Raw genomic sequence first — 286,639 nt, forward strand, 5'->3', positions numbered from 1 at the left:
GGATAGCGGTTTTGCACGGCAGGGGGTTTCCCTGCACCACTTTCAGTGCAACGGCGATTTCTGTATCTATCAACACGATCCAATAAATAAGCACCGCGTGGCAGGCTAATACTGCCGCCCTCGCTGGTTAACAGGTGCGCAGGTTGCGCAATCGGGGGGGAGCATCAACCGTCCAATCTGCGATGGACGGCCAGATGATAGGGGAAGATGTACGATAGTTAATGTGCGGGCGGAGAACGTGGAGACCGTTAGATCGGACGCGATCAACGGTGGAGATCCAAGCAAGGGGGTTATATGCGAGTGCCAAGTTATATGCTCGGGTCATGTGGGTTAAATAACGTTTAAACTTAAAAAACCTCGGCACTAACAGAACATGGATTTTACACTAATTGGAGGTATAAAACAGGGGTAGTGGGGTTTAAAGTTGTTTACAAAAGAAAATGCCTGGGAACCAGGAAAAGAAGGGTTTATGGAGAGTTTATAAAGATAGAACAGAGGCCGCGGGGTAAAAAGAAATTAAGCAAGGGAATAGGGAAATGCGAGGAATAGAGAAACAGAGGGCTAAGAGTTTATGAGAAATATGAAGGAAGAGACGGTGAGAAGACCGTTGTGCACTCCTTACCCGCATAAACCCACACGGCCATGGTACCTTTGAGCCTGTAAATGTTCAATTGTATAGCAGAGCTAACAGTTACTTTGACACAACACTAGAAACTCAAGTGTCAGCATAATTATTGATTACAAGAATGTGACATTCAATATCGAAAAAGGAGTTATTGATTTTTATTCATTGCATGAAGGTTGATTGAACTAGCATTGAATTGTTGTCTATCTAGTAGTGTTCATATTTAGTATTTAGTGTTTTACATGATCATTTTACACTTTTGAAAAGCTCATTTTTCGTCAAGGATATCTTTTTTTTGGGCTATGAAAAGGATTATATGAGGGTTCTAAGTGATCAGGTTTTAAGATTTATAAAGGGTGTGATTTTATATTGGTACTGAAAGTGAAGCTGGATTTGATCTGTGACTAGAAATGAAGTCGGATTTGATGAAGTTAGGGACCTATTTATTTTCACATAGATAGTGTCCTTGTATTAAATGATAAATAAATAATTTAAGAAGAGTAACGGTAAGCAATAATGGGCTTATTCAAGTACATGAAATTGCACGTTCATGTCTAGCTCTGATATCTTGAAAAAATTTAGTGGTTTGCTTACTTCTTGTGTTTAAAGGATTTTTTCGAGGTTGAATTTTTTGGTTTCTTTTAGTCAAATATTTTGTTAGTCCTTTGAATGCTTATTGTTCTCATTTCATGCATAGATCCATAGATCTAGTTTTATTATTATAATTATTGTTTTTTTCTTTATCTATTTAGTGATTAGAGGAAAGACATTTTATTTCCTTTCACCTTGTGGAATGAATTCAACATCTTCACCTTTTAGAATATAGTTAAATACTATTCTTATTTTATATTTTCTTGGAAAATAATTATTGATATTTGGAAAGGGAAATAAGCTTTGAGTTATGAAACCAGCTCACAAAAAGATAGAAAAGATAGATCAATGCCTTAAAATTCAGCGTCTTCGAGGGGGCAACCTCCTTTACATTACACAAATGAATAATTCTTGGATGATACAAATGACTACCTCCTTTCTATATATAGGAGTCAAAGGGTCATAATATAATCAGAGCCGACATAACAATAATAATGTAAGGGCACAATAATAACAATAGTGGGCTTCTATGGGGCACAATAATGACAATATGGGGACTAGATGGGTACAACAACATAATAAGGGGGTTGTACTAATAAAAATAAGGGGTTACACTGGTAGTATAGGGGCCTAACATGCCCCCCTCCTTCAAAAAGTGTTGTCCTCAATGCTTGAGTAGTTTTTGATGCTTCTGTATAAAATTCTCGCCCTCCCATGTGGAATCTTTAGCGGGTAAGTTCTTCCACTTGATGAGATATCTGAAATTGATCGATTTCGTAGCTGTCGGGTTCTATTTCTATGACTGTTTCGGGTTCCAATATGATTTTTCCTTCCTCTTCAAGTTCTGGCAATATTGTTTGAATTGGGATATTGTGCAACTTTTGAATGAGTGGCCACACTTCTTTGTCCTTCTTCCATTCATCCCTTGCTTCGTTTATCCAATCTGGTTGGATAATAGAAATAGCACAAAACAAGCTCACAAACAATACTTCCACATCCTCATTCTTTCTTAAGAGTGCATCTGCAACAAAAAATTGCTTCCCTTTTCTGTAGATGATGTCAAAGTCATAACCCAACATATTTGTGACCCATTTTTTCTGTTCTTCTAAAGATAATATTTGTTCTAAAAAGTATTTAAGACTATCATGATCCATTTTTACCTTGAAGTGCCTTCCCATTGGGTAAGATCATCATTTCTTAAGTGCATGTAGTATTGCCAACATTTCCTTCTCATAAATAACTTGCTTGAGATGTAGCCGTAAAAATACCCAATCATCTACATCAAAACATTTTTCACTGCAATGTTGATCTACCTGTTGTTTCATTCGATTCTGCACCAAAGTGGCGTTACCCTTTAAAAGTTGGAGAACTTATTGTTGATGCTCAATGTGATCTTTCACTGCTTGAACCTTTTTCTTTGAGATATGTCCTTCTATCTTGAGAGTTTGAGGAGTGGTAATGTCTTCCAATGCTTTACAAGATATGGTCGGATTCATTTCTTAATGCTCGATGTGATTTTTCACTTCTTGAACATTTTTCTTTTTGGTATGTCCTTCTATCTTGATAGTTTGAGGAGTGGTAATTCTGGCCAATGCATTACAAGATATGGTTGGATTCATTTCTTCTTTCTCGATGTGATCTTTCACTTCTTGAACCTTTTTCCTTCTTGATATGTCCTTCTATCTTGAGAGTTTGAGGAGTCGTAATTCCTACCGATTCTTTACAAGGTACGGTCAGATTCATTTCTTCTTTCTCTGGGGTTGGGTCCTAGCATATATCTTCTTCTTTTGATGTTTCTTGATCCTTTTCTTCCTCCTCTTCATACTCTATGTAAAATAATTTCTTCTCAGCACAATTATGACCTTTAGTGCATTTTCTATCACAATTGTGACAAAGCCCTTTTTCTGTTTTTTCTTCCAATTGTTGTGGTGTAAACCTTGTAGGTTGTGGAAGGCTAGGAGAAGAAACACTTCCATAATTATAGTCGTGAATGGCGGGATTCCTTGTTTCCATAATTTCACTTTCAATTTTTCTTGCCCGCCTGAATGCCTTCTCCAATGAATCAGGTTCCCAAAGATGAACCTCATGTTGAATGTTATCCTTTAAAGTACCTATGAAGACATCAATCCTTTGCTTCTCTGGAATATCATTTACCCTTATATTCAATTTTTGAAAGTCCTCAATGTGCTCTGCCATTGAACACTTTTGTTTGAGATTTATCAATTGGCTAAAGAAGGTGTTTCTCTTTGTATCCTCATAATGTGCTATCATTTCCTCCATGAAAATTGACCACATAACAAGTGGTTTACGAGAACAAAGCCCTTTATACCATAAAAATTGATCTGGTTCTAAATATGAAGATGCAATACGTACCTTTTGTAACAGTTGCACCTCATGTAGATCAAAATATTGCTCCATTTGTAGTATCCAATTTATCAGATCCTTGCCATCAAACTTCCTCATATCACCTTTTCTTGATTTTAGGAGCTTGATATTGAAACGACTATAACTCTGTAATTCCGACTCCTCCAATTCTGAAATTGCGACTTGCAATAGCCCTCTGTGTCCTCTTTCCAATGCCACCAATCTAATCAAAATTGGATTCTCCAAGAAAGAGTTATGCACAATCTCCCAAGATGATCTGATTATATACCTTTTCAGAAGAGTGAGCTTCTATGAAGTGCCACGTGTCACTGTTTTGAACTTTGGTTCTAAAAAATACACATAGGAAACTACAGTCTGTCCTCTTTCTGTAACTTCTTATGAAATTTCAATCTAATGCTCAGAGAGACAGCGATGAAAATTTTCCCAAATTTGGAGCAGAGGTTCAAACCAATTTCTTCTCAAATGGATTTTTGTTTTAGCTTCTGAAACTTCGTAGCGAAAGAGTTATAGCGAAAATCCCACGATGACCTGTTTTAGTTGAAATTTTGGAGCTTCCAAAAACCCTAACTTCCTCAGATTATATCTCCAAAAATATAGCGAGACAAGCTCTGAAATTTGGACCCGAGGTTCAGACCTAGACAAGCTCTGAAATTCAGACCCGAGGTTCAGACCTATCTCTTCTCAAATGGGTTATTTTTTTAGCGTCTAAAACTTCGTAGCAAAAACGTTACAGCGAAAATTCCACAATGACCTATTTAGGAGTAGTGAAACCCTAGAATCCAAAGCTCTGATACCAAATGTTATGAACCAACGCACAAAAGGATAGAAAAGATAGATCAACGCCTTATAATTCAGCTTCTTTGAGGGGCAAACCTCCTTTACATTACACGAATGAATAATTCTTGGATGATACAAATGAAAATACCTCCTTTCTATATATAGGAGTCTAAGGGGTTATAATATAATCAGAGCCGACATAACAATAATAATGTAAGGGAATAATAATAACAATATGGGGACTACATGGGTACAACAATATAATAAGGGGGTTGTACTAATAACAATAAGGGGTTACACTAGTAGTATAGGGGCCTAACACTCTGGGTAGCTAAGCGAAGAGAAACACGGTCTATGTACTAGGCTCCTGCGCATTCATCATAGGAGACCTATTGGCATGAGACTGAAATTCCTTTTATGCAATTACACTTTTGATGCCAAGAATAAAATAAAATATGCTTGTTTGCTTTGAAGGTGATATTTTTTTTCTTGTTGCATAATTTGCTATGGCTACTATCATATGCCTTTCAGACTTCATGGGTAAGAAGACTAATATGGTGCAGATATGGAATCACATGAGTAGAAGCTATGTTTCCATCTTTCAATATTCATCAACATGTGTAAGGGTACCAATATGTGGAGAAGAACTCGGTTCTCAGGATGCCTTAGCCTTGGGTTTAAAACATTCCTCTAGGTAATTCAAACTCTTCTTCAAGCACAAATATAAGTTTGTTGTTCATAAGAAGTGCATGTTCATGTGCAATTTTGTATATGTGTAAGAAATGCATGTTCACAGAAAGTAATGAAGCACCAAAACTTCCAAATGCAGAGGAAATTAGTGAGATTTGACAAACAACACTGTTGGAGCATCTCTAACAATATATTTAACTTTCACTTCTTATTTTTTGAATTTGCTAGATATGTACTGGTAGAATTTGGTTGCAACAAATAGGATTATTAATTTTGTATCATCATCTAATTTTTGCTATAATATAATAAGTTAGAGCACTTTAAATTATTATCTTTCTATAATGCTTGATTTAAAAATTTGTAAGCTATCATTTTGCATTTTGTCTTTTTTGTGAGTTGGAGATAATATAGAGACCCTTGGATTAGGATATTTGAATTTTTTTTAGTCCTTGTGCTTTTGGTTTCATTTCTTTAGTGCTCTTTTTCTAACAAAGAAGTGCATGTTCACATGCAATTTCTATATTTATTTAAGTTGTGCAAATTTATAGGCGCTTGAAGGGAATGGAAACACCTTTTTTTTAAAGCTATAAGATATTTTAATGGATGGAAAGATCGTTTTGTTTAATTGATTCTAATATTATTTGCAAAGAGATATATGGTTGCAAAAGTGGCCCTAATTTTTTCTTGATAAAGAAAACACTCAATAAGGGTATTTTTTGCACTCGAATAAGGATTTTTGTTATTGAACCTCATAATACCTTGGTTTTGATCACTAAAATGTATTGGATCAGATTATGTATTACTTGCAAGTGGTTATTAATGATGAGAGTCAAATCCATGCAAACTTCAATAAATGATCCTGTGTACAATTAATATATGTATGTTTGTATGGATTCCTTGTGTGAAGCTCAAGGGCAAGGCTTGATTATCATTTAGAAAACCCCTTATCTTCAATTTCTTCAACTTTTGTATTCATCTTTTCTGCTTCCTCATTTGCTATGTGATTCAACATCCCTCTTAGTCTATTTCATTTTGTTGTGGTACAGCTTGAGGGCCCACAACCCAACCTTGCAGTACCCCTTTATTTTTTGCAGCTCCATGCACAACAGTGTAAAATTTGGCAATTTTTACAGGTCCACAATTAATTTGTATGGTCATGAAATATTCTTTTCAATCACAATTTACAGTAACATACAATCTTTTGAGGAAACAATTGGTCAAAACAGCAACAGCTCCAACCTTGCAACCTCAGCTAACTCATGGAAAACACTCAAAGTTACCACTAGACCACCTGAAGGACACCATTTCTATCACTCTTGTCTCTCTAAACATAATCAAGTGCCACTAAGCATTGCAAGTTAATCAACTCTCTTGAATTAATCACTAACACTTGCAAAACTTAGTTATACTCTACAAGTATGTTATACTTTGAACGAATGTTAAGTCCAATGATGTTATAATGCCTGACGATGTTGTGGGTTGCCTATTGTTCATTGCTTTGACAATATATATTACCATATATTTCCTCACTCTTAATTATATGCATTACTATGCTTTAGTATAGGCTTATAAAGTTTTGTTTACCTAAGGAGAAATCAGAGCAATTGCAGGCAGGCTTGGTTACCTGTATTAAAAATAATAGTTCAAAGCTACAATCAGTTGTATCTTCCCTTTTACCTAGCATTGCCGAAGTAAATGGAGTAACATCTTCATCTAGAATTAAATAATTGGTATAATTGTTAATGTTTGAGGATCCTCAAGTATTTTTTGATGAACTCAAGAAGCAGGCAGTTGATCTTCAAGGTATTTATGGGGCAGTTTAGGGGGAAAATGACATTGCATATAGGTGTCGGACATGTGAGTAATATCATGCCTATGTTATTTGTGTTCCTTGTTTTAGAGCTGAAAATCATGTCAATCACGATTACTCCATGATTCACATAGGTGGTGATTGTTATGATTGTGGAGATGAAATAACATGGAAATATGATTTTTTTTGCTATAGACATAGAGATCCAGGCTAGGGGCAGCCCCTACCACTAAAATATGAAAAATTGCAAAGACTGTGTTGACGGCCCTTCTAATTGAATGGAAAGAGCATCTACTACTTGTAGAAAGAGTGGTCGAAGGTAAGCCAAAGAAATGGGATGAAAAAAAAGCAGAGGAAAAGGTTGCTCATAGGACAACTTTTGTATTAGATTTTGTGAATGTAAAGAGAGACTAGTGAATTTTATTGCAACATTGATGTGTTCTTCCTAGTATGGGTTGTTAGATATTCTACTAAGGACTGAATTTTTTTCCCTAAGAAAGTAGTGTCAGAGCTCCATGAGTTGCTTTTCAAGTTATTGGGAGATCCAAATTTTAAGTATGAATTTGCAAAGGATTTTATTAGGAATTATTTGGTGCTTATGTCTGCAATCATACGAGAGGGTGTTGATGGGAATAATTTCAATGCAAGGTCTAGTGATTATCCCATATTAAGAAACTTTTCTGTGTGGACTTTCACAGTGCCAACTCTAACACAAAGAATTGTAATTGAAGTAAGTCTTTTGTACGTGTTACTTGGAAATTTGAAACAACTTTTTGTCTCTTGTGTTGGAAGATGTTTGGCTTCTCGTAATGTATTTTCTATTTATTTCATGTATTTAGATTTATTTCAATTATCAGGAAATGCATCACAGGTCCTGGGAAGCGTGAGCTAAGAATTTTTAAATTGTTGGGAAAATATGCAACACGTTCAGAAGTAGAGAATCAATTTGTTGATTGTTTGTTACCATTCCTTGATGTCAAAAAAGTCAGCAAGAATGGTGAGTAAATTGCATGGGAAAAAATAATTTACAGAGATTGCAACTATATTTCAGATTTGATGTTTATTAATGTGCCATAATTGACATTTTTTAACATATTGTAGTTAATGTGATTTGCAGAGCATTTCATGGAAATTTTGTGTTCTGAAAGAGGTTTTTCTAACTCTAGGTGACCGACGTGTTATTAAAATGGTATGTTCGATCCATTGCTAAATTTGTCTACATTGGATATTCTAGTGGCTATTTGTGATATCCGGAAAGGGCTTTCAAAAGTTAACCCTTCCTTGGAATTGTCAGTAAGATATTGGTTCTTGTTTGGTTTTATTGAACCAAAGTTTGATATTATTTAATGCCCCATGATCTCAGTTTACAGTGACACTATTTTTTTATTCATTGGTTATATAGTTAAAGTATGTTATTCATTTTTGACCTAAATTCTTGTTGCTTCCTTATAAGAAAAATTGGTAGGTGATTTAAATGCAATATCATTATCTACAGTTGGAGAAGATAATTATGATAAGAGCTTGTTGCTTATGAGAAAATATCCCCTCAATCATTCTCCCATATAGGTGAGCCATAAACCGTGTTTATTCTCTCACATTGTGTATATGATAGGTCATCAAAAGACCTCACTCAGGCATACTGCCTCCAGTTGTCTATTATCTTTTATTCAATTTTTTGCCTCTGTATTAGAAAGTGGAGGTAATTCAGCGGGAAGATTTTCAAGATGACCTAAAAAGTGAGAAGAAACCTAATCATATAAACACAGTGAAGCAAGGACTGCTTGATTCTTGCATCAATGATGGTCGTGGAAATTAGTCTAAAATCTCTGTTAAGCATGTCATTTATAATAATAATAAAAAATTCTCACACATGTGAAGAATGGTATAACGAGTTCAGAGACCACTATCCAAGGGCTATTTTTGTGTTACTTATTGACACCTAATATTTGGGATTAGGAAATCCTATGTAAATATTATAAATAGAGAAATAAAGGAAACTAGAAGATGAATAGACAATAGGAGATGAAACCCAATAGTCTCCCTCTCCTTGTATATATCTATGTTCTATCTTAATGTAAAAAGTACAATTACATTCGAAGTTACTCTTGGCCTAACATGGTATCAGAGCCAACCCCCAAAATCAGTTTTTTGCATTGTAACTCATGTTAGTTTCCTTCCATTAAATTGTCCCTCTATTCTCTATCAAATCTCTACATTTGGACAAACCATCTTCTGCATTCAGTGCATTATTGAATTATCTCTGTGATTACTGCATGGATTTGTGAGCTAATCTCTAGTTGAATACATTAGTATGTTTTTTGCATCTTTGCGTTCAAACACTGCGTTGAAGTTTGGTATGTGCATTGATGATAGCCCACAAATTGATGGTTTCTATCCCAACAGCTTACAGTGATGTTACAGGAGAAACAACAATCATTGCTCTCTCAGAAAACTAGAGCGATGTTACAGGAGGAACAACAAATCATTGCTCTCACAACAAACTACAATGTTGTTACAGGAGGAACAACAAATCATTGCTCTCACAGCAAACTACAGTGTTGTTATAGGAGGAACAACAAATCATTTCTCTCACAGAAAACTACAATGTTGTTACAGGAGGAACAACAAATCATTTCTCTCACAAAAAACTACAGTGTTGTTACAGGAGGAACAACAAATCCTTTTTTCCAGCCACGCAGTTTGTAAAAACACAGTTTAAAGATCCCTTCGTAACTCCCCAACCAAGGATCTTTTTGGAAAATCGCTCGCCAATTACCAAATAGACCCTGCTCTGCACAAAACCCAAATGCCATAATTTCGAATTTCATCTTCCTTTGATCAGAAATTGACCCGCAAATTTGATGACAGTTTTCCTTTACGAATTTTCTTTCTTTTGTTGGCTTGATATAAAGTGCTCTGTATTCTCGAATCTGTAATGTAAAATGAATCTTTCCAATACATAATCTTGGATGAAAAAGTACTATATTAGAAGATTAACTGAAATATGATTCTCCAGATTCTCATTTAAATGTAAGTAACAGAGAAAATACAGTACAGTAATTCCTCATTCAACACAGCAATTTAAAAACCAAATCAATTTCAATCTCCATATATTAATATTATGGTTCACAAACCTCACAAACGCATATGCAAATAATTGTCTCACAAACACTTACATATTTGGTTTGCTGATACAAAAAGCCACTGGTCTAAGAAATGTTGTTCAATTAACTTCAATCTCACACCAAAACTTTCGACACCCAAAAATGTTCCTCCTCTCTTCCCAAAAACTAAAAACAATTGTCCAAGAAATGAGTTCATGGATGTGAACCACTTTCCCTTGGCACTAACTACCTACTAGCTATAAAATCATTTAGTTAAACTAATCTTAACTAAATATCAAAAACTTTTCACGAATAAACTTTAAATGTTCTAGCCTTGACATGTCATCAATCCATCACATTGTTCGGCTCTTGGTCTGACTTTAATAATTTATCTTTTTTATGTGCTCGGCTTAATGCACCTGCATCAGACTCCCCAAGAAAGAAAATTTTATGAGCTCCTGCACATAAGATCTTCTATAAAATTACCTGCTTTTTGTAGTGTTGCTTCATCCATCCAAGTAGAATCCTCCATCGGACAGTCTTTCCACTTCACAAGATATTCCAAGTATTCTTTCCTTCTGGTCTTCTTGGCAACACATGTATCCAAAATCTATTCGGCCTCTAAACTCTTTGCCACATGCATTTGCTTCACCCACTGTTGTTCCTTTCCTTCATCCTGGTCAAGATTCTTAGAATCTTGATCCGCATCACCAACTGTGTAGGGATACAAAACTACTACATTAAAAATGGGTGAAATGCCAATTACTAGAGGTAACTCTAGCTCATAATCATTCGCTAAAAACTTGTGGAGGATCTTACAAGGTCCTACCCTCTTCATTTTCACATGTTGACATACCCTGCACTTACTCACGTACCTTAGTACATCTTCCTTCATCTTAGGCCAAAAATATAAGTGACTCAGCTGCCCAAGTGTTTTCTCAACACCAAAGTGTCCAGCGAACCCACCATTATGTTTTTCTTAGACCAATTTTTCTCTCATTGAGCAATTGGGAATACATAGCTGATTGTTCTTGAACAATAGCCCATCCTGCAACATAAACTCTTTCCATGGACTATTGTCCCTATTGACTATATTTTTACACGCTGCAAAAGCTTCCTTAAAATCAGCATCAATGTCATATAAGTCCTTCAAATAATCAAAGCCTAAAATTTGTATTTGACTTTCTTGCATGATTAAGCATCTCCTACTCAAGGCATCAGAAACCTTATTTTTCTTCCCACTAATCTCGCTTCAAAAAAAAAGTGAAATTTGAAGGAACTCCACCCACTTTGGATGTTTATGATTTAACTTATGTTTCTTCATAATGTATTGTGAGGCAGAATTATCTGTGTATAGAACAAACTCGTTAGGCATCAAGTAATGTCTCCAATGCTTCAAATCTTGAACCACCGCATAAAATTCTTTGTCGTAGGAAGAGTATTTCTGTTTTGACTCATTTAACTTCTCACTGAAATATGCAACAGGCTTATCTTCTTGGCTCAGTACAGCTCCAATGGTTGTCCTACTAGCATCACATCTCACTTGAAAGGGCTAATTGAAATCTGACAGCTTCAACACTGGCTTCTCATTGATCTTCTTCGTCAATAGTCGAAAAAAATATGTTGCTATTGTCTAATAAAATGGTTGCCTATTCTTCTTGATGGTGTCAATGATAGGTGCACAAATGCCACTAAAATTCCTAATAAATTTTCTGTAGAAGCTGGCTAAGCCATGAAAACTTCTCACCTCAAAAATATTCTTAGGTGAGGACCAATTTACAATTGCCTCTATATTTTCCAGATCCATTTTCAAGCCATCCTTAGAAATGAAAAAACCCAAGTATACAAGCTCACTCTTCATAAAAGAACACTTCTTCATGTTAATCAATAGATTTTCTTGTTGCAATCTCTCTAAAACATACTTCAAATGTCTTAAGTGCTCTTCTTTAGTTTGAGAAAAAATTAAAATGTCATCCAAGTAAACAATGAAAAACTTACCAATAAACTCCTTCAAGACTTCATTCATCAGCCGCATAAAGGTATTGGGTGCATTTGAAAAGCCAAATGGCATGACCATCTACTCGTACAAGCCTTCATTGGTCTTAAAATTTGTCTTCCACTCATCTCCTTCTCTGATCTGAATTTGATGATAACCACTTTTCAGGTCAATCTTTGAGAAGTAAGTTGCTCCACCCAAGCCATCCATCACATCATCCATCTGTGGCAATGGAAACCTGTAACGAATGGTGATCTTGTTGATTGCTCTAAAGTTAGTGCACATTATCCATTATCCACCCTTCTTTGGACTTAGTATGGTAGGTATGGCACATAGACTCAAACTTTCTCTTATTAATCCTTTGTCCAACAATCCTTGGACTTGCTTCCTTACTCCCTCATTCTCTTTGGGTGTCATTCGATATACAACCTTGTTCGGAAGACTTGCTCCCGGTATCAAGTCTATGTGATGACCGATGCTTCTTTTTGGTGGAAACTCACTTGGAAATTCATCAACTACAATATCATGAAACTCATGCAACAACTCCTGAACTTCAATAGGTAAATATACAATTTTAGTGTGAAGAAGTACTACCTTTGGCTTGCAAATCACTGCATAGCTTACCTCTTCTTCTTCCATCTGTTGTAGAAATTCCTTTTCACTAAGTAGCAGTGCTTTTGGGTTACTTTTTTCAGTTGTACCTTCCTCTTTCAATGGTACAAGATTGTGATTGATGCCATCCTTTTCGAACTTATAACAATTGCTATCTCCATCATGTGTCACCTTCCTATCAAATTTCCATGGGCGACCCAAAAGAATGTGACAAGCATCCATTGGCATTACGTCACAGAGCACCTTGTCTTTATACCTGCCTAACTTCACTTTGTTCATGCACCAACAATTGGTGTCCTTTTTGCAACCACGATACCTTATAAGGTGTGGGGTGCTTAATCTTTTTCAATCCCAATTTTTCCACCATTTCTTGGGAATCTAGATTGTCCATACTTCCGATGTCAATCACCAATTTGCGGCATTTGCCTTTTGCCTTGCACATTGTCTTGAATAAGGATTTCCTTTGGACTGGTTCTGCAGTCTCCTTTTCTAGTTTTAACAGGACATTATGCAACATCAACACCTCTCCAGTCTCTACCACATTCTCTACCTTAGGTACTTGTGTCTCTAATGTTTCGATTTGAGCTATGTATGCACCTCGTTGTCCCGTATTTTCATTCTCAATACATTCAAAAGGTCGGTGACCCAATTTGTTACATCTGTAACACTGGTAGACAGTCTCTCTACCTCTTCCTCTACCTCTACCTCTCTGGTAAGGTCTTCCTCCTCTACTGCCACCTTCTTTCTTTAACTGCCCTTGCTGATTTGAGTTGCCTTCATCATTATTTTGTGCGGGAAACTTTCCTCTTCCATTTGTTTGTCCTTTCCCTTTGGAAAAAACACGTCCTCTTCCATAGTTTTGCTTCCTAACTATCTTTTCTTTTTTCTTCAAAGCACACTGATATGATTCCTCTATTGTCCTTGGAGAAAGTATGTTGATTTCATCTTGAATATCTAGCCTCAAACCATTGATATACCTTGTTTTCTTTCTGCGTTATCTTCTACATAGCATGCTCTCAAACTCACCTTGTAAAACTCTTTGATCTATTCTCTCACTGTCATTATCTTTTCTTTAAGATTTTGCATTTGTTTGTAAGGAGTTAGCTAGTAATCCTTTGGAAAGAACTTACTCTTCATCATTGTCACCATTCTATCCCAGTTCTTGATCAATGGTTTGTCCTTCTTCCTTCTTTCAGCCTATACATTGTCCCACCATAGTGCAGCATGGCCTTTCAACCTTGTCACAGCAAACTTGACTCTCTCATCCTCGTCAATTTCCTCGTACTCAAAATACTTATCCATCTCACTGATCCAATCTAGTAGATTCTCATCTTTCAAAATGCCATTATAAATAGAGACTTCAAGCTTTGGCCTTGAACTTGAGCCCAATAATTCTCTCAACAGCTTCTTCAACAGGTGCTTCTCCTTCTTCTTCAAGTTCCTCTTCGACCTCACTAACATCTCCACCTTCAGGATCCCGTTGTCTACCTACTTCCATGGCTTCTAACTGAACTTGCAGTCTCCTTATCTCTTCCCAGAGTTCTGCATTACCCGCGGGTCTACCTCTACAACCTCGTACCCTTCCCCACTCACCTATTAATCTCTCTATACTATAGAGACCAACAACGTTAAGGCTTTGATACCACAAAATTGATGGCCCACAAATTTATGGCTACTATCTTAGAAGCTTACAATGTTGTTACAAGAGGAATAGCATTCATTTCTCAATCAACAAACTATAGTGTTGTTACAGGAGGAACAGCGAATCATTGCTCTCACAGCAAACTACAATGTTGTTATAGGAGGAACAATAAATCATTACTCTCACAACAAACTACAGTGTTGTTACAAGAGAAACAACAAATCATTTATCTCACAGAAAACTACAGTGTTGTTACAAAAGAAACAACAAATCATTGCTCTCGCAGCAAACTATAGTGTTATTACAAGAGGAACAACAAATCGTTTTTTTCCATCCACCCAGCCTATAAAAACACAGTTTAAAGATCCCTTCATGGCTCCCCAACCAAGGATATTTTTGGAAAATCGCTCGTGAGTTACCAAATAGACCCTACTCTGCACAAAACCCAGATGCCAGAATTTTCAATTTCGTCTTCCTTTGATCAGAAATTGACCTGCAAATTTGATGACAGTTTTCCTTTACGAATTTTCCTTTTTATGTTGCCTTGATACAAAGTGCTCTATATTCTCGAACCTGTAATGTAAAATGACTCTTTCCAATACACAATCTTGGATGCAAAATAACTGAAATATGATTCTCCAAGTTCTCATTTAAATGTAAATAACAGAGAAAATACAGTGCAAGAATTCCTCATTCAACACAGCAATTTAAAGACCAAATCAATTTCAATCTCCAGATATTAATATTATGGTTCACAAACCTCACAAACACATATGCAAATAATTGTCTCACACACACTTACAAATTCGATTTGCTGATACAAAAAGCCACTGGTCTAAGAAATGTTGTTCAATTAACTTCAATCTCACACCAAAACTTCCAACACCCAAAAATGTTCCTCCTCTCTCCCCAAAAACTAAAAACAACTGTCCAAGAAATGAGTTCATGGATGTGAACCAATTTCCCTTAGCCCTAACTACCTACTAGCTATAAAATCATTTCTTTTAACTAGATATTCCTAACTAATCTTAACTAAATATCAAAAAAAAAAAATTTCACAAATAAACTTTAAATGTTCTAGCCTTGACATGTGACCAATCCATCACATTGTTAGGCTCTTTGTCTGACTTTAATAACTTGTCATTTTTATGTGCTCAGCCTAATGCACCTGCATCAATTGGTCGGTCCTACATTGTGCTGAGATGGTTCATAAACCCTCTCTTGAAATCTATGCGTGAAGTTTTGATGGTTAGAGGGTATTTAAATACATTATGTATGGCGCATTGGTTAAAATGATGATCCTCTGCGATGAATTGTTGTGGTATGTGATGGTCACTTCTTCTCTGCAAGTTAAATTTTGGTTATGTTGAGGCTAGTTGAAACCTAGAAATTGCTTTGAATTGAAGGTCGTATGGTGTTAGTATATTTTATTTATTATATGACTGTGTTAAATTTCGTGAGAACCTATTTGGTGAAGTTTTTCTATAACTGTGCACTCTCCTAGCCTGAAATGTGCGTGTTGAAATCTATGTTGACTTATTTTTAATGAAGGTCGTATGGTGTTATTTTTAAATGGTGGAAAATCATGACATCAATGTTATGGTATATAAAAATACAAAGGGTCATATGGTAATGTACATTGATTTTTTTATGAAGGTTACCTATGGTATATACATATATAATGGTTCCTGCATAATATAAAGATATGAAATTAGTTGAGATTATTTTAATGGTTATATGTTATATGGTATGGGAGGTATATAACCATCATACAAGTCATATGTTGGAGACCATAATGTATATGTTGGAGCCTACCATTTTAGTTGTAGATATTTTGAAGACATAGCCACTCAATTTTATTACAAATACATCAACCTTTTGTTGCAACCATTGTAATTATTTTGAGGCCAGTTCAGATTTTATAATGCATTCACTCATCTCCATTGTGGGAGTAGTTCTCTCTGGAAAAGAGAACTACCATGAGTGGTCCCAGAAGATAAAACACACCTTGATTTTTTATGAGTTGTGGAATGGGGTGTGTGAAGGAGAATGAGACAATGTGCCTGAAAAGCCTACTTCATATAAGGAGCTTGCCAATTGGGAAAACAAGAACAACAAGACTTATGTCTTAATTGCAACGTAAGTAAATGAAGAGGTGAGTCGTCATATTTGCCATTTTCAAATGCACTTGAAGCCTTAAAGAAGTTGAAGGAATTGTATAACTCACACTATGAACTTGAAGTTATTCAATTGATGATTAAGTTATTCAACCTTGAGTTGAAAAATGATGACCCTCTTGCCTTAGCATCAAAAATAAAATCAATTATGCATGACATAAAAGCCATTAGTGTTGAAATAGATCCTCTCATAGCCCATGTCAAGGCACTATATCCCACCTATTCACATTATCTTAATTCATTGCAACCAAGTGGAAAACTTAAGGAGATTTCCTTTGACTCCCTTGAGAAGAAGTTTGTTGAAAGAGAGAAGGCTTTTAGGAAGAAGAAAGCTCCTTGGTCTTTTGAAGAAGTTATATGCCTTGCACATGTTGATTTTTGAGTTGCTTGGGAGGTACTCCAAGCCCTAGGGTTCGGAGTTTAGTGGGTGGAGCACCACAAGAGTCACTTGTGGGCTTGGAACCCAAGGTGGGTTTTGCACCCAAAGGAATTGGGCCAAAACCATGAGGCATTTGAGCATGAGAAAATTTGAGGTGATAGAGGATGTCGAGACAAAACCAACGCATCAAGAATCACTCAAATTAGAGCTCTATATTATGAAATAATATTTTTTGAAGATCATTGTTGGGTTTTGCACAAGTCGGCCTAGTGGAGGAAGGCTTGTTGACAGTTTATCAATCCCATATTGGCGTCCAAATGAAGTCCTCCTTTAGTGTATAAAAAGGAGGCGATGAGAGTTTAATTTAGCACATCTAAGGTGTAATGCAAGGCCATAAAGGAGAGACGAAAGAAGCTCGTGGAAGAAGATAGGGATACCTTTGTTTTGCTACAAGAAAGAAGACATTTCGGCGAGGAAGAAAGGGTTGTTTGGTAGCCTTTCCATGATTGTTTGAAGGGTTGTCTTATCCTACAATAGGGTCAAGGATACAGAGGTAATTACAGGTCTGTTGTGGCATAAATTTAAGGTGAGTTCCTTTGTTTTATGCAAGTCGTAAGCACAGGAGGATGGCGTGGGTAGGATGCAGGACTTAAACACCTAAGAACAAGGCTATGTAGGGTTGTTTGAGGGTAATAAGTGCCCATTTCATCAACGTGGAGGTAGAGGAGACTCATAGAAGGAATATGCAGCTAGTAAAGGGACTGTGAGGGTGTGTTGTAGCCCTGATGTGGGTCACAGTGATGCCATAACCAGGTCATAGTCATACAACATTAGTATATCAGACTTGGGAGGTGTTTGTAGCTAGATATTATTTGTGTTGGGTCAAGTGTTGACCAATTTGGATCAGATTTATGAGAAGCCTATGGGAACCAATTAGAAAGGTTGACTTGTGTTGATTTGGGGTAGCATCGGATGTGCTCTAGCCATGAAAATTGGTGGAGAGGCTAAAGCACATGAGATCTCCAAGACCCAAAAACGGTTTGGGCAGATTCTAACCAGTTTGGGAGATATTAAAATAATTAATATTTTTAATGGAGTTTCTAAGTCTAAACTTAGGAAAAATAAAATATTAATAGGTATTAATATAAAACTGGGTTAGAAGGTTCCAAAAGTCATGGATCAAACCAAATCTAATCTTAGTTGTTGATTAGAGATTTAATCTCGGTTGTTGAAGGACCAACAGGGAAAGTATAAGAAAAGGCTTAAGGGTCGGTTGGAGAATATACTGAGGGAGACCAGTGAGTTCGATTTCTGGAGCGGGGTTAGCTGAGAAATTCAAACTAGTGGTCTAGAGAGCAGCAAGAGGTAGCGGGTACGAAACAAAGAGTTAGGAATAGCACTAGAGGACTAGCGGAGAGGTTAGAGAGGCAAAGGCAGAGGTAGCAAATTGCACATTCATTGGAGGGCCTGCGTGGGTGATCTAGAGAGGCCCAGTGTTGACACAAAGAGGTCGGAGTTAACGCAGAGGATCTGGGAGTTGTGCAGAGGCCAGCAAGCCTGACGTTGAGACTAAGAGAAGTGTTGGAGAATTTTTCTCTGTTAGGTAAGCCAGTTTGGCACCTAGTTGTACTGAAGAATTGCTGAATAATAAAAATCCTCCTCTGCTGCACCGGTTTTCCCACATTGGGTTTCTCCAAGGACAATTGTCCAAAATATCTGTGTTGATGAGTCTGATTCTTGTGCATGTATTTGTTTTTGTATTATGGTGTGATATCTACGACAGAATTTATTTTAATGTTTACTAAAGGGTTTTCGTAAATAACTTATTGGGAAATAAGTAGGTAAAATAAATCAGTTGCTGCAGTGATAAAATTTTCACATGGTATTAGAGGAAGTAATCAGAGACACGAAGGGAAAATCAATTATGGGTCGAGACCATGATGCAAAGGCATCTACATCAGGAGACTCGCACATATTTTCAGAAAATTGCACAAGAGACAGTAATTTCGATTTCTCTATGTTGGCTTCCAGGCTAGAAGAAAAAGTGGCTTGTGTGACTAGCTCTACATCATCAGAAGTATGGTATATAGACAGTGGAACCTCTTGGCATATGACGGGAATTCATGAATGTTTCTTAGATTATCAGGAGGAAATGATGAATTTTCATATCACCATGGGGAATAAGGCAAAGTGTACTCCAGTAAGGAAGGGTACCATAGTTTTTCAAACAGAAACGAAAGAGCGGTTTCGTGCTACCAATGTGCTACATGTACCAGGATTGGGGATGAACTTACTTTCCATGTCACAATTTCAAGGCAAAGGCTATGACATTTTCTTCAACAAGGAGAAAGTATACATCAAACACCCGAGCTGGAAAAAAAGTGCAGATCGAGATCAGAAGTAACCAGTTGTACAGACTACAACTAGAATCACCAATGGAACTAATAGGCAATCATGGAGACAAGGTTTTGAATGAACTATGGCACAGAAGAATGGGACATTTGCACCATGGGGCTCTGAGAATTCTTAGGAACATTGTAACAGGGGTTTTGGATCTTAGTACTGAACGAGATGATGTATGCAGAGGATGTGCTTTGGGAAAGTATGCCAAATCAGCATTTCCTAGAAGTAAAAATAGGGCCAAGAGTGTACTAGGATTTATACACTCAGATACCTGCAGACCTATGTCCACTAAAGCTCTTAGTGGTGCCAAGTACTTCATCGCCTTCATTGATGACCACTCAAGGAAAACTTGGATTTATTTTATGAAAACCAAGGACGAGGTTTTTTGTCGATTCAAAGAGTTCAAGGCTCTGGTGGAGAATTTGGCTGGGAAGAAAATAAAAATTTTGCGCTCAAATAATGGTGGAGTATGTTGATAAGGACTTCAATGATTTTTGCGCTAAGGAGGGCATTAGAAGAAAGTGGACAACTCCTTACAATCTGGAGCAAAATGGAGGAGCAAAAAGGAAGAATAGGACTATCGTAGAAGCAACTAGGGCCATGATGTATGATCAGGATATGCCAAAAAATCCTGTGGGCAGAAGCATGCAACATGACAGTTTATGTTCAAAATAGAACTCCTCATCCAGCATCGAGCAAGATTACTCCAGAGAAAGTCTTCACAGGGAAGATGCCTGAAGTTAGTCATTTCAAGATATTTGGGAGCTTAGCATATTGCCACATATCCGAGGAAAAGAGGAAGAAGCTGGATCAAACTGCAGAGAAAGGATATCTAGTGGGATATAGCGAGAATGCTAAGGCATACAGAATTTATCTTTCAAGGAGCAGGAAGGTAGTATTTTGACGAGATGTGAAGTTCATAGAAAGCAGGGCTTTCAGAAAATCTCAAGAAATGCCTTCCGAAGAACAGTCAAAAGAGGAGTCATTGGTCAAACCTCTTCAACCAACAGAAGTAAAGCATTCTTCCTCAGATCAGGGAGAATCACAGGAGGAAGAGGAGCTAACAGAAGCACCTGCTGGTAGAGGAAGAACTAGCAAGGAACTTCGTCAGATTCTACGAGATGCAGAGGATTTCATCAATGCACCAAAGAACAATAAGAGGGAGTGAAAACAGCCAGATAGATATCAGGCATTAGTAGCTCAGGATGGGGAGCCTACCAGTTTTTAGGAGGCTACTCAACATCATGTTTGGTTGGATTTGATGGTATAGGAGTACAACTCCATAATGGTGAACGATGTCTGGGAGGTAGTGCCAAGGCCTCGAGACAGATCGATGGTAGGTTCAAGATGGATCTACAAGATTCAATACGCTGCAAAGGGTAGTGTGGAAAAATACAAAGCCAGGTTTGTGGCCAAGGGGTATGCTCAAAATGAAGGAATTGACTACGAAGATACGTCTGGCCCAGTAGCCAAGTATATATCTATTAGAACCGTGATATCTCTTGCAACACAGATGGGATGGGAGATTCATCAGACAGATGTAAAAATGACATTTTTGAATGGGGTGATAGAAAAAGAGGTATACATTGAACAACCAAAAGGCTTTGAGACACATGAGAAGAAGTCTCATGTATGTAGATTGAAAAAAGCCTTGTATGGGTTGAAACAAGCACCTAGAGCATGGTATGGTCGAATTGATGGCTACTTGCAGAAGATGTGATTTGTCAAGAGTGACCCAGATCCAAATCTCTACTATCAGGTTGTAGAGGATGAGCCTCTAATCCTAGTATTATATGTGGATGATCCTTCCTGACAGGATCATCCAGGCTCATCAGGGACTACAAGAAGAAACTAGCCACAAAATTTGACATCAAGGATTTGGGACAGATGCATTATTTCCTGGGGTTGGAAGCTTGGGAGCAAAAATAGGAGATCTTCCTTGGACAAGGGAGATATGCTACAGAAATTCTGAAGAGATTCAGGATGGAGAATTGTAGACCCATGGCTACTCCAATGATCACCAACTAGAAGAAAATTGATGCATTAGAAGACAAGGATGTTGATCCCACCTTATACAGGCAGCTCATAGGGTCCCTGATGTATCTGGTCAATACCAGGCCAGACATTTGTTACACTGTCAACACCCTCAGTCAGTCCATGGTGGAGTCGAAGAGGGCGCACTGGGCAGTAGCCAAACATGTTCTCAAATATATACAGGGAACAATTGATTATGGACTCTTGTACACCAGGAGTAAGGATATCATATTGAGTGGATTTACTGATGTGGATTGGGCTAGAAGTTCATTGGATCAGAAAAGTACCTCTGGGTACTGTTTCAACATTGGCTTGGGAATGACCTCTTGGTGCAGTAGGAAATAGAAATCCGTAGCTCTGAGCTCAGTTGAGGCAGAATATATGGTTGCAAGCACAACTTTGTGCAAGGCCATATGGCTTAGAAAACTTCTTGTGAACCTATTCAGAAGAAGGATGGAGGCGACCAGGATCATATGTGATAATTAGAGTTGCATCAAGCTCTCTGAGAATCTAGTGTTTCACGATCGGTCAAAGCATATTGATATCCGGTATCACTTTGTCAAAGACTGTATCCAACGAGGAGTTGTACAGTTGAGCTACACTCCTACAGGAGAACAAGTGGTATACATCCTCACCAAGGCCCTTGGAAGAACAAAGTTTGATTATTTCAGGGAAAAGATGGGGATGATAAAGAATCTATTTCAGTAGCAGAAATGGGGGTGATGTTGTAGTGCAGTAGCAGTTAGCAGTAGCACGATGAAACATGATGAGAAGAGGTTGCAGTGCAGATGCATTGTTGGGAAGAAGGACCAACAGCAGCACGGATGCAGAGGGAGTTGTAGTGCAGATGCAGTGTTAGGAGAAAGGACCAGCGACAAGAAGGATGCAAAGGGAGCTGTTGTACGGATGCAGCAGTGGTAGAGGCAGAGCCATAGGTAGCAGTATAAGAGGCAGCAGTGCAAAGGATATTGGGTGGGGAGGCCTAGCATCAGCACAGGTATTGGTGTCGTATAGGCATAGTGATGCTCAGTGTGGAGTATTACTAGAGCATAGTCCTTGCTAAGAGGGAGTGTTGATTTGGGGTAGCATCAAATGTGCTCTAGCCATGAAAATTGGTGAAGAGGCTAAAGCACATGAGATCTCCAAGACCCAGAAATGGTTTGGGCAGATTCTAACCAGTTTGGGAGATATTAAAATAATTAATATTTTTAATGGAGTTCCTAAGTCTAAACTTAAGAAAAATAAAATATTAATGGGTATTAATATAAAACTGGGTCAGAAGGTTCCAAAAGTCATGGATCAGGCCAAATCTAATCTTAGCCATTGATTAGAGATTTAATCTCGGTTGTTGAAGGACCAACAGAAAAAGTATAAGAAGAGGCTTAAGGGTCAGTTGGAGAATATACTGAGGGAGACCGGTCAGTGTGATTTCTGGAGCAGGGTTAGCTGAGAAATTCAAACTAGTGGCCTGGAGAGCAGAAGGAGGTAGCGAGTATGGAACAGAGAGTCAAGAACATCACCAGAGGACCAGCGCAGAGGTTAGAGAGGCAGACGCAGAGGCAGTAGAACTTGCAGTCACTAGAGGGCTTGCGTGGGTGACGCAGAGAGGCCCAGTGCTGACGCAGAGAGGCAGGAGCTAATGCAGAGGGTCTGGGAGCTGCGCAGAAGCCAGCAAGCCTAACGTTGAGACTGGGAGAAGTGCTAGAAAAATTCTCTGTTGGTTAAGCCAGTTTGGCACCCAGTTGTACTGAAGAATTGTTGAATAATAAAAATCCTCCTCTGCTGCACCGGTTTTCCTGCATTGGGTTTTTCCGGAGAGAATTGTCCAAAATATCTGTGTTGATGTGTCTTCTTGTGCGTGTATTTGTTTTTTGTATTATGGTGTGATATCTACAGCATAATTTATTTTAATGTTTACTGAAGGGTTTTCGTAAATAACTTATTGGGAAATAAGTAGGTAAAATAAACCAGCTGTTGCAGTGATATAATTTTCACAACTTGGAGGGTTAGAAGCCTTTCTTAGGGGTAGATATCACAATGATTGTATTGGGCATCATTGGACTGGCGGAGGGCAGCATGTTGGTTTCCCAAATTAGCCCTTAACTAGCAACCATAACAAGTTCTTGACAACTGAAGGTTGGGTGAAGTGTGGAGCCTAATGTGTAGCTCTTTGATGGATGAAAGAAGTTACTAGATTAACAGATTGGAGCTCAGGTATTGGCCAGCCTAGAAGAGAAGATTGGATCAGCCTGTGTTCATTGTAGCAGAAGCGACTTGCAGCAGTGATAGGTGGCAGCCCTCTTGGAGACTCTGTGTTTTCTCTTGATGGAATGGTGGCAGCCCTCCTGGAGACTCTATGTGTTTTCTCTTGATGGACTAAGGGGCCGCTAGAGAGTAGATCGGGAGCGAAGGACCAACAGGACGAGATGCGACATAGACACTGTAATAAGATTGTCAATGTATCTTGTATTCTTGTACTTGTGGATAATTGAGGGCCATTATCCCTTGTATGGGAGCCCTAGACAGTTGTATTATATGTTGATTAATATAATGAAGTTGGGTTGAAATTTGTAAAAAGTTGTTTATACTTGTGCATGTGTGATTTACTTCTTTATATTGTTCCGTTGTGAAAAGTAGTTATGTTGAGATTCTTGGTTTAGTAACGTCAAAAATTCTAAGATTCTATCTTAGACCCAAGACCGTGGAAATTCAACAACACAAAAAGAGAAGAATCGTGCACAAGATTCTTCTAGAGGAAGAGGTGGTCGAAGAGGAAGAGGAAGGAAGAATTTTAGAGGTAGGGGGCCAGACATTTCCAAGGAGAAAGGTATGATCTTCATTTACTACAATGCAATAGAAATGGACATGATGCTTCCACATGTAAGCTGCTTTGGGACAAAATTGAGTAGGAAAGAAATGAAGAAAAGGGTAAAACACCTGGTAAAGGGAAATGAAAAGCACCTGAGTCTGCTCATTATGTTGTGGCACATTGCAACATTGGAGTAACTAAAGACTTATTCAATGCTTCACTTGCTTCATGGAAAGATGATTGGTTACTTGACTAAGGAGCAACTTGCCATGACTTTCAGAAGATATTTTTTTGAAGAATTCACTGACAATGTTGGTGGAGTAGTCTACATTGCAAACAAGTCAAAACTCAAGCCATCAGGGCTTGGCACCATTAGGCTCAAACTGCCTAGTCTTCCAGAATTTCTTCTACATGATGTTCTATACCTCTCAGAGTTGAGGATAAACTTGTTATCTTTGGTCCACATCCACCAGCAAGGACACTTCATTCGCATATTTGATGGCAAGGTTGAAGTTAGAAAAGAAATAGATCACTCACTTGTCATGACTGGGATAGAAGAAGAAAGACTACTTAAACTGCAAGGAACCTCTATTCATGCACAAAACTTTTCATACAGTTCTCACTATGATGAAAGTACACTTCCATCAAGTCTTTTATGGCATGCTAGATTTGGACCTTTGAACTATGACAGCCTTCGTTTATTGAAGAAAAATGGTGTTATTGGTTTGTTTACTATTCCTAGGAAACTTAAGCAATGTGATACTTGTATCTTAGGAAAGCAAAAAAGACAATCTTTTCATGATTCTCATTCCAAAGCACATAGAAAACTTGAACTCATTCATTCTGATTTATGTGGCCCAATCCCTATTCCTTCTACAAATGGTAATAAATATATGATGACATTTATTGATGACTACACCAAAATGTGTTGGGTTTATTTATTGAAGAACAAATCTGAAGCTTTTGAAATATGCATGGATTGAAAATGATGCAAAATCTCATATTGGCTATGTTCATACTGATAATGGAAAAGAATATACTTCGAATGAATTTGAAAACTATCTTCACCAACATGGGATCAAATGTCAAACAATCATGCCTTATAATCTCCAACATAATGGTGTAGATGGAAGAATGAACAGGACAATCTTAAATATGGTATGTTGAATGATGTTTTTCAAGAATATTAAACTGATGTTTTGGGCCGATGTGGTTCTATGTCTTGTGTATATTAAGAATAGGTGTCCATCTCATGCTATTAAAAACAAGACTCCCTATGAAATGTGGTATGGCCACATTCCTTTGGTGAGGCATCTTAGGGTTTTTGGTTCCACATGTTATTCCTTGATATGTAAGAAACAAAGAAACAAACTTGGTGCAAGGAGTCGCGAATCTATCTTCTTTGGGTACTCAAATACCTCCAAAGCATATCGTCTTTATGATGAAGTTAATAAGAAGTTTATAATATCTAGAGGTGTGATCTTTCTTGAATCTTCCAAGGTTGAGAATATTGTTGTGCGACAGCTTGATCACTCGGATAGATTCGGGTGTGCAAAGTCGCTTCAAAAGTCTAATAATGAGTTTCCACATATTGAAGCGGCGATCCCTATACTGGATCAATTTATGGAACCTTCTTATGAAGCACTCTCTTCCCTGCATGAAGCTCCAACCCACGATGACACTTTGAGTTATGTGATTGACAGAATTTGGAGACTAAATCTTGATTCAGCCCCATCTCAGTCCACTGAGCAGCCTGGGCCATCTCAAAAAGGTCCTCCAAAATGGCTGACAAAGGAACTCAAAATTGTTCATCCTAATGAGGTTGGAAAGACAGGAACAAGAAGTTCAACCAGACAGAATGGAGGTGATGTAGAAGACCCTGATTCACCTATTAAGATGGATGTTTCTTATGAATGTGAATTGAATTTGTCTACATATTTCAAACCAATTTCCTTCAAAGATGTGATGCAGAAAGAATAGGATGCTTTCATAAAGAATGGCACTTGGACGTTGGTTGATCCTCCTTTGGGAACCAAACCAATAGGCTGCAAGTGGGTCTTCAAAAACAAGTATAAAGTAGATGGCTCGTTTGACAAGCACAAAGCCAGGCTTGTGGCAAAAGGTTTTGCACAAAAGGAAGGGGTCGACTATGAGGATCCTTTTGCCCCCACAACAAAATGGGTACCTTTGGGACACTCTTTGCCTTGGTAGCTTAGAAAGTTTGGAAATTCCATCAAATGAATGTAAAAACTACTTTCCCGAATGGAGATCTGAAAGAGAATGTTTTTATGTCCCAACCAGAAGGATTTGTTGTGAAGGGTCAGAAACATAAAGTATGCAAGCTTGTAAAATCCTTGTATGGCCTCAAGCAAGCACCGCGAGCCTGGTACGATAAATTCACTGAGCATCTTCTAAAACTTGATTTCAAACATTATGATCTTGATGATACAACTTTGTTTGTCAAGAAAGTTGGAAAAACAATTGTATATCTTGTGGTGTATGTAGATGATCTTTTGATGACAGGGAACAATGAGAACTACATTGCATCCATAAAGAAAGAACTGAGGAAAGGTTTTGAAATGACAGATTTGGGCTATGTTCATTACTCTCTTGGTATTGAAGTAACCCAGCATTTGAAGTTTATATTCCTCTCTCGAAAGAAATACATTGGAGAACTATTGAAACAGGTTTGGCATGGCCGAATGCAATCCTTTGACTACTCCAATGGAATAGAACTTAAAGCTCACATCCATTGGAGGAAAAGAATTTGAGGATGAAACAAAGTATAGACAGTTCGTGGGAAGTTTCAACTACCTAACCACTACCAGACTAGACATTTCATTTGTTGTTGGAATCCTCTCTAGGTTTATGCAAAAGCCTTCCGAGGATCATTAGTCAGCTACAAAAAGAGTTCTAAAGTACTAGAAGGGAACTCAAGACTCTGGACTCAACTATACATAGGTGGGTGACTTCATCTTGATTGGATACTCTGATTCAGATTTCGATGGAGATAAAGAAATTGGAATATCTACTTCAAGTTATGTTATGAGTCTTCGATCGGGAATTGTCTCATGGAGGTCACGCAAACAATCAGTCCAGCAAATTCCATAACTAAGGCAGAATATGTGGCAGCAGTTAAAGCAACAAAGGAAATTGTGTGGCTCAGGAAAATTTTGGAAGATTTGCAGGAGAAACAAGTGTATTCAACTCCTCTCTTGATTGATAACACTTTTGCAATAAAGTTGGCCAAGAACCTAAAGTTCAATGATCGAATGAAGCACATCAATAAAAAATACCATATGATTTGAATCATGTTGAGGCCAAAATAATCCACCTACGACATTGTTCCACAAATGAACAGATTGCAGACATCTTCACCAAAGCACTTGGAAGGAAAAATTTTGAAAGATTCAAAATGATGCTTGGACTCACCAACGTCCCTTCAGATTAGGGGGGGAATGTTGATAGGGGGAATGTTGACACCTAATCTTTGGTATTAGGGAATCCTATGCAAATATTGTAAATAGAGAAATAAAGGAAGTTGCAAGATAGACACATTGGGCGCTGAAACCCAATAGTCTCCCTCTCCTTGTATATATTTATGTTCTATCTTAATGCAAAAACAACAATTTCATTCGGAGTTACTCCTGACCTGGCATTACTTATTGTAAATTTGTATGTCATCATCTTAAATATTTTATAGGTATGCATTGCATTTAACATTGTTAAATGTATCTATAGGAATGGGTGGTTTTACTGCATTCAATGGTACTTATCTTTTCTGGGATGGCAACTTTGAATGAATGCAAGTCTCTTTCCATGTGGAAGTGGACTTCTTCAATGACATTCTTAACATTCATGTTTGATAACATGCCTTTCCTTTCCAGTTCTTCCTATTTTCTTGCTTGCGCTGAAATCAGACTATAGTTTGACTAGAGTTTGTTTACTTATGCAGAAGCATAGGATATCAAGAGCAATGGCATGGTTTAGAAATATCCTGGATGCTGGAAATCTATCTGAGGTAAGACATAATGTTTGATTCTATATGTGTTTATATGTTTATATTTGTGAGTGACATTGGAGTGGCATATTGTTAGTCTTTGTTCTAACTTGTTGCAATTTATTGACATTTCTAGTGTATATGGAATGTTATGCAGGGATGTCTCATGCAAATATTTGTGCCTCTTTTTCAATTTGTTATTTGAGGCCAACGGTGACAAGGAGGAAAATGTTGTGAATTCTTTGTTAGAAACCCTTGCTTGTATTGTTGGTCACATAAGATGGGACTCTTACTTCAGTTTATTGATGAGAGCATTTCAAATGATGGCTTCCCTGAGGAAGATAATAGCAATATACTTATACGATTGATTTGTTCTATACTAGATAAGTTTCATTTTATTGATGGAATGTCCTCAACTGTAGAACCAGAAAAACATGATCATCAAATTGAAATTGGTGAAACAACATTTGATAAGCCAGATATGGAATTAAGGAGGAATAGTGATAACAAAATTATTATCTCCCTCTAAGTACAAGAACTGTCGCAAAAGTATGTTCTACTAGAGATAAATAAGTTGATGATGTCCCACTCAAATGCAGTTAATATTTTAGTTAGTCATTCTGCACTAAAGTTATTGAAACTTATGCCTTTGGAAACAATGGAATTAGAGCTTCCTCGTATTATACAGCAAATTGCAAATCTACTGAAGAGTCGCCCTCATTCTGTAAGAGATGAGGCCAGGGCTTCCTTAGCTGCATGTGCCAAGGAATTAGGACCGCAGTATTTGCAGTTCATTGTAAAAACACTACATACAATATTAACAAGGGGTTATGAATTGCATGTTTTAGGCTATACAGTCAATTTCATCCTATTGAAAGTTTCATCTTCCCTGGACATTGGAGATATTGATTATTGTGTGCAACAACTTCTAGAAGTTGCAGAAAATGATATCATGGGAGAAGTTGCTGAAGAAAAGGAAGTTGAAAAAATTGCCTTCAAAATGAAGGAGACAAGGAGTACCAAATCTTTTGAAAGTTTGCAGTTAATTGCTCGAAGTATTACTTTCTCTATGCATGCTAGTACATTGTTGGTACCTGTTAGATGCAATCTTCATAGAACACTTACACCAAAAGAAAAAGTTAAGATTGAGTCCATGCTACGCTATTTAGCAACCAGTCTTCAGGCTAATGCATCATTAAGTCAGACAGATTTGTTTGTTTTTGTATATGGATTGATTGAGGATGGTATGGAGGAAGAAAAGATGGGTAGGAAGATTGCTTTGTTTATTAAACCTGGCCTAGCATCTTCAAGATCATTGGACTCATATAAAAATTCAATGGAGGGACCTACAGATGATAAGCTAGATACACCCAATAGGTATCTAATTTCAGTGTTTGCACTGAGACTTCTTGAGAACCATATGAAAAAACTCAAAGTAGATAAGAGTGATTAATATTTAATAGTGATGTTAGACCCTTTTATATAACTACTAAGGCATTATCTGAAATTTAAGTATGAAGGAGTTATATCACATTATGTGGAATGTCTGGCTTGACTAAAATTTGGTCGCGTTAAGATATTATAAATTAGCCACTATTGGTCACCAACTAAAAAATGATTGCTTATATGCAAATTTTAGTTGATTTTGTTAAACACACATGGGCAGCAAAGGAATATGAGAGATAAAACATGAGAGTACATTTTTTATTAACAAATGATATACATTTATAGTACATGGTTTGACCGTTGGGTTCCACATCCCAAGGTCTCTTGGACTCCTTTAGTCTATTCGGCTTCCACACTAACCCGTAGAGGATTAGGTGTCCAACATTCCCCCCTTTAATATGAAGCGTTATGTATGAGTCCAAGAAGAGAACTGTAATACAAAATGTGCAAAAATGCATGGCAGCACTAGGCTAAATGTGCTCTCTGAAATGTTGATATAAAGGGCAGTGGTTTAAGGATGACCACCAACACTGGAACGCTTAGTGCAGTTCCCAAAACTCTTCCAAAACTGGCAAGAATCTAAAGTCTTCTGCTAGAGGAAGTGCTCCTATTGTTTTGAAGAGGGAAACCTTCAACCATGAAAGGGTGGTCTCATCCCGCATAAAAGGGAGAACTTCAACCTGAAAAGGGAAGTCTCAACTTGTGATGGTTTAAGGATGACCAACAACTCTGGAATGCTTAATGCAATTCCTGGAACTCTTCCAAAACTGGTAAGAAGATGAAGTCTTTTGCTAGAGGAAGTGTCCCCAATTCTATTCCTAGAATTCTTCTGAAACTGGCAAGAAGCTGAAGTCTTCAGCTAGAGGAAGTGTCCCAGATTACCAATCGAAGGCATGCTCAAGGGCATCTTTGTCTCTGGCTACAACTCTGAATCTGGTATGGCAGGTTGTGGCTCAGGCTCGCTTGATGTGGCTTTGAAGCTTGTAGATGACCATCATTTCCCCCCCTGTCAGATACAAGGTAAGAAGATGGAGAAAACTCAACTGCAAGACTGTTCAATACTCTAGAACAAGTTCTGACATGTGACTGGAATATCTTCTTGGCTATTGATGCCCATTGCCAAGAAGCAATCCATCCAAGATGAATCTTTGTTCTTGCAGGAGATTTGTTTCTGAAGCATCTGTTTGAAGAATGAGTGGTTTTATGACAGTGCTTACATGGATGAAGATCAAAACAGTGATCTTTCAGATGGCCAACTCAGTGACAGTGTTGGCATTTCAGAATCTGGTGTGGCTGTTGTGGAAGAAAACCAAAACTTGAAACAGTTGAAGGTGAATTGTCATGAGGAGCAGGTGAAGATGAACCGTCCTAAAGAAATCCAGCACTTTGAAATTGGATTGGTTTGGAGTAGTCTGGAATATGAAAGGACACGTCCTTGTCATATCCAAGACCAGTTTTATGCTTGTTGTGGACAAGCTCTTCCCAAGGTCTAATGATGGGCTTGGAAAGTGCAGACTGAACTTCTACATCTGCATGTACCACTGTTGCTTTATTGGGTACTAAATCTGAATGAATTGTAACATTATTGACTTGCTGCTGATGGGTGGTTGTCTCAATGTTCTGAACAAAAACAAGTTCAGAATGATGTCTATTTTGATGTAGCTCTTCTTGTTGTAGTTGTGATTCAAGCTACAAAAAATCGATCTTTTCCTGTGCATTATGCAGGCAGGTCTGAATGTCACAAAGAGTGTCTTTGTTGATGTTTACCATCCCATCGTCATTGGACTGTATCAAAGTATTTAATAAATCTAATACATCATAAATTAAAGCCATTTTGACTTACGACAAAAGAGTACTGAAGCAGCTCTGCTTTTTGTAAGCTAGAGAAAAATGGAAATTAATAGAGTGGCTTGGATATAAGTCTTCTAAAAAATCTACAGCAATGAGGCGATGTCTCTATAAAGAGACCAAACCATTATACAACTTGTCTGCAATTTTCTTCAACACTTCTTCACGATTCGCGTATCTTTTACCACCATCTTCAAAGATTGCACAAACTAATTATATCCAAAAATGAAAAAATTAGCAATGGAATCAAAACCTCCACGCTAAATTTCAGCTCCTCGAATCAAATCCTTTGTCTCGAATCCTTGAACAGAGGATACTCGATGAATATATGCACACTTCCAGAAACCTTACAGCCGTGTGTTTCAAGACCTCCTGACTCAAAATTTTGAACAAACAAACACTAAATTGTACAGACACAACTACTAATGCACAAAAAATATGTGATCTCTGAAATATATGTATGTGCTTAACGTAGATTAAACTGGAATTTAAGCTTTAGAGAGGGAGACTGAATCAATGCTTCCACATAAACATTCAATGCACCATGGTAGATTCGAACTTCCTGTACATGCTAACTGTTGATACCCGGCTTATGCATATCCTGCGATCATCACTGTCCAGGGAACATGAAACTCTGGCTTTGAGACCTTAGCATCTCTCGGCCTCTTTTGTTCGGGCGCTCATTATCTAAATCCGACTGGTCCAAATGGAAATCATAGTGTGAATCGCAAACCAGGGGTCATCCTTAGTTTCTGCTTATGCCGAGGGGTGGAATGGGTTGCCTGAATATTTGCAAGTGGATGTTTTAGCTTGGTTGCCAGCAGATTCCCTTCCTACATATAGAAGGGTGTGCAGGGAATGGAACGCCCTCCTTGCATCTAGAAAATTCCTACGTGGCTTATGGGTTAACGCGCCTGTTAACAGGAAGCCATGGCTAATTCTGTGGCCTGAATCCTCCAGAGAGCGTTGTCAGGCTTATTCCTTCTATAGAGGGACGTGGGAGCCCAGCTTCTCCCTTTCTTTCCTATCTAGACATGATGATCAAGTATCTTGGCAAGGATCAGCCGCGGGGAGGTTACTAGTAGTACGTCGAGGTTCCTTCTACGTTTGCAATCCTTACCGGGGAAAGTCCATCAAACTACCACGCATGACATCTGCACCCATTTTAGCCAGAGTGTTGGCAAATGATAATAATAATAATAGGCTACACATCTACAATGTGGTTTTCATCGGATGGAGAACAAGCTCAAATACACAAATAGTTGAAATATACAATTCCTCTATAAATTCATGGACGATCGCAGGAGAGATTCCAAGTGATCAGGATGTAATCGATAATCTGACATTCTGTGACGGTTATTTTTACTCTCTCCATGCAACGTCTGCAGCCTAGACCTGGCAGGATGCCCAGGATGATCGCTTTCAACATCCAAGGTGGAGTAGAATTGCGAATTTGCGTCCTATCACCGTGGCCGGATATCTTAGTGAACAGTCATGGCTGTGAAATATTCCCTCTCATCACCTGTGGGTCACGGGTTCTAGTGGTGACAGGCCATACTGAGCCAAATGGGTTGACTATTTGGGAATTTCGTCGAAACCCATCGTTGTGGGAAGAGGTTGAGCACAGTCCAAAGGATAGCATTACAACCTGAATAGAGTTACAACGTATGAGCAGCATAGGAGCAGCAATGCGTGACCAGGATTTAGCGAGGCAGAGAGCCAAATTTAGGTCCTGCGTTCTGATAAGTACAGAGAGCAACGTATTGGAGCATTATGTTGTAGATTTCAGAGAGCAGCGTATTGGGGCGTTATGTAAACTGTAGAATGGGAGAGACTGTTCGGTGGAGCCACGATGGGTGGTATGGTGGTTTGATGCCATGATGTTAGAACAATGATGGTTTGCCAAAACAATGACGGTTTGCCAAAACACAGTCATGCCAACAATGTTTAATCCATGCTTGTAGGAGCGATATTACCTTATTTTGAGTCTTCGACAATCACTCCTGAGCGCATCAGCGTTCAATCCTCCACAACTTTCAAACTATTTCATGTTCACTGCTTGGTCTCCATGTTCACAACAACAACATTAGAAAGATAATAATGGCTCAAAATGGAAGGCCAATAATCGCCCGCTCTGATACCATGTTAAACACACATGGGCAACAAAGGAATATGAAAGATAAAGCATGAGAGTACATTTTTTATTAACAAATGATATACATTTATAGTACATGGTTTGACCGTTGGGTTCCACATCCCAAGGTCTCTTGGACTCCTTTAGTCTATTCGGCTTCCACACTAACCCGTAGAGGATTAGGTGTCCAACAAATTTTTTAGTAACTAATTAGCCATTTTGTACTAGTGATTCACCATGATTTTACAATATAATATAATATGGTGAGAGATTCGCCAAATATATATATTATTGATAAAATCACTTTCCATTTTTCCTATATATCATGGGGATTCGCCCATTTATTATACATATAAATTTATGGGGGTTTTAAAATTTTCCCTGATCATTAATAAAGCAGCAAATTGTAAAGGATTACAAAATTCTGTTAACCAAGTTCATTCACACATCTTTTGTTATGGTTGTTTGGTGTAAACATTAAACCTTTTGATGCATGATATTGTCGAGCATTAAAAAATGTGGATGGAATCACCTATACAAGAAAGGGTAGAAACTCGTCAAATTTTCCACTAAGAATACAAAAGTAAATTATTGTTATGGCACTCACTCTAAATTGCAATTACTTAAGATTGCAAAGACTAGATTTGGTAGCTATTTCCTCACATTTAGGCACCTATTAAGGGTGAGACAAGCATTAGGTGTTACGCTGATGAATGATGCATGGGATAACTTGCGCACTAATTGAGATGGTGCTAATGCAATTAAGGAGACTATTCTTGACAATAAAATAAGTATGTTTTTTGATTCTGTGAGGAAATTTATAACATCATTTTATTTGCAGATTCATATCAACCACTCATTAGGGAGGTGTATAAGAAAATGGACACCATGCTAGGGATTAAGGATATTGTTCAAATTAAGGACATCATATTCATATAGAGGCGGGAAAATAATGGGAAATGTTAAATATTCCACTATATTCCTTAGCAATACTCTCATATATCATGGCTTTCATCACTAGCACCTAGTGACGGGGTGTTAAAATGTGCAACTTGGACCAAATTCCACTTTGAGCAGCTCATTTGAAGAAGTTGATTATTGGAATGAATTCCTCTTTTCAAGAGGACCAAAATCGAACTAAGGATCACTGAATTTGGACAAGGAGAAATATGTTTTTGAAGTGAAGCCCACACGTGTAGTTGATCAAGGTCGACTTTGGGTCAAGTTGGACAAATTGACCCTCCAACACATATAAATAGAAGAGATGTCCAACCTCATTTGGCACATTCACAACTCAACATTCCTTCTCTCTCTTCATCTGATTGGGATGTACAAATCACAGGCAACCTGTTCTTCTCCACATGTGTGAAGCTTTGATTGAGCATTTTTGTTCTCTGTGTTGACCAAGTTGCAACCAGCTTTGACTAGTGTCTACCGAGCCTTATTTGACTTCATTTGGCTACATTTTAAGTGGGTTTCTCTCTGATTCAGCAGGCCGCATTTATTGGCACAAAAACTGAGATTTTTTTGTCATATTGACCTATGTTGACTGTAGGCCTGTGTTGATTGTTTGACCACAGAGCAGACTTTCTGGTTGACCAAGTTTGACTACTCCTATGATGATTTTTTTACTACTGGTTAATCTTCAAGGAAGGCCAAATTACTTTGACCTTGACCAAGCTCAAGAAGGTCACATTTACTATTGTGTTGACCATTGTTGACTTTCTAGTTAGGGCAGTTTGATTGTGGTTCATAGAGTGCAGAAATTGCAAACTTTGACTGGGCCATCTATTTGACTATGAGCAGTGGTGTTGGATCATCATATTGGCAAGTCAATTTGCTTATTATTATTGTGCTTTGGTTCTCTCTCTGTTAAACATTTGATATTTGATATTGTGCTTTGGTTCTCTCTCTCTCCCATACCATCTTGGGGTTTTTCCTTGGATTGAGCCAAATTCTTGCGTTCTCTTGTCTTGGCTTGTCTTCTGCATTTATATTTTATGTTCTATCTACAGTTATTGTCAATGTGTTGATGGTTAAAGTGATTGCAATTGGAAATCTAAGTAGAATTGTTAATTAGGCTTATATGGAACATTGAAGTAATTGTTATAAGCATAGAACATACCACTGTTAACTAAAATTAACATGGGGTGAAGAGGAAACCACACCAAGATCTAGAGATTTAGGCTAGTTATGTGCATGCATTACACAAATTGGTCATGTTGCTGCAAAATTTAGTAGTCTGGTGCAAAGCCTCACTGGGCGAGGGGCCAGAAAATAATGAGGAAAGGTATCCATTGTCACGTCAACAACCTTCCTCCTGCTTTTTAGAGGGATCTCAACTACAAGGGAGGCTTCTCTAAATCACCTATAAGGTATTCTAATACTAGGACTCAAGGTGATTAATTTGTGAAGGTCTAAAGATGGATAGAGGGCTTGGAAAGACTAAAGATGACTAAGGTATTCAATGTTAGGGTTCAAACACTCTAAGGTTAGACCAATAAGAGGGTTGCTATATGTTAGGGTTTGAATGATTTTCAATAGAAGGGCATGCAATGGCATATAGCAACCTAAGAAAATCCCTCCAAATAATCTTCAATAAGAAAGGAACAAGGGCTTCAAATAGAGACTAGGGTTTAACTAGGGTAAACCATTTATAGGTTGTTAGATATGCATAAACAACAAAAAAATGTGGTGACATTAGCCCTCCTAGGGCCATGTAAGGCTATCCACTATGCTAGACTTTCGTTTTATATAATTTACAGAGACTAACCACCAACTTAGGGCCCCTGTCAAGCCAAAAAACAACTTTTACACATAAATCATCTCCTAAACCCTAGCGGTTGTTGTAGCCGTCTAGGAGAGAGAAATAAAAAGGACTTTTATTGAGTTTTAAGGTTGATCAACACACTCTAGATCAACGCATTGTCCTACTAGGGTTCAACGGAATCCTTATGGCACAAATTCAATGGAAGGATATTGATGGAGTAAGGGGGGAAGCCTAGGGCATCCACTTTTAAAACCCTAGCTATTGCTCTTGTGAGGGGAGAAATTAAATATAGGGTCTGCACATATAGAGTTTCCCTATAAGCCTTAAAGAAGACAAATTTACAAGCAATATGGAAGTAAAATTTCAACATTGATCCAGCATTTAGTCATGAAAGAATTGAAACCCTACGTTACACATTAAAGCATGCAAAATATAAAGATAGACATTAAACTTACAACAATATTCCATAAATGCACTTCTTTCAATCACAACATCTCCATGCAAAAATCACATCCATGAGAAAGTCAAGCCATAAAAGACTACATTATGCCCATGTAATGAAAAAGACTAGCTCGCACTGCTTAAAAGAGTAAAAGAATGCAATATGTGACTCTGAAAAAGGTAGAATGAGGGGAGGCTCTATTTATGAGTCTCCTCCCACTCATTTTACAAATAAAACAACTAAAGAAGCCCTATTGACAAGTTTAAGTGTTCCACAAGAAAGAGGTTACAAGCAAACCTCATTGCTCAAATATAGCACAAGTGGGATAAAAATCCCACACGTGTGAGAATAAATGCTCCTAAAGGATGACGTCATCCACCAAATGAGCTCATAAGCCACCAAAAGGTTAGATAAGGGCTAATGAGTGCTCCATACTCCATGATGCATCTCAAGGATCATGCGCAAGCTATCCAAAGTCGCTCCATGCCAACATATCATGTCCAAGGTGCGCTACATCACCCTCAAAGAAGGAAGAGGGTTGACGTGGCACTCAATAACTAAAGTGTTGGGGCTTGAAGGTGATGTACAAGCCTTCCCTTGTCATATGAAGGATGACCATCATCATCTAGGCTCTAGAACAATCGATGTCCATCAACCAGTGTCGAGGCCAACCTGTGGGCATCCTAAGCACATCATCAATATCTCCAACACCAAGCTTTTTGGGCACAACTTTTCAAAATTTGGTTGTCCCTCGTGGTGCCAAGCATCATATGGAGTCATAAAATAGCCCAACACTTTTCTCTAGGTAGGAAACATTGCATCATCAAAGTCAATCTCTATCTGCATTAAATAGTATGGCCTCTACTGCTCTATTGAGGAGGTGGGGCAATCACCTCAAGAAGCCATCTACTGATGTGATGAGAACCACTTAACAAAAACTCCACAAGATCAATTGCAAATCAACAATCATTAGGTAACAAAAATCGTGGATGCATCATAGTAGGCCATACTTAATGTTAGGGGCAAAAACAATACTTCACACAAAGATCACTTTCAAATATCCAACTAGACCAAATCCTATATAAGTGTTCCCTTTCAAATGTTAGGAATGGCTAGATGGATAACCCTATTAGGTGTTTATAGCCTCAAAGGAAAAGTGATAGGTCCCAAGACAACCCATCAATTCATAGGTGCATGTGAAGATGGTAGCAATGGAGTGGACAAGACTTCAAGGCAAGGTGCCATAGCCAAGTGACCAGCGAATGGTGGTCCAACATCCTGAGTGTATAGATGTGAGGGAACAATCATGGAGGCATGAGTAATTCCTTTCCTCGAACTATTTTTTCCACCCCTCTGGTGTGTCTTTTACTTCTTTATAATGATGCTTTGATTTGGGTGAATACCTCAGGGGTCCAAGCTTGCATTTGAGAGATTTAGCATTTATTACCCCTTGATAATGAGGCAGTTTATCGCTCATCATGGTTGGGACAATACAAGGGTTCTCTTAATGGATGGAGCATCAAGTGCTCTTGGAACCAAGTGATGGCTAATGAGGGGTGTAGAGCTCATCATATGCCCATGCGCTTTGTCCCAACCATCCTTTGCATTTTATCGTTTTTCTTTCATTGTGAATTTATTTAGCTTTTGCCTTTCTTTTAATTGCCTCAACCTCCAAAGCATAGTTTTCCGACCCTAACTCAAGGATGAGAACGTGAAGGTGTTGATCCCCATGATCAATGACCACCAACCCAAAGAATGGATAGGAAATAGAGGGAATGATGGAAAGTGGTAAGTATGGAATATCATGGGAACACTACTTCAACCAAAGCCTCCCTAGTAGTGTACTTCCTATAACCCCAAGGCCTCGGAGGAGGTCACACTAGACTAGAGTTGAAGACTAAGCTTCCAAGTGAAGTGAGGGAACAAGAATACATTCAATCATCCAAATCACCCATTGATTCATATTGGTATGCTGCAAAACATTAAGTAAAACCACATGACTACAAAATTGTTAAAGTACCTATCGATGGATGACCTACCTTCCTTCGAGAAGGAATGTCGAATGGCAGAAAAAAATTGACCGAAGATATATGTGGAGGTTCTATGGCATCATATCATGTGATGATCACTAGGGTTGCTCCCTGGTTAGTTGTCCGAGGAGAAAAAATTCTCATATGGCTTACACATTTTTGTTGGGTAACAGGTCCCTAATGAGTATGACAGCATACGAAGAAAATTGAACCACTACATCAATAACAATGGCTCTTTGAGACCAACCATGCAATTAGATATTGAAGGAATCTAATGCTCTTAAGTGGTGGAACATACACAACGGTGCTACCCCACAGCGACAACATTTGGCAACATGGGTGCTTTCAAATGGGGTGAACACTTCTTCCACATAGAGGTGTTGGAGCACCTATAATTTCATCCACAATGTTGAAAGAAATGGGTTGAATGTAACATGATTATGGAGCTTGGTTTATGTATACTACAACAGTTGATTATTGTCCACTATTGTGAATAGTCAAACATGGATGAAACCTAGAAGACTTGGGACAAGGATATAAAGGAGAATAATTTGGAGGGAGTATTGGTTTTTGAGCAACTAGACACTTCTCTTATTGATGATCATCATCATGTTATGATCATTGCCATAATCCCCTTGATTAGGACTCTATCTATAGCAGTAAGGACTTCATGCTCAACTCCACTTCCATCTTTTTGTACATACTTACCTTGTGCTTTAGTGCCAATACCACCATGTGAAGGATAACATGGCAATTGTAGTGGTGTCAGGAGGAAGGAGTAGATGTTATTATAATTGTTTCTCCTTTTTCACTATTTTATAAGTCATAAATGATAGACTCAGAGTATTTAGCAACTAGCGCAATTTAGTGTTTTGGACCTTCAGGCCTTCATGCTTAAACTATTTAGAACTTATGTGCATGGCCTGTTTTGTAAACATAACTAATTTGGTCATGTCGATAATTGATGGATAGTTCCTTGCACCATAAGCTCATTGAAAGCAACCCTATTACTCCGAGAATCTATGGTCTCCCTAAGATTCATAAGGAAGGTGCCCCCTTAAGGCCTATCGTAAACACCATTGGGGGTCCTACCTACCTTCTTGCAAAGTTTCTTGCGTTAAAGCTTAAACCCTTGGTTGGTAGAACGGAGTCCTTCGTAAAAGACTCTGCTTCATTTATTGAGGAGCTCAAGGGCATTAAGCTTGATCCTGGGGACATTCTGGTGAGTTTCGATGTTGTCTCCTTGTTCACTTGCATCCCTATCAATGAAGCCATGGAGGTGATCCATCGTCTAACAGATCCTGACACGGCCAAGTTGGTTGAGATCTGTCTCACTTCCACCTTTTTCTGTTTTGAAGGTGAGTTCTTCGAGCAAACCTGCGGGGTTGCGATGGGTTCCCCCCTTTCCCCTGTTGTTGCTAATCTGTTTATGGAAGATTTTGAGTCCAAGGCTCTTCGCTCTTCTCGACTCTTGCCTAAGCTATGGAGAAGGTATGTGGACGACACCAATGTCATATGGCCTCATGGGCAGGTTGAGCTTGATCTCTTCTTTGATCATCTCAACAGTCAATCCTCAGCCATTAAGTTCACTAAAGAGCAGGAAGTTGACGGATGTCTTCCATTCCTTGATATTCTTATTTCTAAGAATAGTGATGGTTCCCTCGCCCATCGGGTTTTTCGTAAGAAAACTCATACGGAGCAGTATCTTCATGCCAATTCCCACCATTTCCCGGCTCAAAAGATGGGTGTCCTCAATACCCTTGCCACTCGTGCCCTAAGAATCTCCGACAAAAAGAGCTTTGAGGAAGAAAAATCCCATCTGCTTGATGTCTTTGTTGAGAATGGTTATAGTAGATTCTTGGGTCAGAGGGCTTTTCTTAAGGCTTCTAAGAATTCTCTTACTAAGAGGGAACCGAAGGAGCGGATTCCTGGTGTCCTTCTTCCGTATGTTCAAGGGACCACTGATAGAATTGGAAGGATTCTCAGGAAGCATAGTATCCCTGTGTCCTTCAGGCCCCTGAACACCATTCGTGGGTCCCTAAGATCTGTAAAGGATCCGATCGACCCTAAGGATATGAAAGGTGTTTATTTGATCCCTTGTTCCTGTGGGACCCCCTATATTGGAGAGACCGGTCGCTCCATCAATCAAAGGATTAGCGAGCACGCTGCGGACCTTAGGCATAGGAGAGCTAAGTCTTCCGCTTTAGCTGAACATGCTGAGAAAACCAATCATCATGTTTGTATTGAGGAGGCTAGTGTTATTGCTAGGGTTTCGCATTTCCATCATCGTAAATTTAGGGAAGCGCTTGAGATTGAAAAAAGGCCTAGCAATCTTAATAGAGACGATGGCTGGAAAGTTAGTAGATGTTGGGTCCCTGCTCTCTCTTCCTAGTGGGCTTCCGCCCTCCTCCTTAGGGTTTATTTTTGTTTTTATTATTTATTATTTATTATTTATTTATTTATTTTTATTTTATTATTATTATTATTATTATTGTTTATTATTATTATTATTATTATTATTATTATTATTATTATTATTATCTAGTTATTTATTTATTATTATTATTATTTTATATATATATATATATATATATATATATATATTATTATATTATTATTATTATTATTAGTATTTTTTATTTATTTTAACTGCTTTATTATTAATATTTTATTTATTATTATTATTATTATTATTATTAGTAGTAGTTATATTACCCTTTTATTAACTAGAATTAGTTTATTTTATTTTCTTATTTCCTCTTCCTATTTATTGGATTATTTATTCTAACTAATTAACCCGGTGCGTAACTTCTTCCATTTAATTTTACCTTACTATTGGTAACATGTATATTTTTTCATTTATAAAAAATTAAATAAATAATTTATTTACTATTATAGTTGTTAATATATATATATATATATATATATATATATATATATATATATATATATATATATATATATATATATATATATATATTCATTTATTTTTATATATTTATTCCTTTTTAATAAATAAATAAGAAATTTATTATTATCTATTTAATAAATAAATAATTTACTATTAGTTTTATATTTCTTCTTACACCTAATATAACTAAATTTATATCTAGATGTATTTACCTTGCTAATGATACCATTTATTTTTATTTATATAAATTTATTTATTTATTTATTTTTGCTATTATATTTATTAATTAATTTATTTATTTAATAAATTAAAAAAAGTTTATTAATATTCTTCATTTATATTTTAAATGAATAATTTATTATTATTTTTCTTACACCTAATATAACTAAATTTATATTTTTATATAAGAATTTTTATTTATTATTATATTATTATTTATCATTTATATATTTAGATATTTAGTTATTTTTTACCTAATATAACTAAATTACTTATACAACTAATATAACTAGATTAATTTATTTATTAATATAACTATAATTTATTTACTATTATTTTTGTTAATTTATTTACTATTATTTATTTATTTTTACCTAATACAACTAAGTTACTAATATAACTAATATAACTAAATTAATTTAATTATTACTTTTATATAACTAATATTACACCTAACTAATATAATAGAACTAATAGAACTAATATAACTAAATTAATTTATTTATTATATAACTAATATAACTAAATTAATTTATTTATTAATATAACTATAATTTATTTACTATTATATTTGTTAATTTATTTACTATTATACAACTAAATTACTAATATAACTAATATAGCTAAATTAATTTATTTATTACTTTTATATAACTAATATAACTAAATTAATTTATTTAATAATATTACTATAATTGATTTACTATTATATTTGTTAATTTATATTTTTCTTACACCTAGTATAACTAAATTTATATTTTTATATATAAATTTATATATTATAATTCATCATTTAGATTTTTAGATTTTTATTTGTTTATTTTTTACCTAATATAACTAAATTTGACCTTGCTCCTTGAGTCAACTTTTCCCCCTGGTAACCGTTGGTGTCTATGCTCTAGCTATTTAAACACGCTAAGCTGGTTCTGTTCTTCAACTTGTCCTAACGATGAACCACACTGGTTGGTTCGAAACGCGTCGACAAATGATATTCCTTGTGATTTTTGCCAAAAAATTTTCTCTAAATTGATGGATAACCTATTTCATTTTGTAAGTTAATGGTTTACTTTCTATTATATGGCTTAAAAAAGTTTATGTTTGTTTTGTAGGAATTTACAGGGTAAGTTACTCAGACAGAACACCAAAGGACACCGCTCACAAACAGATCGCAGATCAATACACCAGTACTTTTGACGTGGTTAAAACCCTCAAAGAGGGAAACAGTCCACGGCCTAAGCCAACACGGCCACTTCAGGAAATTTATTAATAAAAGAATGAAAATTTACATAAGTTTATCTCATGCATGGTTAACCTACAAATGACCTTCCATGCTCTTTAAATAGAGATCATGGACCAATCAGGTGTTAAGCCACGAATCAAGTGTCGGTAATACCGAGGAGAGAATGAACCATTGGATCACTACATATCGTGACCATCGGATTGTAAGTTACAAAATGTACATAGTAAAGAAACACACTTTACCTAATTCTATACCTAACTCTATACTAGACCAAGTTGTACTTAACTATTTCCTATGTGTCGGAATATCCTAACATCCCCCCTTAAGAACAACTTGGGATAGGATTGAAGGATTTACAAATATGACACAATAGGAGAAGGAAGGAGGCACTAGAGCCTATCCCCCCTTAGTGACAACTTCCTGAACTCCAACCATAAATCGAAGTTTAGTGAACTTCGCCTCTGTGAGAGCCTTTGTAAAGATGTCTGCAACTTGATCATCTGTTGAACAATATTGCACTTCAAGAACATGGTCGTGAATGAGCTTTTTGATGAAGTGCATGTGCAGTTCAATGTGTTTGCTGCGCTGATGTTGGACTGGATCTTTGCATAGCTGAATGGCACTTTGATTATCACACCAAAGTGTAGTCGGATGCTGCTACTGAAAGCCAAACTCTGACAGGATCTGACGAAGCCACAAGGCTTCCTTACTAGCTTCTACGGCACCACGATACTCTGCTTCTGCTGAAGAAAGAGAAATGGCACCTTGTTTCTTGCAAGCCCATGTAATAGGTCCTAAACCAAGAGTGAACACATAACCTGCAGTAGACTTCCGATCATCAGGGTCACCGGCCCAATCAGAATCAGTGAAACCAACCAATAGAGGAGATGCTTCGGCACTGTAATGAATCCCAAACTGAACTGTCCTCGAACATAACGAAGTATTCTTTTAACTGCTTTCCAATGACTTTCACGTGGGTTTTGCATAAACCGAGCAACAAGGCCAACAACAAAGGAAAGGTCAAGACGAGTATGGGTTAGATACAAAATTTTTCCTACAAGTTGACGGTATAAGGTAGCATCAACTTCAGGAGAAGTACAAGTGACTGAAAGTTTGACTCCAGACTGAAAGGGAGAAGGGGCTGGCTTACAGTATTCCATGTGAAAATGGCGTAGAATATCATAGGCATACTTGGATTGGGAAAGGAAAATACCTTCCTTGGATTGCAAGACTTGAAGATCGAGAAAATAATGTAAGTGTCCTAAGTCTGTCATTTCAAACTTCCTTTTAAGGCTAGACTTCACATGGTTTATAAGGTTGGGATCACTACCAGTCAGGATAAGATCATCAACATAAAGAACAAGAATGATAAGAGACTTGCCCACTTTCTTGGTGTAGACAGTATTGTCAGAATGACACCTAGAAAAGCCATTTTCTAAAAGAAAGTTATCCATTTTGGCATACCAAGCTCGAGGAGCTTACTTGAGACCATAAAGGGATTTCTTAAGCCGACATACAAGGCTGGAGTCTGTTTGTATAAAGCCAATAGGTTGTTCCATATAGATTTCTTCATGCAAGTCCCCATGCAAGAAGGCGGATTTAACATCCATCTGATGGACTTCCCATTTGAAAGAGGTAGCAAGGGAAAGAACAAGGCGGATAGAGTTCATTTTGGCAACAGGGGAGAAGGTTTCAGTATAATCAATGCCTTCAACATGTGAAAAACCCTTAGCAACGAGACGAGCTTTATATTTATCAACTTTCCCATCTGGTCCATACTTGGTTCTATAAACCCATTTGCATCTAACAATTTTTCGTCCCTTTGGTAGAGGAACAAGATCCCATGTATCATTTGCCAATAATGAATGATATTCTTCATTCATAACTGCTTCCCAATCTGGATGACCTGAAGCTTCTGCAAAGGTGTCAGGATCATAATTCACTGAAGCTTGAGCCAGTAAAGAAGAGGCTCTCTCGAACTGAGAACGTGTACGTCGCTGATCTGTAGGATCACCAGCAATATCACCTATTGCATCCCAAGTAGCACGGACCCATTTTGGAAGCTGAGGAGCTGAAGGAGGATCCTGAGAAGGTGGGGGAGGATTTTCATCCTCGCTTTCATCATCTGAAGAAGAAATATTTTCAAAGGTAGAAGAGATAGGGAGAGGTGGAACATCCGCCGAACTAGGCTCGTAGGCCGATATATTTTCAGCAAACTTTACATCTCTTCTAATGATAACATTTTTGGACTTAAGTGGAATAAGTCTATATCCTTTGACATCTTCAGAATATCCAACAAAAATACATTTTTCACTCTTAGGTTCTAAAGCTTTATGTTTCTCATCTGGAATATGGGCCCATGCTTCACTTCCAAAAACACAAAAGTGACTTACATCTGGTTTGATTGAGCTCCATGCTTCTTCTGGAGTGATATTCTTTAAAACCTTAGTAGGAGTGCGATTTATTATGTAATTTGCACAGTTAATTGCTTCTGCCCAATAATTAAGACTAAGTCCTTTAAATTGAAGCATACAATTAGCCATTTCCTTTAAGGTGCGATTCTTCCTTTCAGCTACACCATTTTGTTGTGGAGTGTATGGAACAGTATGTTGCATTTGAATTCCATTCTCAGTGCAAAAGTTGATGAATGTGTTTTTAACATATTCTCCGCCATTATCAGATCTTAGCTTAAGAATTTGATGTCCAGATTGTTTTTCAACAAAGGCCTTAAAGGCCAAGAACATGTTAAATACTTCACTCTTGAGTTTTAAGAAGTATACCCAAGTGCGTCTGGAGAAATCATCAATGAAAGTTAAGAAATACTTGTAGCCAGAGAATGAAGCAACTGAAAGTGGACCACATAAATCACTATGCACGAGCTGTAAAGGGGCTGAGGCATGCCAAGAGGCACGTTTTTCAAAACTGTCCCGATGATGTTTTCCGAGTACACATCCGGAACAAACACCATCTTTGCAAGATACCATTGGAAGACCTGTCACCATATTTTCTTTAGATTCTGAAGAGAGCGATAGTTTAAGTGACCAAATCGCTCATGCCAAAGTTTGCTCACTTCATCATTATGAGCAACAAATACTGAGGGAAGATTTGATGACCCAAAGTTGTGAAACTTATACAACCTTGTAAAATCATCAGCAATGCCAGTAGCTAAAATCTGTCTAGGATCTCTTAGGTCCTTAATTACAACATCGTGAGGTGAAAATTCAACAATTTTACCTTCACCTGAATGGGTTATCTGATATACAAATAGAAGGTTGCAGGATAAAGTTGGAACACATAATACATCATTAAACTGACCATTGTCTAGATGAAAAGTTCCAATCCCTACAATACTAAGAGATCTATCATCACCAACATATATATTTTTGGTGTTACAATCATTTAAAGAAGAAAACATGAGAATGAGAAGAAGAAGATACATTTAGTGCATAGCCAGACCGAGATGCTTGACAACCACATGCAGAAAGTGCCATTCCTGAAGATGAAGTTGAAGAGTGCTCCAAATGGATGTTATGCTTCTTCATTGCTGCTTCCAAGGCTTCCATCTTCTTAAAGCATTTGGATTCTAAGTGGCCATCTCGATTACAAAAGTTGCAATGTCTATCAGTCTTCTTCCCTTTGTTTTTATTTGTCTTATCATTTTGTTGAAATGATTTTTCATTTTGAGGCCGAAATTGCTTAGGACCCTTGTTTGGTTTAGGACCATTCTTTTTAGGATACAACTTCTTAGGATTCTTTGGATTTGGTTGTTGCTGGGCGGCTAACGCTTTCTTAGAAGAGTTTCCAAGATGAAGAAGACCAAGGTGTAAGAGTTTTTCTTGTTCTCTTATTAAAGAATCACAAAAGGAATCAAAGGAAGGGGACTTGTAGGTTTGTCCTTGATAAATGAAAGCTTCTCTTGTAGAATGGAAGGTGGAAACAAACACAGAATAGGCTGGTCCCAACTTAATAAGAATGGAGTAGATAAGGCTACTATCTTCTTTCTTAACCTTAACACCTTCCAAGAGAAGTCTAAGGGTCTTGAACTTGAACAAAAAATCTTCAATGCAAGAAAAATTATTGGGGTCCAATGTAAGCAATTCATTTTCAAGTTGATGGGCTTTAAGTTCATTTTTAATTCCAAAGACTTTAGTAATCTATTTCATTGCTTCATCAGGAGTATCAGGTTCTGCAATATGGAATCTAAGATCTGGAGAAATAAACATCCCTATCAACCCACGTGCTTGGTCTTGTCTATTTTCCCATTTCGCTGCCTTGTCTTCATCTTTCGGTTTGGTCTCTTGGCCTGTGGCTATTCTGTAAAGACCTTTACTTCTAAGTAAATCCACAATGTAGGACCACCATTGGAAGTAGTTGGTGCTGTCAAGAATAACTTGGCATGGACTTTCCATTTAAAAAAAAAAATTGAAGCTATATATGCTGAAACTAAGTGTTGCAATGGAAAGATCTCGAAAAATTAGGCTGTTTCAAAAAAAAACGGTTCTGAAAATGGCTTCCGGATGAAAAAGTTAATGGCTTTTCGAAGAAAATTTGATGAAGTCGCCGACGAAGTGCGAGAATGTGCGCAAATGAAAAATTCGTCCCCACAAAATGGAGACTTGAACCAAAGGCCTCTACTCTCATAAATTAGCTTTGCACCAAGTGAGCTATACAAAAAATTTGAGAGAGAGAGAGAGGGGGGGGATGCTTTGGGTTGCGTGCTTACTTTGAGAAAGCTCTTTTTCCCTACAAAACAAAAAACACAAAACCCAACACAGACATACAAAAAAAAAAACGAATCTTACGGCTCGAAGTTAGCTTTAGCCGGAAACTAGATATTTTCAAAAACGAACCTTGCAACTCGAAGTTCGCTTTAGCCGAAAACTAAATATTTTTCTCAATGTTTTTGATTTTCCAAGATCACACTAAGGCGCAGCGGAAAAGAGCATACGCATGAGAAAAATCCTTCCTTTCTGTTTCTGATTTGCCCAAATCGCACAAAGTCGTAGGGCAAAGGGCATACGCAGAAATGAAGGTATAGATCCGGTAATAAAAAAAGCTAAATAAACCGAAAACCGAAATAAACAGAGAGAAAATAACTGTAAACTGCAAATAAACACTGTATACCTCCAGATCTTAAAAATGACGCAGCTAGGGCTACCGGAAACCTTTTCGCGTGAAAGGGGTTCCTCACTGGAACAGATGCTCCAAACACAATAGAGTAGTCCTCTCGGCCCGAAAGCAGTCAGAAATAGTAGATCTAGGAAACGGCAGTCGGATGCAGTTCTACCGGCTTCAGATTTGGATCACCAACGGACACGGCCCTCAAATAGCTCTGATACCATGTAGGAATTTACAGGGTAAATTCCTCAGACAGAACACCAAAGGACACCGCTCACAAACAGATCGCAGATCAATACACCAGTACTTTTGATGTGGTTAAAACCCTCAAAGAGGGAAACAGTCCACGGCATGAGCCAACACGGCCACTTCAAGCAATTTATTAATAAAACAATGAAAATTTACATAAATTTCTCTCATGCACGGTTAACCTACAAATGACCCTCCATGCTCTTTAAATAGAGATCATGGACCAATCAGGTGTTAAGCCACGAATCAAGTGTCGGTAATACCAAGGAGAGAATGAACCGTCGGATCACTACATATTGTGACCGTCGGATTGTAAATTACAAAATGTACATAGTAAAGAAACACACTTTACCTAATTCTATATCTAACTCTATACTAGACCAAGTTGTACTTAACTATTTCCTATGTGTCGGAATATCCTAACATGTTTGTAATTGTTACAATCTAGATGGTTGATGCTTGAATGATTAATCATTAATATACAATGGATGTCATCTCTAACTTCATAATAATGTAGAGTTCATCTACAACACAATATGCGTGTTTTCATATATTCTACAACTAATAGGCACTTTCCATGCTTTTTTTAATATAAATCCAATATACTATATATAAAATGTGTTGAAGTTCTTGGTAGCTTAAGAAGGTCTTCTACGTGATCTTGGTGTGTATTAGTATGTAGAAGATGGTTGATTACCTCTTTAGGTACTTGCTTGGTGCAGTAAATTATTTATGACTTATTTCCCAAGTCTAACGTAAGAAAAGTGCAATAATTAAAGTTAATTAAGTATTGTGCACTATTAAGCCAAAACATTAAAGATAAATAATAAAATTATATAAGTGACTTAAATATGATCTCCACCATTGATTTCAAGTGAGGTGAGATTTAATCTCGAGTGTCAATCGCTTAGGAGATTAGGGTTAAGGATTTGGTTTAATGAAGTTATAAAATAAGCCTACGGGAGAGGTTGAAGACACACAAGTCGAGGAAGCGATTCTCTAGAGTGAGAGACTCAGCTAGACTAAAGAGAAGGGAAGAAGAGTGCAGGGAATTTGAGGAGAATTTCGAGGCCAAGTTCAGGAAATCAAGAGGCCGAGTAGTTGAGGCGCAGAAGAAGTTGAGTTGTGGAGAGACAGATTTATCTAGTGGGCCAATTTTCTTAAATGCGCAGGCGTCAAATGAAGAGGAAAGGAGAACATCAATTTGCTTATGCTGGAGGCCGAGTTTTCCATGGGGGCCAAGTGACAGGCTGTAGTAGTGCATTTTTCTATGTAATTTTCTCTGTGGGCCTAGGCCCAGATTTTCCCAAAGATTTTAATGAAGAAAAATTGTTATGGGTGTATACTTACTATTGTGATGTGATTGATCTCTCTTATTTTACTTTTCTGCTACAAATATTTTATTTAAGAAGTTAAATACCAGTGATTTTTTTTTACAGCAATTCAGAATTTTATTTAATAATTTTGCGAGAATAAAAATTGTTGAGATATAAATAAATCTGGACTGGTATTGGAAATTTAACAAAATTCTCCCAAGACACTCTGATACAGGGATTTTTTGGGGAAATGGTGCTCCCAGCTTTACTGCTCCTGCTACGCTCCCATGCTCTGACAACCTCATATATAGAGTAATCATTATATATTGTGTTTTATTACATCAACTAAAATTTGCTGTATTCGACGTTTTCCATTTTCTTCCAAACATGGCTTACCATAAGATACAGGGCTTTGAGCAAATATTCATCATTTGGATTTATAGCTTAGTTTACAGTAATAGATGCTTCATTTGTAGGAAATGTAAACACTGGCTATCATTAAAATAATTTACATGTACATGGCAAAATATATCTTATTGGGAAGCATAATTTTTCATTTGAAGCAGATTTGTTTGTGCAGACAACACAGGTATTCCTCATTAAGACTAATCTTGGATGACATTATGGCAGTTTGAGCAGCAATCATTACCAATTATTACTGACCTATGGGAAAGAAGGAAAATCTTCCTTTCTAGCATCATTCATTTTTCGCTCAAGTGTTCTGTGCACTAGTCACCAGTAAAGACTTCATGTTGCTATCATCCTGTAGTAAATGGAGTAAGGTGTTCTCAGAGTTCAGCGACACTGAAGGCTCCTGCATTACTTTGTGTGTGCCCTTTGATTCGAGAAGTATAATCAGCAACTTCAAAGAACTGTATTATAATAATATTTTTTCCTTCTCGCTAATCATTGCGATTGAGCTTTCTAGCAAAGCAACTGTGTTGGCATGTGACGGTTCTTCCATTGGTTTGCAAGATCCATATGATGAGTGTTCAGAGTATTGCTTCCAGCCATAGAGGCTAGAGTAAGAACTGCAATTTGTGGTATCATGATATTAATACGCTTAACAATCCAAAAGTTATCTAAAACAAATCAGAATATCCCAGACATAACCATGTGCACAATTTGTAATTACCAAAATAACAAAATCCCTTGTTCCATTTTACACTCACTGAATTCAAATCATGTAGCATGATTGACTTCTAAATATAAAGAGAAAAATAATCTATAAATTCCAAATTTCTATTGGGCAAGTTCTTTGGATTTGCCATTAAAAGAACTTCTCCATCAGACTTGAAACTCCCGCGGCAAGTTTCAATCTTAATTATTTCGAGATGTCTCCAAATGCAATAAATTAGTGAGACAAAGACTGTATCTCTAGCACATTTTAAAAACAGATCCTTCACCAAGTGGCAAGACATACCATCAAGGCCTGGTAAATGATTGCAACTCAGCAGGTTTTGCCAGCCAATCTCGAAAAGGTGAGAAACTGCTACGAAAAATTTCAAGAGCTTTATAATATTGCGAGGCTGAAACCTTTAAAATATGCAAACAAAGCCGCGGCTGTCAGATCCAAGGTCATTAGAAAAATAGAGAACAATGATAGTTTAAATGTAATGCCAGCTTACAAAAATAACCAGTAACAACAAATATGCAGCAGAAATAATAAAATGTAAGCCAAAATATTGAATATTTTGCAAACAGATGGAGCAATGGTTGGAGCACTACTCCAAATAGTACAAGTAGTTGCACTTCAACACTAATGAGTCGAGAATTGAAGGAAACACATTTTTCAGCCATAATCCTAGAAATAGGAAAATTTCTCCCGTAAATAATAATTATTTATCAAGTATGAATTGTCTGCTTGAGAGTGAAAAAGTCTCTATATCCCAAAGTACTCGGAACCAGAACCAAATCAGAACCATATTTCCCACATTTTCAGCTCAAACCTGAAGTAGACTAGAACCAGTTGGAGACTGGTAAAAAAAACGTTCATGTAAAAAATTCATTATATATATATATACTGACTAGTTTTGAGGCAGAGATCATTGAGAGGTCATGGGTTCAAGTCCTGTTGAGTTTCTCTGGGTTAGGAATACATGTACACCAGTGGCGTTTATCCCGGCAACCATTCATGGAATGTTAAGAAGCACCTATAAAGTTTCCCAGAGGACATTTTCCATGGAAAAAAATATATATGTAGCCCAGTATGTTAGCTCAGTCAAATTGAACCAACCAGTTTTAAGGTAAAGACCAGAGAGAGGTCATGGGTCCAAGTCCATTAGACTCCTAGGTTAGGAGCATTTGTACTCTGGTGGCATTTATGTAAGCAGCATTCACAAAATGAGAGAAAGCCACTAGATGGATTCCTTATGGAAGTGTTCCATGGAATATATTTTTTTCAAGAAGAAAAATCAGCATATATACTATTAACTATGTTGCCAGGAAACGTGGGTTCAGGGACGGGGACGGGGACGAAACAGGGTGGTGGGTTCATAGAGTAATATAATAATATTAAATTTTAATAATTATATTTTATAAATTATAAATTTATAAATTATAATTAATAATATATATGAAATTTGAATTTGTATATTTTTTCAACTTTAAACAAGAAAACTTTAATCATTTAAATATGCACATCATTGAACATTCAACATTGACATTGAAATTTCAAAATTTATCACCAAAAAACTGTTCATTGTTTACATATTAATAAGAATCATGAATCATGATATATGTCCATTGTCATACTACATTCAAAATTTGCCTTGAGGCATCTTCAAACATGAATTAGGAAATTTTAAAATATTAAATAGCTAAAGCCTAAGGAACAATGGCTTCCACAAAGACCAAAAAACTGGAAAATACAAGTTCTTTGACCTCCAATATTATTGCATCCCTTTTTATTAAAAAAGAACTAATAGGTATAAGAACTAAGGCTGCTTGGAAGTGGGAGCCAGAGTGGGGGACACAATTTTTAGAAGCTTCCAGATCGAGAGCATTTTTTATACTATATATATTTTGAATCATTACATATAAATTCTGTGGTTTTTTTTTTAGGCTTGTGGCTACATTAAACTTCTTGTTCTTAATACCTTCTTAAATTTAAATGATATTCCTCCTCACTTCTTAAGTACCTTTTTTTAATATAAACTAAGTAAAGATAAAAATTATGTTTTCTTCCCACACATAAGCAGCGACTATGTTTTAATTTGGTGTAAAATATAGTTTAGTTAACCTTCCAAATAAGTGAACAGTCACAAATTGCGAATGGTCGCGAAGCAGCTGGGTCGTGTTCTCTTAATGTGTGTTTGTGATTGAATAACTAATATCTAGATGGATCCGCTATAATAGATTTCGTTGTGAAGGTATATGGTGTAGTAGGGACAACGAATAGCGAATGGGGGCTGATCGGTGGTCAGCAGAGAAATAGAAGATAGTCGACAGGGTCCGACAGTGACTAGGGAGGATTTTGTGCGGTAAAGACTCGGTCGCTAGTAGTGTAAACGACAAACAAAATTTTTGTTGTACAGCGTACAGACTGGGGATTTATGGCGAAGCAAGGTATGGAAATGTGCGTGAGTGGTTTCGATCACGGTGTTTGTCGGCTTGGACTGCAACGATGGCATTCACCTTCTGACAGCTGCAAAAACGACTAGTAACAGGCGGAGAAGGTGATGGTAGATGTGGCTAATCGATGATTCGTAAGGGCGGCTAGGTCACGTTTGTGGTTTTTGGCTGGTCAAGGTTATCTGTGGTGAGGATGAGGCCCAGACACGGATGAGAAGAATCTCGAGATGGTTTGAAGGCGAAGTGTATTGTTTTTTTAAATATGGCCAAATTATTTTTTATATTGACCTCTTTTTTTTATTTACCTCTTCTTTTAATTATTTCTCTATATTTTATTTTTTTATTGTTTTTTTTTAATCTTTTTAAATGGCCAAAGGCCTGACAGAATTATGGAGAATCTCCAGAAACTAGTAGCAAAACGCTTTAACAACAACGATGCTGACGAATTTGATGGTCAAGGACCTAGATTGGAGAATGAGCTCTGTGCACTGGTTAAACAACCTAGAGGACCGAACTCCTCTAATACCAAATGAAACGAACAAAGTTCCTTCTATAAATTAATTATTCCAAAAGACTTGGAATATCAAAATATCCATGGGGATATAAATATTATATTAAATATGTGAATAAGAATGAGAATGACTTACAATGAGAACAAGACGCTTGGTTATATATCACGCAAGTGTCTCTTCATGAAGAATCATGTCTCATTTAGACATGCCTCTTCAACCTAATTACTAGTTTAACTAATCATTATTTATGATTATTATTATTTACATTATTTTACATTATTTATATATGTTTTATTCGTTACACAGCACATCAAGGTTTAAGCCACCTGGCGCAATACAGCAGACCCCAAAGAGCAATAACTTCTGCTCTGTTGTTTGAGCCCTGTCCTCCTTTCTATCTAAACTGGAAACATAGATATTCACTAGTAGCTATGCTTGCACTGCATCCACAAACCTGATTTTGAGCTGCTCCATCAAAATAACTAGCAGAAAAAGAAATTGGAGGCAGAGGAATTAGAACACCAATCTTCTTTGGAGCTTGAGCCTTCCCATATTCAAAGAACATTGCACAGGTTTTGGAACCTGTAAGTCCTATGCTGAACTTTTGTTCTTCAAAAATGGACACATTGCATCCCTTCCAAATACCCCAGCAGATCAGGAAGGGCAGAACGTTATTTGCCTCAATCGAAACAGTCCAGTGCTTGAATCCTGCTTCCATAGAAGGGAAGTCACAGTTTGAATTACACAATGTTGCATAGTGCAATGGGCCTGAAATCCCTAAAAGTTTGGGGTCTGAAATTTTGGGAATCAGTGTGATGAATGTTGCATTTATAGTGCTTGACACCCTATTTTGGACCCTGGATTTCTCCAATATCCTCAATAAATCAGGATCCCATTAAGTCTATAAAGTTGATGAAGATCTCGACTGTCCAACCATCTAGACCTGGGCACTTGTCCTTTTGAAATATTTAAGAACCAACTTCATTTCCTATAAAGTGACCGGGGCACCCACCAAATTTGTGTCCTGGTCATTAAACAATTGTGGATAATGTTCAATCAAGGATAACTGGTGTTGAAATTTCCAAGTCTGACACGTTAGAAATCCCTACTGCATTATCTGGTTTAATTTCTCCTACTTGTTCATTCCATTAACAAGTTATTTATAAATATAAATACTGAAATAAACACAAATGCAGCCTTAACTCATATACAGATCAGCAACTGAAATAACTGAGACAAACACACAAGGGACACCGTTATTTTTGGACAATCGTCCCCAGAAAAACCCAATGCGAGAAAACCGGTGCAGCAGATATGAGGGTTTTATTATTATGTAGTTTCTGAATACATCTAGGGTGCCAGAAATGGCTCACCCAACAGAGAATGCCCTCAGTAGTGATACCTCTCTTCGGAGACAGATATTTTGGCTGATCAATCAACGGATGAACGATCCCACAGCAACAATGGCAGCTCCTTAACTGGATAGCGAAATCTGCTCCAAGCCTCTCTACTGCTCTGCGTCACTCTGTAGGGATTGTTTCACCCTTCCTAGCTCACCAGCACTCAGTCTGCCCCACAAAAATTCTTCTGGTGCTGCCTCTTGGCCCTGCGTCAACTCTGCTAGCCTCTGCGTAGCTACTGAAGCCTCTGCATCAGCTCTCAGACCCTCTGTGTCACCCATGTTGGCCTCTTCAGCCTCTGGGTAGCGCCCAGCTGCCTCTACATAGCTCCCCGCTGCCTCTATGTCAGCCTTCCGAGGCGCTGCACTGTCTCTCTGGCACTATCTTTGCCTCTCTGTTATGTATTCTCGGCCTCGTACTGAACTGCCCTTCACTGCAACAGATCACTGGTTCAATTCTCTCAGCGAACCTTACTCCAGAAAATCGAACTAACTGATCAACTTGGTGTATCTCCAACTGACCCTGAAGCCTCCTCTTATACTTTTCCTATTGAGTCTTCAACGGCCGAGATTAAATCCCTAATCAACGGCTAAGATTAGATTTGGTTTGATCCATGTCATTTAGAACATTCTCACCCAGTGTTATATTAATACCCATTAATATTTTAATTTTCCTAAGTTTAGACTTAGGAACCCCATTAAAAATATTAATTATTTTAATATCTCTCCAACCAAGTGGAATTTTCCCAAACCATTTCTAGGTCTTGGAGATCTTATGTGCCTTAGCCTCTCCACCAATTTTCATGGCTAGAGCACATCCGATGCTACCACAAATCAACACTCCCTATTAGCGAGGAATGTGCTCTAGTAATGTTTCACCATGGAAACATCACATTGATCCAACGCACCAATACCTGTGTTGATGCTTGGCCTACTGCTTCACGTTATCTGCACTGTTGCTTCTTGTACTGTCGCCCATAACAATGCCACTACCACCGCTACATCTGTACTACAACTCCCTCTCACTATGCTGCCCATGGTGCCCCTAGCACTACCACTGCTAACTGCGCACTGCAACTCAGTTACCAAGAAGTAAGTAGCTGACTTCTCCCACATACTAAGATCACAGTTAGTCTGGAAGCCTCATGAAACTGAAGCTACCTTTGTTGCTATCATGTGCTCTCTCTGTTGCTACTCCGTTGTTGCATACACCTCTATGCCTCTCACACTGCTGCAACCTCCACCGCGCTGCCTCAGAATTCTGCACCCAAACATTGCCTCACTGCTCCACTACACTTTGCTCCACCCGACGTCTGTCATTCTACTACTATCGTTAAGGTCTCTCGTAGCCGGATATGATCCAAGAGTTTGGGCACCTCAAGGATCCTGCCCCTAGTATGTAGTCCTCCTGACTACAACTAAATGTTTCCCCACCTCCTCTCTAGAGTTGCATGAGCACTCATGGCACAGTCGTCATCAATCTCGACTTCATTCTCCGCCTTAGCTGGCGCTGCCTTGGAGTCGGAAGCCTCTCCCTTATTTTTCTTCCTGGGACGTTGGGATGCATAATGTCCCAGCTCCCCACAGTAGAAGCACTTCACCTTGGAGATGTCCTTCTTCTTCCTCTTCCCTTGTTGTCCCGCAGATGCTAGAGTTGCATCCTCCTCCTCTTTCTTGATTCAACTTCCCTTGCCACTACTCCCCGCCTTGGTCAACCTCCTAATCTCTTCTTAATGAAGAGTTGCCCACATCTCCTCCCATCCTGGAAGAGTAGCCCTGCCCAAAATACTTTGGACAAATGTCTCCCACTCCTCAGAGACTACATTCAGGGCGGTCCTCACCATAAACTCCAGATCCAGTGTAGACCCCATGAAAGTAAGTTGGTCACAAATCTCCTGCAATCTGAGGAGGCACAGATCTACCGGTTCTCCCTTCTGCATCTGATACAACCATAGTTGATTCTCCAATAGCATCTTCCGCTGCACGGAAGAGCCCTGATACAAGGTCTTCAAAGTATCCCACATCTCCTTTGTCGTGTTCTTTTCAGCAATATGTGGAACGACATGATCTTTGACCCCATCAAGGATCATGCACTTCACCCTCGCCATTGCATCCTCATACTTTTCATTCTCAGTTGGGTCGACCGGGATAGCCATGATTCTCAAGGCAAAGTCCTTGATGTGATGTCGATCCAGGACTGCCAGGATCCTGGCCTTCCAGATGACAAAGTTGGAAGCTCCATCCAACCTGTCCTGATCCCTCAATCCATTCACTGCCATTTACGTTCCTCTTCTGGACCCCCTCTAAGTTTCGACTTCCCTCTTGGAAATCTCTCTCTAAGTCCTGATTTCCCTGCTGGAAATCCTCTCGCCAAATGTTGAACCGATCCTCTCCAATCCTCCTTGCAACTGCAACTCGAATCTGGATTTCTTGGCTAGAAATCCCTCAAGGTAGCGACTCCCTTTACCTTGGTTTTGTCCCCTTAGGTACTGTTCTTGTTAAAATTGGTAACAAGGGCCAAACTCCATGTGGGTCTACTTATTTATGACAGCTGATATTTTTCTTAGATTCCTCTCGTCGAGAGGCGTAGGATTGATCTAAAGATCATCTGATTCTGACATGTATTCATGGAGATATGAATTTATTTGTGTTACTTGACAATTCGTCAAGGTCGGCCAGCAACCAAATTACCCCCACTCAACCTCAACATTGCACCATAAAAAGAGGTGGTCGTCAAGTCATTTGAACACACCTCTTGTGATCTCTCTCCACTTGTTTGGGTTTTGGTGGTAGGAGAGATCTAAAGAGCATATGTTGCCCTATAGGAGATGCCCTAGCCCTAGACGCTGTCAAAAGAGAAGGCTATATGTAGTCCTAGGAGGAGACACCTCTACACAGTCAAGGAGTGTTTATCTACGTAGCAAGGAGAGGCCTTCTATATGTTGTTTAAGGAAGAATCATATGTTGTCCAAAGCCGCAGTCAAGGAGGGTTATATATGCAGCTAGAGGAGGTTCCTAGCCGCAGCATTTAAGGATGCCCTAGGCCGCAATCAATGACGGTTTTATACGCAGCAAGAGGAGGCACCTATACGCAGTAAAGGGGAGGCTTTAATCTGCAACCAAGAGGAGCATCTAGCCACTGTCCTAACCGCAGTGAAGGAGGCCTAAGAAGAGGCTCCTATCCGCAGACCTAAAAGTGCCCTAAATGCAGATCTAGAAGAAACCCTTATTCGTTGAAAGGAGAAGCCTTAGCAGCAATGAGGAGGTTTGGCCGCAGGCTAATAGAAGACCTATTAACTGTCAAGAGATCTGCTGTTTAAAGAGCCTAATCCGCATATCAATGTAAGTCTCTCATCCACAGCAAGAAGGGACGTTAGAGTTACTAAGTCGCAGCCAAAGGAAGCTTCAGCACATCAAGAATAAGCATGGTTAGATTATTGTAGGTGACAGCTCATTGTTGTAGATGTTAGCACTGTGATAAAGGTTGTTCCAGGTATGTGAATGCTTGCGAGTGGAAGTCACAGTCATAAGGTAAACCTGTGTGGTGAAGGAGTCTGCACTCAGACTTATCTCAGACCTTGTAGGGTTGGCTTCAAACGCAGATTGAATGCTAATATTCTAAAGCATTGATGATGATTATATATCAATTATAAAGACATTTACTTCTGTGTTGCTATGTGCTAGGCTATACGCCATAGCATTGTAGCAAAGGCTTTTTAGAGTTGTTCTATTGGACTGTTGGGAGATCATGAAGTTTAGGACAACCTCAGGTGCCCTCATCAGATCAGCAGCTTCTCACTGTCAAGAGACATGCTACAACACTCTTCATGATTGAAGACTGTCTTAACCACTGCAGTCATAAATATCAGTTTTATGTATTTGTACTATCTCTCTCTCTGCTGAACTATTGAAGAATATAAGAAGAATTGATCAAGGGTTTCCCCACATTGGGGTTTGTCCCTGGCTGGTGCCACATCTTGTGTCCTCTTGTCTTGGCTTGTCTTGATCAAGGGTTTCCCCACATTGGGGTTTGTCCCTGGCTGGTGCCACATCTTGTGTCCTCTTGTCTTGGCTTGTCTTCTATTGTTTGTGTTTATTTTCTATCTGCACTTTACTATCATGCTGATGTGATTGCTAATCTGAATATTGTCATTGGGCTAATATGAAAAATTGAAGTAAATTGCTCTAAGCATAGAACATACCAAAATTTAACATGGTATCAGAGGTGAGGTGAAGACAAAGCCCAAGCAAGAGTGAAAGAGCAATCACCGAAGATAGTTGGACAAGATCAAAGGCTCAATGGGTTCCTCATCCCACTTCCCGGCTGAAGATAAGCTTCATGAAAAGTATCACAAACGGAAAATGTCTCTGGATCTGACATTGGAAGAGCAAGAAGTGTTGGATTATGTGAAGGGTAAAATCCCTGAGCCTCCATCAAATGCACCAGCTGCTACAAAGAACAAGTACACTAAGGGTGAAGTCAAAGCGAAGAAGATTATCAAATATTCCATTGACAAACGTCTAGTGGCCTACATCTCCGATTTGAACACCTCCAAGGAGATCTACGATAGATTGGTAAGCATGTTCAAGGTTAGTGATGCAAATCAAATTTTGTTCCTCAAAAATAAGCTGAAGGATATTAAGAAGGGGAAGGACGAGGATATTCAATCCTACTTCTTAAGGATCACCGAGATCAAGAATGACCTTCTATCGATTGGAGAAATCATATCTGACAAGGAACTTACTATCACTACCCTTGGAGGACTCCCACCTGAGTGGTATATATTTAGAACCACTATTCTCAATAATGATCGAATTCCAGGGATTGAAGAATTGATGTCGAGATGCATTCAAGAAGAAACCAGGATGGTGGAGTAGGAAATGCCTTCTAATAGAGGAAATCCTACTGCTTTCTCCGCTCATACCAAAAGGAGAAATAATGCAAGGTTTAAAGGTCATTTCAATGGAAAGCCCAAATCTAAGGGTGGAGGGAAAGGCAGATGCTTTGCTTGCAATAAGTTTGGCCACTATGCAAGGGAGTGTCTGAATAGAAGGGACACATCACATGATGATGATCACAATCATTCTAGGGGAAACTTCAATAACTTTAGTGATCGAAGGAATGACAGGTACAATGGCAAAGGAAAAAGGAATGTAGGACATCAAGGTAATGGTCGACCCTCCAAGAAAGCAAGGAGCTCTAGGTATGAAGAATCAAATGTTGTTTCTGATAAAAGGAGTATTATCTTATATCGACCCTCTCCTCTACCTCTTCTTTGGACACTTTGGGAAATTGGTTTATTGATAGTGGTGCTTCAAGGCACTTCACCGGATTCAAGGAAGCTCTCTCTGATCTGAGAGAGAAAGAAACAAACTTGGAGATTACTCTTGGAGATGATGCCACCTATCCCGTAAAGGGTATAGGGAATGTTACTCTTCATTTTGACCAGGGTAACTCGATTCATTTACAAGAAGTTTTTATGTACCTGATCTCAAGAAGAACATGGTGCCCATTTCGGCAATGGAAGACAAAGGTTACAAGGTGGCATTCATCGAGGGAAAGGTACGTGTTTGGAAAAGAAATTTTAAGGACGCTTTTACTCTTGGGTTCAGGGTTGGCACTTTGTATCAAGTTGCAAGAAGTCCATTAGAGACCATGTCATGTGACACATCTCTTCTATGGCACCCCTCTGGGACAAAAACCATTGAATGCTTCTTAATATTTGTCTTCAAAAGATTTACATCAAGTTTTCAACTCCAACACCTTGATTCCAATGTTTTAAAACTCCGACTCAGGCTCAGCCAAGGGTCGACTCTGACTCCGACTCCGACTCGGTATCGACTCGGCCGGCTCGATTTCAATAACTTGGTCATTGTAAAAAAAACATTAAATATTTATTTTTTATAAAAAAACATAATTTTAAAGAGTTTCATTCATGTTTCCAAACACACAACATTAGAATATACAGAGAAGACAACATATGATCGAAGTAGGCTCATGAATATATCCATTATATCAAAATGGCACCCAGTGCACTGTCCAATACATACATGATGATGATATAGAGATCAAAACAAAAACACATAACCAAGGAGGCTAGAAATGGCCTCTACAACAAAAGTAAATTGTGACCAGTACTACTGGCTATTGCTAGAGGAGCCAACATCATCTGGGTCAACCTCTGAATCAAAGTCAGACAGGGAAGCCCATGGCTCCTCCTCATCATCATCTCCAACTGCAACTGTAGAAGTGGTGGCACTCGTAGGCTATGCAACTGGTGGTCGCTGAGATAGACAAGATATGCGCTTCCGTCGTGGCTGAGTAGAGGAAGCGCCTACAACTAGAGGACTTGGGGCTGGCCCTGAGGCTAGTACAAGTGGATCTGCATTCAACTGAACATTATGTTTAAGTGATGCTTCCACCTATAAATCCAAATCAAGATCCTCATCAGAATCAAACTCTGTTGGTTGACTCTCCACTACCCAATCTGATGTTGGATCAATGTCTTCCAACACAATGGGATCTGAATCAGGTCTTTTGTTTAGCAATTGGTTGCGACTGAGCCGGAGGTTGTATTGGACATAGACTAGATCATTTAACCATTTTTTATCCAAACGGTTTCTCTTCTTCGTGTGAATCCTCTCAAAGACAGACCAATTGCGCTCACACCCAGTAGCACTACAAGTTTGACTCAAAATACGAATTGCAAACTTCTACAATTGAGGATAATGGCTACCAAAAGCCTCCCACCATTGTGCTGCAAAAAACATAGGAGTGGAATGAGTTAGCTCAACAAAATTACAAATTATATCCAACTTTCAAATTATAAACGATTTAACAAAATAAGTATTAAGAATTTGAAAATTGAAATTTTTGTTTACCTGCCTCATCTGCTTCCCTTGCAATCTTTGCTAGGTTCTTCCCAAAGGCACCTAGGGCTTTGCTGAAGGTTGTGACCTGTCGGTGTATCTCCAGCTGATCACACTCCAATGGGATCATGCGATCAGTGCAGTCAATCAATCCATCTCTAACCTCCCCCCTCAAAGCTCCTGCTGCCAAAGCTTTATAATGATACCGTGGGTTCAAAAAATACCCAGCTGCATGTATAGGGCGATGGAGTTGATTGTTCCATCTTTCATCAATGATTGCCCAAATGGGCCCATACATAGCCATTTTATCCTTGTATGCCCTCTTTATTTGCTCTTTTGCTTGATCCATAACCTCATAAATGAAGCCCATAGCCAATCTTTCCCCATCCAACAACCGCAACACCTTAAACAATGGCTCAGCAACCTTCACAATCTTTGATGCCTTTCTCCAAAATATTTCTTCATTAACTTTCTTTTTCAATTCTTTGCCTTCCTGTTTGTGAGACCACTGGCTTTGATTCCATTCATCACTGGAAAATATCTTTTGCAAGTTTCTATGTTGTGAAAGCATAGATTGCAATGTCAAAAAATGAGTAGCAAATCTAGTGATGGCAGGCCTAATAATATCCTTAACCCTTGTGTGTCTCCTCATAAGGCTCAAAATCCATGAATGGTTGTCGATAATTTTTGTTATGCTTTTGGCATGATCTACAGTGTTTTTGACCCAATCTAATTTTCCAATATCCTCAAGCATGAGGTCTATGCAATGTGCAGCACATGGGGTCCAAAATATGGTTTTGTTTTTTTCCTCTAACAATTTACTAGCAAGAACATAGTTAGAGGCATTATCTATGATGACTTGAACAACATTAGCCACCCCCACCTCCTCAACAACCTCATCCAATAGCTGAAACAACAATTGTCCATCTTTCACCCTATCAGATGCATCAACTGATTTTAGAAACATGGTTCCCTATGGGAAGAAGATAAGAAAGTTTATGATGGTACGGTTCCTTTGATCAGTCCATCCATCTGACATGATGGTACATCCTGTTCTTGCCTATGAGTCCTTGAAATCTTTCAAATACTGATTAATAGAGACAATTTCTTTTTGCAAACAGTACCCCCTTATCTCATGCATAGTAGGGCCTTTGAAGCCTTTTCCAGCAGCATGTATGTTAAACACACATGGGCAGCAATAGAATATGAAAGATAAAACATGAGTACCATTTTTATTAACAAATGATTTACATTTATAGTACATGTTGTGACCATTGGGTTTCACATCCCAAGGTCTCTTGGACTCCTTTTGTCCATTCGGCTTCCACACTAACCCATTGAGGATTAGGTGTCCAACATTCCCCCCTTAATCCGAAGGGTTATGTATGAGTCCAAGAAGAGAGCTGTAATACAAAATGTGCAAAAATGCATGGCAGCACTAGGCTGAATGTGCTCTCTGAAATGTTGGTATAAAGGGTGGTGGTTTAAAGATGACCACCAACACTAGAATGCTTAGTGCAGTTCTCGGAACTCTTCCAAAACTGGCAAGAAGCTGAAGTCTTCTGCTAGGGGAAGTGCTCCTATTGTTTTGAAGAGAGAAACCTTCAACCAATAAAGGGAGGTCTCACCCCGCATAAAAGGGAAAACTTCAACCTGAAAAGGGAAGTCTCAACTTGTGATGGTTTAAGGATGACCAACAACTCTGGAATGCTTAATGCAATTCCTAGAACTCTTCCAAAAATGGCAAGAAGCTGAAGTCTTCTACTAGAGGAAGTGTCCCAGATTACCAACTGAAGGCATGCTCATGGGCATCTTTGTCTCTGGCTACAACTCTGAATCTAGTGTGACAGGTTGTGGCTCAGGCTCGCTTGATGTGACTTTGAAGCTTGTAGATGACCATCATTTCCCCCCTGTCAGATACAAGGTGAGATGATGGAACTGCAAGATTGTTCAATACTCTGGAACAAGTTCTGACACGTGTTTGGAATATCTTCTTGGCTGTTGATGCCCATTGCCAAGAGGCAATCCATCCAAGCTGAATCTTTGTTCTTGCAGGACGTTTATTTCTGAAGCATCTGTGTGAAGAATGTCTGGGTTCATGACAGTGCTTACATGGATGAAGATCAAAACAGTGATCTTTCAAATGGCCCACTCGGTCACAGTGTTGGCATTTCATAATCTATTGCTGTTGATGTTGCTGTGGAAGAGGAGCGGAATCTGGAACAGCTGGATGTGAACTATCATGAATGAATCCAGCACTCTGAAACTGACCGGGCTTGGCGTAGTCTGGAACATGAAAGGACAAGTCCTTGTCATATCCAAGACCAGTTCTGTGCTTGTTGTGGACAAGCTGTTCCCAAGGTCTGATGATGGGCTTGGGAAGTGCAGACCGAGTTTCTGCATCTGTATGTACAACTGCTGCTTTATTGGGTGGTAAATCTGAATGAACTATAACATTATTGACTTGCTGTTTATGGGAGTCTGTTTCAATCTTTTGAATAGGAATAGGTTTAGAATGATGACTCCACTGTTGTAATTCTTCCTGCTGCAATTGTGATTCAAGCTGCAAAAACTCTATCTTTTCTTGTGCATATTGTAGACATGTTTGAATGTCTGAAAGAGAGGCTTTGTTAATTTTGAATGTGTTGTCAGCAGTGGACTTGATTAGAGTCTTTAGTAACTCTAATAAGCCATGAATTTTCGCCATTATTCAACCAAACAAATGGGAAAAGTGTTAAGAAACCAAATGCACAGTGTTGCTTCGCAATAAATGTCTTTTTTTTGCAAAACAGATGATATCAAGCAGTGTTCAAGGCAGACCCCATCAATGAGGAAAAGCATAATTCTTTATAGCATGAAGGCTCAATCTTTTGTCTACAAAAATGTGTTTACAATCAGCTTGAATCAGCGCAGCACTTTACCAATACACCGCCATGGGAAGACACACCATTAACCACTTTGCATGTTCAGAGGTTGATTCTCGATGGAGGAAATATGGAAGATGCAATTCATGAGACGGAGACAACGTAGTAAAAATACCATACCATAGACAGCTTACTAATGTCATAGACAGCGTTAACTTACAGCTCAAATAAATAAACAGCCTACGCAGCTGCCACTGCAAATGTGGAGGTCCCTATTGCTCAAATTTATCCCGCTGCGCCAACCCAATTCTTTGAAAATAAAAAATGTTGTTTCGAAAGCGCGCCCTGTTCAAGGTTGTTCTTCTCGGTGACAACGGGGTTGGAAAAAAACTTCTTGGCGACTTAGTATGTACATAAGAGATTTAGTAGCCAGTACAAAGCGACTATTCGTGCGGACTTTATGTCAAAGGAACTTCAGGTTGATGACAGACTTATAACATTGCAGATATGGGACACTGTTGGGCAGGAGAGATTCCAGAGCCTAGGTGTTGCTTTCTACAAAGGTGCGGATTGCTATGTACTTGTGTATGATGTAAATGTGCTCAAGTCATTTGACAACCTGGAAAATTGGCACAAGGAATTTCTGAATCAACAGAGGTATATACGCAATTGCCACTGTCATAAAAACTTCGCCGTATATAACATTGTGTGTGTCGTGCCCTCTCTCCACTTCTGCGCGCTTCAACGCAGATGTTTCTATTCTTGTGAGACAATACAATCAATAGCACCCCGTGCAGGACACTTGTTAGCGCATAAATACAGTTATGTCTCTGTCCTCCTTTGATCCATACGCAGGTCAATTATCTCTCTCCATACGCTCTGTCATTGCTCTGCTACAAGTATATTGCATTGCCCTATGCACACAACCACTTCAAATTATGTGCAATCACATCCTATAGCTCTATTATCCACGCAGATAAGAGAACAATTGCTCCGTTACATGTCTATCAAAAGCAAGGGCACTCTGACTTCTCCATGTTGTCTGCCTTAGATCCATCGAGTTATAACTATGCACAGGTAACTCGAGCTCATCTCCAGCTCCCGCAATCAAACAATGATTCACCGTAATCAGAATTGGAGGAATGTAACGTATTCAACGTTGGAATGTAACGTCTGACGATTTCAGGATGGTGGGTGAGCCAGAAAGGTATAGAGAAATTTGATTGGTACGCATAATTTTTAAAGAAATGCAGTGATCAGACTATGATTGAATGTAATGCCAAAAGTCTGCAGCAATAAGCGAGAGGGCAGTAGACATCAAAAGAAGTAACGTTCAATGCAGAATACAGTAGCGCCCTCAGAAGGGTTAATGATAAAAATGAACGTTGTCTTCTACAAGCGATTCACTGTGGACTGTCAAGTGCATTTGGTAGCCAACAAGAGTGGGCAGAGACATCATTTAGAGGCCTGACACACAGTGGGAAAAAAATGCAGATAACGAATAATGCGAAGAACAAATAACGCTTTGTCTAAATGTAGAGAGAAAATAACGTAGAGTTTCAAAGATAGTGCTGCATCGACAAACTTGCAAGGCAGGTGCAGACTAACCATCAACGTATCAATAGAACCTCCGCATTTCAATAGAGCATAGGACAAACCCAGGTAATGCACGCTGACAGAAAACGTTTGGATTTGCAGGCTGACAATTTGTTTTTGTTGTTTCTATTTTCAAAGTGTAGATAGCACAGACAAAGGGACAGTTTTGCACAAAGTAGAGAAACGCCCATAATCACTGCATCTCAAAACTAGTGATTTAAATTTCAAGAGGGCAGGAAGGAACCTGCTCTGATACCATGTTAAACACACATAGGCAGCAATAGAATATGAAAGATAAAACATGAGAGTACCATTTTTATTAACAAATGATTTACATTTATAGTACATGTCGTGACCGTTAGGTTTCACATCCCAAGGTCTCTTAGACTCCTTTTGTCCATTCGGCTTCCACACTAACCCATTGAGGATTAGGTGTCCAACAATGTATGGCATCAAACATAGGCTCATAATATGGTGAACGAAAAGCATTGAAGGGAATATTAGCATCATACCACAATCTACATATGTAATCACAAGCAGTCTCCCTCAATTCGTTCTTCCAATGGTCATCTAAAGTGCGCTGCAAAGTTCTACTAGCTTGAGGACCATGTGCATCTGATGGAGAGGAGGGTGTGACAGTGAAATAACTTTTGATATTCATATCACCCTTCTTTTTCATTTTACCCTTACCCTTTTCTTGAATAGACTCCAAAGAGGGAGGAACATATCGGAAGGGGTTGGATGCATCAGTACAAGGGATAGAAGAAGAACCCTCAAAATCAAAATGGGGGTTGCTAGCCATCATTTTTTGTATACTCCTCTTCCTCCCAAATTCAGCCTCTAATTCTTTTTGCCTAGCCTTTTCTTCTTTATACTTCTCAAAGTTATTTAACAAATCTTTCCTAATCTCCCCAATTTCTAGTGATTCACAAGGAGTAATTTGACCTATAATCCCTGCCAAGTGTTGTTTCAGCTTATTAATGCCCCCAGGACCTTTCTTAATTTTTCGATGGCAAAATTTGCGATGCATTTGACTATCAACCATTTCAACATATGCCCAAGCAGCATCTTTCACTCTAGGTGCCATTTTTTCACTTGGAAATCAAAGAAAAAAATTTGAAAATGAAAAAAAAAATAGCATTGCTTCAATGTTCATTTATTTCACAAAAAGACTCTTTTCAATTTCCAAATTTGCACAAAAAAATAAATAAGCAAAAAAAGATTTTTAGAAGTTAAAAGAAATACCTCTAGGCACAAACTACCTCCTCAAAGTTGCTCCAACAAACCAACTCCTCAAGCTGCTCCAATGGCCGCCCAAGAAGCTCCTCACTCCTGCTACAATGCCTGCCCAAGACACCTCACTGTTGCTCCAAAAACAAACTCCACAACTCCTCACAAACTCTCACTCAAATTTTCACTCGAATGCAATGAGATGGTTGTGAGGAAATGAGAGGGGTTGGGTGGGTTTTATAGGGTTTAGGAGAGGGAAATGGACCCCAAAGAACCCAAAGGAACATTAGAGTGGGCTTTGGGGTCCCAAAAAACCAATTTTAAAAAAAAAAAAAAAATTGCCACTGAAATCCGTTGACTGGCCGCTCTTACCAAGCCGGCCGAGTTGGCTCAGACTCGGCCGAGTCGGCCGAGTTATTACCAAGCCAACCAAGTCGGTAGCCAACTCAGCTGGCTCGGTAACAACCCGGCCAGCCGATCCAGTTCACTTGCCGTTTCGACCTAGCCACCATCTGACCCGAATTGACTCAGCTGTTTCAAAGTCGATTCGGCCAGGTCTTAAAGCAGTGGCTGATTCCCAGGTTTCAACCTATAGGACACTCCAATTCCCTATTTACCAACTGCAACTGGGAGGATGTTCCAACAGCCTAGTTTACAAGCTCCAACCTGAAGGTGCCTCAACACCCTGTGTACCAACTGTAATTGGACGAACGCTCTAATGCCCAGTGCAAGCATCAACTTGCCACCCTAAAGTGTGCCTAATGTGTTTGATGATGATGTCTCATGATTATTGCACTTTGTATCTCAACTGAACAATTGATGAATATCTAATAGAAGAAGAATTTTAGATGGGATTTCCCCCTTTTGGAGTTTTGGCCTGGTCTCTAAACAAAATCCTAGTGTCTCCTTTGTGCATGATTTTCTTCTGTTGTTCCTTTATGTTCCACTGCAATGGTGTTTGTTCTTTCTAGTTAAGATGTTATGGGGTGAATGTGATATTCAAATAATGAAAAGCTTAAAATGCAATTATCTACAGCAAAGAACAATATAGCCCTAAGGGAAATTAACAATTTTAGCATAGATCCCGCAGTGAGTTATGGTTGCAGCTTGTCAAAGATAGCAAGGCGAGTAAGGGTTGCAATAAAAGCAAAGCTAATGATAAATTTAGAAATCACACCAAGAGGATTAGATATTAGATTAGCCCTAACAAACTTAGCAAGAATTCCAAATATAATAGGGAGATCAAATTAGGGTTTTAGATTTGACAAACTTGGCAACACAATTCAACCTAGGGTTTGACTTTGATAAAAATCCTTTCAATGGTTATCGTGTGTCACACTCACAGTGTTACAAACCATTTTGTGGCTAATATCCCTAGGAGAAAAATTTTCTCCAAGATGGTCCTCAGCCGGTAGCCAGCAGCCATCAACTACCTCGTTGTGTCATTTCTCCCCCACCTGAGCCAGCGATGTGGTCCCTAAGACATCCGTCGTGATCGTACGTTTGAAGGTAGGCCTCCCGAACCTAAAGGTGTGCCTTATCATTTGGTAATTGATTATTATAGTTTGCTTATCATGGATATTTCTGGGCATGGATTAATGGGGGGATTCGGTGGAAAAATGGGTTAGGTCTGTGCTCTTGTCCCATAGGTCCCTTTTGGATGTTAACCTTGGATTCTAGTCCCATCGGATCTCTTTTACTGATCATTTGGCTTTATGGATGGTACTTCATGGGAAACCCTGATTTTGGTTGCGTGGTCCCACTCCCTCGTCCACATATATTGCCCCCTTTCCACTCATTATAACCCCATTCATCATTTCTTCCACCTGGGTCCTCATTTCTCCACTAGATCTACATAGGGTTAGCCTTCCCCCTCCCCTTGCCCACACCTTGGGTCAAGCTTGGAACGATGCCCCGGAGGTTGATGCAACTGAAAAGAAAAGTAAAAGTATAATTGGCCACATTGAACAGAAAAATGTACCACAAAATACAAAAGATGGTCAGGACAAACACATTTAGCACGTGGGCAAAAGGCTATACATGAGCTCTACCCCATCATCATAGCCATCACCCTAGTTCCTACAGCCTCATTCATCATACAGGAACCCATGATTGTCCCAACCCCTGGTGGGCAATGAATTGTCCTACCTGAAAAGGGGGTATCCACTACTATATCGCACACACCATGCTCTTTCCCCTTGAGCCCAAAGCAATTAATTAAAGAAAAATCATAAAAGGCAAAAGGCATATAAAGAAAGATGGAAAAATCAAGGCTAGGGCACCTCATGTACCACGACTGCTCCCTCCTATACATTATATACCCGAGTGTGGGCTTTCCCTTACTAGCTACACTTGTACCCCAACATGTGGCCCAAGGCCGCCCCTTTTCATTTCCTACTCCATTCTTCCCTCTACCACATGCCACCACCTTCTAAAAGATGTACCTTGGACATATTATCCCCTTTAGAAGTAGAAACCACTTAATACGATTCTTGCTTAAACCCATTTGGAGCTTGGAGACATTAGCACATGTCAAAGCCCATTATGGAAGGGCATGCCATTATGAAGTCCCCACTTGTTGTCCATGGTTTTGAAGCTCTTTTACTCGATGTCCTTAATGACTCGTTGTACTGGAAGGTTAGGGGACGCATTGGATCTTATGCAAGATTGCAGGTGGTCTCGATCTCGGGTTTGGGGTCCTAACCCTCCAAAGGGCAACCTTGGCACATGTAGGGTGTGTGTTGAGAGCCATGGGCCTCCACAGTAGTACACAACACTCCATGGATCCCTAGAGATGTTTAAAGGTTGCTTGAGATTCACCCATTGGACGAAGAAGATGCACTTGGTTCACCTTTTCCCAGTGTGTCCCACAGTTGTACCATGCACTTGGCAGATGACGCAGGACTTGTATGTTGGTGTGGCATCACTTACATCGTCATCTGAGCCCTTACAGATGGTCTCCAGGCATCTTCGACTTACTTGGAGACCCATGAGGTCACTTGTGTGCCCTCACAGCCATTGGGAGAACCATAGGTTTATTATGTGGAGAACAAGGGGCCAACCCCTTGCCCCATTAATTTTGGAAGTCCAATTCATCATTCTGGCACTTATGGACTTCATCAGGCCCCTCAGACAGCCCAACAACATGCATTACTAATTATTCGACCTCTTGGGAGGCTTATTATTTTGTTTATGAGCTAGTTTGGTGGGCTTGTCACCAATAGATAGTTATTTGCACATTATTTTAGTTGGTGGGCTAATGTAGGCTCAAATTAGGTAATTCGAATTCCTAATGAGTGTATAAATAGGAGAGACATGAATTCATTTTGTATCATCACTTGGATTGGATCATTCTCTCCCTTGAGAATTTCACACTTCTTTATTGGAGAAAAATTGGAGCATGGATGAATTTTGATGTTTGGATTGGATTTTCTTATCTTCAAGCTTCTTTATTGGAAAATGTATTGATGGTTGGATATATTCTCTTACATGTAAGTACGATATTGATGCTATTTTCTTTTACTTTGTCACATACATTGATCATGGGATTTTCGCTATTTTAGGGCTAATTGTTGCATGCATTCACTGCTTCATTGTGGAATTATGTTTCTATATAGCATATCTCTATGTATGGACCATGTTTGTTGAACGAATTGTCCTAGAGATTGAAGTTATCTTGATAAGCCATCTTCATTTGCAAGTGAAGTATAAACGCTTTAAGGTCACTTTCTTTTTTGCCCTAACATTGGACGAAGTTGCCCTTAGAGCCTCCTTGAGCTAGAAACGAGATCCTTCTTCATAATTCTTCCTGACTCCATATCCCCAAAAGGAATTAGGCACTGATCCACCATAAGGTGATCACCTTAAAACCTTTTTCTTCACCTTTTTCCCCTCTTTTCTAGGTCTAGCCATGTTGGGCCACCTAGGGCATCACTTTCCCAACAAAGTAGCCATAGAAAAAGTTTGATCTCCTAGCCTCTACTGTGTTGGTGTGTCCTCAAGATCTCCTCCAAATTTAAAGAAATTCCGACAATGGGATTGTGAGATACCTGAAGCCCTACCTCTGAGATCAAACTTTGCCCTAGTGTTCCCTAGGCTAGTACCTCATAGGATCAATTTGACACCTCTAAGTAAAAATTCTTCTTTTGATCATTTCCCCTTCTTTTTCTGCGTTAAGATCATCATTGGTTGCTAAACTCTCTCCCCTTAACCTAGGTTGGCTCCACTTGGTCTCGTGTGGTCCCATACCTTTGAAAAGTTAATTCTTCAAGAACCACTTGGGAAACCAAGTTCAATAAGGATTTTAGGGATTGGGAAACTCCTTTACAACGCATATTCCTTCAACCGAACCCTTGAATCCTCACCTCCTTCTCCTAAAGAGCTTAGTACCTTGCTTGAAGAGCAAGCAAGCTCCATTCTTAACCTCCTTCTAGGAAACGGATCATTAAGGTCACTTCACATCCATTTGTTGATTCATCCTTCACCATATACCGGGTCTCCTCCAATCAGTGGAAGTCCGTAAAGAGTAGGGAGTCTTAGTTGAGGTGACAATGGGCTAAGTCTCCATTGTTGCCCATGATCTAGCAATTGTCCCTTTTAGGCCCCTTGCTAGTTTGATCGGTAACATTTTGGCATCATTGCCAGGGAGGAAGAAGGTCTACCTCCCTAGTGATTCATTGAGGAATTGATTCATTAACGACATCTACAAAGCATTCCTCTGGTGACTCCACTCATTGTCCAAACCCTTAGTTTACTTGAAGGCAACAACATTCCTCCTTTAACTAGGGCTGCTGCAAAAAGGGGAGAACGAACTCCATCACTTGTTGGAACCACCCTTCTCCCTGAATTTGAGAAAGTCAGTGATCCATCCCCAAAGATGCCATCTAGTTCTAACACTGACCCAAAACAAGATCAACCCAAGATGACCAAAAGTGAAAGACACTTGGTTAGTGTCTTTGCCCCTTTGAAATTGAGTGATGATCCCAAACCATTACCTGAGAAATATAACCGATGGTTACCCAAGTTCAAAGGGGATGCTACTTGGACTACCCATGGCTTTATTGAGGAATTTTATTGGCAAATGTCCCCTAGGATGATCTTTGATGAAGATAGGCTCATGATGCTTTTCGCTCTATTGCTTGAAGGACAAGCAAGAGAATGGTACCTTAGCCTTCCCCCAGCATGCATAGAAGACTCTGATGACTTTGAAGACCTATTCATGAAGAGGTGGTCATGCAATGCCCAAGGAACCTTTAACATTGAAAAATTCTATCAAATAACCAAGGGAAGGGAAGACGTACGGGAATTCATTCAAAAATTTGATAGGGTAGTCAAGGATATACCTGATCATTTGAAACCATCTGAAGCTAATATTCTTGATAAATTCATAAAAGCTGTGGGTGGCCACTTAACCTATGTATTAAGGGACAAGAAGCCTTCCACGTTGGCTGAAGCCAAAGAGATAGCAATGGAAGTTGAGGAAAACCTACGAATCTTGAAGGTAGATGTCACTGACCACCCTAGAGCCAAATCTGAGATCAAGAAGGAGAAGTCCAAAGATCAACACAAAGAAACCCTCCTTGCCATCCTCAAGAAAATGGAGAAGTTCACTAAGGAAGCCAATGCACGTGACAGGGTTATCATGAATAAAATCACTGCCTTGGAAAGGGCTCAAAAATCTAGTTATATTCCAAAAGGAAAACGCTTTCCCAGAAAGCAAAGTAAAGAATATAGGTCAAGCTTGTCTCAATTCCCAAACACTTTGCCTCCAACTAATGTTGTTGAGCCAGATTCATCTTCTAAGGATGAGGAAAGTGAAGAGGGAGAGAGTGAGGGTGAAGAAGTTGATGAACAAGCTAACCTTGTCGAATCTGACATCTTCAACATCTTGCTAGGAGGATCATATACACACCCTCCCATTAGTGAGGTCACCCTTAAGGAAGAAAAGGAAGAATCCATTCTTAATTCTGATAGTAGGGGAAGGTTCAAAGGGGTCCAATATTCACGAAAGGAAAATAACAAAGACCCTACAACCTCTAAGGAAACATCTAAAGAAGACCCATTGCCCAAGCAAGCCCCTCCCAAGGAGTCTCTCCTTGAAATTCCTCCCAAGAAGGATCTCCCAACCAAAGCCAATCCAAAAAAGGATCCTCCGACGAAGGAAAACATCAAGAAGAAAGAAAAAGGAAAAGAGGCTAAACTTTGTTGAAGAATCTAAGGCAAGATGGCATTAATGATTCTTCTAACTATCATAACTGCTTGTGATGTCTTTTTACTTATTATGATTATCTTCTTCTTCGTATTATTATAGTGTGTTCTTCAATCATCAAACAGCTACCAAAACAAGAAGATCAACAAGACACAAGTACACAATATGTAGGCTCCAAGCCAGGGAAAAACCTCTCTTCTTAAAAGGAAAACCCTTCAATCTCTTCTTATAGATTCTTTATTGACGAATACCAAGACCCTTGACCAATACTGAAGCCCTTCCAAGACCAAGATCAGCTTCTCAAGAATGTGTTTGCTTCACTACTTTCCAAACCCAACAAACTCTCTTTCGACAACACTACTTCGACCTCTAGCCACAGCCTTTTGGCCCTAACTGCAGATCTGGAACTTCAGCCCCCCAGCAGCAGCTTCTACTTCGCACTTGTGGGCTAGAACTGCTTCTTCTTTGCCCCAAGCTACTTCGCTTGGCCTTATTTGTCTTTTGGATCTAGAAGGAGACTTTGTTGGCCCTTCCTTCAGCTCTTTTCCATTAGATCAAACCTCCACAACGAAACCCTAGCTCGGAAGCAGAAACCCTAGTGAAAAACTGCAGAATTTTGGCCTTCTTCTTCGCACATGTGGAGAGAAAGAGAGAGAGAAACCCAAAACACTTCTTCTCCTTCTTCTACCTTCTTCGCTTACTCGTTTCTGCTTCTTCCTTCACATGAGAGAGTGAGGAATGAATGTGTCCAAATGAAGTCAAATTGTCTTCTATATATAGGTCTTCTAGGGGTACGAATTTCCAGCTTCTAGGCCGACTTGACATGCCGACTTGGTCTTGGACGGCTCAGTAAAAGACAAAAATAATTCTATTTACAATTTACAAGATGTCTGATAGGATCTTCATATTATGGCAATGTCCCTAATTGACTTCTTGACCTAGGAAAATCCTAAAAGCACTTTCAATTAGTGCTTGACCTATAAAATAAATTTCTTGGGCAAGAAACCCAAGCTCAATAGATAATAATGATTTTTCTTTCTTTTACAAAATACAAGAATCAAAAGTACGTTTCATATTTATGAAGACCGAACCTAGTTACACTTCCTGCAACACTCCCTCGTAACTAGGGAGGTATTCATAAATGGTGCATGGCTATTCTCAATACTGAAGAGATCTCATAAGAAGAGTCGGACTAGTAATCCATCTGTATAGCATCATTATAACCAACATTGTCACATAGCAAGGCCTTGACTAACAGCTCTATCTCTCAATAGATCAGACCACAATGTTGGTGAGCTCAATGATTATAGACACCTTCATCATTGTCTCTCAAGGTACATACCCACCCGGGTGTTCACCGAGTATGACCTTCTAGGACTATTCTTATCTTGGGTCCCCAGCCCTCAAAGAATATTGGTCCTCTTGCCTACTCTTATCTTGGATGTCCTACCACATCCTCAAAGAGTATCGAATGCCAAATGATTACTCAATCCTCCATTCTTTCTTCCAAAATGAAGACAAGAATGATGTGTCTATCTCTCCCTCTCAACTAGGGAAGATATGTCAACCAATCCAAGCTTGTTTCTAAAATACACAAGCTTCTTATTGGGAAGAGATTTTGTCAAAATATCAGCGATTTGATCATCGGTGGGGATATACTCCAGCTTTAGTACACCATCTTGTACCAACTTTCGAATGTAGTGGTACTTCTTGTTTATGTGGTTTGTCTTTCCATGAAATATCGGGTCCTCAGACAATCTAATACAGCTGATGTTATCACAATGTATTATGGTAGGATCCAATGGTCCTGCAAACAGATCAAATAACATCTTCCTTAACCAGACCGCTTCCCTGCTAACTTCACAGGCTATAATGTACTCAGCCTCAGCACTACTCAAAGCCATTGTCTCTTTCTTTCTACTCATCCAAGAGACCATGGAGGATCCCAAGCTAAAACGTCCTCCTGTAGTGCTTCTTCCATCCTCCTCACTACCTCCCTAGCCGGAATCAGTAAATCCTTCAAGATGAACATCTTTTCCTTTTTCATACTTCAGGCAATAATGGACGATTTCCTGCAGATATCTCAGTGTATGCTTGGCAGCTATCCAATGATCATGTCTCGGCTCCATTTGAAATTGACTGAGAACATTTACTACAAAACAAATGTTTGGTCAAGTATTCACTAGATACATCAGAGAGCCAATCAGTTGTCTGTACTTAGTAGGATCCTCTGGACTGGATTCAAAATTCGTTAACATTTTCAAGTTTGTGATCATCGGAATTGTCATGGGTTTGAATTCCAGCATATCAAACCTTTTCAATAGCTCGATCACATACTTTCCTTGTCCCAAGAAGATTTCATTCGGTTCCTACCAAACTTCCAACCCCAAATAATAATGCATAAGTCCGAGATCCTTCATATCGAATTCGGCTGCCAACATTTTCTTACATTCTTGAATTCTTTCTTCATTACCAGTTAATAGAAGATCATCTACATATAGAAGGATGATGACAGGCTCATCATTCTCTAATTTGATGTATAGATTGGGATCTGTCGTGCTTTTCCTGAAACCCAACCTTTGCAAGTATGCATCCATTCTATCATACCATGCCCTAGGAGCTTTCTTGAGGCCATACAGTGCCTTCTTCAATCTGGAAACATGAGTTTCTCTATTCTTTACCTCGAATCCCAATGGTTTCTCTATGTAGACTTCTTCATCTATGGTACCATTCAAGAATGTTGTTTTGACATCCATTTGATGTACCTTCCATCCCATTGATGCTGCCAGAGATATCAGAGATCGGATCGTGGTATACCTTGTTGTGGGAGCAAAGGTCTCTTCATAGTCAATGCCTTCTTCCTAAGAGAAGCCTCGAGCCACGAATCTAGCCTTGAATTTATCTATGCTTCCATCTGCAGCATGCTTGATCTTATACAACCACTTAGAGGTTACCACTGATTTGTTTTCTAGTCTTGGGACAACTTCCCAGACTCCATTCTTCATAATAGATTGGCATTCCTCATTCACTGCATTCTTCCATTCTTGGTGTTTGTCTGCTTCTTCAAAAGTGGAAGGTTCATTTTCAATGAGCATTGACATGTATGTTGCATATCTTGAGTATCTTTTCGATTTCTTGCTCTCCCTGAATCTTCCTCTTAGGGTGTGACCTTCTGCATCTTGAAGTGTAGAAGTTAACCAATTAGGTCTCTTTCTTCTTTCAGGGAGAGAGATTGGTTCATTGGGACCTTCTTCTTCATGATGAGATACTTCTTCTTCCTTGTTAGTTTCTTCCTCAAACATAGAAAGATCCTCCTCATCAGAATCGGATGGGAGATCTTTAGATTTCTTGAAGGCAATTCTCTCATCAAAAATTACATCTCTGCTTACTTCTATTTGATGTCCTTCCTTTATGTAGATCCTATAAGCCTTGGAAGAGTTTCTATATCCAACAAATATTCCTTTCTTGCTTGCGGGATCTAGCTTCTTTCTTTTGTCCTTGGGAATGTGAATATATACAGGACACCCAAATATCCGGAGATGATCAATATTTGGTTTCTTCCTAGTGAAGACTTCTTCTGGAGTTATATTGCCAAGTGACCTGTGAGGACTTCTATTTTGAATGTATACTACAATCTTCATTGCTTCTCCCCATAGGAATTTCGGTAGATCTTGATCATGGAGCATAGCCTTGACACTTTCTTCTATAGCTCTATTCTTTCATTCAGCTACTCCATTCTACTTGGGATTGTATGGAACTATAAGCTCCCTCTTAATCCCAACCTCCTTACAGAAAGCAATGAGTTCTTTGGAAGTATACTCTCCTTCATTGTCTGACCTTAGAATCTTTATCTTCCTTTTTGTAAGATTTTCTACCGTTGCCTTGAATTCTTGAAATTTTATGAATAATTCGTCCTTGGATTTAAGTAAATAAACCCAAGTGTTCTTTGAATGATCATCAATGAAAGTAACATAATATAGATGCCTTCAAGTGATTTAGACATGGGACCACATACATCAGAGTGGATGAGACCTAGAATCTCTTGAGCTCTAGATGTACTATTTGCAAAGGGTTTCTTTGCATTCTTTCCCATAGCATAGCCTTTGCAGACTCCTTCATGGTCTTCTTTGAGATTTGGTATCCCATTTACAATGGAGTTTAGAGTTGGCAAGATCTTGTAATGAAAATGGCCCAATCTTCTATGCCAAAGTTCACACAGACTTATCTCAATGTGGACAAGTGCTTGATTTAGAGGAGATGAGAGTCTATAGTGTCTTCCTTCACGAACTCCAATGGTTCTAGCTTTTTCAATGCTAGAATCTTTAGCCCAAACCACTTCTTTACCATCTATAAAAGCAACTCTATCTCCTTTTTCTTCTAATGATGAAACAAAAATAAGATTTTTGCACAAAGCTAGTGTTGATTTGTGGTAGCATCGGATGTGCTCTAGCCATGAAAATTGGTGGAGAGGCTAAGGCACATAAGATCTCCAAGACCCAGAAATGGTTTGGGGAAATTCCACCCAATTGGAGAGATATTAAAATAATTAATATTTTTAATGGGGTTCCTAAGTCTAAACTCAGGAAAATTAAAATATTAATGGCTATTAATACAAAGCTGGGTGAGAATGTTCTAAATGACATGGATCAAGCCAAATCTAATCTTAGTCATTGATTAGACTTAATCTCGGTCGTTGAAGAGTGAACAGGAAAAGTATAAGAGGAGGCTTGAGGGTCAGTTGGGGATACACCAAGATTGATCAGTCAGTTTGATTTTCTGGAGCGGGGTTTGCTGAGAAAATTCGAACAAGTGATCTGAGTTGCAGTGAGGGGCAGTGAGTACATAGCAGAGAGGCAAAGATAGTACCTAAGGGTTTGCGCTGAGCCTGGAGAGGCTACACAGAGGCAATCAAAGCTACGCAGAGGCAACAGGAGCCACGCAGAGGCAGCTAGAGATTGCGCAGAGGCTGAGGGGCCTACGTGGGTGACGCAGAGAGGCAGAAGGTTGACGCAGATGGATCAAGAGTGGCGTTGTGGCTAGCAGAGCTGAGAAGAAGCGCCGGAAGGATTTTTGTGGGACAAACTTGTTGAATATCTGTCTCCAAGAAGAGGTATTACTGTTGTGTAGAAATCTATGTTGGGTGAGCCAGTTTGGCACCCTAGTTGTACTCAAGAAAGCTGCTTAATAATAAAACCCTCAAAACTGTTGCACCGGTTTTCCCACATTGGGTTTTTTCGAGGACGATTATCCAAAAATAACGGTGTCCCTTGTGTGTTTGTCTATTATTTCAGTTGATGGTCTGTAAATGAGTTGAGACTGCATTTGTGTTTATTTTCAATATTTATATGGTTAAATAACTTGTTAAGAAATAAACAAGTAGGTGAAATAAACCAGATAATGCAGGAAGAATTTTTTATGTGTTAGATTCAGAAATTTCAACACCTGGAACATATATAATGTTGTTTAAATGAATGTTTCCTCCTCCTTCCAGCACAATTGTTGTACATCTAATGCCTTTTACCAGATATCTCTTGTTGTCACCAAGCTCCACAGAGTATGAGGACTTCCCTTTGGATAGGGTTTTGAATTGCTTGTGATATCCAGTCATTTGTCTTGAAGCTCCACTATCTATCACCCATATATTTTCATCTTGAAATGTTCTAGTGAGGGCTAAGAACAATCCTTCATTCTTTAAAGATTTGGGATCTTTGGAAGAGAAGAGACTATTCCATACTATGTTGAAACTTTGCTTGATGAGACTTGCTAATGATGAACATTTTTCTTCAAGCTTCTTCATAATAGAGTTGACCTTCTTCATGCCTTGTGCGAACCATAGCTCTAATACCATGTTGAAGAATCTAAGGCAAGATGACATTAATGATTCTTCTAACTATGATAATTGCTTGTGATGTCTTTTTACTTATTATGATTATCCTCTTCTTCATACTATTATAGTGTGTTCTTCAATCATCAAACAGCTACCAAAACAAGAAGATCAACGAGACACAAGTACACAAGATGTAGGCTCCAAGCCAGGGTAAAACCTCTCCTCTTGAGAGGAAAACCCTTCAATCTCTTCTTATAGATTCTTTATTGACGAATACCAAGACCCTTGACCAATACTGAAGCCCTTCCAAGACCAAGATCAACTTCTCAAGAATGTGCTTGCTTCATTGCTTTCCAAACCCAGCAGAATCTCTTCCGGCAACACTACTTCGACCTCCAGCCACAGCTTTTTGTCCATAACTGTAGATCCGCAACTTTGGCCCCCCGGCAGCAGCTTATACTTTGCACATGTGGGCTAGAACTGCTTCTTCTTTGCCTCCAGTCGCTTCGCTTGGCCTTATTTGTCTTTTGGATCTAGAAGGAGACTTTGTTGGTTGTTCCTTCAGCGCTTTTCTAAGTTGTAGGAAATGTTCGAGAAGGGTCCATTTCCAGCCAGAAATGAGACCGAAACAAGGCAACTCGTACTGTACGGCCTGGAAACTCGTTTCCAGCCGTATTGGCCTGTTTCTCAAGGAGGAAACGTGGCCAGTACGGCCAGAAACGAGTTTCCAGGCCATACAGCGAAGTGTCCTCTTCTAACTTGACTTTTTCTTGTATTTTTTTTATTTTTCGCTTCTAATTTTTTATTGGGCGACTAAAATATCTTCTAAATGCTTGTAGATGCCTCTCAAGTTATAAAAAAGAGGATTTTTTTGAGTGGGGCAGCCTAATGTTGAAGCCTATGGCCCTAGTGTTGATATGCAGTTCATGGTAATGTTAAATTCTTGAAGTAGAAGTGGCATTCTCCTTTATTTTTCATTTTCATCATTTTACTTAAATTTTTAACATTACCATAAAATGACTCAGGATGTTTGAGAGTGGTTTTGCCCTCATTGGATTTCATATGGAGAAAGTAGAATTTTAGATCTCGCTCAAAATCCAGCAGACTTATCTGTTTTTCAAGATTTCAGGATTGGGGGGATTGCAATGTTTCCATTGGATTTTGTCATGTACTAAGGTATGGAACTTGTATTTAATCAAAAGAACCAAGCCCTCTATGCAGGGGAGACTCCCAATAATCAAGAGCATGTAGGGTACTAGGGTATGGAACTTGTATTTAATCAAGAGCACTAAGGTCATTCGACTATGTAGGAGGAGACTCCCAATCAAGCACAAGACAAGAAATTAGAAATTTCTCATCGCTGATTTTGGATATTTCTATTTTCATTATGAGATCATTCATGAGTAAATGTGATGTAAATTTAGAGCCTTATAGTTTATGCATTGACAATTGACAATTTAATCATAATGTAATAAATTAGAATGTATCATATATGCTTTATGATTGCACATATTTCTTAAATGTCCTATTATATATATATTGCGTTTCCCCGTTTCCAAAATTTTAAGGGGTTACGTTTCGTACCCGTGCCCGTTTCGGAAACTCGTACCCATTTCCTCGTTTCGTGCAACTTAGGCTCTTTTCCATCAATTCAAACCTCCACAACGGAACCCTAGCCCGACAGCAAAAACCATAGCGAAAAACTGCAGAGAAAAAGAGAGGGAGAGAAACCCAAAACACTTCTTCTCCTTCTTCTACCTTCTTTGCTTGCCCTTTTCTACCTATTCCTTCGCATGAGAGAATGAGGAATAAATGTGTCCAAATGAGGTCGAACTGTCTTCTATATATAGATCTTCCAAGGGTACATATTTCCAGGTTCTAGGTTGACTTGGTCTTGGAAGGCTAAGTAAAATACAAAAATAATTATTTTTAAAATTTACAAGATGCCTGATGGGGTCTTCATATTATGACAATGTCCCTAATTGACTTCTTGACCTAGGATAATCCTAGAAGCACTTTCAATTAGTGCTTGACCTATAAAACAAATTTCTTGGGCAAGAAACCCAAGCTCAATAATAATAATAATCATTTTTTCTTTCTTTTACCAAATACAAGAATCAAAAGTACATTTCATATTTATGAAGACCGAACATTGACATAAGGGTTGTCGTAGGAAAAATAACTATAATTGTTCCTTTGAAAGAATTTGCAAAACTTCCCGAGCAAGAACAACAAATCAAGGAGTCCCTATGAATCCAAGAAGAAGAGTTACCCGAAGAATTGCAAAACATTCATATTCCTAACTGTAACCGTGGATGTGAACTGTTTATGCTCACTTTGGCTATCAATGACCTCTTCTCACACAATTGTATGTTAGACTCAAGGGCTTCTGTGAGTATCATTCCTTTAAAAGTTATGAAGCAATTGGGTCTCAGCATCATTTGGCCATATAAGAAGGTATGTGGTTTTAACTCCAAGCCTGTGGAGGTGGAAGGTCTCATAAAAGACCTTAAGGTTTCTTTGGCTAGGAATTGTGAAAATTCCTGAATCTAACACATCAGAAATCCCTACTGCAATTCCTGGTTTACTATCTCCTACTTGTTCTTTACATTAACAAGTTATTTAATTTCATAAATATCGAAGTAAACACAAATGCAGCCTTCATAGATATAAAAATCGTACACTGAAGTAAACAAAAACAATAACACAATGGACACCGTTATTTTTGGACAATCATCCCCGGAAAAACCCAATGCGGGAAAACCAGTGCAGCATATAGAGGGTTTTATTATTAAGCAGATTCTGAATACAACTAGGGTGCCAGAAATGGCTCACCCTTCAGAGAATTTCCTTGGCAGTAGAACCTCTCTCCGGAGACAGATATTCCAGCAAATCAGCAGCCGGATGAACAACCCCACAGTGACTCTGACTGTTCCTTGTGTTGGATAGCAAAAGTTGTTCCAAGCACTCCTCTGGAACTGCGTCACCCTCTTTGGAACTGTGTCACCCTCTCCAAGCTAATCTGTTCTCAGTCTGCCCCACAGAATGAATGTGTTCGAGTAGCTTCATCCACTTTTTCGAGAGATCACGTCTCAGTTGGAGCCAGATGTTACCCCCCATTTTGTGGGTGATATCCCTAGGAGAAAAATTTTCTCCAAAATGGTTCTCAGCCGGTAGCCAGCCACCAACTAGCTCATTGTGCCATTTCTCTGCCACCTGAGCCATCCATGTGGCCCCTCACCCATTTTCCATGATCTTATGTTTGAAGGTGGGTCTCCCAAACCTAAAAGTATGCCTTGTCATTTGGTAATTGAGTATTATAGTTTTCTTACCATGGATACTTCTAGGCATGGAGTAATAGGGGGATTCGGCAGAAATAATAGGCTAGCTCTGTGCTCTTGTCTCCTAGGCCCCTTTTGGAAGTTAACCTTGGATTCTAGTCCCATGGGATCTCTTTTACTAACCATTTGGCTTTAGGGATGGTACTTCATGGGAAACCCTGATTTTGGTTGCGTGGTCCCACTCCCTCGTCCACATATATTGCCCCCTTTCCACTCATTATAATCCCATTCATCATTTCTTCCACCTGGGTCCTCATTTCTCCATTGAGTCCACATAGGGTTAGCCTTCCCCCTCCCCTTGGCCACACCTTGGGTCAAGCTTGGAATGATGCCCCGGAGGTTGATGCAGCTGAAAAGAAAAGTAAAAGTATAATTGGCCACATTCAATAGGAAATGTACCACAAAATGCAAAAGATGGTCGAGACAAACACATTTAGCACGTGGGAAAAAGCGTATACATGAGCTCTACCCCATCATCATGGCCATCACCCTAGTTCCTACAGGCTCTATTAGCCTCCTTCATCATATAGGAACCCATGATTGATCCAACCCCTGGTGGGCAATGAATCGTCGTAACTTAAAAGGGGGTATCCACTGTTATATCTCACACATCATGCTCTTACCCCTTAAGCCCCAAGCAATTAATTAAAGAAAAATCATAAAAGGCAAAAGACATATAAAGAAGGGTTGAAAATTCAAGGCTGGGGCATCTCATGTACCACGATTTCTCCCTCCTATACATTATATACCCAAGTGTGGGATTCCCCTTTACTAGCTACCCTTATACCCCAGCATGTGGCCCAGGGTAGCCCCTTTCCATTCCCTACTCCATTCATCCATCTACCACATGCCACCACCTTCTGAAGGATGCACCTTGCACATATTATCCGCTTTGGAAGTAGAAACCACTTAATAAGATACTTGGTTAACCCCATTGGGAGCTTGGAGACATTAGCACACACCAAAGACCATTATGGAAGGGCAAGCCATTGTGAAGTTCCCACCTGTTGTCCATGGTTTGTAAGCTCTTTTACTTGATTTTCTTGATGAATTCTTGTACTGGAAGGCTAGGGGACGCATTAGATCTTATGCAGGATTGCAGGTGGTCTCCATCTTGGGTTTGGTCTGCCTATACGAGATTCTAACCCTCCAGAGGGCAACATTGACACATGTAGGGTGTGTGTTGAGAACCATAGGCCTCCACAGCAATAGACAGCACTTCATGGATCCCCAAAAATGTTTAGAGATTGCTTGAGATTCACCCACTGGACAAGGAAGATGCACCTGGTTCACCTTTGCCTAGCTAGCCCCATAGTTGTACCATGCACTTGGCAGATGACTCAGGACTTGTATGTTGATGTGGCATCACCTACACCATCATCTGAGCCCTTACAGATAGTCTACAGGCATCTTCGACTTACTTGGAGACCCATGAGGTCACTTGTGTGCCCTCGCAGCCATTGGGAGAACCACATGTTTATTCTGTGGAGAACAAGGGGCCAACCCCTTGCCCTCTTACTTTTGGAAGTCCAACTCATCATTTTGGCACTTATGGACTTCATTAGGCCCCTGAGAGAGCCCAGCGACATGCATTACTAATTAATTGACCTCCTGGGAGGCTTATTATTTTGTTTATGAGCTAGTTTGGTGGGGCTTGTCACCAATAGATAGTTATTTGCACATTATCTTAGTTGGTGGGCTAATATAGGCTCAAATTAGGTAATTCAAACTCCTAATGAGTGTATAAATAGGAGAGACATGAATTCATTTTGTAGCATCACTTGGATTGGATCATTCTCTCTCTTGAGAATTTCGCTCTTCTTTCTTGGAGGACGAATTGGAGCATGGATGAATTTTGATGTTTGGATTGGATTTTCTTATCTTCAAGCTTCTTTATTGGCAAATGTATTAATGGTTGGATATATTCTCTTACATGTAAGTACGATATTGATGCTATTTTCTTTTACTTTGTCACATACATTGATCATGGGATTTTCGCTATTTTAGGGTTAATTGTTGCATGCATTTACTACTTCATTATGGAACTATGTTTCTATATAGCATATCTCTATGTATGGGCCATGTTTGTTGAACGAATTGTCCTAACGATCGAAATTATCTTGATAAGCCATCTTCATTTGCAAGCGAAGTATAACGCTATAAGGTCACTTTCTTTTTTGCCCAAACAATGGACGAAGTTGCCCTTAGAGCCTCCTTGAGCTAGAAACGAGATCCTTCTTCATAATTCCCCCAGACTCCATATCCCCAAAAGGAATTAGGCACTGATCCACCATAAGGTGATCACCTTAAAACCTTTTTCTTCACCTTTTTCCCATCTTTTCTAGGTCTAGCCACGCTAGGCCACCTAAGGCATCACTTTCCCGACAATGTAGCCATAGAAAAAGTTCAATCTCCTAGCCTCTACTACGCTAGTGTGTCCTCAAGGTCTTCCCCAAATTTGAAGAAATTCCGACAGTTGGATTGTGAGATACCCCAAGCCCTACCTCTGAGATCAAACTTTTCCTTGCTGTTCCCTAAGCTAGTACCTCATAGGATCAATTTGACACCTCTAAATGAAAATTTTTATTTTGATCCTTTTCCCTTCCTTGTCTGGGTTAAGATCATCATTGGTTGCTAAACTCCCTCTCCTTAATCGACTTGGTCTCGCATGGTCCCATACCTTTGAAAAAATAATTTTTCAAGAACCACTTGGGACACCAAGTTCAATAAGGATTTTAGGGATTGGGAAACTCCTTTACAAGGCATATTCCTTAAACCTAACCCTTGAATCCTCACCCTCTTCTCCTAAAAAGCTTAGTACATTGCTTGAAGAGCAAGCAAGCTTCATTCTTAACCTCCTTCTAGGAAAAGGATCATTAAGGTCACTTCACATCCATTTGTTGATTCATCCTTCACAAGTGACTTTCCATAAATTGGGTCTCCTCCTATCGGTGAAAGTCCGTAAAGAGTAGGGAGTCTTAGCTGAGGTGACGGTGGGCTAAGTCTCCATTCTTGCCCTTGATCTAGCAGTTGTCCCTTTAAGAGTCACTTTTAGGCCCCCTGCTAGTTTGAGCGGTAACAGACAGCACATCCACTTGCCCAATTCCGAACAGAATCACGATCTTGATATGCACTTCATTAATGCACACTGTAGTGCAATTAGACCTTGTACCTTCTACAAATAGAACTGCTAAATATAGCCATGTCAAAAATAGCAATCTAATTCCTAAAAAATATGGATGATGGAAAATGAAGGGAATTACTTTGAGATTGCTGCCAAATATAGCACATCTAAAAATAGGCACTGCTAAAAATAGCAGCATTTCGCATGTCAATGAAAACAGTCTCATCAGACTCGCTTTTCTGGAAGGAACCCAAATATATTCTCAGAATTGGTATGCAAGCCCAGAAATCTAACTGCTAAAAATAGCAGTGCCATGAAAATGCTTTCATGTCACCCAAAATAAGCTCATCAGTATTCTGAGCTTGCAAGGACCAATAATATGTGCTTAGCTCTGACATAAGAACCTTCGAACTCTGGCTACTAAATAATAGGAAAACAGTCAAAAATAGCAATTTCCTCAAAATCTGGTGAAAATAACTCTCAAACAAACTCTAAACCAGCTAGATGAAAGCTAGTTGGATCTTAATCTTCTAGTTGCACCATCGATATTCTTCCAGATGTGTAACCTCATTATGCTTCTCCTTCCAGTGATCTCTAGATCTGAGATGATACTCTTCGTGTGGAGACACAACTATTTGATGATAATAATGACGACGATTTTTCTACTACATTGTTTTCATCTCTACCTAAGTGGGTTTTTGTCACACATCTATGTTGCCAATTTTCTTGCAGGTCCTTCAGCACGTCATTCCAAATTGACTTCGTCTCGGGCTATTATTTCAGCTGGCCCTTCCCGCATGACAAATACTGGTTTTCTCTGTCAAAGACACTTAAGCATGATCAATCCTAAGAAAGATCATGAAGGTTTTCTCTGGGAACAATATGGTTTTTAATGACCCCTAAATCAGTATTAAGGGTTCTTGAAAACCACCATTAGTAGCATTATACAGTGTCTAAGTGAATTTGTTTAATCTTTACACAAATCTAATCAATCCAAATAGCTCTGCATAAGAAAGAGTTCAAAACAAATACAGGAAAGACCACATCACAACAACACTGGACCAATTTAAGAGATACATGGTTTATCATGCAACAATTCAAAAAATGCGAAGAAAAAAAAAATACCTTCATTTGAAGATAGGAAAGCCCACTCAGGTGCGAATCAATTTCTGAATCATGAAGCAGAGAGACAAACAAATCCAGCAGTGCCCTCCTGAGGAATTAAGAATACATGCCAAGCTTTAGAGTCTAGAAATTGTTCTATTTGAACCACTTAAAAATTACAAGGGTCCAACTCCTTCCTAGACATGTAATATGTACTGATTCTTTTTGTGGCAAGCTCAGTATATAACATCACTGCATAAGATAAGACAGCAATTCGGAGAGAAAGAAAATTCATAAGAAAAACCCATGTCTTTGAAACCATTTTAACTGAGAACAAGCATGTAATATAAGTTTTAACCAAATTTAATTTCATGTACTCAATTACACTAATAAATATGAGATTCCCACATGGGACATGGAGACCCCCCCGAACAGGACACACAGACACACACACAGATATATATATATATATATATTAAAAAAATTAATAGATACATCATATTATGATATTACACAAATTCTCATGATGATACAAGTAACAAATTCAATCATAGATTCATACATGTACATTGTAAGTTTGTAACATTATGCATACAATCATGATTCATCAATGATACAAGTTTACAACTAGAAATTAACCATCAACACAATAAATTAACCATAAACTGCAGTTTTCTCATTAAGTCATCAAAATCAAAATGTATTACATAGGTACTGAGTCCAAAGGACTCCTGACTAGGAATGCCAATGGAAAATAGCAAATACAAAACAAGGTAGACACTAGAACCCGGAACCATAGAATAGGAAGGAAGAATCTCATAGGCTGCTGCCAGCAGGCTATAGGCTATGCCTATAGCTCATCAACATCAAAATCAACATCAGTACCACCACTGCTCTTTTCTGCATCCTCTTTTGTATCCAATGTAATCTCTACATCTGCTAGTGTGGAGGATGACCCCTCAAGAGCAATGTTGCACGAAGCGGGAGCGAAGCAGGAGCGAAGCGGGAGCGAAGCGGAAGCGCGGAAGCGGAAGCGGGAGCGCGGAAGCGGAAGCGGGAGCGCGGAAGCGGAAGCGGGAGCGCGGAAGCGTCATTTTCCAAAAATCTAGGAAGCGAAGCGTCCGCGGAAGCGTCTGCTATATATATATATTTTTTTATATTTTTTTGCATTTATACTCAAAACAAACATCCCAAATACCAAATTAATTGTAGAAGACATGAAAACATGCATATTTTTGCATAAATCAAGATAGATATGGCATCCATGATTCCATTGTAGTTACTAGTATGTACAACAATCATCTATATTCTAGCTATTACAAACATACATCAAATTTTTAAGCATATTATAAAACATAAAACATTTAAGCATATTATAAAACATAAAACATAGAGCATATTATGATTTATCTAGCAAGTGAGCAACTGTCAACATTTGTCATGTCCAAAATTCAAATAATAATGTTTACAAAATATGTCACTTGGTCACCGCCAAGCCAAAAAGGTTCAAAATTCAAATTCACAAGTCTACAAGTCTAATGAGTAATCTATGACAAAAAGTAGTAGATTGTGAATATATCTACTAATCTCTCCTCCTTCCACCACGAATAGAACGTGGTGGCAATGAAGAAGATGGTGCCTGTGGAAGTCGTGGCACTGAAACTGATGAAGAAGAACCCCCTGCTGTTGGTGTTGAACCATGGAACCTAGGAACCAAGGGACCAGATGGGGGTGGGGGTGGTGGCATATCAACACGGTCATCATCATCCTAGAATCGCTCAAAAAATTCATGCAAAAAAAAAACACTAGTTAACAAAAAAATTAAAAACATGAATAATTGAATTAGAGAAATGCTTTATAAGGGAAAATTGGAAAATTCATACCACAGTGGACATACCTAGAAAAGAGCATCCTCTAATTGCTCTAATCGCAACACTCCATCCTCCAAATTGGGCTCCTCTGGATTCTTGTCCCAAATCAACAAGTCTTTATTAGACTTTGCATCTTCACAGTAATGGGACAACAATCGCAAGTTGTAATGAACATAAACCAAGCTCTCTGCCCGGTCTAAACTCAACCTGTTCCTTTTAACACTGTGGATGAAAGAATAAGAGCTCCAACACCTCTCTGCAGAAGAAGTGTTTACCACCTGTGATAGCACCCGCAATGCCAAACTCTGTAGAAGTGGAGTACCCCCTCCATGCATGTTCCACCACTCAAGAGCAGAAAAAGTCTCTCGATCTCTAATTGCATGCATGCTCCCAAATGGACCAGTGTTGAGCGTATAGTTGCTCACCTGTCTCCGTACCAATGCAGCCTCCTCCTCATCAGGGATTAAATTACTCAATGCAGCCATATATTTTTGGTGAACCTCTTGATCTTGATGTGGTTTTCTCCTGCTTCCCCCCCCAGGTGCTGGTGTTGAAAGCCATGATGGATGATAGTATTTAGGTGTCAAAACATATGCTAATGCATGCAATGGAATATTTAGCATTTCCCATCGATTTTGCACCTCTACACGAATATAATTGTACAAGGTGGTATCTCTAGGCTCAACAATGTCTTTAATCTGCCCCAACATGCTATCCATTTGCTCATACACCTCCCCAATTACTGGTCGATCTGAATCTGCAAACTTGATCATGTAATAAATTGGTTTGGTGAATTGCAAAATATATTTAACCTGTGACCAAAAGTAACTGTCAAGAACAGTGTCCTTGACTGCATTAGCACCATCTGTGTCAGTGTTAATTTCATCCCATGTTTCAGCACATACCAGATTAGTTAAAGCTTGTCTCACCTTCACTAGCCGCCTAAAGGTGAGGTAATAACTAGCAAATCTTGTCTTTGCAATTTTAAGCAATTGCAACTTGGAGTAAGTGCCATAGAAGTAGTTTACCCTTGTATGCCCTGTGATGAATTTAATGAGCTGCTTCCCTTTCCTGTAAACCTCAGCAATCCACCCACAATCTTTGTGTTTCACAATATCATGCATCAAAAGGTTCAATGTGTGAACCAGGCACCCAGACCAAAAGATGTTTGGATGAGTACGCTCAATAATTTTTCCTGCTGCCTTACAATTTGCTGCATTATCTGTGATCACTTGAACCACATTATTCGGACCAACATCTTTGATTGATTTCAATAGGAGATCTGCAATGTTTTGTGCAGTTGCACTGATGGAGGAGGAGTCATGACATGCAATAAATACTGCACCACTAGAAGAAACACCAAGAACATTTATCAAATGTTGGTTTCTAATATTTGTCCACCCATCTGATACAATGGATACCCCATAATCCACCCACTCATTTGTAAAACGTGTCAAAGCTCTTTGAACCTTAGCTTTTTCTCTTTCTAATAACACTGTTCTAGCTTTCTCATAGTTGGGGGCCTTGTATCCTTTTGGGGCTTCATTGATGGCCTTTACCATGTCATGCCAATAGGGAGAGCGAAGCACATTGAATGGTACACCGCAAGCACAAAGAAAACGGACTATCTTTCCATCCACATCATCCCTCCCAGCAACATTAAGGAAATCCCCTATTGTTCTTCTACCTCCAGAGGTTGCAGAAGTACCATGAGGAGATGAGCAACTACCAAATTTAGAGGTTGCACTTGATTCAGAATGAGTTTTTGGTTTCTTGTTTTTTTGTTGTGCAGCCATCTCTATTTGGATGTATTTTCTTCTTTCTTCAGTTGAAATGTTTGGGCAAATTTGTACCCCCACAGAACCCTTTTTTTCATCACTGTCCAGCACCCCACAAAGATGCCTCCTCAGACGGGTATATGAACCACAATATGGTTTTCCTCCATGACAACCATGAGGGCACACAAATTTGTAAGATCCACCACCCTTTCCCCCATCAAGTTTGGTCACATAGTTCCACAAGGGTGTTGATGTAGCTTTCCCATCTTGTGTTTCAGTGTCCCCTTCAAGTTCATCCCCTTCCTCTTCAAACCCTTCCTCCTCATCATACATTGGGTCACTACTATTAGGACCATCACCAATGTCCTCTTCTGTTTCTTCCCTTCTATTCTTCACCCTTGCCATCATTAAAACCAAGAGTGGAATGATACATAGAAGCCAAAAGAACACCATCTTGGAATATGGATATAGGTGGTGGACAACCTGTAAATAAAGGAGCAAGTAGAAACAATGGGAAAGAGTAGGAGAGGGAGGAGAAAAATACAAATTTTTTTTCAAAAAAACAAGGGAGTTTGGGGTTTGAACTTACCTCTTTAGCTCTTGTAGATGAAGTCCTCCAAGCTCTTGCTCCAAGCTCCTCCTCCTTCTCCTAGCTCCTCCTTCTTCACTCCTCCAAGCTCTCCTCTCTTCTCCTCTCCTTTCCTCTCTTCTCTTCTCCTCTCCTCTCTTCTCTTCTCCAACTCTCATAAACTCAAAGTGAGAAAATGAGGAATGAATGGGGGCTTTATTCTTTTCATTCCTCACCCTAAACTCACCCTAAACTCACCCTAACCCACCCCCTCATTGCTAAGTTAAGTTAACTTTAAAAAAAAATTAAAAAAAATGATGTATTTTCCCTTGCCCGCGCGGTTTTGGAGGAAGCGCTCCGAAGCGTTGCGTGAAGCGCACGCTTCCGGGCCCGAAGCGTGGCGCTTCGGAGGCCCGAAGCGCCATCCGAAGCGCGCTTCGGGGCCCACGCTTCCTAAAATCCAGGAAGCGCTTTAAAAAAACTGAATCGCGCTTCGGATTTTTTGGAATCGCGCTTCCTGGGGCGCTTCCGGAACGCTTCCGTACGGAGCGCGATTCCGGCCTAGGATCCGGGGGGGGGCACTTCCTGCAACGTTGCTCAAGAGTATCACCATCATCAAAAATGACAAGCTCTAGCACTAGGTCATTAAGATTTACGTTGGCCAATGCCAACTCAACACTGCTGTCCAAACCAATATCATCAGGAAACACACCCCACATCTTTGTCTTTCCCTTCAACCACTCCTCCCTCTACCTGTAAATAAGACAAAAGTTGGTGTGCACCATTGTCTCTGACCTAGACTGCTCAAGCCTACTCTTCTTCAAACTATACAGATTCCTATATGTGCTCCAATTCCTCTCGCAACAAGAGGATGAAGTAACCTAAGAGAGCCTCATGGCTAATTGTTGTAGAGGAGGTCATGTTGCCCCATGAGTTTCCCACCAAGAATAGGACTTTGTTACCCACCATTTTATGGGTGATATCCCTAGGAGAAAAAATTTGTCCATGATGTTCCTCAGCTAGCAACGAGCAACCCCTTGCAGCCACCAACTAGCTCATTGTGCCATTTCTCTACCACCTGAGCCAGCCATGTGGTCCCTCACCCATCCGTCATGATCGTATGTTTAAAGGTGGGCCTCCCAAACCTAAAGGTATACCTTGTCATTTCGTGATTGAGTATTTTAATTTACTAATCATGGAAACTCTTGGGCATGGATTAATGGGGGGATTTGGCGAAAAGAGTGGACTATGTCTATGCTCTTGTCCCCTAGTTCTCTTTCGGATGTTAACCTTGGACCCTAGTCCTGTGAGATCTCTTTTACTAACATTTGGGATTTAGGGATGGTACTACATGGGAAACCCAAATTTTGGTTGCACGGTCCCACTCCCTGATCCACATATATCACCCCCCTTTCGCTCATTATAATCCCATTCATCACTCCTCCCACCTGGATCCACATTCCTCCACTGGGTCCACAAAGGGTCAACCACCCCATCCCCTTTGCCCACACCTTGGGTCAGGCCTGGAACGATGCCCGTATGTTGATGCAAAAGCAAAGAAAAGGAAAAGCATAATTAGCCACATTCAACAGGAAATTGTACCACAAAATGCAAAGGATGGTCGGGACAAACACATTTAGCACGTGGGCAAAAGCGAATACATGAACTCTACCCCCTTCCACGGCCATCACCCTATTTCTACTTCCTATAGGCCCTAGATGAGCCTCCTCTATCATTCCGGAACCCATGATTGTCCCAACCCCTAGTGGTCAATGAACTGCCCCATCTTAAAGGGGGTATCCACTGCTATACTTTACACAACATGCTCTCATTCCTTTGAGCCCCAAGTAGTTAACCAATGAAAAATCACAAAAGGAAAAAGCCATATGATGAAGGGTGGAAAAAACAATGTCGGGGTAACTCATGTACCACGATTTGTCCCTCCTACCCATCATTTACCCAAGTATGGGCTTCCCTTTCATTAGCTACCCTTGTACCATGGCATGTGACCCATGTTTTCCCCTGCATCCCCTACTATGTTCCATCACTTTATCACTTACCACCACAATTTGAAGGATGTGCCTACATTAGGAGCATAAACCACCTAATAGGGTGCTTGGTTAACCTCCCTTTGAGCTTGGAGACATTTACACATGCCAAAGCCCACTATGGAAGAGCATGCCATTATGAAGTGCCCACCTGTTTTCCATGGTTTGTAAACTCTCTTACTTGATTTCTTTAATAACTTGGTGTACTGGAGAGCAAGGGGACGCATTGGATCTTATGCAAGATTACAGATGGTCTCCATTCTGGGTTTGGTCTCCCTATACGAGGTCCTAACCCTCCAGAGGGCTACATTGGCACATGTAGGGTGATGTAGAGAGCCATGGGCCTCCACAGCAGCAGACAGCATTCCATGGATCCCCAGAGTCATTCAGAGATTACTCATGATTCACCTATTCGAAAAGGAAGATGCACCTGCTTCACCATGCCCAATCGGCTCCACAATTGCCCCATACAGTTGGCAAATGGTCCAAGATCTATATCATGACATGGCATCACTTATATCATTAACGAATGGTCTACAGGCATCTTCGATCTGTTTGGAGATGCATGAGGACATTTGTGTGTCCCCGCATCCATTTGGGAGCACCACGGGTTTATTACTTGGAGAACAAGGGGCCAACCCCTTGTCCACTATTTTTGGGGTCGTATTTCACATTATGGCACCTATGGAATTCAGTAGGCCTCCTCCAAGGCCCAACGACGCGTGTTATTGATCATTCGACCCTCTTGAGAGGCTTACTCCTTTGTTATTGAGCTAGTTTGGTGGGCTTGTCACCAAAAGTAATTGTTATTCTAGGGCCTAAATTAGGCCAAAATAAGCTAAATTCAATTCAATAGACATTGTATAAATAGATGATGAGTTAATTCATTCTCTCATCATCACTTCGATTGGACCATATCTTCTTGTGAGATTTTCGCTATCTTTGAGGATGAGATTTTTCGGATGAATGAATGAAATTTGATGTTTGGATAATATTCTTTGTCTTGCAGCTTTTATGATTGGCATATCTTTGTGATTGGATATATTCTTCTTACATGTAATTACTATTTCAATGTTATTCTTGTTATTCGAAAAGTACTCATTATTCTAGGGGCTAAATTAGGCCAAAATAAGCTAAATCGAATTCAATAGACACTGTATAAATAGACGATGAGTTGACTCACTCTCTCATCATCACTTGGATTGGACCATATCTTCTTCTGAGATTTTCGCTATCTTTGAGGATGAGCTTTTTCGGATGAATGGATGAATTTTGATGTTTGGATAATCTTCTTTGTCTTGGAGCTTCTATGATTGGCATATCTTGGTGATTGGATATATTCTTCTTTCATGTAAGTACTATTTCAATGTTATTCTTGTTATTTATGTTGTTGCATTCATGATGCTGGGATTTTTCGCTGTTCTAGGGTTAATTTGTTGCTTTTCTTGTAATGAAATTGTGGAAATTGAATCTCTAAACAGTGTTGTATCATGTATGGGCCATGTTTGAAAGAAAGAATGTTCCTAGAGACAATATTGTTGAATTTGTCTTGATAAGTCACCAAAAATTGTTGAACGAAGTGTAAATGACCTTAACGTTGCTTCCATTAAGCCCTAAAGCCTAGAGAATTTGCTTTTTAGGCCTCCTTGACAACTAGAAATCAATCCAAACTCTAAATCTTCCATGACTCCATCTCTCCCAAAGGACAAAGCATTGTTCCTCCTCTGGTGATCACCTTAAAGACCGTATTTTTCCTTCATCTTCCTCTTTTTTAGGTCTAGCCCCACTAGGTCTCCTAGGGCATCGAATTTCTTGCAAACCATCCACTCAAAAATTTCGATCTCTTGGCATCCATTGCGCTAGTGAGTCTCCAAGGTGTACTCCAAATTTGAAGCCATTCTAACGGTTGGATCCCGAGATATCCAAAGCCCTAGCTCTGAGACCGAATTTTTCCCTTGGTTTCCTTATGCTAGTAACCTCATTAGGATCATTGCATTACCCTTCATTGAAAATTCTTTCTTTGATCCCCTTCTCCTCCCTAATTGGGTCAAGCACATCATTGGTTGCTCAATCCTACCCCCTTGACCCAACCTGGGGTCCACTTGGTCCCGTGTGGTCCCATAACTTCTAGAAGGTAATTCTTCAATAACCATTTGAAAACCAAGCCTTCATAAGGCTTTTTAGGGCTAGGTCCCTCTTTAAGGAGTGTCATTCCCAACACCTAACCCCTAAGACCCTCTTGGCCCTTCTTAGAGAGCCTTTCATTTTTCCTCTTAGGCAAGCAAGCCATATATTGGACCTCTCTTGTGACTAGGCCTCTTTAGGAATCACCCTTTCCCTTTTCATTGACCCTTTATCTAGGTGATTCCTTTCATATCGGGTCTCCTCCTATCGATGAAAGTCCATAAAGAGTAGGGAGCTTTAGCTGAGGTGATAGTGGGCTATTGCTACATTGTTGCCCTTGACCTACTAGTTTCCCCTCTAGGCTCCCCTTTTAAGACCCCTGCTAATTTGAGGGGTAACATTTTAGCACCGTTGTCGGGGACAGGAGACGTGTGTTTTGTTCCCCCATATGACATATTGACATTGTGAAAATTTGGATGCCCAAATTCCTATTGCAGCAACTGATTACATTATTGAACTGAGACTTCTGTGATCCATATCAATTTTTTGGAGAATCTTCGGCGAAAATCACATAGAAAAACTTATGTCGACGCGTTTCGAACCATCCAGTGTGGTTCATCGTCAGGACAAGTTGAATGAGCAGATCTCATTTAGCACATTAAATAGACAGGGCAGAGAATCCATGACTCAACGGCTAAAAAATAACAGCTAGAAATGACATGATAACGGCTAGTTTGACCAAGATAAAGGGAAATTAATAATAATAATAATAATATTATTATTATCAATAATATTTTCTTTTAAAATTAATAATACGTAAATCAAAGCCCACGAGGCTTTGGATTGACGGTGAATGGGTGCACTGTTAAGGCACTCCTTGCGATAGGTCACCGGTTCAAATCCCCCGTGGGTGCTTAGGTAGTATTATATAGAAAAAAAAAAAATACGTAAATCAAAAAGTAATAATTTCAAATATGTTGAAAAATTTAAAATGAATTAAATTAAAAATTATATAAAATGAACTACTTTTAAAAAATATTTAATAGTTAGTTATAAATTCAAACATATTATAATTATTATTAATAATATTTTCTTTTAAAATTAAAATTAATAATAAGTAAATTAAAAAATAAATAATTTCAAATATGTTGAAAAAATTAAAATGAATTAAATTAAAAATTATATAAAATAAATTACTTTTAGTTTTTTTAATAGTTAGTTATAAACGTCAAACATAAAGTAATAAATGCTCGTAAAAATAAATAAATAAATAAGAACAAGAAAAATATTACCATAATAACAATTAATTTAAGGAACCAAAAGTATAATAGTTTTATATTAAAAATTAGATTAATTTTAAGATTAATTTTTATGAATTAAAATACGATTAATAGGCAAAGAACTACAAAAATTAATAAGTAAAATACATAATTATAAATAAAACTAAATATATTAAGAACCATTAATAGTTTAAATTAATTAACTAATATGAAATTAATATTAGTGAAAAAATTATAATTAAATCAAAATTGAAACACAAAGTTTAAAATAAATAATAAAATAAATAATAGATAAATAATAATAATAATAACATAGATAAATAAATAAATAGATAAAGTTAAAAAAAAAAAAAAAAAAAAAAAATAATATATATATATATATTATTAATAATAATAAATAAATAAATAAATTGATAGAAAACACAAACTTAATAAAAAACAAAAATTAAGGGAGAGAAAGAAGGCAAACAACTAGGAGGAGAGGGCTGGGACCCAGCAACTACTAATCTTCCAGCCATCCTCTCTATTCAGATTGATCGGCCTTTTTTCAATCTCAAGGGCTTCCCTAAATTTCCGGTGATGGAATTGAGACACTCTAGCAATCACACTAGCCTCCTCGATGCAGACATGATGATTGGTTTTCTCTACATGTTCTGCTAACGCGGAAGATTTAGTTCTCATATGCTTTAGGTCAGCCGCGTGCTCACTAATCCTTTGATTAATGGAGCGACCAGTCTCACCAATATAGGGGGTTCCACAAGAACAAGGAATAATATAAACCCCTTTCATGTCTTTGGGGTCGATGGGATCCTTTACAGATCTTAGGGATTTACGAATGGTGTTCAGAGGCCTAAACGTTGCGGGGATATTATGCTTCTTAAGAACCCTCGCAATCTTATCCGTGGTCCCCTGAACATACGGAAGATGGACTCCAGGAGTTCGCTCTTTAGGCTCCTTCCTGGTAAACGAATTCTTAGCTGCTTTGAGGAAAGCCTTATGTCCCAAGTGTCTGCTATAACCATTCTCGACAAAGACATCAAGGAGATGGGATTTTTCCTCATCGAAGCTATTCTTGTCAGAGATCCTTAAGGCACGAGTTGCAAGGGTGTTGAGAACCCCCAACTTCTGGGCCGGGAAATGATGGGAACTAGCATGAAGATACTGCTCCGTATGAGTTTTCTTGCGAAACACTCGGTGGGAGAGGGAACCATCCTCATTCTTAGAGATAAGAATATCAAGGAAAGGGAGGCAACCATCGACTTCTTGTTCCTTAGTGAACTTAATAGCCGAGGATTGACTATTGAGATGATCAAAGAAGAGATCTAACTCCTCTTGGCCATGAGGCCAAATGACATTCGTGTCATCTACATACCTTTTCCAGAGCTTGGGTAGGAGACGGGCTGAGTTCAGAGCCTTATATTCAAAATCCTCCATAAAAAGATTAGCAACAATAGGGGATAGGGGGGAGCCCATGGAAACCCCACAAGTTTGCTCAAAGAACTCTCCTTCAAAACTAAAAATGGTAGAGGTGAGGCAGATCTCAACTAACCGAGCGGTATCAGGATCAATTAGACGGTAGATCACGTCCATGGCCTCATTAATAGGGATGCAAGTATAGAGGGAAACAACATCAAAACTGACCAGAATGTCACAAGAGTCAAGCTTGATGTCCTTGAGCTCCTCAATAAAGGAAGTCGAGTCTTTAACGAAGGACGGAGTATGACCAACTAAGGGCTTAAGCTTCAAGGCAAGAAACTTAGCAAGAAGATAGGTAGGACCTCCAATGGTGTTGACGATAGGCCTAAGGGGAGCTCCTTCCTTATGGATTTTAGGGAGCCCATAGATTCTAGGCGTGATAGGATTGCTCTCAATGAGTTTATGGTGCAGGGGACTCACTGAGTCACTGGTTTTAATGGCATGGGCCACAATCCTGGAGATCCTCTTTAACGGGTTTTTAATCGTATTTTAATTCATAAAAATTAATTTTAAAATTAATCTAATTTTAAAATTAATCATATTAATCGTATTTTAATTCATAAAAATTAATTTTAAAATTAATCTAATTTTTAATATAAAACTATTATACTTTTGGTTCCTTAAATTAATTGTTATTATGGTAATATTTTTCTTGTTCTTATTTATTTATTTATTTATTTATTTATTTTTATGAGCATTCATTACTTTATGTTTGACGTTTATAACTAACTTTTAAAAAAACTAAAAGTAATTTATTTTATATAATTTTTAATTTAATTCATTTTAATTTTTTCAACATATTTGAAATTATTTATTTTTTAATTTACTTATTATTAATTTTAATTTTAAAAGAAAATATTATTAATAATAATTATAATATGTTTGAGTTTATAACTAACTATTAAATATTTTTTAAAAGTAGTTCATTTTATATAATTTTTAATTTAATTCATTTTAATTTTTTCAACATATTTGAAATTATTACTTTTTGATTTACGTATTATTAATTTTAAAAGAAAATATTATTGATAATAATAATAATATTATTATTATTACTTTCCCTTTATCTTGGTCAAACTAGCCATTATCATGTCATTTCTAGCTGTTATTTTTAGCCGTTGAGTCATGGATTCTCTGCCCTGTCTATTTAATGTGCTAAATGAGATTTGCTCATTCAACTTGTCCTGATGATGAACCACACTGGATGGTTCGAAACGCGTCGACATAAATTTTTCTATGTGATTTTCGCCGAAGATTCTCCAAAAAACTGATTACAATTCTCCTATTTGTTAATTATTGAACAAAATTATTCACTGTTTCCTACAATAAACACTGAAACGAATACACTACAGCCTTCACCATTTAAATAAAATACGAAAACAAGAAACTGAACAAGAAAGAAATACAACACATCTACACAGTTATTTTTAGACAAATGTCCTAGCAAAACCCAGTGTGGGAAAAGTGGTGTAGCAGCTCTGAGGGTTTTATTATTACGCAGAACTAATTTCTGAATAAAATCTCTGGATGCCTTCCTAGCTATCCATTAAAGAGAATATCGTTGATAGAGAGATAAGTGAGATTACCTCACACTATCACTGGAGGTCTGACTGATCTAGCCACTGAATGAACGGCCCCTAACTGGCTCTGCATAGTCACTGCGTCAGCCCCGCGTCACAACCTCTAGGGACTGTGTCACCCTTTCTGTTGATCGATTTGTTGCCTAGGAACTTTGATTTTCACCTCCCGATCTCACACCTCAGCTTTTGGCCTCTGAAATCGATTCCTCCAACAAATTTTCGGACCTCCTCAAGGCTTTGCGATGCCTCTGCGTGGCCCTGCCTCTCCTGAATCTCTCTCTGCCTCCTCTGCTAAGTATTCCCGGATCAAGAGAAATCTCTAACCGGAACTATCCCATCCCCTCACTGCAAAAGCTCACTTCGAATTTCTCACCAGCAGCTGCTCTGCTTTAGAAATTCGATCTTCTGAACTCTACTCGATGTGTTCTCCAAGTGCCCCTCAAGCCTCTTGTTATATCTTTCTGTTGAACAACCAACGACCCAAATTAACTTCTAATCAATGGCTCAGATCATTATGGCGTGATCCTTGTCCTTTTCTAGAAGTTTCACCCACAGTTTAGATTAATAGCCATTAATTATTTTAATTTCCTATGTTTAGACTTAGGGTCCCATTAAAAATAATTAATTATTTTAATAAAATTATCTCCGGGTGGAATTTCCCAAAACGATTTCTGGGTATTGGAGAATGCATGTATCTAAGCCTCCCTCCAAATTTTGAGACTTAGAGCACATTCGATGCTACTAGAAATCAACATACATATCAATATTGGCGACTCCATTGGAGGAATTAAACTTCAAAGTCAATGCTTGTAGGGTGAAGCAAGCATTTGTAAAGGAAATTTCAATCACCCTACCAACTCCACATATGCTCCCTATAGAATATTCAAAACTATGTGGGATTGGACAGCAAGAAATCCAACATTGGATATTAAATGGATCTCGGGATACCTAAATGCCATTAATTGTGATCATGGGGAAATCTTGCCTAGGTTTGATGATGACCCATCTTCAGCAATTGACCATGTGGCTAGTTTCATGGCATATATCTCCAAGGCCAACATCGTTCATGAAGATGTTCAGATTCCTTAATTCCTCATCTCTATTGAGACCGCACCTAGGGGCTGGCTTGAAAAATCATGCAAGCCTAAAAGTATCCCTTCTATATCCACTTTAGTTGACTGCTTCTTGGCACAAGAGAAGCTCAAACTAAAGGTGGTTGAAGATGTCATTCAACGCCTAAATTCATTTAAGGCACTGAACTTAAGGGCCTCTCTCGTTCCTCCGCGCCTATTAATTGCTAAGCATTATGAATGGTTGCCCAAGTTTGGTGGAAATAGTGTCGATGCCAAGAAATATATGCTTGACTTTATATGGGAATGTATCTTATGGATGCCTAATGAGCATGACTATGATATCTTCATGATGTTCTTTGCATTGTCACTTGAGGATAAGGCTAGGGATTAGTTTGTCAACCTCCCTCCAAGAAGTATTGAATATTTTGATCAATTCGAGGATGTCTTCGTGAAGAAATGGACCAATCAAAGTAATCCTAATCAAGAAAGCAAGGGGAGCTAAGCTCATTTGAGCTTTGAGGATCCCTTCGATAAGGTAAGCAAAGAAGAAGAGAGATTTCATGTCCCCAGTAAATGAAAATGAAGAGATTGGAGATAACCTTGAGGATCTAAGTGATGAGCGGGAAGATGAGACCTCTTTGGGTCTACATGATGAAAAAGAGGATTTTAAGAACACAAATGTTGGGAAGGATGAGTCTATGGAAAGTGAAGTTGAAACTAACCATACCTTTCTCAAGGATATTACTCTTGATGACTCTCCTTTTGAGAACCTTGAGGAGGGTGATCCTGTTAGCCCCTTGAAAGATGACATTGAAGATTATTTCCATATTGAAAAGAAGAAATAGGAAATTGTTGGTCCTCACTTTGATTGTGCTCCCATTTACGACACCAACAAGGAGGATGAGGTTAAGATTGGTCCTCCCTTTCTCTCAAGCATTATTTATGATGACATATCTGTTGAAAAAGTGTAACTAGGTTCAGTATTTACAAATGTAATTTTGATCTTTGTACTTGTCAAGAAAAAAATATTTTTTTTCTTTCAGATTAATCACATCGTTAGGATTTGGTCGACGTTTTGAACCAACTAATGTGGTTCATCCTCAAGACAAGGTGAGAAAGCGGTCGACCAAAGTGAATAAATAACAGAGATGCATCATTGCCCAGAGTTAGCCGTTGAAAAAATAGTTGTTAATTAGTTGAAAAATAGTCATTAATTAGTTGAATTGTTTAATAATTTAGTTAGAAACTAGCTGTTATATAGTGGTTTAATATTAATTATTTATTACATTTCGATAATATGAATTTATTATTAAATAATATTAAATTTTATATTATCTAGAATAGTTATGGTTTGACTAATCCAATGGTTTACTATTTAGACTGAAACTAGCTGTCATGTAGTAATTAAATGTTTTATTATGATATCATCAATTGATTATTTAATAATAATAATATTATCTGTAAATAATTAGTTTTGATATCATAAATTAATTATCTAATCATACCAATATTATTTATAAATAATTAATTTATGAGATATAAATTGTTAGGGTCGGAATAATTTGCTAGCTATTTGCAATAAAGAAGATCGAGGTAATATACTCTCAGCATACCCTGTCTCGGCATTCTTTCTAAACGCATAATTATAACAATTGTCTCGACATAATCTCTGTCTCGGCATAATCAAGTCTCAGCTTAACTACGATGATGATCTCACAGAAGCATACTCAGTCTTGGTATATTCATGATGAATAGAACTGACAGTAATACGCTTTCACACAGCTACAATCTAGACGAAGTTATAATCTCAGTCTTTGTTTTATGAAGACATAGTAACAAGTATTCATGTTACTAGTGATGATTCAAGTGAAGATATGATCTCAGTAAAAGAACAGTCAATATCTCAGTGAAGATGTAACAATGGAGCAGCATTCATGATCTCATAGTTAGAATGAATATCTCAATGAAGGTGCAGTAATGATGACCTCCATGAAGCAGTAGTGATGATGATGATCTCAACAGCAAGAAGAGGATTGGTGTCTTGATCTTGGAGTGGCCTAGTAGGTCAAGGGTCAAGGTCTTGGTATTCATCAAATGGAATCTCTATAAGAAGAATTGTGTGTGGGTTTTCCTCTCCAAGAGGGAGAGGTTTTGGCCCTGGCAAAAAGCCAAACATCTTGTGTTCTTGTCTCTTTGTTTTGGTAGCTATTTGATGAACTAACGAAGACACACTCTAATAATAACAAATGAAGACTATGTTAAGAAGAAAAGTTAAAACACCTCACAAATAATTATCAAGTCAAGAAGAATCACATTAATACTACATTGGCCCTAGATTCTTCAACATGGTATCAGAGTTATGGTTACAGTCTAAATCAAAGGAAGGTCATTAAAGAGACATTCAAGGATCAAGTTTCTAGCAGGACATCAAAGCAAGCTGAAGGATATCAAGATCTGCATTGAAGAAACAAACCTTGATCTTGATCAAACCCTAGCAATCAACAACAACAGTCCACACTAGCAAGGGTTTTTGTCTATGTAATCAAGGAGACAGTGTACAACAGCAATCCTGATCTACACTACAAAAGAAGGCAAAGCATATTGAAGGAGAAAAAGCATTTTTATCATCTTCAAGGTTATAAAAGCAAGGATCATTTCCTTGCCCTAGAAGAAAATCATCGAAGGAAAGCAGCAGAGCATCCTCATCAAAAGGAGCAACCTTTTCCATTGAAGAAAGGCTTTCCATCAAAGAGAAGATCAACCAAGAGGAAAACTCCAATACATCTTCTCCAACAACCATCAAAGTGATCAAGTAGAAGAGTTCATCTTCACTTGTCAAGTAAGTATCTCTCATTTTTATAATCAAATTTGGTTATTTGACTTCACGATTGCAAGGAGATCTATAGGTTGGATAGGTCATCAAAAGTCCCTGCATGAAATTAGGAGGACTGTCATAATCCTCATAGATAAAAGAAGTTAGTGAACATATCAAGAAAAAGCTCTCCTTTGAATTCATGAGAAGGAACTCTTAAGGTCCTCTCATCCCTACATAGCAAGAAAAGAGACATAAAAGAGATATATGAAATGCAGTGAAGAAGGTCATATCACTTAGACATGGTTGAAGGTATCAAAGAATGAAGGAATATCTTCATGAGATCTCAATTGAGAGATCTAGGAAAGATGATAAGGAGACAGTCCTCATTGTTTTAATTGATGAACAAGGCAACAAATGTTCATAAACAAGAAGGTTACCTTATTCAACAATTTGTGATCTCTATGCTAAATAGAGAAAGACAATTTGAAGGTTAAAGGACTCAAACATTTGCAGAAAGGGAAGGGAGGTTTGGTCCTCAAGCAAGACAAAGCAGTGTTATGGAAAGATTGTGAAAAGCAAGCTCATATCGCCGGAAAGATGGAGGAAGTTGAAGAAAAGGACCAAGGAAAGAGGGAGCAACAGATCTCCACTATGATTAGATGGCCTCCCTCACAAAAGGGGTCCTATCATAAGCTCCTAAATCTCTAGATATGACCATGATATTAAGATGCATCATGGAAACATTAGAAACAAGAGCTCGTGACAACACCTTGGGAATCATGAAGGACTAAATCCATGGCAGTTAAACATGAAGGATATAGCTCTTGGAATCCTCGTCGTAGGGTTCACTAATCTAGAGAATGAGCAAGTGTTTCAACAAGAACTCCAACTTATGGAATCCATGAGATGATGATGTGATGACATGAAGCAAATCAAGGGATTGAAGATCTCTTCAATCAAGGAAGCTGCTGGAAGAAGCCTCGATGACCTGAAGGTAAAATAAGGTATGTATGCTTGTGTTTAATATTATAATGTCATGTCATATGGTTGCAGGTAACATGGATCATTACTTCTATCTTAAGAAGCATGATCGAGAGGAAAAAGGATCTCCTCCTCTAAAAGGATGCAGGAATGCATAAGTTACACTAGATGAAATCAACATAATATATCCTCATATGAAGTATGAGGTGGTTTATCACAACTAAGAAACTCTAATTAAAGGGCACCTAAGAAAGGAATGTGTAAGGAAGGAAGAGATCGTGAGATATGTCACCCTGATGAAGGCAATCAACATCCCAAAGATCAAGAAGACTTGACTATAAAATCTCCCGGAAAGATATGAAAACTCTGATGGAAAAGATTTAGACCCTTGACAATGGATATCTCTGGGAGATGTGTCAACATGAATGCAAGATGTTGATACCTACAGAAAGTTGTCATGATGAAGAGCCACCTAGTAAGGTACGATTTGATTTAATGATATATTTGATTTTTTGAATAATATCTGGATAAGTTCATGCAAGGCTACTTACAAGTACAACTAGCATTCATGTGATGAATGGAAGAAGCATGATGAGAAAGAAGTAGTCATATGACGAAGGTTCCAAATATGAAGAAGGCCACTTTCCATGAAGAAAGGAATGACATGATGAACTAAGGAAGAAAGTGATCGATGACTGTTGCCCTACAAGAAAGAATCTCAACTAACTTTCATGACATCAAGGAGAGAAGTTGATCAAGCAGCTGAAGGACCCACAAAGAAGTTGTTGATTTATAGAAGAGTCCGTAGCTAAGAGGGAGCTCTGACAGGTCCTTGATCAAAAGGGAGCTTGGATTAGATCACCCCTGATTAAGAGGGAGTGATAGTTCTGTTTTTCTATCTCATGTGTCATGCACTAGATCAGGACTAATAGTCGTAAGTCTAGGTGAAGGCCATGAATAGACACAACATTCTTGTCTTCACCTAGGAAGAAAGAATGGAGGATTGGGTAATCATCTGGCATCCGACGCTCTTTAAGGATGTGTAGGGCATCCAAGATAAGAGTAGGCAAGAGGATCGATATTCTTTGAGGGTTGGGAACCCAAGATACGAATATTCCTAGAAGGTCATACTCAGTGAACACCCGGGTGGGTATGTACCTTGAGAGACAATTATAAAGGTGTCTATAAATCATTGGTCTCACCAGCATTGTGCTGTGATCTTATGAGAGATATAGTTGTTAGTCAAGGCCTTGCTATAAACAATGTTGGTTACTATGATGCTATACAGATGGATTACCAATCTGATTCATCTTATGAGAAATTCTTCAGATTGAGAATGACCAAGTACCATTAAAAATACCTCTTTAGTTAAGAGTGAGTGTTGAAGAAAGTGTAACTAGGTTCGATATTTACAAATGTAATTTTGATCTTTGTCCTTGTTAAGAAAAAGAAATATTATTTTTTGTAAATTACAAGAATGGGTTTCTTGCTCATTCTATAGGCCTAGGAAAGTCAAAGAGTCAAAGACATGTGTAAAGAGCTCTTCTTGAGCAAATATGTAATGTTTATGAGTCAACCTAGTGTCTAGATCAACCCTCCAAGAAAAGCACAATCCTCTTGATGAAGGCAACAAGCAAAATGATGAAGAAAGAAATTATGTCGGCCTATAAAATCGAATTAAAGGATGTCATGTCGGCTTGCATTGTAGACACAACTCTTCACTGGCTCAGGTCGGCTAAATATGGAGGGCAAACCACTATATATACCCAGTTGGGGTATCCGCAAAAGATAAGGAAGATATCTCAGATTTTTCTTTGTGATTCTTTGTGGGTACAGAACATAATCTCGGATATCTCTGAAGTTTTCGATGGTAATCACAGTGAGTGAGGACAATCCTAAGACCTCGCAATCTCAGAAGGTCTTTGTCCTTCGGATGGGTAATATAATGAGGCTCTCAGTGCAGGCAGAGAACACACTCACACTCGGCATACTAAACGCAGTCTCTGATCTAAGTAATCTCGCAGTGCACTCTCGACATGCTATCTAGTCACAGCTACTGTCTCAACGTATTTGCAATAAAGAAGATCGAGGTAATATACTCTCAGCATACCCTGTCTCGGCATTCTTTCTGAATGCATAATTATGACTACTATCTCGACATAATCTCTGTCTCGGCATAATCGAGTCTCAGCTTAACTATGATGAGAAGAATCTCGATGATCTCACAGAAGCATACTCAGTCTTGGTATATTCATGATGAATAGATCTCACAATAATATGCTTTGACACAGCATACAATCTGGACGAAGTTATAATCTCAGTCTCTATTTTATGAAGACATAGTAACAAGTATTCATGTTACTAGTGATGATTCAAGTGAAGATATGATCTCAGTAAAAGAACAATGAATATCTCAGTGAAGATGTAACAATGGAGCAACATTCATGATCTCGTTGTTAGAATGAATATCTCAGTGAAGGTGCAGTAATGATGACCTCCATGAAGCAACAGTGATGATGATGATCTCAACAACAAGAAGAGGATTGGTGTCTTGATCTTCGAGTGGCCTTGTAGATCAAGGGTCAAGGTCTTGGTATTCGTCAAATGGAATCTCTATAAGAAGAATTCTATATGGGTTTTCCTCTCCAAGAGGGAGAGGTTTTGGTCCTGGCAGAAAGCCAAACATCTTGTGTTTGTTGAAGTTTCTAAGTCTACCAGTTAGAAACCCTCTATGCACTTTATCTGATTTAATCCTACCTACTTGTTTCGTTACTTAACAAGTTATTTACAATGTAAATACTAAAAATAAACACTAGTGCATGCTCAACATATTACAGATCAACAACTGAAGAAAACAGAAACAATCACACCAAATGACACTGTTATTTTTGGACCAATGTCCCCGGAAAAACCCAATGCGGGAAAACCGATGGAGCTATCTGAGGGTTTTCTTATTAAGCAATTTCAGAGTACAATCTGGGTGCCAAATCCGGCTTACCCAACAGAGAATTTCCTTGGCAGTAATACCTCTCAGTTTGAGACAAATGTCCCTGCTGAAACCCCGAATAAACCTTTCGGCAGCTCCTCGGCTCCAATCTGCCCCAGAAACCCTAGCATCTATCTTTCTAGACTGAGTCAGCCCCTCTCTACCCAGCGCTGGCCCTGCGTCACCCTGAATGGGTCTGCGTCAGCCTCAAGAGGCCTTGCGTCGGCCTTTTGGCCCTCTACATCAACAACGCTGGCCTCTCTGAAGCACTACGCAGCTCCCGGTTGCCTCTGCGTGAGCCCTGGCTACTACTGCATCACTCTCTCTCGCTCCTGCACTGCTCTCCCAGCACTATCTCTGCCTCTCTGTTTCTCTGTACTCAATGCCCCTCAGCTGCAACTCCAATCGCTAATTCTATCTCTCTTAACGAACCCCACTCTAGAGAATAGAATGATTGATCATCTGGTGTACTATCCAAGTGACCCTCAAGCCCCCTCTTATACTTTTCTCGTTGACATATCAATAGCCGAGATTAAGTCCCTAATCAACGGCTAAGATTAGATCTGGCTTGATCCATGTCTTTTGGACCATTCTAACACAGTTTCATATTAATCCACATTAATATTTTGATTTCCCTAAGTTTAGACTTATGGACTCTATTAAAAATATTAATTATTTTAATATCTCCTAAACTGTTTAGAATCTGCCCGAACCCATTCTGGGTATTGGAGATCTCATGTGCCCTAACCTCTCCACCAAATTTCGTGGCTAGAGCACATCTGATGCTACCACAAATCAACACTCCCTCTTAGTGAGGACTGTGCTAGCAATACTCCTCACTGAATATTACTCTGATCATCTGGCATCGGTCCCTGTGTTGATGCTAGGCCTACTACCCACCATCCTCTGCACTGTTGTATCCTGTATTGTTGCCCATGGTTCTGCCACTGCCACTGCTGCATTTGTATGATAGCTCCCTCTGCATTCGCGTTGTTGCTAGTCCTTTCTCCCAAAACTACATCCGCACTGCAACTCCTCTCATCATGTTGCATCGTGTTGCCCACTACTGCACTACAACTCAATTACTGAGAAGTAACTGATCTCCCAACTCTGACCTCTCTGTTGGGCTAGAGCCCCTCTTGATGCTGAAGCTCCCTCTGCCGCTGACAAGTGCTCCCTCTCTGACCTCTACGTTGCTGCAACAACTCCCTGCATCTCGCACCGTTGCACACCTCTCTGTGTCATTTTTCACTGGTGCAACACTCCCTTGCCTCTCGCACTGCTGCAGCGTACTAGCCTCGCGCTGTCTCAGGACACCTGCACTGTAGCTCTCTCTACTGCTCCATCCACATCCATCTCTACCCACATCAGCCATTCCTGCTACTAACTCCCGTAGCAAGGTCTAATCCAAGAGGCTGGGTACCTCGAGGATCCTACCCCTCATCACCTGTAGTCTACCTGACTACAGCTCGATGTCTCCCCACTTCCGCTCAACAGGTGTGTGTGCACTCATGGCACAATCATCGTCTATCAACACTTCCTTCTCTGTCCTTGCTGGCACTGCCTTAGTCTCAGAAGACTCTCCCTTACTCTTCTTCCTTGGACACTGGGTCACATAATGACCCAGCTCCCCACAGTGGAAGCACTTGATCTTGGAGAGATCCTTCTTCTTTCGCTTTTCTTGCTTTCCCTCAGATGCTAGGGCAACATCTTCCTCCTGCTACTTGACTTTGATCCCCTTACTGCTATTCCCTGCCTTTGACTGTCGTCTGATCTCTTCTTGGCGAATAGCCGCCCACATCTCATCCCAAGGTCGAAGTGTCCCTCTACCCAGTATACTCTGGACAAATACCTCCCAGTCTTCTGAGACAGCATTCAGGGTTGTCCTCACCATCAATTCCTGATCCGGCGTGGCTTCTATAGCAGTCAACTGAGCTCAGATCTCATTCAGTCCTCCGAGGAAGGTGTCAATCAGTTCTCCCTTCTTCATCTGATACGACCTTAGCTGATTTTCTAGTAACATTCTTCTCTACACAGAAGTATGATCATACAATTTCTTAAGGGCCTCCCACATCTCATATGCCATTTCCTTCTCGGCAATGTGTGGTACTACATGGTCCTTGACCCCATTAAGAATGATGCTCTTGGCCCTCGCCATTGCCTCCTCGTACGTGTCGTTATCATTTGGGTCGACTAGGATAGCTATCGTCTTCAAGGCGAAGTGCTTGACACGATTTCTGTCAAGTACGGATAAGATTCTAGCCTTCCAAACTGCGAAGTTTGATGCTCCGTCTAGCCTGTCCTGGCCTCTTACTTCGTGTAGTGCCATGATGCTCTTCTACTTCCCTCCTAGAAGTTCTCGATCTAACTCGCTCTGAGTCTCGGTTTCCCTCCTGGAAATCCTTTTGCCGGTGTCGAGATGCCCCCTACTCTGATCGTCTGTGCAACCGCACCACTGATCTGGGTTTCTCGGCTAGAAACCCTCGGTAGCAACTCCCTCCTCTTGGCCCTACCCTGTCAGGTACTGTTCTGATTACAATACCTCACCAGCTCCACTCTGCAACACTCCCACAGCCTTCTAAGCCCCAGCAACCTGAAGGTGAGAGCTCCTAGGCTCTACGCAATCCCGGCACCAGCGACCCGACCTCCTCAGCTAACTGCGTCAGCCTCCTAGCTTCTGCATGGCTCTACGTGAGGCTCCCTTTGCCTCCCTTAGCCTCCACGTTGCCTCTTTCTGGCTCACCCTTGATGACGCAGGCACTGCGTCACCCTTCCCTTGTTGTTGCTCTGCTAGAAACAGCTTTTGTCACTTGGGACGGCTATTTTTTGTTGTTGTTGCTCCGCTCGACTGATGTCCTCAGTTCTCCTATGATCTACAACCATGCTCTAATACCATGTTGAAGTTTCTAAGTCTACCAGTTAGAAACCCTCCATGCACTTTATCTGATTTATTCCTACCTACTTGTTCCGTTACGTAACAAGTTATTTACAATGTAAATACTGAAAATAAACACTAGTGCATGCTCAACATATTACAGATCAACAATTGAAGGAAACAGAAACAATCACACCAAATGACACCGTTATTTTTGGGCCAATGTCCCCGGAAAAACCCAATGCAGGAAAACTGGTGCAGCTATCTGAGGGTTTTCTTATTAAGCAATTTCATAGTACAATCTGGGTGCCAAATCTGGCTTACCCAACAGAGAATTTCCTTGGCAATAATACCTCCCAGTTTGAGACAAATGTCCCTGCTGAAACCCCGGATAAACCTTCCGATAGCTCCTCAGCTCCAATCTACCCCAGAAACCCCAGTGTCTGCCTTTTTGGACTGCGTCAGCCCCTCTCTGCCCAACATTGACCCTGCGTCAGCCTTTTGGCCCTATGCATCAGCAACGTTGGCCTCTCTGAAGCATTGCGCAACTCTCGGTTGCCTCCTGGCTGCTACTACGTCACTCTCTCTAGCTCTTGCGCTACTCTCCCAGCACTATCTTTGTCTATCTGTCTCTCTATACTCAATGCCCCTCAGCTGCAACTCTGATCACTAATTCTATCTCTCTTACCAAACCCTGCTCTAAAGAATAGAATGACTGATCATCTGGTGTACTCTCCAAGTGACCCTCAAGCACACTCTTATACTTATCTCGTTGACATATCAATGGCCGAGATTAATTCCCTAATCAACGACTAAGATTAGATATGGCTTGATCCATATCTTTTGGACCATTCTAACACAGTTTCATATTAATCCACATTAATATTTTAATTTCCCTAAGTTTAGACTTAGGGACTATTAAAAATATTAAATATTTTAATATCTCTTGAACTGTTTAGAATCTGCCCAAACCCTTTCTAGGTATTGGAGATCTCATGCGCCCCAACCTCTCTACCAAATTTTGTGACTAGAGCACATCCAATGCTACCACAAATCAATAGTGTTCTTGTCTCTTTGTTTTGGTAGTTATTTGATGAACTAACGAAGACACACTCTAATAATAAAAAATGAAGACTGTTAAGAAGAAAAGTTAAAACACCTCACAAATAGTTATCAAGTCAAGAAGAATCACATTAATACTACATTGGCCCTAGATTCTTCTGTTAGTGTCAGTATCTTCATCCCTCCATCAGTGATCAAAATTCTCTTGTTGCATTGCATTTTAGGTGTCTCATTCGATCAGCTACATTCCATTAGGGTCATGGATCATCTGATGGCAGTGGTATATTATCAATTTTCCCTCATGATCTTTACCTGTTGGCCTATTCTCATGAATTCAGATCATTTACAGTCAGTTTCTGTCTTTACATTTGTAAAAGCTATTTTTAAGGTTTTCAGGTCTCATTAGATCTAGGGTTTGTCATTATAGTCTTGTAAAAGCTCAATAATGGTCTGCAGGCACATGAGGAGGTCAAATAAGTTCTCAGCATCAAAAATTTCAATGATCACATGTTCAGTGATTGATTTTTTGGAAAAACAGAGTTTTTATTCTATGGATATAATTTTCATGTAATTTTATTCTTCCTATATGTAATAAGTCCGGAAATGCAACCCTGGTCACCTTGCCAAGCTCCTGCACTTCAGCTCCTGCAAAAGAGACAAGAGATTCAAAGCATTAGTCCATCAATTTTCAAAAAACAAGTTAAACTGCCAAAACAGAGTTTTAAATGATAAAGTGAAAGGCCAAACATTAGAAAGTGGGGTTTTGTAAATGAAAAATCAAAGTGACTTGTATATAAAGTTTCCCTTGTGTTATAAACTTCATTTGTGTGCCAAAGAGAGAGTGAACAAGCCAAGTCGCGATTTGACGAGCAAAAGGAGAAATCGCAGCAAAAAATTGTGAGAGCTTACTAGGCGCGGCGCACCTGGGTTGAGGCACAGCGCACCTGGTCGGCACGATGCACAAAGCGCAGGAAAAACACTGGAAACTACACAGGCGCGGCACACAGAGCGCAAGAAAAACACTGGAAACTACACAGGCGCGGCGCACCTGTTAGTGGGCACGGCGCACCTGCCTTCCAAGCACGAAATTCACCCAATCAACTTTGCAAAGCTCCCAAATCTTGCAAACTTCGTACTTCAAGTAAGTGGAAGCTCTCATATTGCCATTGCAAAGGTTTTGATCATCTTTCATGGTGTTTCAATAGGTGAAAGATAAAACCCTAGTTTGTTGCAAAATCCATTGAAAAAAGTTGTCTAGGGTTTTCAAAAGATTGTCATTGTTGTTGTTTGCTTCCTGCAATCATTTTCATATTCCTCCACTACACTCCCCTCATTTCATATCCCTTACCCCTCCATTCACATTCATCCTACCCCCCTCATCCCTAAAACCCTAATACCTAACAAATTCTCACTATTCCCAAACCCTAATTGGCATTCCCAAAATCCTACCACTCCCAAAAAAAAAAAAAAAAACCCTACAACCAGCATCACAGCCCCTCATTCACAGTCCCACTCATCAATCCCTTTCATTAAACAACAAACAAATATTCTTCATTTAAAATCACTTCATACTCATCATTGAAACACTATATAGTGGCAAACATGGAAACAGATTCACCTTATGAAAGGGATGAGGAAACAGTGAGTGATTCCTCCCAAGAAATTCATGCATCAAGAAAACCTCACAAGGGAGGAAAACACATCAGGAGGAGCCCACTACACTTACAAAGCTATTGGCTTGTCCTCTTGCTGTAGCATGTTTCAAACATCAGTCTTGCTACTAGTTTTGTGAGACGACGGAAAGAGTCAAATACCACCATGAGCTTGCTAGATTATTTGTCCTCCATCTTCACAATGGCCAGGTCAATTTGGCAGGTGTTACATTCACTTTAACACCTGCAACTATAGCTGAAGCAACAGGTATTCCGAATGTGGGCGAATGGTGAAACAAAGGACAGCTGGTGAACAAAGAACATTATGAGCCTTATATCAAAACTGGCTATCAGAAGCAAATCAGTAGGGTCTTCCCTTTCAGATACCTATAGGACACATATGCTCCACTCATGAAGCTCATAATCAAATATTTCAGCTGTGAAGGCAGATTTTCTCGCTTATACGCCTATCATGTTAGACTATTTATGCATTTCACTAGGGTGAGGATGTTGAATCTCCCCTATTTCATATGCCAGAATATTGAGAAAATGACCACATTGGTGCAAAGGAAACCTCCTCATCAACAGTACAACAGCATTTATCACTTTGCATTGATCAAGATTGTGGTTTTGCATCAGCTGAGCTTGTTGAATGTTTCATGGGATGATTTCATTTCACATGAGGTTTTCACAAGTCCTCAAGTGACCCCATCAATTTTTCATGAGACAAGAGGGCCTTCACATCAGCAAGAAGTTCATGAGACTCAAGCAACCAGTGTGCCAGTATTTGTCACTTACCAAAAGGGCACAAGGAGATTATTTACAGCAAGCAAACCAAACGAGTACTATCTCCACCCGGGGTGGAAGGGGTCTCGTTTCCTTCAACAACAAAGCAGGTACAGGACAAAGGTGAACAACCAGTGCATGATGAAAGGCCTTCGGAAGGTCAAGAGAAAGATTTCATTCTCATTCAGGATGAGGACGCTGATTTGGGCTCCCAAAGCTCAAAGCTCAAAGAGATCATCCAGGAACAAGACTCTGGCATTCATGCCTTAGCTCTTAACCTGGAAAGAGCTAAGTGGATTATCAATTACCTTGAGCAAAGGAACAAGCAACTGGAGGATCAGCAGATGATCATGGAGCTGCAAAATATAAGGGAAAACCGGCAAGCAGCAAAGAGGAGGAAAGTCAAATTGACACCACTAGAGCAAGAGATTGAAACTGATCGTGAATCATGGCTAGAAAGGGCAAACGTGCACTTAAAGAAGCTGTTGGAGAAGGCCAACAAAGAGAAAAAAATGTTGAGGCACATGGCCTATCACTATTTGGCAAGAAACAAGATTTGCAAAGAGAGAATAAGGAGCTTAAAGGCCAAGTTGAGGAAACCTTTGAGGAGGAAGAAAGGCCAAGATAGACTCGAAATCTTGGTTGAGGCTTCCTTAGCCCAACATAGTACTTGATGCAGGTCACTCAACCCAAATTTCAAGAAATTTGGCACACTTTTTGTCAATTTTGAATTTTTGAAGGGAAAAAACAGGTTTTTCTGCCTGATGCGTAGCGCCACCCGGCACTCGCTTTTGCTAAGGACCTCCTTTAGAGGAAAACTTTACATTTTTGGATTCCTCATGCAAAATTATGAATGCCCAGAAATTACTAGAAAGTTTTGTCAAGTTTTGAGCTTCCCAAATGGTCAAAAACACCTCAAAAATGCCCTCTCTGCCCCTTTTTGGCCACACAGAAAGTAGTGTTGGGACAACTCACTTTTGGAGGGGTAAATGGATACCAAATTCAGAAATTTCACTTGTTCTAGAAAGTAGACAGACAAACCTTTCCAACAAGCCCACTTGGAGCAAATTTGGTGCACGGGAAGGCCTCCAAAATCAGCTGCAAAAAGGCGCTACGCACAGGGAAAGTGGCGCGGTGCACAGGATGGAAAATTGTCATTTTTGCCAAAAAAACTTTGTTTTTCACCTAATTTTTTCTCAGTTTGACTTTTTTCTCTCTCATGGTCAAACTCATGATGTAAATTGATGTAACTTGATGGACTTTGATGTAAAAATGTTGAAAATTCACTCATGGAGGTAGATACATCATGAAAAGGTAGTTTTGAACTGAATGAATCAGTTTCCTAGATTTTAGAGGCAAGCTATTCCACTGCCTACTTTTCAGTTCTTAGTTTAGATCTTGTTGAAACAGCTCCTAAACTCATGAATTCGACCCCTAAAGCCTAGCATGAGTTGTTTGTTGCCTATATCTAGTACTTTTTCAGTCATTTGTAAAGGTTGGACTCTTGTGAAAGCTTTGAGCATCATTGTACATTCATCTCTGCAGTTTGGCAAGGAAATAGACCAGGGTTTGCAGCATTTTGTGGGATTCTTGTGGCAAGGTGATTTAGTATTGTTTCTCCTTCTATAATTCAAGTTATCATGTGTTTATGTGTGCCATTATCTCTCTCTTTTTCAGCTTAACTAAATGAATCAAGTATAAAGGTAGAAATCATTGATGTTACAGTGCTCTACCTTAGGGTTTGTTTAGCTTTTCATGTTTTCTATTGTTTGAAGAGGACTCATGACACATTCATGCCCTCTCCAACTTCTCACCAATCTCAAGACTCACCATTACACCTAATCTGAAGTACTAAAGCACTTGCCTACCTCGCCCCACAGAAACCTCTGCAAGACTGAGTTCATTCCCCAGACCCAAAACTACATTTGACATTTGATCCAACAAACCAATATAAAATTCAATCAAACTCCTCTGAGCATATACCTAGCCTAAAATTAGTCTTTATATCAGTCATCTCAAGCCTCATTTGCTATATTTTCCTGAGATTGACAAGGAGAGAGCCATCTCCCGACCTGGTAGGGCTAGCTACCAGGTTAAGCGTGGTTTGATGTTACCCTAGACCTGTCTTTCTCAACCTGAGGTAGATTTAGGCCCTAACATAGTGGCGACCATACTAGGGAAGAAAAGCTTATTTGTTTGTTAGTGTTCTTTGTTTTATAAACTACAGACAGAGCCTGAAGTTATGCCAAGAAGCCTTCGAACTGCACATTGCTTTGCGAGTGCATAAGTAGATAAAAGCTACTTCAGTCAATCTCTGGTCTAGTCTTATAAACTGAACATCTGACTTGCAAATTGCCCCAGTACATCAAATAATTCTAGACTTTTGGATGATGAGTTTAGAATTTAGTAGGCTGACAAGATTGTAATGTCAATTTGATTTTTGGGAATAATTCAACACACTAGCTTCCAGATGATACACTAGAGCAAATCCTGATCATGATCCTCCTCCCGTGTATGAAAACCCAAATCTCATTCCAAGAATTCTCCGCCAAGAAAGTTCTGTGATCCCTGTGTTTAGATCTCGTTCATGCCCGGTTGTTTTTGAATATCTTGAAGATCTTCCATTTGATGAAAATTTTGAGCTATCTTTGTTTGAGACTAAGTCTGAAAGTGCAGTTGGTGCTACTGCTCTAAATCCCGAGTTTGTCAAGGATCTTGAAACTGAAAGAGCAAATCTATCAATTGACGCTTATATTTTGAATCTTCAAACTTCAATTGTGGCTACCAATATTCCCGAGTTCTTAGAATCTGCATCTACTACTCTTGGTTCATCTGCTGTTGTATCTAATTCAGAAATTCCTACTGAAACTCCTTTTATTCCCACCATTCTTGTGCAGCCCACCATCTCTGATCAGAAATCTGCAGTGGTTTCACCTCCATCCACTCCTTCTACACCTCAAACATCAAGAATTTCTTCACCCCCTTCAACACCTCATACACTGGTCGTTCCAACTCCTCCTACATCCCCAAGGCCAGTTGTAAATCCACCTCGAGCAATGGCTGCCAGATATGCACCTCTTGTTTTGCCACAGAACTTGGATAACATGCCCGCTGATTATCAAAGCAAGATCCCATTGTTTGATGCTTCTCAAGGTGTCACAGCACAACAGCATGTCGATCGGATGAGTGATTTCTTTGATCTCCACGAGATTGATGCAGAGAATGTAACAATGAGATTATTTGTGCAAACTTTTGGAGGTGAAGTCCGAAAGTGGTTCAGAGCATTGCCGGCTGGAACAATCAATTCATTGGAAGCACTTCAAAGACAATTTTTGGATCCACTTCAGATCCTTTCTGAGTATAAGAACATAAAGAGAAATGTTGGTGAAAGTGTCCAAGATTACTGTGTTAGATTCAACACTGTTTATAATGCCATTCCAGCTGACATCAAGCCACCTATGGGATTGGCTTTGATCAAATTTCTCGATGGTTTTGATCCCAATATGGCATATCAGTTGAGAGAAAGAAACCCGGCTACATTGGAGGACATGCAAAAAATTGCAGTAAGTGTTGAAGCAAATTTGTTAGCTAAGAGAGCTAGAACAAAGACCGAGAAGAAGGTGACTATAAAAGAAGAAGCTTCTACTTCAAATCATTTGCTCTGTAAGATTGAGAAGATGTTTGATAGATTCACCATTGCAGATAATTGTGAGACACAAGTTAGAAATCCAAATTTCCAAGTCAGCAGCAACCACAATTTAGAATTAAGCAATGGGAGCAAAGAGCTCAAGATCCATCAGCTCAATAGCAAGTCAAAACACCATTACAGCATAACTATGTTCATGGCACTGAATCAGAAGATGATGAGGCCCCAATTGGAGAAGAGAATCACTTTTTTACACTAGATGATTTGCCAATTTATATCACCGAAGATGAAGAGTATTCAGAAAGTCCAGCTGTCCAAAAGGATGAAGATTTTATATTGGCAAATGAAACAGTCCTAGAAGAGGAATCGGATGAATATCAGAGAGGATACATGAATGCATTGACAGCGCAGCAAAGGCAATACTCACTTAGGAGTAGGGATGTTCCTATTAATCCAATTCAGAAAAGGAAGGAAGCAGCACCACCAAAGAATGACTCTCCAAATGTGCAGAAAAAGGGAAAGGAGCCAGCAGACCCTACTTCTAGTAAAGTGCAATCAGCAAACGAAAAGTCAAATCAGCCAAGTACAACAAAGGAGAAAACTAAAAAGAAAGATGCTTCAGTCAAAGAGGTAGAGAAAACTATAGCCTTTAGCTTAGAAAATGAAATTGCTAAGTTAAAAGTGTCAATACCTTTGACTGAATTAATGAAGAACAGTAGTTATAAAGGTCAAGTGGCTAAGATTTTGAATGTAGATCCTTTGTCTGATATGGTAAATGTGGAAGATGACCAACCTGAACTTATCTTTGGTCCGGCATTAGAAGGTCAATCGGAGGATAGTGATGTAGCTCCTTTTTATATCAGTCTTAGATTGCATGATTATGTTTTGCACAACGCCATGTTTGATTCAGGAGCATCTCATAACCTCATGCCAAAGGCAATCATGGAGAAATTAGGCTTGGACATCACCCGCAAGTATCATGACCTTTATTCCTTTGATTCTGGTAGAGTAAGATGTATTGGTATCATTAAAGATTTGGTTGTAAGTTTGGATTAGATTCTAGCGAAAAAAGTTCTTATGGATGTAGTTGTGGCCGACATTCCCCCTAGATTTGGCATGCTTCTATCTAGATCATGGAGTGCAAAACTTAAAGGGTCATTGCAATTAGATTTCTCCTATGCTACTATTCCCGTGTTTGGTCAAATGAGGAAGTTATATAGAGAGAAAAAAATGAAGTACATGATCACGAGCAAGGAGAAACCTATGAATCATCCAATTAATTATGTACATACAAATTTAAAGTCTTTTGTTCTTTATTCTGACAGTGGTTTCAATGATGTAAATAGTCAATTAGTTGAAGTTGAAGATATACCCGAGATTACAGAAAATTTCAGAGCTGTACTTCATCAAGAAAGGCAAAGGCTTGAAAGTACTGCTGAGCAGTCAACATTCCACCAACAGCAAGAAAAAGATGGACAACAGCCAAAGGTAGAAAAACAGGCAAAATTTCAGCATTTGGAAGAGGAAGTTGGCTTGTGGAGTATGGACTTTGATGGAGCAGTAGGTAGGGAAGGTGTCGGAATTGGTATTTGGATACACAGCCCTGTTTTCTCACCAAATAAGGTCCCGAGTAATGTAAGAGTTTGTTCATACAAGTTGGCTTTTGATTGTTCTAATAATGAAGCAGAATATGAGGCACTAATTGCAGGCTTGAAAATCCTCAAAAAGCTGAATGCAAAAAGAATTTCAGTTTATGGCGACTCCGAATTAGTAATCAAGCAAGTCAAGGGAGAGTACCAAGCAAAACATCCTCAAATGAGGGCTTACTGTAATGCGGTTTTAGACATTTTGAGGTTGTTTCCAGATTTTACTTTGACATGTGTTCCACGTGCACAGAATGTTATTGCAGATTCCCTTGCAACAGTAGCAAGTAACTTGAAGATTCCGATGAATTCAAACAATAAGTTTGAGATTCATGTGAAACATCGCCCAACTGTTCCTGATAATCAAAGATATTGGCAAGTGTTTCAAGATGATAAAGAGATTGAAGAATTTCTGCGAAATGAAGGCAAATATCAAGACACTTCTATAGATGGCGAGCAAGATAATGGCGAACCAGACTTATTAGTAAATCAGATGGAAGTTTTGCAGCTAAAAGACAATGTCATCCCTAAAGGCCTCATACCTTTAGAGGAATTATTTGACCAAGATGATGTAGCCCGGAAACCAAGTTTGATGCCAACTGAAAAGGGAGTTGAAGACGTGAATATTGGAACAGCAGAAAATCCAAAGATGGTGAAGTTGTCAAAGGCGTTGCCTCCTTAGGTAAAGGCAAAGTACATTAGTTTATTGTCTTCATTCACTGATGTATTTGCATGGGACTATTCAGATTTGAAGGAGTACAATAAAAGTATAATTCAGCACGTCATTCCAATCAAGCCAAACCAAAAGCCATTTCGCCAAAAGCTAAGAAGGATCAATCCTAAGTTGCTGCCATCCATAGAAAAGGAAGTGAATCGATTATACAAGGCTGGTATAATCGTTCCAATAAGATTTTCAAAATGGATTTCCAATTTGGTGCCCGTGTGGAAGAAGACAGGTGAGATTAGATTATGCATTGATTTCAGAAATCTGAATAAGGTGTCTTTGAAAGATAATTATCCATTGCCAAAGATGGACCACATACTTCAAAGAGTGGTTGGGGCATACGTATGTTGTTGCTTGATGGATATTCCGGATACAATCAGATTTGGTCCATGAGGATGATAGAAACAAAACAGCATTCACCACACCATGGGGGACTTTCCATTATGCCAAGATGCCATTCGGTTTAAAGAATGTTGGTGCAACTTTTCAGCGGGCTATGGATATCGCCTTTGCAAATGAGAAAGATGTATTTTTAGTAGTTTATCTTGATGATTTGACAGTTTTCTCTAATTCAGATGAGGAACATCTTTACCATTTGAAGATTGTTTTTCAGCGGTGCAAAAAATATGGCATATCTCTTAATCCCAAAAAGAGTTTGTTTGCCATGGATGAAGGAAAGCTTCTCGGTCACATCATATCCAAGGAGGGCATCCGCATCGATCCTGCTCGAGTGGAAGCCATTCAGAAAATTGATTTTCCCCGTAGTAAAAAGGAGATCCAAGCATTCAACGGTAAGATGAACTTCTTACGTCGTTTTGTGCCAAATCTAGCAGAACATTTGAGGGAAATCACAAACATGTTAAAGAAAGATAGTGTAGTAAAGTGGACCGAAGAAGCTATCAAGTCTTTCAATTTGGTAAAGTTGGCCCTTTCTTCAGCTCCAATTTTGATCAGCCCTGATTATTCCCAAGATTTTATTTTATTTTCATTCGCTTCAGAGCATACTATGGCAGCGGTCTTAATGCAGAAAAGAGACCAGCTTGAGAAGCCAATTGCCTTTTTCAGCAGAACAATAAGAGATGCAACCTTAAAGTATAATATTATTGAGAAGCAAGCTCTTGCCTTGGTGAAAGCTGTGAAAGATTTCCGAGTATATATTTTGCATTCTCATATTCTTGCCTATGTTCCTAACGCAGTCGTCAAAGATGTTTTAGTGCAGACAAATCCAGAAGGGAGACGAGGCAAATGGATCGCAGCTTTATTAGAATATGACTTGGAAATAAAGCCGACAAAGCTCATCAAGGGGCAAGGTTTGGCAAAACTGATGGCGGAGTCTAATTTGCATGCCTTGGACATAAACTTGATTGCTGCTATGTCCGAAGAAGATGAGGACAGCTCACCTGTTCAGGTATCAGAAATTTTTATCCATTCCCCTTGGTATTCCGATATTGTATATGTGCTCCAAAATCTTTCACCGCCTCCAGGAATGGCTAAAAATAAAAGTAGAACTCTGAAATTAAAGGCTGCCAAATTTTGTATTATGAATAATGCATTGTATTGGAAAGATCCTGGAGGTATGTTGCTGAATTGTTTGGTTGAGGAAGAAGCAAAACAGGTCATGGATGATTTTCACAAGGGGGATTGTGGAGGTCACCTGTTTTGGAAGACAACAGCAAATAAAATTTTGAGAGCAGGGTACTATTGGCCTACCCTCTTTGCTGATGTGTATAAAATTGTTACAAGTTGCCACGAATGTCAAATTTTTCAGGGAAGGAGAAAATTACAGCCACTACCTCTCAAACCGGTTGAAGTAAGTGCTCTGTTTCAGCAGTGGGGCCTTGATTTTATTGGAGAGATCCACCCTACATCTTCAGCTCAGCATAAGTGGATCTTAACTGCGACAGATTATTTTACAAAATGGATTGAGGCCATCCCCACTCGGCAAGCCACTGATACGGTAATAATTCAGTTTCTCGAAAATAATATTTTGTCACGTTTTGGTTGTCCAAACAAGCTGATTACAGATAATGCAGCAGCTTTTAAATCTAAAAGAATGATTGATTTTTGTAATAAATATCAAATTACCTTGGGCCATTCAACTGCATACTATCCGTAAGGTACTGGATTGGCGGAATCTTCAAATAAATCATTGGTTAACATCATCAAAAAGCTACTGGAAACAAACAAAAAGAGCTGACACAAGAAGCTTGTCAATGCACTATGGGCAGATAGAGTAAGTAGGAAGAAATCAATTGGCATGTCTCCGTTTGAACTAGTATATGGTGTTGACACGGTGTTCCCGACATCTCTCGCAGTTCCAGTGGTAAAACTTCTGCAGGAAGCTGGTAGCGAAGAGGATTATTTTCAGCGAAGGATAAACCAAATGTTCCATTTGCAGCAGACGAGAGAGGAGATTTTCCAAAATACCTTCAGGCTGCAAGAGAGAATCAAGAAAATCTATGACCGGAAGGCAAAGTCAGATAACTTTCAGATTGAGGACATAGTGCTCAAGTGGGATGCTAGGAACGAGGACAAAGGCAAGCACGGAAAGTTCGAGAATCTGTGGAAGGGTCCATTCAAAATTGCTACATATCGGGGCCAAAATGCTTTTCTGCTGAAAGAAATGAATGGAGAAGATTGTCCAGGTGGGCCGGTCAATGGTCGACTGCTGAAATGGTATTATCTTTGAGATATTTTCTGCTGTCATAATTGGTCACTGTACATACCATTTTATTTCCTTCATTGCAAGTGTGTATTGTCATCATTCAGTCAGTTTGGGGCCCGAAGTGAAGGCTATAAAACTGGAGGTTTGATGTCAGTTTTTGATTACTTAGTGTGGATTGATAGAGTCAGTGGTTTGAGTCAATTTTCAGTCAAGTTTTCAGTCATGTAATTGAGTCCAGTTTTGAGTCAAGATATTGGTTTTGGTTTGCTAAAGTTATTGACTCCATTCAGCCCAATGGAAGAGGCACTGTCTGCTTTCCAGAGATCTGTAGTTCTTGGCACCTCCAAGGAGCTACCATCTCCATTGGATCCAATGTTAGTGTCGGTATTTTCATCCCTCCATTAGTGATCAAAATTCTCTTGTTGCATTGCATTGTAGGTGTCTTGTTCGATCAACTGCATTCCATTAAGGTCATGGATCATCTGATGGCAGTGGCATATTATCAATTTTCCCTCATGATCTTTACCTGCTGGCCTATTCTCATGAATTCAGATCATTTACAGTCAGTTTCTGTCTTTACATTTGTAAAAGCTATTTTTAGGGTTTTCAGGTTTCATTAGGTCTAGGGTTTGCCATTATAGTCTTGTAACAGCTCAATAATGGTCAGCAGGCACATGAGGAGGTCAAATAAGTTCTCAGCATCAAAAATTTCAATAATCACATGTTCAGTGATTGATTTTTCCTCAAAACCCTGTTTTGAAGAAAAATAGAGTTTTTTTTCTATGTATATAATTTTCATGTAATTTTATTCTTCCTATACATAAGTCCGGAAATGCAGCCCTGGTCACCTTGCCAAGCTCCTGCACTTCAGCTCCTATAAAAGAGACGAGATTCAAAGCATTAGTCCATCAATTTTCAAAAAACAAGTTAAAATGCCAAAACAGAGTTTTAAATGATAAAGTGAAAGGCAAAACATTAGAAAGTGGGTTTTTGTAAATGAAAAATCAAAGTCACTTGTATATAAAGTTTCCCTTGTGTTATAAACTTCATTTGTGTGCCAAAGAGAGAGTGAACAAGCCAAGTCGCGATTTGAGGAGCAAAAGGAGAAATCGCAGCAAAAACTGTGAAAGCTTACTGGGCGCAGCGCACCTGGGTTGAGGCGCAGCGCACCTGGGTTGAGGCGCAGCGCATAGAGCGCAAGAAAAACACTAGAAACTACACAGGGGCAACGCACCTGAGTGGCGCGACGCACCTACCTTCCAGGCCCGAACTTCACCCAATCAACTTTGCAAAGCTCCCAAATCTTGCAAACTTCGTAATTCAAGTAAGTGGAAGCTCTCATATTGCCATTGCAAAGGTTTTGATCATCTTTCATGGTGTTTCAATAGGTGGAAGATAAAACCCTAGTTTTTTGCAAAATCCATTGAAAAAAGTTGTCTAGGGTTTTCAAAAGATTGTCATTGTTGTTGTTTGCTTCCTGCAATCATTTTCATATTCCTCCACTACACTCCCCTCATTTCATATCCCTTACCCCTCCTTCATTCACATTCATCCTACCCCCCTCATCCCCAAAACCCTAATACCTAACAAATTCTCACTATTCCCAAACCCTAATTGGCATTCCCAAAATCCTGCCACTCCCAAAAAAAAAAAAACCCTACAACCAGCATCACAGCCCCTCATTCACAGTCCCACTCATCAATCCCTTTCATTAAACAGCAAACAAATATTCTTCATTTAAAATCTCTTCATACTCATCATTGAAACACCATATAGTGGCAAACATGGAAACAGATTCACCTTATGAAAGGGATGAGGAAACAGTGAGTGATTCCTCTCAAGAAATTCATGCATCAAGAAAACCTCACAAGGGAGGAAAACACATCCAGGAGGAGCCCACTATACTTACAGAGCTATTGGCTTGTCCTCTTGCTATAGCATGTTTCAAACATCAGTCTTGCTACCAGTTTTGTGAGATGGTGGAAAGAGTCAAATACCACCATGAGCTTGCTAGATTATTTGTCCTCCATCTTCACAATGGCCAGGTCAATTTGGCAGGTGTTACATTCACTTTGACACCTGAAACTATAGCTGAAGCAACAGGTATTCCGAATGTGGGAGAACAGTGGAACAAGGGACAGCTGGTGGACAAAGAACATTATGAGCCTTATATCAAAGCTGGCTATCAGAAGCAAATCAATAGGGTCTTCCCTTTCAGATACCTACAGGACACATATGCTCCACTCATGAAGCTCATAATCAAATATTTCAGCTGTGAAGGCAGATTTTCTCGCTTATATGCCTATATGTTAGACTATTGATGCATTTCACTAGGGTGAGGATGTTGAATCTCCCCTATTTCATGTGCCGGAATATTGAGAAAATAACCACATTGGTGCAGAGGAACCTCCTCATCAACAGTACAACAGCATTTATCACTTTGCATTGATCAAGATTGTGATTTTGCATCAGCTGAGCTTGTTGAATGTTTCATAGGATGATTTCATTTCACATGAGGTTTTCAATAGTCCTCAAGCGACCCCATCAATTTTTTATGAGGTAGGAGGGCCTTCACATCAGCAAGAAGTTCATGAGACTCAAACAACCAGTGTGCCAGTATTTGTCACTTACCAAAATGGCACAAGGAGATTATTTGCAACAGCCAAACGAGTACTATCTCCACCCGGGGTGGAAGGGGTCTCGTTTCCTTCAACAACAAAGTAGGTACAGGACAAAGGTAAACAACCAGTGCATGATGAAGGGCCTTCGGAAGGTCAAGAGAGAGATTTCATTCTCATTCAGGATGAGGACACTGATTTGGGCTCCCAAAGCTCAAAACTCAAAGAGATCATCCAGGAACAAGAAGTTGACATTCATGCCTTAGCTCTTAACCTGGAAAGAGCTAAGTGGATTATCAATTACCTTGAGCAAAGGAACAAGCAGCTGGAGGATCAGCAGACGATCATGGAGCTGCAAAATATAAGGGAAAACCGGCAAGCAGCAAAGAGGAGGAAAGTCAAACTGACACCACTAGAGCAAGAGATTGAAGCTGATCATGAATCTTGACTAGAAAGGGCAAACGTGCACTTAGAGAAGCTGTTGGAGAATGCCAACAAAGAGAAAAAGATGTTGAGGCACATGGCCTATCATTATTTGGCAAGAAACAAGATTTGCAAAGCGAGAATAAGGAGCTTAAAGGCCAAGTTGAGGAAAACTTTGAGGAGGAAAAAAGGCCAAGATAGACTCAAAATCTTGGCTGAGGCTTCCTTAGCCCAACATAGTACTTAATTCAGGTCACTCAGCCCAAATTTCAAGAAATTTGGCACACTTTTTGTCAATTTTGAATTTTTGAAGGAAAAAACAGGTTTTTCTGCCTGGTGCATAGCGCCACCCGGCGCTCGCTTTTGCTAGGGACCTCCTCTGGAGGAAAACTCTACATTTTTTGATTCCTCATGCAAAATTATGATGCCCAAAAATTACTAGAAAGTCTTGTCAAATTTTGAGCTTCTAAAAGGGTCAAAAACACCTCAAAAATGCCCTCTCTGCCCCTTTTTGGCCACACGGGAAGTAGTGTTGGGAGAACTCACTTTTGGAGGGGCAAATGGATACCAAATTCAAAAATTTCACTTGTTTTAGAAAGTAGACAGACAAACCTTTCCAACAAGCCCACTTGGAGCAAATTTGGTGCACGGGAAGGCCTCCAAAATCAGCTACAAAAAGGCGCTACGCACAGGGAAAGTGGCACAGCGCATAGGATGGAAAATTGTCATTTTTGCCAAAAAAAACTCTGTTTTTTGCCTAGTTTTTTCTCAGTTTGATTTTTCTCTCTCATGGTCAAACTCATGATGTAAATTGATGTAACTTGATGGACTTTGATGTAAAAATGTTGAAAATTCATTCATGGAGGTAGATATATCATGAAAAGGTAGTTTTGAACTGAATGAATCAGTTTCCTAGATTTTAGAGGCAAGCTGTTCCACTGCCTACTTTTCAGTTTTTAGTTTAGATCTTGTTGAAACAGCTCCTAAACTCATGAATTCGACCCCTAAAGCCTAGCATGAGTTGTTTGTTGCCTATATCTAGTACTTTTTCAGTCATTTGTAAAGGTTGGACTCTTGTGAAAGCTTTGAGCATCATTGTACATTCATCTCTGCAGTTTGGCAAGGAAATAGATCAGGGTTTGCAGCATTTTGTGGGATTCTTGTGGCAAGGTCATTTAGTATTGTTTCCCATTCTGTAATTCAAGTTATCATGTGTTTATGTGTGCCATTATCTCTCTCATTTTCAGCTTAACTAAATAAATCAAGTATAAAGGTAGAAATCATTGATGTTGCAATGCTCTACCTTAGGGTTTGTTTAGCTTTTCATGTTTTCTACTATTTGAAGAGGACTCATGACACATTCATGCCCTCTCCAACTCCTCACCAGTCTCAAGACTCACCATTACACCTAATCTGAAGTACTAAAGCACTTGCCTACGTCGCCCCACAAAAACCTCTGCAAGACTGAGTTCATTCCCGGACCCAAAACTGTCTTTCACATTTGATCTAGCGAACCAACATAAAATTCAATCAAACTCCTCTGAGCATATACCTAGCCTAAAATTAGTCTTTATATCAGTCATCTCAAGCCTCATTTGCTATATTTTCCTGAGATTGACAAGGAGAGAGCCATCTCCTGACCTGGTAGGGCTAGCTACCAGGTTAAGCGTGGTTTGATGTTACCCTAGACCTGCCTTTCTCAGCCTGAGGTAGATTTAGATCCTAACATCTTCAACAATATCCATTGATACCCTTGGGAAGGAGAATTATCGTTTTCCCTTGCATGAAAGGGAGCAATTGGAGATGACTGATTCTCCTTTTTGGGAAGACCATATCTTTGATACCAACAATGATAGGATTGATAAGGCCCTTTCTCATACCTACCTTCCTTATGATTTCGAGAGTATATTCAAATCACTTGAGCCTCTAAAGTTGGATTTTCAGGAAAAGGATCTCGTTGATACTTCACCTTCCCCTTTGCCCTTTTCTATTGTTTATCATCTTGTGTCTTCATCAAGTAATTCCCTCACCCCTTGTCATATGATCTCAAGTGACCATGAGCCCTTTCCCCTTCCAAGTATAGTGTCAAAGAAGAGCCCCTCATTGACTATAATTTACCTCCTTTGACACACCCTCAGGGTTTTGATCACTCCATGACCTCCCCTCTCCAATGCGACCATCACATTGAGCAACCTATTTGTTGCACTCCTTTCCCTCACCCTTCGTTCCCCTCTCATCACAACCTTTGGGCAACTACAAAGCATAATATTATGAGTAATGATTATGATAAGAAGTTCATAAGGATAATCATTCATTCCACCATTGTGTACTTAGAGGGAAGGCTCTGCATTTGTAGATTGGCTCGTGTTCCTTCTCTTAAAGATTCCTCTTACCTCACATGGAAACCATATTTTCCCACCTCCCGCCCGCAGCATCCTCCATGTGTTTGGGTTTGCATTCGCTTTGGGATTTGCTGCATGAGTAATCATATAAGCAGGCATATTTATATTGATTTGATGATATGTTGGTTGCACTGGCTTTATGATTACACTTAATATTAGCTTCGTCGTATGCATGTTAGGGTAGGATGCATTGCATGCTCATTTTCTCATTAGAACTAACATCATATGATATTTCTCATGGTAGATTAGATGCATTTAGATTAAATTTGCATTATATTTACTTTCCTGTTGATTTTATGGCCTAACACTAAACATGGGTGATCATAAGACACCATAGAAACATGTTGCCCCATGTGTTTAGTCTTTGATATGTGTAGGTAACAGGTCTATGGTGACCAAGAGGTTGTTGGTGTTCTCATGACCTCCTGTTCGAGTAGCTTTGCCCACTTGTCCGACAGCTTATATCCCAGTTGGAGCCAGATGTTACTCACCATTTTGTGCGTGATATCCCCAGGAGAAATTTTTTCTCCATGATGTTCCTCAGCGGGCAGCCAATAGCCCCTTGCAACCACCAACTAGCTCATCGTGCCATTTCTCCACCAGCTGAGCCAACAATGTGGTCCCTCACCCATCTGTCATGATTGTATGTTTGAAGGTGGGCCTATCGAACCTAAAGGTATGCCTTGTCATTCGATGATTGAGTATTTTAGTGTACTTATCATGGAAACTCTTGGGCATGGATTAATGGGTGGATTTCGCAGAAAGAGTGGACTAGGTCTATGCTCTTGTCCCCTAGGTCTCTTTTGGATGTTAACCTTGGACCATAATCCTCTGGGATCTATTTTACTAACCTTTGGGCTTTAGGGAGAAACCCCAATTTTGGTTGGGTGATCCCGCTCCCTAATCCCCTTTCGCTCATTATAATCCCATTCATCATTCCTTCCACCTCGGTCCACATTCCTCCACTAGTTCCACAAAGGGTTAGCCACTCCCTCCCCTTTGCCCACACCTTGGTTCGGACCTAGAACTATGCCCAGAAGTTTATGCAAAAGAAAAGAAAAGGAAAAGCATAATTGGCCACATTCAACACGAAATTGTACCACAAAATGCAAAATATGGTCGAGAGACACATTTAGTACATGGGAAAAAGCCAATACATGAGCTCTACCCCCTTCCATGGCCATCACCGTGGTTCTTATAGGCCCCAGAAGAACCTCCTCTATTATTCAGGAACCCATGATTGTCCCAACCCCTAGTGAGCGATGAACTGCGCCAACTTAAAGGGGGTATCCACTGCTATACTTTACACATCATGCTCTCATTACCTTGAGCCCCAAGCAATTAACCAATGAAAAATCATAAAAGGCATATGATGAAGGGTGGAAAAATCACACGATTGCTCCCCCCGACCCATCATTTACCCAAGTATGGGCTTCCCTTTCATTAGCTACCCTTGTACCATGGCATGTGACTCAAGTTTTCCCCTTCATCCCCTACTCTGTTCCATCACTTTATCACATACCACCACCATTTGAAGGATGTACCATGGACATACCACCCACCTTAGGAGAAGAAACCACCTAATAGCATGCTTGGTTAGCTTCCTTTGAGCTTGGAGACATTTACACATGCCAAAGCCCACTATGGAAGGGCATGCCATTATGAAGTGCCCACTTGCTTTCCATGGTTTGTAAACTCTCTTACTTTATTTCTTCAATGACTTAGTGTACTGGAGGGCAAGGGGACGCATTGGATCTTATGCATGATTACAAATGGTCTCCATTTTGGGTTTGGTCTCCCTATACAGGGTCCTAACCCTCCATAGGGCTGCATTGGCACATGTAGGGTGTGTGTAGAGAAGCCATGGGCCTCCACAGCAGCAAACAACATTCCATGGATCCCCAAAGTCATAGATAGATTTCTCATCGTTCACCTATTGGACAAGGAAGATGCACCTCCTTAACCATGCCCAATCGGCTCCACAATTGCACCATATAGCTGGCAAATGGTCCAGGATCTATATGATGATGTGGCATCACTTATATCATCAATGGATGGTCTACAGGCATCTTCGATCTGTTTGGAGACCCATGAGGACATTTGTGTGCCCCCGCATCCATTTGGGAGCACCACAGGTTTATTACTTGGAGAACAAGCGGCCAACCCCTTGTCCACTATTTTTGGAGTCCTATTTCACATTATGGCACCTATGGACTTCATTTGCCTCCTCTAAAGCCCAATGACACATGTTAATGATTATTTGACCCTCTTGAGAGGCGTACTTCATTGTTATTGAGCTAGTTTGGTGGGCTTGTCACCAAAAGTACTTGTTATTTTGCACATTATTTTATTTTAGGGGCTAAATTAGGCCAAAATAAGCTAAATCGAATTCATTAGACATTGTATAAATAGATGATGAGTTAATTCATTCTCTCATCATCACTTGGATTGGATCATATCTTCTTGTGAGATTTTTGTTATCTTTGAGGATGAGATTTGTGGGATGAATGGATGAATTTTAACGTTTGGATAATCTTCTATGTCTTGGAGCTTCTATGATTGGCATATCTTGGTGATTGGATATATTCTTGTTACATGTAAGTACAATTTCAATGTTATTCTTGTTATTTATGTTGCTACATTCATTATGCTGGGATTTTTCGTTATTCTAGGGTTAATTTGTTGCTTTTCTTGTAACGAAATTATGGAAATTGAATCTCTAAATAGTGTTGTATCATGTATGGGCCATGTTTGAATGAAACAATGTTCCTACAGTGAATATTGTTGAATTTGCCTTGATAAGTCACAAAATATTGTTGAACGAGGTGTAAATGACCTTGACGTTGCTTCCATTAAGCCCTAAAGCCTAGCGAAGTTGCTTTTTAGGCATCCTTGACAAGTGGAAATCAATCCAAACTCTAAATCTTCCATGACTCCATCTCTCCCAAAGGACAAAGCACTGGTCCTCTTCTAGTGATCACCTTAAAGATCATATTTTCCCTTCACCTTCCTCTTTTCTAGGTCTAGCCCCACTAGGTCTCCTAGGGCATCAAATTTCTTGCAAACCATCCACTCAAAAATTTCAATCTCTTGGCATCTACTGCGTTGGGGAGTCTCCAAGGTGTCCTCCAAATTTGAAGCCATTTTGACAGTTGGATCTTGGGATATCCCAAGCCCTAGCACTAAGACCAAATTTTTTCCTTGGTTTCCTTAGGCTAGTAACCTCATTGGGATCATTGCATTACCCTTCATTTAAAATTCTTTCTTTGATCCCCTTCTCCTCCCTAATTAGGTCAAGCACATCATTGGTTGCTCAATCCTACCCCCTTGGCCTAACTTGGGTCCATTTGGTCCCGTGTGGTCCCATAACTTATGGAAGGTAATTCTTCAACGACCATTTGGAAACCAATCCTTCATAAGGGTTTTTAGGGCTAGGTCCCTCCTTAAAGAGTCCCATTCCCAACACCTAAACCCATAAGACTCTCTTGGCCCTTCTTAGAAAGCCTTTCATCTTGCCTCTTGGGCAAGCAAGACATATATTGCACCTCTCTTGTGAATAGGCCTCTTTAGGAATCAAGATTTCCCTTTTTATTGACCAATTTATCTAGGTGATTCCTTTCATACCGGGCCTCCTCCCATCGATGAAAGTCCGTAAAGAGTAGGGAGCTCCCTTGACCTAGCAGTTGCCCCTCCAAGATCCCCTTCTAGGACCCCTGCTAGTTTGAGCGATAACAAGCTTCTTAGCCCCCTTGTCTCTAATAACATCATATCATGCAAATCGCCCAGTGCTAGTGGAAAACTTTCCAAAGGCACCCTCCACCTCATCAAGGGATGCTCTATCCTGAAATATCTGTCTCAATGGATCCTTCCTCCCCTATGAAATCTCACCATCCATGTGAGGAGGAAATTTGCATGAACATCCACCATTCAGCCACTCACAGTTGTAGTATTTTGGATTCAATGACTGAGCCAAGCAATGAAAAGGTGTGCAATTCTTGTCCCACCTGCTGACAAGAATGTCCTATATGGTGGTGAATAAGACCTATGTTGATGTCTCATACTCAGGGCACTCACTCTAAAAAATAATAATCCTCATGGACTTAATCATGGAATCCCATCCCTCATAAGCATCTACTAGAATGGCTTGGTCTGTATCTACAAATCACAATAAAGAAATGATAGAGTCCATGATCTTAATAGTAAGATCTACCCTCTCCCACCAAGCATCATCTAATATTGTGTCCTTGACTCTTTTTTAGGCTGCTTGATTTGTCTTTCTCCAAAAAGACCAAAACTCTGAAATAACCATGGCCCCAAGAGCGGTCTTGACCTCCCTCAACCTCTTCAGCATGATGAATGTAGAGGCAAACTATGTATTTGCAATCTTCAACAATGATAGATGTGTGTACTCTTTGTAGATTGTGAGGGCATTGGTATGATTTTGTACAAAGTTGTGGATATGTCGTGCATCCTCAATAAGAGTTCCAATCCAAGGCACATCAGAAGAAATAGATTTAAGTGCTAAATTCAAGGAATGGACAATGCAAGGTGTCCAAAATACTTGTGGATATTTAGCTTCCACAATCATGCCAACAACCTTGAAAATAGGTGCATTGTCTGTAATGATTTGCACACAAGAATCAATGCCTATATCTTCAATAACTTTAATGAACAACTCACCCATATATTGTGCATCCTTGTATTTTCCAAGAGCATCCATTGCTTTCAAGAAAACTGGTCCATTCAAGGAAGACACCATGAAGTTGATGAGTGGATGGCGTGTTGCATCTATCCATCCATTAGAAACAATACTAAGCCCACAAGTTGGCCATGTTGATTTAAGAGGCTCAAGACTTTTTATCCACCTCCTTCTTTGCCTTACTCAACAAAGTAGTTCTAAGCCTCTCTGACCCAGGAGGCACATACCCGAATGGAGCCCCTTGAGTTAGAGCTCGACACATCTCAATAAATAAAGGTGATCGTGCAAAATTAAATGATATGAAGTTGAGATAGAAAAAGAAGGCAATGGTGATATCAATCTCTTCTCACCTCTCTCGCTGAAATATCATGTCCATTGCACCAAGTGCCTTCCTTTCTGCTACTTGACCTTCACCCCCACTGGAACTCCCAAATGGATAACTGGCACTGCATTTCCTCGAGAATGGAAGGGGATCCTCTTTCTAATTATTTCCTCTTAGATGCAGTCACTACTAAACATGCTCCAATTCCACAATATGGTGTTGAAATTTGGGCAACTTTGGGATGAATTTCCCAAAGAGAAATCCAATTACCCCAAGGAAAATCCTAGCCACCCCAAGGAGAAACCATCTTGCCCCAAAAGAGAATTCAAATTGGATAAAAGAAATATTAAAATTTATGTATTTAAATCAGCTTACTCCTCTAATTATTATTTTATGTGTTAAATTTATTTGGGCAAGCAATGATCAAGGCATGTGGTAAATATATTTAAATATTATTAAGAGCAAGTTAAAAGGGCCTTTTCCTCAAGTCAGCCTTGTTAACTACTGAGTTGCACTAGCAGATATGAAGACTCCATAGCCCATGAGACAGAATGTACATTAAAAAATTTCAGAGGTTCAAAAGTCAACAAGGCATTTCAACCCTTTTCTCTCTCCTCTTTCTTCTCTCAGTCCTCAAATTCTACAACCCTGTGGGGATATTGTAAATATGTTACTAGCATGATGAATAAAGCTATGTAACAAGCCTAGGAAACTTGGGAATTCATCAACAAGTGAGTACACCCTGGAATGTTTTTTCACTTGGCCGATTATTCTTGTTTTTTAACGATGTATAATTAACTAAGTTTTTTCACTCACCGCATGCCCCAGCCGGGGCGATGGCTTGAAGGTTGAGTTCCTAGTCCATCTTAGTGTATATGGTCGATGTATATTACCATGCTAGAGCATCTCTGAAATTTTGCGAAATTTGACAAAGTCTAGATGGGAATTTTTAATAATTAAAAATTTCCTACAAGATGGGATTTTTTAATTATTTATTCATGTAAAAAGTAATAAAGTGATGCTAGAAGATGTTGAGGTTGTATGAATACTCAAAATTAGACCTCTCCACTTCAACATTCTTCTAGAACACACTTTGAGGATAAAAAATCACTTCTAACCCCTCAAAACCCACTTTTCCTAATTCTAGTGGGAAAATTGGAAATAAATTGCCAAAAAATTATTAAGTGGAAAAACTAATAAATACTTCTATTTCCACATGACAAAATGAGGTGGAAACGAGTTGGAAATTAAACTCGAGTCAAAATTCAATCGAAGGACAAGTTTGAGGGTGATTGGGCACCCACATCATCAAGGAGTTAATGCACCCATCAAAAGGATTTTGTGGGCTAGATTTGAGGGATCTATTTCCCTACATAGCAGCTCGATTTTCCTTGGTGAATCAACGCATGGATTGGGAATATAGATGGAATATTTGAATGAGATATTTGTGGATTTTTGTCTCCACTCACTCCATCAATGCTTCACACTTATGCACATGCTCTTCACCACAACCTACACACATATCTAAGTGGCAACCTTCACTCAGAGGTACATTGGAGTTTGTTGGAGCAGCATTGGCAATTGTGATAGGTGTCACATACATGAGGTTTATGATGGAGAATTCGATGGTTGTTTGCCTCCCTATCACCTACTATCTTCCACACTTGGCAACCACCACAAAAACACACGAGGAAAGGATGTACACTAGCCAGAATAGGGAATACGCACAACTATTTGGAGACACCTATAAGCAAGTTGATTCCCTTGATCTCACACTTGTCTTGGTAGCTCAACACTTGGAATCCAATTTTTCCGCATTGGGATCTTCACCTCTCCACTTGTCATTTGTCATCTCCATTGGGATCTTCTCCCATTTTTGTATAAATCAATGTTGCGATAATAGCGATCGAAATTAAATCAGCGAGGGTCTAAAAAAATAGAGATAAAATCAGTAAAAATCGACAAAAAATCAACAAAATCAAAAACAAAAAAACACTTTTTCAGGGTCTACTCGCAATTTTTTCAAAATGAAGAAAAAATATATATATATGATAAAATAGTCGATTTAATTGTTTCAAGGAAAAACTCCCGATTTTTAATAGCGATTTTCGCAATACTAGTATAAATCAACCATGAGAGCTCTCATTTGCCCATGGTTGGAAGCTTTATGCTTGATGTTACTCTAATGGAATTGTTGTTGAAATAATAAAAGTCTTTGGGGGATACTACTTGTCTTGTGATGCTATTACTTGTGGATGAGGTAAAATGTTCCATTTGATGTTGTTCTTCATGCTATGATTATGTTCCATTGAGTTTATCTTATTTAAGCTAGTTGATTTTGTGCATTGCCTAAGGGCATTATTTTCTAGGGAGGAGAGATTTGTAACTATTTGCAATCTCCTTTGAGCTTGCCATATCTTGAGCATTGTTGCAATTTGTTGTTTTCAGTTGAACAACAAATTCAACCTTGCCTCTATATGACAAGACTCATTTTGCACTAACAATTGGTTTGCAAGTGTTTCTTGTATTCAAAGGCAGGTTACCAAATCCCTTTGGAGTTAGGGGAAGTCTTCAATTGGATCATCCAACTCCATAGATCTCAAGGAGCTCACAAGCTATTCAAGCAAGGAAAACCCAAGGATGTCATTGGATATTTGATAAGGGGGTTTCTATAAGCCTTATTTTCTTCCTTCCATCAAATTGAAAGTTTAATTTCTATTGGTTACTTTAAATTGTGCTCAAATTTTATATCAAGCAATAGAAGGCTAGATCATTGGGCTTAGGCCCATTTTCTTCTCATTAAGTCAACTCTTGTGAGTTGATCTTAGTGAGGAAATTTGTAATATAAGTGTATTTTATATTTGCATTGGATTTCTAACTTCTTTCCATCTCATGCATGTGATTTCCTATCACATATTTCAGCTCTTTATCTCTCTTGTGTGTTAACTTGTCTTCTTGTTTTGGCATAGGGATTGGAGGTGATTTCAAGTGGAAAAGGGCTTAGAGGCAAATTCAAGTTTGAGGAGGAAAATCAAAGCGCATGCCTTGGAGTCATTTCACCCTTGAACCTTCAAGATTGACATTCTCTCCTCATCATTCACCATTTCTTCTTCTTTAACCTCATATGTTTGAGGATTGTAACTTTCTTGTATCTCATTATTCACTCAAGGCTTTCAAGCCTTTTCTTTGTAACAATTTCTCAAGTAGATTTGTAATCATTTATTTGTAACTTGTTGGGAAAGAGTGATTTTGGCTTCCAAACTCATATTGTAAACTCTTCCCAAAAGCTAAATCCCTCATCTCTATAAGAGGGCCATCACATCACTAACTAATAATAAAAGTAATCATTCTTCTTTAGGAGCTTTGGGATCTCCCCTTGGCATCCCATCCTTCTCTCTTTTGAGGGAAGGAAATCGTGTGTGCTTGTTGCTATCTTTCATCCCATTTCACTCTATTTCTTACAATTAGTTTAGCTTTATTTTCTTTAATTTCATGCTCTAACTTTACTACTGCACATTTCCTTTTGAGCTACTTATTAATCTCATTCTTCATTTCATTTGGATTGCATGCCACTTTTTCATTCACTTGTGTATGCTCTCAACATTGTGATTTTCACTTGTAACAACAATTTAACTCCAATGCTAGTTTAGTTTCATTCACATTGCAAGATTTACTAATTTCAAGTTTCATGCTTTGTAATTTTATGATCATTTGATTTAACTTATTTGCAACTTGTTTCACTTGGAAGTTTCTCTTTGAGCAATATTTCATTTAGAGCAAATTGCAAGTTCCTTCTAATTTGTTGGCAACAATCTAGTTTCCTTAACAGTCTAATAATCTAATTTTCATTTAGATTTACACAATTATCTCTCAACAACTTATCTCATTTTCTCATTTGCAATTTGCTACCTTTGAACATCATTTGCAATTGCAATTTAGCATTTTGCTCACTAAAGTTAACCTCCAACATAAGTTGGTTGTATAGAGATAAGGACCCATTCCTCAATACTCTTTTCCCAAGTTTTTGAGAAAGGTAAAACACATGACCATGCAATTCAGGTATGGATAATTCTTGTGTTGGAGTGGTGGCACATGGGGACTAGGTGGATACTCATTAATGAAGTGAATCTGTTAAAATGTGCAACTGGGGCCAAATTCCACTTTGGGTAGCTCAGTGGCCCTGTTACCCACCACTTGTGGGTGACACCCATAGGAGAAATATTTCTCCTACATTGTCTTCAGCCAACAGCCCCTTGTAGCCACCAGATAGCTCGATGAGCCATCATCTCTGCTGCCTGAGCCAGCCATTATGCACCCTTGCCCAACTGTCATGATCAGATGTTTGTAGGTGGGCCTTCCAACCCCAAAGGTATGGCTTTCAATATGTAATTAGGTATTTTTGCTTACTTATCATGCACACTTTTGGGCATGGATTAGTGGGGGGATTCGGCAAAAAGAATGGGCTTGGTCTGAACTCTTGTCCCCTCGTCCAACTTGGTGGTTAACATTGTATCCTAGTCCCATGGGATCTCCTCTATTGGTCACTAGCTTTAGGAGTGACATTACACGGGAAACCCCAATTTTGGTTGTGTTCCCGCTTCCCGACATCACATACATCACTCCCCTCCGCTCATTAAAACCCCTTTTCACATATTTCCCATTCGGGTCCACAATTGTCCATTGGGTCTGTTGACCACTACCGGTCAACTACCCATGCAGTACCCCCCCCCTTTCTTTGCTCATAGGGGCAGCACCTGATCAGCATGTCCGTGCCATCCTGCCATCATCAGCAACTTGATCATTTTGATTGTAAACCCAGTCTGCATGTATTAATTGTAAATAATCTTAGCAGACATGAGTCATGTATGTAAAATTGCCTAGGTGGACCTAACTTTCTATGATAATCTATGTCCCGGAAGGTTTTTCGTCTCACCGATCCATGGATCGGCAGAGTTTTCCTTCAAACCTGACCCCAAAGTCGGGATGGATTTTGTCATTAGAACTTTAGGAGAATCCTAGTGTGTTAATCTGCTAGATTATAGTTGTGTCGCAGAACTGGGTGTTTTGTGAGGGTCTGTATTAAGTGGGTTTGTCCCCTTGAGATGTAAATTGTAAAAAGTCATGATGTATTGTGTCTTGAGGGTCGAAAAGTGTTTTAAATCCCCTCGTGAGTCCTAAGTACTAGGTCCTAGATGATGTTTCCAAAGGTTTAGTTCGATGATCCATTTAAAAAATGAAATAAAATAATAAAATAAATAAAAAATTAAGAAATTTTAAAATTTTAAAAAAATGAAATAAAATAATAAATAATAAAAAAAAAAATTTAAAATTTTAAAAATAATAATAAAAAATTAATTGAATAAATCGACGGATGAGATCAAGAGATGTCTTGATCCTCATCAACGGTCGAGATCATTTCTACATGGATCATTCGAACTAGCCGTTGGGATCATTTCCTTTATATAGGGTCTTAGGTGGTCATTTCAGATCATTGGATCTGTGAGTCTGATACTGAAGAAGCTCTCTTGTAAATCTGTTTCTGGTTAATAAAGGAAGACTTTGGGGTCCATATCTTGCTGGTGTTACTCTCTTGGAATGCTGTGAGATTGTTTTAATTTTCTGCATATGTTATTTTCAGCTGTTAATAATAGCTTTTTGTAGAGTATTGTGAGCACAGGTATCTTGTTCACTTGCTAGGGTTTGGGTGCTATTAGGGTTTCTGAAGTAATGGCAGGTATCTCCATTACTGTTTGAGATCTAGCAGCATTTTTGCCCTCTTTATTGACGGTTGTTTTGAGCTGTGCAGAAAACATTTTCTGAAGGAAATTTGTGGGCGTTCGGGGAAGTTCTCGGCTGAACCAGCCAACTCCCGCAAGCATTTTTTGTTGAGCCCAGTTGGATTTGATCCTGGGTCTATCATTCGGTTTATTTAATTTAAATTTGCATGAGAGATTTTCCGAAGTTCTTCGCAGTGAAAATCTGAAAATCTTTATTTCTCTAAAATATCTCTGTGCTTACTGCCGAATCTGGCTGCTAAGGGGCCAAAAAATTTGTAAATTATTTAACTGTCTTAGGGTTTCAAATTATTCTGATTTAGGATTTCAAATTCTTGCTTTATGCGGTTTTATATTAGGGTTTTATTTTTTGTTTTGCAGCTGCTCAGTCATTTTTTCGATTTTCACGTTGACGGCTAGGGTCTCAGTAACATCCGAGCTCTGTCACGTTTCCATTCAGAATTTCCGCAGCGGTTTTCGGTATGCTAATGATCAGAACATTGTTGAAATTTCTCACAACATGATCAGGCAAAACGCGATCAGAAAGACGTCACAGCTGGGTTTTGATTCTATCCTTACCATATACGCACCACCAGCTCAGCTATTGATTTAAGCATTGTGCCAAAATCCTCAAGTATGCGCGGTAGCAGGTAGCAAAACCTGATTTAAATCGAGGTTATTCAAAATCAGAAAAGCTCAGGAAATATCAAGGAAATAAAGTTGCAGGCATGGAGGTTTCTCTGTCCGCCGTCGAAGATTTCAAGCTTCACTCATCCGCCATTCGGAAATGGAAACCGTAATTAAATAACGCTTCATCACCGCAGGTAGCAATCACCAATCACGCAATCGATCGTTCAGGTAAATTTTTACATGTCTGCACTGTGTATCAATCATCGATTCAGTTGTAAGGAGATATCAGCAAAGCCGAACAGGTAAAATCGATTATCAAATCGCTGGGCATCGAGCTTCATTCACGCCGGCAACAGTAAAATCGATCCATCACACAGTTAAAATCGACTCATTGTGGCTGCCATCTGCTATCAAAACGTCCAGGGGAATCAGAGTTTGACGTTAAAGAGTTTTCAATGATCAACGTCTTCAGCGTGGGTAAATTTTCATTCGCGGTAACACTTAATCGACTTTCTTTCTTCCTTCGAATTTTCTCGGCCTGCATTTTCTTCTTTAAGATTTACGCGCAGGAAATGTTTTCATTGTTTGAGTAGTTACGTTTCATTTGGTATGCATCGTAGGTTTTAGGGTTACGTATAGTAGATTTAAATTTAGATTTAAATTTATTTTTTTTAGTTTAGTTTATGGTTACGATTTTATTTTTTTTAGATTTTAATCATTTTAAGTTTTGATTTTAATTTTAATTTAGAGTTAGATTTTGGTAAGTTTACTTTATTTTAGATTTTAAGATTTGTAAATTTTAGATTTTTTTTTAAATTTTCATTTTTATAAAAAAAATCAAATAAAAAAAAAAAAAAGGGGGTATATATGCATATAGAAGATCCGTAGTCTTAGGTTTGGTTAGAATTTTTTGTTTAGATTTATATTTAGATTAGATTTTAAATTAGATTTTTGACTTGGTTTTAAAATAAAAAGAAATAAAATTTCTATTTTTAGGCTTGGTTAAAATCAAATTTTGTTTTGGTAGGATTTTGATTTGTTTTAGTTAGGTTTTATTTAGATTTTAATATAGTTTTAAATTTTCATAGTTTAGATTTTTTAGTTTTAATATAAAAAATAAAAAAAAATTAAAATAAAATAAAATAAAATAAAATAAAATAAATATATATATATATATATATATATATATATATATATATATATTTTATGAGTTTTTTAGGGTTTTAGGTTTAGATTTAGAATTTTGCTTTTTTTAGTTTAAAAAAAAAATTCGAAAAAATATAAAAATTTTGTGGAAATTTTTTTTAGATCCAGTTATTTTCGGGAATTGTCATATCTTTCATGCTGAGATCTAAATTTTCAAGTCGAGATGCGAAATTGATATCTGGTTAATGGTTTATGATTCGTGGCGGTTTAAAGCATTCATTTTTTGAAAATTCTCAATTGCTGGATATCGTTTTGGTCATTCTAAGAGCATTGTGATTTAGCTGATGATAGATGATTGCTGTTCATGGTCCATATTTTTATATCATTTAACAAGTAATCATTTTAACCACAATCTCTTAAGGCACTGGTCTGCTAAATTAATCAAATCCATCTAGTGCTTTTCATATCGTGTCTCGTGTCTCCCAACCAACTGGTCGACAGTTGGTCTCGTCATCTCTCAGGGACTACCCCCCTTAGCCGCGGGAGACAGGCTTAAACGGAGGGATCGGGGATCAGAGTGACAGCCCCCGGTCTGAGCGTTGTCGTGTCAATCCGCGCGACAACAGGGTCCACAAGGAGTTAGCCTCCTCCTCCCCTTGTCCACACTTTGGGCCAGGGCTGGAACGTTGCCTTAGAAGTTGATGCAGCTTAAAAGAAAGTTATAAGCATGATTTGACCATTTACATCAGGAAATGTACCATAAAATGCAAAAGATGGTCAGGGCATAAAAATTTAGCAGATGGGGAAAAGCCAAACATGAGCTCTACCCCTTATCATGGACATCACCCTGGTTCCTAGGGCCCCTATGTGAGCCCCTTGCATCATTAAGGAACCCATGATTATCACAACCACTAGTGGGCGATGAACTACCCAACCTTAAGGGGGTATTCATTGCTATATCATTCACATCATGCTCTCATTCCCTAAAGCCCCGAGTAGTCATAAAAGAAAAATCAAGAAAAGGAAAAAGGAATATGGAGGAGGGTGGAAAAACAAAGGCCGAGGTAACTCATGTACCACAATTGCTCCCTCCTACATCCTGTGTGCTTTCCTTGCTATAGCTACCCTTGTACCATCACATGTGGCTTAGAGCCTGAAGCATCAAAACTGATAGCTTGTAGGCTTGAACGTAAAAATACATAAGAGTATTTGTAATAATAATTTATTATATATAAAATTGTACAAGTGACGAGTGTTACAATGAGGACCTGCATATATATATATATATATATACACCTAAGCAGGTGTCCTTTCATGACTAGGCATGTCTTTTAGACATGCCTTTTCACTTAACTTAATGACTATTTAACATAATCAATATTTGATTATTTAATATTTACATTTATTTTATTTATTTACTTGTCATGAATTATAATCATAACATAGCCCCTTCCTTCAGAAGCTTTGTCCTCAAAGCTTATTGTCGGCAGTTTCCTTCAGTTTGCATTTGTCATCTCAGCATATGTAACTCAGACACCATTGGCACCTCTGCTTGTATATTTCGCTTGGTAACATTGTCTTGAATCTAGGGTTATCGAATATATTTTTTTTTTAACTCTAGATTTTTTTTTTTTAACTCTATTTTTCTTTTTTCCTTTTTTTAATAACTCTAATATTTTTATTTTTATTGTTCTTATAGCTCTAATTTTTTTATAACTCTAATTTCTTTTTATATAATAATAACATTTTTTTTAACTTAAATTTTTTTTATAATAATATTTTTAATAAGAATTTCTTTTTTAAATCTTTTTTTAATTATATAATTATAAATTATATATATATTATGTAATTATAATTTAAATAAAATATATATAAAATTTAAACTATTTTTACGTATAGACGAGTGACGTACCACTTATCACCTTGACCCACCGTCCAGTTTGTAGCATGTTGACTGGATACCGAATCAGCGAATTACCTCCTGGTTGACCTGCAGTTGTCCACTCCGTCGTCTATCAGGTAGGGAAGGCAGCATCGGCGTCTTGTGCAGCGGGTGCAGAAATGCGGCACTCAGACAGCGGGGAAGAATAATGGGAGTCGTGACACAAAAAGAAAAAAGGTGGAACGACCGTCGGCCAACCCAGCGTGGGGTGTGGGGTGTGGGGTGATCGTAGATATAGACCAATGGATTGTAGTGTCTGGTTTGTTGGGCAGCGCGTGAACAGATGTGGCTGTGTGTGATCAGTGGCTAGCACAATGCGTCGAGGCCAGAGGTTTTCCGCGGGCAGTGACCAGACAATTGGAGATATCCTATCTATCTTTACCTCACCTTCAGCTTCATAGTCTTTATCTGGCCTGGGAACCATTTCTGAGATCGACTCAGGTTCCATTTCAATTTTATGTATATCATATTCCTTCTCCTTTTGTCTTCTCCTCACAATTTTCTCATATTGATCATTCTTGTCAACAAAATGTGGCCTACCAGAAGCATCTGGAGCAGACCATGTATGGGACTCATCATTTTCAGACCTACCAACATCCATTGTCTCAGTGCTGCTAGTAAAAATATCATCATGTTCACCACCACCATCATAGTTATCAAAAACTGGCTGGGGAACTTTAGCAAAAGAAGAATGATGACTTGAATTTGACACACTTCTAGATATTGACTTCATTGATTGTGTTTCAGTTCTCTCTGAGTCCTCATGTTTAGCATGTGGTTTCCCAATCCTGGGAAAGGAACTAAATTGGTTCTCCTCTTCGTCATTATTGCAGTTTTTAGAGTGTTGTTGACTACCTCTATTTGCAGGAAACCTTTTCACCTTTGATAAAGAAACTTGAACCTCCACAGGTTCTTCTCCATTCAAATTTGTGCCAACTTTTGGACTTGGGTAGGAGTTATAGTTTGTCTCATGTTTTCTTGTTTTAGAATTTTTCCTGTGAAAGAATTCCTTACTCTTTGCTAAACTATTATCTTCATTGGAACTTCGTGATAAATGAATGGAATTTGAGAGAGCAGCTTCAAGAGCTTCATTAAGCTCACTTTCAGAATCGACCTCCTTTAAATCCTTTCCTGACCGGTGTGATTTCTCGTTAGAGTGTTTATTTCTGGCAAGACCAATGGCAGCTCTTGCTGCTGACTCGAAAGCAATTTGCGCTACGACAGCTGCATCTGTGTATGCAACTTGATCATGTGACAAACCAACTGACACCCTATCACCTTTTCTGTAGTTAATAGGGAATTCTTGATATCTAGCAGTAGGATTCATTGCTTTTGTGCTTGCATGGTAATCCATCTTACCTTCCATCCTTAGCTTGAAGTATGGATCTTCCTCATATATTTTGGACTTAACAGTTCCTGCTAGCCTTGGACTCTCCACTGGCTCCTCTTCATTTGAGAGTTTATAATATTCAGCATTATGCCTCCTTACACGTCCTTGTCCAGCAGAATGAAGGAATTGCTTTTTGTTAATTGAGTCATGATGAGAAGAAGGGGATGGGGGCAAAACTGGGGGTGAATGTGAAACAAAAGTGGGTTGTGAGTCCATTTTATTTGGAGGGCTTTTAGTTGTTTCAAGGCTAACTTTGGCATCTTCTTGTTTTCCAAGATAGTCTTCATCCACATCAAGATCAACTTCATTTGGATCATCATCTTGATCAAAATCTTCTTCTTTTGCTTCCTCTTGTTTCGTTTCTTCACTGTTGTTGTCATCTCCCTTATTATCGATTTCCCTTCGACATGCTTTAACTTCTGCAAATGATTTTTCTAAACACTGAAATGCTTCTTGAACTTTACTAAATTGTTCCATGAATTCAAGATGTGAACTTGATGGCATATTGTGCGGCGAACAATGTTCAAAGACTCGCATGATTATATTTTGTGCCATGGCTCTGATACCACTGAAGCAACAAAACTGATAGCTTGTAGGCTTGAATGTAAAAATACACAAGAGTATTTGTAATAATAATTTATTATATATAAAATTGTACAAGTGATGAGTGTTACAATGAGGACCCGCATATATATATACCTAAGCAGGTGTCCTTTCGTGACTGGGAATGTCTTTTAAACATGCCTTTTCACTTAACTTAATGGCTATTTAACATAATCAATATTTGATTATTTAATATTTACATTTATTTTATTTATTTACTTGTTATGAATTATATTCATAACAGAGCCTTCCCTATTGCCCCACTCCATTCCATCATTATTTCATGTGATCCCTGCCATCTAATGGACGTACCATGGACCTGTCATTCCCTTAGAGGTTGAAACCACCTATTAAGGTCATTGATTAACCTCCCTCTTGAACCTAGGGACTGTTAAAGCTCAAACCAGCAGGGGACCTAAGGGGGGAATCCCTAAAGGGAAAATGCTAGGCCAAGGGCAACAAATGGAGACTTAGCCCACTGTCACCTCAGCTAAGGCTCCCTTGTATTTACGGATTTTCAACGATGGGAGGAGACTTGGTATATTTTGGAGTCATTGATGAAGGATAAGTTAATGAAATGATATGGAGTGACCCAAACAATACCTTTCTCGGAAGAGTAAGAAGGATAAGGCTTGTTCGCTTCCTAAGCAAGGTACAAAGTCTTATAGGGAAAGGAAAGGAGGATTCAAGGGTTAAGTTTATGGAATATGACTTACGAAGGAACTTCCCAATCCTTAAAATCCTTATTATGATTGGTGTCCCAGATGGTTATTGAAGAATTGCCTTTTCAAAGGAATGGGACCACACGAGACCAAGTGGACCCAGTCTAGGATAGGGGGAATGAGTATAGCAACCAATGATGTTCTTACCCTAGTCAAGGTGGGAAAAGGATCAAAGAAATAATTTTTACTTGAAGGTGTTAATTTGACCCTTTGATATATTAGCCTTGGGGATGCTAAGGCAAAATTTGATCCCGGAGCTAGGGCTTGGTTTTTTTCCCAACTCCACTATCGAAATGGGTTCAAAATTGGAGAGCTTGAGGAAAGACCAGCGTAGGAGACCATAGGAGATTGAACTTTTTGGAGGGCTAGCTTGTCAGAAAATTGATGCCCTAGGTACCCCAACTTGGCTAATCCTGGAAGGAGGTGAAAGAATGTGATTTTTGGTGACCACCATTTGGTAGATCAGTGCCTTAATCTTTGGGAGAATTTCTTGATTCCCAGTCAAAGAGGCCTCAAGATCACTTTGCTAGCCTTCTAAGTCAAGGAGAAGCAAACTTGCAGCTTTTATACTTCAATGTGCAAAGGAAATGGCTTATCGAGGTCAAATTCTTTAATAGAAATACCCTAGGAGATTTTGTTCATATTACATGGCTGATACGTTGAGAGATGCTATAATAGAGACAAAATTCCACGATTTTAAGTTGTAAATGCATGCAACAATTAGCCCTAGAACAGCGAAAATCCCAGTCCAATGTATATGACAAAGTAAAACAAGAATAACATTAAAAGCATGTACTTACATGTAACAGAATATATCCAACCATTCACAATTGACAAGAGAGAAGCTCCAAGAGAAGATAGACCAATATCCACACATCAAAATTCATCCATAAAGCTCTAATTCATCCTCTAGAAAAAGTGCGAAAATCTCAAGAGAGAGAAAAGATCCAATCCAAAGTGATGATGAGAAAATGAGCTCATCTCACTTGTATTTATACACAACTTAGGAGTTCGAATTAGCCTCCTTGGCCTACATAAGCCCCAAAAATAAAATAATGTTCTAATAATTCAACTTTTGGTGACAAGCCCACCAAACTAGCTCATAAATGAAAAAGTAAGCCTCTCAAGAGGTCAAATAATAATCTATGCATGTCGTAGGGCCCTCTAAGAGGCCTAATGAGGTCCATGGATGCCATAGTGAAAAATAGGACCCTCAAAAGCAGTGGACAAGGGGTTGGTCCCTTGTAATAACCTGTGGTGCTCCAAATGACATGTGGGGCACACAAGTGTCCTCATGAGTCTCCAAACAAATCGAAGATGTCTGTAGATCGCTTGCAAGGGCTAAGATGATGGTGTATGTGGTGCCACATCATCGTGCAAGGCCAGGATCATCTGCCAAATGTATGAGGTAAATATGGGGCCAGTTGGGCATGATGGATCAAGTGCATCTTCCTCGTCCAATAAGTGAACCACGAGCAATCTCGAAATAGTTGTGTGGATCCATGGAGTGTTGTCTGCTGCTATGGAGGCCCATGCATCTCAACGCACACCCTACAAGTGCCAATGTAGCCCTCTCAAGGATTATGACCCCGTAGAGGGAGACCAAACCAAAATGGAGACCATCTGCAATCCTGCATAAGATCCAATGTGTCCCCTAGCCTTTTGGTACAACAAGTAATTAGGGAAATCGAGTAAATGAGCTTACCAACCATGGACCATAGATGGGGACTTCATAATGGCCTACCCTTCCATAACGTGCTTTGGGATGTACCAATGTCTCCTAAACTCCGAATGGGGTTAACCAGGTATCCTATTAGGTGGTTTCTACTTCTAAAAGGGATAATATGCTCAAGGTACATCCTTCAAAAGGTGGTGGCATGTGACAGATAGGTGAATGAAGTAGGGGGTGAGAAGGGGTAGCCCTGGGTCAGATGTTAGGGTACAAGGGTAGCTAATAAGAGCGAAGCCCACACTTGGGTTTATAATGTATATGAGGGAGAAATCGTGGTATATGAGGTGCCTCGGCCTTGATTTTTCCACCCTTCTATATATGCCTTTTCCCTTTTTATGATTTTCTTTAATTAATTGCTCAGGGCTCAAGGGGTGAGAGCATGATGTATAAGACATAGCAGTGAATACCCCTTTCTAAGGTGGGGTGGTTCATTTCCCACCAGGGGTTTGGACAATCATGGGTTCCTATATGATGGAGGAGGTTCATAAAACCTGTAGAAACCAGGGTGATGGCCATGATGATGGGGTAGAGCTCATGTATTGGATTTTGCCCACGTGCTAAATGTGTTTGTCCCGGGCATCTTTTGCATTTTGTGGTACATTTTCCTGTTGAATGTGGCAATGTATGCTTTTATCTTTCTTTTTAGCTGCATCAACCTCCAGGCTTCATTCCGGCTTCATTCCAAGCCATGACCCAAGGTGTGGGCAATGGGAAGGGGCATGCTAACCCTATGTAGACCCGGTGGAGGAATGCGGACTTAAGTGGGAGAAATGATGAATAAGGTAATAATGAATGGAAATAGGCTAATATAAGTGGATAAGGGAGTGAGACCACGCAACCAAAATTGGGGTTTCCCATGAAATACCATCTCTAGAGCCAAATGGCTAGTAAAAGAGATCCCATGGGACTAGAATCCAAGGTTAATACCCAAAAGGGGTCTAGGGGACAAAAGCATAGACCTAACCCATTTTTTCCGCTGAATACCCCCATTAATCCATGCCTAGAAGTGTCCATGATAAGAAAACTACAATACTCAATTTCCAAATGACAAGGCATACCTTTAAGTTCGTGAGGCCCACTTCAAACATACAATCATGGCAGATGGGCGAGGGTCCACATGGCTAGTTCAGGTGGCGAATAAACAACACAATGAGCTAGTTGGTGGTTGGAACGGGTTGTTGGCTGCTGGCTGAGGACAATCTTGGAGAAAAAATTTCTCCTAGGGATATTACCCACAAAATCGTGGGTAACAGGTGTTGTTCTTTGAGATAATTCTAGGTTAATTAATCATGCCAAAGCATCTAAAATGTTTTGTTGTTTTAAGGTTTTTTGGATGACCAATGTTATGAACAATTAAAGACAGGTGCTTAAACCTTAACAATGTTGAATATAATGAAAGGGCTAATTCTTTGTCTCTAAATAGTAAATTGATTTATAATTGCATGAATAGCAGAGTTGAAAGAGTTATAACTCACTAAATATTCAAACTGAGTATTTAGTTAATTATAAGACAGAATGCAGGTAAACAATGTTTACAGCCCAAACAAAATGTATTTAATTCTATGAAGATGGGTGTGACAATTTATAAATGTAGAGGAGTTTATAATAACAAACAGTTTTATAAACTAATCTCTAATATTGATTATAACTTCACAGGGGATTTAAGATAGACTAATATTCAGTTTAATCTTACCCATGGTTCTTCATTAAAACTTAAATACATGAAGAATAACATAATGAAATGAAAACATGAGAAAGACTCACAAGGAGACAAACTATTTGAGGCAAATCCATAATCCTTTCATTAATTCGAAGCAAATCTCTAGTTTGATTACAATTCTTCTTTGAAAAGCTCATCCAAGGGTTCAACCCTTAATAACTCGAATGAGTTATTTATACAAAAAACTTGATTTTCTAGAAACATCTTTAACAAATTACAAAAATAGTACAAAAATATAGGAATCCAAAAACTGCTAAGTTGTTGGCACTGTCTTCAAGGAAGTTGTTGATGATCTAGCCCCAAAATGTGTTGCCTCGCTGTCTGTCAGTTGGAGGTGAAAGTTACTCAATGATTTCACACAAGTGATCCCATCTATCTTCACTTGGTATAGAAAGATTAATTAATTTTCTATAAACTTCATCCACCTTGGTATACTTTTCAAAAGTAGGCTTATTGACAAAGATATGTTTAATTTCATGCTTGATCATTAAATCAAAGTTTAAAGCCTCTAAGAAAGCCTTCCCTATAAGATGACCTTTGATACTTGCAAATTTGGCTTTATCAGTTGCAATTGTATAAAGATTTTTGCAATATTCCTCCAAATTGATCAATCTGTCATTTGGTGCTACTAGTCCTGGCAATCCTCTTTGATTAAGCAAGTTGAACTTAAAATGAAATCTTTGGACAACAGTTCTCAAAGTCTGGCACTTTGTCTCCAACTGAGTCATAAGATTCTTCTTCTACAAAACTTTCTTAATCTCTAAAATGGTTTCTGTTCTGTCTGCAATATGAATCTCTTCTAATTCAGCTCTGGTTTTGAATTCAGCACTTTAATCATATCTGTGGCCTCATCTGGTTTTTGTTTAAGTGTTGCTCTGACTTCTTCAATAGTTGTCTGGCATTTAGTAATAAGATCTTCCTGTTCAAAAATAATTTGTATGGAGGGACAAACTTCAGTTATAGCTTGACTTATATATGCCCAAATGTTTTCCTTGGCTTAGGCCAAGGTCTGAGCCATTAGTGACTCATTTTCCAACTCTTGAATCTTCCTGGTCAGTCTGTGGGTCTTCTGCATCTCTTCTACATAAAGAGTGTCATTCTTTATTTTCTGTGCCTCCAGATTTTTGAATTTTTTCTGAAGTTTTTCATTTTCCTGTCTCTGGAGAGACAATTCTTGTATGACTTTATTTAGATCACCTGTTGTTGATGTAGACTCTGTTGTTGCTGATGTTGATTCACCTGTTGTCCTTGCAACTATGATGGGTATAGCTGTGATTGGAGCTATGGCCACTTGTGTAGACTCTTCCTTTTCCTTGAGCAAACTTTCTATCTGCTCCTCCATCTTCTTTATTTGTATATTCTGCTCAATGATTAGTTTGAGCATTTCTTCTTTATGTTGCTCGCTTTCTTCTATCTCCTTGGTTTGAGGATCCTCTATAGAAGGTAATTTGAGCTGCTTCCTAAGTGTTGTAATGTCTGCATTCTTTTTCTTGATGATGTCCTCTACAGCTTTAACATCAGTGGGATCATACCCAATCTTGATCACTAAATATTCTAATGATTTGACCCTGTTATCCTTTGCCAAGGAGGATATCTTCTCTATTTTCAACTGTGACTGCACATTTGAAAGAGTTGTTCTTAACTTTGATAGTGCCATGGCAGTGTTAGTCATGGTGGAGAAAAGCATCTCTCCAAACTGTCTATGCATGTCCATTTGGTCGATAGGATGTATTTGTTTTGCATCAAAAGAAAATATGGTTTTCTTATAGTCTGAAGAAGTCTTTGGAAAAGGCACTTGGGCCTATAAGAATGCCATTTGCATCCTTCCCTTTTCACTGTCAAATGTTGTCAACAATCTATGTTGTGAAGTAGATGTCTGCTTCCAGAATTGAGCATAGACATTGGCCTTAAGAGTTTCATTCTTTTGCTTAATTTCCAAAAAATTAGTGAAAATATTGGGTTCATCTTGTTCACTTACTCCTGTTGACTGTGTAATCTCCAATAGATTTTGTGAAGCTGAAGAGGAGGATGGAGTATTAAGGACATTTTCCTCTGATCCTGTAGAAACCTGTGAATCATCCAAATTAATAATTATTGGCTCTTTCTAACCCTGAACAGTGGTAACTTTAGGATCAATCTTCTGTTTCTTCTGATAGATGACAAACTTTTTTGCACTCTTTGCTGAAGATGATTCTTCTCTCGGCCTCTTTTCCTATTTGCTTTGAGAAATGGGAGTCTGGAGGGTAGAAGCAGGTAGAATTTTCTCTTCTGCTTCCTGAAGTGTGTTCTCCTCCCACTGTTCTTGATTCCTGTATTTCTCAATCTTTGGTCTAGGAGTGTGATTATAAGGCGTGGTTTTGAGTTCCACCCTTAAATTAGAGATTATGTTGAATGGGTCATATGACCAGGTAAATCTTGGTTGGAATCCCATCTGCTTGAGAATTGAATCTGCTTCAATTCCTACTGCTCTGGTATTACATATAAAAGGTCCCACTTGGGACTTGATCTTAAACTGAGACTTCCTCTTACCTAAAACAAAATGAAGCTCATCCATGTTAATCATTTGCCTTATATATTCTAAAGAGAAAATTCTCATTGGAACATATTTAGGCAGCTTATATGGAGCTAGCTCACAGCCATATACCCTTATCTCTGTATAATTCTAGTAAAGATACCAGTCTCCAGTTTTGGCTTGGTCACTCAGGTGCAAGACCCTTTTTATCTCTGAACTGATTCTAGGTTCACTCTAGCTATTAAGAAGTTGTGCAACTGGATGAATAAAACAGTCAATAAAATCTGTAAATTTAAACTTAGTTGAGTTTCTTCTGACCAATGAGGTCCACTGTATAACTGATTGATTGATTTGTTGATCATCCTGCTTATGTAAAGTTATTGGCAGCATGTCTCCTTGTTGAAAAAGGAACATATGAACCAGTACAGAAGAGTATTTGAACACACCCTCAGTAGTGATCTTCATTATCTGTTCATGCATATTTTTAGCCAGAAATTGACTGTAATTATACATGAATGTTGGCTTGTGCTCTTTGGAGAAGATGGATAGATAACCTAGAATAGGTTCATCTACCCATTGGTCTGTCTGGTAACCTAACAGGCAAGAAACTAGGGAGATGATTTGTTTGGCTCTCTCTGGGAACATAGAGGTTGGATATGGAGGATTCTTTTTGGGAAGCTCAGCATCTTCTGGAAGAAAGATTTCGAAAATTTGAGCTCTTTGGGGGAAAGTGAGTTTATGATATAAATCCATGAGGACAACAGCAGAGAAATGGCTAAGGGAGTCATTCTCGGGAATTAACAACATTTTGTTTATGGTTTCAGGTGTAATAGAGATCAGAATGTCTCCATTCTGGGCCACAACGGTTCTTTGGAGGGGATTATACCTAGCCTAACACCACATGACCAAATCAGGGAATAAGTGGGTTTGAGGGAACATAAACATGGGCAACAGGGATTCCCATAGATTAATCTCATCCTCTGAATCCTGGTAAGTTTGTTTTAGCCAGTGGTGTAATTCAAACATATCGAATTCACACTCTGTATCAGTGATTTTGAAGAACTGGTCTGCTAAGGGGATATGGTCAAGGTCTAGGGTATCAGAAGTTTTAGGATTTTCCTGAGTCGGGGTTTTGCTGCCAGAGGGTTGGTCTTTTCTCTTTGGTGCCATATTCTGATAAAATAGAGAGGAAGAGTAACAGGATGCTGATAGAATAGATACTTGAATAGAGAGCAGTCTCTGTAGACACTAGTGAGCCTAGTATCTACTTGAAAAAGTAAGTGCAGTCTGTAACAAAGTTTAACCAAAGCCAAGCTTTAAAACCTGTAATTTCAAACAGTGGCAATGAAGTCAGGGGAATCGCACGAAAGGAATGGAGGGTTTATTTATAACAGCAAAATGAATTACCGTTAGGATCAAACTGTTACCAAACGAGATTTGGGAGCATTAATGGACAACGGGAGCCTGGTAACGGGCAGGAGTGTAACGAGCATGTAGCAACGGGTATGGACACGTGGGAGAAATTGATTAGCAGAGGGAATGCGCGGGAAGTGGTGTGATAACCGTTGGCGGGATGACGTGTGAAGGATGAGTGGATTTGTGGATTTCGGAGGGGGGTAGTGGTAAGCGATATTGAAAGGGGGGTGCGAAGCTGCGAGGGGATGACACGTCGCAAGGGGCCCGCCGAAAAGAATACCACTTTTCAGACCCCCCCCCCCTCCCTTGCTGTTAACGCGAAACAGGGGAAGGGGGTGCAAAATGACTTCCCCACCGTTGATCTGGGCAGGGAAGAGGATCATCGTTGAAAACAAGCCACTCAATAGCGCTTGGTGACAAATAAGTTTTGTCGTTTTATGACTTTGGAATAAAAACATTTTATAACTTTATTACATATAATTAATCACCCTATAAAACGTGATTAACTCCTAATTAAAGAAGAATTATTTTATGAATAGGCACATTTGATCTAGCAGCCATTTTATTTTTCCTAATTCTATTCTAACCCTACTCTAGTACATATTTTGCATTTGGCCAAGTTTTGAGTATATTTGGTCAATTTTTCTTCCTATTCTATCCTATCTAATTCATGTTCAACCAAGATTAAACAATTTGGTGAACTTATTCTTTAATCTAGAGACAAAAATTTAAATGATTTGATCATGGTTAAACTGTATGATTCAAACCAAAATATTAGGTTGTGGCATTTAAACAAGCTGCACACAAAACCCTAATTTATTTCTAATGCAAATATTATCCTTTCTAGTGGCATTTAAATTTTCTCACTTATACAATTGTTTTTTTCTTTTCATGGGGTTTCCTTTCATCATTTTTTTTATTGCATTTTCATTCTTTTATTCTATTTTTTTATACCCTCTTTTTGTAAAAAAAACTAACTTATCAAAACCAAATATGTTACAACAACAAGGACAACTATACATTCTAAAGCCCATTATGGAAGGGCATGCCACTATGAAGTGCCCACTTGGTTCCATGATTTCTAAGCTCATTTGCTCAATTGCACTAATGAATTGATGTACTAGAAGGCGAGGAGACGCATTGGATCTTATACAGGAATGCAGATGGGTCTTCATCTTGGGGGTTGGTCTCCCTATACGGGATCCAAGCCCTCCAGAGGGCCTCCATGGCATTTATAGCGTGAGCGTTAAGAGCCATGGGCCTCCGCTATAGTAGAGAGCAGATAGCCACACCATGGGATCCCTCAGCACTACTTATTGCTTGCTCATGTATCACTTGTTCGATGATGATGATGCACCTAGACCACCTAGCCCAGCCGACTACACACTTGGTAGTTGATCCAAGGCCCAGATGGGGATTTGTCTCTCATGACAGACAAGGGAGGGCTTGCATCATTATTCCAACCCTTACAGATGGAGCACATGCTTGATCGATTTAGTTGGAGACCCATGAGGATGTTCTTTGTGCCCCCACAGCCACTTGAGAGCACCACAGGTCATTTGCTTGGAGATCAAGGGGCCACCCCCTTCATCACTGTTATTGGAGCCCTCCTACTCATTTTGGCACATGAGGGACTTCATTTGGCCTTCCAACGGCCCTTCTAACTATCTTTCTATCATTTCGACCCTCTTGAGAGGCTAATTATTCTTATTATGGATCTATTTGGTGGGCTTGTCACCAAAAGTATTGTTATTTTGCACATTATTTTATTATAGGGGCATCACTAGGATAAATTAGGTTATTCGAACCCCTTAGAAGATTGTATAAATATAAGAGAGGTGTTCTCTCTCATTCACCGTCACTTGGATTTGGGATATATCTTTCTAAAGATTTCGAACGTGCAATTTGTGGAATGATTTTGATAACTAAATGCATTTTGATGTGTGGAATATTTTCGCTATCTCTATTGGAGCTTCTATTTGGCAAGTTTATGGATGGATATACTCTTTTTGTCATGTAAGTGTTATTTTCATGTAAATTTCATAATGTTTCATGTCTAACATATGGAATGTTATGTCACGATTTTACTTGCGCCCTAAAAATTAATCCAAATTCATTAAGCACTTGTAATCTTGGCTTGTTGCATATGTTATTCATCTTAGCGAGAAGTACGAATTTTCCTTGGGGTAGGTTGTGCACCTTTTACCTTGAATCTCCATCAAATATTGCATATTGAAGTATAAAAGTCTAAAGTTGCAGTTAAGTTGCATCCACAAAGAGCGTACATGTTTCTTTAGGCCTCCTTGAAGAGCGAAGTTCCTAAATCTTGATCATTTTGACTCTAATCTTCCCAATAGCTAGGCACTAGTCCTTGATCCTTGGTGATCACATTAGCTTACAGAATATTATTATTTCACCTCTTTTCTTCCTTTTTTTTTTTGTCCCCCTAAGGATAACAAGATTTTCTAGTGCTTGGTGCAAAATTTTAGGGAGGAGGAATTTTAGGGTTTCGTCCAGACAAGTTTATTCATTTATGTTTCCTCTAAGCATCCTCTAGTTTTGAATGAATTATGTCAGTGGAATTTCAAATAAATTGATGCCCTTGCTATCACACCAAGAGGGAACCCTTGAAGGTGCTTTGACTTGGGGATTTCTTGAAGGTTTGCAATTTGTACTTGTAGTTCATTATTCAAAACCTTTTCTCTTAACTATAGATGATCATTAGATGAGCCTTTTAGCACGGTATATCTATCAACCCTTGGTCTCTTATAGTATTTCTCTCAAGGGGCGTTTCATCGTAAGTCACCCTAGCTTCTCCCAAAGCGCGCACTTTAATTGAATCTTTCCATTGAATGAGCCATCCTTGCCTCACTTTGAACCCTAGTATAAATACATCAATCACAAGTGAGGGGTTTTGGAAGTTTTGATCTTAGGCATTCATCATTTTCTAATATTCCTAAGCCTGAGGTCATCCTTCATAGGTCTTTCTTGGGGAGCCTTTCGGCTTTTATTTAAGTATTTGAACAATTAATTGAGCCTCTCCTTTGAATGGGCCAAGGAAATCACGTTATACCTTGCCATTAATCCTATCATTCAAGTGATTTCCTCCATACCAGGACTCCTCCCATTGGTGAAAGTTCATAAATAGCAGGTGACATCGACTGAGGTGACAATGGGTCTTTGTCCCATTGTTATCACTTGGTCTAGTAGCACTTTCCCTTTGGAACCCCTCCTAGGACCCTTGGTAGATTGAGCAGTAATGGGCCGAAGATGATTATTGGACAATATTCCTCTTTTCGAGAGGACCAAAATTGACCCTGGAAGCAAAATTGTCATTGGGCTAATAAAAGGACATTGAAGTAATTGTTGCAAGCATATAACATACCATTGTTATCTAAAATTAACATGGTTTCAGAACTAAGGTGAGGACAAGCCTTGTTGAGAAATCTAGGGCAATATTGATAGGGTTTCTCATTAATTTGATTTCTCTATTTCTTGACAATTTCTTGTGATTAGGTATTTCTTCTTCTTCTTATTTATTACATTATTATCATCAAGACAATTGCCAAAGCACAAAAACACAAGAGAACACAATATATAGGCGCTCAGCCAGGGAAAAAAACCCTAGGTAGGGGAAAACCGAGTCAAGAACTCTTCCTTCAGTAGATTCAAATCACAATAAGACATTCCCTCCAACAAGCCAGCCCTTAGTCAAACATATTCTTGTCTTTTGCTTCTCTGCAACTTCTACAACTTTAAATCTCAACCCCTGTAGTCTGCTTCAGGTTCACATAAAATTTATGTCTCTGTAATTGTGAAGAAATCTATCCTTATGCTCCAGTACTTCGCTATCTAGAATTTGATCCAAAAACGAACTTATTTTCCCTTTAACTTCACTCATGTAGTCTATACGAACTTGTTTTCCTTTTCTTGTTCATTTGGTCAACTTTACTTGGGTATATATAGTGGTTTGAGTGTCATATAATAGGTTGACATGAGCATTTTATAGGAGCTGACTTGTCAACATGTTTTGAGGTCGACTTGTTCATCTTTGATCAATTTTTGGAGGCCGACTTGAAGGAAAGGTGGTCGTCATTTGTATGAGAAGGAGCTGACTTGGCGGAGGAGATTTTTTGACACAAAATAATGACTTTGATTTTATAAGAAAAATCCTAAAGCACACAATGGGTGCTATGACCTATGAACCATTGACCCAAGCATGAAACCCATAAACCCTAATTTACCAACCCTAGGATTTTGACTTATCAACAACAAACCCTAACTTATCTAATGTTTTGGTTTATACAAGAACAATAATAGCAAACCTTAAACAACTAGGATTTTGTCACAATGATAACAAAACCCTAATTATTACAAGAATGGACTCTTTATTGGATCTTTACTAACAACCTTAAGAGAACTAGGGTTTCAATATTATTGTCAACATATCCTAAGCAAGGATAGAATTTCATTGTACAAACCCTAAGTAGACTAGGGTTTCATCGACATACCCTTAGGTTAGGATTTTACAGTGAACCCTAAATGTTAGGGTTTCATAAACAAAGTAGATAATATGATGAGGGTAGATTCAATCAAGAGATTAATCACCCTAACAAAAATCCTTATGATTCGAAAACCTAGACATGAGAGAGTTAGTAATACCAAGCAAAAAAATTTAAAATGATCATACTTTCAATGAAGAAGACTTTTTACATACCTTTCTTTCTTTACAAACCTTGTAGGGTTTCTTCATTGAAGAGTTCTTTCTGCAACAAATCTCCTTTTTGTATCAAGCCATAATCCTTGTCGCAAGCTCCCTCTGAATTATGACAGCCTTTTCATGGTTCATCACCTGCATTATTGTTGACAAGCAATACCAAAATATACAGGTACAATAACGTAGTATTTATCTAGATTCTTTTCATTACCTTTTAGAAAATAAATTCCTAGGGATTTAGAATACAAACCCTAGCTAGTTCTAAAGAACAATTTCAACATTATTCAATCTCATTTTTGCCAAGGAATACTATATATCTTGTAAGCACAAGCGAATGATGTTGTCATATCCAAATGAACATTATACATACCTTCAGATTTCATACCTTGTCTTTTACCATAGAAGGATTGCCATTCTAAATGAGTTTTGTGGCATTTTTCTTGCAATCTGAAAAACATAAAGTTAGAGGACTAAAACATAAAAAGAAATGATAACAATACTTACTTGTATTTGATGAATACTGCTTTTCCAAGATATGTAGACTAATCTTCAAACTTTGAGCTTCACCAACTGTTAACTATATATGATTCTCGCCATGCTCAAACATAACTGCTTTGGACGTTGTAAATTATTACTGAAGGAGGCTTGGATGATCACCAAGAAGTCGACTATTAGAGTTCTGTTTAGGTTCAGATTTCTTACATATATAGTTTATAGATCTGAAGCCTCTATTTCAAGTGTCTCGGCTTTCATATGGAGACTTTAGTTTTGAGACAGATCTTCCTAAATACTATAGATGGTTCGGTCTTGGATTCTTATTTGTAGGTGATGGGGGCTATGATTCAAGCCTTCCACTATACACTTATACCGAGAGTTTTGTGGGAGACTTGGCTACTTTCCAGGGTGACTGTAACCTTGAATTTTTGTCCAAGTCGTGAGGATTGTAGCTTCATGTTATGCTTCTTACTATATATATATATATATATATATATATATATATATATATATATATATATATATATATATATATATATATATGCTTAGAACCTTTCAAATGGAGACTCGATTGCTCCTTTCAAAGTATTTTCAACAAAATTGGAAAGATAGACTCTTCGCTAGCCCAAAAGAACTAATATTTACCAAAACTAAATACTCAGAAAGAATTTGGGTTTGAGGTGACTCATAGATCTCTTTAACTTAAATAATGTTCCCAGGACTTCAATCCCTATCTTGATGGACCTGGCCTTCCTTTATCTTGAAGACTAGCCTTTCGGACCTAGAAAACAAAGCCTTTAAGTTCTCAAAACTTTTTCGAACTTCCTTGAACAGGCCTGCGAGATTTGATACTATGATTAGGGTTAGTTGTCATGCCCAAAATAATGATCCTTTACTTCTAGGAGCTTGATCCTAGGGATCTAATTTTTCTTTGATGTTTTGAGGTCTTCTTGATCTTCTAGCTGCCCTTTTGCCATCAAACCAAGCTCTGATACCATGTTGAGAAATCTAGGGCAACACTGATAGGGCTTCTTATTAATTTGATTTCTCTATTACTTGACAATTTCTTGTGATTAGGTATTTCTTCTTCTTCTTAGTTATTACATTATTATCATCAAGACAATTGCCAAAGCACAAAAACATAAGAGAACACAAGATATAGGCACTCAGCCAAGGCAAAACCCCTAGGTAGGGGAAAACCTAGTCAAGAACTCTTCCTTCAGTAGATTCAAATCACAGTGAGACATTCCTAACCTTAGACCAAAGACATAGACTCATTCCCTCCACCAAGCCAACCCTTAGTCAAACATATTCTTGTCTTCTACTTCTCTGCAACTTCTGCAACTTTAAATCTCGGCCCCTATAGTCTGCTTCAGGTTCACATTCTCTGTAATTGTGAAGAAATTTGGCCTTATGCTTCAGTACTTCGTTGTCCAAAATGTGATCCAAAAACAAAATTCATTTTCCCTTAACTTCGCTCCTGTAGTCTATAAGAACTTCTTTTTTTCTTGTTCATTTGGTCGACTTCACTTGGGTATATATAGTGGTTCGAGTGTCCTATAATAGGCTGACATGAGCAATTCATAGGAGCTGACTTGTCAACTTGTTTTGAGGCCAGCTTGTTCACTTTTCATCAATTATCTAGAGGTCAACTTGAAGGATACGTGGTTGTCATTTGTATGAGAAGGAGCTGACATGATGGAGAAGATTATTTGACACAAAATAATGACTTTGATTTAATAAGAAAAATCCTAAAGCACATAATGGGTGCTATGACCTATGAACCATTGACCCAAGCATGATATCCATGGTTTAATAAGTCAATTTAAATAATAATAACAATATAGTTTGACAAATATATTACATCATGAATCAAGAACACTTATGAAGACCGACACTAGTTACATTCTTCAACAAGCCCAAGCAAGAGATCAAGCGATCACCAAGATATTTGTTGACAAGGACTAGTCTCCATGCCTGGAAGATGACTTTGGACCTGACCTTGGAGGAGCATGAAGTATTGGACTATGTGTACGGGAAAGTGGTGGAACCTCCTACAAATGAACCTATTGCTTTCTTTGCACATGCAAAAAGGAGGAATGATTCAAGGAGACAAGGTCAAGGATTTAAGAAGGGATTCAAAGGAAGAGGCAAAGGAAGATGCTACAATTGCAACAAGTTCAGCCACTATGCTAGAGAGTGTCCTCAAAAGAAAAATCCTCCAAGGGATGACAACAACAACAATTACAAAAGAAACAACAATCAAAGAAGCAACATGCATAACAAAAAAGGAAAGAGGAGGAATGCTCCCGCTGCCTGAGAAGGAAATAATTGACCTCCCAAGAAGTCAAGAAATGCCAGGTATGATGAAAATAATGTTGTCGAAAAACAAGATGAGCTTTATCTTAATTTTGCTCTATCTATTGTCTCTCCTTTGGATACCTTGGATCATTGGTTAATTGATAGTGGAGCCTCAAGGCATTTCACTGGATATAAGGAGGCCCTCTGAAATTTAGTTGATAGCAAAACTAATCTAAAAATAATTCTTGGATATAATGCCACCTACCCCATAAAAGGGGTGGGATCTATCACTCTTCACTTGAACTATGGTCAAACCATTCATCTTTCGAGATGTCTTGTATGTGCCTGATTTGAAGAAGAATTTGGTGTCTATCTCTGCGATGGAAGACAAAGGCTTCAAGGTAGCTTTCATTGATGGAAAGGTACGTGTATGGCATAGAAACTTCAAAGATGCTTTTACTCCTAGATTTAGGGTTGATGGTCTTTATCAAGTTGGTGGAAGACCTTTGGGAGCATTGGCAAGTGATACTTCTATCCAATGTGAGCTATGGCACCAGACACTTTCCCACCTACATTACAAAGCCTTACCTGGGTTAAGGAAGATGGTAACAAGAATGCCTGAGTTTCATATAAACCATGAAGGAGTCTATCAAGGTTGTGTAGTTGGGAAACATACAAAGGGACCATTCCCTTCTAGTGAAAGCAAGACAATTGATATTCTTCAATTGATCGATTATGACCTATCTGATGCCTTGCCCGTAACTTCATTAAGAGGATACTCATACTATGAAATTTTTGTGGATGACTTCTCACGCAAAACACGGATTTATTTCTTGAAGAAGAAGGATGAAGTGTTCAAGTGGTTTTGTTCTTTCAAAGGAGAATCAAATAGGAAAGAAGATCAAGACGTTGAGGACTGACAATGGAACCAAATATGAATCCAATGAATTCAATGACTTTTGCAGAGAGGTTGGGATTAAGAGGGGGACAAGTTACAACTATTCCATATACTCCAGAGAAAAATGGTATTGCTGAGAGAAAGAAACGAACTATTATGGAAGCCACCTGTGCCATGATCTATGATCAAGGTCTATAGAAATTCTTGTGGGGGGAAGTTGCTAACACTGTTGTATATGTTCAAAATAGAAGCCCTTATCAAGCTTTGGATTTCAAGACACTCGAAGAAGCTTTCACTGGTAAGAAACCTAATGTTTTTCATTTTAGAGTCTTTGGCTAACCTGTGTATTTTCATGTGCCTAAAGATAAAGGGAATAAGTTGGAAGCTTCTAGGAAGAAAGTTGTATTCGTTGGATACAGTGAAAATGAAAAGGCATAATTTATTTACTTGATCAAAGAAATGTAGAAGTAAGTAGATATTTTACCTCCCTCAGGAAAGCTAGAGATCTCCCCAACTCAAGGAAGGATGACGATGCTGCTGAAAAACAAGAAGAACCTTTGATGGATGAATCTATGCCCGATGTTGATGGCCCAATGGATCCTCTTGATCCACCTCCTTGTGAACCCTATACCTCAAAGAAAAGACCAATATGGCTCCGAGATACTCTTCAACATGCAGAAAATAATTGTACCCCTGGAGGAACATTTCGAGAAAGTAAGAGCCTAACAAATATCAAGGATACTTGGCTACTATGAGTACTATCATTCAAGTTGAACCTTGCACTTTCGAAAAATCTGTAAAGAACCAAGTATGGAAAGATGTGATGGCTGAGGAATATGAATCAATCATGAAAAATAATGTCTGAGAAGTAGTGCCTATGTTGAGAAATCTAGGGCAGCTAGATTTGGTGATTTCTCTTAAACTGATAATTGTTTGTGATATCTTTTACTTGTCTTAATTAGCTTCTTCTTCAACTTGATTATTATTGTGTTCTTATCATCAAACATCTACCAAACAATAAAGAACAATGAGACAAGAGGACAAAAGATATAGGCTATCATCCAGGGCCAAAACCTCTCCTCTTGAGAGGAAAACTCGCAACAACTCTTCTATTCTTATAGAACTTCAATTGACGAATTCCAAGACCTATGACCCTTGACCAAGACTCCTCCAAGACCAAGTCAACCTTCCTTCTTGATGAGCTTTCCTTACACAGCTTCCAACAACAAACTTTGACCTTCCATCAATTTTGACCCCCAGCAACAATTTCTGCAACTTAGACCTAGTAGCTTCAGCAACTTCGACCTAGCAAATTCACATCTTCGACCTTGATGCAGCTTCACAACTTTGACCTCGATGCAGCCTCACAACTTCGACCTAGAAGCAACTTCACATCTTCGACCTAGAAGCATCTTCGTAGTTTCGACCTAGAAGAAGCTTCACAGCGTCGAACTTGCAGCTTCAGAATTTTGACCTAGCAACTTCACAGCGTAGATGTAGCTTCAGAATTTCATCTTGCCCAGTAACTGTAGAAACCCTAACATAAGAGAGAGAGAGGTCAAAAAATTTGATGTTGCTCTTCTTCTTCTTATCCTTGAGTTTTGTCCTTTTTCTAGCTTGCTTCTTTTAGAGATCAAACTTGCTTGTTGTGTATCCAAATGAGGTTGAGTTCCTTCTTATATATATGCTTTCTAGGGGTACGAATTGCCTCCATAAGCCGACTTGATCTTCCATGTAGGCCAACTTGTTGTAGCTCATTTGACAAGGTCTTGAGAGGTCTTTGACTCTAGTTTGACTCAAATAAATTTTCTTTACAATATGTAACATGCCCAAAAGGATCTTCCATACACAAAAATGACTCAATTGACTTGTAGACTCAATGACAAGCCCTAGAAGCCCTCAATGGGTGCTTAACCTATAAATAAATTTCCCTTGAGTATGAAACCCATGCCTCAAGAATGACAATAATAAATTTATTTTTCTCTTTACAATAAATACATAAAATCATGATTAGGTATGTCATTATGAAGACCGAACCTAGTTACATATCTCGACATCCTAGACCCAATGACAAGTTTTTGGTCACTTCAAAATGGATTTACAAAATTAAACATGGAGTTGATGGAAGTGCTGAAAAATATAAGGAAAGGTTCGTGGCTCGTGGTTTCTCTCAAAATGAAGGAGTGGACTATGATGAAATATTTGCACCAGGAATTTATATACCACTATCTGATCCATAACTACCCTTGTTGCCAATCAAGGGTGGAGCCTACATCAAATGGACGTCAAAACTACTTTCGTGCATGGCCCACTCAAGGAGGAAGTCTACCGGAACAACCTCAGGGATTTGAAGTACAAGATCAAGGGACACATGTATGCAGGCTGAAGAAAGCCCTCTATGGGTTAAATCAAGCCCCTAGGGCTTGGTATGAGAGGATTGATAGCTATCCTATGAATTTGGGATTTACAAGGAGCTATGTTGATCCAAAAATGTATTTCAAGGTTGAAAAAGACATGCCACTTATTTTGGTCTTGTATGTCGATGATCTATTTCTGACTGGAGCAGACCCTCTCATTTATCAATGTAAGAGGGAGTTGACTTCCAAATTCGAGATGAAGGACCTAGGACTGAAACGCATTACTTCCTAGAATTGGAGGTCTGGCAAAAGCCAGGTAAGATTTTCCTTTCTCAAGGAAAATATATTGTGAAGCTACTAGAAAGATGTGGGATGGTAAAACGCAAGTCTATGTATACTCCGATGGAACTAAATTTCAAGAAGCAATATAGAAATGTTGTTGGAACCGAATTGGCAAATCCTTTTGAATATAGACAACTTGTGGGGGCCCTGATGTTCTTGGCAAACTCTCGACCGAACATATGCTTCGTTGTAAATACTTTGAGTCAATTTATGGTTGAGCCTCATCACGTACATTGGGTTGTTGCAAAGAATCTCTTAAGATATCTTCGTGGCACTATCAACAATGGTCTGGGGTACACTACCAGGAATTTTAGGCTACATGGATATTCTAATGTTGACTGGATTGGTAGTGTGGTGGATAGAAAGACCACGTCATGATGTTGCCTCTTTGAGATCTTCTTTAATTTCTTGGATGAGCAAGAATAAGAAATCGATTTCTCTAAGCACCGCCGATGCCGAATATATTGCAACTAGTATGGCTTGTTGTGAAACTATTGGTTAAGAAATCTCTTCAGTGAGCTATTTGTGCATGTGTTGGATACCACCGTCATTTATTGCGATAACCAAAGTGGGATTCGCATTTCAGAGAATCTCGTGTTCCACGACCACTCCAAGCATATTGATATCAGGTACCACTTTATCCTGGATATGGTATAATTCGGAGCAATAAGGCTCCAACACATTAGGACTAATGAATAGGTTGTTGACATCCTCATGAAGCCTTTGGGAAAGGCCCAGTTCTTAGCCTTTTGACAGAGGCTTGGAATCATGGAAAGACCCTCCATGAGGGTCCCGTTTGAGCTCAACATTGAGCTCTGGGAGCTCCTGGGGTACTTCTTGGAGCTATATGAGCACAGGGTGAGTGGTTCACCTTCCCTTGTGGAGTATATACCCCAGCATGATTGCGCATAGGGTGAGTGGTTAGTACCTCTAATTTGGTTAGCCCCAGCATACATCCTACCCTTGGAGTCTGGGACTCTTGGGAAGTACCTCTCATTCGGCCAATGAGTTGGGAAAAGTGGTTAGGGACCATAGCACTATAGATGGACACATCATGTATTGTGGTACACCTTATGTCTAGGATGCATGATGTTCAACAACTTGATCGCTCAGGATCAAGTCTGATTAGGGTTCTACCCCTGGTTATGTGGACTGACTTTCGTCAATGGAGAGTGATAATGTCTTGTGACTCACTCTTGATCAATCCTTCTTATTATCTATATCAATCTTCAGCAGAGACGAAATGAAATGCAGAGATAGTACATGATGATTAGGATGGCATCATGGATGGATATTGGCAGGTGGAATTCTCCCTAGTTGAGGGGGAGTGTTAAAATGTGCAACTAGGGCCAAATTCCACTTTGGGTAGAACATTTATCCAAAATGATTATTGGACAATATTCCTTTTTTCGAGAGGACGAAAATCGACCTTGGAAGCATCGAATTCAGACAAGGAGAAATATGTTTTTTAAGTCAAGCCCACAAGAGTACACTTGGTCAAGGTCAACTTGGAGTCAATTAGACAAATTGAACCCCCCTCCAATACATATAAATAAAGGAGACCCTCAACCTCATTTGGTACATTCAACATACATCTTCTCTTCATTGGTTCATACAAATTGTAGGAATCCGCGGTTACAGGAATTCGCATGCTATTATAGGTATTCGCATATGGTTACATGAATTTGCTATGAGAGGAATTTGTGTGCTATTACAAGAATTCATGGTTATAAGAATTTGCGATTACAGGAATTCACGTGCTATTACAAGAATTCACGTGCGGATACAGGAATTCGCATGCTATTACAAGAATTCGCATATGATTACAAGAATTCACGATTACAACAATTCACATGCTATTACAGGAATTTGCATATGGTTATAGGAATTCGCAATTACAGGAATTCGCATTCTATTATAGGAATTCACATATGGTTACAAGAATTCGTGATTACAGGAATTCACGTGTGATTACAGGAATTCGCGTATGATTGCAAGAATTTACTATCACAAGAATTCGTTGTATCCACGTTTTACAGAAAGATCAGATTTATATTGGTTTGGGTAATTTGCAATAGACAAGTCACATAGACTTGACAGTCGAGTGTGCTTACGCACCCTACCGGTCCTCTCCTCTCCCTTTTGGTCGAGCACCTAAAGGTCCTCTCCTTAATAGTCGAGCTTGCTTATGCATCCTTAACAGTCGAGCCTACTTATGCATCCTCTCCTTATCAGTCGAAACTCTTATCATTGTACTCTATTGGACATTATCTTTCTGTTGAACATTTGACATTTGATAATAAGAAGGATTGATTAAGGGTTTTCCCCGTCTTGGGGTTTTTCCCTGGCTTTAGCCAAACATTGGTGTTCTCCAGTCTTGACTTGTCTTTTGCATTTATTATTTATGTTCTATCTACAGCTATTGTCAATGTGAATTAATGGTTTTGAAAATTAAAGTGAAATTGTCATTGGGCTAACAAAATGACATTGAAGTAATTGTTACAAGCATAAAATACCATTGTTATCTAAAATTAACAGAAGCTTCTCCACTTGAGGTCCCTTGCTACTATCCCTATCCTTACAAGGGTAAAAGTTGTTAATTTTTGCAACTGCGGAAAAATTCCACCTTGCATAGCTCAAATGACCGAGATAATGATTGCATTAGATTCCTCTTTTCGAGAGGACCAAAATCGACCTAAAGATCACCCAATTTGGTCAAGCGAATGTTGAATTATGAATTATTTTATTCATACATGTATTATGGAATGGGTCGGCCCTAACCACATGAGTAACTTCTTGGGTCATTCTTAACCCCAAGTGAACCCTCAAGAAAGCCTATAAAAAGAAGAGACCTCAAGATCATTTGCACACATCTTCTCTTCTCTATTGTCTTGGTCTGCACAGGGTCAACGGAAGGACTTCACACAAGGGTCCGAAATCACAAGCGAAAGGTTCGCTCTGGGATAGGTTTTTCTGGATCTCAAACTTTGGCACAAAACTGGGCATTTTAGTCCTTGGATTTTGGCACACAAGCCTATGAGAGCGACCAGAGACCCATAGACACTAGCACAAAGGCTTATGGGAGCGACTTGGGCCTCAGAGGCAGATCTGGAGGTATCAGTCCCCAGTCGCTCGCACAGAGTGGTCCTGAGTGACCAAGTTGTCCCGGACACATGCACAATAACTTCAAGGGAGCGACCAAGGGTTTTAGGTGTGTTGCACCTCGACCGCACTCACAGAGTCTTCCTGAGAGCAACCGAGCAGTCATAGTCGCCCTCACACAATATCCAAGAGAGCGACCAAGGAGTTTCAGTCGCACACAGACAGTTCTGATGAAAGCGACCAGAGTTCAGATCTAGGGTTTGACATCTTGGCTTCAGTTGACTTCAGTGATCTGGTAGATTTGGGTTTCTCTCTGCTATTATACAGATTTGTAGATCTGTAGATCTAATTTGTTACTATCCGCTGCAAACATATGTATTGGGCTCATTGACAGTGACAGCAGTGCTCAACAGCGTTCGGCATAGTTGACACCAATTTGTGACAGCGCATTACATCCATCAATATGAGGGTTTTGATTCCTAGCATGAATAGATTTGTTTCATGGATATCATTATTGTTTTGCTACATAGATAAATTTATGGATCATTGTACTCTCTTTTGCTGCATCATTTGATGACAATCTAAGAAGAAGAAGATTTGCGAGGGTTTTTCCCATAGTGGGTTTTATCCTGGTCTTGGACCAATCCTGGTGTCTCTATGTGTGTTCATGCTTTTCTTCTACTATTCCTTTTTGTTCCGTTGCATTGATGATGATGTTGATGTTGTTTCTTTCTATATAATTGCATATCTTGAAGTATAATGGTGTAGATCTGAATAATGTTATGATGACATGGGGTGAACTTAATGTATTAATGATGAAATGCAATTATCATAGCAAAGAACAATGTCACCCTAAGAAAATTTAACATGGTATTGGAGTTGGGTTGAAGGGAAGTCATGGAGATCACCCTGGTGATGAAACCATTGATGGAAGCAAGAAGAGGATGGTGGAGACCTAAAAGAATTCTAGGGTTTGAAAAAAAACCTAGGCATCTTGTTGATTAGGGTTTGATGGATTTTATGAGGTTAGGGTTGGATAGAAAACCCTGGTTATGGCAAAGACTTGAGATTTGATGTATGAAACTCTAGCATGGTCTATGTGAAACACTTGACGAAGATTCGATGAAGCCCTAGATGGGATAATCCCTATCATATCTGGTTGGATACTTGAAGACAACATTGGTATATGGACCATGGACATTGATGGCTCTTGAAGATTGGTTCAAGAGGGATAGGATCACCTCCCATTGAAGATAATTATTTCTTTACTCATGATGCTTCTTACTTGTTAGACTTATGGATCTGATGATTATGTTTATTGCTTGTACTTCCTGCATATGTATTTGAGTATATAGATGTTTCTAACCTCCTTGATGAGATGAGATGTGTAGATCCTTCTTGAGGATCATTTTGAGATGCAGATCTGGAAAGAGATAAAGAGGTACTTGATGAAAAGATGACAAAGTGCTTCAAGCAGCCTATGACTAATGAGTAGGTGCTCAGGTATTTGAATACCACAAGATATGCATGGTATGTTGTGTTTCAGCTATTGGCTCGATAAGCCCTAAGGTATGATGAGAATGCCTCTTTCTTTAATGGCTCATACATGCATATGAAAGTGACTTGGATATATGTCTCCTATGATGAAATTATGCACTTGGTGTTGAACATTTTGACCTTCTTGAATTCTATGAGGCTATCTAATGTTGATACATTGATACACTTGATGTTTGGCTAACATCTATGATCTATCTGTTGGATATCTTGATCCTATAAAGAAGGCTAGCACCTTGGCTCTAGAAAATGATACTCTTGATACTTGTCATGATGGATTTCATATAGAAGGATAGTTCATTGACTCCTATACACGAGTCTGTTGGTAATGCTTGCGATAAGCATGATGAAAGTGTTAGTTTTTGGTAGCATCGGATGTGCTCTAGCCATGAAAATTGGTGGAGAGGCCAAGGCACATGAGTTCTAAAGAACCCAGAAACCGTTTGGTAATATTCCACCCGGATTATATTTTATTAAAATAATTAATATTTTTAATGGGGTTCCTAAGTCTAAACTTAATAAATTTAAAATATTAATGGGTATTAATCAAAATATGGGTGAGAATGATCTAGAAGGCGAATCAAGTCATGTTTTAATCTTAGTCGTTGATTAGAGACTTAATCTCGGTCGTTGAAGTCTAAACGAGAAAAGTATAAGGAAGTTTCGGGTTCATTTAGAAATACACATGGAGAGAACAGATTGACCTAGAGTTCGATTTCTGGGGCTAGGAAGTTGAGAAATTCGAACTAGGTGATCAGTTGCAGCAGAGGGGCAGGGATAGTTCGGGAGTACTAATAGAGAGGCAGGGAGAAGCTAGTGGAGGCAGCACAGCAGCCAAAAGGACTGACGTTGGGCCAATCTGGGCCCACGCAGGCCTAACGCAGAGCCAGAAGGGCCAGCGCAGAAGCTGCCCTCCACGTAGAAAGCCAAAACTATCAGGGAACTACTAGAACAGTCGGGAAATTTAACGCAATGGGTAGAAGAGACAACACAGAGTTAACATTGAGCTTGTAGGGCTGACGCAGGACCTACACAGGGCCAGCGTAGAAGTAGCCGGGGTTGGCCAGTTTTGCTGTCGGATCAGTCGGAATCTACCAGGTGAAGGTAAAACTCGCTCAGTTCTCCGCCATTGTATTTTCTCTATCACTGGATTATCGAGAGGGCATCCATCATTTGTATTCAGAATTACTGCTTAATAATAGAAAACCCTCAAAGTTGATGCACCAGTTTTCCCGCATTGGGCTTCTCTGGGGACTATTTTGTCCAAAAATAATTGTGTCCTATATATCTTGTTCTTTGCTCAGTTTTATGTTTCATGTAATCAAATATTAAAGTAGTGTAGGTTGCAGAAGTAATTTGCTTCAGTATTCAAAGAATAACTTGATAATGTATATTAAAATCAAGTAGGTGAAGTAGATTCAGATTTGCTGCAGTAGGGGTTCCTTGAGGATTAGGAATTTTCACATGGTATCAGAGCATTGATTTTGAAACAGGAAGAGCAGATCCAGCACTGAGCAGGGAGGCCAAAAGCTGCACTGGGCAGCAATCTGAATCCCCTTGAAGGGATTGCATAGTAATTGTCGAGAAGCAGAGATTCCAAGGAAATCTCTCTCTGAGAGAGTCGACAGAGAGGTACAATTTCCAGTTTGTGAGTTTGCAGGGGCAGAGGGAGTGACGCAGAGCCTCGGCGCAATGCTTGAAGGACGCAGTTTCTGCCAAGGCAAAAATCCGTCAGAAAAGAGTGAAAACACATAGAAGGGTAGTTTTCTCCTCAAAGAACTTTTTGCCAAAATGTTTGAATTTCTCACTTGCTGGGCAGCTGAGCAGTGACTAGAGGAGTTAGTTCGACAGTTGGGTGAGATGGCATCACATGGGCTCAGAGATCAGGACAGGTTGGAAGGAGCTTCCAACTATGTCATATGGAAGACCAAAATCTTAGTTGTTCTGGAGGAGTACGATCTCGAAGCCTACGTCAAGAGTGTTGTGGTTGTTCCTGCTGACAATGATCAAAAGAAGAAGTACAAGGCCGAGCAGGGGAAGGCAAAGAGGTTCATTTTCAATGGCGTTCGAGATCATGTGGTCTCACACTTGCAGGGCAAAGATATAGCCCGAGAGATGTGGGAAGCTTTGTTTTCATTGTATGAAGGCTCTTCCGAACAACGGAATATGTACCTAGAACAAAAGTTGCAGCGCACATTGATGAAGAAGGGAGAAGTGGTTAACTCCTATCTTCAACATCTTCAGGGCGCCAGAGACTAGCTTGCTGCATTGGGGTCTACTTCTCAGTCTACCGCGATGGTAAGGACGACCCTGAATGGAATCTCGGATGAATGGAAAGTCTTCGTCCAAAGCATATTGGGTAGGGAAAGACTACCTCCATTGGAGGAGATGTGGGCGGCCCTTCAACAAGAGGAATTAAGGAGGGACCTAGTAAAGGTCAACCTGAATGGCAGCAGTGGGAGTGGCACGAAGACCAAGGAGGAGGAGGAGAACTCAGCGCTAGCATCAAAGGGACAGCAGAAGCAGAAGTGGAAGAAGGACATTTCGAAGGTGACATGTTTCAGATGTGGCAAGATGGGCCCTTTTGCATCCCAGTGTCCTTTGAAGAAAAAGGATAAGGATGAGAAACATGATCCTAAGGCTGCACTAGCAAAAATTGACGAAGATGAGTTTGCCATGACTGCCCACGCATCTCGAGGAGGGAAATGGGGCGATATTGAGCTGTAGTCGAGAGGACTACATTTGGGCAAGATCCTTGAGGAATCCGCTTCTTGGTTCAATTCTTTGCTACGGGAGCCCAAGATTCAGCAGTAGCGAAACAGACTTAGTGTCAGATGATGCAGTGGATTGTTTGGAGAGGCAGATGCAATAGCCAGAAACTAGAGACTGATCAGCACAGAGCAAGGTTGGTAGTAGTGCAATTGGCACAGTACAGAAGTCAGCAGCAGCGCAGAAGATTTATAGGGTCAGAGACTAGAGCAGTCAGATTCCAACATTGATGGTATTATGCTTAACACAGTTAAGTTCAGTTAATTTTGGATTTTTTTTCAATGGCTTCTCCCAGCAACTGAGTTGCAGTATGGATGCAGTGTTAGCAGTGGCAGTGCTAGCAGCATAGCTGATGCAGCATTTGAGAGGAGTTGTAGTATAGATGCAGCAGTGGCAGTGGCAGTGTCATGGGCAATAGTATAGTAGCAGCAGCAGCACAGTGTTGGTGGCAGCAACAGTGCGGAAAGGAGGTGCTTCAGAAGTAGAGAAACATGCAATTGGACATTGTTGCTACAGCACTTTCCTCGCTAAGAGGGAGTGTTAGCTTTTGGTAGCATCGAATGTGTTCTAGCCATGAAAATTGGTGGAGAGGCTAAGGCACATGAGTTCTAAAGAACCCAGAAACTATTTGGTGAAATTCCACCCGGATTGTATTTTATTAAAATAATTAATATTTTTAATGGGGTTCCTAAGTCTAAACTTAGGAAAATTAAAATATTAATGGGTATTAATCTTAGCCATTGATTAGAGACTTAATCTCGGACGCTAAAGTCTCAACGAGAAAAGTATAAAAATAAGGCTTAGAGTTCATTTAGAAACACACACGGAGACAACAAATTGATCTAGAGTTCGATTTCTGGGGCTAGGAAGCTGAGAAATTCGGCAGGCAGTGTGGTGGATCGCAAGAGCACTTTTGGGTGTTTTTTTCCTTTGGGTTTTGCTTCGATATCCTGGATGAGCAGGAAGCAAAAGTCAGTTGCTTTGAGCACCATTGAGGCCGAATCAATGTTGCAGGAAGCGCCCCCCCCCCCCCCCCCCCCGGATCCTAGGCCGGAATCGCGTCCCGTACGGAAGCGTTCCGGAAGCGCCAAAGGAAGCGCGATTCCAACTTTTCCGAAGCGCGATTCCTAATTTTTTATGCGCTTCTTGGTTTTTGAGAAGCGTGGGCCCCGAAGCGCGCTTCGGAGGGCGCTTCGGGCCTCCGGAAGCGCCACGCTTCGGGCCCGGAAGCGTACGCTTCACGAGCGCTTCGGAGCGCTTCCTCCAAAACCGCGCGGGCCAAGGAAAAAAACTTCATTTTTTTAAATTTTTTTTTAAAGTTAACTTAACTTAGCAATGAGGGGGTGGGTTAGGGTGAGTTTAGGGTGAGGAATGAAAAGCATAAAGCTCCCATTCATTCCTCATTTTCTCACTTTGAGTTTATGAGAGTTGGAGAAGAGAAGAGAGGAGAGGAGAAGAGAAGAGAGGAAAGGAGAGGAGAAGAGAGGAGAGCTTGGAGGAGTGAAGAAGGAGGAGCTAGGAGAAGGAGGAGGAGCTTGGAGCAAGAGCTTGGAGGACTTCATCTACAAGAGCTAAAGAGGTAAGTTCAAACCCCAAACTCCCTTGTTTTTTTGAAAAAGAATTTGTATTTTTCTCCTCCCTCTCCTACTCTTTCCCATTGTTTCTACTTGCTCCTTTATTTACAAGTTGTCCACCACCTATATCCATATTCCAAGATGGTGTTCTTTTGGCTTCTATGTATCATTCCACTCTTGGTTTTAATGATGGCAAGGGTGAGGAATAGAAGGGAAGAGGAAGGGGATGAACTTGGTCCTAATAGTAGTGACCCAATGTATGATGAGGAGGAAGGGTTTGAAGAGGAAGGGGATGAACTTGAAGGGGACACTGAAGCACAAGATGGGAAAGGTACATCAACACCCTTGTGGAACTATGTGACCAAACTTGATGGGGGAAAGGGTGTTGGATCTTACAAATTTGTGTGCCCTCATGGTTGTCATGGAGGAAAACCATATTGTGGTTCATATACCCGTCTGAGGAGGCATCTTTGTGGGGTGCTGGACAGTGATGAAAAAAAGGGTTCTGTGGGGGTACAAATTTGCCCAAACATTTCAACTGAAGAAAGAAGAAAATACATCCAAATAGAGATGGCTGCACAACAAAAAAACAAGAAACAAAAAACTCATTCTGAATCAAGTGCAACCTCTAAATTTGGTAGTTGCCCATCTCCTCATGGTACTTCTGCAACCTCTGGAGGTAGAAGAACAATAGGGGATTTCCTTAATGTTGCTGGGAGGGATGATGTGGATGGAAAGATAGTCCGTTTTCTTTGTGGTTGCGGTGTACCATTCAATGTGCTTCGCTCTCCCTATTGGCATGACATGGTAAAGGCCATCAATGAAGCCCCAAAAGGATACAAGGCCCCCAACTATGAGAAAGCTAGAACAATGTTATTAGAAAGAGAAAAAGCTAAGGTTCAAAGAGCTTTGACACGTTTTACACATGAGTGGGTGGATTCTGGGGTATCCATTGTATCAGATGGGTGGACAAATATTAGAAACCAACATTTGATAAATGTTCTTGGTGTTTCTTCTAGTGGTGCAGTATTTATTGCATGTCATGACTCCTCCTCCATCAGTGCAACTGCACAAAACATTGCAGATCTCCTATTGAAATCAATCAAAGATGTTGGTCCGAATAATGTGGTTCAAGTGATCACAGATAATGCAGCAAATTGTAAGGCAGCAGGAAAAATTATTGAGCGTACTCATCCACACATCTTTTGGTCTGGGTGCCTGGTTCACACATTGAACCTTTTGATGCATGATATTGTGAAACACAAAGATTGTGGGTGGATTGCTGAGGTTTACAGGAAAGGGAAGCAGCTCATTAAATTCATCACAGGGCATACAAGGGTAAACTACTTCTATGGCACTTACTCCAAGTTGCAATTGCTTAAAATTGCAAAGACAAGATTTGCTAGTTATTACCTCACCTTTAGGCGGCTAGTGAGGGTGAGACAAGCTTTAACTAATCTGGTGTGTGCTGAAACATGGGATGAAATTAACACTGACACAGATGGTGCTAATGCAGTCAAGGACACTGTTCTTGACAGTTACTTTTGGTCACAGGTTAAATATGTTTTGCAATTCACCAAACCAATTTATTACATGATCAAGTTTGCAGATTCAGATCGACCAGTAATTGGGGAGGTGTATGAGCAAATGGATAGCATGTTGGGGCAGATTAAAGACATTGTTGAGCCTAGAGATACCACCTTGTACAATTATATTCGTGTAGAGGTGCAAAACCGATGGGAAATGCTAAATATTCCATTGCATGCATTAGCATATGTTTTGACACCTAAATACTATCATCCATCATGGCTTTCAACACCAGCACCTGGGGGGGGAAGCAGGAAAAAACCACACCAAGGTCCAAGATAGAGAGGTTCACGAAAAATATATGGCTGCATTGAGTAAATTAATCCCTGATGAGGAGGAGGCTGCATTGGTACGGAGACAGGTGAGCAACTATACGCTCAACACTGGTCCATTTGGGAGCATGCATGCAATTCAAAATCGAGAGACTTTTTCTGCTCTTGAGTGGTGGAACATGCATGGAGGGGGTACTCCACTTCTACAGAGTTTGGCATTGCGGGTGCTATCACAGGTGGTAAACACTTCTTCTGCAGAGAGGTGTTGGAGCTCTTATTCTTTCATCCACAGTGTTAAAAGGAACAGGTTGAATTTAGACCGGGCAGAGAGCTTGGTTTATGTTCATTACAACTTGCGATTGTTGTCCCATTACTGTGAAGATGCAAAGTCTAATAAAGACTTGTTGATTTGGGACAAGAATCCAGAGGAGCCCAATTTGGAGGATGGAGTGTTGCGACTAGAGCAATTAGAGGATGCTCTTATCCAGGTATGTCCATTGTGGTATGAATTTTCCAATTTTCCCTTATAAAGCATTTCTCTAATTCATGTTTTTAATTTTTTTGTTAACTAGTGTTTTTTTTTTTGCATGAATTTTTTGAGCGATTCTAGGATGATGATGACCGTGTTGATATGCCACCACCCCCACCCCCATCTGGTCCCTTGGTTCCTAGGTTCCATGGTTCAACACCAACAGCAGGGGGTTCTTCTTCATCAGTTTCAGTGCCACGACTTACACAGGGACCATCTTCTTCATTGCCACCACGTGGAGGCCCGCCATCACGTTCTATTCGTGGTGGAAGGAGGAGAGATTAGTAGATATATTCACAATCTACTACTTTTTGTCATAGATTACTCATTAGACTTGTAGACTTGTGAATTTGAATTTTGAACCTTTTTGGCTTGGCGGTGACCAAGTGACATATTTTGTAAACATTATTATTTGAATTTTGGACATGACAAATGTTGACAGTTGCTCACTTGCTAGATAAATCATAATATGCTCTATGTTTTATGTTTTATAATATGCTTAAATGTTTTATGTTTTATAATATGCTTAAAAATTTGATGTATGTTTGTAATAGCTAGAATATAGATGATTGTTGTACATACTAGTAACTACAATGGAATCATGGATGCCATATCTATCTTGATTTATGCAAAAATATGCATGTTTTCATGTCTTCTACAATTAATTTGGTATTTGGGATGTTTGTTTTGAGTATAAATGCAAAAAAATATAAAAATATATATATATATAGCAGACGCTTCCGCGGACGCTTCGCTTCCTAGATTTTTGGAAAATGACGCTTCCGCGCTCCCGCTTCCGCTTCCACTTCGCTCCCGCTTCGTGCAACATTGGGCCGAATACATAGCTACGAGTATGGCCTCCTATGAAGCTGTCTGGTTGAGGAAGCTCCTCAGTGAACTGTTTGGACACGTGTTGGATACCACCGTGATCCTCTGCGACAACCAGAGTGGGATCTAATTATCAGAGAATCCCATATTTCATGATTTCTCCAAGCACATCGATATCAGGTACCACTTTATTCGGGATATGGTACAACGACGAGCTATAAGGCTCCATCACATTGGGATTGATGAGCAAGTCACCGACATTCTGAAGAAGCCCCTGGGAAAGGTCAAATTCTTGACTTTCCGAGAACGACTACGAGTCGTGGAGAGACCCTATTATGAGGGTCTTGTATGATATGGACATTGAGCTCTGGGAGCTCCCGGGGGCTTGGGATACTTCTTGGAGCGATGAGCAACCATAGGGTGAGTGGTTCAGCCTTCCCCTAGTGGTTTTCTATGTACAAGGTGAGTGGTTTAGCCTTCTCTTGTGATACCCCGTGGTGACATGTAGGCAGGATGAGTGGTTCATCCTTCTCCTGCTAAGACATCCTACCCATGCAGTCTGGGACTCATGGGAAGTACCTCTCATCTAGCCAATGAGTAGAGAAATGAGGATGGGGACCATAGTACTACCGATGGACGCATCGTGTACTACCATACTCCCTATGCGAGGATGATATTGATCTGGGATCAATTAGAACTGACTTCGGGTCAGTAAGAGTGGTATGACACGCTCTCTTTATTGGAACTGGCTTCGGGTCAGTAAGAGTGGTATGACACACTCTCTTTATTGGAACTAACTTCGAGTCAGTAAGAGTGATATGAGACACTCTCTTTTATTTGGGATTGACTTCGGGTCAATAGAGAATGGTATGATATATTCTCAGTCACTTCTTCTTCATAGTTCAGTGAAGCAGAGCAGTGCATTGAGGACAAAGATAGTAACAACTGACAAATGGATTAGCAGATGGAGTTCTCCCTAGTTGTGAGGGAGTGTTAAAATTGGCAACTAGGGCCAAACTCTATGTGGATCACCTTATTTATGGCAGCTGATATTTTTCTTCGATTCCTCTCTCAGAGAGGTGTAGGATTGATCTAAAGATCATCTAATTCCGACATGTATTTATGGAGATATGAATTTATTTGTATTCTTGACAATTTGTTAAGGTCAGCTAGATAGCAAAACAGTGATTTTCACCCCCAACTTAACTTCAACGTTGCATGTAAAAGGAGGAGATCTTGTGGCATTATTTCATCATCTCATTCATTCATCCTTCTCTCTTGGGTACGCATTTCTGGAGCTGTCTCTCTCACACGTGTGCAAGGACAAAGTCTGTTTTCTGATTAGGGTTGTGTTGACCAATTTTGACCAGGGCTGCAGGAAGGTATCTTGAACAGCGTTGACTAGCTTGGGCTCCTCCTTCACTGCGGATTAGGTGTGGCAGATTCTCCTTGGCAGGCCGCAGATTTTGGCACGCAAACAGAGGTGATCTGACCTCAGGTTTGACCAGCGTTTACTGCCCTAATTGTTGGCTGTAGGTTGACTTCTGTTGACCTTCGTTTGACTGAGTTTTCAGACTGTTTTGGGCTGTCTCTTCTTGCTGTTGGAGGCCGAGTTGACTGGGATATTGACCAAGCTGATTGGAGGTCAAATCTGACCTGTTTGACCAGATTTGACTTTGTTGGTTAGGGTTTTGTTGTTGCTGTCATAAAATTACAGAATTGTATATTTGTACTATATATCTCTTTCTGCTGAATTATTGAAGAATATAAGAAGAACTGATCAAGGGTTTCCCCACATTGGGGTTTGCCCCTGGCTAGTGCCACATCTTGTGTCCTCTTGTCTTGGCTTGTCTTCTACTATTTATGTTTATGTTCTATCTGCATTTTACTATCATGCTGATGTGATTGCTAATCTAGAAATTGATACTGGGCTAATAAGAAATTTGAAGTAAATTGCTCTTAAGCATAAAACGTACCAAAAATTAACACGTGTTTCCTCAAATGATAGCACAGATAATTCAGTGGGCAGAAGTAAGGGTTATGAGGTTTGTTTGAAGCCCTAGTTAGGGCTCACTTGTAGTTGTTATAGAGACCCTAAAAGGAGGGTCGAAACTTCAGTGAAAGGTGAACAGGCCATGGAGTTTAGGGCAGCTGGTTAGGCATCCTAAAAGGTATGTATTTACTTTTGTGTTGATCAGTGGTAAGTGTTGAAGGTCCAATTTGGACAAACTTGTATGGCAGCTCATGTACAGTTTGGAGGGTTGGTTAGAAGAGCCCTTAATACAATCTCCTATGAATGATAAAGATGTATGACAGTATTCTCATGACAAAGATGTATGGCAGTTTTCTTATAACAGTGATGTATGATAGTGCCCTTGTGACAACGATGTATGGCAGTGTCCTTATGACAGTGATGTATGACAATGCCCTTATGACAGTGATGTATGTCAGTGTCCTTATGACAGTGATATAATGTATGTCAGTAATACTTATGATTGAGATGTCAGAAATACTTGACAGAGATATGTGCTACTTGTGACAGAGATATGGAGGCAGCCTTGTGGCTTCATCTGTTGATCACTAGGAGACCTATCAGAGGCTTTGTGTAGGGTCTGTGATTGCCTCTTTGATGTATTTGTCTGTTATCATCTTATGAGGAACTTGTATGATCCAAGGTTGGCCCTAAGAGGCCTAATGTCAATGATGTTGAAAGACTTGTGTCTCATTATAATTGTACATTGTATCTCAGCTGAACATTTGATGAATATTTAAAGAAGAATTGATTTTTGGGTTTTCCCCTTTGTGGGTTTTTGCCCTGGTCTCTGACCTAAATCCTGCTGTCTCCATTGTGTATGTTTTTCTTGTAATGTTCCTTACTGTTCTGCTGCATTGTTGATGTTAATGTTCTCTCTATATAATGGCTTATGATGATATAGTGTGAATGTAATGTGAAAATTAAAAAAAATGCAATTATCTTCAGCGGAGAACAATCTAGCCCTAAAATTAACAAATGGTATGCCTAACAAATGTGCTTTCACACGGAAGTAGGTGCTCTTGAATTGAGTATTGCAAAAGTTGCATTTCCAAAGAACATTGCCTCCTCCCTTTAACTTGCTGGCCGACCCTTGATCTCTTGTAACATACTTCCACAAGGGATATTTACTTTCTTGAGCTTGTTGTCTTGCTAAATTGATGTTTCTCTCAACATTTGAAGCCGTTGTTGCAACCCGACTTCCAACAGATGAAACACTGGCAGATCCTGATGAAATTGAAAGAAGGGGGCATTACCATTGGGGATATTCTTCCCCTTTTTTGCCCCTTCCCTGCTGCCCTTGATTGACCCGTGACTGCTGTTAAAATAAATAAAAAATCTAACCAAAATGGGCAGGAAGACAGCTGTAGCAAAACTAGAAAAAAAAATGAAAGGGAAATCCACATACCTGTAGCTTGAATCACCTCCAAAACACATGTATCTCCTTTGTTGGTCGCTCACACAGTCCCACAACTCCCAAACCACAATTGCAATGAGCAAAAGTGGCCCAATTTCAGTTTTTATCAAGCCCACAGGTCACTTTTTGGTGGACACATGTCTGAAAATCGCGATTCTTCGTGTGTGCGAATCGGACTCCAGTTGAGCATGAAGCCTGGTTTTGTGACACGCTCCAGATTTGAATCAGACGTGTCCCTTGAGAATTGTGTCTGACGCAATGGATTCGTGACACGAGGGGGGAAGCGAATCTGGTAACTTAGTTGTAAAGGTAACCAGCAGTCCTTAGAACCAGACAAGGAAATTAACTTTGAAGTCCAACTCTGGATGTTTTTACAGTACGCATTGCTTTCTGACAGGATGTCATATCATGACTTCAATGTCCAATAATAATCCATATGCTTTGGATTAGAAAAGACCTAAAATGCTTTACGCATTAATTTTTTAGTCTTAAATATGGATGTAGCCACAAATACAAAGAACCATTGCAATGATTTCTTTCTTTCTCTTGATCTGACTAGTTTACCTTTAGCAACTGAAGTTTAACTTCATACGCCTTTTATGTACAGAACCTTTGCTCAAAGGAATGTGATCTAGCAACAATAAGCAAGGAAATCGGGCTTGTATTAATGTGGTGACCCAGGTTCAAACCCCCTAAGTGGTTGCAGATGAGGCCAGGTGCAAGTCCTGGGTGACTTTGATGGCTGAGATACACTCCTCATAGCATGGCAGGTTAGCCAAAGAGACTCTATAAGATATATTTCTCAAAAAACATGTACAAAATATTTACTGTAAATCTAAAACAGAGTCACAATAACATACTTGCATAAAGATGACATCGTAGCTTTAGATAGAGCTCCTTTTGCCGATGCTCCTTGCTTTCTTCCAGTTGTTCCTAAAACTACTTCATGTAAACCCAAAGCATTCCAGCAAATAGAATACCTGACACAAACAAGAGTCACAAAATAAAGTAAGATTAAAAGGAATACGACTCATTAACACTTTCTCTTTCCATCCAATTTACTTCTCTATTAACAGTTTTCCCCATCCATTTTCATTTTAATAAATACAGAAAAAACCAATTAAAGGAGAAAGATGAGTCAGTAGTGCCTTGCAATATACATCAGAATCCTTTGGTCAGTCAATTATGTTAGCATGAAAAATAATGCAGACACATGAAAAGGTCGTAAATCTCATTTCAGTGATATCAACTATGCAAGAAGTGACAAAACTAGGCACACATGGAGAACCATTTTGTGTTGTTTTCTTCTTTTAACAATAAGAGCAAATCATTCCGTTTAGGATTTTTGCACTATTACTACCTGCATTTTACATCTTGTCACTATCAGCTGCTTCAATACCAAGCTAAACCAAACTAAATCATATGAATGATAATTAGGAGAATGATTCTCTTCCTCACATATATTGATGATGTTAATCATGAATCTTGGATGTCTAAAAGGTCTTTAGCATAGTGCAAGTGAGGAAAGCTACCATGTAACAGGCATCAGCAAGTTTCCTTTTGATGAATTCAAACCCACAAAATTGAGAAATCAACCACCAGAATCCTTTAACGTGTGCAGAACCAATTCATGCAGGACTTTTGTTTTTATGGAAATGAAAATGTAGAGTTGATAACTTGATAGTGACTCTTCCAATCTTAATGTAGAAGAAATCGCAGGTTTGAAGGCTGAATTAGCACACCAGGTGCCTGCTATACTAGATATTTTCAGTTCAGATATAGATTCGCTAGAGATCGGTGCCAAGGTTAACATGTCAACTCTTCTTGCACATGCTGACTGAGGTGGTCAACATGAGAGCTTAGCCCACTGATGTCCTATTTAACGTAGTTCTGTTGTCTAACATTGTAATATAAAAAACATTTATGGGAAAAACAATGGATACATTGACATGTAGCTGAAAGTGACTATGTTGACAGGAATATTTTGAAACTTGAACACGAATAGACATGAAGCTTGTCAGCAGTAAGTACCAGCCAAGAAAAAAATAAACAAGCAGCAAAGCTGCTGGGGGGTTGAACTTTGTAGTTTGGTGTACCCAAAAATGAGTTAGTGAAAAACAAAAACAAAAAAATGAAGTATAGATAAGATAAGATAATTTTAATAATGTTCAATAAATGACCACGAAAGTAGGTAAACGGGACTGAAGAGCACAATCAATATGAATACCATGTGGGAGTGCCAAAAAATAATACAAGGAAAGAAACCGACATTTATGTATAAAACTTTGACAAAGGTTTTGTCTAAGATTTGAAAGGGGGACAACCCAACCCAAGAACTTGTGAAGAGAGAGAGAGAGAGAGAGAGAGAGAGAAAGAGGGGGTCAAACAATGGGCCCAATGATGTCAAGGTCTCCCAAGTCTAATGGCCAAGGGTGAGGGTGGTGGACTAGGCATTGATTTGTTGTCGAAGTCTATTGGAACCATCAACGAGCCTCACTGCCTACTCCCATAGTCCAAGGTCGAAAGAATGAAACTTTGAACACATCTCTTGGTGCTCCTCTGGATTTAGGAGGTAGTCTGATGGGTAGGGCATGCTCTACTCTGGATCTATCTAGAGTTGATCTCTCTAATGCTCCAAGAACGTGTGACCTGATGGACATTCTAACACTTTGAACCAGTCTCAATAATATTGGGTGGTCTCTCAAAGGGGGAGGCTGAGGAGAAACTCGGGGTCTCACCATCTTGCGATCTAGTGCAATCTAGAACTTTGTCTATCATTTGTTGCTCTAATTTGATGGATCAATAGGAAAGTATGAGTTAATTGGTCTGGTCATCTTGGGATAGGGCATGGTGTGCAGGAGTTGAGATCTATGGCTGAAAATCTCCCTGATGAAGAGGGTTAAGGATCTTCGATCCTGGTAACCAAGGAAAGTAGAGAGGAAGACTCCCAAGTCCCTATAGATGCAATGTTAGTGTCCTCTGATCTCATAGTATAGGGGAAACAGAAAAATGAGGTGCATATTTGTCTCTGGCTACTAAAGGTGACACATATGAATATCCTATCAAATCATGGTATATGGTGATATGTCCCTATCCAAGATTGATGGGAGCCGAACCAAAGTTTCCCTTAAGGGATCTTGAGTGAGATCATCCAATGTTTGTGTGTATATGGGGGAGAACGATCATGCCATCACACAACTCCAAAATGTGCTCTAGATAGAAGGACATCTTCAAGACAGGGAAGAATACCATCAGCCAATATAATGGGTAGACAATCAACAACAACAAAACAATAGTTGTCAGACTAGAAAGAATGTAAATTTATTACAGGTTGTCTGGCAAAAGCAGCTTCCAGTTCCAATAGGTGTAAAAAATATTGATCAAATAACGCAAACAAATGTATGAGAAATTACCGAATTGTGTGAACTATAAAATTTTCAAAATAAAAAGACAACGAGATAAGCTGTATAAAAAGTTGTAACAATTAGTAAAAACACATATTGCAGGTTTTAACCTTGTCCAATTAATTGTTGCAAACATCTTCTTAATAAAACAAAAAAGGCGTTATGCAAAACAAACACACTAACACAGAGATTTTGTTCATTTTTCGTGATTTTCTATACTGATAATTACTTCCAATGATTACTTCATTAATTTGTCTTACGTCACAGTCATCAAGCAATTACACATAGAAAACCTTAACAGTACAAACAATAAAGACAAAAGGATCATAAAGAGACATCCAAACAAGAGACACGAATATTTATCTTGGGAAAACCCTCTTCTAGGGAAAAACCCAGCAACCTTTTCTTAGAGAAATTTGTCCAATTCAACAAGACATATAATTTGATCTTCCAACCAAAAACAAAGTCAAACTGACCACAAGCATACCCAAGTCAAACCTGGTCAACCAAAGCTAAATTCGACCTCTTGAAAAACTGAAAAATTTCAGCCTCCTGAAATTCCAGCCTCCTATACCTTCCTCAGAATTCAAATTGTTGCCTAGAAAAATGATAGAGCATTCCCACACATGCGAAGTCAACAAGAGTCAAACTTGAGCTTCTTTCTGCCTCAGATCATGTCTCAAGTTTGTCCTTCTTCATGCCTCCGATGATATCATGTGATCTGAAATTATGCCAAGAGGAGGAGGTCGAATGGCCCTTAAACAGTGATCTTAATGAGCCCGAATAGGTGTGTCTTTTGGGGTTGGCTGACTTGTACTTTTGGGGGCAAAAATTCAAAATTTTAATTTCTTTCTTTTCGGCAAACTTGAATACCGACCGAAGCTACAATAAAATCAACACTCCCTCTTAGCTAGGGAGGTATTCATAACGACTTTCCAAGATGTTCTCTCATTGAATAAAAATTTCTCTATCCCAAGAAAAGGTTGAATGAGCTCAGATATGTTGATAAATCCACCCACTACATGTGGAAAGCATCCTACATCAGCATCATGCAAAGGAATCTACTCACCCACTAGATATATCCCCTTTGAAAATGGATCTAGTCACCCACTAGCCAAAGGCCTTCTAGGGTCCCGCTGGCCAAATACCTTTTCGCCTTCTCGGGTCAAGATTAGTCCTTCTTTCACCAATCCACGAAGTCGTCACTTGGAATTAGGCACCTCCTAAAACATGGTGAAACCTTGGGCCCATTTACCATTTCCACATGTCATCACACGCTATTGAATTGCAAATCACTTACCTGATGCTAAAGATACTCACCCAACCCACCTAGGGAGCACTCTGGGCCTTGACGCTCTTTAGGCCATTCTCCCTAGGCACATTACATTGCCCCTAGTCAATACCTTGACCTGTCAATATCTTGATCTAGGAAGAATGTTTGCACATAGATGCTACAACATCAACACTTCCTCCGACTGAGGGAAGCATTCTCAACTAATCCAAGCTTGTCCCTGAATTATACAAGCTTCACCTTCGGACAAAGGCTTTGTCATAATTTCAGCATACTGCTCATCTATAGAAAAATGCATTGGGGCCTCACTACTTCCTTCTGTACCATATCCTAGATATAGTGGTACTCAATGTGCTTTGGCTTGTCATCACAGTCATCTCCTGCACCAGATCAAACAATCCTGCAAGTACCTTACACTTGCTTCACAACTCTCCAAACTGATAATTTTTCCACTGCTCTATGCCATATAAATTACTTTAGCCCAATTCAATTTTTCAATTAGCAACCTTTTCAACAATAATCAATTCTTCCAGTAAACAATAGTAATTGAAGATAGAACAACAAATGAAATGACAATAGGAGACAATCAGCACATCAACAAGAGACACTGATTTGGTCAAAGACCAGGGAAAAACCCCACAAGAGGGAAAACCCTTTGAAATTCTTCTTCTATTAGATTACCTTCAAATGTTCAGCAGAGTACAATGAGCCCAAATCCCCAAATAATAATCCAAGCCAAAGTTTGACATATCCAAAAGTATATCCAACCAAAATCCAAAATATGAGCCAATAGTCAAATAGTCAAAGTCAACGGCAACAACAGCAAATGGTCAGCAGTCAATAGTCTACCAAATGAACTTGGTCAACAGTGAAAATATGTGGTCTGACCAGTTGGTCAAAGTGCTCCAAAAAATCCCAAAATTCAGCTCCAATCTTGGTCAAAGTCAAAGTCAAAGGTTGTAGGAACCCTAGTTGCAGATATGAAGTCAACCATAGTCAACATGCCCAGAAAATATCGGTTTATGTGCCCAAAAATTCGGCCCTCCAAAACAGCCCAAGAACCCAAGTCAAAATGTGTCAAAACATGCCAAATCTCCAAAAGTCAACCCAAGTCAAAGCATTGGTCAAAATCAAAATTTGGCCTCCCTGCAATTTCTCCTTCCTTTTGCTCGCACGTGTGAATAGAAGACTTGCAATTTTCAGAAGTATTGAACCAAATGAAGAAGAGATGCTTGTGCGATGTGATGTCCAAAATGAGCTTGAGGTGACGTTTATTTATAGGCGTTGGATGAGAGCTTAATTTGCCTCTAGGCCGACCTAATCAAATGTCATATTATGGACTTCACTTCAAAAATATACTTTCCCTTGTCTGAATCCAGACCTTCAAAGGTCAAATTTGGTCCTCTTAGAAAGAGGAATCTAGTCCAATGATTGGAATTTGTCACTGAGCTACCAAATTAACACTCCCTCTTAGCTAGGGAGAAATTCCAACTGCATCATGTGATCATTGCAAGTATCCTATCATCAAATCATGTCCCATCTCTGCTCAACTCTATCTGTTGAAACAATCTCGAATCTAAAGAAGAAGAATCATCGGGGAGAAACAGCTACCACCCTCTCGGGACAATGAGGGAGGTCTTATGGGACACTCTCACCTCTTGTGTATGACAATGGGGAAGGTCTTATGAGACACTCTCACCCCAAGTCATCTCATAGGGGAGCATACAGCTTCCACCCTGTATCAAACAATAGGCGAGATACAACTTACCAAGCAAGGATCACAACCATCTCATTGTGCAATCAGTGGGCGAGATACCACTTGCTATATAAGGGGTAAGATCACATCCATCCTATTGCCTACCGATCTTCCAAGCAATGACCCTCAAGAGTCATGTGGTAGAACACCTGCATCATAGTCTGAGCTTGGGTGAGATACCCGATTTACCAAAGGTAAGGATCACACACACCCAATCCTCCTCAATCCGTTGGCTAGATGGGGAGGGACAATCCCAACAAGCCCGGCTTGTGGGTATGATGCCCACTCGGGTATACTCTGATAGACCAAGATAGGGGGAGATACCCGACTTTTCAAAATGATCAAGGATCACACACACCCTATAAGTGACAAATAGGAGAAATACCATATTGTCCAGATATTCCTCAACCCCAAGAACCCTCAATGCTCCATCCCCGCCTTGGGAGCTCAACCAAGGGGGGAAGAGCTATGCTCAGTGGTCTCGATTAGCGAAGCCCGTCATTCGGAGGGGTCACATCTATTAGTCCAAGCTTCTCTCTGAAGACCAAGAACATCCCTTTTGGCAAAGCCTTGGTGAGAATATTTGCAATCTGCTCATCTGTCGATATGTGATGGAGTCTAACGACTCCTCTCTGCACCATGTCTCGAATGTAATGATATCTGATCTCTATGTGCTTGGACTTCTCATGAAATACGGGATTCTCTACCAATCGAATCCCACTCTTGTTGTCACAATATATCACTGTAGTGTCCAAAACCTGCTCAAACAGCTCTCCAAAGAGCTTCCTCAACCAAAATGCTTCGCAACTAGCCATGCTAGCGACAATATACTTGCCTCAGCAGTACTCAAGGCTACAAACTTTTGTTTCCTGCTCATCCAAGCTATCATTGCAAATCTGAGGCTAAAACAACACCCAGAAGTGCTCTTCCTGTCAATAATGTTTCCTGCCCAGTCAGCATCGGTATATCCATGAAGTCTCAAGTCTTCGATAGGATATCTCAAACCAAGGGTGGTTGTCCCATGCAAGTATCTCAAAATGTGTTTAGCAACAACCCAATGTGCATGGAGAGGCTCAATCATCAATTGACACAACGTATTCACTGCATGGCATATGTCCGGACAAGTGTTCATTAAGAACATCAAAGCCCCATTCAATTGTCTATACTTAGATGGATTTGCCAAATCTGGTCCTACAGCTTCTCCACGTGGCTTCTTGAAATTCATTTCCATCGGTGTGGGCAGGGACTTGCATTCTGTCATTCCAAATCTCTCCAACAATTTCACAACATATTTTCCCTGTGAAAGGAAAATCTCACCAGGCCTTTTCCACACCTTAAGGCCTAAGAAGTAGTGCATGAGTCAAGGGTCTTTCATTTCGAATTCAAAGGCTAGCTCACTCTTACACTCGATCATCACAGGCTCATTACCAGTCAAAAATAGATCATCAACATATAAAACTAAAATCAATGGCATACCTTCGACCACCTTGAAGTAGAGGTTGGGATCGGCGCTGCTTCTTGTGAATACAAGCTTCACTAGGTAGCTCTCTATGCGGGCGTACCATGCTCTAGCGGCTTGCTTCAAGCCATACAATGTCTTCTTTAAACTGCAAACGTGTGTCTTTCGGTCCTCTACTTCAAATCCTTGTGGTTGCTCAACATAAACTTCTTCCTATAACATGCCATGGAGGAATGTTGTCTTCACATCCATATAATTAAGGGTCCAACCTTTACTTGCGGCAAGGGCAACTATCAAACGAATGGTGGTGTATGTGAAAATTCCTCAACAGGAACCCCTACTGCAGCAACTGATGATATTACTCCTATTTGTTAATTACTAAAACAAATTACTTGTAGTTTCCTACAGCAAATATCGTAATACATACACTGCAACCTTCACTTAATTAAATATTATGTAGAAACAAAAGACTGAGCAAGAAAGAAAATACAACATATTTGACACTGTTATTTTTGGACAAATGTCCCCGGAAAAACCTAATGCGGGAAAATCGGTGCAGCAGATCTGAGGGTTTATTATTATTAAGCAATAGAAAATTCTAAATACATCTCTGAATACCTCTCGGGTTATTCAGTTACAGAGAGAAATACTGGCAGAAATATTTGTGAGATTACCTCACACAATCACTGAGAAAATACCGATTGATCCGGATACTGAATGAAGTACCTCTGGCAGGCCCTACGCTACCTCTCCACAGTCCTTGCGTCAACCTCTCTAGGTACTGCGTCACCCAGTCTGCTGATCGATTTGTTGCCCGGAGTCTCTGCTCTCATCCTCCCGATCTCATACCCGGGCTCCCGGCTTTTGAAACTGACTCTCCCCAGCAAACTCTCGGACTCTCTCTCACCCTCTGCGTTGCCTCTGCGTGGCCCTTCGTGGCCCTGCGTTAGCCTCTGCGTCTGGGCTACTAGATCACTCTCTGCCTCTCTTTGTTGATCATTCTCCAGCTGAGAAAATCTCTCTCTCTCCGTATGTTATCACTGCCCCCCAACTGCAAGATATATCCTCGATCAGAACTTCCTCCTGAGAACTTCTCACTCTAGAAATTCAATCTCGTAATCTCTCAGTGTGTTTTTCCAAGTGACCCTCAAGCCTCCTTAAATAATCTTCTCATTGACATTCAATGGCCCAAATTAGAAGCTAATCAATGGCTAAGATCATTTATGCTTGATCCTCATCTTCTTCTAGAAGTTACACCCACAATTAGATTAATACCCATTAATATTTTTAGTTTCCTAAGTTTATACTTGGGGACCCATTAAATAATTAATAAAATTGTATCTGGGTGGAATTTCCCAAAACACTTTCTGGGTTCTTTGGAATACATGTGCCCAAGCCTCCCTGCAAAATTTGAAGCCTAAAGCACATCCGATGCTACCCCAAATCAACACTCCCTCTCTGCAAGGAAAGTGCTCTAGCAATATATGTTGCTGCATACTGCTCTGACTCGGAAGCATCGCCATTTGTGTTGTTGATGCCCGCCATGTTGTCCATCAACTACTGCGTTGCTGCTGACATTGCCACTGTCAACGCTACATTCGTCCTATAGCTCCCTCTCAAGTGTTGCACTTGTGCTGTTGCTAGCACTGCCACTGCCAACTGCCACTGCACTGCAAGTTGTTGCTGCTACTCCATCAGCAATGGAAAAACATCCAAAATTACTGAACTAATTGTGTTCAGTATGATACCACGTGAATGTTGGAGCCTATTTGTTGCTAGTCTCTGCACTAACCCTCTGAATATGTTGCACTGTTGCTGACCTTTGCTTTGTGCCATCTGCACTACTGTCAACTCTGCTCTGTGTTGCTAAGACTCTGGCGCTCCTAGCTACTGCAACTATCTCGTCGACACTCCTCGACACCATCTAACACTATTCGATCCTGCTACTCCTGATCTGGGCTCTCGTAGCAAGGTAATGATCCTAGAGGTGGACTCCTCAAGGATCCTGCCCATCTGTAGCTCTTTCGAACTACAACTCCAAATCAGCCCACCTCCCTCCTAGAGGTATTGACTGTCATGGCGAACTCCTCTTCTTCGATCTTCGCGGGTGCAGCCTTCGAATCGTGCTTCTCATCCTTGTCCTTCTTCTTGAGAGGACACTGAGTAGCATAGTGACCCATCTCACCACACCTGAAACACTTGATCTTCGAGACGTCTTTCTTACGTCTCCGCTGCTCCTGTTGTCCCTTCGATGCAAGGGTTGCATTATCCTCCTCCTCCTTGGGCTTCGACTCACTGTTGTTGCTGCTTCCGTCAAGTTCGACCTTGACTAAGTCTCTCCTGAGCTCTTCTTATTTTAGAGTTGCCCACATCTCATCCCAATTCGACAATGTTGCTCTGCCCAAGATACTCTAGACAAAGACTTGCCACTCATCTAAGACAGAATTGAGGGCTAGTCTAACCAAATTTGAGTCCTGAGGTGTACTCCCCACAGCAGACAATTCATGATGGGGTTCTTTCGGCTTCGTGAGGAATGGATCCACACGCTCCCCGTTCTGCATCTGAGCAGATCTCAGTTTCTACTCTAAGTACATCTTTTGTTGCTCAGAAGATCCTTGATATAACGTGGCCAAGGCATCCCACATCTCCTTAGCAGTCCCTCTACTAGCAACGTGACACACCACATGATCCTTGACTCCATCTAGGATCATCCTCTTGGCCTTCGCCATCTCTGCCTTGTACTTTTTCAGCGGATCTAGATCTGCTGGTTCAACCACCACGCTATCAACATATGTCTTAAGTGCATGCTCATCTAGAACGAATGACATTCTAGCCTTCCAGATGACATAGTTGGATGCTCTGTCCAACCTGTCTTGATCCCTCAAGCGATTGGTTTCCATTTCTGCCAAAAATAGAAAGTCGAATGACCACCTCTCTCCTTTGTGCAGCTGTTGGGCTAGATTACGCACTCCTTGTTGGAGCTAGTAAAACTGTTGCCCTTTGTTGTTGCTCAGCTCTAGAGAATTTGAATTCCTTGACTAGGAATTCTCTAAGGAAGAAATTCCCTCAGTCGTGCTTCTTCTCCTTCTTCTCACGATCTTCTGCCCAGCAAACTGCCTGCAGAAAAATCGGCGTCCCACCAGCTCTCCTCACGTTTAGGCTTCAGCACTGCTCCCTCTGCCCCGGCAATAATTCGAATTGGAAGTCCTTCTCTCCGTCGACTCACTCGAAGAGAGACTGCCTCAAAAATCTGACCTCCCGGCTTGGATTGCGCAAACCCTCTTGAGTTTCGAACTGCTGCCTCCTCCAGCTTTTTCTAACTCCCTCTTCTACTCAGCGCTGGATCTATTGGCTCTGCTCTTCTTGCTTCACTTGCAGCGTCGATACCATGTGAAAATTCCTCAACAAGAACCCCTACTGCAGCAACTGATGATATTACTCCTATTTGTTAATTACTGAAATAAATTACTTGCAATTTCCTATGGAAAATATCGTAATACATACACTGCAGCCTTCACTTAATTAAATATTATGTGAAAACAAGAGACTGAGCAAGAATGAAAATACAACACAATTGACACTGTTATTTCTGGACAGATGTCCCTGGGAAAACCGATGCAGCAGATCTGAGGGTTTATTATTATTAAGTAGTAACAAATTATGAATACATCTCTGAATACCTCTTGGGTTATTCAGTTACAGAGAGAGAAATACTGGCAAAATCCCGACTGATCCGGATACTAAATGAAGTGCATCTGGCAAGCCCTACGCTGCCTCTGCGCAGTCCTCACGCAGTCTGTGCATCAACCTCTCTAGGCACTATGTCACCTAGTGTGTTGATTGATTTGCTACCTGGACTCTCTTCTCTCAACCTCTCAGTCTCACGCCCCGGCTCCCGGCTTCTGAAACTGACTCTCCCCAGCAAAATCTCGGACTTTGTCTCACCCTCTACGCTGCTTCTATGTGGCCCTGTGTCAGCCTTTGCGTTTAGGCTACTGGACCACTCTCTGCCTCTCTCTGCTAATGATTCTCTGGCTAAGAAAATCTCTCTTCGGATGCTATCCCTGCCCATCAATTGCAAGAAATCTCCTCGATCATAACTTCCTCCTGAGAACTTCTCACTTCAGAAATTCGATCCCTTGCTCTTGGTGTGTTTTTCCAAGTGACCCTCAAGCCTCCTTAAATAATATTCCCGTTGACATTCAACGTCCCAGATTAGAAGTTAATCAATGGCTAAAATCATTCCTGTTTGATCCTCGTCTTCTTCTAGAAGTTACACCCACAATTAGATTAATACCCATTAATATTTTTAATTTCCTAAGTTTAGACTTAGGTACCCATTAAAAATATTAATTATTTTAATAAAATTGTCTCTGCCTGGAATTTCCCAAAACGCTTTCTGGGTTCTTTGGAATACATGTGCCCAAGCCTCCCTGCAAAATTTGAGGCCTAGAACACATCCGATGCTACCCCAAATCAACAATGTATAGGACCACAGGAACAAATATATCATTGTAATCTTCTCCCTCTTTTTGGGAGAATCCTCTTGCCACGAACCTTGCCTTATATTTCTCAATACTTCCATCGGCTCCATGCTTGATCTTGAATAGCCATTTCGAAGTCACAACAATTTTCCCCTTCTGTCTCAACACAACATCCCATACATCATTCTTCATAACCGATTTGTATTCTTCGGCCATAGCATCTTTCCAGACTTGTTCTTTCACGGCTTCTTCAAAGCCAGGAGGCTCAGCTTGAATCATATTGCTCATCGCTACAACATATCCCTGGTACCTGCACGGCTTCTTACTTTCTCTGAAAGTCCTTCTGGCAGGAATGTGTCTCTCAGCATCCTGTAATGTATCACAAACCCAAAATGGTCTCTTCCTGATAGGGGGATCACATGAAGGAGGACCCATGGGGTCCATGGGCTCCACAGAATCATCAAATTATGTAATTCTCGAATTCAAGCATGGAAGGACTTTCTACAATATCTATATCATCACTTTCCTTCTCAGGAGGAGGCAAAGGAAGGTCCCTTGCTTTTCCAAGGGCAACATCTTCATTGAACGTCACATCCCTACTAATTTCAACCTTCCTTTGACCAAGAATATATATTCTAAATGCTTTGGAATCTTCACAATACCCAACAAACATACCTTCAAGTGGCTTTCAGCTTATTTCTTTCGGCACATGGAAAAATACGGGGCAGCCAAATATACGGAGGTGACTAATGTCAGGATTGACACCTATGAATACTTCTTCGAGAGTCTTGTTGTCCAATGCTTGATGAGGCACCCTGTTTTGAACGTATATTGTGGTATTTGTTGCTTCTCCCCAAAGCAACTTCGACATCTTTTGATCATGGAGCATGGCTCTGGCAACTTCCACAATAGACCGGTTCTTTCTCTCAACCACTCCAGTTTGTTCGGGATTATAGGGCACAATCATTTCCTTCTTGATACCTTCCTTCTTGCAAAAATCTATGAATTCATTTGAAATGTACTCTCCACCATTGTCAAACTTGAAGATCTTAATTTCTTCCTTGTTTGATTTTCGACCAAAGCCTTTAAGTCCTTGAACAAATCAACAGCCTCATCCTTGTGCTTCAAGTAATATATCCATGTCTTCCTTGAGAAATCATCAATGAAAGTTATGTAATAGAGATGGCCACCAAGTCAATGTACTCGCATCAGACCACATACGTCAGAATGAATGATTTGGAGGATGTCATTAGACTTGTTCTTGCTAGAGGGTAATGGTCCCCTTGTCTTCTTTCCATTGGCAGATCCTGGACATACTCCATCATTATGGGCTTGAACATCAGGAATCCCAGAGACCAACTTCTTCAATTTCAGAAGAGATTCATAGTGTAGATGGGCCAATCTACGGTGCCACGGCTCGCTTTGATGATTAGGATCATGGACCATTCCTAGAAGGGGTCTTCCAATGACTATATAGTCCTTCAAATCTAGATCCCAATGTGAAAGCATCTCTCATAGGGGATCCCACCGACCAAGTAAGTATTTTTCCTTTGATGAAGGCAACTCTCATCCCTTTGTCTTTCAAAGCAATGTTGTGAACATCGGCATCGGGATAAAATCGGCAAGGGTACGAAAAACCAAAAAATTGTAAAAATCGGGAAACTATCAGTAAAAATCTGCAAACATCGGCAAAATCAATATACCACCAAAATATCGATAAAAATCGGCGAACATCGGCTAGGCCAAAAAATTGCGATTTCGAGATGAAATCGAGGACGTTATCGAGATGTTCACAACAGTGCTCCAAAGCAGATATAAATACCAAATTCTTCTCCAATGCCAACACATACATCACATCATGAAGCAAAATAGATTCCCCAAGGTCCAAGTGAAATTTAACAAAACCAAAGCCCTTAACGGGATGAAAAGAGTTGTCTCCAAGAATAATATTTCAATTTGACTCCCTCTCTACCAAATTAGAGAGAACCTCCTTATACCCAAAGAAATCATGAGAGGTCCCACTATAAACCAACCAACTATCCCAAGTATCGAGGGGAGAGGAACTAGAGGGTGCAGAAATAAGGATATATTCAGATTGACTAGTAGCAGCATTACTTTCATACATGGAATTCCTTCACTTCTTTTGAGGACAGTGGTCTTCATTGCGGTCATTTGGAGCATCCCTTATTCTTCTTTCATCTCTTCCATCACGATCATTCCTTCAATCATCTCCTCTTCTTCAATTGTTAAACCTACTATTGTTGCCTCTAGTGTTGTACTATGAAGCATTGTTCTTCTTAGGGTAGTCTCGAGCATAGTGACCTTTCTTGTGACAACTGTAGCATTCAATGTGTGATGATTCCCTGTCTCTTCCATTCCTTCTATTAGAATTTCAAGGAGGCTTCCTTGTGTTGAGAAATCTAAAGGGCAACAATTAGAATGATTTCTCTTTCTTTGATAACTGCTTGTGATGTCTTTTTACTTATCTTACTTATTAGCTTCACTTATTATTATTATGTGTGTGTGTCATCAAACGGCTACCAAAAACAAGAAGAAGAAGAACAAAGAATATAGGCTGCAAGCCAAGGCCAAAACCTCTCCACTTGAGAGGAAAACCCACAAATCCCTTTTCTTCCTTATAGATTCTTCAATTGACGAATTCCAAGACCTTTAGACCAAGACCAAGTCCAACCTTTCTGGATGATGTGCTTTTCTTGTCCACGTCAAACCCAATCAAATCTCTTTCAGTAGCACAACTTCGACCTCTAGCTGCAAAATTTCGGCCTCCACTTCAAACCTGAAATTTTCAGCCCTCTTGCAGTTGTTGTTGCCATAAGTGTGAGCTTCTTTCAACCTCCCAAGATTTCCTTAGACCTTTGCTTGGCTTTCTCTGACTTTTGGAGCTTGAGGATGGCTTCGTGTGACCTGCGCTTGAACTTCTTACCTTCTCTTCTTCAAGATTGAACTTGTAGAGGAAAACCCTAGATCTATTGTAGCAACCCTAACCTTCCTTCGCACGTGTGAGAGAGAAATAGCCCAAAAAAAAGCCTTCGTCGTCCTCTTCCTTCTTCGCTACCTTCTTCCTCTTCTTTCTTCGCTTGAATGAGTGAGAGATGAATGTGCTCCAAGGAGGTCGAGTTTCTTCCTTTATATAGGCTTCTCAAAGGTGGACATGGCTCCTCAAATTAGGCTGATCTGCGAACTGCCAGGCTGACTTGATCTTGGAGGGTATTTTGAAACTTTTAAGTACAAAAATAATTTTGTTTACAAGTTACAATGTGCCTGAAGGGGTCTTCAACTTATGACAATGACTCTTTTGACTTCTTGACCTAGGACAAACCCTAGAAGCACTCAATGGGTTCTTGACCTATAAAATAAAAGACCTTGAGCATGAAACCCATGCTCCAAAAATAATAATAATAATTTTCTTTCATTTTACAATTTACAAGAATCAAAAGTACATTTCATATTTATGAAGACCGAACCTAGTTACACATTTTTCAACACTCCCTCTTAACTAGGGAGGTATTCATAAATGGTACATGGACATTCTCAATCTGAAGAGATCTCATAAGAAGAGTCGTATTGGTAACCCATCTGTTTAGCATCATAACAACCAGCATTGTCATATAGCAAGGCCTTGACTAATAGCTCTATCTCTCCACAAGATCAGAGCACAATGCTGGTGAGACCAATGATTTATAGACACCATCATCATTGTCTCTCAAGGTACATACCCCACCCGGGTGTTCACTAAGTATGACCTTCCTTGGACTATTCTTATCTTGGATAGCTAGTCCTCAAAGAATATTGGTCCACGACTCCCTTATCTTGGATTCCCTACCTCATCCTCAAAGAGTATGGGATGCTAGATGCTTACACAATCCTCCATTCTATCTTCCCAACTGAAGACAAGAATGATGTACCTATCTCTCCCTCTCAACTAGGGAGGATACATCAACCAAACCAAGCTTGTTTCTCAAATACACAAGCTTCTTATTAGGAAGAGATTTTGTCAATATGTCAGCTACCTGCTCGTCAGTGGAGATATATTGTAGTTGCAACACACCACCTTGTACTAGCTTCCGAATGTAGTGATACTTGTTGTTGATATGCTTCACCTTTCCATGAAACACTAATTCTTTAGACAATCGAATACAACTAGTGTTATCACAATGTATCACTGTAGGGTCCATAGGTCCTTCAAATAGGTCAGATAACAGCGTCCTCAAGCAGACCGCTTCTCTGCTTACTTCACAAGCTGCAATATACTCTGCCTCAACACTACTCAAAGCAATTGTATCTTTCTTTTTGCTCATCCACGAGATCATGGAGGATCCCAAACTGAAACATCCTCCTATAGCGGTCCTTCCATCCTGCTCACTACCTCCCCAGTTAGAATTTGTATATCCAATCAAGTGGACATCATTCCTCCTATCATATTTTAGGCAGTATTGGATGGTTCCTTACAGATATCTCAAAATATGTTTTGTTGTTATCCAATGATCATGCTTTGGCTCCACTTGGAATTGACTGAGAACATTTACTGCAAAGCATATGTTTGGTTGAGTATTCACCAAGTACATCAGGGAGCCAATCAATTGTCTATACTTGGAAGGATCCACAGGGCTCAATTTAGAACTCCTTAGTGTTTTCAAATTTGTGATCATTGGGGTTATCATTGGTTTGAAATCCATCATGTCAAACTTCTTCAACATCTTGATCACGTACTTTCCTTGACCTAGATAGATTTCATCAAGTCCTTGCCAAACTTCTAGTCCCAAATAGTAGAGCATCAACCCTAAATCTTTCATGTCAAATTATGTTGCTAGTTGTTTCTTACATTCTTAAATTCGACCTTCCACGCCTATTAAGAGAAGGTCATCCACATACAGAAGAATGATTATTGGCTCTCCCTTCACCACCTTAATATAAAGGTTTGGAACAGCAAAACTCTTTGTGAAGCCTAATCTCTGAACGTATGCATCCATCCTAGCATATCATGCCCTTGGTGGTTGCTTGAGGCCATATAATGCCTTCTTCAATCTGCACACATATCCCTTTCTATCTTTAACTTCAAATCCCAAGGATTGTTCTATATAGAGTTCCTCATCAATTGCGCCATTCAGAAATGTAGTCTTGACATCCATTTGGTGCATGCTCCATCGCATTGATGCGTCGATGCCTTCTTGTTGAGAGAAGCCCCTAGCCACAAATCTTGCCTTATATTTATCAATACTTCCATCTGCTACATGTTTGATCTTGTAGATCCATTTGGAAGTTACCACAGATTTGTCTTCAGGCCTCGGTACAATCTCCCAAACCCCATTCTTCATTATCGATTGATATTCTTCATTCACGGCATCCTTCCATTCTTGGTTATTGACAGCTTCTTCGAAAGTGGATGGCTCTGCTTCTATTAGTTTTGTCATGTAAGCTATATAACCAGAATATCATTTGGGCTTCTTGCTCTCCCTGAATGTGCCTTGAGCTGCTCCATGACCTTCTGCATCAAGTAGTGTAGACTTCAACCAGTTAGGTCTCTTTCTAGTTTCGGGGATAACCAAAGGTTGTATAGGTTCGTTGGGACCTTCATCTTCATGATTTGATTATTCTTCTTCCATAATAACTTCTTCAAATACTGGAAGTTCTTCATCATCAGAGTCCATAGGGAGATCCTTTGATTTCTTGAATGCAATACTTTCGTCAAATATCACATCTCGACTGACTTCTATTCGGTGTCCTTCCTTTATGTAGATCCTATAGGCCTTAGAGGAGTTACTATAGCCAACAAATGTTCCCTTCATGCCTGATGGATCCAGCTTCTTTCTTTTGTCCTTAGGTATATGAATATAGACAGGACAACCAAAAATTCGAAGATGATCTACAATAGGTTTCTTCCCAGTGAATACTTCTTCAAGAGTTTGTTATCTAGTGACCTGTGGGGACTTTGATTTTGTATGTATACAATTGTCTTTGTAGCTTCACCCCACAGAAATTTCAGTAAGTCTTGATCATGTAACATTGCTTTTACACTTTCTTCAATGGATCAGTTCTTTCGTTCTGCAACTCCATTTTGTTTGAGATTATATGGGACTATCAACTCCCTCTTAATCCTAGACTCCTTACAGAAAGCTATGATTTCCTTGGATGTATATTCTCCTCCATTATCGGATCTTAATATCTTGATTCTTCATTTTGTAAGGTTCTCTACTTCAGCTTTGAATTCTTGAACTTTTGTAAAGATTTCATTAAGTAAACCCAAGTCTTCCTTGAATGATCATTTATAAATGTGACATAATATAGATGACGTCCAAGTGATTGAGGAGTCATAGGACCACGGACATCAGAATGAATAAGATCCAAGATTTCTTTTGACCGTAAAGCATTGCTTCCAAATGGTCTCTTGTTATTCTTACCTAATGCACATCCTTTGCATACTCCTTCGTGATCTAATTTTAGTTCAAGAATTCCATATACTATTGAACTTAGAGTTGGAAGGATTTTGAAATGGAGATGACCAAATCTTCTATGGCAAAGCTCACATGGGTTGATTTCATTGTGAACTAGGGCTTGAGCAAGAGGAGATATCAACCTATAAAGTATTCCTTCACGAATGCCAATCACTCCAGCATTTTCTATGCTTGAATTTTTACTCCAAACTACAACTTTTCAATCAATGAAAGCTGCTCTATCACCTTTATCTTCTAGACTTGAAATGGACAGTAAATTCTTATGCAAACCTGGAACAAATAGGATGTTGTTGAGATGAATATTGTCTTTATTCTCCAGTTCTATCGATGTTGATCCAATTCCTCTTACGAGGTAGCTCTTACTATCTCCAAGTTCTACGAAGTAAGAAGATTTTCCTTTTGACAATGTCTTTAGTTGCTTGTGATGACCAGTCATGTGTCTTGATGCACCAGTATAGATCTCCCAAATGCTCTTATCTTGAAATGTGCCAGTGAGTGCCAAGAAGAGTCCTTCATACTTTTTCTTGGTCACTTCCTTCTTTGGAGTAAATGGAAGATTCCATGCTTCCTTGATACCTTTCCTGAGATGGCTTGCTATCTTTGAACACTTCTTGAGAAACTTCTTCAATGTAGTAGAGATCTTCATAATGCCCTTAACCAAACTTAGCTCTGAAACCAAGTTGAGAAATCTAAAAGGCAATAATTAGAGTGATTTCTCTTTCTTTGATAACTGATTGTGATGTCTTTTTACTTATCTTACTTATTAGCTTCACTTATTATTATTATGTTTGTGTATCATCAAACAACTACCAAAAACAAGAAGAACAAGAACACAAAATATAGGCTACAATCCAGGGCCAAAACCTCTCCACTTGAGAGGAAAACCCGCAAATCTCTTCTCTTCCTTATAGATTCTTCAATTGACGAATTCCAAGACCTTTAGACCAAGACCAATACCCTCCAAGACCAAGTCCAACCTTTCTAGATGATGTGCTTTCCTTGTCCAAGTCAAACCTAGTCAAATCTCTTCCAGTAGCACAACTTCGACCTCCAGCTGCAAATTTCTTCCTTAATTCAACCTCTTCAGAAGGAACATTAAAAAGGAAGGAAAATTACAATGGGTGCTTCACCTATAAAATAAAAGACCTTCAGCGTGAAATCCATGCTCCAAAAATAATAATAATAATTTCTTTCATTTTACAATTTACAAGAATCAAAAGTACATTTCATATCTATGAAGACCTAACCTAGTTACACATTTTTCAACACCTTGAACTTGATGAACCTCCTTTTTCTTTCTTTTCCTTGTCATGAGTGACAAAAGCAGTGGGCTCTCCTTCTTCATGCTTTTGTATCTAGCCTCTTGAGATCATCCATGATTCTTCTTGAGTGAGTTTTCCAACGAGCTAATCAAATGATGCGAAAACATTGTTATTGCTTATAGTGGTAATGAAGGTTTCCAAAATAGTAGGGAGACTTCTAAGGGTTACCACCACCAACTCACTATCAATCATAGTTTCCCCAACACTCTGCAATTGTTCTCAAAGACAAGATATCCTAATAATGAAGGATTGCATAGACTCTCCTTTATTCATCTTCATATCTTTAAGTTGATCTTTCAAGTAGATGATTTCATTCAAATTATTGACTTCATACATGCTAGCTAGCTTATCATGTTTAAGAAAATGTAACTAGCTTCGGTCTTCATAATGACATGATCTTTGTATTTGATGTAATAAAAGGAAATAATTTATTTTTGTAATCTTGCTACATGGTTTTCATGAGCAAGGAAGTGTCTCTAGGTAAAAGACTTCTTCTTGATGTCTTTAGGATTTATTTAAATGTCAAAGAGTCATGTCATGTGTGTAGAAACTCTTTATGAGTTCATGTAAATATGTACAAGTCTTCAAAGTTGGATAACAGCCCTCCAAGACCAAGATCAATGCCTCAGAAGTAAGCTCACTAAAATTTGCAAGCAAAACAACAAAGAAATCTTATGTCGGCTCCAAAATGAATTAAATATATAAATGGATGTCACGTCGACTTAAAAAAGGACATGTCGATTCATAAGTACATGTTAGCTCCAATGTATGGACATTGTGAAAATTCTATCACTGCAGCAACTGATTTACTTTTCCTACTTATTTCACCATAAGTTATTCATGGAATTACTTCAATAGACATTAGAATAAATATTGCTGCAGATATCACACCGTAATACAGAAACAAACATATGCACAAGAATCAACACATTGACACAGTTATTTTGGACTAATGTCCCCGGAAAAACCCAATGTGGGAAAACCGGTGCAGCAAGGGAGGATTTTATTATTCAGCAATTTTCTAGTACAACAGGGTGCCAAACTGGCTTACCCACAGATAGACAAATTCTCCAGCACTTCTCTTGAACCCAGGGTCAACCCTATTGACCTCTCCGTGACATGAAACCCTCTACGTCAACCTATTGAGACTCTGCGCAGCCTCTCTGGCCTTCTGCATCACTCCTGCAGCCTCTGTGTGGATGACGCAGACCCTGTTGGCTCTGCGCAGTCTCTGCTGCCTTTGCGTGGCTCCCTCTGGCCCTGCGTCTACGTTTTCTGCCTCTGTGTTGATCTCCCGTCTCTGTTCTATACTTGCTGCCTTCTGACTGCTCTCCAGACCACTAGTTCAATTTCTCAGCTAACCCCACTCCAGAAATTGAACTGACTGGTCTCCCTCAGCGTGTTCTCCAAGTGCCCCTCAAGCCTCCTCTTATACTTTTCTCGTTGACAAATCAACGGCCGAGATTAAGTCCCTAATCAACGACTAAGATTAGATCTGGCTTGATCCATGACTTTTGGACCATTCTAACACAGTTTCATAATATTCACATTAATATTTTATTTTCCCTAAGTTTAGACTTAGGGGTTACATTAAAAATATTAACTATTTTAATACCTCCCAAACTGTTTAGAATCTGCCCAAACCCTTTTAAGGTATTGGAGATCTCATATGCCTTAGCCTCTCCACCAAGTTTCATGGCTAGAGAACATCTGATGCTACCCCAAATCAACACTCCCTCTTAGCGAGGACTGTGCTCTAGCAATACTCCTCACTGAGCATCACCCTAATCATCCGGCATCGGTTCCTGTGTTGATGCTAAGCCTTCCTGCCCAACATCCTCTACATTGATGTATCTTGTACTGCTGCCCATGTCTCTGCCACTGCTGCATCTGTACAACAACTCCCTCTGCATCTATGCTATTGCTAGTCCTTTCTCCCAACATTGCATCTGCACTGCAACTCCCGCTTCATTCGTGTTGCCAACACACTCATTTTTACTTCTAAAAGGGGTTCTTTACCATCCCTGTCTTTTCCCTGAAGTAGTCAAATTTTGACTTTCCAAGGGCCTTGGTGAGGATATCTGCCACCTGTTCTCCTGTAGGAGTGTAGCTCAACTGTACAGGTCCTCGTTGGACACGGTCTCTGATAAAGTGACACCAGATATCAATATGCTTCGACCTATCATGAAACACTGGATTCTCAGAGAGTTTGATGCAACTCTGATTATCACACATGATCTTGGTCGCCTCCATATTTCTTCTGAATAGGTTCACTAGTAGTTTTCTAAGCCATATGGCCTCACACGAAGTTGTGCTTGTTGCCATATATTCTGCCTCAGATGAGCTCAGAGCCACGGACTTCTGTTTCCTACTACACCAGGAGGTCAATCCTGATCCAATGTTGAAACGATACCCAGAGGTACTTTTTTGATCCACTGAACTTCCTGCCCAATCTGTATCAGTGAATCCACTCAACCTGATATCCTTCTCCTTAGTGTATAAAAGCCCATAATCAACTGTTCCCTGTAAATACCTGAGAACATGTTTGGTTGTTGCCCAGTGTGCCCTCTTTAGTTCCACCATGAACTGATTGAGGGTGTTGACAGCATAGCAAATATCTGGCCTGGTATTGACCAGATACATCAGGGAACCTATGAGCTGCCAGTATAGGGTGGGATCGACATCCTTGTCTTCTGATGCATCAATCTTCTTCCAGTTGGTGATCATTGACGTAGCCATAGGTCTACAGTCTCCCATCCCCAACCTTTTCAGGATTTCTATAGCATACCTCCTTTGCCCAAGGAAGATTTCTCTTTTCTGCTGCCAAACATCCAACCCTAGGAAGTAGTGCATTCGTCCCAGATCCTTCATATCGAACTCTATGGCTAGATTCTTCTTGCAGTCCTCAATGAGTCTGGATGATCCTATCAGATCATCCACATATAATACTAAGATAAGCGGCTCTTTCTCTACGACCAGATAGTAGAGATTCGGATTTGTGCCACTCTTGACAAACCCCATCTTCTGCAAGTAGCCATCTATTCGACCATACCACACTCTCGATGCCTGCTCTCGATGCCTGCTTTAGCCCATACAAGGCTTTCTTCAATCTACATACATGACACTTCTTCTCATGAGTTTCAAAGCCCTTTGGTTGTTCAATGTATACTTCTTCCTCTATTACCCCGTTCAGAAATGTCATCTTGACATCCATCTGATGGATCTCCCATCCCATCTGGGCTGCAAGTGATATCACGGTCCTAATAGATGTATACATGGCTACTGGGGCGAAGGTTTCCTCATAGTCAATCCCTTCCTTTTCAGCATACCCCTTAGCCACAAACTTGGCATTATATTTCTCAACACTGCCGTCTGCAGCATATTTTATCTTGTAGATCCATCTTGAACCTACCACAAATCTGTCTTGAGGTCTTGACACCACCTCCCAGACATCGTTCACCATTATGGAATTATACTCCTCTACCATCGCATCTAGCCAGACCTGATGCTGCGATGCCTCCTTGAAACTGGCAGGCTCTCCATCTTGAGCTACTAATGCTTGATATCTGTCTAGTTGTTTTCGCTCCCTCTTACTGTTCCTTGGCTCATCGATGAAGTTCTCTGCATCACGCAGAATCTGACAAAGTTCCCTGCTAGTTCTTCCTTTGTCAGCAGGTGCTTCTGTTTGCTCCTCCTCCTCATCCTGAGAATCTTCCTAACCTGAGGAAGAATTCTTCACTTCTGTTGGTTGAAGAGGCATGACCAACGGATCCTCTTTCGACTGCTCCTCGGAAGGCATTTCGCAAGATCTTCTGAAAGCTCTATCCTCCATGAACTTTACATCTCGTCGTACTACTACCTTCCTACTCCCTGGAAGATAGATTCTGTATGCCTTAGCGTTCTCGCTATATCCCACTAGATATCCCTTTTCTACAGTCTAATCCAGCTTCTTCCTCTTTTCTTCGGGTATGCAGCAATATGCTAAACTCCCAAATATCCTGAAATGACTAACTTCAGGCGTCTTCCCAGTGAAGACTTTCTCTGGAGTAATCTTGCCCAATGCCAAATGAGGAGTCCTATTCTGAACGTAGATAGTTGTGTTGCATGCTTTCGCCCACAAAGATTTTGGCATATCCTGATCATACAGCATGGCCCTAGCTGCTTCTAAAATGGTCCTGTTTTTTCTTTCTGCCACCCCATTCTGCTCTAGATTTTAGGAAGTTGTCCACTCTCTTCTGATGCCCTCCTTAGCGCAATAGTCAGTGAAATCCTTATCGATATACTCTCCACCATTATCTGAGCGCAAAAAAATTATTTTCTTCCCAGTCAGATTCTCCACCAGAGACTTGAACTCCTTGAATCGACAGAAAACCTCAACCTTGGTTTTCAGAAAATAAATCCAAGTTTTCCTCGAGTGGTCATCAATGAAGGTAAGAAAATACTCAGCACCACTAAGAGCTTTGACGGACATATGTCCGCAGATATCTGAGTGTATCAATCCTAGTACACTCTTAGCCCTGTTTTTGCTCCTAAGAAATGTCGCCTTGGCATACTTTCCTAGAGCGCATCCCCTGCATACATCATCTCGTTCCGTACTCAGATCTGGAACTCCTGTTACAGTGGTCCTGAGAATTCTCAGAGCTCCATGGTGCATGTGACCCATCCTTCTGTGCCATAGTTCGCTCAAGTCCTTGTCCCCATGACTGCCTATTAGTGCCATTGGTGATTCTAGTTGTAATCTATACAACCGATTACTTTTGATCCTGATCTACATTTTTTTCTCCAGCTCGGGTGTTTGATGTATACCTTTTCCTTGATGAAGTAGACGTCATAGCCCTTGCCTTGTAGTTCTGACACAGAAAGTAAGTTCATCCCCAATCCTGCTACATGCAGCACATTTGTGGCACGAAACCGTTCTCCTGAATCTGTCTAAAAAACTATGGTACCCTTCCCTACTGGAGTACACTTTGCCCTGTTCCCCATGGTGATCTGAAAGTTCATTTTCTCTTCTCAATATTCTGAGAAACACTCCCTAATTCTCGTCATATGCCACGAGGCTCCACTGCTTATATACCATACTTCTGATGACGCAGCACTGGTCATGCACGCCACTTCTTCTTCTAACCTGGAAGCCAACATAGAGAAATCGAAATCTCTTTCTGTTGTGCAATCTTCTGAAAATTTGTGTGAGTCCCCTGAGGTGGATGCCTCTGCGTCGTGGTCTCGACCCATAACTGATTTTTCGTTTCTATCTCCGATTACTCGCTCTGATACCATGTGAAAGTTCTATCACTGCAGCAACTGATTTACTTTTCCTACTTATTTCACCATAAGTTATTCATGAAATTACTTCAATAAACATTAAAATAAATACTGCTGCAGATATCACACCGTAATACAGAAACAAACATATGCACAAGAATCAACACATTGACACAGTTATTTTGGACTAATGTCCCCGGAAAAACCCAATGTGGGAAAACCGGTGCAGCAAGGGAGGATTTTATTATTCAACAATTTTCTAGTACAACGGGATGCCAAACTGGCTTACCCACAGATATACAAATTCTCCATCACTTCTTTTGAACCCAGCGTCAGCCCTACTGACCTCTGCGTGACCTGAAACCCTCTGCGTCAGCCTATTGAGACTCTACGCAGGCTCATTGGCCTTCTGCGTCACTCCTACAGCCTCTGCGTGGATGACGCAGGCCCTGCTAGCTCTGCGCAATCTCTGCTACCTCTACGTGCCTCCCTTTAGCCCTGCGTCTACCTTTTCTGCCTCTGCATTGATCTCCCGTCTCTCTGTTCCGTACTTGCTGCCTCCTGACTGCTCTCCAGACCACTGGTTCAATTTCTCAGCTAACTCCACTCCAGAAATTGAACTGACTGGTCTCCCTCAGTCTGTTCTCCAAGTGCTCCTAAAGCCTCCTCTTATACTTTTCTCGTTGACAAATCAACGGCCAAGATTAAGTCCCTAATCAACGGCTAAGATTAGATCTGGCTTGATCCATGACTTTTGGACCATTCTAACACATTTTCATATTAATTCACATTAATATTTTATTTTCCCTAAAAGTTTAGACTTAGGATTATATTAAAAATATTAATTATTTTAATATCTCCCACACTGTTTAGAATCTGCCCAAACCCTTTCTGGGTATTGGAGATCTCATGTGCCTTAGCCTCTCCACCAAGTTTCGTGGCTAGAACACATCCGATGCTACCCCAAATCAACAGACATAACCACTATAAATAACCATCTAGGGTCAGCAAAAAAGATCAAGGAAAAATTTTGAATTTCTCTGAAATTTCGTAAGGAGCAGAGCCATAGTTAGGGCTTCACTGCACCTCGGTTGGGGTTTAGGTGCAGTCAAGACCTCGCATATATGGCGCAATAATGACGCAGCTGTGAGGCAAGTATTGGGGCTAAATATATCCTCTATTGCAGGTGCAGAAACTCAGATAGAAGAAGCAGAGAAGATCTCGGATGAGGTGGTAGGAAGTCTGAACATTCTCAGCATGGTAATCTCGACATAACAAGGAGAAGTCTTGGCATCAAGATCTCGGTGGCACTCCTATAACAGAGTAGTCGTTGAACTGCAGTGATAGATCTACTCTCTCGGCTCAATGAAGAGTATTTCAAACATTATCTCTTTGTTATATAACAGTCTTGCCATGATAATGAAATAAGGGTTCAGTGAAGAGATCCTCAGCAAACATAGAGAGGGAGACTAAGTCAACACAGTATTCAGATCTTGTATAAGGCAGTCTCAATATGCTTTGAAGAACAGTGACAAGGATCATAGTCTTGATCCTGACTTAATTGAAATCACAGTGATTATAGATTATGATCAGATATATATATTTCAGTGATCGCATTGTCTCAGAGGATCTCAGTACAGCAAGAGATGTATTAGCAAATGATCCTGGTGATACTATCGAAGGCCTTTATGTTACAGCAATGAGGTTGTAGCAGTGATGAAGATCATGGTGTTGCAGCAATGATAATGATCACAATGGTGATGACCTCTGAAGGAGCAGCAAGATGATGATCTCAGCGGTGCTCGAGGAAGAGGATTGATGGCTTGGTCTTGGAGAGGCAGATTGTGTCAAGGGTCATGGTCTTGGTATTCGTCAATTGGAATCTCTATAAGAAGAATTCTCGTGCAGGTTTTCCTCTCCAAGAGGGAGAGGTTTTGGCCCTAGCAGAAAGCCAAATATTTGTGTTCCTGTCTCTTTCGTTTTGATAGCAGTTTGATGAAGTTAACTTACACATGCTAATAATGAAGTAAACATCAAGCCAAGATAAAGATTGCATTAACACTTCACAAATTGTTATCATGTATCGAAGAATCATCTTAACTATGCTTGCCCTAGATTTTTCAACATGGTATCAGAGGGATTGGTTTAGCAGTCAAGGAAAGGGGAAGAAAAGAGACATTTAGAGGTCAAGGCATCAATCTAGCTAAAGGATCTACAATCAAAGAACGAGACCTAGATTCAAGAAGCAATCTACATCATCAAATCTACAGCAAAGGGTTTGAAGGACAACAGTCAAAGGATGAAGCATTCATGGCAATGACTTTGGTGACTTCCATAGTTTTGATCTATGCCACAATGATCTCAATCTTACTTCTATAGTCTTGACAACTCGGATTTTCAAAAGCCTGATGTTCAAGGGCATACAGAATCAGATCACATACAACATAGTAATGGGTCTCACTACACTTCAGTCACAAGTTGTATGGACAAAACTCGATGAAGAATGAAAGTGTTCGTTGACACATCCATAATAACTCTATCTAATGAGTCTCTCAAGGATCAGATGTTCAAGCCAATTATTTTGAAGGCTTGAAGATAAGCTTCAACAAGGATCCTATCCAGAGGTAGCATCAATGCATCTACCTCATCAACTGCCAACATGATCAAGGTGAAGATCTCATCTTCACATATCAAGTAAGTATCTTTTATTTTATAATCAAGTTTGGTTTAATGACTTCATCATTGCAAGAAGATCTATGGGTTAGACAGGTCATCAAAAGGTCTTGCAGTAGGATTGACAGAATTTGTATGAAGAAATGAAGTCAGCACATCAAGGTCTCCTTTAAAGTCATAAGAACTCTTAAGGTTCTATGAAGTAAGAAAGGAGACACAAGAAGGGTACATGAAATGCTAGAGGATATACTCCTTGAAATGAAGTACAAAAAGGTGCCAAAGAATGAAGAAATATCTTCATGAGATTTCAATTGAGAGATCTGGGAAAATGATGAATAGACAATCATCATTGATAAGCAAAGTGGCAAATGTCTATGAACAAGAAGGTCACCTCGATCAACAGTTTTGTGGTCTCTATGTCAGATAGAGAAAGACAAGTTGATAGGACTCAAATAAGTGCAAATAAGTAAAGGAAGGTTAACAAGACAAAATAGTACTATGGAACTCATATCGCCGGAGGTAGCTAAAGAAAGATCAGAGAAAGAGGGAATAATGGATCTCCATTATGAATGAGATGGTGTCCCTCTCAAAAGAATTCTATCAGAAGTCCTTGCAAATATGAACATAGTAAGAAGATGCATCATGCCATCATGAAAGCATTAGCTCGTTTGGAATCGTGAAGAACATAGCTCTTGGGAATCTCGTTGTACATTGAAGGAAAGGAAGAAGCCATCTAAGTAAAAGGAAACATTTACCAGATGAGGATATACTAGATCCTGAAGGATATCTGATAGAGATCTCAACAAAGGATCTCCTAGTCCGGGAAGGCAGCAAATGTCTCGTCAGGAATTCCAACCTTTGGAACTCATGAGATGATGATTCAATGATATGAAAAATGAAGCAGACCAAGGGATTGAAAATCTTTTCAATCAAGGAGACTATTGTAAGATACCTGAAGGAAAAATGAGGTATGTATGATTGTATTTGTATTTGCATTTGATATTGTAATGTCATGATATATGGTTGCAAATAAAATGGATCAAGAATGATCAAAAGGGAAAGGATCTCCTCCTCTGAAAGGATGCAGAAAGGCATAAGTCCAACTAGATGAAATCAACATAATATGTCCTCATATGAAGTATGAGGTAGTTGAGTACAATTGAAGAACTCTGAGAGCTCCTGGGAATGAAAGACATGAGGATGAAAGAGATCGTGAAACATGTAACCATGATGAACGCAGTCAACATCCAGAGGATCACGAAGGCTTGACCAGGAAACCTCTCAGAATGATGTGAAGACTCTAATGGATGTCTGAAAAGATGAGGACCCTTGACAATAGATATCATTGGGGGATGTGTCAACATTTATGCAAGATGATTGATACCTACAAAAAGATGTCACTGGAAGAAGGCCATCACCAAAAGGTAATATGTCATTTGTTTTTGGTACCTGACCCCTTGGAAAATTTTGGGTATGTGCGCAGGATCAAGGAAAGGAGAGTTGTTAAGGATGTCACAACTATGTACCTTGTGATCCAGAGCAATCACTGTTGAAGAAAAGTGAAGACAGATGAGCTTATGAAGGAAGACTCTGATGGAAATTTGAAAAGATGAGGACCCTTGACAATAGATATCATTGGGAGATGTGTCAACATGTATGCAAGATGATTGATACCTACAAAAAGATGTCACTGAAAGAAGGCCATCACCAAAAGGTAATATGTGATTTGTTTTTGGTACCTGACCCCTTGGAAAATTCTGGGTATGTGCGCAGAACCAAGGAAAGGAGAGTTGTTAAGGATGTCACAACTATGTAACTTGTGATCTAGAGCGATCACTGTTGAAGAAAAGTGAAGACAAATGAGCTTATGAAGGAAGCCCCAGATGTAAAGCCAAGGAGGATACTTTCCGGGAAAGAAGGAATGACATGACAAAGGAAAGTGATGGATGCCTGAACACTACATGTGAAGAAATTGATGACATCGAAGTCTTGGATCGTCAGTCAGCTAGAAGACCCTATGAAGCACAGATGATAGAGTCCCTGGGTAAGAGGGAGCTTTGGGAAGTTCCTATGAGCAAAGGAACTCGAGCAAGTTTCTGAGAAAAGAGAAACTTGGAACTCATCCCTGATTAAGAGGGAGAGTTAGACACAACATTCTTGTCTTCAGGTTAGAAGAAATAATGGAGGATTGTGTAATCATTTGGCATTCGACACTCTTTGAGGATGTGGTAGGGCATCCAAGACAAGAGTGGGTAAGAGGACCAATATTCTTGAGGGCTGGGAACCCGAGATGAGAATAGTCCTAGTAGGGCATACTCGGAGAACACCCGGGTGGGTATGACCCTAAGAGAGACAATGATGATGCATGTCTATCAGTCATTGGTCTCGCCAACATTGTGTGCTCTAATCTAAGTGAGAGATAGAGTTGTTAGTCAAGGCCTTGCTAAATGGAAACAATGTTGGTTGAAATGATGTTATAACATATGGATTGCAAATCCGATTCTTCTTATGAGAAATTCTTCAGATTGAGAATGACCAAGTACCATTATGAATACCTCCCTAGTTAAGAGGGAGTGTTGAAGAAAGTGTAACTAGGTTCGGTCTTCATAATGACATGATCTTTGTATTTGATGTAATAAAAGGAAATAATTTATTTTTGTAATCTTGCTACATGGGTTTCATGAGCAAGAAGTGTCTCTAAGTAAAAGACTTATTTTTGATGTCTTTAGGATTTATTTAAATGTCAAAGAGTCATGTCATGTGTGTAGAAACTCTTTATGAGATCATGTAAACATGTACAAGTCTTCAAAGTTGTGTAACAGCCCTCCAAGACCAAGATCAATGCCTCAAAAGCAAGCTCACCAAAATCTGCAAGAAAAACAACAAAGAAATCTTATGTCGGCTCCAAAATGAATTAAATATATAAATGGATGTCACGTTGGCTTGAAAAAGGACATGTCGGTTCATAAGTACACGTCGGCTCCAATGTATGGACATAACCACTATAAATACCCATCTAGGGTCAACGAAAAAGATCAAGGAAAAATTTTGGATTTCTCTAAAATTTCATATGGAGGAGCAGAGTCACAGTTAGGGCTTGACTGCACCTCGGTTGGGGATTAGGTGTGTTGTCGCACAAAGTGTCTAAGCACTGCAACAACGCTCAGACTGGGGGCTGTCACCTTGATCCCCGATCTCTCCGTTTAAGCCGTCTCCCTAGGCTAAGGGGGTAGAACCTATGGGATAAAGGAAGACCAACTGAGAATCAGCTGGCTTGGGAGACACAGCGGGGAAAACAAGCACTTGATCGATATTTCAAAATTGATTAGATCTTAATTGCTTAAGACCAATGCCTTCGCTAGATGAAGTGAAAACTGAGTAATTGGTTTGCTACTGCTGCTTAGGAAATAAAAATATGAACAAACCTTTTAACAATTGCTTGAAAATACTTATCAAAGTGTCTAACATGTGATGAGCATTAGATAATTCAAGCAAAACGATCAATTGCACAATGACTTAACAATGTTCCAGCGATTAAATTTCTAAAGATGCAAATGCTTTAAATAACCACACAATTCAGATCCCAGAACTAAAAGATGTATGCTTAACGAACCAAATCCAGGAAAATTTCACCATCTTCAAATAGTTAATCTCTAGATATAAAAATTTAAGCACATTTAACTATAGAGAAATGAAAACGTTAATACCACAAAATTCTCCTTTAGATTTTATTCTCGACAAATTCGATTAGTCTTTAGGAAAACTTCTCCAATATGCTAAGCAAGACTTAACGCGAAAAAAATAAAATAAATAAATAAAATTTAGAATTGAAAATCTAAATGAAACAAAATAAATCAAAAAAAACTAAATCTAACCCCTTTTATTTCTTTGGATATATATTTTTTATTTTTATTTTATGAATTTTTTAATTAAAAGACAGTGAAAATCTAAAAAAAAGGGGAAGAAAAGAAAATCAAAATAGAAAGAAAAAATCATGAGCAAACAAAAGAAAAAATTAAATTTCAATTTTTCTTTTTTTTTATTTTTTTTTCCTTTTTAATGGAAAGAAAAATCAAAATCAAAATGAAATTCGAAAATAAACGAGTCAAAGTAATAATTAAAATCTTTTTACTTTTATTTTTTTTTATTTTTAATTTTAGAACAAAATAAAATTTAAATAAAACCCAAAATTGAACTTTTAAATTTTTTATTCCTTTTTTATTTTTTAATGATTTAAAATATAAATCAAAATCATAAAGAAAAAAGAAATTCTAAAATAAACAAAACTACATAAAATGAATCAAAATCTAACCTCACTATCATAAACAATAAAATTAAACTAAAAATCTATGAAGACCCAAACAAATTCAAAACTATATAAACTCTAAACTAATCAAACTTATCCTAAACAAATAAATCGAAATTTGAGAGCCTCGAATCCTAACTTAACATAAACGATGAAATCAAAATTACAAAAAAAAAAAAAAAAATCTAACCCTAACGTATAGCATGTAAAAAAAAAAAATCAAACGCTCTCTCTCTTTTTTTTATATGCATTTGCAAGTGTGCAGGTCGACGGCGCAGCAAGGAGCAGCGTGAGGGTTTCGATGGAGGATGGGCGTGGGTATGGTTGCGTATAGAGCAATGCAATGCAGCGGGAATGGCGCAGGTTGATGGTAGCAGCAGATTCGTTTTTCAAGTTTAGGAGCATACGAGCAACGTGGAGCTAGAGTTGAACGTAAGAGGGGCAGCGTGAGAAATAAAGGTCGCGGAAGTGAGAGTGGGAACCACGTAAGAGAGTGGGTATGGACTGGCAGAGGAATGTTTGCAGGTTAGATCGAAACAGCAAGAGGATTCGCGTGGATTTGGAGGATGTAAGCTGAGGGTAAAGGGAACGACGACGACGTAGGGAAAAGGAGATGGGCAAACGGAAAGGAGGGTTTGCAATGATAGATTGAGGGCTGGTTTGGAGCAGTGGAAATGAAACAACAGGCAACAGAGAGCAGCACGGCGTTGCAGGTCTGAGGATGGTGCAACGATATGGGTGCGTATTTCGGATAGCTGCAAGCTAGATAACTGAATTCGTCCTATAGGCCCCACGAATCCCGAATCCATCGTGTCCAACACGATTCTCTCGAGATTCGTGTCCAAAAACCATGACAGGTGTCCTATTTTGACACATCGAATCCGACTACGTGTCACGATTTTGGCAGCGTATCCTGTTTTCCTGAACTCGTTAGGCGGCAAAAGTGACCTGCACGGGTATGAAAAGGTTGCATTTGGTCATTACAGCCACGCATATTTTCATTTGGCAAGCGTTTTGGCAATTTAATGATCAAGTCTAGGCCCTAGTATTGATATGCTATTCACGGTAATGTTAAATTCTTAAAGTAAAAGTCACATTCTCCTTAATCTTCATTTTCATCCTTTTACTTAAATTTTTAATATTACCATGAAATGACTCAGGATGTTTGAGAGTGGTTTCGGCCTCATTGGATTTCATATGGAGAAAGTAGAATTTTAGATTTCATTCAAAATCCAACAGAGTTACAGTTTTTCAGGATTTTAGGATTGGGGGATTACAATGTTTCCATTGAATATTGTCATGTATTAGGGTATGGAACTCGTATTTAATCAAGAGCACCAATCCCTCTATGTGCCTTGATGTTAGTGACATTGGTTGTCGAACTCCTGTATCATGACCCTCCTAAAAATGTACGCATCACTCAAACAAAATCTTGACTTGACATGTTATGCTTGTTCTATCTTATGTTAATGCTTAAAGGGTGATATTAATGACAAAGATCCCTATACAGATACAGAGGTAATGACAAAGACACCTCTGGATATTAATGCTTAGAGGGTGATATTAATGACAAAGATCCTGATTTTCCAACAAGACTAAAAAATTAGACATTTCTCGTGGTGGCAAGAGGGCCAAGCATAAGAAATAGATAATATATTGACATGTATTTGAATTTTGTATGTACTATGCATGCTAATAGCTATAGATGAAGATCTATATTTGAAATCAATAAATTTGTATCATTAATTAAAATTTGTGTAAGAAATATCTAATTTATTTTATATATATATATATATATATATAAAACGAATCCTACGTGTCCTGTTCCAGGGGGTCAACGTGTCCGAATCCGACACCACGAATCCCGAATCCCCATGTCAGGTGACTTAGGCTGCACGTAGGTGAGGAATACGCACAGTGAAGGAAAGGAGGTAGCATGAAAGGGCAGCGATAAGATCACGCAAATGGAGAAAGAGGGATGCGAATCGAAGGTGAGGTTGAGAGCTGTGGGTGGATGAACAGCGGCATGTTTCGATCACAAATTCCGGCAGCGGACAGCAAGGAATGGCCAGAGAAAGAGAACAATGGATAACAGCGTATGGAGGGGAGAGACTGTAGGCAGAGAGGGCCACAGAGTAGATTGACTACGGGTTGCAGGTTAAAAATGATAGCATCAAGTGAAGTAAAACACAGCAACATATATAGAAAAAATATCTGAAATACAACGGACGGTAGCTCAATGAACCCTGAGAACCTTTGAAACCCCCCCCAAAATCTCCAAATTTAAGAATTTGGGAACCCTTACAAAATTTTCCAGATAAAAAACAATTTAAGTTTGAACCCCTAGACTGCAAAATCATGCCCTTGCAAACACTGGTTTTGAGGCCAGATCTTACCCTCCAGGGCCTAGATCTGGCTTCACAGAAAATCTCCTCTTCAGATCTGCAACCTGCAAATGGCAAAAAGAAAACGCCTAGAAACAAAATATACAATGATGAAACCTTAAAAACCCTAACTAAATAATTATAGTAATTACAAGCTGAAAGCTCTAAATACCCAGATTTGTCATTATGCCATACATATTTTTAAAATTTATGATTTAAAATGAGGTGCTTCAGAAAACCCTTCATGCATCCACAACATAAATTCTAATGATAAGCGCAGAATCAAAACCAGCTATGCTCTTCAGAAAATGCAATCTGGGAGTTGGCTGGTCCAACTGAAGACTTCCCCAAACGCCCGATGATCTCAAAATCAAGGATTTCTTGCACAGCATACTTCAACCATTAACATAGAGAGAGAAAACAACAGTGAAATTCAGGTCTAATGGAGATACCTGCCATTCTATTCAGAAATTAAACTATCATTCAAACCCTAGTGATCAAACAAGATACATGTGTTTAAATCAATCTTCAATAAGCTAACATCAATGGCTGAAAGTAAATCTATGTAAGAAAATAAAACATCTTACAACATTTTTCCGAAGAGTAACACCAGCAGAGATTAACCCCAAAGTCTTTCTTTATTGCACATAAAAAAAAAAGATTACAAGAGAGCTTTCCTCCGCACACGATCAAAAGATCAAATAATCTCAACTGACCATTGACCTCCTATTTAAAGAAAAATTTTCCAACGACTAGTTCGAGTGATCCTTGTCAAAGCGATCTCGACTGTCAATGAAGATCAAAATTTCTTTTAATCTCATCTGTCGAAATTTTAAATATTGAGGAAATTTCGAATTTTTCAATTAAATATATTTAATAAATTCAAAAAATTAAAATTTTGCATTTATTTCCTCAAAACTTTGACTTTTACTTAACCCTGGGGACCTAAGACATAAAATTTAACAAAATAATCAAATAATCTTAGTCCCTGGACCAATTAAGATTTAATTTTTTTAAACGATCCTCGAATTTTACCTTTGGAAAATTTAAATTTAACTAGGACCTAGGACCTATGAGGGGATAAATATTTTTCTAACCCTCAAGACACTTTACATCATGACTTTTACAATTTTACATCTCAAGGGGGGAAACCCATTTGACATAGACCCTCATAGACTACCCAGTCTTGCGACACAAATATAATCTAACAGATCAAGCAATTTGTAATAAAATAACCTAACCAAATAGTTAGGATTATTCCCAAATCACTTTTACATACACTCAACCTAGCACACTTGGACTCCCCTAACATTCCGATGACAAAATCCATTCTGGCTTTGGGGTAAGGCTGAAGGAAAACTCTGCCAATCATAGATCGGTGAGACAAAAAACCTTCCGGAATGTAGATCACCACCAGAAAATTAGGTTTACCTAGGCAAATACATACATGACACAGATCTGCTGAGATTATTTACACATTTACACATGCGGACTGGGTTTACAATACAACATGATCAGGCTGATGATGATAGTCGAATGGCACGGACATGTCGATCAAGCGCTACCCTTTTGCGAAAAAAGGGGGGGTACTGCTATGGGTCGTTGACACGTAGTGGTCAACAAGGTGCAGTCAAGACCTCGCATATATGGAGCAATAATGACGTAGATGTGAGGCAAGTATTGGAGCTAAATATATCCTCTATTGCAGGTGCAGAAACTCGAATGGAAGAAGCAGAGAAGATCTCGGATGAGGTGGCATGAAGTCTAGAAATATCTAATTTCTAATATATATATATATATATAAAACGAATCCTACGTGTCCTGTTCCGGGGGGTCAACGTGTCCGAATCCGACACCACGAATCCCGAATCCCCATGTCAGGTGACTTAGGCTGCACGTAGGTGAGGAATACGCACAGTGAAGGAAAGGAGGTAGCGTGAAAGGGCAGCGATAAGATCACACAGATGGAGAAAGAGGGATGTGAATCGAAGGTGAGGTTGAGAGTTGTGGGTGGATGAACAGTTGCATGTTTCGATCACAAATTCCGGCAACGGACAGCAAGGAATGGCCAGAGAAAGAGAACAATGAATAACAACGTATGGAGGGGAGAGACTGTAGGCAGAGAGGGCCACAGAGCAGATTGACTACGGGATGCAGGTTAAAAATGATAGCATCAAGTGAAGTAAAACACAGCAACATATATAGAAAAAATATCTGAAATACAACGGACGGTAGCTCAATGAACCCTGAGAACCTTTGAAACCCCCCCCAAAATCTCCAAATTTAAGAATTTGGGAACCCTTACAAAATTTTCCAGATAAAAAACAATTTAAGTTTGAACCCCTAGACTGCAAAATCATGCCCTTGCAAACACTGGTTTTGAGGCCAGATCTTACCCTCTAGGGCCTAGATCTGGCTTCACAGAAAATCTCCTCTTCAGATCTGCAACCTGCAAATGGCAAAAAGAAAACGCCTAGAAACAAAATATACAATGATGAAACCTTAAAAACCCTAACTAAATAATTACAGTAATTACAAGCTGAAAGCTCTAAATAGCCAGATTTGTCATTATGCCATACATATTTTTAAAATTTATGATTTAAAATGAGGTGCTTCAGAAAACCCTTCATGCATCCACAACAGAAATTCTAATGATAAGCGCGGAATCAAAACCAGCTGGGCTCTTCAGAAAATGCAATATGGGAGTTGGCTGGTCCAACTGAAGACTTCCCCGAACGCCCGATGATCTCAAAATCAAGGATTTCTTGCATAGCGTACTTCAACCATTAACATAGAGAGAGAAAACAACAGTGAAATTCAGGTCTAATGGAGATACCTGCCATTCTATTCAGAAATTAAACTATCATTCAAAACCTAGTGATCAAACAAGATACCTGTGTTTAAATCAATCTTCAATAAGCTAACATCAATGGCTGAAAGTAAATCTATGTAAGAAAACAAAACATCTTACAACATTTTTCCGAAGAGTAACACCAGCAGAGATTAACCCCAAAGTCTTTCTTTATTGCACATAAAAAAAAAAGATTACAAGAGAGCTTTCCTCCGCACACGATCAAAAGATCAAATAATCTCAACTGACCATTGACCTCCTATTTAAAGAAAAATTTTCCAACGACTAGTTCGAGTGATCCTTGTCAAAACGATCTCGACTGTCGATGAAGATCAAAATTTCTTTTAATCTCATCTGTCGAAATTTTAAATATTGAGGAAATTTCGAATTTTTCAATTAAATATATTTAATAAATTCAAAAAATTAAAATTTTGCATTTATTTCCTCAAAACTTTGACTTTTACTTAACCCCAGGGACCTAAGACATAAAATTTAACAAAATAATCAAATAATCTTAGTCCCTGGACCAATTAAGATTTAATTTTTTTAAACGATCCTCGAATTTTACCTTTGGAAAATTTAAATTTAACTAGGACCTAGGACCTATGAGCGGATAAATATTTTTCTAACCCTCAAGACACTTTACATCATGACTTTTACAATTTTACATCTCAAGGGGGGAAACCCATTTGACATAGACCCTCATAGACTACCCAGTCTTGCGACACAAATATAATCTAGCAGATCAAGCAATTTGTAATAAAATAACCTAACCAAATAGTTAGGATTATTCCCAAATCACTTTTACATACACTCAACCTAGCACACTAAGACTCCCCTAACATTCCGATGACAAAATCCATTCCGGCTTTGGGGTAAGGCTGAAGGAAAACTCTGCCAATCATAGATCGGTGAGACAAAAAACCTTCCAGAATGTAGATCACCACCAGAAAATTAGGTTTACCTAGGCAAATACATACATGACACAGATCTGCTGAGATTATTTACACATTTACACATGCAGATTGGGTTTACAATACAACATGATCAGGCTAATGATGATAGTCGAATGGCACGGACATGTCGATCAAGCGTTACCCTTTTGCGAAAAAAGGGGGGGTACTGCTATGGGTCGTTGACACGTAGTGGTCAACAAGGTGCAGTCAAGACCTCGCATATATGGAGCAATAATGACATAGATGTGAGGCAAGTATTGGAGCTAAATATATCCTCTATTGCAGGTGCAGAAACTCGAATAGAAGAAGCAGAGAAGATCTCGGATGAGGTGGCATGAAGTCTAGACATTCTCGGCATGGAAATCTCGGCATAACAAGGAGAAGTCTTGGCATCAAGATCTCGGTGGCACTCCTATAACATATTAGTCGTTGAACAGCAGTGATAGATCTACTCTCTCAGCTCAATGAAGAGTATGTCAAACGCTATCTCTTATATATATATATATTACAGTCTTGCCATGATAATGAAATAAGGGTTCAGTGAAGAGATCCTCGGCATACATAGAGAAGGAGACTAAGTCATCACAGTATTCAGATCTTGTATAAGGCAGTCTCAACATGCTTCAAAGAACAGTGACAAGGATCATAGTCTTGATCCTGACTTAATTGAAATCACAGTAATTATAGATCATGATCATATATATATATATATATATATATATATATATATATATATCAGTGATCTCATTATCTCAGTACAGCAAGAGATGTATTAGCAAATGATCCTGGTGATACTATTGAAGGCCTTTATGTTACAGCAATGAGGTTGTAGCAGTGATGAAGATCATGGTGTTGCAGCAGTGATAATGATCACGATGGTGATGACCTCTGAAGGAGCAGCAAGATGATGATCTCAGCAGTGCTCAAGGAAGAGGATTGATGGCTTGGTCTTGGAGAGGCAAATTGTGTCAAAGGTCATGGTCTTGGTATTCGTCAATTGGAATCTCTATAATAAAAACTTTCATGCAGGTTTTCCTCTCCAAGAGGGAGAGGTTTTGGCCCTGGCAGAGAGCCAAATATTTGTGTTCCTGTCTCTTTTGTTTTGATAGCAGTTTGATGAAGTTAACTTACACACGCTAATAATGAAGTAAACATCAAGCTAAGATAAATATTGCATTAACACTTCACAAATTGTTATCATGTATCGAAGAATCATCTTAACTATGCTTGCCCTAGATTTTTCAACATATCATACATGTCCTTAGACTTTTTCAAATTTCCAACATATGCAAGTAAATGATCTTGTCAACCATTAGCTATAATCTTCTTTGCTTTTAACTCACCTTTCTTGTACTTGTTCTTGGCAACAGCGGGAGCATTTTCCTGAGACTCGGAAACTTTTCCTTGTATGTATTCCCAGACATCATTGTCATCACCTATGATTTTCAACTTGATCTTCCAAATAGCAAAGTTAGATGAGTCTCCGAGCTTCTCATTTTCCTTGAAGTAAGAGGTAGAAATATTGACTTGATTAAATAGGCTCCTTCAACTTTTCCAAATATGATTGCTTCAGCACCTGTCTCCTTTGGGCTTGTCTTTCACCTTAGCTCTAATACCATGTTAATTTTTCCACTATTCTACGCCATATCAATTACTTTAACCCAATTTAATTTTTCAATTAGCAATCTTTTTAACAATAATCAATTCTTCCAATAAACAACAGTAACTGAAGATAGAACAGTAAATGCAATGACAATAGGAAAAAATCAACACATCAACAAGAGACACTAATTTGGTCAAAGATAAGGGAAAAACCCTCATGAGAAATCTAGGGAATAGGAAATAGGTGATTTCTCCTTGATGATAACTGCTTGTGAATACTTTTTACTTCTTTAGATTAGGTTCTTCTTTGACTTAGATTATTATAGTGTTCTTCTTCATCAAACAGCTACTAAACCATAAACAATAATAAGACAAGAGACACAAGATTTAGGCAATCAACCAGGGCCAAAACCTCTCCAACTTGAGAGGAAAACCCAAACGAATTCTTCTTTTTATAGAAACTTCAAGTGGTGAAAACCAAGACCAAGACCCTTGACTTACCAACCACTCCAATACCAAGTCACAAGGCTTCTATGATCAACTTCTTCTTTCTTGAGTCAACACTAGTCAAACTACTTGCTTTCCTTTGGATCTCGGCTACCCTTCAGATTTCGGCCTCTTGGATCAGACCTGCAACTCTCGGCCTCTTCAGAAACCCTAGTTGCAACACATGTGAGGGTATCTCCACCAATTTTTGTACCTTGATTCCCTTCACTTGGATAGTAAGACTTCCTTCTGCAATTCAGCTTGATGGATACCTTGTCTTCTTCCTTAATTCGACCTCTAGGATGATTGTGCTAGCCTCGGCTTCTTCTGCAACAGATGGCACCAATTCTCCTCGCACGTGTGAAGTATATTGGCCCAAAACAGATCAGAACTAACTTGATTATGATCCTCCTTTCTTTGCTTGTTGATGAGCTTATTCTTTGGTGTTTCTCGCACTTCCTTCACTATCTTGGATGCTTGATCGAATGGTGTAATAAGTGAGGTCAAGCTCTTTCTATATATAGTGATTTGCTCCTTGAAATAGGTCGACTTGTGTAAGGGAGTAGGCCAACATGCTTTTCTAGAATGGTCTCTAGCTCTTTTGGAAGGCCAACTTGAACAAATGCTTGTGACAAGGTCTTGGAGGGTTAATGACTCAAACAATTTTTCTTTTTACAATATGTAACATGTCTTCAATACATGACATTGACTACCTAGACTTTATGACTTAATGACCAAACCTAATGGCTCACAATGGGAGCTTTAACTATAAAATAAAATTCCTTGAGCATGAAACCCCTAACTCAAGCATTACAAAATAATTTTATTTTTCTTCTTTACATCAATTACATAAAATCTAATATGGGATTTTTGAGGTCTAAAATGGGCCTCCTAAGAAAAATATACAACCAAAATAAACTTAATAAGAACCAATAGGATTCAAGATGATGATGTCAACCATGGGGGATGATTCACCATTTTTGGAGTAAAAAAGTACAAAGATCAAAAAATAATAAAATAGTAAAACTACTTTTTCAAGTTGTATTTTGAACTTATCTCCCTAAGTTTTTACTCAAATTCGAGCGGAAGTACTTGTTGGATGCAAAATTGAATTCTTCATCCAAGGAGTACCCATGTTGCATACTTTTGATGGACCCTACTGTTAGAGTCGGTCTTGAGCCCTCCATCAGCGATCAAAACTCTTTGCATTTGCATAGGTAGGTGTCTCATCAGTGTCAATTTTTGCATCCCATTAGGCATGCCATAACCCTGATGGAGGAGCTGGTGTATTTGTACCCCTCTTGGCATTGCTGGATCAGGTCATTTCAGTCATTAAACTCTTTCAAGCTTGTCTTGTCTTGTCTTGAGGTCAAATTCCTAGGTCTAGGGTTTTGGTCAAGTATGTTTACAAGGTCATGTTTCGGAAGGTCAATAAGTGCTCAGCAAGCCAGAGGGAATATTGTAAAGATGTTTCTTTGAAATTTTTATCTTGTACAGTTAATTTTCACCTTGGATTTAAAAACTCTGTTTTTAAAGCCAAGGTCATTTTTCAATTTTTTGTAAAAAGTGATGAAATTTCAAAAGACTTCAGCAGACAGCATGTAACCCTGGTCCCCTTGCCAAGATCCCTCAGATGATCTCCCTGCAAAAAGAATCAAGCCAAAGCACTAAATGAGTCAATTTCAGGACAAAGGAAACCAAAAAGTCAGTTTTATAAAGTGTCAAAGAGAAACATTAGAAAGTGGGTTTGAGCATGAAATTTATTCAAATAAAGTTTATAAAGACCCAATCTCCCTCCTTTTACTCTCATTGTGCATCCAAGACACTTGCAAGAGAGATTGGGCGAGCATCCAAGCGATTTTGAGTGAAACTGGTCGAAATTGGGAGCAGGACAGGCGCGCGACCCGTCAGGCCAGGCGCGCGACCCGTCAGAGCTCAACCCGCAGTGCAATTTCATAACGGGCGCGACCCGTCAGGCGCGCGCGACCCGTTGGGTGAGGCGCGCGACCCGTCAGCGACCTCCCTTCCAAACTCATTGCAAATTCGTTCAAGCACCCTCCAAATCATCAAATTGCTTGAGGTAGGTTCTCCAAACTTGGAAATGGTTGCTGGTTATGTTTAAAAGACATCATGAATGTGTTTAAAGATCAAATTGTGCAAGAGAAAAAGCTCCATATGGCTGTATGTTAAATTTGTAAAAATTTGCTAGGGTTTTATGCTGTTTCAATGGTTTTTCCCTTGTAATCATTTTTCCTCATTCCCATTTCATTTTCCTTGTATTTCCATGTAAATTTCCCTTTTAAATTTGTAAAGAAAATAAACCCTACCCCTTTTCCCTAAAAAATAAAAAATCAAGCCCTAACCCTACCCCTCATAATACCCATGTAAACACATGTATTTAATGATGCATATGCAGTGATATTTGCAGTGTTTTTCCCTAAATTCCCTGTTGTATACATGTATTCCCATTTTCCTTGTAAAAAATGTCCCTCCCCTAACATTTCCCTCATGTTCCTTGTCCCCTTGAAACAGCATATAAATCAGCTTTTTACAGGCAGAAACAGCAGCACAGTTTGTCCACTTTGCTCCTTAAACAATGTCAGAAACCGAAACCTATGAGCAAAGTGATGACCAGTCATCAGCTTCAGAGATTGAGGTACAGAGGAGGCCTCATAAGGGTGGAAAAGGTGGTCATCATAGGCGAGAGGAGCCCACCTCTTTAGCAGATTTACAGGCTTGTCCTATGGCAGTCACATGTTTCCAGTATATGTCTTGCTATGAATTTTGTGAGAGGATCTCTCGGATTCAGCACCACCGAGAGTTGGCTCGCCTTTTTGTTTTACACTTGCATGATGGACATGTCAACCTTGCCGGGGTGGACTTCACTTTGACACCCGAGGTGATCTCACATGCCACAGGGATACCTAATGTTGGGGAGGTGTGGAATAAGCGCAAGGTGCTGGATAGTGTTCACTTTGAGCCTTTTGTCCGGCCACCATTCATGAGACATTTGGCAGGTGTGTTTCCATTCAGGTTTCTCAGGAGCGAGTATGCTCCCATGATGAGGCTCATCATGCACTATTTTACCTGTGAGGGCAGATTTTCACAGGTATATTCATATCATATTCGCCTCTTGATGCACTTCACCCGAGTGAGGATGATGAACATCCCTGTTTTCTTCTATCAGAACATTCAGAGGATGGTGTCCATGTTGCAGAGGAAGAGCCCGGCACAGCAGTATAGGAGCCTGTACCATTATGGTTTGATTCAGCTTGTAGTATTGCATCAGTTGGCCCAGCAAGGCATCTCATGGGAGGAGTTCATCTCTCGTGAGTTTTTCACAGCACCACCCTCGCCACATCCTGAGGTTGTTCACGAGGAAGGAGGACCTTCACAGCAGCATGACATCCCTGTCACTAGACATGTCAGCTCCTCACCTTTGGTTACCTATCAGAAAGGCCCGAGGGCCTTATTTGCAGCAACTCGGCGAGTACTATCTCCACAGCAGGTGGAAGGGGTCTCGCCTTCATCATCAGCTCAGCGAGTGTTATCTCCACATCAGGTGGAAGGGGCCTCGCTCTCTTCAGCAGCACAGGCAGCACAGAGGGGCAAGCAGCCCATGATTGATGAGGGGCCATCAGGAGTTCCAGATATTGAGCTTGTTGATCTTGAGGCCAGTTCTCCGAGCCAAGAGGCAAAGGAGATCATTCAGCACCTTAGAGCTGAAAATGAGGTATTGCAAAAGAGACTAGAAGGTGCACAATGGACAATCTCATACCTGGAGCAGCGCAACAAACAGTTGGAGGATGAGAAAACTCTTGATGAGTTGTGGAGGATTCGTAGTGACCGAATCTTGAACCGAAGAAGACCCGGTGATCCATTGCCCGCTGACCGAGAGTCCATGCTCATCCGGGTAAATGCACACTTGGAGAGGCTGTTGGCTAAGGCCAACCAAGAGAAGAAATTGCTGAGGAACATGAAGAACCATTACTGGGCAAGGATGCATGTGTGCAAAGCAAAGATGAAAATGTTTCAAAGGCGGTTGACCGAGGCACTAAAACGGAGAAAGAGGCCCAATCCCCTCTGTATCTTGGCTGAGGCTTCACTCAAGGATCAAGGCACTAAATAGCCTAGCCACAGCACAAATCCCAAGAAATTTTGAGAATTTTGGGTGAATTTTGGCATTTTTAGGCAATTTGCAGGTTTTTCCCATTAACGGGTCTCACCCCCCGCGCGACCCTTCATCATGGCAACTCCATTTGACAAAAACTCAGCATTTCCAGATTTGTCATGCAAAGTTACACATGCTCATGGATGGACTTGAGATTTGGTGAAGTTTTGGGCCTCCAGAAAGTCAAAAAACTAGCAAAAATGACTTTCTGCCACTTTTTTGAATTGCAGAAAGCAGTCTTGGGAGATTTAATTTTTGACAGGGCAAATGAACTCCAAATTCAAAAATTCCAATTGGGTTGGAAAGTAGACTCACAGACCTTTCCAACAAGCCTACTCTTGCTCAATTTGGACACCTGCAAGTGCCCCAAAAGTGGCTACAAAGGCGCGCGACCCGTCAGGCAGATTTTTCCAAAATGCACTGTACAGCTCAGAAAAACGCAATTTGACCCAGTTTGACTTTTTGGGGTGAATTATGATTCTCTTTGATGTAATTATTGTACTTTTAAGACACTTTTACTCTTATGTAACACTTCTAGAAGATTCATTCATGAAAAGGGTAAATATTAAATGAATGAATTGGTTTCCTATCTTATAGAGGCAAGTTGTTTTGATTGCCTAGTTTGTAGTGCTTAGTTTAGAAGTGGTTGAAACAGCTCCTAGGATAGTGAGCTCGACCCATGGAGGCAGGGAAAGAGGTTAGATCATCTATATTATGTACTTTCTTGCTCATTTTCATGGTTGGACTCTTGAGGGATAAGCTATCATTGTATTATTCACTGTATCTCTGCAATTTTTGGCTAAGGAAGACCAGGGTTTTGCAGTCCTCTTTGGGATTCTTGTGGACTCATGTGCTGATGGTGTGTTCCTCAATGTACTTGTAAGCTTGTTATGTGACTCATTTCCTTTCTTTTACTTCTGCACATTAAACAAATGAAGTGTTAAAGTAAGAATTCATGCCTGCCATGCTCTGCTTTTAAGTTTGTTTAATTTCAATGTTTTCTACTGTCTAAAGAGAATTCAAAGTTATTGTTTGTTCTCTTTAGCTCCTCACCTTTCATTCCTGACCATCCACCTCAAATCAAAGGCATCAATACTGTCTCCTACCTCGCCCCAAAGAACCCCTTGCAGAAACTGTGTCCAATCCCCGCACCCAAAATTGCCCTCTCCTCAATTTGCCACCAAAAACCCAAAAAACCCCAAATCAACCCTTTTGATCAATTTACTAGCCTAATATCAGTGTTACCTTATTGGTCATCTCATCTATTGAAGATTTTACCGAGATAGACCGGAGAGAGCCTTCTCCTGCCCCGTAAGGCTAGCTACGAGGCTAAATGGTTCGATGTTGCCTTGAGGTTTACCTTTCTTAGCCTGAGGTGAAATTTCAAGCGCTAACACCTACTACATGAAGAATGAGAAATACATGAAAAAACGGAGTACTTGTTGGATGCAAAATTGAGTTTCTCATCCAAGGAGTACCCATATTGCATACTTTTGATGGACCCTACTACTCCTTGGATGAGGAATCAAATTCTGTATCCAACAAGTCTTTCTGCTCGAAATTTGAGTAAACCCATATGGAGATAAGTTGAAAATACGAGTTGAAAAAATAGTTTTATCTTTTTTCCCTCTAAAATTTGATGATGTAATCTAATCTTATTTTATTATTTTCACTATTATTTTATAATTTCCGTAGGGGGGGCATTTTAGACCTTAAAAATCCCCTAATGCATGACTACACATGTTATTATGAAGACTGAACCTAGTTACATATTTCAAGAAACCCCACAAGGGGGAAAACCTTTTGAAATTCTTCTTCTATTAGATTATCTTCAAATGTTCAACAAAGAGTATTGTTACTGCTCAAACTAGCAGGGGTCCTAGGAGGGGATCCTATAGGGCAACTACTAGGTCAAGGGAAACAATGGAGCGATAGCCCACTATCACCTCAATTAAGGCTCCCTGCTCTTTACGGACTTTCACCGATGGGAGGACTCGGTATAATGGAAATCACAATAATGAGTATGTCAATGCGAGAAATAAAAGGTGATTCCAATGGCCTATTCACAAGAGGGGCTCAAATGTATGGCTTTCTTGCTTGAGAAGCAAGGTGTAAGGCTCTCTAGGAAGGGCCAAGGGGATTTTAAGGGCTAGGGTTTGAGGATAAGATGTGTAAACGAGATACCTAGTCCTGGAAATCCTTGTGAAAACTTAGTTTCCAAGTGGTATTTGTGAAATTGGCTTCAATAAGTTGTGGGACCACACGGGACCAAGTGGACCCAAAATTAGGTCAAGGGTATGGAGTTGATCACCCGATAAGGAGCTTGGCCTAATTAGCGAGGAGAAGAGGATCAAATGACAAAATTTCTTTGAGGATTGAATTCAATGATCCTAATGAGGACACTAGCCAAGGGAAAACTAGGGCAAGAAATGGTCCCTGAGCTAGGGCTTGTTATATCTCGAGATCCCACCGTGGGATTTGCTTCAAATTTGGAGGGCCTCTAGAGAAAACCTCAGCGTAATTGTGGACCAAAAATCGAAGTGTTTGGATGGCTAGATTGTGAGATAATTGATGCCCTATGTGACCTATGTAGGCTAGGCCTAGAAAAAGGAGGTGAAAATAATAAGCATTGAAAACGATCACCAATGGAGGATTAGTGCCTTATCCTTTGGGAGAGATGCAGTCAAGGAGAAATTATGGTTTGGGAAGAATTCACCCAATCAAGGAGGCCTTCAACAACTTCGCATAGCATTTAGAGCATGAGAACAACTACTGCAAGGACTTTATACTTCGGTTTGCAATAAATGATGACTTATCGAGATGTATTTAACATCAATTATCTCTACAAACATTCACCCATTCATAAATGGCCCATGACATGATGCAACGCTATAAAAGATTAAATTTCCACAATTTCGCATGAAAAAAACAGTAAATATCAGCCTAGTGTATTGAAAATCCCAGCAACATGCATGTGACAAAAGTAAATAACAAGAATAGCAATAAAAGAACACTTACATGTAAGAAAGAGTATATCCAATCATCAACATATGCCAATAGTGAAGCTCCAAGACAAAATGAAAGAGATCCAAACATCAAAATTCATCCATTCATCCAAACTCGTCCTCCAAGAAGGATAGCGAAAATCTCACAAGAGAAGATAACCCAATCCAAGTGATGATGATCAAAATGAATCATCTCACTTCTATTTATACACTCTAATGAATTCAAATTAGCTAAATTGGCCTAATTTAGCCCCTAAAATAAAATAATGTGCATAATAACACTACTTTTGGCGACAAGCCCACCAAATAGCTCAAAAATGTAAAGATAAGCCTCTCAAGAGGTTCGAATGATCAACAAAGTGAGTCATTGGGCTTTTGAGGGGGCCTAATGAAGTCCAAGGGGTGCCATGATGTAGAAATGGACTCCAAACATAGTGGACAAACGATTAGCCCCTTGTTTTCCAAGCAAGAACCTGTGGTGCTCCCAAATGGATGTGGGGGCACAAGAACATCGTCATGGGTCTCTAAGTGGATCAAAAATTCCTGTAGACCATCTATAAAGGTTAGGATGGTGATGTAAGCCCTCCCTATACAGAAGGAGACATCCTCTAGACCCTGCAACATCTACCAAGTGTATGGTGCAAGTGTGGAGTCGGTTGGGCATGGTGAACCAGGAGTATCATCCTCATCCAAAAGGTGGAACACGAGCAATCAATGATCGGCGTTGGGGATCCATGAAGTACTATCTGCTATGGTGGAAGCCCATGGCTCTCAACGCTCACCCGACAAGTGTCAATGTGGCTCTCTGGAGGGCTAGGACCCCATATAGGGAGACCAAGCCCCAAATGAAGACCCACCTACAATCCTGCATAAGATCCAATGCATCTCCTTGCCCTCCAATACAACAAGTCATAAAAATAATCAAGTAATAAATCTTACAAGTCATGGGATCAATGGGGCACTTCATGGTGGCATGCCCTTCCATAGTGAACTTTGGCATGTACAAGTGTCTCCAAGCTCAATAGGGGGTTAACCAAGGACCCTATTAGGTAGTTTCAAACTCTGAAGGGGGTAACATGTCCATGGTGCATCCCTTGAGTGGTAGGTGGCAAATGATATAATGATGGAATGTAGTGGGGATCAAGGGACTCATCCAGACCACATGTCAAGGTGCAAGGATAGCTATAATAAGGGAGGCCCACACCTGGGCATATGAGTGTAGGAGGGAGTAAATTGTGGTACATGAGTTACCCCAGCCTTTGTTCTTCCACCCTTCATCATATGCCTTTTTCCTTTTGATTTATTTTTCTTCATAACTGCTCGGGGCTCCAGAGGATGGAGAGCATGATGTGTAATATGTAGCAGTGGATACTCCCTTGAGGTGGGGCATTTCATTGCCCACCAAGGGTTGGGACAATCATGGATTCCTTAATGATGAAGGGGGCTCATCTAGGGCCCATAGGAACCAAGGTGAAGGTTGTAGATAAGGGGTGGAGCTCATGTTTGGCTTTTGCCCATGTGCTAAACTTGTGTGTCCTGACTATCTTTTGTATTTTGTGGTACATTTCCTATTGAGAGTGGCCAAATTATGCTTTTTATTTTCTTTTTAGCTACATCAACCTCTGGGGCATCGTTCTAGGCCTGACCCAAGGTGTGGGCAAGGGGAGAGGGAGGTTAACCCTATGTGGACCAGTGGACACATGTGGACCTGGTTGGGGAAAGAGATCAATGGGGTTAAGATGAGTGGAGGTGGGATGATGTATATGGAGTCGGGAAACCAAACCACGCAACCAAAATCAAGATTTCCCATGTAGTTCCAACCCTAAAGCTAATGGCTAGTAAAGGAGATCCCACGGGACTAGGATACAAGGGTAACCATGAAATCGGGCAATGGAGACAAGAATACAGACCTAACCCACTCTTTCCGTCGAATCCCCCACCAATCCATGCCCAAAAGTGCCCATGAAAAGTAAACAAAATTACTCAACCAAACCAATGAAAAGTCATATCTTTGGGGTCAGGAGGCCCACCTTCAAACATACATTTATAACAAATGGACGAGGGACCACATGGTTGGCTCAGGTGGTGGATAAAATGGCACATCGAGTTATCTGGGGGCTGCAAGGGGCTGTGTTGATTTGGGGTAGCATCGGATGTGCTCTAGCCACGAAATTTGGTGGAGAGGTTGGGGCACATGATATCTCCAATACCCAGAAAGGATTTGGACAGATTCTAAACAAATCAAGAGATACTAAAATAATTAATATTTTTAATGGAGTCCCTAAGTCTAAACTTAGGGAAAATAAAATATTAATGTGTATTAATATGAATCTGTGTTAGAATGGTCCAAAAGACATGGATCAAGCCAAATCTAATCTTAGTCGTTGATTAGGGACTTAATCTCAGTCGTTGATATGTCAACAGGAAAAGTATAAGAGGAGGCTTGAGGGTCACTTGGAGAATACACCAGAGTGATCAGTCATTCTATTTTTTAAAGCAGGGTTTGCTAAGAGAGATAGAATTAGTGATCGAAAGATGCAATTGAGGGGCATTTGAGTATAGAGAGACAGAGAGGCAAAGATAGTGCAGGGTGAGCAGCGCAGTAGCTGGGGAGAGTGACGCAGAGCCAGCTAGGGCTCACGCAGGGCCACGCAAAGCAACCGGGAGCTGCGCAGAGCCTCTGAGAAGCCAACGTTGTTGACGCAGAGGGCCAGCGGGCTGACGCAGGGCCTCCCAGGGCTGACGCAGACCCATCCGGGGTGACACAGGGCCAGCTTGAGGCAGAGAGGGGCTGACGCAATCCAGAGAGAGGTTGACGCTAGGGTTTCTGGGGCAGATTTGTGCTGAGTAGCTGCCGAAAGGATTATCCGGGGTTTCAGCCAGGAGATTTGTCAGAAACTAAGAGGTATGCCAACGAAATTCTCTGTTGGGTAGGCCAGTTTCAGCACCCAAATTGTACTTTGATATTGCTTAATCAAAAAACCCTCAGATAGCTGCACCGGTTTTCCCACATTAGGTTTTTCCAAGACATTGGTCCAAAAATAATGGTGTCATATGGTGTGTTTGTTTCTATTTCTTTTAGTTGTTGATCTGTAATATGTTGAGCATGCACTAGTGTTTATTTTCAGTATTTACATTGTAAATAACTTGTTAAGGAAAATAACAAGTAGGTAGGAATAAATCAGATAAAGTGCATGGAGGGTTTCTAACTAAGTAAACTTGGAAACTTCAACAGTTGGTTGTCGGTTGAGTACCATCTAAAAGAAAAAAATTCTCCTATGCATACTACCTACAGGTGATGGGTAACATTTGGCTCCAACTGGGACGTAAGCTCTCGAGAAAGTGTGCAAAGCCACTCGAACAGTAGGTCATGGGAACACCAACAATCTCTTGGTACCATAGACCTGTTCCCTGCACACATAAAAGTCCAAGCACACGAGGCAACATGTTTTTGTGGTGTCTTATGATCACCCATGCTTCATATTAGGCCATATAAATCAACAAGAAATAAAAATCATTTTCAATGCAAGTTTAATCTAAATGCAGCTAATCTACAATGATAATATCATATGATGTTAGTTCTAATGCGAAAAGACAACATGCAATGCATCCTACCCTAACATGCATATAGTAAGGCTAATACTAAGTGTAAACATAAAGCCAGTGCAACCAACATATCATCATATCAATATACATATGCCTTCCAATATGATTACTCATGTAGCAAATCCCAAAGCGAATGCGGACATAGTCACATAGAGGATGAAGCGGGTGGGAGGTGGGAAAATATGATCTCCACTCAATCTAGAAGTGCAGGGCTTTCCCTCTAAGTACACAATGGTGGAATGAATGATCACTCTCAAGAACTCCCTATCACAATCATTGTTTATAATATTATGCTTTGTAGGTGCCACAAGGTCATGATGGGAGGAGAAAGGAGACTTGAAACACAGAAGGGGACAACAGATCGGTTGCTCAATGGAGTGATTGTATTCACAAACCCAAGGGTATGAGGGGGAAGGAGGGATACATCTAGTGGATGGTTCTCCCTCAACATCATACCTAGGAAGGTAAAAGGGCCCATGGTCATTGGAGATCATATGAAAGGGGGGAAGGAATCACTTGAGGAAGACTCATAATGATGAATAAGAAAAAAAGGCAAAGGGAAGAGTGAAGTGCTATATTCAACAAGTTTTTCTTCCTCAAAATCATAATCTAAATGCTCAAGTGATTTGAACATGGGATCATAAGGAGGACAGGTAGGAGCGAAGACCTTATCGATTTCATCATCACTAGTATCAGAGATAGGGTCTCCCCTAAAAGGAGAATCAATCATCTTCCACTGCCCTTTTTCATGCAAGGGAAAATGATAATTCTCCTTCCCGATGTATTGATGGATATATCATCATAAACAATGCCTGGGAGAAAGGGAGGACCAATCTCAACCTCATCCTCCTTGTCGATGTCATAAATGGGAGCACAATCAAATTAAGGACAACAATTTCTCATTTCTCCTTTTCAACATGGAAATAATCTCCAATGTCATCTTCCAAGGGGCTAATGGGATCACCTTCCTCAAGGTTCTCAAGAGGAGAATCATCGGGAGTAATATCCTTGAGAAAGTTAAGGTTAGTCTCAACTTCACTTTCCATAGACTCATTCTCCCTAACACATGTTCTCAAAATCATCCCTTTCATCATGTGGACCCAAGGAGACCTCATCTTCCTGCCCATCAATTAGATTCTCAAAGTCCTCTCTAACTTCTTCATCTTTATCACTAGGCAAGTGAGACTTCTCTTATTCCCTCTTCTCTTGGAGAACAATAGCTAAGGTGTTTGTCACATGAGCTTGGTATAATACTTCTAGGAAGAGTGTCTTTGTAGGGTTTTATTTATATTCACACTTCATTTTATAGAGCTTCGCCTCTTGGGTATATAAATGGGAGAATAATTTGTTAGCATTATATTTCCTTACTAACCCCTACATGACCTACTATATTCGTCCACTCTTTCTTGAATGACCTGGAGGCTTTCAGGATCAAACTCTTCGTCCTCCTCAGAGGAGATGTCTTCCACCTCATTGTTATTGGCCCCCAATTCCATAACTGATATTTGCTCATCATCCTCATTTTCTTGGTCATCCTGGTCATCCAAATCCTCATCTGGTAATGAGCCATATTTTTCTTTGATCTTGTGACACAAGGAATTAAATGCACCAATATAATAGGCAAGCTCCAAGAAGTGATAATCTATGGACTTTCCTTCATACTCTTGCCTTATGCTGTCGAGGCTTAACCTACTCTTGTTATAAAAATAGAATATGAAGTCCTCGTTCTCATGCTCTATCAGATGATCAGAAAGCTCAGAGCACAAAGCCAATCTTTCCCATAAGGCTTGTTCTTCTTCGAGGTTAATGTCGTGGACACTTTCTTCCGCCATTATTCATGATCTTGCATATAATGCAAAAATGGAGTCACCAGGGTGAATTAAAATGCCTTGATCGATGCTTGCTTCACCCCACAAGCATTCAACTTTGAAATTCGATGAAGAACTAGGGCTTCATTCTTCCAATGAAGTCGCCAAAATGATATGTCAATAATGTCGTATGAGGAACAAGATACATGTCTCGTGTCCCCGGCAATGGCGCCAAAATGTTACCACTCAAACAGAAGGGGTCCTAGGAGGGGATCCTATAGGGAAACTACTAGGTCAAGGGCAACAATGGAGCGATATCCCATTGTCACCTCAGCTAAGGCTCCCTGCTCTTTACGAACTTTCATCGATGGGAGGAGACCCGGTATAATGGGAATCACAATAATGAGTATGTCAATGAGAGGAATAAAAGGTGATTCCAATGGCCTATTCACAAGAGGGGCTCAAATGTATGGCTTTCTTGCTTGAGAAGCAAGGTGTAAGGCTCTCTAGTAAGGGCCAAGGAGATTTTAAGGGCTAGGGTTTGAGGATAAGACATGTAAAGGAGATAACTAGTCCTGGAAATCCTTGTGAAAACATAGTTTCCAAGTGGTCTTTGTGAAATTGCCTTCAATAAGTTATGGGACCACACGAGACCAAGTGGACCCAAAATTAGGTCAAGGGTATGGAGTTGATCACCCAAGAGGAGCTTGACCTAATTAGGGAGGAGAAGAGGATCAAAGGACAAATTTTCTTTGAGGTTTGAATTTAATGATCCTAATAAGGACACAAGCCAAGGGAAAACTAGGGCAAGAAATGGTCCTTGATCTAGGGTTTGCTATATCTCGAGATCCCATCGTCATATTTGCTTCAAATTTGGAGTGCATGTAGAGCAAACCTCAGCGTAGTTGAGGACCAAAAATCGAAGTGTTTGGATAGCTAGATTGTGAGATAATTGATAACCTAGGTGACCTATGTAGGCTAGATCTAGAAAAAGAGGGAGGTGAAAAGAATAAGCGTTGAAAACGATCACCAATAGAGGATTAGTGCATTGTCCTTTGGGAGAGATGGAGCCAAAGAGAAATTATGGTTTGGGAAGAATTCAACCAATCAAGGAGGCCTTCAACATCTTCGCATAGCATTTAGAGCATGAGAATAGCTGTTGCAAGGACTTTATACTTTGATTTGCAATAAATGATCACTTATAGAAATGTATTTAACATCAATTATCTCTAGGAACATTCACCCATTCATGAATGGCCCATGACATGATGCAACGCTATAAAAGATCAAATTTCCACAATTTCGCATGAGAAAAGCAGTAAATTTCAACCTAGTATAGTGAAAATCCCAACAACGTGCATGTGACAAAAGTAAATAACAAGAATAGCAATAAAAGAGCACCTACATGTAAGAAAAAGTATATCCAATCATCAACATATGCCAATAGTGAAGCTCCAAGACAAAATGAAAAAGATCCAAACATCAAAATTCATCCATTCATCCAAACTCGTCCTACTCATGTACATGTGGGTTTTCACATTAAAAATATATTTTTCCTTGACCAAATTAAATTCTTCCAAGGGCAACGAGGATCTTTTTGTAGATGAGGAAGGTTGTCCAAAGGAGGGAATTTGTCCCTGAGCTGCCAAATTAACACTTTCTGACCCAGCGAATAAATTTGGATCCTCATGCCAAGTCTAGGCCTTGTCATCATACCTTCGGATTTCAAGATCAAGTATCAATAAAATACTTAGAGAATAAATTCGGATCCTCATGCCAACTCTAGGCCTTGTCATCATACCTTCGGATTTCAAGATCAAGTATCAATAAATTCAAACCTTCATTCATAGATACCACGATCAAGGGTAACTCTGAAACTTGGTCAAGATGCGATGATTAGGGTCTCAGCGTATCAAAAGAAGATATTCGAACCTTTCCTCAGAGATAAGAAGCTCAGAAAACAAGCCCAGAACATCACCTTCCAAAGCTTATCAGGTCTCAAAAGCTATGATCTCCACAAGAGATGTGACTCAACTTTTGGCTCAAACTTCAACTTAGGCACAGGTATCTCATGAGAAGACTTATAATTGGTCTTATCCATGCACAAAGACTTCAAATCTTCAGTGATAGCTTACCATCACATAGATAAGTTTAATATTAGAGTTAGGAGGTGCCACTAGGTCTCGGCCTAGTTTTTATTCATCAACATAACTTGGATCTCTAACATTAGCCTTAGTCTTGGACTTGGGACCTTCAATGATGGCACAAACACTCGCACTTACAGATCACAGAAGAAGTTCCAGACCAGATTTTAAGCCTTTTAAAGATGGAGAACAAAAATACCCTTGAACTATCCTTTAGCCCTTCTAGTATAGTCACAGGAATTCGCTCCACTTTTCACACAGATTAGCTACAGAAAATTTGCACATTGAACAGAGCTACGATCTCCTCGCACAAAGTACAATCACAAGTGTAACTCACCCTTATCCACAGATGATTCCCTGCCTTCTTTGGCCTCAAATTTGTTCTTTAATGCCCCCCAACTTCGATCCCATGTTGAATTTTTGTTATGGCATAACAGAACAGCACAATCACAACTTCAATAGATCATTATTAGTGATCATATAGCATTTAACAATATCATTTAGGCAGTTTAGATATTCGACCATCAAAACATGAAAAGAGCAGTAAATATAATCACGAGACAATAAGACAAGAGACACAGAAAATTTAGGCACGAGGCCAGGGCAAAACCCACAAGGGGAAAACCCATAAATCCTTCCTTATGCGAGAGAGAGAGAGAGATCCAGATTCATTAATACATCAGAAATAATCATAGCAAAATAATAACCAAACCAGTAACCAAGATCATGATCAAGTGCCATGTCAAAAATCAAACTCTTGAAATTTTGGCCTCCTCCTGAAATTTCGTCCTCACTGTAGTTTTGCTAGATCAGAGATGCATGAAACAAAATTTTGTGTGTCCAAATGAGGAGAAATGATCTCCTGTATATAGCCTTCAAGTGGGGTTTGAATGGGTGCCTCTAAGGGGGCCAACCGACCTGACTTTTAGTGGAGCCGACTTGTCATCTTTTTAGGAGGCATAAATATATATTAAAATTCTGATTTTGTCATAATGAAAATACCGTTCATGGCTACCATATTTTCAACAAGCCCAAGGAAACCAGAGAAATCATCCCTTGAACAAGTCTTATTTGCCACTGAATGTTATTTGACTAAGTCAAGATGTCTACCTCAGAGTCATACCTCAAGATTGAGGAGAAGTTGAATGACTCCTCCAACTTTGCTACATGTAGGGCTAGGTTGGATTTGACTTTGTAAGAGAATGATGTTATGGAATATGTTGAAGGCAAGGTAGTTGAGCCACCAGAAAACGCAACTGCCGCTATCAAGTCCAAGTACAAGAAAGGTGAGATCAAAGCTAAGAAAATCATTATTGACTCTTTGAAAGATCATTTGATTACATATGTATCCAAGATGAAGAAGTCCAAGGAAATGTATGATAAGTTGATTGGGATGTATGAAGTCAACAACTTGAGCCATATTCTTGCTTTGAAGAATCAACTCAAGGACATCAAGATGAACAAGGGTGAGACCATTCAAGCATTCTTCATGAGGATATCTCAAATCAAGGATCAACTTTTGTTTGTTGGTGAAATTATATCTGATAGAGAGCTGGTGTTGATCACACTTGGACGTCTCCCTATGGTTTGGGAGACATTTATCATGACCATTAGCAGCAATGGTAAGTTTCCCACATTTGATGAGCTCTTAGGCAAGTGCACTCAAGAGGAGTCCAAGATGATCTCAAGAGGAAGAATTCAAAAGCATGAAGAAAGAGAACCTACTGCTTTTTCTACTCAAGCCAAGAAGAAGAAAGAGAAAGGAAGGCCCTCAAATTGAAAGTCAAAAAAGTAAGGCCAAGGATTCAAGAACAATAATCAAGCATTCAAGAACAACAATAGAGAATTCAACAAGGGCATGTCCAAGATCCAATGCTACACTTGCCACAAGCATGGTCATTATACCCGAGATTGTCCGGAAGAAAAAAGTGCTCCCAGGAACAACTACAATCTAAGAAGGAAGAGAGGAGGACCCCCTTCCCGAGAAGAAACTCGTCATCCTCCCAAGAGATCAAGGAATTCAAGGTATGATAATAATGCAGTTCAAACTCAATCTGAATACTTCTTATTTCTGCTCTTTCTAGTTCCTCTCCTCCGGATTCTTTTGATAGCTACATATTAGATAGTGGGGCCTCTAGACACTTCACTAGTTATCGTGAAGTTGTGATGTTCCTTTTTCTAGTGTTCCTTATGGCATGGTTAGGATGGACCTTTAGAGTTGGGGGCAAACAGGTCACAGGTGCAGGTTTGCATCATCGATAGGCCCAGGGGCTTTTGGTTGGGTTTTGAGGAGTTTTTATGAGGTTCGATGACATTCGCTTGGTATATTCCATCATCCACACAATTTCCCTTTCGTTCTGTTGCATTCTAATAACTTTCAAAATTTGAGTTATTAATGGGCCTGACTCAATTAATTACACTTAAGGTGCCATTTTGGGAGGAATACTTGGCAGAACACCTTAGTGTAATAGCTCGTTGGAACCGGAACGAGAGGATCTACTGGATGGGATGGCTAGAAGTGATTTCTAGTGGCCTGAGGAGGCATGGTGGCCAATTTACCATTTTCCCACATTAAAAAGAATATTTTAATTAAGGGACATGTGCTCGATGATTAAAATAATAATAAAATAGGAGCTTCTAGAGGGGTCCATCAGATCTATAAAAGAGGAGGAGGAGGCCATTAGAGGATATCTTGGATTTGATCTTTCTTCTTGTTTGAGAGGTTGGAGAACTCGATTCTATACTTCATTGGTAGCCCTAGGACTGAAACCCTCGGGTGATTCAATGAGATTGGGCGAGTACCCATCTCCCCTTGGTGAATTCATCTAGAATCCACAGGAGAGCTTAGCAGTTGCATTTCAGTTCAGTTTTGGAGGGTCGGTTGCAGCATTGGAGCAATTCAGTTTTGGAGACCAGATTATCTATCTCAACGATTTCAGTGATATCATCATTCATGCACACTTTTTCAGTTATTTATTATAATGAAAGCTGAGGTTATTTTTGCTCGTTGTGTTATTGAATTGCATGCACTCTATTGGTTATGTCTTCCATGGCAATTTTCTGTTAAATGAATGGTATTTTATGGAAAAAATCTGGGTAAGTTGGATTTCTGCAAAATTAGTGAAAAACCCCGTTTGGGATATTATAGTGGTATCAGAGTTGGTTTTCCTGCCAGCCTGAGGGTTTGTTTGTCAAAATTTCCGGACTATATTTATTATTTGTGATTGATTACATATCATGAGAGGGAGATTGAGTTGTACTGCACAGATTCTCATCTGGAGCAAGATCGGATCATCTTGAAGATTGGTCTGCGTAGGAGATAGTTCACCAGCTGGTGGTATCTTATTCATTGCTCAGCTTTTAGAAGGGTCGAGTGCCCCATTTGGGTAATCTTCTTTGATCAAGAACAAGCAAAGATCATAGTTGACAGCACTACATGAGAATTACGCAAGGGACAAATAATTCAGTGTTAAGAATCTATATTGTGGAGTCAACTGGAACCTAGAGACTTTCACAAAGACCACAAGTCGATCTACATTGAAGTCAACCATAGCGCAAATCAAGAATCAAGCAAATTCGTGGTTGTAGTTAGTTATTTTCCTGTATAAGTGATTTAGTGCAAAGTGAATGCTCCCCACGTTATGATTGATTCAGCCGCTAAAAAGGTTCGTGACCGATTTGATCCATCACTGTGGCATGTGTTATTTCATGTCGTGAGGTCCCAGTCGGCTACGGCATTGCTTCTAGTCAAACAAGTGAGAAGAAATTACAGTTGAATAGGCCAAGCTTGGGAATTGTGGAGCCGCATCCTTGCATTGGTAATCTGTGAAGGATGAGTCATTACGTCAAGGAGGAGGTTGATTCTTGTTTCAAAGGAGCATCTTAAATTTCGGTCGAATCATTGGAAGAAGGGACTTGTTATTGTTCAGCGAGGCTGAGAACCTCTCTTTGTCACCGTCGGAGAGCATTATTTTATGGCAATCAAAAGAGCATTGTATTAGAAGTCGTGAAATCCTTAGCACAAACAACAGATCATAGACACCAAAAATCTAAAGAATCGCCAAGACTAGAAGAACGCCGCCAGACACATTGCCGAAGACTGAGGATGCACAGAAGCTCTCGACAAGAAATATGGAAGGTCGCTAAAAAGAAATTGTCTCGGTACGCAAAAATCAGAAAACGACTTCCGTTGGATTGAATGCCATGTCCAGCGCAAGCACAAGGAAATTAATTCCGCTCGACGAATTCCTTTTCTGTGGGTTTTTAATTATTGTGCACGAGGATTCGAAGAACCGCACTGTTTGGGCCACCGGAAAAATTTGTGTTGTTCGGGAAAACCGTGTATACCTGTGGCATCACAGACAATTGATCCATCCGGATGAGTTCATCGAGAGCCTCCATTTTGATCACATTCACAAGTCGAAGTTGAGTTTATAGTTTGAGCAGAATCCCGCTGTATTATCACGTTGCAAAGTTACAAGTTGTTCAGCATGTGGGCGTTTGGGGATTAAGTGAGCATTGTTCTAGCACGTTGACAAACCAAAGATCAATGGGTACAGAAGACATCCTAACCGCCTGAGGATTTGGTTTGCGCAGAACTGAGCCTCTTTCCTCCTTGCTGGACGTAGATAGATGGTATGTACATAGTTGGAGCTGAATATGGGTTGAAGTCTTCTAAAACAATATATATGTCAGAGCAGCGTGATTACCCAAGTTCCAACATAATTTTTGTTGAAGAAAAGGGGAACTAGGTTCTGTATTTGTCAATGTAATTTTGATCTTTGTACTTGTCAAGAAAAAGAATTATTATTTTTATAAATTATATGAATGAGTTTCTTGCTCATTCTATAGGTCTAGGAAAGTCAAAGAGCCAAAAATTATATTGAATAGCTCTTCTTGAGCATTTATGTAATGAACATGAGTCAACCTAGTGTCAAGCAGCCCTCCAAGACAAGCACCATCCTTCAAAGAAAAAGCCTGCAAACAAAGCAATGAAAAGACATGAATGGTTTTTTTGGGATGTTAGAGGCCATCTACAACCTGCTTGTTGATGTATTTTCAATTCAAAGACAGATTACACTCTATGTTATTTTGGTCATGTGCACCCTTACATGATATATAAATGAGAACTTTTGCTTATTTGTGCATAAATGATTTGGATTCATATGGATGCACATGAATATATATGTTTTTCTTTAAAATTTGAATATTTGATGTGTTTTTGGCGGACCAATTTTTTGGTCTGGTTTTTTTACCCGTTATGGTCTAGTTCTGACCGATTCCCGATTCAGAGGGTTTTAAGGTTGGGTCACCTGGATAAGTCGGTTCAAACTAGAGACATAACCACTATATATACCCAGCTGGGGTATCCACAAAAGACATAGAAAATATTGGACATCTCTGAAGTTTTCGGAGGTATGGTACAGGACTTCGGATAGCACAGTAAGACAGAAAATCTCGGATAGCCCAGTGAAGACAGTATCTCGGACAAGGTACAGGATGATTGTATTTTGGTTAAGCTCATAGGCACAATATTATTGTCTTCTCTGAGGGTCATCATGCTCACAGTCTTGGTATACTCGGACAAGTCTCAACATAATTATGATCTCACTATGCCATCTCGGACAAGTATGGAGGATAATAATGAATACCTCAGTGAAGCATTCACATAGATGTCTCAGTATGGAAGCCTCATCTACATAATGATGATCTCAGAGAAAAGTGCAGTAATAATCTAAAAGAAGATGGAGATATGGTGCAGCAGTTATGGTCTCATTATTGTGATGAATATCTCAGTGAAGGTGCATGAATGATGAATTCAGTGAAGCAGCAGTGTTGATGATGATCTCAACAGCAAGAAGAGGATTGGTGACTTGGTCTTGGAGTGGCCTAGTAGGTCAAGGGTTATGGTCTTGGTGTTCATCAATTGAATCTCCATAAGAAGAATTTCGTGCGGGTTTTCCTCTCCAAGAGGGAGAGGTTTTGGCCCTGGAAGAATGCCAACATCTTGTGTTCTTGTCTCTTTATTTTTGGTAACAATTTGATGAAATAAACACTCTCTAATAATAAGAAGAAGGTCAAGCTAAGACAAATTGTAACAGCAGTTCACAAATTGTTATAGAGACTAGAAGAATCTTACTAATCCTATTTGCCCTAGATTCTTGAACATGGTATCAGAGCCAAAGTGTTGAAGTCAAAGGAAGGGCAGCAAAAGAGACATACAAGGATCTGTCTTCAAGGACATCAAAGCAGAAGTAATATATTGCAAAAGTAATCCAAGGAATACCTCTCACAATCCATGTTACATCACTGTCCCAATATAGTTATTACATCAAGGCAGTTTCGGTAATGAGAGTGTGTGTACCTAAGTACCTAAGTAACCCTGTTAACCTTGCTTATTCAGAAACCCTCGGTCACATTGTGCCCTAGATAGGCCTTTGGAGGGTACGCCTTGCTTTGTCTAAGTCAGTTTGAGCCCTGTCCTTGAGTTGAGTACCTATCCTAAGCCTATCCTTGTCACGTCCAAGCCTTAGACTTGACACATCCATTATGTGACCTACATAGGGAAGCCTCCCTTGTGGGGAAAATCCACTAAAGTGCAGGAGGTAGTGGCTATGGTGAAAATGGGCCACACCTCATAGTGCTGTCACTTGGTCTAGCCCTTGCCTTAAGAGCTCCCGTCACAAGACCTGCTAGATTTTGAGGCAATAGTACCCTTGTTCCCATGTTTCACTTGGGAGGTTATCCTTTGCCCTTCCTCCAGTGAGGTCCTTCCTTGAGGAGGGGCACTAATAGGAGGCACTGATTGAAGTAGTGTGCCAAGGTACTATATACTTACCACATTTGATATTTCCTTTATTATCCACATCCATTCTTTGGGTGATTTTCATTGGTCACTAGGACTAGCACCTCATATCCTCATCGCTGAGTCAGGAAATTTGCCCTAAGAGGTTGATGCATAAGGTACATTAACCATTCTTGTGATCATGTGCTTTTATCTAATATTTTGGGGGATACTAATATAGCAACCTGGACAATCTAAAGGCCAATGTTTCCAGGGCAGGTGAAACCACTCATGGAGACCTTTCTTGAAGATTCATCTCTGCTCTCAACTCCAAGAAAATATCTTGGACAATCTTTACCAAACAAGTGGACTGTCGACTCCCAAATAAGAATGCAAATCAATCTGCCATGGGTCACTTAGTCTTTCAGATTATGTCTTTGTGTTCACGACTTTATGTCCAGGAAGGTTGGTAGTCAATAATAAATATTTCCAAGTCCTTTTTGGTTTCTGGCAAATCTGGACAGAATGATTAAACTCTGCTAGTAGTTTTGAAGTGTGGTTTAAACCTTAAACAAGGATTATCAGCCTCCTCCTCATTATTTGAATGATATCTATACTTGGGATAGTTGGGAAATCCCAGGTTTCTGGACTGTACTGAATATCATCACTACAGGTGAGAATATAAATAACACTTATATTATCCCCACGAAAAAAAGTGTATGAGAGACCAAAGCTTTCAGAAGTGCAATATATGGCTAAGTTCACACTGAAAGATGACATAATATAATGCTAGTGTTTTTTTTGCTATAAATTGTATTTACCATTGTTATGGAGTACAGAGAGAATAAAACATTGCTAATTGTTGCAGTTGTAACTCTTATCTAAACAAGGAACATAAAATACCCGCATGTCAAGCATGACAAGTCATCAGGAGATTGTTGGAATTCCGCTGGTGGTACTGGAGCCCTCCAAAAAATTGGCTGCATAAAGCACATCAAAGCTTACCTTAAAATGCAAGTTTCGGATTTCTGTACAATGAGATTGATAAAACCTTCTTACAAGCCTACATTATTTACTCTGAATGGATCAGGTAACATGTCTGACAATGGAACCACTCGATCATATAATGCTCTCTTCACTGGTTCATCCAGAGATATTTCTTCCACATTAGAAGGTACAATAGCCAAGCTTTTGGATAAACAACCAACTGTTATTGAGGATAAATAAACTGGTTCTATCAAAAAGTATGACAGAAGAGCCCCTGCAAGAATGAAGAAAAACAAAAGCGACTACTTTCAGATGGAAAATTAACTGTATGTTTAAATTTTAGACAGTTCAAAACTTGTGGTCAGCAGTTTGTGCATTACACACTTGACTGACATAATTGCACCTCTAAGTTATTAAAAAAATTATTCGAAAGCAATAAACCAACCAGTGAAAAAAATATAAGCCATGATTGCTGTATAATGAATGACATGAAAATTTGCACCAGGACTCCTCTGCTACCACCTAGGTAAAGAAGTGTAACAGTATTATAGGGAAATTTGCACATTCTTGTAGCATTTGATTGAAGATCACATTGGTCAGGTAGGCAAGTGTATTTTATCCAGAGGGGTTAGCTCAACTGGTTGTCAGCAATGTTGCTGGGCATTTGGTTAGTTCCATAACAGTAGGTGCATGGTTTGAATCCCTTGGGTGAGGCAGATTGGTCTATGCAAAGTTGCAAACAGGTTTACTAGGGATGCCATCCATGAGTGTGGGGAAACATCCCTAGGGCTGGTTTCCTGGCAAGGTTTTCCTTGGTAAAAAGGGTAAAGAAAGCCTATTTATTGGGCTAATTACCAAAGTTGAAATCTTTTTTCCAACACATGGCTAATCTCTTGTTAATGACCATACCAATGTTGATTCAAACAAAGACAGAAAAAATGACAGGGGCACTAAGAAATGGTGTGCAGCCATGTCCAGGCAAATTTGTTCTGTTGGAATCACGATTTTCGTTAGACCAAAACCTGCAGGCATTAGTCTCCGCTACAATCGCCAGAGTTAGGATCCATGAGAGGTGGTTAGTCCATGTCGCAAAACACCTTTTTGGTATTATGGTCTCTATGTTTCAAACAGTTTTCTCCGAAGCTTAGGATTTGTCATCTAGGCATAAAAGTCAATTTGAGTCTATGTCATGTATGAAGGACCCTTCTTGGGCACGTTACATTTTTGTATGAGTATAAGAAGGCCCTCCAAGACCAAGACAAAGTCACCTCCTTCAAGTCAACTTCAAAAGAATAACATAATCTCCCAAATAGACATGTCGGCTCACAATCATCTCATGTCGGCTTATATACATGGGCAAACAACTATAAATAGGGAAATTTGGATTCCATTTCAGAGCAGAAATTCAGAGAAGTAATTCGATCAAGGTCTGAAGCTAGGAAGAAGTGCGAAGGTCATCAAGGGAGCATAATAACTAGTGAGAAAGAAGAAAAGGAGCAGTGAGACCTCTAGTGTTGTTTTGGCTTTGTTATTGGGCCAACTTACCTTCACACGTGAGAGATTGCAAAATTGTGTATTGCATAAAGAAGGCCGAGGTATTACAGTCACAATGAGAGAGGATTTCGAGTGAAAGACAAAGTCAAAGTGTCAAGAAGAAGTCTCCTTCTAGAGCAAAGAAGATATAAGGTCAAAGTTGGTCAAGCTCATGTGCTAAGGGTTTCTAAACTAGAACCAAGGAGTGTAGTACTGAACCAAGGGACCGAAATTCTGAAGAGTAGCCATGAAGGAGGAAGAAGCAGAGATTTGATCATTGCAGGAAGAATCTCATCAAGGAGGATTTTTGTCTTGGTCTTGGAGTGGCAAATAGGTCAAGGGTCTTGGTCTTGGTATTCATCAATTGAAGTCTCTATAAGAAGAAGAATTTGTGCGGGTTTTCCTCTCAAGTGGGAGAGGTTTTGGCCCTGGCGAATAGCCTACATTTTGTGTCTCTTGTCTCTTTATTGTTTATGCATTGGTAACTGTTTGATGAAAGAAAAACACAATAATAATCTAAAGAGAAGAATCTAATCTAAAAGGTAAAAAGCATTCACAAGCAGTTATCTCTCAGAGAAATCACCTAATACTTGATGCCCTAGATTTCTCAACATGGTATCAGAGCTAAGGTGACTAAGTCAAGGAAGGGCATCTTATCAAGGGACACTCAAGGATCAAATCTCAAGGCATCAAAGCAAATATCGTCTTTAAGACAAGATTTACAAAGGAAGCATTATAACCCTACATCGAAGGAGTCTTGGATCGTCACCAAGAAAAGAAGGGTAAGTTGAAGAAATCTATGAATCAAGGTCCTTACCATTGAAGACATCACAAAGTCATCACTGATGGTCATCAAAGGATACAAAGAGATCTCACTCTTTGTGGGATCAAGAATCACTCTTGAAGAAAACTAACTTCATCAAGGAGAAGTTTTCTACTCTCTATATCATCATCAACATCAAGGAAGCAGCAAGGAGAAGGAGCATCATATCAAGTATATTTATGTCCACATCTGAATATGTCAAAATGGCTTCAAACTATCTTGCATGGAAGAAAAGGACAGATCTGAATCTCATTGAAAATGAGGTTATGGAACATGTCAAACAATATGTCACTAAACCAAGAAAGGAAGATGCTCAAGCTCTTGCAAAGTATATGAAAGGGGAAGTTAGGGCTCAAAGGATTCTCATAGAATCTATCAAGGATCCCCTCATCCCATATGTATCCAAACTTGAAACTTCAAAAGAAATCTATGACAAACTGGTAGAGTTGTATTCTGTAAGCATTGTTGGAGAAGTTATCTCATTAAGGCAAGAAATCTACAAGTTGAAGATGTCAAGGGAAGATGGAACAGCCTCATACTTTATGAGGATATCTGAAATCCAAGATCAAGTACAAGATCTGGGAGAAGTCATGTCTGATAGAGAAATGACTACAGTGGTACTAAATGCACTACCGGAGGAGTGGGGTAACTTTAATTCAAGTATTTATGGGAAGAAAGAAGCTACTCCATTCCAAGATCTATGGTCACTATGCAAGATTGAAGAATCTAGACTAAAGGCCAAATCTGATGTGGGAGCAGGTGAGCAAAATCAAGCATATGCTACAATGACAAAAAGAAAGGGAAAATTTGGAAAGTTTGGTCCTCAGAAAAAGAAGAAGAACATGGCTAAAATACAATGCTATGGGTGTCAAGAATATGGGCACTATAGGAGAGATTGTCCTAAGCTCAAGAAGGACAATAACAAAAGCCCACATCACCGAGGAAGTGGAGGAAGTTGAAAAGAAGAAATCCAAGAAGGAGGAAGTAATAGATCTCCACTATTGAGATAGTCTTCCTCACATAAGTTCTTTTCAAGTTCCTAAGTCTTCTGTTGTAAGATATGGCTATCATGATTCACTAAGTAAAATAATGGGATGCATCAAGGCATCATAGAAGCATTGAAAGCAAGAGTTGTAGAAGCATGAAAGATGGTTAGAATCTATGGAAGTCAAAGATATAGCTCTTGGGAATCTCATTGAAAACACAAGTGGCAAGGTCATCTAGTACAATGTTCATCATACATTTGTCAAAAGAAAACATCTGCTAATGGGGATACTTTAGATCCTCAAGATTCTCTAATGGAATCTTCATTGAAAAGTTCATTGATCCTGAGGGGAAGCATGTGTTTCATCAAGAATTCCAAACTTGTGGAATTCATGGGATGATGGTATGATGACATAAAAGTTAAGCAGATCAAGGGATTGAAGCTCTTTCAATCAAGTAAGTGTTGATTTGGGGTAGCATCAGATTTGCTCCAGCTACGAAATTTGGTGGAGAGGTTGGGGCACATGAGATCTCCAATACCCAGAAAGGGTTTGGGCAGATTCTAAACAGATCAGGAGATATTAAAATAATTAATATTTTTAATGGAGTCCCTAAGTCTAAACTTAGGGAAAATAAAATATTAATGTGTATTAATATGAATCTGTGTTAGAATGGTCCAAAAGACATGGACCAAGCCAGATCTAATCTTAGCCGTTGATTAGGGACTTAATCTCAGCCGTTGAGATGTCAACGGGAAAAGTATAAGAGAAGGCTTGAGGGTCACTTGGAGAATAAACCAGAGTGATCAGTCATTCTATTCTCTAGAGTGGGGTTTGCTAAGAGAGATAGAATCAGTGATCGGGAGAGCAATTGAGGGGCATTGAGTACAGAGAAGGCAGAGATTGTGCCAAGAAAGCAGCGCAGCAGCCAAGGAGAGTGACGCAGAGCCAGCAAGGGCTCACGCAGGGCCACGCAGAGGCAGCCAAGTGCTACGCAGAGCACCAGAGAGGCCAGTGTGTCTGACGCAGAGGCCCAGAAAGCTGACGCAGGGCCTCTTGGGGCTGACACAGGGCCAGCATGAGATAGAGAGTGGTTGACGCAATCTAGATTGGGCAGACGCTAGGGTTGCAGAGCAAAGTTGTGCTCAAGAGCTGCCGGAAGGATTTTCCAGGGTTTCAACCAAGAGATTTCTCTCAAACTGTGAGGTATAGCTGCTAAGGAAATTCTCTGTTGGGTAGGTCAGTTTTCGACACCCAAATTGTACTCTGATATTGCTTAATAAGAAAACCCTCAAATAGCTGCACCGATTTTCCCACATTGGGTTTTTCCGGGGACATTAGTCCAAAAATAATGGTGTCATGTGGTGTGTTTGTTCTTGTTTCTTTTAGTTGCTGATCTGTAATATGTTGAGCATGCACTGGTGTTTCTTTTCAGTGTTTACTTTGTAAATAACTTGTTAAAGGAAAATAACAAGTAGGTAGGAATAAATCAAAAAAAGTGCATGAAGGGTTTCTAAACTAAGTAAACTTAGAAACCTCAACATGGTATCAGAGCGTGATTGCATATCACAGCAAGACTAAAAGACATCAATCGAGCGGAGCAATAGCAGCAGAAAACAATTGTCCCAAGGTAACAGAAGCTGTTTCTAGCAGCACCGAAGCCAAGAAGTGTGACGCAGAGCCACGAAGAAGAAGCCGGGAGCAGCACAGAGCCTCAGAGAGGCTAACGTTGCTGACGCAGAGGACCAGAGGGCTGACGCAGACCCATTTGGGGTGACGCAGAGCAAGCATGAGGCAGAGAGGGGCTGACGCAGTTCACAGAGAGGCAGTTGTTGGAGTCTAAAAGGTTGCAGAAATATTACAAAGTGGAGCTGGTGAGGCACTGTAGTCAGAACAGTACCTGACAGAGCAGGGCCAAAGGAGTTGTTACCAAGGGTTTCTAGCCGAGGAACCTAGATCAGCAGTGCAGTTGCACAAGACGATCAGAGTAGGGGGCATCTCGACAAGCGGCAGAGGGATTTCCAAGAGGGAAATCAAGACTCAAAGGGAGTCCAGAAGAGAACTTCTAAATAGGAAGTAAAGACTCAGAGGAGTCGAATAGAGAACTTCCAGGAGGGAAGTAGAGGAGCGCCATGGCACTACACGAGGTAAGAGACCAGGATAGACTGGACGGAGCATCGAACTTCGCAGTCTGGAAGGCCAGAATCTTATCAATGCTTGACAATAATCATGTCAAGAACTTTGCCTTAAAGGTTATAGCTATCCCAGTCGACCCCAATGATAACGACAAGAGCGAAGAGGCGATGGCGAGGGCCAAGTGCATTATCCTTGACGGGGTCAAGGATCATGTGGTACCACATATAGCCGAGAAGGAAACGGTAGTTGAGATGTGGGAGGCTATCAAGAACCTGCACCAACATACTTCTGTGCAGAGAAGAATGCTGCTCGAAAACCAGATGAGGTCGTATCAGATGAAGAAGGGTCAATCGATTGACACCTTCCTCGGAGGACTGAATGAGATCCGAGACCAATTGACTGCTATAGGAGCGACACCGGATCAGGAGCTTATGCTGAGGACAGCCCTGAATGTTGTCTCAGAAGATTGGGAAGTGTTCGTCCAGAGTATCCTGGGCAGAGGGACTCTCCTACCTTGGGACGAGATGTGGGCAACTCTTCGCCAGGAAGAGATCAGACGGCAATGGAAGACAAGTAGCAGCAGCAAAGGGATCAAGGTCAAGTAGGAGAAGGAGGATGTGGCCCTAGCATCTAAGGGAAGGCAGGAGAAGCGGAAGAAGAAAGATCTCTCCAAAATCAAGTGCTTCCACTGTGGGGAGATGGGTCATTATGCGACCCAATGCCCAAGGAAGAAGAGTAAGGGAGAGTCTTCCGAGACTAAGGCAGGGCCAGCATGGGCAGAGAAGGAAGTTTTGACAGACGATGACCATGCCATGAGTGCACCACTAGAGCGGAAGTGGGGAGACATTGAGCTATAATCAGGAGAACTACAGATGATGAGGGGCGGGATCCTTGAGGTACTCAGCCTCTTGGATTAGACCTTGCTACGAGAGCCCCGATGAGGAGTAGCAGGACTGGCTGAGTGGGTAGAGACGGATGCGGATGGAGCGGCAAAGAGAGCTACAGCGCAGGAGTCCCAAGACAGCGCAGAGCTAGCAAGCAGTGCGAGAGGCACAGGAGTATTGCACCAGTGCAGGAAGGCACAGCGAGGTGTGCAACGGTGCGAGATGCAGGGAGTTGTTGCAGCAACGCAGAGGTCAGAGAGAGGGAGCACTTGTCAGCGGTAGAGGGAGCTTCAACATTAGTGGGTGTCTCTAGCCCAACAGGGAGGTCAGATTGGGAGATCAGTTACTTACTTCTAAGTAACTAAGTCGCAATGCAACAATGGCCAGCACAATGCAGCATGATGAGAGGAGGTGCAGTGCGGATGCAGTGCTGGGAGAAAGGACCAGCAATAGCACGGATGCAGAGGGAGTTTTCGTACAGATGCAGCAGTGGCAGTGGCAGAACCACGGGCAGCAGCACAGGAGGCAGCAATGCAAAAGATGTTGGGTAGGAAGGCCTAGCATCAGCACAGGTAACGATGCCGGATGATCAGAGTAATACTCAGTGAGGAGTATTGCTAGAGCACAGTCCTCGCTAAGAGGGAGTGTTGATTTGGGGTAACATCGGATGTGCTCCAGCCACAAAATTTGGTGGAGAGGTTGGGGCACATGAGATCTCCAATACCCAGAAAGGCTTTGGGCAGATTCTACACAGATCAGGAGATATTAAAATAATTAATATTTTTAATGGAGTCCCTAAGTCTAAACTTAGGGAAAATAAAATATTAATGTGTATTAATATGAATCTGTGTTAGAATTTGTTGACCTAGGTTGTCATTGATGTCAATATGGCAATATTCTAGATACTAGATGATGATATGAAGCCAAGGGGAAGCAGAGCAAATCCATGAAGAGACAGGAGCAAGGCCATCAGGATAGCCAAGCCATAAGCAAGAGTTTGTTGCACAAGCATATTGCAGAATATTAGAGCAAGAGAGCTATATCGGAAAAGGTAGAAGCCATCAAGGTATGAAGGTATCAGAGGAGGTCTTTGAAAAACATTGCCAAGCCGGAGGAGCCACATTCGAGCAAGAGGAGCCATATCGAAGGAGCATTGCATGTAATACATGCCCAAGAAGAACCAAGAGGACGAACTCATCAAAAGAGGAGTTAACATGCGAGAGGAGGCAAAACAGAGCTATCGGAGCGACAGGAGGAGCCATATATATATGCCAAAGGAGAACATATCGGAGGAGCAAACAGGGCAAACAGAGGAGCAAACAGAGCAAACAGAGCTATCGAAGGAAGCAGAGAGCATATCGGGGGAGCAAAGAGGAAAACAGAGACATTGGAGCTCAGGAGGAGTCTTATCGGGAGTAATACATGCCAAAGAGTCTTATCAGGAGTAATGTATGCCAGCGAAAGAAGAGCGGAAGAGTTAAAAGGAGCAGAGCATAGAGAAGAGCGGAAGAGTTAAAAGGAAAGACAAAGAACAAGGATAGTTGAACGTTGTTGAAACAGTTGGAGGAAACAGTAGCAGTAGGGTCCAGCAGAATAGAAAAGGGCCGAAGCACCAACAGGACAGGAGGCATTCAAAGGATGAGCATCTCTACTGATCGTATCACACTGTGAAAGACTCAAACCTATGATGAATTAATCAAGTGAAGAATAACTCTGTGATGTAGTGAATAAAGTTTTGTCTAACATTGTTTGAAGGGAGAACCGGAGAAGTAGCTAGCAGAGAAACAGTCATGTTGAAGCATTCACTGTGACATTAGAACAGATGCTTGAACAGAAAGTTGTTCTTTATGCAGAGCTTAGTGCAGCTAACAGTAGACTGACTAAAGTTGTGTGAAGACATTATCAGAGAGCACGAAGGCTATTGGAGAATCTGTGTGGACAGTATGAAGAGTTGTAAAGACTCCTTCATAAGAAGATTGGTTGTCATTGATGTTGTAGCATGGAGACTACAGTGAAGTTGTAGACAGACAAAACTCAGTAAAGAAGAGTTATGAGAGCAAAACATTACTATCAAGCATGCCTTGACAAGATTGGGTCGGAACCCTTGGGGTTGGTGCCTCAGAAGTAAGAAGGACTGGAGTCCTTGGGGCTGGTGCCTCAGAAGTAAGAAGGATTGGAGTCTTTGGGATTGGTGCCTCAGAAGTAGGAAGGATTGGTGTCCTTGAGACTGGTGTCTCAGGAACTGGAAGGATTGAAGACCTTGAGAGTTGGTGCTCCTAATTCCAAGATTGTTGCCTTGGCAAAACAGAGTTGGAGCTCAGGAGGTTGGAGCCTCATTGAAGTCCAAGTTGGCGCTTGGCAACTGATTGCAACCATTTATATATTGAATCTACTTTATACCAAAGATTATATTAATAAAAGCATTAATACTTGTTGTTCATCTTGTGTTCTGAATATAAGTGTTTTTTAACTAGTAAAATAATAGTGGAGAAAGAAATACTGATTCACCCCCCCTCTCAGTATTTCCAACAGAATTGTCCAAAGGACATGGATCAAGCTAGATCTAATCTTAGCAGTTGATTAGGGACTTAATCTTGGCCATTGAAATGTCAACAGGAAAAGTATAAGAGAAGGCTTGAGGGTCACTTGGAGAATACACCAGAGTGATCAGTCATTCTAATCTCTAGAGCAGGGTTTGCTAAGAGAGATAGAATCAGTGATCGGGAGAGCGGCTGAGGGGCATTGAGTACAGAGAAACAGAGAATGGAGAGATTGTGTCAGGAGAGCAGCGTAGCAGCCAAGGAGAGTGACGCAGAGCCAGCAAGGGCTCACGCAGGGCCACGCAGAGGTTGCCAAGTGCTGCGCAGAGCACTAGAGAGGCCAACGTGTCTGCCGCAGAGGCCCAGAAAGCTGACGCAAGGCCTCCTGGGGTTAACGCAGGGCCAGCGTGAGACAGAGAGGGGCTGACGCGGTCCAGATTGGGTAGACACTGGGGTTGCGGAGCAATTTTGTGTTGAGGAGCTGCTAGAAGGATTTTCCGAGGTTTCAGCCAGGAGATTTCTCTCAAACTATGAGGTATAGCTGCTAAGGAAATTCTTCGTTGGGTAGGCCAGTTTTCGGCACCCAGATTATACTATGATATTGCTTAATAAGAAAACCCTCAGATAGTGGCACCGGTTTTCCCGCATTGGGTTTTTCAGGGGACATTGGTCCAAAAATAATGGTGTCATGTGGTGTGTTTGTTCTTGTTTCTTTTAGTTGTTGATATGTAATATATTGAGCATGCACTGGTGTTTATTTTCAGTATTTACTTTGTAAATAACTTGTTAAAGAAAAATAACAAGTACGTAGAAATAAATCAGAAAAAGTGCATGAAGTGTTTCTAAACTAAGTAAACTTCGAAACCTCAACAGGAAGTTGTTGCAGGAAGTCTAGATGACCCAAATGAAAAATGAGGGATGCAGGATGTTGAAAATAGCAACAAGAAATGTTAAAATTAGAATCCATAAATTCCAATTTAATTTGTCCTTGAATTAAATTGTGAATTAAAATCGTAATTATTTTTTCATAGCAACTTGTAATAGATAACTAAGTTAAGTTAACTTAGGAATTTTGACTTGGAAGTCATGTATATGTTCTCCCTAAGTTTTAGGGATCCAGAATGAGTTTATTTATGAGTTGTAATTAGATAACTCAAGTTACCGAGTTATGGTCAGTTAAATTAGTTCTAACTATTTGTAGAACTAAAAGAATATTAGCAGCCAATTGGTGCACTGGTGCATCCACAAGTGTTACTCTAGTTAACTGAAGATTCCCTCATCAAAAGCTCATGCATGTCAGTTCAGAGAAAAACCCTGTTGAGGGGTGGAATTATAATAGGTGACTCTGCAATTGTTGGGTCAAGAGGATGGCTCTGACGGCGTTCGGTAAGATAAACCGCGAAGGGCTAGGATAGCCGCAGACCGCAGCTGCAGGACCACAGGCTGGAGCAGATTTCGGGAGATAGGGTTTCGAGCGGTCGACAGATCGACGCCATCGACGGGAGGCTGCAGTCACTGTCCGGCATGGAGAGTCAACGGGAAACGGACCTCGTGGATTATTCCGAGGATCCGTTGGAAGGGAACATAACCAGGATGCTGACAAACTTTCCAAGGCGGCCGCGCTGATGGAAAAAGGACACTGGGAGATATCCGAGATTTTGGATCAACAGGAACAAAAGTTTTATCATCGCCCATATATAGACCCGCAATATCCTACTGTGGGTCTACATGCGACTTAACTTATAACAGCAGCATGACAGCAGCAGTATATAGGACTGTTTTTTGTATAAATCTTTTTGTAACTGAAGGACGCCGTAAGGCATCTAACTCTATTGACTACACAGCATAATTACAGCGGTAGAAACAACAGCATATACATGCAATTTTTTGTAAAATGTACAGAGATATCTGTGAACAATGGCATATGCGAAATGCATCTACATATGTAATCTTTCATATTAATGAAATGTTACGGATTTTCCCAGTGGAAAAAAAAAGAGAAAAACCCTGTTGAGACTAGAGTGTAGGGGCAGTGTGCTATCAGTTGTATGATTTACTGAGTTGTAAATATCATGCATGCAATCAGAGAAGGACCTAATTTTGGATTGCGCAGTTATGGATGAGGAATTTCCCTTTAAATAGGGGTTAATTCTCTCAAGAATTGTGCAAAGAATTAGAAGATTGGAAGCTTGGAAATTTGGCTAAGTATTATCCAAAAGAAGTCATAAGGCGGAGGATAGGAAATACTTGTGCAAGTTAAACTCAAGGTCGAGCAGAGCATATTGTATTCATCAAAATTCTTTGACCAAGGGCACAAGGAATCAGGGGCTTGGAGAGCAACAAAAGAGGCTAGAGATTGGCTTGAGCTTGCTTGTGAACGAGGAGATTGATCATACTGAGTGTTGGGATTGTTCTTGTGAGAACAAGCATTGTATTATCATCTTAGATTTTGTATTTAATGCAATACAGATAATGGTGGTTTTCAGTTGAGGCTTTCCCCATAAACTTATTGTGTTATGTGCCATTGATTTATCTTCTTCTTGTTCATATTGTTTTCATCGATCTATTGTCTTCCGCTGGTTGAAAGTAGAAGTAGATTCTTGTCCTGTGTTTTAGTACAATGCATGAGCTTGTGAATCTATAGGAAAATTTTACATGGTATCAGAGCCAGATTTTTTTGGGCCACGAGTTTGCAGACCAAATTTGGAAATTTTTGTGCAAAATTTTCAGAAACAAATAGCATATCTGGATTCCTTGTGGAAAAATACACAAATTCTAAAAAAAAAAGATCAGTCGAATCGGAGTTCGGATGAGGGAGATATCGTTGATTTAAAATCAAGTCTTTTTCCTGAAAATTTCATGACAGCGGGACAGTTGAAACCGATTCCAAGAACATGTATGCACTTGAGGTACAAGATGCATGCAAAGCCTTGAGGAGCAAGGCAAAGGTTAGAGACTTGGTGGTTGAAAGGGAGAGTAAATTACCTCTCAACATGAAGCTCCAGAAGAAGCCTCAGAAGCAACTTCGAGAAATTGTGGAGCAGCCACAACTAGAGAAACTGAGAGGAGACCGAGTGGAGGCATCCACTCATGCAGAGACCTCTAGTAGGGGAAAATTTCTGGCCATGTGGGCAGACAGATCACATGCAGCCATACCTCCAGGTGTGAGGTGGGGCAATGTGAAGTGATAGTCCCAAGAGGGCTGAAATTGGGCAAGATCCATTGAGAGGTTTTATCTCATGGATCGTACCTTGCTACAGGACCCCTAAGTACATAGTCGTAGGAGGAATTGTTGATTTTGGGTAGCATCGGATGTGCTCTAGCTCCGAAACTTTGTGGAGGGGCTCAAACACATGAGATCTCCAAGATCCAGAAATCGTTTGGAGAAATTCCACCCAGATTAGGAGTTATTAAAATAATTAATATTTTTAATGGGTTCCTAACTCTAAACTTAGGAAAATAAAAATATTAATGGGTATTAATAAAGATATGGGTGAGAAGCTTCTAAGAGACGAGGATCAAGTCTGTTTTAATCTTAGCCGTTGATTAGAGACTTAATCTCGGTCATTGATTTATCAACAAGAAATGTATAAGAGAAGACTTGAGAGTCATTTGGAGACACACCGGGCAAATACTCAATAACCCGAGGGGAATCGATTCTCAAGGAAAAAGAGTTCGATTTCAGAGGGAGAGTTGCAGGGTGAAGGAAGAGGAGGGTTTCAGCATCAGCCAGAGACTGAGGAGGAGGTGATGCAGTGCCTCAGAGAGATAGCGCAGAGGGAGAGCTCTGAGAGACAACGCAGGCAGGGACAAGATCTCATGTAGATGATGCAGGGATGACGCAGTCCTCATGCAGATGATGCAGGGGTGACACAGTGAAGGATAAAGGGTCTCTATGGTGTCAGAATTTCTCCTAGCTGAGGAGGAAAATTATCTCAGGTGTTTTCTTGAAGGTTTCTCTATGTACTGCAAAATTATTCCTTGTAAAGAGATTGTTGCTGAAGAATAATAAATAAACCCTCATCTGCTACACCGGTTTTCCCGCATTGGGTTTTTCCGAGGACAATTGTCCAAAAATAACTGTGTTGATGTGATTGATTCTTGTGCTTGTATATCACTGTTATTTTTCTCTATGCTATTATGTGATAACTACAATAGAATTTATTTTAATTTTTACTAAAGGGTTTTGTAAACAACTTATTATGAGAAATAAGTAAGAGAAATAAATCAGTTACTTCAGTAGAATTTCGTGTCAGAAATTTTCACATGGTATCAGAGCAAAGATCAGGCAACAGGAGTAAAGAATCTGCTATGAGTCAAGAGCATGATGTCGGGGCATCAACTCAGAAGGACCCATGCAGATCTCCAGAGGGAGAAGAGAGCACGAGGAACATGGATCATGATTATTCTATGTCAGCTTCCAGACTGAAAGAAGTCACTTGCTTAATGAGTTCTACCTCCTCTGAGGTTTGTTATATTGATAGTGGAGCTTCCTGGCACATGACAGGAATACGAGAATGTTTTTCGAATTATAAAGAACAAGGATGAACTTCCAGATCACCATGGGAAATAAGTGAAAATGTACCCCCGTAGGAAGAGGTACCGTAGTATTTCAAACAAAAGCAGGGGATCGACTTCGAGCAACCAATGCGCTGCATGTGTCGGGATTGGGGATGAACTTACTCTCTGTCTCTCAACTTCAAAACAAGGGCTATGATGTTTTCTTCCTTAAAGAGAAAGTATATGTCAAACACCCGAGTTGGAAAAAGAAAGCCCAGATTAGAGTCAGAAGTAACAGGTTGCATAGATTACAGCTAGAATCTCCAATGGCACTGATAGGCAGCAGTGGGGAAAAAGATTTGAATGAACTATGGCACAGGAGGATCAGACATTTACACCATGGGGCTCTAAGAATTCTCGGGAGAACAATATCAGGAGTTCCAGAGTTGAGTACCGAACCAGATGATGTATGCAGAGGATGCGCACTAGGCAAGTACGCCAAAGCTGCATTTTCCAGAAGCAACAATAGGGCTAAGAGTGTTCTAGGATTGATACACTCAGATATCTGCATATCCATGTCCACAAGAGCTCTTAATGGTACTGAGTAGTTCATCACCTTCATTGATGACCATTCCAGAAAGACCTGAATCTACTTTCTAAAAACCAAGGATGAGGATTTTCGTCGATTCAAAGAGTTCAAGGCTCTAGTTGAGAATCTTACAGGAAAGAACATAAAGATATTGTGCTCAGACAATGGTGGAGAATACATTGACAAGGAGAATACATGGTGGAGAAAGCATCAAAAGGGAGTGGACAACCCCCTATAATCTGAAGCAGAATGGAGTAGCAGAAAGGAAGAACAGGACTATTGTTGAAGCAGCCAGGGTGATGTTGTATGATCAGGATATGCCCAAGTTTCTATGGGCAGAAGCATGGAACACAGCAGTGTATGTCCAGAACAGGACTCCTCATAGATCATTAGGTAAAATTACTCAAGAGGGTGTCTTCACTGGTAAGAAGCCTGAGGTGAGTCGTTTCAAGATATTTGGGAGTTTGGCATACTGCCATGTACGCGAAGAAAAAGGGAAGAAATTGGATCAGACTGCGGAGAAAGGATATCTTGTGGGATATAGCGAGAATGCTAAGGCATATAGAGTCTATCTTCCAGGGAATAGGAAGATCGTTATTCAACGGGATGTAAAGTTCATGGAGGACAAAGCTTTCAGGAAATCTCGAGAAATGCCTTCCGAAGAGCAGTCAAAGGATGCTCTGTTGGTCCAGCCACTTCATCCAATAGAAACTAGCAACAGTATTTCTCCTAAAGGCAAAACTCCAGAGGTATCACACCAGGTGGAGTCTCAGGAAGAGGAGGAGCAGATAAATATACCAAGTACCAGTGGTAGAACGAGTCGAAAACTTTGACAGATACTACGAGATGCAGACAATTTCGTTGATGCGCCCAGGAACGAGAAAAGAGAGCGTAGACAGCCAGACCAATACCAAGCCTTGGTGGCTCAGGTTGGAGAACCCTCTAATTTTCAGGAGGTCATTCAACATCAAGTATGGGTAGATGCTATGGTGAGGGAATACAGTTCCATAACGGCCAATGACGTATGGGAAGTGGTACCTAGGCCTCAGGACAAGTCAGTTGTAGGTTCAAGATGTCTCTACAAAGTCAAATTTGCTATAGATGGCAATGTGGAAAAATACAAAGCCAGGTTTGTGGCTAAGGGTTATGCTCAGAAGGAAGGGATAGACTGCGAAAAAACCTTCGCCCTAGTAGGCAAGTATACTTCTATTAGATCTATGATATCCCTTGCAGCACAAATGGGGTGGGAGATTCACCAGATGGATGTCAAGACGGCATTCTTGAACACGGTGATAGAAGAAGAAGTATACATTGAACAACCAGAGGGTTTGAGACACATGAGAAGAAATCTCATGCATGCAGGTTGAAAAAAGCCTTGTATGGGCTTAAACAGGCACCTAGAGCATGGTACGGTCGAATTGATGGCTACTTACAGAAGATGGGATTCGTCAAGAGTGACGCAAATCCTAATCTCTACTCTCTTATTGTAGAGAATGAGCCTCTAATCTTGGTGTTATATGTGGATGATCTTTTCCTGACAAGCTCATCCAAGCTCATCAAAGATTGCAAGGAGAACCTAACCACAGAATTCGACATGAAGGATTTGGGATGAATGCATTATTTCCTATGGTTGGAAGTTTGGCAGAAGAAGGGTGAAATTTTCCTTGGACAAGAGAGATACGCTACAGAGATTTTGAAAAGGTTCAGAATGCAGGACTGGAGATCTATGGCTACTCCAATGATCACCAACTGGAAGAAGATTGATGCATCAGAGGATAAAGAAGTCGATCCCACCTTGTACAGGTAGCTCATAGGGTCCCTGACGTATCTGGTCAATACCAGGCCAGACATTTGTTATGCTGTCAACACCCTCAGTCAGTTCATGGTAGAACCAAAGAGGGCGCACTGGGCAGCAGCCAAGCATGTTCTCAGATATATACGAGGAACAGTTGAGCATGGACTAATGTACACCCAAGGCAATGACATTAGGCTGAGTGGGTTCACTGACACAGATTGGGATGGAAGTTCAGTAGATCGGAAAAGTACCATTGGGTAGTGTTTCAACATTGGATTAGGAATGACCCCCTGGTGTAGTAGGAAACAGAAATTTATGGCTCTGAGCTCAGCTGAAGCTGAATATATGGCAGCTAGCATAGCTTCGTGTGAAGCCATATGGCTTAGGAAATTGCTTGTGAATCTATTCAGGAGAAAGATGGAAGCGACCAGTATTTTGTGTGATAATCAGAGTTGCATCAAGCTCTCTGAGAATCCAGTCTTTCATGATCGGTCGAAGCACATTGATATCAGGCGTCACTACGTCAAAGACTGTGTCCAACAAGGCGCAGTACACTTGATGTACACGCCAACAAGAGAATAGGTGGCAGACATCCTCACCAAGGCTCTAGGAAGAACAAAGTTTGTTTATTTCAGGGAGAAGATGGGGATGGTGAAGAATCCATTTCAGTAGCAGAAGCAGATAGTATAAGGAGTTGCAATGCAGCAATTAGCAATGGCACTACTATGGGCAACATGATGCAGCCCATTCAGAGGGCATTGCGGTACAAATGTAGCAGTGACAGTTGCAGTGTCATGGGAAGCAGTACAGGTTGCAGCAGCACAGTAGGTGAGCGGCAATAGGCCGAGCATCAATAGCGCAGAGCACCGATGCTGTGGATCAGTGTGATGCTTCTATTGGGAAGTATTGCTAGAGCACATTCCTCGCTAAGACGGAGTCTTGATTTTGGGTAGCATCGGATGTGCTCTAGCTCCAAAATCTTGTGGAGGGGCTAGAACACATGAAATCTCCAAGACCCAACAATCGTTTGGATAAATTCCACTCGAATGAGGAGTTATTAAAATAATTAATATTTTTAATGGGTTCCTAAGTCTAAACTTAGGAAAATAGAAATATTAGTGGGTATTAATAAAGATATGGATGAGAAGCTTCTAAGAGACGAGGATCAAGTCTGTTTTAATCTTAGCCATTGATTAGAGACTTAATCTCGGTCGTTGATTTATCAACAGGAAAAGTATAAGAGAAGACTTCAGAGTTATTTGGAGACACACCGGACAAATACTTAGTAACCCGAGGGAAATCGATTCTCAAGGAGAAAGAATTCAATTTCAGAGGGAGAGTTGCAGGGTGAAGGAAGAGGAGGGTTTCAGCATCAGTCAGAGACTGAGGAGGAGGTGACGCAGTGCCTCAGAGAGACAGCGCAGGAAGGGACAATATCTCACGCAATCCTCACGTAGATGACGCAGGGATGACGCAGTCCGCATGCAGATGATGCAGGGGTGACGCATTGAAGGATAAAGGGTCTCTATGGTGTCAAAATTTCTCCTAGCTGAGGAGGAAAATTATCTCAGGTCTTTTCTTGAAGGTTACTGCAAAATTATTCCTTGTAAAGAGATTGTCGCTAAAGAATAATACATAAACCCTCATCTGTTGCACCGGTTTTCCCGCATTGGGATTTTCCAGGGACAATTGTCCAAAAATAATTGTCTTGATGTGATTGATTCTTGTCCTTGTATATCATTGTTATTTTTCTCTATGCTATTATGTGATAACTGCAGTATAATTTATTTTAATGTTTGTTGAAGGGTTTTGTAAACAACTTATTGTGAGAAATAAGTAGGATAAATAAATCAGTTACTGCAGTAGAATTTCGTGTCAAAAATTTTCACAGGAATCAGTGGGATTGATGCAAACAAAGATTGGAGTGGCAGAGGCTAGAGCAGTCAGATATTGAAGAGCGCGGAGAAGGGTTGACAACAGTGCAGAAAGGCAGAGTCAACAGAAGCGCAGAGTTTTCAATCAACAGAGGCAATAGCAGTCAGAGACTTTGATGACAAATGCATCATACTGATCCAAGTTGGATGTTTTTTTTTTGTTTCTGGAGTTGTTGTAGCAACAACACTAGAGAGAAATGTTGCATGCAGAACATTCCAAAGATTCAGGATCAAGATCGAGTTGAATTCCTTTCTTGTTGAGAGGGAGCGTTGAAAATAGCAACAAGAAATGTTAAAAATAGAATCCAGAAATTCCAATTTAATTTGTCCTTCAATTAAATTGTGAATTAAAATTGTAATTATTTTCTCATAACAACTTGTAATAGTTAACTGAGTTAAGTTGACTTAGTTAATTTAGGAATTTTGAGTTGGAAGTCTTTTGGAAGTCATGTATATGTTCTCCCTAAGTTTTAGGGGTCCAGAATGAGTTTATTTATGAGTTGTAATTAGATAACTCAGGTTATTGAGTTATGGTCAGTTAAATTAGTTCTAACTGTTTGTGGAACTAATAAAGGATTAGCAGTCAGTTGGTGCACTGGTGCATCCACAAGTGTTACTCCAGTTAACTGAAGATTCCCTCATCAGAAACTCATGCATGTCAGTTCAGAGAAAGACCCAGTTGAGACTAGAGTGCAGGGACAGTGTACTATCAGTTGTATGATTTACTAAGTTGTAAATATCATGCATGCAATCAGAGAAGGACCTAATTTTGGATTGTACGGTTATGGATCATAAATTCCCCTTTAAATACAGGGTAATTCTCTTAGGAATTGTGCAAAGAATTAGAAGCTTGGAGGCTTGGAAATTTGGCTAAGTATTGGCCAAAGGAAGTCATCAGGCGGAGGATAGGAAATACTTGTGTAGGTTAAGCTCAAGGTTGAGCAGAGCATATTGTATTCATCCAAATTCTTTGACCAAGGGTGCAAGGAATCAGGGGCTTGGAGAGCAGCAGAAGAGGCTAGAGATTGGCTTGAGCTTGCTTGTGAGCAGGGAGATTGATCATACTGAGTGCTGGGATTGTTCTTGTGAGAACAAGCATTGTATTATCATCTTGGATTTCTGATTTAATGCAATACAGATAGTGGGGGTTTTCAGTTGAGGCTTTCCCCAGATACTTATTGTGTTATGTGCCATTGATTTATCTTCTTCTTGTTCATATTGTTTTCATCAATCTATTGGCTTTTGTTAGTTGAAAGTAGAAGTAGATTCTTGTCCTATGTTTTAGTACATTGCATGAGCTTGTGAATCTACAGGATTTTTCTACACAGGAATGCATGGGTCATACATTCACTAGATGAAATCAACATAATATGTCCTCATATGAAGTATGAGGTGGTTGACTACAATTGAGGAACTCTGATTGAAATCTCCTGGCAATGAAATGTGTGAAGAAAAGATGGAAGAAATCGTGGAATATGCAACCATGGTAAAGGCAATCAACATCCAAAAGATCAAGAAGATTTGACTAGAATATCTCCATGGAAGATATGAAGACTCTGATGGAGTTTGAAAAAGAAAGAGACCCTTAACAATATATATCTTTGGGAGATGTGTCTATATGTATGGAGGATGTTGATGCAAACTAGATGTCATGATGAAAGACCATCACAAAGGTAATGTTGATTTTAATGTTCATTCCTTTATTTTTGAAAAATATCTGGATGGGTTTATGCAAGGCTGCCTAGGGAAGACCTATGGATGTCTTCCACCACCGATGCACATGTAATAGGATGAAAGATCCTTAAAAAAACATGGCATGAAGAAAGCAGCATGACATGAAGGAAGGCCAAATATGGACTAATGGATCACTTTCTGATGATGACATGGTTGACTCATGGATGAAACTATTGGATGCTTGGTGCCCTATGTAGAAGTCCCAAACATGAAAACTCCAAGATAACGACAAGAAGTTCCTAACATCGTGAAGAGGAGTTCTTCAAGCAGTTGGTTGTCCCATCATCTCCACCTGAGGAGTTGTTGTAGGTCCCTAATTAAGAGGGAGCCTAGAAACAAGTTTCTTACTTGGAAGAAACTTGGAAATTCCTAAGCCAAGAGGAAGCTTAGGTACATTCCTTCTGTGGGAATGAGTACATTCCTTTATTGGAATAGATATGTCCTCCCTAATTAAGAAGGAGAGATAGACACATCATTCTTGTCTTCACTTGGGAAGACAGAATGGAGGACTGGGTAAACATATGGCATCCAATACTCTTTGAGGATGAGTTAGGGCATCCAAGATAAGAGTAGTCGTAAAGGACCGATATGTTGACCTAGGTTGTCATTGATGTCAATATGGCAATATTCTAAATACTAGATGATCCATGAAGGGGAAGCAGAACAGATCCATGAAGAGACAGGAGCAAGGCCATCAGGATAGCCAAGCCATGAGCAAGAGTCTATTAACGGAGGAGTTAACAAAGGAGGCATATCAAAGCTATCACTTATGCTTAAGAGTATTGCAAAATATCAGAGCAAGAGAGGCATATTGGAAAAGGCAGAAGCCATCAGAGGAGGTCATTGCAAAGCCAAAGGAAGACATTGGAGCAAGAGGAGCCACATCGGAGGAGCATTGCATGTAATACATGCCCAAGAAGAACTGAGAGGAAGAAGTCATCAAAAAAGGAGTTAACATGCCATAGGAGGCAAAACAGAGCTATCAGAGCTACAGGAGGAGCCATATATATGTATATATATATATATATATATATATATATATATATATGTCATATATATATACCAAAGAAGAACATATCGGAGGAGCAAACAGAGCTATCGGAGGAGCAAACAGAGCCATCGGAGGAGCAAAACAAAGCTATCAGAGGCATATCAGCCATATCAGGAGTAATATATGCAAAGGAGTCTTATCGGGAGAAATACATGCCAAAGTGCCAAAGAGCGGAATATATATATATATATATATATATAAAGGCAGAGGCAGAGCAGCATATAACATATATATGCAATTTACACTATCGGAGGCAGAAAACATAGTTATATCGGAATACACTATCGGAGCGAAAAGATATATATATCGGAGTATAGAGGCGAGGTATATATATATATATCGGTGATATGATAATCGGCGGGTTCGGTTATGTGCCACTACCCAAAACCCCCGATTGCGATATATATATATATATAGATATATATATATATATATATATATATATATGTGGACCCACGGACCATTACAATGTGATGTAACATAATATTGGCAGAAATCAAGTTATGGGTTAAGTTAAGAGCGGAGGAATATATACACGGACCCGAACGGGTTATAGCAACAACCCTTAATAACATCGCGTCCGCCCATTAGGACTCTCACATCGCAATGTATAAAGGGTTGTCACCCCCGAACCACCGATTGTGATATATATGTATGGACCCGACAGAGGCATTAAAAACAACCTATAATAATATCGCATCCGTCATATCGGGAGTTATGTATCGCATATATTGCAAAGCCTTGTCACTCTATAAAGCATCGATTGCGATATATGCTGCGGACCTCCGGAAGCTACGACTGTCGATTGCAATTACACTGCAGACCCGATGCAGGTATAGATGCGGGTGTAATAAATTTGAAGTCCAGCCTTTAGCATTTCAATCGTTTTTTCATATATTCCTGTGTATTTCGAAAATTGTATTGCGCGGGGTTTGAAGGCCAAAATGCATAAAAACGCACCCGATAGTTCAGGAGGCCTGAACGATGGCGATTGCGAATTGCGATGGTGACGTGGCAGGTGGGGCTTCCTTGTTGGTACTGTCTCTCCAATGAATTCTCTCCGTGAACAATAAAGACCTGTGTTTGCATATTCTTACAAAAAAAAGGGGCCTCTGTTACAGTTTTTTATGCAACAATTTTTCTTTGTGTATTCGGTCCTCGCCATTGAATCAACATGTCCCAGGAGTGTTGGTGAGCACGAAGAGACTGAGGAAGCCGAAAAGCCAGGAAGCCGAAGGACAAGCTAGCGCAGAGGAAGCCAAAGAGGACAAGCCAGCACAGAGGAAGTCAAAGCGCCAAAGAGGACAAGCCAGCGCAGAGGAAGTTGAAGCGAGCGTTGAGGAAGCCGAAGGGCCAGCGGAAAGAGGAAACCGACGGTCAGAGGCATCAGGAAAATACAAAAACATAGAATAAGGAAAGTGTGTTGTTGTTGGAAAAACTGGAGGAAACAGAGGCAGCTATAGGATCCAGTAGAACAGAAAAGGGTCGAAGGACCAACATAACAGGAGGCATTCGAAGGGTGAGCTTCTCAGCTAATCGTGTTACCCTGTGAAAGAATTAATCAGAGTTTAGTGCAGCTAATAGTAGACTCACTAAAAGTTGTGTGGAGACATTATCAGAGGTCATAAAGGCTATTGGAGACTCTATGTGGACAGTATGAAGAGTTGTAAAGACTCCTTCATAAGAAGATTGGTTGTCATTGATGTTGTAGCATGGAGACTATAGTGAAGGTGTAAACAAACAGAACTCAGTAAAGAAGAGTTCTGAGAGCAGAACATTACAATCAAACATGCCTTGACAAGATTGGGTTGGAACCCTTGGGGTTGGTGCCTCAGAAGTAAGAAGGATTGGAGTCCTTGGGGTTGATCCCTCAGAAGTAGGAAGGATTGGAGTCCTCGGGATTGGTGCCTCAGAAGTAGGAGGGATTGGTGTCCTTGGAACTGGTGTCTCAGAAACTGGAAGGATTGAAGTCCTTGGGAGTTGGTGCTCCTAAGTCCAAGATTGTTGCCTTGGCAAAACAGAGTTGGAGCTCTGGAGGTTGGAGCCTCACAAAAGTCCAAGTTGGTGCTTGGCAACTGATTGCAACCATTTATATATTGTATCTATTTTATTGCAAAGATTATATTAATAAAAGCATTGATACTTGTTGTTCATCTTGTGTTCTGAATATAAATGTTTTAACTGGTAAAATAATAGTTGAAAAAGAAATACTAATTCACCCCCCCTCTCAGTATTTCCAACAATTGGTATCAGAGCCAGTACCTTCATTCAAAGCCTAACAGCTTGAAGGTTGATCTTTAGAACACAAATGGCGAAGTCAAGGAAGAAAGTCTCCAATCCTCCCAAGGATGTGTCTCCCTCTACTACTAAAATAGAAGACAATCAATTTGAGGAGGCTCCATGGTTCAATGGGAACTTTAATATATGGGAAGCAAGAATGAGGAATTTCTTACAGACTCAAGGCATTGAAATCTGGAAATCAGTGATTGTTGATAGCAAGATGGATGGAGAATCCAAGGAGTACAATGCAAAAGCAATGAAGGCAATCTTGAATGGGCTACCTGATTCTATAAAGAACAATCTAGGAAAATATTCATCAGCAAAGGGTATATGGGACAAACTTCATGACCTTCACTCAAAAGGAGCATTGACCATGACCATCAGTCAAGAAGATGATGGAAATCAAGAAGGAAATCCAGAACCCATCATTGGAGCTAAAAATGAGAATGATGACATCAAGGCTAAAGCAGACCTAGAAGATGAAGAGAATGAAAAAGATTTTGTAGAAGATCTCCTCGCTCAACTTATGGTTGCCATGGAAGAGATTAACAATTTGAAAAAGGAAAATGAGGAACTTAAGAAGATAGCACTAGCTGGTGACCAAGATCAAACAAGGGGGAAAATTGACCTTGTCAAGCTTCAAGTGCAAGAAAGGGATGAAGAGCTTGCCAAGCTTAAGAAGGAATTTCATCAAAGCAAAAGAAAGCATCATGAAGAAGTCATATCCATGAAAAATCAATTCGATAAAGCAAAGAGAAGGGAAGATACCTTGTCAAGTCAACTTGAACAAAGGCACAAGAGCTTGAACAAACTTGAAGAAGAGATTGGTCAGTACAAGGTAGAGGTCTCCTCTCTCAAATCTCAACTACAAGAAGCAAAGAAACAAGCACAAGGAGCTGAGAAGACAATGGAAGCATTAGAAGTCATTGAAGGACAGGTTGATGAAGCAGGAAAGGAAAGAAACACCATGATATGTCAACTAAAAGCAAAGGATGAAGAAATCTTCAAAATGAAGTCAAATATCATCTCCCTTAAAATAGAAGTAGATGAAGCTACTCGTATCAAGGAAGAAACTGAGAAACAACTTGCTAAGAAGAATAATGAGTGTGAAAGATTGGAAGAAGAGATTGTCCTCCTCAGAAAAAAGGTTGAAGGGATGAACAAAATCTTGAAGAGCTCTCAGGCCTTGGATGACATGCTCAGCTATCACAAATGTCCATTTGATAAATCAGGTCTCGGGTATGCAGGTGAATCCTCAAATAGGAATGATAATGCTTCAAACAAAAGGGATGTGAAGAAGCCAGAAAGAAATGATGATGCTCTCAATTCCAGCAAAGGCAAGGAGAAACATCAAGGCTACAATGGAAGAAATCCTGCTCCAAGAAGAAATGTAGATGATGTCAAAGATGCGAGAGGCAATGATTATCATCAAAGGATCTCAAGGCAAAAAGGCTTCAAAAGTACATCAAGGAAATCTCCATCTCCTAGGTACCAAAGTTCATTTTTTGGTTATTGTTATTCTTGTACAAACTTTCGTCACATGGCAAAAGATTGTAAAGCATATCATAAAAATAGATGTTATGGTCCCCAACAATCTCCAAGGAACAATTTTGCAGGAAGAAATCGTGAATTCTTATTCATGAACAATGTAGAATGCTTCAAGTGTCATAACATTGGTCATATGGCACGTGATTGTAACTTAACCTGAGCTCTTATACAAGCTAGAACCATGCAAAAGAAGAAAGTTACACAAGTATGGAGAAGGAAGCAAATACAATCCGAAATTCCCTTGAACTCTCCAGCCAACAACACAGGTCATTGCCCTGAATTATTTTATGGGAAGACTCTGCCAAAAGAGATGATGCATACAATTAGGGGAAGCCTATGATTCTTGATCATTATTGCAGAAGCATTAGTGAAAGGGTCCTTATGAAATCCTTGTTGAGCTATATTAACAATCATTCTTTGATAAAGATCATTTCTCAAGAGTACTCCATTGAAGAACATGATCCTGTAACCATTCTTTGGACTGTTGTTAAAGATGCTTTCCACTTAATCACTAAGTAGTATTTGGAGCAACAAAGAAGGTCATCTAATGCTAGAGAAATAGGGCAAATAACTATGGTGTTGATATTACAGATGCTAAATGTCTTGACTCAGGGATTTAATGTGAGAACAGATAAATTATGGACACTAATAGAGGCAATCTTCAAACAAACAGATACATCTGGAATGGAGTTTGAAGTAAGAGCAATTGGCAACATATAACAAAACTGAAGCATTGCAAGAAGATGCAAATCAACAAAATGAATTTAAAAGACAGTCACAGATAGGATATCTAAATCTGCTAGCGGAAATAACTTGCTGAGATATGTACAAGAACACAAGGAAAAGATGGCTCATAGAAAGGAGAATGTTGTGCAGTCAAATATAACTTAAGCTGATACTGGTCACGTAGAAAATACAGCAACAAACAGTGAGGCACAGCCTCTCACCATTTCATCCAAATGAAATGATGTTGAACACTGGATGGCAGTGACTTAAGGAGAAGCACAGAAACACAAAGGAACTCGGTTCTGAAGAAAGATAACAAGAAAGACAATTTCAGTGGCATTTTCTCTTGATTCGGACTATGAAGGCCTCTCAATTCTGACTGTGGAGACAACAATATGGATTGAAGCATAAAAACCTGGACTTGGACACTTGGTGTATGGCTATTTGCAATCTGATTGAAAGCATTGAAGTAGAGCATCTTAAGAATTGTTGAAGCCATGATAAAGTAGTTCTGAGACATGAAGAGGGAATAATGTGCTAATTGATGATAAAGCATCAATCCTTCTATCTTGAGTAAAAAGAAGAGCACTATGATAGGGGGAGTCACAGACCCATGAAGACCTACCATTCATGAAGAACAGAAGCAGTTTGATAGGGGGAGTCCCAGACCCATGAAGACCTACCATTCATGAAGAACAGAAGCAATTTGATAGGGGGAGTCCCAGAGCACTCCTTTGCCATTGATGTCAAAGGGGGAGAGAAGAAGAATATTGCCATCAATAACAAAGGGGGAGATTGTTGACCTAGGTTGTCATTGATGTCAATATGGCAATATTCTAGATACTAGATGATCCATGAAGGGGAAGCAGAACAGATCCATGAAGAGACAGGAGCAAGGCCATCAGGATAGCCAAGCCATGAGCAAGAGTCTGTTAACGGAGGAGTTAACAAAGGAGGCATATCAAAGCTATCGCTTATGCTTAAGAGTATTGCAGAATATCAAAGCAAGAGAGGCATATCGGAAAAGGCAGAAGCCATCAGAGGAGGTCATTGCAAAGCCAAAGGAAGACATTGGAGCAAGAGGAGCCACATCAGAGGAGCATTGCATGTAATACATGCCCAAGAAGAACCGAGAGGAAGAAGTCATCAAAAGAGGAGTTAACATGCCAGAGGAGGCAAAACAGAGCTATCGGAGCTACAGGAGGAGCCATATATATATGTCATATATATATACCAAAGAAGAACATATCGGAGGAGCAAACAGAGCTATCGGAGGAGCAAACAGAGCCATCAGAGGAGCAAAATAGAGCTATCGGAGGCATATCAGCCATATCGGGAGTAATATATGCAAAGGAGTCTTATCGGGAGTAATACATGCCAAAGTGCCAAAGAGCAGAATACATACATACATATATATATATATATATATATATATATATATATAAAGTCAGAGGCAGAGCAGCATATAACATATATATGCAATTTACACTATCGGAGGCAGAAAACATAGTTATATCGGAATACACTATCAGAGCGAAAAGATATATATATCGGAGTATAGAGGCGGGGTATATATATATATATATATATATATATATATATATATATCGGCGATATGATAATCGGCGGGTTCGGTTATGTGCCACTACCCAAAACCCCCGATTGCAATATATATATATATATATATATGTGTGTGTGTGTGTGTGTGTGTGTGACCCACAGACCATTACAATGTGATGTAACATAATATTGGCAGAAATCAAGTTATGGGTTAAGTTAAGAGCGGAGGAGTATATACACAGACCCGAACGGGTTATAGCAACAACCCTTAATAACATCGCATCCGCCCATCGGGACTCTCACATCGCAATGTATAAAGGGTTGTCACCCCCGAATCACCAATTGCGATATATATGTATGGACCCGACGGAGGCATTAAATATAGCCTATAATAATATCGCGTCCGTCATATCGGGAGTTATGTATCGCATATATTGCAAAGCCTTGTCACTCTATAAAGCACCGATTGCGATATATGCTGCGGACCTCCAAAAGCTGCGACTGTCGATTGCGATTACACTGTGGACCCGATGTAGGTATAGATGCGGGTGTAATAAATTTGAAGTCCGGCCTTTAGCATTTCAGTTGTTTTTTCATATATTCCTGTGTATTTCGAAAATTGTATTGTGCAGGGTTTGAAGGCCAGAATGCATAAAAACACACCCGATAGTTCAAGAGGCCTAAATGATGGCGATTACGAATTGCGATGGCGACATGGCAGGTGGGGCTTCCTTGTTGGTACTGTCTCTCCAATGAATTCTCTCCGTGAACAATAAAGACCTGTGTTTGCATATTCTTACAAAAAAAGGGGCCTCTGTTACAGTTTTTTATGCAACAGTTTTTCTCTGTGTATTCGGTCCTCGTCGTTGAATCAACGTGTCCCAGGAGTGTTGGTGAGCACGAAGAGACTGAGGAAGCCGAAAAGCCAAGAAGCCGAAGGACAAGCCAGCGCAGAGGAAGCCAAAGTGCCGAAGAGGACAAGCCAGCGCAGAGGAAGCTGAAGCGAGTGTTGAGGAAGCCAAAGGGGCAGCAGAAAGAGGAAACCGACGGTCAGAGGCATCAGGAAGATACAAAAACAGAGAATAAGGAAAGTGTGTTGTTGTTGAAAAAACTAGAGGAAACAGAGGCAGCTGTAGGGTCCAGTAGAACAGAAAAGGGCCGAAGGACCAATAGGACAGGAGGCATTCGAAGGGTGAGCTTCTCAGCTAATCGTGTTACCCTGTGAAAGAATTAATCAGAGTTTAGTGCAGCTAATAGTAGACTCACTAAAAGCTGTGTGGAGACATTATTAGAGGTCATGAAGGCTATTGGAGACTCTATGTGGACAGTATGAAGAGTTGTAAAGACTCCTTCATAAGAAGATTGGTTGTCATTGATGCTGTAGCATGGAGACTACAGTGAAGGTGTAAACAGACAGAACTCAGTAAAGAAGAGTTCTAAGAGCAAAACATTACTATCAAACATGCCTTGACAAGATTGGGTTGGAACCCTTAGGGTTGGTGCCTCAGAAGTAAGAAGGATTGGAGTCCTTGGGGTTGATGCCTCAGAAGTAGGAAGGATTGGAGTCCTTGGGATTGGTGCCTCAGAAGTAGGAAGGATTGGTGTCCTTGGAACTGGTGTCTCAGGAACTGGAAGGATTGAAGTCCTTGGGAGTTGGTGCTCCTAAGTCCAAGATTGTTGCCTTGGCAAAACAGAGTTGGAGCTCTAGAGGTTGGAGCCTCCCAAAAGTCCAAGTTGGTGCTTGGAAACCGATTGCAACCATTTATATATTGTATCTATTTTATTGCAAAAATCATATTAATAAAAGCATTGATACTTCTTGTTCATCTTGGATTCTGAATATAAATGTTTTAACTGGTAAAATAATAGTTGAAAAGGAAATACTGATTCACCCCCCCTCTCAGTATTTCCAACACGATATTCTTTGAGAACTAGGAATCCAAGATAAGAATAGTCCTAGTAGAACACACCCTGAGAAACCGAGTGGGGTATGTTCTGAAAGAGACAATGATGAGGGTGTCTATATATCATTGGTCTCGCCAGCATTGTGCTCAAATCTCATGGAGAGATAGAATTGTTAGTCAAGGCCTTGCTATGTGACAATGTTGGTTGATATGATTTTATACAAATGGGTTACCAATTTGACTCTTCTTATGAGAAATTCTTCAGATTGAGAATGACCAAGTACCATTATCAACACCTCCCTAGTTAAGAGGGAGTGTTGAAAAGTGTAACTAGGTTCGGTCTTCATAATGACATGTGTAATTGTGATTTTATGTAATTGATGTAAAGAAAAAAAATAAAATTATTATTGTAATGCTTGTCTCATGGGTTTCATGAGCAAGGAATTTTATTTTTAGTGATGGCTCCCATTGTGAGCCTTTAGGATTTGTCATCTAATCATAAAAGTCAATTTGATTCTATGTCATGTATGAAGGACCCTTCTTGGGCACATAACATTTTTGTATGAGTATAAGAAGGCCCTCCAAGACCAAGACAAAGTCACCTCCTTCAAGTCGACTTCAAAATAATAATATAATCTCTCAAATAGACATGTCAGCTCACAATCATCTCATGTCAGCTTATATACATGGTCAAACAACTATAAATAGGGCAGTTTGTATTCCATTTCAGAGCAGAATTTCAGAGAAGTAATTCGGTCAAGATCTGAAGCTAGGAAGAAGTGTGAAGGTCATCAAGGGAGCCTAATAACCAGCGAGGAAGAAGGAAAGGAGCAGTGAGGTCTCTAGTGTTGTTTTGGGGCTGTTAATGGGCCAACTTACCTCCATATAAGAGAGATCGCAGACTTGTGTATTGCAAAAAGAAGGTCAAGTTATTATAGTCACAGTGAGAGAGGATTTCAAGTGAAAGTCAAAGCCGAAGTGTCAAGAAGAAGTCTCCTTCTAGAGCGAAGAAGATATAAGGTCAAAGTTGGTCAAGCTCATGTGCTAAGGGTTTCTGAACTAGAACCAAGGAGTGCAGTATTGAACCAAGGGACCAAAATTCTGAAGAGTAGTCGTGAAGGAGGAAGAAGCAGAGATTTGATCATTGCAGGAAGAATCTCATCAAGGAGGATTTGTGTCTTGGTCTTGGAGTGGCAAATAGGTCAAGGGTCTTGGTCTTAGCATTTGTCAATTGAAGTCTCTATAAGAAGAAGTATTTGTGCAGGTTTTCCTCTCAAGTGGGAGAGGTTTTGGCCCTAGCAGATAGCTTAAATTCTGTGTCTCTTGCTCTTTATTGTTTATGCGTTAGTAATTATTTGATGAAAGAAAAACACAATAATAATATAAAGAGAAGAATCTAATCGAAAAGGTAAAAAGCATTCACAAGCAGTTATCTCTCAAAGAAATCACCTAATACTTGTTGCCCTAGATTTCTCAACAATTATGACATGGAGGAGGACCTGGACTATTGATAGAGCCATGACTAGTTAGTCATGACCAGTACCGCTAACAAGCTATGATATTCCTACCTATTTTGTATCTACTCTATTTTGTATTTTCCAGTGGCATTCCCTCGATATCTATGTAATACATTTTGATTTTGATGATTTAATGAAAAATTTGCAATTATGGTTTTAATATCTAAGTTCTACTTCTAGTTTTATTTTATCAATCATGATATTTCTAAATTTCTAGCTTCTTATGTGCTTGAACAATTGTTAATAACATGAACAGTTAACATTGAAATGTGAACATCATTGATGTAGTAAATTAATTAACTAACTAGTTATAAATTGCAAAATTGCAAATATTAAATTACTAAATTACTAAATAGATATGATCACGATTCATATCTGTAGATGTTCTAATTTCTAAAAAATATGGATCAGACACTATATTCAAGAATTTTTTTCATATATATATATATATATATAACGTGTCCCCGTGTCCCGTTTCCAAGGTCGTTGTGTCTCGTGTCGAATACTCATATTTATGTGTCATTCGTGTCCCATGTCCTCATGTCATGTGACTTAGGTTAAAGAAGATGTTTTTGAAGTTGGTATTTCCGAGTAAGGGTTTCCATAGTAAAACTTGTGCATGCTTCTTATGTTTGTTGTTATCCCTCTCCTATAGCTTAATATGGTATCAAAACTGAAGCAAACCAAGATTCTCTAGCAAGGGGCACTTATGATAATGGGAATCTTGGAGAGAAAGTGTTGAAATTCATCAAATTAAAATTTCTGATGTGAGGAATAACTTCTTGTAGAGTGTTACCACTTCAACTTGCATTTAAGTGGAAAAATACCTAATCCACGAATGCAACCTTGAGGTAAGCCTAGGAGAAGTACCACAATCAGTTTAGTACAATTCTCCTCTCACCTTTGGCTAGTTCTCATAAGGCTTGTTACCCATCTACATACATGGGTTGTTGAGAAATCTACGGCATCAATAATAGGTGATTTCGCTTCTTTGTATAACTGCTTTTGAATGCTTTTTATTTCTTAAATTAGGATCTTCTTTACTTATGTTAGTATAGTGTTATTCTTCATCAAACAGCTACCAATGCATAAACCCTAAAGAGACAAGAGACACAGAATATAGGCTAACAACCAGGGCCAAAGCCTCTCCCACTTCAAAGGAAAACCCAAACAAATTTTTCTTCTTATAAAGACTACAATTGACGAATACCAAGACCAAGACCCTTGACGTATTTGCCACTCCAAGACCAAGACACAAAGCTTCCTTGTTCGGACCCTTAAAGGTAGTCAACCTTCTGCTCTTTCTTCCTTCTCAGCTACCCTTCAACTTTGACTTACAAAGCTTCCTTGTTCGAACCCTTAAAGGTAGTCAGCCTTCTGCTCTTTCTTCCTTCTCAGCTAACCTTCAACTTTGACTTACTTCTGCTTCAGACCGGTACCTTATTTCGACCATAATTTGCAGTATGTGAGAAGTACGATGACCAACTTCTACACCTTGTCACCACTTCGCTTGGAGGGGAGACCCTCTCACATACTTCGGCTTGATGACTTCAGCTTCGTAAGTGACTTTAACAACCTCGGATCCTCCAACAATACTCTCAGTTACTTCTGCAACAGATGCTACCTTCTTTACTTCGCATGTGTGACTAGATAGAACCCAAAAGAGATCTGAAATAGTTCGATCTTCTTCTTCCTTCACTCATTGGTTATATGTTACCTTCCTTGACCCTTTTTGCACTTCCTTACACTTCAGACCTTGATCGAAAATCTTTGCTCTGAAATGAGGCCAAGTGGCCTATTTAGTTGTTTTCCATGACAATAAGTCAACTTGACATGAATATGAACCGACGTGTCCTTTGGTGAAGATCAATCCTCCAGTAGTGCATTTAATACAACTGTAGTCATTTCTCTATCAGACATGACTTCTCCTAGATCTTGTAGTTGATCTCAAATTTTAGATATCCTCATAAAGTATGAGGCTACTCCATCTTCCCTTGACATCTTCATCTTGTAGAGTTCTTACCTTAATGAGATGACTTCTCCAACAGTGCTTATGGAATACAACTCTACTAGTTTGTCATAGATTTCTTTTGAAGTTTCGAGTTCGGATACATATGAGATGAGGGGATCCTTAATGGATTCTATGAGAATCCTTTGAGCCCTAACTTCCCCTTTCATATACTTTGCATGAGCTTGAGCATCTTCCTTTCCTGATTTAGTGATAAATCCTTTGACATGTTCCATAACCTCATTTTCAATGAGATTCAGATTTGTCCTTTTCTTCCATGCAAGATAGTTTGAAGCCCCAACCAATTTGTTGCTTTCCTTGCAAAAAGACATTTTGACAGATTCAGATGTGGACATAAATATACTTACTTTATAGGATGCTCCTTCTCCTTGTTGCTTCCTTGATGTTGATGATGATATAGAGAATAGAAAACTTCTCCTTGATGAAGATAGTTTTCTTCAATAATGATCATTGATCACACAGAGAGGGAGATCCCTTAGGATCCTTTGATGGTGAAGTTTTCTTGATGAAGATCAATGATGACTTCTTGATGATGTCTTCAATGGTAGGAATCTTGCTTCAACGAGAGAGAGATCGTCTTAGGGTCTTGATGACAACGCCCTTTTTATCTAGCTTCCTTTGGATGAATAGTCTTCAAAACACTTCAAGATGATCTTTGCTTTGATGCCTTCCTCGAGATTTGATCCTTGTGTGTCTCTTGATAAGATGCTCTTCCTTGATTTAGTCACCTTAGCTCTGAAACCATGTTGAGAAATCTAGGGCATCAATAATAAGTGATTTCTCTTCTTTGTATAACTGCTTGTGAATGCTTTTTATTTCTTAGATTAGGATCTTATTTACTTATGTTAGTATCAAACAACGACCAGCATAAACCATAAAGAGACAAGAGACACGTAATATAGGCTATCATCCAGGGCCAAAACCTCTCCCACTTGGGAGGAAAACCCAAACAAATTCTTCTTCTTATAGAGACTCCAATTAATGAATACCAAGACCAAGACCCTTGACCTATTTGCCACTCCAAGACCAAGACACAAAGCTTCCTTGATGAGACCCTTAAAGATAGTCAACCTTCTGCTCCTTCTTCCTTCTCGGCTACCCTTCAACTTTGGCTTACTTCTGCTTCAGACCTGTACCTTATTTTGGCCCTAATTGCAGCATGTGAGAAGTATGATGACCAACTTCTACACCTTGTCACCACTTCGCTTGGAGGGGAGACTCTCTCACATACTTCGGCTTCATGACTTAAGTTTCTTAAGTGACTTTAACAACCTCAGATCCTCCAGCAATACTCTCGGTTACTTCTACAATAGATGTTGCCTCTTTACTTCGCACGTGTGACAAGATAGAGCCCAAAACAGATCTGAAATAGTTTGATCTTCTTCTTCCTTCACTCGCTAGTTATAGGCTGCCTTCCTGGACCCTTTTCGCACTTCCTCACACTTCAAACCTTGATTGAAAATCTCTACTCTGAAATGAGGTTGAGTGGCCTATTTGTAGTTGTTTTCCATGATGATAAGCCAACTTGACATGAAGATGAGTCGACGTGTCATTTGGTGAAGATATTATTATTCTTCTTGAAGTCGACTTGAAGGAGAGGTCTTGTGCTTGTCTTGGAGGGCTTTCATACTTATTTATTGACTCATACAAAATGTAACATGCCCAAGAAGGGTCCTTCATACATGACATTGACTCAATTTGAATTTTATGACTAGATGACAAAACCTAAAGGCTCATAATGGGAGCCATTACTAAAAATAAAATTCCTTGCTCATGAAACCCATGAGACAAGCATTACAATAATAATTTTATTTTTCTTTTCATCAATCACAATCACACATGTCATTATGAAGACCGAACCTAGTTACACTTTTCAACATGGGTAACCCTAAGAGAAAAACTCTCTTCCATGATGCAACTTGCCAACCAGGAGTCCCTACCATGATCCACAGATAGCCAACCTCAGATGCCTTTAACCCATTCTCCAATCTATAAACTCATTGATCTAGCTTACTCGTCTGATGAAGGTGGCTCATGTATTGTGAGGCAAATTAACCATTTTGCATTTAAGTGTTTTCATTTAATGTTTAAGGCATTCTAATATGGATCACAGGTTGAAACCAACGAAGTGTTCTGTGGCAGGATCCATCCAAATTAAAGCCTAAAAGCTCCATGTGGCACATCATTGAGCGGCTAAGTAACCTGACACGTGGATTCGGGATTCGTCGGATACGAGGATTCGAGTGTCAGATTCGGACACGTTGACCCCTCGGAACAAGACACGTTTTACTTAACGCAAATTCTCATTCATGATACAAATTCATTGATTTCAAACATAGATCTTCATCTAGATGTAAGTTTTACAGTTTACAAAGTAAGTTAGTAACATTATAGCATGCATAGTACATACAAAATCCAAATACAATTGTAATTTGCGACATGTCACATAAATGATAAATCAATGAATCATAAATTCTAAATTCATAAATGATAAATCATAATACATATTCAATTCATCAATGATCCAATAGGAGAAAGACAAGATAGTAAGATAAAGACACTGACAGTTGTAATTTTCTCATTAAGTCATCAAAATCAAAATGTGTTACATAAGTAGTGCAATGCCAATGGCAAATAGAAATAGAAAATACAAAACAACTACAAGTATACAAGCCTCAAGGCAGTAGGTAGCTCATGAGTCATCAATCCTCATAGTTATCATCAAAATCAGCATCATTGTCCTCATCATCATGGTCACCACTGCTCTCCTTTGCTGCAACCTCCTCCCCTGTATCCAAATTCGTCTCTGCAACTGTTGGTGTGGAGGATGACCCTTCTATAGTATCATCACCATCAAATCTAACAGGCTCTAGCACTGGATCATTGAGATCCATGTTGGCCAATGCCAACTCAACACTGTTGTCCAGACCCATATCATCAGGAAAGACATCCCACATCTTTGTCTTTCCCTTCAACCACTCTTCCCTCTGCCTGTAAATAAGACAAAGGTTGGTGTGCACATACACCATTGTCTCTACCCTGGACTGCTCAAGCTTGCTCTTCTTAACACTATACAAATTCCCATATGTGCTCCAATTCCTCTCGCAACAAGAGGATGAAGTCACCTGAGAGAGGAGCCTCATGGCTAACTGTTGTAGAGGAGGGCTTGCTGTCCCATGATTTGCCCACCAAGAATAGGGTTCCTTAGCCCCCCCTGTCTCTAATCACATCATATCCTGCAAATCAACCAGTACCAGTGGAAAACTCTGGAAAGGCATCCTCCACCTCATCAAGCAATGCTCTATCCTGAAAAACCCGCTTGAATGCATCTTTCCTCCCCTGTGAGATTTCACCATCCATGTGAGGATGGAATCTGCGGGAAGGTCCACCATTCAGCGACTCATGGTTGTAGTATTTTGGGTTCAATGAGTGAGCCAAACAATGTAAAGGTGTGCAATTTTTGTCCCATCTGGTGACAAGAATATCCTGTATAGTACCACAAAAGGCCTCTGGTGATGTCTCGTACTCGGGGCACTCACTCTGTAAAATAAGGCTCCTCACAGACATGGATCAAGCCAGATCTAATCTTAGTCATTGATTAGGGACTTAATCTTGTTCGTTGATATGTCAATGAGAAAATTATAAGAGGAGGCTTGAGGGTCACTTGGAGAACACACTAGAGTGATCAGTGATTATATTCTCTAGAGCGGGGTTTGCTAAGAGAGATAGAATCAGTGATCAGGAGAGCAGTTGAGGGGCATTGAGTACAGAGAGACAGAGAGGCAGAGATAGTGTCAGGATAGCAGCAGAGCAGCCAGTGCTCATGCAAGGCCACGCAGAGGTAGCTAAGTGCTGCGCATAGCACAAGAGGGGCCAGCGTAACTAACGCAGAGGCTCAGAGAGCTGACGCAAGGCCTCCTGGGGCTGACGCAGTCCAAGATAGGCTGACGCAGAGCCAGGGTTGGGCTAGGACAGGCTGGCGCAATCCAGATTGGGCAGACGTTGGGGTTTCTAGGGCAGATTGTTGCTGAGTAGCTGCTCGGAAGGATTATCCGAGGTTTCAGCCAGTAGATTTGTCAGAAACCGAGAGGTATTACTGCTAAGGAAATTCTTTGTTGGGTAGGCCAGTTTTGGCACCCAGATTATACTCTGATATTGCTTAATAAGAAAACTCTCAAATAGCTGCACCGGTTTTCCCACATTGGGTTTTTCCGGGGACATTAGTCCAAAAATAATGGTGTCATGTGGTGTGTTTGTTCTTGTTTCTTTTAGTTTCTAATATGTAATATGTTGAGCATGCACTAGTGTTTATTTTCAGTATTTACATTGTAAATAACTTGTTAAGGAAGATAACAAGTAGGTAAGAATAAATCAGATAAAGTGCATGGAGGGTTTCTAAGTAAGTAAACTTAGAAACTTCAACAAGTCATAGCATCATTTACGTTCATCTCTACAACAAGAGGCCTTCATTCAGCATTGGTCAACCCTTTGCCCTTGATGTCAAAGGGGGAGAGAAGCTTGGTGTTTGGGAATGCTTGGTGTTTGGGAATGCTTGGTGACTTGGGAGAGAAGCTTGGTATCTCTACAGATGTAGTTACAGGTATCTACAGGTGGTGGTGACCAAACACCAAAGTGGTTGTCATCAAGTCCAAAGGGGGAGATTGTTGCCATTATGAAAAATGTGTTATCCTCGATGGCAACCTACTTAATAAAGATGTTAACATGATGGTCGTAAGATGAGTATTCAAGCAGTACAAATGTAATAGAAAGATTGGACAAAGGAATATTAGTTCAGAGACAAAGGAATGATAAAGATGAAGATTAGAGAAGTATACGCGGGTTTTGTAAAACAAAGTCGCGTACATACGCGAGTATGGTGAAGCAAAGTTGCGTATAGTTTTCGCACCTTAATATTCTCAATAACAGTGGTCTTTACCATGGTATTGGCCAATACTAATGAGCGCAACAATAGATATTTAATCCTGTCCAGTGTTGCGGGGGAGCAAACGCCCCCCCTCGCTCTCGCTCCCGCTCCCAATTCGCGCTCCCTAAAAAAAGAAATGCTCCCTGCCTTTTCCGGATCGTTTAGCCTTTTTTGCAAAAAAAAATTGCAATAATGTTCCAAATGCAATTTTCTTCAAAGAAACAAATAAATTTTGAGTGGGGCAACTTAATGATCAAGCCTATGGCCCTAGTATTGATATGTGATTCATGGTAATGTTAAATTATTAAAGTAAAAGTGACATTCTCCTTAATATTCATTTTCATCATTTTACTTAAATTTTTAACATTACCATGAAATGACTTAGGATGTTTGAGAGTGGTTCCGACCTCATTGGATTTCATATGGAGAAAGTAGAATTTTAAATTTCATTCAAAATCCAACAGACTTGCTTTTCAGGATTTCAAGATTGGGGGATTGCAATGTTTCCATGGAACTTTGTCATGTATTAGGGTATGGAACTCATATTTAATCAAGAGCACCAATCCCTCTATGTACCTTGATGTTAGTGACATTGGTTGTTGAACTCCTCTATCATGACCCTCCTAAAAATGTACGCATCACTCAAAAAAAATCTTGACTTGACATGCTATGCTTTTTCTATCTTACGTTAATGCTTAGAGGGTGATATTAATGACAAAGATCCCTATACAAACCCAGAGGTAATGACAAAGATACCTCTGGATATTAATGCTTAGAGGGTGATATTAATGACAAAGATCCTGATTTTCCAACAAGACTAAAAGATTAGACATTTCTCGTGGTGGCAAGAGGCCCAAGCATAAGCAATAGATAATAGATTTTCTCGTCTCTTCTAGTTTCTAGTGTTTTTATAACTATTGACTCTTTCATATTTATTATGATATTTTTTTAAACAATATATGACAATTTAAGTTTGAAGTTTGAAGTTGGCAATTATAACTCATTAGTAATGAATTATGAATATGATTCTTCATGAAAGTTGAAAGTCATTTCATTTCATTTCATTTTATAACATTTCACTTCATGTTAGATATTATTTGTTGTAATGGTTACACTTAGCTTACAAGTACAACTTTGGTGATCAATGATGATAAATGTTATATATTGAATTTTGAAAGCTTGAAACTTTAAGATTGATGAATCATGAGACTCAATATGTTGTATATTACTATGTTACTAACTTGTGGACGTGGTTGATGAAGATTATAACTTCTAGATGATTGTTGTTATATGGTTCAATCTATGTTTTTAATGTTTATATATCTAATTCATCATTCTACATGTTTTTGTTGACATATATGCATCAAAATATAAAAGAATATATATTATATAAACAAACACTCAGGGATTCGCTCCCAAACCGGGAACTTCTAAAAATGTCACTCCCGCTCCCAAGTAACCCTGATCCCGTCAAAGAATACCATCAACATAACTACAGAACTGGCTTAAGGTAATGGCTAAGGCCTAAGCTATATAAGGAGATAGAGATCAAAGTGATAAATGTGCATGATATGGGTTATTGATGAATTGTTTGATCTGAAATAAGTGTGCACCCGAGAGTGTAATGATGGATCAGATCTTATAGATCTGAAATGACTACACATTGAATATCTGGGGTGATAGATTTGTGATGATGATGTTATGATTTGTATCTTTTACATGGATGCCGAGATTTGGGTTTGACTGATGTTCCGTTGTGCAGCGAAGATATGATTTAGTAGTTACATATTTATATGCACGTTTTTTTCAAAAATATTGCGTACATACGCAGATCTGCTTCTGGGTAGTCGCATATCTATTCTACAGTATGGTCAAATCTGTACGTGGGTATTCTTCTTGAAAAGTGCGTACATACGCAAAAGTGTCTTACAAGGGTCGTGTACATATGTTGGGGTTTTTGATATCTGATCAATCTTGTTGTGTTTGTTATTGTCTGTCGATGAAGTCTTTCATGATGATCTGTGTTTGACAGTGTTGATTGAGGTTGAACTAATTATATTATGAAATATTGAATAGTAATGATGCTGCTATGAGATGATCTGTATTTTGTTCAGAGATTTTTGACAAGGTTGGTATGTGTTTCAATGATTGATTTCAGTAGTGCAGTGATTTCAATTCTAGGGTTCAATGTTTTGAGATCTGTACGCAAGTTATCTAAAGAGAAAGCACGTATATATGCAGGTATGTCTCATAATAGTAGCGTATATATTATGACATAAGGTTGACCAGGGTTTGCAGTGACAAGATCTAGTTTCTATGATGAACAGTAGGTGGTCTGACATTCTGATGAAGAGTATACAGTGAATTGAAATGATCTAGCTGCTTTGGTTGTTTGAGATTCGGTAATTGGTTTATTCAATGATTTGGTGATTAAGTTGGTTCAGTGATTTGATACAGTGTTGGTTTCAGTATTGTTGTCTGATATTTGGAATGGATCCAGTTTGAAACATTCTGAAAAGTGATCCACAAAAAACAGAGGATAAGGGGGTGTAGCTCCGTTCCAGTAGAAGTTGGAAAACGGGAGAAGGTTGTAGCCTTCTGTAGGTGGGTGCCTGCACACTAGTATGAGTCTGTGCCAATACAAGTTTGTACGAAATTTCTTTTTATAATAAAAGAAGAAGACAGAGATGACAGCATCGGTGGTTTTTTTCCCACATTCGGTTTCCACCTAAAATCCTGGTGTTCATGTGTTTCTTGTGTGTGATGACCTATTCTCTTTTTACTTCACATAGTTACTGTTTTATTAATGTTTAATGAAGTATTGATATAATGTTCAAATTAAACAGAAGATGAATTAACTGAAAAAGTTAGTGAATTGGATATATGCTACTTATCTTCATCACAGTCGCGTACATATGCAAGTTTACTTCATAACAGACGCGTACAGAAATCTGAATGAGAAAAGAAAAGTTAAGTAGTTTAAAGTATTTTTCCTAACATCATCATCACATTCAGTGGAGCTTGGAGACAACAAAAATTATGAAGTCAAAGGCCTTGGATCTACATCTTTGGAGCTGGAAAGTGGAGGAAAGCTACATCTCAATAACATTCTCTATGTCCCAAGTTTGAAAAGGAATTTACTTTCAATTTATTGTTTAGAAGATAAAGGAGATAAGATTTCTTTTGCAGATGGTAAAGTTTTGGTTTGGGGAAAGGATTCAAGTTTTGTTATGAAACCAGCTCAAGAAAAGATAGAAAAGATAGATCAACGCCTTAGAATTCAGCCTCTTCGAGGGGGAAACCTCCTTTACATTACATAAATGAACAATTCTTGGATGATTCAAATGACAAAACCTCCTCTCTATATATAGGAGTCTAAGGAGTCACAATAAATCCAACCGACCTAACAATAATAATATAAAGCCACAAAAAAAACAATAGAGGGATTCTATGGGGCATAGTATAACAATATGGGGGCAATAGGGGCACAACAATATTAATAAGGGGTATAACTACAATAGTAATAGGGTAATCACTAGTATTATAGGGACCCAACATGCCCCTCTCCTTCAAAAAAGTGTTGTCCTCAACGCTTGAGTAGTTCTGGATACTTCTGCATAAAATTCTCATCCTCCCATGTGGAATCTTCAGCGGATAAGTTCTTCCACTTGATAAGATACTCTGAAATTGATCGATTTCATAGCTGTCGAGTTCTTGTCTCTGTGACTGCTTCCGTTCCAATATAATTTTCCTTCCTCGTCAAGTTCTGGCAATATTGTTTGAACTGGGAGCTTGTCGCCTATAACCTTCTTTAAACATGAAACATGGAAAACTGGTGCAATCGAGAAGCTGCAGGAAGCTCCAATTTGTATGCCATAGTACCAATCTTTTGCAACACCTTGTACGGACCATAATACTTTGGTGATAATTTATTATCCTTCTTAGCTTGCTTGAGGGACATTTGCTTATATGGTTGTAGCCGTAGGAATACCCAATCACCTACATCAAAACTTCTTTCACTGCGATGTTGATCTGCCTGTTGTTTCATTCTATTTTGTGCCAACACGAGGTTATCCTTTAAGAGTTGGAGGACTTGTTGTTGATGTTCGATGTGATGTTCCACTGCCTGAACCTTAGAATTTTCTCTTAAATATGATGTGATGGATGGTGGTTGATACCCATAAAGTGCCATAAATGGGGTCATTTTTGTCGCTGTATGGAAGGAAGTGTTATAACCACCATTCAGCCAGAGGCAACCATTTGACCCATTGTGTCTGTTTATCAACTACAAAGCAACGAAGATATCCTTCCAAACATTTGTTTACTATCTCAGTTTGCCCATCAGATTGAGGATGATAAGATGAGCTATGAGCTAACTGAGTACCAAGACAAGAAAATAATTCTGTCCAAAAATTTCCAGTGAAAATGGGATCTCTGTCACTTACAATAATCTTTGGGTTTCCATGTACTTTTGAATTGTTTCCATAAATGCAGTAGAAACTGTACTGGCTTTAAATGGATGTGATAATGCACAAAAGTGTGCATACTTGGTAAGTCTGTCAACTACCACCACGATGACACTCTTTCCCTCAGACTTGGGTAAACCTGTGATAAAATCCATTGAAACCTCTCCCAACGTTGGCTTGGAATGGATAAAGGTTGTAATAGACCCGGTGTCTTAATTGTTTCAACTTTATTTTGCTGGCAAACCAAACATTCCGCCACAAACTTTTGAATATCTGATTTAAGGCCATCCCAAAAAAATTCCTTCTTAACCCTGTGGTAAGTTTTTAAAAATCCTGAGTGCCCTCCTAAGGGAGAAGTGTGCAAACCATAAGAATTTTTTTGTTTAGCTGGGAATTCTTACAGAGGATAAGCGATCTTTGTACCATAACGAATCATTTTGCCAACTAAATGTATCAGACGTACTGGAATCTTGTTGTAACTTTCGAATAAGTGCCCACACTTCTTTGTCATTCTTCCATTCCTCCCTTGCTTCGTTTATCCAATCTGGTTGGATAATAGAAATGGCGCACAACAATGCTTCCACATCCTCATCCTTTCTTGAGAGTGCATCTGCCACCACGTTTTGCTTCCCTTTTTTGTAGATGATTTCAAAGTCATAACCCAACATCTTTGTGACCCACTTTTGTTGCTCTTCAGAGGATAATCTTTGTTCTAAAAAGTATTTAAGGCTATCATGATCCGTTTTTACCTTCAAGTGTCTTCCCATTAGGTAGGGTCGCCATTTCTTAAGTGCATGGAGTATTGCCAACATTTCCTTCTCATAAATAGCTTTGCTTAAAAACTTTCCCTTGATTGGACGACTTTCAAAAGCATGGGTCTTTCATCTTGCATTAGAACAACACCAATTCCATTTCCTGAAGCATCACATTCCACAATAAAGGTTTTTGTGAAGTCCGGTGTAGCTAAGACCGGTGCTTGGCACATTGCCTCTTTAAGATGTTCAAAGGCCTTTGTTGCTTCCGGAGTCCATGAAAATGCATCTTTCTTCAATAATGTTGTTAGAGGTGCTGCTATTCTCCCATAATTCTTAACAAACTTGCGATAATACCCTGTCAACCCGAGAAATCCTCGCAGATGCTTTATGGATGTGGGGATTTTCCATTCCTTAATGGCTTTAATTTTGCTAGAGTCTACCTTAACTCCTTCATGAGATACAATATGACCCAGATATTCCACCTCCTGGACTCCAAAGAAACATTTGGATCTTTTTGCATATAATTGTTTCTCCTCCAATAGTTGTAGCACCCTGTCAACATGTTCAACGTGATCCTTCCAAGACTGTTGTAGATTACTATATCATCAAAAAATACTAACACAAATTTTCTAAGGAATGGTTTGAAAATTGAATTCATCAAACCTTGAAATGTTGAAGGTGCATTGGTAAGGCCAAAAGGCATGACCAAAAATTCATAATGACCCTCATGAGTTCTAAATGTTGTTTTCGGAATGTCTTCAGTCTTCATTCTGATTTGATGATATCCTGAACAAAGATCCAACTTGGTGAAGTAAACTGATCCATGCAATTCATCCAGTAATTCATCAATGACAGGAATGGGGAACTTATCTTTAATAGTGAGCTTGTTGAGCTCCCTATAATCCGGGCACATACGCCATGATCCATCCTTCTTGTGCACCAATACTACTGGAGCAGAGAAAGAACTTTGACTCGGTTGAATTATACCAACCTCTAGCATTTCTGCAACCATACGTTTCAATTTCACTCTTTTGGACATAGGGATATCTGTACTGCTGATGTTTGGAAGAACACTTCCTGGAATCAGATGAATAGCATGATCATGTCACGCATAGGTGGGAGACCTTTGGGAGTCCTCAAATACCTTTGAATGATTGTCCAGGACTTTTTGGAGACTGGAGAAATAGATGATCCGATGTGGGAAACATCTAGTGAACATGATTGTGCAATTACACCTCTTTGCTCCTTTTTAGAAGCTGTGTCATACCATTAGATCTTATTATCTTTCTTGGTTTCCCTGCAATACCCCCTTAAATTCAACTTCCTTTCCTTCTGTAGAAAATTTGATGAA

At 39.6% G+C, this 286,639-nt stretch overlaps 1 protein-coding gene across 1 annotated transcript; it reads right to left on the reverse strand.

The window, feature by feature from the left end:
* Positions 1 to 50,290: 50,290 nt before the first annotated feature.
* LOC149149869 (denosine deaminases acting on tRNA) lies at positions 50,291 to 243,544 on the reverse strand. The gene is made up of 7 exons (XM_089442609.1): positions 243,523 to 243,544; positions 243,167 to 243,351; positions 242,994 to 243,070; positions 180,724 to 180,843; positions 87,427 to 87,514; positions 51,181 to 51,293; positions 50,291 to 50,788 (listed from the first exon to the last, which is right to left on the reverse strand). Exons 1-6 carry the CDS (start codon positions 243,542 to 243,544, stop codon positions 51,183 to 51,185), a joined length of 603 nt encoding a protein of 200 aa, XP_089298735.1. The 3' UTR covers positions 50,291 to 50,788; positions 51,181 to 51,182.
* Between the last annotated feature and the right edge of the window lie 43,095 nt (positions 243,545 to 286,639).

The sequence above is a fragment of the Pinus tabuliformis genome, chromosome 9 (assembly GCF_031772625.1).
Source record: "Pinus tabuliformis cultivar Carrire ecotype Pingquan chromosome 9, CPIR1, whole genome shotgun sequence".
NCBI lineage: Eukaryota > Viridiplantae > Streptophyta > Pinopsida > Pinales > Pinaceae > Pinus > Pinus tabuliformis.

Coding starts and splice junctions, on each gene's coding strand:
- LOC149149869 (XM_089442609.1), bottom strand. CDS start 243,544: ATGGCTTATATTTTTTTCACTG. Junction 243,071..243,166: donor TGTTACCTGATCCATTCAGA/GTAAATAATGTA, acceptor TGCTTTATGCAG/CCAATTTTTTGGAGGGCTCC. Junction 180,844..242,993: donor TTGTCATGCTTGACATGCGG/GTATTTTATGTT, acceptor TGTTTGTGTCAG/GTATTCTATTTGCTGGAATG.